Source organism: Cherax quadricarinatus, chromosome 15 (assembly GCF_038502225.1).
Source record: "Cherax quadricarinatus isolate ZL_2023a chromosome 15, ASM3850222v1, whole genome shotgun sequence".
NCBI lineage: Eukaryota > Metazoa > Arthropoda > Malacostraca > Decapoda > Parastacidae > Cherax > Cherax quadricarinatus.
Genome location: NC_091306.1, coordinates 20023541 through 20279483, shown reverse-complemented (window position 1 = coordinate 20279483; position 255943 = coordinate 20023541). Strand labels below are relative to the sequence as shown.

The 255943-nt window shown below is 39.7% G+C and overlaps 3 protein-coding genes across 5 annotated transcripts; 1 reads left to right on the top strand and 2 right to left on the bottom strand.

Annotated features, from left to right (window-relative positions):
• Positions 1–17327: 17327 nt before the first annotated feature.
• Positions 17328–88231, bottom strand: LOC128692165 (uncharacterized). Of its 2 annotated transcripts, XM_053781239.2 has the most exons (5): positions 87978–88231; positions 36394–36484; positions 35207–35315; positions 23524–23626; positions 17328–19666 (listed from the first exon to the last, which is right to left on the bottom strand). In XM_053781239.2, exons 1-5 carry the CDS (start codon positions 88195–88197, stop codon positions 19662–19664), a joined length of 528 nt encoding a protein of 175 aa, XP_053637214.1. In that variant the 5' UTR covers positions 88198–88231; the 3' UTR covers positions 17328–19661. The 2 variants fall into 2 exon arrangements, with proteins under 2 accessions (XP_053637214.1, XP_053637215.1); XM_053781240.2 differs by lacking the exon at positions 23524–23626 and having other exon boundaries at positions 87978–88216.
• Positions 47728–183120, top strand: LOC128692164 (BRCA1-associated protein). Of its 2 annotated transcripts, none has more exons than XM_070085198.1 (14): positions 47728–47825; positions 47990–48215; positions 57145–57302; positions 57537–57714; positions 63059–63188; positions 73747–73936; positions 95007–95142; positions 115920–116046; positions 132796–132939; positions 133340–133454; positions 151962–152141; positions 152910–153044; positions 178861–178974; positions 182800–183120. In XM_070085198.1, exons 2-14 carry the CDS (start codon positions 48140–48142, stop codon positions 182953–182955), a joined length of 1839 nt encoding a protein of 612 aa, XP_069941299.1. In that variant the 5' UTR covers positions 47728–47825; positions 47990–48139; the 3' UTR covers positions 182956–183120. The 2 variants fall into 2 exon arrangements, with proteins under 2 accessions (XP_069941299.1, XP_069941298.1); XM_070085197.1 differs by having other exon boundaries at positions 47737–47892.
• A 25874-nt stretch (positions 183121–208994) lies between these two features.
• LOC128692039 (uncharacterized) lies at positions 208995–248874 on the bottom strand. The gene is made up of 5 exons (XM_053781014.2): positions 248768–248874; positions 246510–246571; positions 234767–234950; positions 213521–213674; positions 208995–211230 (listed from the first exon to the last, which is right to left on the bottom strand). Exons 2-5 carry the CDS (start codon positions 246535–246537, stop codon positions 209158–209160), a joined length of 2439 nt encoding a protein of 812 aa, XP_053636989.2. The 5' UTR covers positions 246538–246571; positions 248768–248874; the 3' UTR covers positions 208995–209157.
• Between the last annotated feature and the right edge of the window lie 7069 nt (positions 248875–255943).

Below are 255943 nucleotides of genomic sequence, written 5' to 3'. Positions count from 1 at the left end.
TATATATATATATACGTATATATATATATATACGTATATATATATATACGTATATATATATATACGTATATATATATATATACGTATATATATATATACGTATATATATACGTATATATACATATACATATATATATATATATATATATATATATATATATATATATACGTATATATATACAGTGGACCCCGCATAATGATCACCGAATGCGACCAATTATGTAAGTGTATTTATGTAAGTGCGTTTCTACATGTATGTTTGGGTGTCTGAAATGGACTAATCTACTTCACAATATTCCTTATGGGAACAAATTCGGTCAGTACTGGCACCTGAACATACTTCTGGAGTGAAAAAATATCGTTAACCGGGGGTTCACTGTATATATATATATAATTTTTTTACAGCTATCTTGGATCCTGGTAAATTCTTGTTGGAGTATTCATTAGCTGACACTGGTGATTACTTTGTGTTTGTATATTGGTTTGTGAATACAGTACACACACACATGTACATGTACACCCACGTGCATATTCATGCATACACAACTCTAAAGATAATGTCTGGTAAAAAAAATTGAGTTGAGCAGTTTAAGAACATCCAGCACTTACCCATTATTCACTGTGCTTCCCTACAAAGTACTGTACTTTCTTTCCACAGCTAAGCACTTTTTTCAGAACCTGTTATGCCTATTCACTTCTGGTGTTCTTTAGAAATGTATAGTTTTCAGTATCCTGTATATTACCAGTAATAATATAGATGTAATCAATTACAGTATTATTATTATTACTGTATTATTAATATTATTACATTCATGGAGAGTGCTAAATCTGTAAGGGCCATTCAGTGCTACATGGTAGGGATGAAATAAACAAGGACATCAGCTAAAAGGTGTGGAGAAGTCATAACTGATGTCACAAGTCAGTATCAGTTAGAAATCCTTTAGTTAGTGTCTGTTCATTCTCACCTATATGTGGTTACAGAGGTTGATTCACAGCTCCTGGTCCTGCCTCTTCATTAGCCACTACTAGGTCCACTCTCTATTGGCCTTGTACCTCTTCTTAAAGCTATGTATAGATTCTGCCTCTACCACTTCAGTCTCCAGATTATTCCACTTCCTGACAACTCTAAGGCTGAAGACATAATTTCTAACATCCCCATGACTCATCTAGGTTTCCAACTTCTAGCTGTGCCCTGTTTTGTGTGAGTGTGTCATGTGCACATTATTGATAAAACTGTCAGAGATGGTGGACAAAGTATGCATAGCAGGGCATTAGATATAATTAGTACTGTGTATCTTCCTTTCAAGGAAGTTATGGGACTAGTTGTACAGGAGGCTGTTAAAGCATGAGGATGCTGTGTTTAATAAAATACTCCAACTGGATTATTTGCTGGTTCAACAAGTTCTTTACATACCTGGACACATTGCTATTTTTGCTCTACAGTGAATATTTGAATAAATACTATTCACAAAAAGCACTAAGCCCATGAAGGTTATGCAGTACTACATGGCAGAGGAAAAAATAAACTGTGGGTAGAATGTCTCCAACTCTCCATTTTTTTTTTTTTTTTTTTTTTTGCTGGAACCTGTAGGACATGGCAAGATTTTCAGATAATTCACTAATGGTAATTCTTCTATTTGAATTGATCAAGTCAAGAGCATGATCAAATTACTAATATCTTGTAAGAAATTGCACATACCTCCATTGATCACTCACTGCATTACACTCTATGGGTTTTCTACTTCCTGAGACAGGCATACTTACAAAAATGTTGCTTAATTCAAAAGATGCTTCAATAGCAATTCTCAAGTTTGTGTTTATGTCTTTTATGTATTCTGTCACCCTTACGATTACAGTAGCTGCTCATACTGGCGAGACATGATATTCACCATGAATTGCAGCAGTGACTACTTTCCTAAGCAGAATAGAAAATAGATGATGCAACGGTCTTAAAAGTCATAACAGGTACTGCATACACTAATATAATGGACATCACTTTTTTCAACCACTGGTGTTAGCTCATAATGTATTCACTCTGAAAATTCTTTTATCACACCTCATGTATGCATACAAAACACACACACACATATATAATCATACTGCACTATTGTAGGAAACAGTTATCACTAGCCTCAGCCTGGAGCACAAAATACATCTTCTTGTCTCTTTATTTTGAAGGGTGTACAGCAATAAATATGAATAGTATCTCACAAAATATAAAAATGAGACACTTTTATTAGAAAATATGAAAAGAAAAATATACCATATACTGTACAATTTTTTATACAGCATATGATAAGTGCTGCAATTATCATTTGCTGTATACTTATCTGTTTGCAAAATGACAAGAGGTACTATATCTAAAATTACTAATAAAAAGTAATGAATGTAGATTGTGAAGCAAGGTTGGAAATGGTTGATGGTGGAATATGGGAGGGTATGTAAAGGAAATTAAAAGTGAACATAAATAAGAGCAAGGTGAAAAGGGTAAAAAAAAAAAAATGTAGGTAATGAAAGACTGGATATTAGATTAGAGGGAGGGAGTATGGAAGAAGTAAATGAATTCAGATATCTGGGCACTGACTTGTTGGCAGTTGGGTCTATGAAAAATTAGGTGAACCATAAAACAGATGAAGGAAAAAACATGGGTGGTGAATAGAGGCAGCTGTGAGACAGAATTTCATCCAAGGAGGCAAATGAAGGAATGTACCAGAGTATAGTAGTACCAACACTATTATATAGGTGTGAAGTATGAGTTTATATACTGTAGTGAGGAAGTTGGAGACAGTGAAGATGTGTAGTATGAATATTATGCAGAGAATTCGGTGTGTGGAAATTAGAAGATATGAGGTTACCAAGAGTAGGTCTGACAAATGTCAATGAGGTGGTTTATGCATTTAAAGAGGATAGAACAAAATAGGATAACAAAGAGGGCACATAACTCTGTGGTGGAGGGAAGGGGGGGAAGGGATAATCACCCTAGGAAAGGATGGAATGGGTATAAGAGGTTTTGAGTGGTGAGGGCTTGAACATCTAACAGGCTTATGTGAGCATGTTAGATTGGAATTCAGGCAAATTGATTTTATGACTTGATGTGCTGCTAGAGTGTAAGCAATGTAACACTTATGAAGGTATTTAGGAAAACCACTTAGTGGACTTTAATCCTGAAGGTGAGAAGGACAATGCCTGCACTCTGAAGGAAAAAGGGGGTTGAGGATGTTGCAGTTTGGAGGATCATTTGAGCTGTGATCTCAGCACACTTCTGGCAAGATAGCAATTGAATTAATGATGGTGAAGGTTTTTGCTCTTTTTTTTTAAGGGGGGGGGGAGTCACAATATATTAGTGGGAGAGAGGTGGTGTGTTAAAAAAAATTGAGGGGCTGAAAGGATTAGACAAGTATAGAATAGAACCTGAGAGACAGTTATTATGTAACCAAAGTTGTACAAGAAAAGTTATGCTAGTATTAAGGAGTTTTTTAACACCAGTCATCTCCCACTGAAAATCTAATATAAAGTAAGAATTGACATAGCTGCATTTTTTCTATAGTACGTAGCTTTTAGAAGTAAAAAGAAAAAAAAAAAAAAAAGCTGCAAAAGTTGATGGAGAAGGTTGGAAGGGTTTGTAAAAGAAGGAAGTACATAAATAGACACAAAACAAGATTAAGGTAATAGGAGTAAATAGAATTTAAAAAGATCTGTCAGATTGAAAGGAACAAGTATGAAGTGAATGTATAGTACTTGTTGTGGATGTGTTAGTATACAATTATAAGAAAGGTCAGGGAAATCAAGAAACAGAAGGAAAGTACAATAACAGCATGTCGAGGAACCTACAAAAAGAAAAAAATGTTTGTCAGTGAATGCCAAAAGAGGAATGTTACGATTACAGTGGCACTGATGAGTCTGAAAGTTGTAGCAAAAAAAGAAAGCTGGAGGCAGTGGAAATATTGTATCTCAGATCAATGTTTGGTTTGAATGTGATGAAGACAATGAGAAGCACAGAAATCAGAAGACCGTTCTTGTATGAGAGGTACAATTCTAAAAGCATAAAAAAGGTTGTGATGGTTTGGTCAAGTAGAAAGGGTGGAGCAAGACAGGTTGATTAAGAGGGATGCAGGATGTAGGGAGGACATCTGAAGAAGAGTTGGAGGGAGGATGTGAAGAAGATATGAGTTTGAGCATTAAGTACCAATTAGAGGGAAGTGGTGTATGGGAGCTGTGTGCTATTGGAGGGTTTGCATCAATGAATGTACTTAGGAAAACCAGTTAGCAGAAACCGAGTTTTACAGGCAAAAAGTGCATTGCCTACATTTTGAAAAATCAAGCAGGGATGATGCAGGTCAGTGGATCATCACTAGATTGTGATGTCTTTACCTTTTTGGAAAGACAGCTAGGGAGTGAGTGACTGTGAAAAGTTTTTCTTCTTTGCATCACCCTGCTTTAATTGGAAATGGCTGGTATTAAAAGAAATACATACACACATTCAGCATAGTTCTTAAATTTTATATCATTTGCTGATACACTTATATACATTTTAAGCATTACACAGGATCCAAAACATTATACAAAACCTTTCTATAAATTTTTTTTGCATCACAACACCATGACATACAAAATGATTATAAATGTTTGGCCACAAAAACTAAAAATATTATTAAATTTAATGGTACTTACAGTATACATATAGTTATATACTGTAAGTACCATTAGAGCTTGACCCTATCTATCAACTCCAACACCTTTTCATAGATATTTAAAGGGAGAAAAAGTAAAATCAGATGTCTGTTTCCACAGTATGCACATTTCTATAAAAAAGGAAGACTGCATACTTTTCATTTGGCATTTCTCTTAATTTGTAAAATACCAGGCATATATGTATGTATATACAGTGGTACCTCGGTAAACATCCACTATGAAATAAATCTGTTTGGAAGTGAAAATTTTTGCTTGGTATACAATCTTTGGAATACGACTTGTGTGTTAGAACTTGTATGGGTCAAAATGAGTCACGACACCACGCGCTACCCTTGTTTATCTCTCTTGTTGTGTTTGGGCCAAGCGTAAAAAGTTATTCAGAGAAGAAAAACCTGCCTCTGAAGGCCCTCCTCATAATAGACAATGCTCCAGCTCACCCTCCAAGCTTGCAGGAATATGTGCTGCAGGAGTTGATTTCATCACTATAAAGTTTCTTCCCCCTAACACAACTCCTCTCATTCAGCCCATGGATCAGGAGGTCATCAGTAATTTCAAGAAACTCTACACTAAAGCACTATTCCAGAGGTGCTCTGAAGTGACCTCTGACACAGAGTTAACCCTGAGAGAGTTTTGGAAAGATCACTTTACTATCACCCACTGCATAACTCTCATTGACAAATCCTGGCAGGAAGTTTCACACAGAACAATGAACTCTCCTTGGAGGAATCTGTAGCCAGAAGCAGTAGCTGAAAAGGACTTTGAGGGTTTTGAGGCTGTCTATAGTGGAGGATACTGTCTCTCTGGGCAGGTTCATGGGTCTGGATGTGTGATGGTGATATGGAGGAGTTAGTGAAGGGGCACAGGGAAGAGCTGACCACTGAGGAGCTGCAAGAACTTGAGGAGGAGGAGCATAAGACTAAGATGGATGCACTCTCTAGAGGAAGCCCCTACTTCATTAATCAAGGAAATCTTTGCCAAATGGATGGACGTCAAAAACTTTGTGGAGAAGTATCACCCCAACAAAGCCCAAACAAGCCGCAATAGAATTGTCTGAAATGATCAGACAATGTCACAGTTCCAAAACATCCTGAGGAGAAGGCAGAAGCAAAGTTCTTTGGAAAGATTTTTAGGAAAAGTCAAACCTGGTGAGCTTCAACCAAGTCCCAATAGGAAAAAGCGACAGAAAAGAGAAGGGAACTCTCCTTCCAAACAATAACATTTCCTCTTCCTCCCTTCTCGGCACTATCCTAGTAGGCACTTGACTTTTTTCAACAAAGTGAGGTTAAATTTGCATTTATTTCATCTAATTCTTTTGTATTTTTGTATTTATTTTAGTATTAAGCAGTGCTTAAATTACATATTTTAGTATTAAGCAGCACTGAAATTATTTTATACAACCCCATCAATAAATAATATGCCAATAACAACAGGATTTTTTTCACAGGAACGGATTAATCGTTTTCCCTACGTTTCTTATGGGAAAATTCATTTAGTATACGTCCTGTATATTAACTAAAACACACACACACATACACACAATGTATATGTGTATATATATATATATATATATATATATATATACGTATATATATATATATATATACGTATATATATATATATATACGTATATTTATATATATATATACAGTGGACCCCCGCATAACGATGGCATCACATAGCGATTTTTCCGCATAACGATTACTTTTATCGCAAAATTTTTGCCGCGCATACCGATTAAAAACCCGCTTACCGATTTTCGTCCGAGACGCGTCCAATGTGCCCTCACATGTGCCGGCCGTCCCATTGTTTACCAGCCAGCCTCCGCGGTAACATCCAAGCATACACTCGGAATATTTCGTATTATTACAGTGTTTTTGGTGCTGTTTCTGGAAAATAAGTGACCATGGGCCCCAAGAAAGCTTCTAGTGCCAACCCTGTGGTAAAAAGGGTGAGAATTAGTATGGAAATTAAGAAAGATTTTGAAGGGTTTGGGGCTAACCCTGAGAAGCCTATGCCAGTTGTGGAATCCATTGTGCCTACTTCAAAGATTAAGGAAATGTGTGCACAGTGGGTTGAACTGCAAACCTTTATAGATGAAAATCACCCTGACACAGCTGTTGCAAGCCGTGCTGGTGACTATTTCAATGACAATGTTATGGCCCATTTTAGGAAAGTCTTGAAGGAACGGGAGGTACAGAGCTCTATGGACAGATTTGTTGTGCGACAGAGGTCCAGTGACTCTCAAGCTGGTCCTAGTGGCATTAAAAGAAGAAGGGAAGTAACCCCAGAAAAGGACTTGCTACCTCAAGTCCTAATGGAAGGGGATTCCCCTTCTAAACAGTAAGAAGATAATGCTCTCCCCTCCTCCCATCCCATCAATCATCACCAGATCTTCAATAAAAGTAAGTGTCATGTAATTGTGCATGCCTTTTTCAGTTTGTGTGTATTAAAATTAACATTTCATGTGGTAAAAAAAAAATTTTTTCATACTTTTGGGCGTCTTGCACGGATTAATTTTATTTCCATTATTTCTTATGGGGAAAATTCATTCGCATAACGATTATTTCGCATAACGATGAGCCCTCTTGCACGGATTAAAATCGTTAACCGGGGGTCCACTGTATATATATATATATATATATATACATATATATATATACATATATATATATATATATATACATATATATATATATATATATATATATATATATGATTTTCTTTCTTTTTTGGGTCACCCTGCCTCGGTGGGAGACGACCAACTTGTTGAAAAAAAAAAAAAAATATATATATATATATATATATCCCAGGTAGTAGGTTGGTAGACAGCAACTGCCCAGGGAGGTACTACCGTCCTGCCAAGTGAGTGTAAAACGGAAACCTGTAATTGTTTTACATGATGGTAGGATTGCTGGTGTCATTTTTCTGTCTCATAAACATGCAAGATTTCAGGTACGTCTTGCTACTTCTACTTACTCTTAGGTCACACTACACATACATGTACAAGAATATATATACACACCCCTCTGGGTTTTCTTCTATTTTCTTTCTAGTTCTTATTCTTGTTTATTTCCTCTTATCTCCATGGGGAAGTGGAACAGAATTCTTCCTCCGTAAGCCATGCGTGTTGTAAGAGGCGACTAAAATGCTGAGAGCAAGGGGCTAGTAACCTCTTCTCCTGTATATATTACTAAATGTACAGTGGACCCCCGCATACCGTTGGCATCACATAACGTTTAATCCGCATACCGATACATTTTATCGCTAAAAACCACTTAAAAACCCGCTCACCGCTGTTCGTCCGAGACGCGTCCAATGTGCGCCTTAGCCAGCCTCACATGTTCCGCCGGTGGCATTGTTTACCAGCCAGCCTCCGCGGTAGCATCCAAGCATACAATCGTAACATTTCGTATTATTACAGTGTTTTTGGTGATTTTATCTGGAAAATAAGTGACCATGGACCCCAAGAAAGCTTCTAGTGCCAACCCTACAGCAATAAGGGTGAGAATTACTATAGAGATGAAGAAAAAGATCATTGATAATTATGAAAGTGGAGTGCGTGTCTCCGAGCTGGCCAGGTTGTATAATAAACCCCAATCAACAATCTCTACTATTGGTGGTACAGCTGCTGCTGCTGCTGTAGCATCGTCTGCTGCTGCTGTAGCATCATCTGCTGCTGCTGTAGCATTGTCTGCTGCTGCTGTAGCACTGTCAGCTGCTGCTGCTGCTGTAGCATCGTCTGCTGCTGCTGTAGCATCGTCTGCTGCTGCTGTAGCATCGTCTGCTGCTGCTGTAGCATCGTCTGCTGCTGCTGCTGCTGTAGCATCGTCTGCTGCTGCTGCTGCTGTAGCATCGTCTGCTGCTGCTGTAGCATCGTCTGCTGCTGCTGCTGCTGCTGTAGCATCGTCTGTTGCTGCTGTAGCATCGTCTGCTGCTGCTGCTGCTGCTGTAGCATCGTCTGTTGCTGCTGTACCACTGTCAGCTGCTGCTGCTGCTGTAGCACCGTTGTTGGTGTGGCTTATTGAGAATACCAAGAAACAATTAACCCCAGAGGATTTTCCACCCAGGATAACCCAAAAAAGTCAGTGTCATCGAAGACTGTCTAACTTATTTCCATTGGGGTCCTTAATCTTGTCTCCCAGGATGCAACCCACACCAGTCGACTAACACCCAGGTGAACAGGGAAAAATGCCTGGAACTAGTGCTCATATTGGTGAATTTAAAGCCAGCAAAGGTTGGTTTGAGAGATTTAAGAATTGTAGTGACATACACAGTGTGATAAGGCATGTTCTGGAAGAAAATACCAAACAGGACCTACAGTACTCAGGAGGAAAAGGCACTCCCAGGACACAGTGTCTCATCAGTCATTGCTGCATCTTCAATAAAGGTAAGTGTCATTTATTCTTCATTTAGTAGACTAGTACATGCACAATATATACTGTGCATGTACTACTCTACTATTGTGCATGTATCCTTCTCTTTGTGTGTAGGAAAATGTATATTTCATGTGGTAAAAATTTTTTTTTCATACTTTTGGGTGTCTTGCACGGATTAATTTGATTTCCATTATTTCTTATGGGGAAAATTCATTCGCATACCGATTATTTCGCATACCAATGAGCCCTCTTGCACGGATTAAAATCGGTATGTGGGGGTCCACTGTAAAAGGAGAAACTTTCGTTTTTCCTTTTGGGCCACCCCACCTCAGTGGGATACGGCCGGTGTGTTGAAAGAAAGAGAGAACCATGGTGACATTACAGATCCCTGTCTAAGACCTACTTTTACCAGGAAGTAGTCTCCCTCTCTTCTGCACACCCTAACCTGAGCCTCACTATGCTCATAAAAACTCTTAACAGCATTTAGTAACTTACCACCTATTCCATATACGTACTTGCAACATCTGCCAGATTGCTCCCCTATCCACTCTATCATATGCCTTTTCTAAATCCATAAATGCAATAAAAACTTCCCTACCTTTATCTAAATACTGTGTGTATATATATATATATATATATATATATATATATATATATATATATATATATATATATATATATATATATATATATATATATATATATCTTCTTCGTCTTTCAACACACCGGCCGTATCCCACCGAGGCAGGGTGGCCCAAAAAGAAAAACAAAAGTTTCTCTTTTTTAAGTTTAGTAATTTATACAAGAGAAGGGGTTACTAGCCCCTTGCTCCCGGCATTTTAGTCGCCTCGTACAACACGCATGGCTTACGGAGGAAGAATTCTGTTCCACTTCCCCATGGAGGTAAGAGGAAATAAGCAAGAACAAGAACTAGAAAGAAAATAGCAGAAAACCCAGAGGTGTGTGTGTGTGTATATATATGCTTGTACATGTATGTGTAGTGTGACCTAAGTGTAAGTAGAAGTAGCAAGACGTACCTGAAATCTTGCATGTTTATGAGACAGAAAAAAGGACACCAGCAATCCTACCATCATGTAAAAAAATTACAGGTTTCCGTTTTACGCTCACTTGGCAGGACGGGTGGTTGCTGTCTACCAACCTACTACCTACATATATCTTTCTTTCAACACACCGGCCGTATCCCACCGAGGCGGGGTGGCCCAAAAGGAAAAACGAAAGTTTCTCCTTTTACATTTAGTAATATATACAGGAGAAGGGGTTACTAGCCCCTTGCTCCCGGCATTTTAGTCGCCTCTTACAACACGCATAGCTTACGGAGGAAGAATTCTGATCCACTTCCCCATGGAGGTAAGAGGAAATAAACAAGAACAAGAACTAGAAAGAAAATAGAAGAAAACCCAAAGGGGTGTGTATATATATGCTTGTACATGTGTAGTGTGACCTAAGTGTAAGCAGAAGTAGCAAGACGTACCTGAAATCTTGCATGTTTATGAGACAGAAAAAAGGACACCAGCAATCCTACCATCATGTAAAAAAATTACAGGTTTCCGTTTTACGCTCACTTGGCAGGACGGGTAGTTGCTGTCTACCAACCTACTACCTACATATATATATATATATATATATATATATATATTTTTTTTTTTCAACAAGTCGGCCGTCTCCCACCGAGGCAGGGTGACCCAAAAAAGAAAGAAAATCCCCAAAAAGAAAATACTTTCATCATCATTCAACACTTTCACCACACTCGCACATTATCACTGTTTTTGCAGAGGTGCTCAGAATACAACAGTCTAGAAGCATACACATATAAAGATACACAACATATCCCTCCAAACTGCCAATATCCCAAACCCCTCCTTTAAAGTGCAGGCATTGTACTTCCCATTTCCAGGACTCAAGTCCGACTATATGAAAATAACCGGTTTCCCTGAATCCCTTCACTAAATATTACCCTGCTCACACTCCAACAGATCGTCAGGTCCCAAGTACCATTCGTCTCCATTCACTCCTATCTAACACGCTCACGCACGCTTGCTGGAAGTCCAAGCCCCTTACCCACAAAACCTCCTTTACCCCCTCTCTCCAACCCTTTCGAGGACGACCCCTACCCCGCCTTCCTTCCCCTATAGATTTATATGCTTTCCATGTCATTCTACTTTGATCCATTCTCTCTAAATGACCAAACCACCTCAACAACCCCTCTTCTGCCCTCTGACTAATACTTTTATTAACTCCACACCTTCTCCTAATTTCCACACTCCGAATTTTCTGCATAATATTTACACCACACATTGCCCTTAAACAGGACATCTCCACTGCCTCCAACCGTCTCCTCGCTGCTGCATTTACCACCCAAGCTTCACACCCATATAAGAGTGTTGGTACTACTATACTTTCATACATTCCCTTCTTTGCCTCCATAGATAACGTTTTTTGACTCCACATATACCTCAACGCACCACTCACCTTTTTTCCCTCATCAATTCTATGATTAACCTCATCCTTCATAAATCCATCCGCCGACACGTCAACTCCCAAGTATCTGAAAACATTCACTTCTTCCATACTCCTCCTCCCCAATTTGATATCCAATTTTTCTTTATCTAAATCATTTGACACCCTCATCACCTTACTCTTTTCTATGTTCACTTTCAACTTTCTACCTTTACACACATTCCCAAACTCATCCACTAACCTTTGCAATTTTTCTTTAGAATCTCCCATAAGCACAGTATCATCAGCAAAAAGTAACTGTGTCAATTCCCATTTTGAATTTGATTCCCCATAATTTAATCCCACCCCTCTCCCAAACACCCTAGCATTTACTTCCTTAACAACTCCATCTATAAATATATTAAACAACCATGGTGACATTACACATCCCTGTCTAAGACCTACTTTTACCGGGAAGTAGTCTCCCTCTCTTCTACACACCCTAACCTGAGCCTCACTATCCTCATAAAAGCTCTTTACAGCATTTAGTAACTTACCACCTATTCCAAAAACTTGCAACATCTGCCACATTGCTCCTCTATCCACTCTATCATATGCCTTTTCTAAATCCATAAATGCAATAAAAACTTCCCTATCTTTATCTAAATACTGTTCACATATATGCTTCAATGTAAACACCTGATCTACACATCCCCTACCCACTCTAAAACCTCCTTGCTCATCCGCAATCCTACATTTTGTCTTACCTCTAATTCTTTCAATTATAACCCTACCGTACACTTTTCCTGGTATACTCAGTAAGCTTATTCCTCTATAATTTTTACAGTCTCTTTTGTCCCCTTTCCCTTTATATAAAGGGACTATACATGCTCTCTGCCAATCCCTAGGTACCTTCCCCTCTTTCATACATTTATTAAACAAAAGTACCAACCACTCCAACACTATATCCCCCCCTGCTTTTAACATTTCTGTCATGATCCCATCAGTTCCAGCTGCTTTACCCCCTTTCATTTTACGTAATGCCTCACGTACCTCCCCCACACTTACATTCTGCTCTTCTTCACTCCTAAAAGATGGTGTACCTCCCTGACCAGTGCATAAAATTACTGCCTCTGTTTCTTCCTTAACATTTAAAAGTTCCTCAAAATATTCTCGCCATCTACCCAATACCTCCATCTCCCCATCTACTAACTCCCCTACTCTGTTTTTAACTGACAAATCCATATTTTCCCTAGGCTTTCTTAACTTGTTTAACTCACTCCAAAAATTTTTCTTATTTTCATAAAAATTTCTTGACAGTGCCTCTCCCACTCTTTCATCTGCTCTCCTTTTGCACTCTCTCACCACTCTCTTTACCTTTCTTTTACTCTCCATATACTCTGCTCTTCTTATAACACTTCTGCTTTGTAAAAACCTCTCATAAGCTACCTTTTTCTCTTTTATCACACCCTTTACTTCATCATTCCACCAATCACTCCTCTTTCCTCCTGCCCCCACCCTCCTATAACCACAAACTTCTGCCCCACATTCTAATACTGCATTTTTAAAACTATTCCAACCCTCTTCAACCCCCCCACTACTCATCTTTGCACTAGCCCACCTTTCTGCCAATAGTCGCTTATATCTCACCCGAACTTCCTCCTCCCTTAGTTTATACACTTTCACCTCCCTCTTACTTGTTGTTGCCACCTTCCTCTTTTCCCATCTACCTCTTACTCTAACTGTAGCTACAACTAAATAATGATCCGATATATCAGTTGCCCCTCTATAAACATGTACATCCTGGAGCCTACCCATCAACCTTTTATCCACCAATACATAATCTAATAAACTACTTTCATTACGTGCTACATCATACCTTGTATATTTATTTATCCTCTTTTTCATAAAATATGTATTACTTATTACCAAATTTCTTTCTACACATAGCTCAATTAAAGGCTCCCCATTTACATTTACCCCTGGCACCCCAAATTTACCTACTACTCCTTCCATAACATTTTTACCCACTTTAGCATTGAAATCCCCAACCACCATTACTCTCACACTTGATTCAAAACTCCCCACGCATTCACTCAACATTTCCCAAAATCTCTCTCTCTCCTCTACACTTCTCTCTTCTCCAGGTGCATACACGCTTATTATAACCCACTTTTCACATCCAATCTTTATTTTACTCCACATAATCCTTGAATTAATACATTTATAGTCCCTCTTTTCCTGCCATAGCTTATCCTTCAACATTATTGCTACTCCTTCTTTAGCTCTAACTCTATTTGAAACCCCTGACCTAATCCCATTTATTCCTCTCCACTGAAACTCTCCCACCCCCTTCAGCTTTGTTTCACTTAAAGCCAGGACATCCAGCTTCTTCTCATTCATAACATCCACAATCATCTCTTTCTTATCATCTGCACAACATCCACGCACATTCAGACTTCCCACTTTGACAATTTTCTTCTTATTATTCTTTTTAGTAATCTTTACAGGAAAAGGGGTTACTAGCCCATTGTTCCCGGCATTTTAGTTGACTTTTACAACACGCATGGCTTACGGAGGAAAGATTCTTATTCCACTTCCCCATGGATATAAAAGGAAAATTAATAAGACCAAGAACTATTAAGATAAAATCAAAGAAAACTCAGATGAGTGTGTATAAATAAATGTGTACATGTATGTGTAGTGTATATATATATATATATATACAGTGGTCCTTCAATAATCGTATGGCTCGATAGTCATCCTTTTCGGAAATCGTCGCGTTATTTTTGTCCAAACATTGGCTTGCAAATGGTCGGTTGACTCGCTAATCGTCGTTCGTCTTGGACGCGTACTCATGGCTCTGAGCCGCCTTGGCCTCCCTTCCCAGCCAGTGTGGCATTGTTTACCAGTGAGTGACAGTCCCCTCACTTGTTCATACAAAATATTTCATAATATTCCATTCATTTTAGTGCTTGCAAGTGCTAAATAAGCTACCATGGCTCCAAAGAAAGCTCCTAGTGCCAAGCCTTTGGTAAAGAAGGTGAGAAATACGACTGAATTTAAGAAAAACATCATTGAACAATATGAAAGTGGCGTACGTGTGGCCGAACTGGCCAGGATGTATAACAAATCCCATACAACCATATCTTCCATTGTGGCCAAGAAAAAGGAAATCAAGGAAGCTGTTGTTGCAAAGGGAGTAAATATGCTGACAAAAATGAGATCACCAGTACTCGAAGATGTTGAGAAGTTATTATTGGTGTGGATAAATGAGAAACAATCAACAGGAGATACTCTTATGACGTCGATTATTTGTGAAAAAGCTAGGCAGTTGCATGACGATTTGGTAAAGAAACTGCCTGCAATGAGTACTGATAATTGTGAATTTAAGGCCAGCAAAGTTTGGTTTGAGAGATTTAACTCTTTCAGGGTTTCTGACGTACTAGTACGGCTTACGCACCAGGGTTTTTGATGTACTAGTATGCCTAAATTTTAGCGCCCTCAAATCTAGTGAGAGAAAATTGGTAGGCCTACATATGAAAGAATGGGTCTATGTGGTCAGTGTGCGCAGTATAAAAAAAATCCTGCAGCACACAGTGTGTAATGAGAAAAAAAAACTTTGACAGTGTTTTTGGTTTAAAACAGCGACTTTGCACTGTATTTTCGTATGGTATTTATGAAGGTATTTAGTTTTCCTGGTCTTATTTTATAGAATGGATGACATATTACAGAAATTGAGACGATTTTGATTGGTTTTACAATGAAAAGTACCTTGAAATTGAGCTCAAAGTAGCAAAAACCTTCGATTTTTGCCAAAGTTCAAAAGTAAACAAATCATGCTACACGTCCAATACACGTCAACTGGTGAGTCTAATATTCTTTCACAAGTGCGCTGATATTACTTATACCATTTCTACACTAACGCAGTAGTCTGCATAACAGTAAATCTTCTATTTTTTGTGAGAATAAAAATTCAAAGTGGAAAGCAAAAGAATGTAAGAGGGGCATGGGGACGCGACTAATGAACAGAGGAAATGTTATTTTAGTGCCAGGAACGTCTTTCTTGTTTATTCTGGACCCTTTTTGGAAATTGGCATCTTTTGAAATTTGTGTGAAATTGGCAAAATTGCTAAATTCTGGCCACTGTATTGGATAGTTGAAATCGGTAAATGGGTGGTTTCTTGTACTCATTCGATAGAAAAAAATGGAGTTCTAGCAAAATAATTATGATTTCTGTCGACAAGTACACTGGAATTGGCCGAAAATAGGGCTCAAAGTGGGCAAAATCGCCGATGCGTAAACATTGTTGAGACCGCTAACTTCGTGAGAGCATAATTCCATAAGTTTTCCATCAAATTTCATACTTTTGGTCTCATTATTATCGGGAAAAGATTCCATATCTTTTCATAAGAAATTTTTTTTTTTTTTTTTGAAATTTGGGCGACCCTGAGAACAAGTCTGGGAGAGGGCTTTCCACCCTGAAAGGTTAAGAAACGGAGAAGAGAAGTAACCCCAGAAAAGGACTTGGTACCTGAGGTGTTGATGGAAGGGGATTCCCCTTCCAAACTGTAAATAATCCAATCTCTCTCCTCCTCCAGTCTTCCATACACTAAGAAGAATCACCAATAAAGGTAAGTGTTATGCTGTTAATGTTTCATTCATCATGTCCCATTGTATTGTTTATGTACTACATCTATATTTCATGTAAAAAATTTTTTTGTTTTAATACTTCTGGGTGTCAGGAACGGATTAAATGTATTTACATTATTTCTTATGGGGAAAATTGATTCGAAAATCGTCTATTTCGATAATCGTCGCACTTCCAGGAACGGATTAACGGTGATAAACAAGGGACCACTGTAATAATAATAATAATAATGATGAAAGAAATCTAAGCATAAATAATGGAGTTCACTTGTCAGCAATTAGCCACTCCTTAGAGGTAATTTCGAATGGTTTTTATGGTTGTATTCTCGTTTTTTTGGTCTCATTAATAAAATGGAAGATATATTACAGAAATGGATGTGATTTTGATTTCTTTCACGACGAAGAGTGCCTTGAAATTGAGCTCAACCTAGGACAAAAGGTCAATTGCTTGGCTGTTTCAGAGTAAACAAATGACGTCACTGTCCATTCCAATATGCAGTCGTGAATGGGTTGACATTATTTATACAATTATTGCAATAAGGAATAACAGTAAATCTTATATTTTTTGTGTGAATAAAAATTACAAATTTATATAATAATAATAATAATAATAATAATAATAATAATAATAATAATAATAATAATAATAATAATCATAGGAAGTAGGTTGATAGACAGTAACCACCCAGGGAGGTACTACCGTCCTGCCAAGTGAGTGTAAAGCGAAAGCCTGTAATTGTTTTACATGATGATAGGATTGCTGGTGTCCTTTTTTCTGTCTCATGAACATGCAAGATTTCAGGTATGTCTTGCTACTTCTACTTTCACTTAGGTCACACTACACATACATGTACAAGCACATATATACACACCCCTCTGGGTTTTCTTCTATTTTCTTTCTAGTTCTTATTCTTGTTTATTTCCTCTTATCTCCATGGGGAAGTGGAACAGAATTCTTCCTCCGTAAGCCATGCGTGTTGTAAGAGGCGGCTAAAATGCTGGGAGCAAGGGGCTAGTAACCTCTTCTCCTGTATACATTACTAAATGTAAAAGGAGAATCTTTCGTTTTTCCTTTTGGGCCACCCTACCTCGGTGGGATACGGCTGGTGTGTTGAAGAAAGAATAATAATAATATGTATAATAATAATACATATAATAATAATAGTATAATATAATACAATAATAATAATAATAATATAATATTTATAATAATAATACATATATAATAATAATAATAATGTACTACATATAATAATTATAATAGACAGCTTCAAAAGACCATCACGAGATGGCAGTGTTTACCACAACAAAGAGGGAGCAGTTGTGACTGCCTCCACCTGTTACATAATGACATTTTATTCATTTTAGAGTATAGATCAGGTTTCTATGTTATTTATATTGTTATGTTATATTAGATGAACTGTGATAGATAAATAAGCTGTATAGATATTAGCTAAATTATTCATGAAGTATTTTGCCTGGTCTCCAGACAAACTCTCGTCCACCGCCGACACTGCCCATACCACTACATGAATGACATATTTTATTAATTTTAGAGTATATATCAGATTTCTATGTTATTTATAATGTTTATTATGTCATATTAGATGAAGTAAGATAGATAAATAAGCCGTAAAGTTGATATTAGCGAAATTATTGAAGTACAGAATTCCAATGGAACGGATTAATTGCATTACAATTAATTTAAATGAGGAAAATTGACTCTGCAAACGAGCAAATCCAGTTGCGAGCAAGGTCATGGAATGGATTAAACTCACAAGTAGAGGTTCCACTGTATATATATATTCCGTGACTGAGCTTGCAACTCAATTTGCTTGTATATCAAATAAATTTTCCTCGTTGAAATTAATTGTAATGCCAGTGATCCGTTCCAGCCCTCAAAAAAAAAACACCCTATTTTTTTTGTTACAAGTTTTAAAATAAGAAAACTGTATTTACAAATAAGAAATGATTTTTGCCTTTTTTGCCAGGTCCCAGCAATGTTTTAGAAATGCTGGAGCATATATGAAACTTCTTGAAGCATGGTGTAAGATGAGTGTCACTCCACTGCTGACAGTGCAGCAGTGAAGTGACATTTGATGATCGTGCACTACCTTGGCTTTATTTTTCACTGTTACACATAAACATGTCTATCTGTTTCTGTCTATCTGTTTGTTTTTATCTGTCTATTTGTCTGTTTAGCTAGCTCTGTATATTTATCTCTGTCTCTGCTTATCTGTCTTTCTGTGTTTCTGTCTTCCTGTCTCTCTACTTGTCTCTCTGTCTCAGAGAGAGAGCTGTTCATGAATCAACACGTATTACACATTATGCAGAGTCGTCACATCTGATTCCTGAACAAGTGAAAATGTGTATTACTTGATTATTATGCCTTATATCTACAAGCATAGTATAGCACTTTGTCTGGATTTTTTTCCTAGGTAATTTACACTATGTATAACTGTATTTATGTGTACCTGTGAGATAGAGACAGAGATAGACAGAGATAGAGACACAGATAGACAGAGATAGATACAGACAGGCAGAAGAAGACAGAGACAGCCAAAGCAAATCAGCCAGCCAGCTGGCCAGCCAACAGCCGGCCAGCCAGTCAGCAGCCACCCAACCCTCCGGCCTGCCAAACATGTATTACCCATGTTCCAGAATTGTTTCTCTTTACTTAGGGTATACGTTATATAACATTCTGGCAGGATGACATTACCAGTGGTATCAAAATTGAAAGGATGTTACACATTGGTTATTATCGAGGTTTTTGGCATTTCCTCGGTATCTCCTGTGAGTGGCGCCACATCTGAAGCTCGCTTGTAACTTGGATTTTGGCTCACAACTCAAAGGAAAAAACTGACCGAGCGATGGCTCGTAACTCAGAAAACTCATAAGTTGGGGCACTCGTAAGTCAAGGTACCACTGTGTGTGTGTGTGTGTGTGTGTGTGTGTACTCACCTATTTGTGGTTGCAGGGGTCGAGTCATAGCTCCTGGCCCCGCCTCTTCACTGATTGCTACTATGTGTGTGTGTGTGTGTGTGTGTGTGTGTGTGTGTGTGTGTGTGTGTGTGTGTGTGTGTGTGTGTGTGTGTGTGTAGTGTAGTGTATATATTTCTGGAACTCCAAGTGTATTTGGTAGCTACCTGCATAATCGATTATAAAGAAGGAATTACATCTGAACATTAAATTCTGATACAGAAATGTAATACATAAATATTCTGTAATATAAACATATTAAGAAGTTAAATAAAAAATTATCATCAAACAATAAATGATGGACAATGCTTCAGCATAATACGAATGCTATGCTAGAAGTCAAGCATCCTACACAGGCTATAAACTATATGACTCAAATCACAGTTGAAAGTTGCTTTTGTGACAGTCAGCCAGAGAGAGAATATGTTCTTGCTACTCACTGGCCATCAGTTTGCTTTCCCTCGCTTCACCTTGCTTATATTGGCTTTCCTCTTGTCTCTACGATTCTTATCCTAGAAATATGAAAAAAATTAATGCACTTACTGCATATATGTAGTACAGTTTTATTTTGTCTCCTCCTCTGGGGAAATAACTCTTACAAGTCCCACAAAAAAAGCCAGTGTTTAATAAAACATTAATAAAAGGTGCTTCATGAAAAAGCTGTCTTATTTGTAATCATTATCATCTGCCTCATGCATCAATTTAACTAAAGTACTGTATACAAAAAGAAATATTAACTACATGACAACATGAATGAAAAACAAGGAAAGACATCTATAGCCAGTTCTAGGAAAGATTTTATATTATATTTTTAAGGTACTATATTAACCTGTAAACAGTCCAAACATATACAGTGGAACCTCAAATATCGAACTTTCTTCGTTCCAGATGGCTGTTCGAGTGCCGTTACCGAATGAATTTATTCCCAACAAGAATAATGTAAATTAGATTAGTTCATTTCAGACCCTCAAAAATACACTTATAAAACACTTACAAAAATACACTTACATAATTGGTCGAGTTGGGAGCAGTTCGATATTTGAAGTTCCACTGTATATACATTCACTACCCCAGTGCCCCGAATATTTTGAAAAGTAAAAAAAATAATTTTTTTAATGAAAATAAAGAGTACATTTTTCTAAGTGTTATAGGATTAAAATAAAAAAATTAGGATCAGTACTTACTGAGATATGAGGCTGCAAAGTTGGCACTTAATGCTCACCTGACGGCAACATCGAGTCCTGCCGCTTGCAGAAGTGTTGCCGATATACCATTTTTTCTCATTTTTATATTATTTTATATAATTTTTATGTTCTGATAATTACAATTTATTGTAGTTCTTGTCATTTCATAACCAATCTTTATTCTGACACTAATATTAGGTACTGAAATTGTACTCAAATTGTCACAAACACATTGACAGGTGGACATTTACACCTGCCTTGGTCATTTACTATTGTCTAGGAATATATACAAAGTATTTATAAGTCCCAGCAATGTTTTGAATACACGAGAGTATAGAAGAAGAAGGAAGAAGGTAGAAGGAGGAAGAAGAAGGAAGAAGAAGGAAGAAGAAGGAAGAAGGAGGAGGAAGAAGGAGGCAGAAGTTCTCTTTAAGCAATGTGTAAGACAAGTGTCAGTGAGAAGCATCCGGGAGGGCAGTGATAAGATGAGATATGAGATGACATTTGATGGGCACCAGCAAGGGTGCAGAGATAAGATGAGATAAGCTATGACATTTGATGGGCGCCAGCGAGGGTGCAGAGATAAGGGGTGACATTTGATGAGCTCGTATCTCTGATTATCTCTCTGTCTGCTTGTCTCTTTCTGTCTCTCTGCTTGTCTCTCTCTCTCTCTGTCTCAGAGAGAGCCACTGTAAACCAACAGGTATTCTTATGCATTATATCTACAAGCACAGTATAGTACTTCGGATTTTTTTTAGGTTATCCTAGGTAATTTACACTATGTATAATTGTATTTGTGTGTACCTGTGAGACAGATAAAAAGAGATAGAGACAGTTAGACAGAGACAGAGATAGACAGACAGACCCTAAACTTGGGGTTAACATCACTTTCCTCTTAAAATGGGAGTGTTAATATGACATTACATCAGTGAATCCTTGATGTTCCCACATTGTTTGCTCTAGCTGGCACTCAATATAACTGGCACTCCCACAAGGTCCTAAGTGGTCCCAGATTTTTTTAATATAGTGCACACCAAGTGTTAAGACCCATTCTATGCTGACCAGGCATCTCAGGCCAATCGTGCCAAATTCGGAGGCAGGAAAAATAAAACATATGTACGTTTGGGGCGCTAGCGGTAAGAAAGTATACGTTTGGACCGTTTACGGGTTAAATTAGCCGAGTTTGTTCAACAATGAGAATATTACCCTGACATATAGAATACTACCCATACCCTGGGTAAGTATTATTCTCTCCTTATTTCCCACTTTATTTAGCCTCCTAACTCCACATAAATAACTTAAAACTCAGTCTCATCAACACACACTCTTACATTTCACACTTACTAATCTCCATATATCAGTACTCCAATTTTTCCTAGTTAGTTCTTGTAAGCTGTTAGTTTATTATATGCAATACAGTAAGCATGTATGCATGCAAAACTCATAATTCTGTAATATTCTCTCTAATGACCTATATTCAATTTAACAAACTTTGGTGAACAATTATCACAAATATTTAGAGTGGAATATCTTTATTTTACGTTTAACTGCACTTCATATTTCAACTTTTCATTAACACAGATAATTTTTTTCCACACTCTGTATAAAAGGCTAGTAGAAGAATCATTTAATAATCACACCACTTAGTTCATATGGACAATATTCTTCCAAGCACATACTCTAAGTGATTTCAAGTAATTTTTTGACCAAAGCTACTGTCACACCTATACAGTACATCTACTTATTGTAATATTCTTTACTTATATCTTGCTTTGCATTTATACTCTGATCAAAAGCATTCACAGTACCCCATCATGTGTCCAGTCAAACAACAATGCCAACACAAGGCACATCTGTTTTAGTGGACTTTGAAATAAATCTCATAACCTGGCAACAATTTCTAACACTAACTTAACTTTGCTGAAGCAATTATAATTTAAGTGCTATGCTAACACAATCTCCTTTCCAGCCTTATTAACTTATGCAGCAGTAATAATCCTTTTTTTTCAAACCAATATTGTTTTATTTTTATTTTCAACATTGCACCTATCATGATACTCAAGAAATTTACAATTATTCCCTTCCATTGTTCTTGCTTCTATTTCACTACATTATTTTGGACTTTTTTTATTTCTCTCTGGCATCATCCTGTTAAATGCTTTAACATCTGAAATAAACATGCTAATATATCTATAGTTATGAAACTAATATTTAAGACTTCTGTGCTTCTATAGTTAGTAAATTAATGCTTTCACTACATTTCCTATAAAGTGAAATTAAAGCAATCCTTTCAATCTTTGGTACATTACCTTCTTTCCAAATTTTTTTTTGTATGAAAAACTGTATGTACCCTACTGAGAATTTCCCTTTTACCTTGGCTCCCATAGACAGTGCTCATCACTTAAGTACACCAGATAGAAGGCACCCACAATACTTCAATGTTCGAAGTAATACTCTACCCTTGTAGATCTGTCAATGAAAGAGAGTTATGCTGGCCTTGCAACTCAAAGCAGGCCATTTCAGGAGTCCCTAAGACTCCTGACTGCATCTTCAGTGGTTTCTAATATCGTGTGGGGGACAGTTTTGTGTCCATGGTACCCCTGCACTATGTGGTCAGACATCTTGCTATTGATGAATTAATATGGGCAAGAGTAAGCTGCTGACACAAAAGACAATTGCAAAGATCATCAGATTACATAAAGCAGGCCATCAAATGAAGCAAATGGTAGATGCCACTGATGTGTGTGTGAGCATCCAGTGAGAACCTGGTTGCACTTGAGGACAGTGTTGATGACATGCCCACACCAAAAGCACATCCAGGGAAGCCTCAAAAAATGTCCCTGCTAATATTAACCGTAATAACATATCTAGAACTGCTTTGCCCAAATCTTTCATGCAGTGTGGTGCAAGGATTTTATTTAAGACAGTGCTTCATTCTACACTGCAAAAACTGTTTAGTGGCTTCATGCCTGGAAAACTCTGAAGAATGTGTGTTAATCACTTCTTAGATGGTTAAAGGATGCCCTAAAACACAAGGAATGACCTATTTTGTGGTCATGGTTTTTGAGGGGGAGGGAGCATACTTTAATGGTGAGCACTGTAAATAAACTCTGTTTGAATTTAATAAAAAAAATAATTTTTACACTGTCTAAACATATAATTTTAGTTATTTTTTTTAGATTCACTTAGTATATGGTCCATCTTCATTTCACTGCCATCTGGCTGGGTGGAAGCTGCCACGTTGTTTCGCACGAACACACTACTGTACGTTCTTCTCTTTAAAAATGCCTGGAAAAATAATATCACTAAAATCAGTGCTCCTTTATTTATTAAAAGAATCTGACTACTGAAGACAATTAATCTTCTATCCTACAGGGGTTCTGATTTATTTAGTAACTATTCACAAGATGCTTCTGACATATTTTTGTAGATTTCTATTATTAAGATAAAAACCTCTCACACTTTATTCATACTTTCTCTTCACCATAGCCATAACCTACTTTAAATCTCTAAATCAGTTCTTACCTCACTAGATGAAATATTATCAGATTTTTCCCAATAGTATATTAACTTATGAGTCAATTTGCAACTTTCATTCTGAACTGGACATTAAACAGTATCATAAAATATGACAACACCAAGGAGTAGACTTTCAGACAACATTTCACTTGTAAAGACTATAAAATCTAAGTGGCACGCAAGGTTAATGCTTTTAAATAAAGGAGAAGGCAGCAAGGTCAACCTAAACAGAACAGGATTGTGGGAGACATTAACCCCTTCAGGGGCCAAGGCCAAAATCTGAAGTGGTGCTCCAGTGGCCAATAAATTAAAAAAAAAAAAAAAAAAAAAAAAAAAAAATCTTACAGAATTAAAGAGTATATTTTTGTGAAGGTAATAAGACAAAAAAAAAATTCTGATCAGTACTTACCGAGATACAGTGCCGAGAAGTTTACCCAAAATGACCTGGTGGTGGCAACATCGACGATTTCCACATACGTGCATTACTTTATTTAGCATTTTTTTGTAGTTTTTTTTCTTTTCTTTTCTAATTTTGTTCTTTTCCTACTAACATTTGGGGCCTGAGAGACCAATACTGTATATAATGTATATATATAAACTCACTGTATTGAACACAATAACCACACTAAAGTTATTATCATATTATTGTTTACCACTGTTGTTTATTACAATAAACATGCATAAATCTTGTATAATACTAATGTTCTATCATATATTTACATATTTACAATCACTGGACATGGTTTTAGAACTGCTGGAGCTTGTGGAACTCCTTGAAACAAGGCACCATGCACAGAGGTACCTTACATTCCTCACACATAAACTGAGTGTCTCTGCGTCTTCGTTGCCGTTGTTTTGTTTGTGCACAGACAACACATCTCTTCTGAGCAAATTTCTTCTGAGTTGAAGGAAGCTGTATTATGAAATGATCACCTTCCGTCCACAAACGCTTGGGTATATTCTCAGGAATTCGAGGACCTTGTTGTATAGCAGGTGTTGTTACCCTGGTACTTCATTATGAGTTGTCTGACAACAGACGAACAAAATTCACCATACGGTGGTCTGTTGACAGTCTTCATTTGGTACATATTATATGCATTGAGCATTGAAATGTCCATGAGATGGAAGAAAAGTTTCATGTACCACATGTAACTTTTACGAACACAATCAACAAAGCCAATCTGCATGTCACATTTGTCAACCAAGCTCATGTTTTGTGTATAATCAATCACTGTCACTGGTTTTCGAATACGCTCATTAGTCACTCTATCAACATTGCCACTGTCTTGCATTTCGTTAGGGTGAATGGTTGTCAACAATGTGACATCTCGTTTGTCATGCCACCGTAATGCCATGATGTCAATGGTAGTAAACACCTGCACATCATCACCACGAGCACCTGCGTTGAGCCTGGGCATATGTTTACGATTAGAACGCACTGTGCCACACACATCTGTCTTGTTCACTCACAAGAAATCACTGAGTAAAGGGCCTGTGTACCAGTTATCGGTATATAATGTATGCCCCTTACCAAAATAAGGTGCCCTCATGCTTCTCACTACGTCACCTGAGATACCCAATAACATCTTGGTATCTTTCAATGTTTTACTTCCCGTGTATACAACAATATCCAATACCAGGCCACTGTCACAGTCACAGAGTACAAACAGTTTTATACCAAAGCGTTTCCTCTTGCTCGGTATATACTGCTTGAATGACAGCCTACCTTTGAACAAAATCAAAGACTCGTCAATTACAAGATTCTTGAATGGATAAAAGTACATGCTGAACTTTTGTTTGAGATACATAAAAACATTTCTAATCTTGTATAACCTGTCACTTCTGTCAGGCCTGGTTTTGTCAGAGAAGTGCAACATACATAACAGTAAGATAAACCTGTTCACTGGGATGATTTCACTGAAGACCGTGGTAGAAATTAGCCAATCTTTGGACCAGTATGCTTTTACATTATGCTTATAGACATGAGGCATAAGCATTATTGTTGCAAAAAGCAAATACATTTCTGCAACAGTCGTCTCTTTCCACCAGTGTAGTCTTGACCGTGGTGATATCATCGTATTTGCCATGGTGTACTCAAAATACTTGTTACTTTCCCTGACAATAATTTCCATCAAGGGCTGGTCAAAGAGTATTTCAAAAAATTCCAATTCATTGGCCGTGTTTCCAAGGGAACAAGTAGGTAGAATTCCACTTTGAGAGTCATCAAAGTGGTGGGGCTTGGGAACAAAATTGGGATTTTGCTGCCAATCCCAGATACGGTTTGCTGGTGGATACTGGACATCATAGGCTGGTTGTGCGGGTAGTTGTGGTTGTGGTGGGCTAGTGGCTGACGCTCCGCTTTGTCCTTGAACTGTGGAGCCAGCAGCGTGGGTCCCAGCCTGGGCTGGCGAGTCACGCATGGCCGTGGCACTACCATCATCTACTGATGCCTGTGGTCTATCCATGCCAAGTGTAGCCACATCATCCTCACTTTCACTGTCTATTCCTGGTGTAGGGCCACGGGATGTACTCCGGGATGTACTCCGTCCCCTGGGCACTGCATAGGGTACACTACCCGAGTGCATGCGGCGGCATACATACCGACGCTTCACTGGTGAATATGTTTCCTCACTATCACTACTTGAATGATTGTCAAGAGCAATAAAATCACAATCCACGTCACTATTATCATCATTACTGAAGTCAGAGGCCTGGCCACACGAAAATAATAGTTTTCTCTTGCGATGAGGTACAACTGACCGTGACTGAGGAGTGCCCACACCAAAGGTAGAAAGTTGAGAATCATCAGGGTTTTCTGCGCTATTATCGAATATCCTGGTCATTCCTTTCGGTCACTAGCTGATCAAAGCCAAAGAATTCATCTTCATTTCCACTTCCATCAGTGTCAGAACTATCAGATAGGAAGAGGAGAGTCCCAATTTTCCTTGGAGTGAGAGCTGCCTTGCGACGAGGCATGGTGAACAAGGGTAACTGAGCTGGCGTTCCCACAATGCTATGCGGATGCCTAGAATTTTTGTTTATGGTGCACACCCACCACGCAGACCCATTCTCTCACATGTAGGCCTATGAGCGTTTTCTCGCTAAATTTGACGCCACTAGAATTTTGGCGTAGATCTACGGTTTGGACACTGAACATGAAACCGTAGATCTACGGGATGGACCCTGAAAGGGTTAAATTAGGCAGATGACTGCTTGGTCAATCCCTGGTTGATTTTGTGCGACAGCAGACCAAAGCTTTTACCAGCTGGTATAAAGCAAGTGGTGTTGCTACCTTCAGTGATCTCGTGCAGCTTATTCTGGTTGACAACCTGCTGGAGTCTGTGGGACCAGAGGTTAGTCTTTCTGCAGGATCGTGACTTAACCACTGCATTGGAGGCAGCCAGGTTGGCTGATACCTTTGAAACTAACCACTCATTGGAGGCAGCCAGGTTGGCTGATACCTTTGAAACTAACCGCTCCTTGTCCGAGCAGTCCCATCTCTCTTTTCAACAGTCTGGCATGAGCAGAGATCGTCAACCTTGGAGGATGAAGTGCCAGCTGGAGGGAGAATGTCTACATCAGCCAACTAAGTCATCTGGTGAGCCACGCTACTCAACTTATGGTCCACCTGATGAGAGACAAACCACTCAACATGGTGCAACTCGACAACAGTATCCAAAGAGACACCAGCCAGAGCGACACCAGTTGCAACATTAGCAGGGAGTTAAGGGCAAGCCTGTCGTCTGCTTCCTCTGTAATAAAGTAGGTCACATCCATCCCAACTGCCCCCAAAAACCTCAACCCATGGGGTAAATCTATTGTCCCTAGTAACATGTCCCTGAAAGAAGTAGAGAAAGGGATGGTCCTTTATTACTGTCAGAGTCGTATTTCCTTTCAGGAAGACTAAAAAACAACTGAAGTCAGAACCTTTAGAGATACTGGAGCATATTGCTCACTTATAAGAGAGGGAGTACTTTCCCTTTCTGAGAACACCTCCTTCCAATCCTCTGTTTTGCTGGAAGCATTCGGAGGAGCAACATTTTCTGTCCCCTTGCACAGAATTTATGTACAGTGCAAATATTACACTGGATACTTGACTGTGGGTATATCTGAGGGATTCCCCATGGAAGATGCCATGTTATTATTGAGTAATAACATTACCACTGCTAGTGTATGTCCTGAACCCAGAATGATTAATTCTTCTCTGGTGTTGGCCATAACTCAGGCAACATCCCAAGGGTTGTCTGGCGAGAATGCTGACCTATCCTTGGACGACTCTGATCTCGGAATAGCCAATTTGTTTTACGAGGAAAGCTGGCCAGGGCCTCGTAAATTAAGTGAACAGACCCAGATCAAGCCTTCCTATTCCAGGGTTGCAGGATTGCCAGATATCTCTGTTTCCATGCCCGAGGGACTGTCCTCCCGGGAGGAACAACAAAAGGGCCCTTCTTTGAATTTCGCTTTTCAGGCAGCCATGGGTAAATCCTTTTCAGATCATCCGGTCAAGTATAAACTTAAAAACGACTATTTCATCTGCACTGAGACTGGTAAGGAGATAGAGGGTCGGCAACTGTCAGACAGGTTAGTGGTTCCAACAAAGTTTAGACCTCAAATATTGAATATAGCTCATAATACTTCATTAGGAGGTCACCTAGGAATTACTAAAACATTATATAGAATCACAAAAGAATTTTATTGGCCAAAATTAAGGCAGGATGTGAAGAACCATATCCGGTGTTGCCAAGAATGTCAGCAAGTAGGGAAACCTGGACATTCCATTAAACCTACACCTCTCCAGCCTATGCCTGCTGATGGAGAAGCTTTTGCAGATTTAATTATAGATTGTGTAGGTCCACTACCTAAGTCAAAGTCTGGAAATCAGTACTTATTTACCATAATGGATAGAGTAACTAGATACCCTGAAGCAATTCCCATGGGCAGTATTAATACTAAAGCCATTCTCAAGGCTTTAACTAGATTTATTTCTTGTTTTGGCATTCCTAAAACTATTCAAAGTGATCAAGGTACTAACTTCACTGCCAAAGCATTCAGGGAAGCATTAACTAGGTTAGGGATAATCCACAACTTATCCACTGCCTATCATCCTCAGTCCCAAGGCGCCTTGGAAAGATTCCATCAGACGTTAAAATCCATGATGAGAACTTTTTGTATGCATTTTCCTACAGACTGGGATGAATCACTACCTTTGTTGTTGTTTTCAATAAGAGAAACTGTGCAAGAGTCTACTGGGTACAGTCTGTTTGAGCTGATCTTTGGGCACAATGTACGAGGTCCTCTTCGGGTACTCAAAGAAAGATGGATGGGAGAAGACGTTAGCTCAACACTCTACAACCTGTCTTCAAGGTTGCAGGTGGCACGTCAGTTAGCCAAGGCTAGCCTAAAGACAGCTCAAAGTAAGATGGAACAGAGGTATGACAGAAATGCACAAATCCGCTCCTTCCATCCAGGAGACAAGGTGTTGGTACAGGAACCTATACCTGGCCACACCTTAAAAGCTAGAATTAAGGGACCTATGCAAATTGTAAGTAAATTATCTGATGTAAATTATGTGGTATCTCCCCTTGATAAGACCTCAAAAACTAAAACTTACCACATTAATCAATTAAAATCTTTTCATACACCAGATAAAGTCCCAGTAATGACTCTGTCCTCTACCTCTGAGGACGACTCAGATTCTTTGCACTATTTCTGAAATTTATGTCAAGCTTCCAAACTCTGTCCTCCTCAAGGACCCTAACCCTTTAATGGTGGGGCTATCTGAAACTCAAGCAAAAAGTTTAACTGCGCTTCTTCAGTCATACCCTGATATTTTTTCAGATGTGCCGAAAAAATGTACGTTAGGTTATCATGACGTAGATGTGGGAAACTCTAAACCTATTAAACTCTCCCCCTACAGAGCTAATCCTGAAAAGCAGGAGGTAGAATTTCTGTTAGAGCATGGGTTAGTGGAGGAGTCATCTAGTCCATGGGCTTCATCGTGCATCCTTGTTAAAAAAGTTGATGGAGGTTTTCATATGTGTACAGACTACTGTAAGGTGAATGAGGTCACAATCACAGATGCTTACCCTCTTCCTCGTCTGGATGACGTAATCGGCTTTGTGGGTAAGACTACTTTTGTGTCAAAGTTAGATCTCCTTAAAGGTTACTATCAGGTACCTTTGATGGATAAGGCGAAGGAAATCTCTGCCTTCGTAATTCCAGGAGGTCATTATCAATATACAGTTACCCCCTTTGGAATGAAAAACTCCCCCTCTTCATTCCAGAAACTTATCCATCAGGCTATTAAAGGACTTGAAGGCACGGCAGCGTGCCTGGATGACATCGTAGTGGTGTCTGATACTTGGGATCAACACCTATTTAGACTTAAGGCTCTCTTTGAGACCTTTCAGAGTTCCCATTTAACTGTTAATTTATCTAAGTCTTCCTTTGGCCAGGCCACTGTTACTTTTCTAGGCCATGAAGTAGGTAGTGGCAAAGTTGCTCCTAAATTTGATAAAGTTCTTGCCATTAAAGATTATCCAGTTCCACATGATAGGAAATCTCTTCAACATTTCCTAGGCATGATAGGATTTTACAGAAGATTCTGTAGAAATTTTTCAGACATTGTAGCCCTTCTTACCTCTCTTACCAGCCACAAAGTTTCCTTTAATTGGACCCCAGAATGTCAAAATGCTTTAATGAAAGCAAAAAGATTATTGTGTACTGCACCCATTCTTTTGTCTCCAGACTTCTCCAAACCTTTCTCATTACAGGTTGATGCTTGCGAGTCTGGGGTTGGGGCAGTACTGTTGCAAAACAGGGACAAGGAGTTGCAGCCTGTAGCCTTCTTCTTACTAAAGTTCCAGCCGCACCAGAGGGCTTACTCTACTATCGAAAAAGAAGCCCTCGCGCTGGTACTGGCTTTGGAGCACTTCGATGTTAACGTGGGCCAGACTTCACAGGTGGTCACTGTCTATAGTGACCACAACCCTCTAGTATATCTCCAAGCCATGAAGAACCACAATATGAGGCTCATGAGATGGAGCCTACAACTGCAACCCTATTCTCTCAGAATATTACACATTGCCGGCAAAGAAAATAAGTTGGCAGACTCTTTATCTAGTCTAAAAATTATAATTATATATTAGGTTAGGATATGTTAAGGACCTTTGGTAACCGCTTTCAAGCTCTTTTTTTTTTTTTTGTCCCCTTCTGTGGGTTTTTTTTTTAAGAGAGAGAGTGCGGGATACTGTCCTCCCGCACTTTGGACCTACGTTAGCCTGAATGTCTGCTATCTCACTCTAAGTTTAGGGTTTGGCTTTTTGTCGCGAATAAAGCTGAGCTTTATCTAAGAGTTGGATGGTTGAGAGGAAAGGCGGTCCCATTATATGGTGCCATGGTGGCACGGTTACCAATGGGAGGTGGGGGCCTAAGCCTGAGCCCTCTCGGGGTGGGAGTGTGGCATGCAAAGAGTACGTAACCTTTATTCGGTGCATATACACACCCTCACTGAAAGGCTATCTCCCCCAACCAGCAAACCAGGTACTAAGGGTTGATGATGGGGCCCCGTCGTTCAATCAGTACCCAGGTTCCAGCCAATAAGAAGATGGTTTTGGCATTCACAGAGGTGTTGTGGGTGCCACTCACCTGTCTGCCCTTGTCATTCCCATTCTAGAGCTGGTTGAAGCACGGTCTGCTCTCTAGTGGCTTCTATTCTGCCTTGCTTACTGTGGAGTCCACTAATACCCATTGTTGTACATAGTGTATATAGTGTACATACTTCTGTTCTAAACTGGTGAAGGATAAAACAAGTCAAAAGTTTTTCTGCTGTGTTTATTTTGCTCCCTTTACACCCAGGATAACAGGCCTTTGGGACTCCTGGGTTGTAATACCTTAATTAACTCTATACTCTCTCAGATACTCCTGACCTAATCCCATTTATTTCTCCCAATTGATACTCCACTAACTCCCTCAGCTCTGTTTCACTTAGAGCTTGGACACCAAACTTCATTCATAACATTGCAATCTTTTCTTTCTTATCATCTTCACTACATCCATGCACATTCAAACAGCCCAGCTTTATTAAATGGCAGTAAAGCAATTGCAAAGAATTACAGACCAATAGCACTAACGTCCCACATCACAAACATCTTTGAAAGGGTTCTAAGAAACAAGTTTGCCACCCACTTAGATACCCATCAGTTGCACAACCCAGGGCAGCATGGGTTTAGAGCAGGTCTCCCAATTACTGGACTACTATGACATGATCTTGGATGCTCTGGAGGACAAATAAAATGCAAATGTAGTATACACAGACTGAAAAAGCCTTCAACAAGTGTGATCATGGTGCAATAGCACACAAAATACATGACAAAGGAATAAAAGGAAAAGTTGGTAGATGGATCTATAACTTCCTAACAAAAAGAACACAAAGAGTAATAGTAAACAGAGTAAAGTCAGTGGTGGCTAACATGAAAAGCTCTGTTGCATAAGGTACAGTACTTGCTCCCATCCTGTTCCTCATCCTCATATCTGACATGGACAGAGATGTAATCCACAGCACCATGTCCTCCTTAGCAGATGACACCAGAATTTGCATGACACTGTCATCCATTGAAGACATTGCAAGCCTCCAAGCTACATCAACCAAATCTATACATGGGTTGCTGAAAACAATGTGAAGTTCAACGAAGACAAATTTCAATTACTCTGCTATGGAAAACTTGATGAAATTAAAACTGTATTGGAGTATAAAACAAATTCCAGCTACATAATAGAGCAAAAAACAATGTATCTACCACATCTGCTAGGAAAATGGTAGGATGGATAATGAGAACCTTCAAAACTAGGGATGCCAAGCCCATGATGATTCTCTTCAAATCACTTGTTCTCTCTAGGCTACAATACTGCTATACATTAATGGCCCCTTTCAAGACAGGTGAAATTGAAGACCTGGAGAATATACAGAGAACTTTCACGGCACGTATAGGTATGATAAAGCACCTAAATTACGGGAATGGTTGAAGTCACCTTGATTTGTACTCCCTGGAACACAGGCGAGAAAGATACACGATAATATACCCTTGGAAAATCCTAGAAGGACTAATCCCAAATCTGCACACAAAAATCACTCCCTATGAAAACAAAAGACTTGGGAGGAGATGCAACATTCCCCCAATGAAAAGCAGTGGTGCCACGAGTACACTAAGAGACAACACAGTAAGTGTCAGGGGCCCAAGACTGTTCAACTGCCTCCCAGCCTACATGAGGGGGATTACCAAAAGACCCCTGGCTGTTTTCAAGAAGGCCCTAGACAAGTACCTAAAGCTAGTTCCTGATCAGCCAGGCTGTGGCTCATATGTCAGTTTACGTGCAGCCAACAGTAACAGCCTGGTTGATTGGGCCCTAATCCACTGCGAGGCCTGATCACAGACTGGAGCATTGGGTCATTAACCCCTAAAACCTTCTCCACGTATACTCCAGGAGAAGGGGTTATTAGCCCACTGCTCCTGGCATTTTAGTCGCCTCTTACGACATTCATGGCTTACAGAGGGAAGATTCTTTTCCACTTCCCCATGGAGATGAAATGAAATAAATATGAACAAGAACTATTTAGAAAATAGAAACATATTCATATTGGTGTGAATACATATATGTGTACATGTATATGTAGTGTACCTAAGAGTAAGTAGAAGTAGCAAGATGTGCCTGTTTTGTTGTGTGTTGATGAGACATAAAAGAAATACACTAGCAATCCTACCATGGTGTAAAATAAATACAGGTTTCCACATGCATTTGGCATGATGGTAGTACCTCCCTGGCTGGTTGCTGTCTACCAACCTACTACATATTCCACATGCATTTGGCATGATGGTAGTACCTCCCTGGGTGGTTGCTGTCTACCAACCTACTACATACTGAAGTACAGAAGTTCTTCTTTCTTTCAACGTACTAGCCATATCCCACCGAGGTGGGGTGGCCCAAAAGGAAAAACGAAAGTTCCTCCTTTTAAATTTAGTAATATATACAGGAGAAGGGGTTACTAGCCCCTTGCTCCTGGCATTTTAGTCGCCTCCTACAACATGCATGGCTTACAGAGGAAGAATTCTGTTCCACTTCCCCATGGAGAAGGTACAGAAGTTGTTGCCATTAAATACTTCAACACTGGCAAATAAATTAAGAACACTATTAATTAGGTAGTAACAAACTGTCCTTTGTGAATCTCTCCCACACTCCCATTCTGTTTGGGTTCACTTCAATGTCTTTTGCTTTAGCTGTGGCTAGGCCCTGTGCATCTATTAGATTTCATATAAACAAAACATCATCTCAAATGAAGTTTACTGCCAATCTTATGTTCCCATATTTACATCTATTAGTACTTCATACTCTTATCAACCACACCGTAAAATATGAAGTGTATAACAATGCATACCCTCTTCTGATAGCATACAGATATCTTATTTACAGATAACCTTGAAATTGTACCATAAATCACAAAAGTATATTCAGCAAGTTCTTTGCACTGCAATTACTTGTAAATAATTAGCTAAATAAAATGATAGAACATGGATCTATCTTTGCAGCTCTCCCATTCCACCAGCAGGAGACAAAACAACCCAAGTCATGCCACTATAAGTGAAAAATACAATAATTAAAGCATGTGTGTACATTTTGAACCAGTATACAATGCACCAGTATTTGCAATTTGAATCATGCTAAAAATTGAAGAAATGGTCACCAAAACCACATTTTAAATTCAAGATAGAGATAAAGATACAACAGTTGCCATCAGTATATGCATTAACTCTATATTTCTCAAACAAATTTTTGTTGATTAATTCCAAGAATACAAAGTTCAAAAGAAATAAAATTTCTGTATTGAGGAATGAGGCAGTGCATATATATTTAGTCACAGTTTTATGAAAAGACAACATTATTTTGAGTCTACCAAACTACTTACAACTGGTTGTACTATCCAGTTATGGCTCCAAAATTTTAAAACAGATTCATCACAATTAAAAAAATGAATTTGCTGTGTGCATCTTCTGTAGAGCATGCCAAACAATCACCACTTCAATGCTTTATTTACCAAACATGTACAGTGGACCCCCGGTTAACGATATTTTTTCATTCCAGAAGTATGTCCAGGTGCCAGTACTGACCGAATTTGTTCCCATAAGGAATATTGTGAAGTAGGTTAGTCCATTTCAGACCCCCAAACATACACGTACAAACGCATTTACATAAATACACTTACATAATTGGTCGCATTGGGAGGTGATCGTTAAGCGGGGGTCCACTGTACTTGCAAGCTTTTTAGACTATTACAAATTAGGTACAAGAAGTTACCTTTTCTTGAGCCTCAAGCGCTTTAGCCAATTTCCAGGAGAGTATAGCTGAGATGAAGAACATGGGTGAAAGACAGAGTAGAAGGTACCAGCAAAACTCCCATGGATTTCTGTAAAGCCAAAATTTATAAAGATAATACTGTGCTACTGTTATACAGGGTGTCCCAAAAACTAGTGCATATACACTTGTACTCCATTCTCATTAAGGGATTCAACTGTCTCTGGACCCCATTTACTTTTTCACATTTCCAGTACCACTTCTGTACAAATTTCTGTTGTTTAAATATAAGTCTGTCATTATCCATTTTAAGGGTAATTTTTACCTAAAACAAAAATGTTACAGAGCTATGGGGAATTAGTGTAGACATTTTTTTGAGACACCCTCTATTTATTAAAAGCAATAAAAAGCATTTTTAACTGTATAGCTATGGAAGCACCATGACTTTTACTGTATCTAGTGACCTTAGTCCATACAATTCAGAATCCTTACTAACACAGTACAGGTAAGTAAGACACATGTGCAACAACAGTACTGTATTACTGTCCCAGTCCGAATCTCAAGTGATAATATGAACTCTTATAGGAAACCTAGATATTCTTAATGTGAAAAACTCATTTTACACATGGGAAATTACTGTCCTGTCCACATCTCGAGTTATGACATGGAATCTTATGGGGAAAATTAGATCTGCTAATCATAATTTAACTATTCTTACAGTCCCTATCCTGGATGACTGTATAATATAAATGAATGAAGGTGAATGTGCTTTCTTCTTTGAGTCATTCTGCCTTTGCAGGAAGTGGCTGTTGAGGTTAAAAAAAAAAAAAAGTGTGCATGTGTGTGTATAGTGCATGTCTGCATGCACACACACACACACACACACACACACACACACACACACACACACACACACACACACACACACACACACACACACACAATCTTATATATATTTACGGAATCTATTTAACTATCTTGCCTTTCCTTGCTTCCTAGCACTGTCTCCCTGTGTTCCATTTTTCACACTCAATGCACTTTTCAATTTAAAAAAAAAAACAAAAAAAAAATGGCTGTTTATATTTCTAACTTGCCAGCTTATTTTACTTAAAAACAATATTATTTTCATGTCTTGGTATACCTCTTTACAATGTTTTTCCTCAATCATTTAAATTTTCAAAGTATCTTACCTGGCAGCATACACAACTAGCTGGTGCAACCATCCACCACTGACCTCCTCTATGGGAGTTTTTATAGCATCGTCACCATCCATTTCGTTGTCTGAGGGAGAAAAATGTAAAATGTTGAACAAATGATTAATCATCACTTGAATGACAGACAAAATTCCAACAAATGACATAAAATAGACACATTTATTTATTACACAACCAACTTCACACTTAACCAAAAAGTCCAATAAAGCTGTGGAAAATATTCTCTGAGATTTATTAATGTGCTATATAAATCACAGCAATGTGTGGTGTGAATATAATGCAGAGAATTCGTAGTTTGGAAGTTAGGAGGAGGTGCGGGATTACCAAAACTGTTGTCCAGAGGGCTGAGGAAGGGTTGTTGAGGTGGTTCGGACATGTAGAGAGAATGGAGCGAAACAGAATGACTTCAAGAGTGTATCAGTCTGTAGTGGAAGGAAGGCGGGGTAGGGGTCGGCCTAGGAAAGGTTGGAGAGAGGGGGTAAAGGAGGTTTTGTGTGCGAGGGGCTTGGACTTCCAGCAGGCATGCGTGAGCGTGTTTGATAGGAGTGAATGGAGACAAATGGTTTTTAATACTTGACGTGCTGTTGGAGTGTGAGCAAAGTAACATTTATGAAGGGGTTCAGGGAAACCGGCAGGCCGGACTTGAGTCCTGGAGATGGGAAGTACAGTGCCTGCACTCTGAAGGAGGGGTGTTAATGTTGCAGTTTAAAAACTGTAGTGTAAAGCACCCTTCTGGCAAGACAGTGATGGAGTGAATGATGGTGAAAGTTCTTCTTTTTCGGGCCACCCTGCCTTGGTGGGAATCGGCCAGTGTGATAATAAAAAAATATAAAAAATCACAGCATTATTTGTATTTTTATTAGTTAGCTTAGTTATGGAATATCCTTATGTGAGCCCAAAAATAAGATAAATACAGTCTACCTACCTACCCTGGAGGGTGTTCCAGGAGTCAATGCCCTCGTAGTCCAGTCCTTGACCAGGCCTCCCAATGGATCAGGGCCTGATCAACCAGGCTGCTACTGTTGGCCATACGTAGTGCAACGTATGAACCACAGCTTGGCTGGTCGGGTACTGACTTTAGGTATCTGTCCACCTCCCTCTTGAAGGCAGGCAGGGGTCTATTGGTAATTCCCCTTATGTCTGATGGGAGGCTGTTGAACAGTCTTGGGCCCCAGACACTTATTGTGTTTTCTCTCAGTGTACCAATGATGCCTCTACTTATCACTAGGGGTATGTTGCACCATCTGCCCAATCTTTTGCTTTCATATATAGTCATTTCTGTGTGCAGATTTGGGATCAGCCCCTCTAGGATTTTCCAGGTGTACAATAAGATGTTTCTCTCCTACCTGTGCTCCAGTGAGTACAGATCAAGTGCCTCTAAGGGTTCCCAGTAAGTAAAGTGTTTGACGGAACTTACATGTGCAGTAAAGGCTCTCTGTACATTCTCTAGACCTCCAATTTCATCTGTCTTGAATGGAGCTGTTAGTGCATAGCAGTAACCAGCCTAGAGAGAACAAGTGAATTAAAAAGGATCATCATTGGCTTGGCATCCCTTGTTTTGAAGGTTCTTATTATCCATCCTATAATTTTTCCTTGCAGATGTGAGTGAAAATTTTGTGATCCTTAAAAGTGAGAGCATCATACATTTAGTCCTTCACACTACTTTTCTACTTTATTGTGTGACTAGAGTTTATAGTATACTCAGTTCTAGATATTATTTCCTCCAGTTTTCCATAACAGAGTACAGTGGTACCTTGACTTATAAGTTTAATTCACTCCGTGACCTAGCTCGTAATTCAGTTTGCTTGAACATGTATATCAAATAAATTGTTTTCATTGAAATTAAATGAAATGCCATTAATCCATTCCAGCGGAATTCCTGGTTCTCAGGAGGCAGGAAACAATACTTCAATATAATGCTAATATCAATTCTACGGCTGATTTATCTATCACAATTGATCTAATATGACAAAATAAACAATATAAATAACATAGAAGCATGATATACACTATAGAATGAATAAAATGTCATTATTTGACAAGTGGTGGCGGCCATTCCCAAGGTAAAAATAATTATCACTCTGACCACATCTTCCCATTCTTGCCCTTCTGAGGTCTTATTATAAGAGAAAATGGAGTGTTTGTGAGGCTAACTGCACTAGGTCACGAGTTTCATAAGGAAAACACTAAAACAAAAGCGATTTTCTCGGATTTATTTTTTCCCGAGTCAGGAGATCGGCCCATGTTTTGGGTGACTATCTTGGAAGTAAATCAGCGTAAATGCCTCGTGTCTTCTCGCAGAGAAGGCACAAGACATGAAGTACATACTACACTTGTACTGCCTCACTAAGCCGACTATAGCACACCTCGTTCGTGTTTTTCTATGATTTCATGCTTTAATTCAATGGACATCATCCTCATCTTCTCAGAACTCTCCTTTGCACTTACTTTCTTAGGACCCATGGTTAGAAAAAAGAAATTTGGCAAAATAACTGCACAAAACGCAAGCACAACACGAGAGATGCTTCCACAGCGAGGTAACCACATGCACTGTTGTGGAGTTCGCTGCGCCAACTAGTAGCGGCATATCTGAAGCTCGCTTGTAACTTGGATTTTGGATCGCAGTTCAAAGCAAAAAATTGACCGAATGACGGCTCGTAACTCAGAAAACTTGTAAGTTGGGGCACTCTTAAGTCAGGGTAGCACTGTAGTTGAAATTTGTCTTCATCAAACATCACATTGTTCTCCATTCCCAATGGAAAACTCGGTTTATATCTGCATGGAGATTTACTGTGTCCTCAATGGATGACAGTCTCATTCAGATTCTAGTATCATCTGCAAAGGATGACATCTCTATACCTAATATGAGGATAGGGAACAGGATGGGGGTGAGTACTGTGACTTGTAGGACAGAGTTTTTTCACTGTGGCAGACTCAGACTTAACTCTGTTTACCACTACTCTTTGTGTTCGACTGGTTAGAAAGTTGAAGATCCATCTGCCCACTTTGCCCATTATCCATTTAGGATGCATTTTATGTGCTATTACACTATGATCGCACTTGTCAAAGGCTTTTGAAAAATTGGTGTATACTACATTTGCATTCTGTTTGCCTTCCAGTGTACCCAAGACCATATTACAGCAGTGCAATAGTTGCGAGAGACAGAATAGACCTGTTCTAAGCCTATGCTGCCTTGTATTTTGCAATTGTTGGGAGTCCAAGTGATTTGAAATCATGCTTCTTAGAACTCTTTCAAAGATTTTTATAATGTGGGATGTTAGAGCTATTGGTATATAGTTTTTAGCTACTGCTTTGCTGCCACCTTTATGGAGTGGGGCTATATTCGTTGTTTTTAGCGACTGTGGGATTACACCCGTGTCTATGCTCTCTCTCCATACCATACTTAAGGCAAGCGAAAGGGATTTCTTGTCATTCTTAATGAACACTGAGTTCCACGAGTCTGGGTCTAGAGCTGAGTACATGGGCATTTTGTCAATGACTTTTTCAAAGCCCAGTGGAGTTAGGGTTATGTCAGAAATATGGCATACACTGACAGGATTTTGAGGCTTACTCATGAAAAAAATCATTTGGACTGTCAATCTTTAGACTGATTAATGGCTCACTAAACACAGAGACGTACGGAGACTTCAGTATCTTGTTCATTTCTTTGTTGTCATCGGTTTAAGTTCCATCTTGTCTGAACAGGGGCCCAATACTAAATGTGGTTATTGCCTTGTTTTTGGCATATGAAAAGAAATATTTTGAATTTCTTTCAATTTCACCAATTGCTTTTAGCTTCTCCTGTCTCTCCTGGATCCTGTATGAATTATTTAACTTAAGCTCAATATTTTCCACTTTCCTGGTCGGTGCTTTCTTCCGTATTTTAGATAATCTAGCCCCTTTGAGGAGCTCAGAGATTCTTCGCCTTCTCCTGTAGAGGGAGCATCTCTCTCTCTAGTTTACTTCTTCTCTTCTTTTTTCTTAGGGAAATATGCCTTGAGCATGCTTCAGCTGCCAGAAAGTTAGTCTTTTCAAGGTACTGGTTTGGATCCATGTTATTTAAGGCATCTTTCCAACATGTTTCCAGTTGATGTTCTTGTTGTTGAAGTTGAATTTGATGAAGGCACCCTCACAGCTGTATGTATTTTAATAATAATATTATATCTTTATTTCTACAAGTACATGTACATGGCATACAGGCCTAGCTGACATCAATGACATACTACTATATAGAAAGCCACTTATGTTATTTCAGGCAAATTAGCTCAATTTTTTTCCCAGGATGTGACCCACACCAGCTTACTAACACCCAGGTACCCATTTTACTGATGGGCGAACATGGACAACCGATGTAAGGAAACAAGCCCGGACACTCACCGTGTGAAGTGAGAACTTTTGGCACTAGGCCACGGGCCACCGTAGTGGGACCCCTGTGTATATAAGTTTGGACTTCAATTAGATTATGATCAAAATTAGTTGTTTTTTATATTATATTTCTTACCAGGTCATCATTAAAAATAAGGTTGGTAGAATTACCGACAATATGTAAAGTAAAAGGACACAAGTGCAACTAATGTGACATTTTATTGTGGCAACGTTTCGCTCTCCAGGAGCTTTATTAAGCCATTACAAACAATACATGGACACAGAGGGTATATATAGGCTCAGAGTGAGGTGCATTTATTACTACTACTACTACTACAACTTTTGTCACTACTACTACCACTAGTATTGCACCTCACTCTGAGCCTATATATACCCTCTGTGTCCATGTATTGTTTGTAATGGCTTGATAAAGCTCCTGGAGAGCGAAACGTTGCCACAATAAAGTGTCACATTAGTTGCACTTGTGTCCTTTTACTTTACATTAAAAATAAGGTTAAGTGTGTTTTCCAGTCTGGTTGACTCCACTATCAGTTGGCTTAGAGTGTATTTATTGCAGAGATTCAGCAACTTATGTGTGTGTGTGTGTGTGTGTGACTTTTCATCTGAGCTGTCTCCAGGGATTGTCTCTGCTATAACTTTATTTGCTACATTCTTCCATTCTGTATGTCTTAATTAAACTGAAATCATGAAGCAGCAAAATGTTTGTGGCTGGGGATGGAACGTTTTCCAGACAGTTGCATCTGGTGGCTTATATACAACCACAATGACTGAGTTTTAGTTCTTGATCTTTATTGTTAGACCTTCAACTACATCATTTGTGGTATTCAGTAACTATGACATACAGGCCAAATCCTCCTTGTTGCCTGCTGTTTCTGTCACCCTGTTATCCATATATTTCACTGTCAAAGTGGTCTTTGGTGTGGGTCTTTGTGAAGACTTCAAACATCGCATTTGACTGCTCTAGAAGTCCACTGATGAAAGGTATTTTGTTGTTGGTGGATGGCTTAAGGCTCTGTATATTCGCAAATACGAATGTGGCCGTATTGCTTGTTTGTGGGGGGGTTTTTGCTGTTAGCATAAGTGTTCGTGAAATGAATTTAACAATCAGAAAGTGGAAATAAGTGGCATGTTATCAGTTTCTCCAATGAGAAAAAGCCACTGATTCACACATTTTAAAACTCAGTTACAGCCTCTCCTCGCTTAATGACGGAGTTCCATTCCTAAGACCAAGTCGGTAAATGAATTCATCACTAAGTGAGGCACACACTATAATGGTTATGGGTAGGTGTCAATCATCTTTGATATTATTTTAATGTCACCTTTGCACCATATATAATATTTCGGTATATTTTTAAATGTTTGTACAGTAGTGTACTGTATATTGTAATAAACAGAATAGAAGAAATCAGCTCTTATATACAGTGGACCCCCGGATTATGACGCCAACGGATTACGTATAATTCGGATAAGTGACGTTTTTGTGTCAAAATAAACAAAGAACTCAGTTAAAGTCATTCGTCCCAATTGTGTCCGCGCGGCGTGAGCAGCCCGGGCACTCCATGTACAGCCAGTGTGCTATTGTTTACAAGCCCATGAGGATGATTCCATGCATACATGCGATACATTTTGTATTATTCCATTGTTTTTAGTGCTTGTAACTGCTAAATAAGCCACCATGGGCCCAAAGAAAGCTTCTAGTGCCAGCCCTTTGATAAAGAGGGAGAGAAACACTATAAAATTCAAGAAAGAGATCATCGCAAAATACAAAAGTGGAGTGCGTGTCTCCGAGCTGGCCAGGTTGTATGACAAACCCCATACAACCATCACTATCTTGGCCAAGAAAAAGGCGATCAAGGAAGCTGTTGTTGCGAAAGGTGCAAATATGCTTACAAAACAGAGATCGCAAATACTCGAAGATGTGGAGAGATTGTTGTTGGTGTGGATCAGCGAGAAACAATTACCAGGAGAGAGTGTTTCGCAGTCAATTATATGTGAAAAGGCAGGGCAGTTGCATCATGATCTCGTTAAGAAAATGCCTGGAACTAGTTCTCATATTGGTGAATTAAAGGCCAGCAAAGGTTGGTTTGAGAGATTTAAGAATGGTAGTGGCATACACAGTGTGATAAGGCATGGTGAGGCTGTCAGTTCTGACAAAAAAGTGTCTGAAAAATATATTCAGGACTTCAAGGGATACATTGAGGCTGAACAATTAAAACCCCAACAAGAAAATGCCAAACAGGACCTACATTACTCAGGAGGAAAAGGCACTCCCAAGACACAAGCCTATGAAAGACAGGCTAACTCTCATTTTTTGTAGTAATGCTAGTGGTGATTGCAAAGTGAAGCCTTCACTCACGTATCACTCTGAAAATCCCCAGAGTGCTCAAGAAAAACAGTGTCGTCAAGCCTAAATTATGTGTGATGTGGAGGGCAAACAGTGAGGCATGGGTCACAAGGGACATTTTCCTTGACTGGTTCCATGACTTGTTTGGCCCCAGTGTGAAAAAATACCTCCTGGAAAATAAATTGGAACTCAAGTGCCTCCTGGTAATGGACAATGGTCCTGCTCATCCTCCAGGCTTGGAAGAGCGAATGGTGCCATAGTTTAGCTTCATCAAAGTGAACTTCTTGCCCCCTAATACCACTCCTCTCCTCCAGCCCATGGACCAGCAGGTCATTTCAAATTTCAAAAAAAACTGCAGTGTTTCAAAAGTGCTTTGAAGTGACCTCAGACACTGAACTGACCCTCCCAAGCCTTACCTTATAGGTAAGGCTTGGGAGGGAGTGACATGCAGGACTTAGAACTCTGCTTGGAGAAAACTGTGGCCAGAATGTGTACAAGAAAGGGATTTTGAAGGGTTGGGGGCTGACCCTGAGGAGCCTATGCCAGTTGTGGAATCTATTTGTGGCATTGGGGAATTCCATGGGGTTGGATGCGAGTTTGGAGTATGTGGTAGAGTTGGTGGAGGACGACGATGAAGAGTTAACCACTACAGAGCTGCAAGAGCTTGAGGTGCAACACCAACAGACCACAGCTCAGGAATTTCCTTCAGAGGAGGAGGAGGAGAGATGGAGGAAGGTGCCGTCTTCAAAGATTAAGGACATTTGTGCAAAGTGGACCGAAGTGCAAACATTTATGGATGAACATCACCCTGACACAGCTGTTGCAAGCCATGCTGGCAACATCTACAATGACAAAGTTATGTCCCATTTTAGGGAAATCTTAAAGAGATGCCAGAAACAGAACTCTCTGGACGGGTTTTTGGTGTGACAGGGGTCCAGCGACTCAAGCTGTTGCTAGTGGCTTTACAAAACAAAGAAGGGATGTAAACCCAGAAAAGGACTTGGTACCTGAAGTCCTTATGGAAGGGGGTTGCCCTTCCAAACACTAGTACACCTCCATCCTCTCCCCTCCTCCCATCTCATCACTCATCAATAAGTCTTCAATAAAGGTGTCATTTTAGTATTGTTTATTCTGCATGCCTCATTGTTTTCTGTGTAGGGAAATGTATATTTCATGTAAAAAAATTATTTTGTTTAATACTTTTGGGTGTCTGTAATGGATTAATTGGATTTCCATTATTTCTTATGGGGAAAATTAATTCGGACTAAGACAGATTTGGTATAAGACACGCTCTCTGGAACGGATTAATGTCGTTAACCGGAGGTCTACTGTACATTATTTAGGTATGTATACTGGTCAGAGAGCCCATCGTAAGTCCGAGTCGTTGGTAAATGAGTAAGTCGGTGAGGAGAGGCTGTATTAATATCTTGAAAATTATAATTGAGAAAAATTTACCTCCATAAATATGAAATAAAATTAGAATTATTATTAAATGAATTAAATGAAATACAGAAAGTAAATAAAGCCTCATCTGTCAATGGAAAATGAAAATGAGGATCTCAGGGAGTATGACTACACATGTGCTAGTGACCAAAAGGAGGACACACATTCACCACCACCCAACCTCTACCTGTCTTTTCAGGTGTACATAGTACATCATCCAACTGACCCTCCAAATTACAACATTTTTCACTTTCAAAACTTGTCCTATTAACCATTTTCCATAAACCTCTTCATAATGTTACTTTGCTCACATTCTAGCAGTGCTTCACATGCCAAGAACTCCCTGTCACTACTCACTCCTATCTTTACTCCATATTTAATTAAAATCCAATAATAAAATTGATTTGCAATATTATATAAATCCAGTATGTACAGTAAATTATTCATCCTCCCAAGCTGTCCACTGCAATCATAATTAAGTGGAAAAGCATTAATACTATGTGTTACTCATTGTAGCATGTAACCATTCTACTCAGCTCACACATACTTGCTGTATAAGTAAGTTTATTTAGGCACAGGTATACATAAAATTATTATACATAGTGTAAATTACCAAGGATAACCCAAAAATGTCAAAGTTGCTTATTTCCACTGCTCAAGTCCCTATCGCTTTTATATCTATTTTACTTGGAGTATACCTAGAGGGTGTTCCAGCAGTTAATGCCCTCGCAGCCCAGTCCACGACTACACCTCACGGTGGATCAGGGCAGGATCATCCAAGCTGTTGCTACTGGCAACACACAAACCAACATATGAACCATAGCTCAGCTGGTCAGGAACTGACTTTAGGTGCCTGTCCAGCTCCCTCTTGAAGACAGCTAGGGATCTATCGGTAATTCCTTTCATGTATACAGGGAGGCAGTTGAACAGTCTTGAGCTCCTGGTACTTATTGTGTTGTCTCTTGGCGTACTCATGGCTCCCCTGCTTTTCATTGGGGGGGACATTGCACCACATGCCATCTTTTTTCCTTTCATAGGGATTGATTTCCATGTGCAGATTTGGAACTAGTCCCTAGATCTAGGATTTGCCAAGTGTATATTATGATGCATCTTTCTTGCCTGTGCTCTAAGGAATACAAGTCAAGGGACTTCAACCATTCCCAGTAATTGAGGTGCTTTATTGTACTTGTACATTCAGTGAAAGTTTTCTGTATATTCTCCAGGTCTGCAATATTGCCTGCCTTGAGAGGGGCCATTACTGTACAGCATTACTTCAGCCTAGAGAGAACAAGTGATTTGAAAGAATCATCAATGGCTTGGCATCCCTAGTTTTGAAGGTTTTTACTATTCATCTGATCATTTTCCTAGTAGATGTGATAGACACACTGTTGTGATCTTTGAAAGTGAGTTTTTCTGACATTATCACTCCCAGGTACTTCATATTAGTTTTTTTTGCTCTATTGTATGGTTGGAATTTATTTTATAATCCAATCCAGTTTTTATTTCCTTGTTTTCCACAGCAGAGGAGTTGAAATTTGTCCTCACTGGTCTTTGTATTTTCTGAGGCCCATTTAAAGATTTGGCTAATGTCCGCTTGGAGATCTGCAGTGTCCTCAATGGATGACACTGGCATGCAAATTCTGGTATCGTCAGCAAAGGAGGACATGGTGCTGTGACTTAATTTCTATGTCAGATATGAGGATGAGGAACAGGATGGGAATGAGTACTGTACCTTGTGGAACAGAGCTTTTCACTGCAGCTGCCTCTGACTTTACTCTGTTTACTATTATATTGTACTCCGTGTTCTGTTTGTTAGGAAGTTAGAGATCCATCCACCAACTTTCCCTGTTATTCCTTTATCACATATTTTCTGCACTATTATGCAATGATCACACTTGTCAAAGGCTTTTGCAAAGTCTGTGTATACTAGATCTGCGTTTTGTTTATCCTCCAGAGCATCCAAGACCATGTCATAGTAGTCCAGTAGTTGTGACAGGCAGGAGCGACCTGCCGTAAACCCGTGCTACCCCGGGTTGTGAAACTGATGGGTATCTAAGTAGGTGGCAACCTTGCTTCTTAGAATCTTTTCAAAGATTTTTATGATGTGGAATGTTAATGCTGTCTGTAATTCTTTGCAATTGCTTTACTTCCACCTTTGTGGAGCAGGATTATGTCTGTCGTTTTTAGTGACTGTGGGACGACCCGTTTCTATATTCCCTCTCCGTAGAATATTAAAGGAATGTGAAATGGGTTTCTTGCATTTCTTTATGAACAATTAATGTAAATTACTTATACACAATACATGATGTTAAGAATGCTATATAAATACTCTATACCTAAACGAATTAAGTAATATAGGATCCCTTTGAATTTAAATTTAAAGGAGAATTTAATAAGTAGGTCTTCCTACTTAACTAGACTGCCATTATAAAAATGCCACTTTCGTATATCTATAACCATTATAGGCAGCGTTTGCAATTAATCAGTTCTGAATATAAATTATATATTTTTACTGTAAAATCTCACAAAAGACGCAAAATATATATGTTATGAAGCCATCCTTGGATTACAATGGAAATAAAATCACATTGTCTAAGATTACCACGTTATCCCAGGTTAAATTCTACATAATTTACTTTATTAAAACATTGTAAAAGTTTCAAGTTATATATGAGGCCTAAATACAAACTTGCTTTATCTGAGTGGCAGCTGCCGCTCAGCAGGTGCCATACTGCTTATCCTAAGCAAACATACCTGACAAAGTAAAACTTCAATTTTGAGAGGGAAGATAGACTCTTCAGAGGCTGTAACTTAGTGAGAAATAAAGATCAAAGTCAAAATTTAGCAGAAACTCCAGTGTTGAGGCCGAAGGTTTGTGTTTACATTTAGAGGGACATAAAGGAAACTCAAAATAGCTGACCAATATTAAAAAGTCAGCCAATCATAACGCAGGTTAGCTAGAAGCTGCCTCGCTATTGGCTGTCTCCCTCACACTATCTCAAAACTTTAATAAAAAAAAGGTTCACGGGAGCTTCCTGGAGCTTCTCATTGGGTAAATGATTTACTAATAAGAATCGAGTTTGAAGTGACAGCGAAGTGAAAGTTGATTGTTAGTGGTCAGTTGGTGGGTTACCTGAGTCCAGGGGACTCGACCCCCCTCCAGCTCCTACAAGCACACACAATACAATAAATTCACTTTATTTATTTTCCGCAGTATATAAAGCGTAGTTTACATGTAATAAAACATTGTTAAGTATAAAAGACAAGCACTAACACGCGGTGCATTCCACGACACACTTAACGTAATTACAAACATATCGTTCATTTTTCTTTATTCTATTTCCAGGAAACTTGTTGCCTCTCCATTACTCACCCAAATTTGTGTAATATTTTCCCCAGAGTTATGTCAGAAGGACTCATATAAGACACAAGGTGTCCTGCCAAACAACAACAACAACAGCTGTGTAGGTCAGGAGACACTGAGTCAATCCTTCGTTCTTGATAAATTACAACATTATCTTGTAGTTAAGGACGGTCAAGGAATGAAATATGTCAGTGAGTCTGGTTGTACTGAGGCTTGAGACAGCTGATGACAGCCCAACTCTCAAGCATATAGAATATCAAGGTAAGAATACTTTCTTAATTAACACCTGTATAGCCCTTGTGGCTTAGCGCTTCTTTTTGATAATAATAATAATAATCTTAATTAACAGCTGTATCACCTTACTCGCTTTACTGCTTAATTATGATTGTAATAATAGTAATTATGTTTATCTAGGTACAGGTGCACAGAAGTACAATTATTATATATTGTGTAAATTACCTATGATAACCCTTAAGGTCCTTAATTAAGGACCCCCAATAATAATAATCTTTATTTCTACAAATACATGTACAAGGTATACAGTCCTAGCTAAACATTTCGGGCAAATTAGGTTAATTTTGTCCCCAGGATGCGACCCGCACCAGTTGACTAACACCCAGGTACCTGTTTTACTGCTAGGTGAACATGGACAGCAGGTGTCTTAAGGAAATATATCCTAATATTTTCACCCATACTGGGGATCAATCCATGGACCTCAGTGTGTGAGCTGAGTACACGACCAACTGAGCTACGGGACACTGTAAGTCACTTTGACTTACACTGTGATAATTGTACTTATAATAATAATATCTTTATTTACTACAAGTACGTGTACAACGTATACAGTCCTAGCTGACATCAATAATATATTACTATATAGAAAGTGAATGATGGTGAAAGTTTTTCTTTTTCGGGCCACCCTGCCTTGGTGGGAATCGGCCAGTGTGATAATAAAAAAATAAAATAAAATATATAGAAAGTCGCTTGTTATGCAGAGCATTTTGGGCAAATTAGGTCAGTTTTGTCCTAGGATGCAACCCACACCAGTCGACTAAGTCCCAGGTACCCATTTTACTGATGAGAAATATAGACAACCGATGTAAAGAAACATGCCCAGTGTTTCTATCCTTGCTGGGAATCAATCCCTGGCCCTTGCCATGTGAAACGAGAACTAGCCACCAGGCCTAAATAAATTTACTTATTTACTAAGGTGCTCATCAGTGCCAAGGTTCCTGAAAGACAAAAGAAAAAGATTTCCTTGCAAAGATAAAGATTTATTTCTTTGTAAAGGTTACAATGTGTGATTACATTTTTGATTTGTTAAATACAAAGAAAGTCACTATAATGCTGGGGCTCCTCCTGCCTTCACCCTCCTTGGAAGCTCTTCATCCAATAAATTGGTTTTATCTTCCCTTGGCTCCAGCTTGATTGCCTCTCATCTTCCTCCTTCAAGCCAAGCACTGTATAACTCACAAGGGTTTAGTGCTTCCCCACAATAATAAAAATGGAATCATTGTATATAAAGCACCTATACGAAAAACAGTATAGAATGGGTCACATAACCAGAGACCAAACAAAACGTTACTCATCAGTCCTAACCAGCCTGATAAGAAGGTTAAAAAAATTGTTTTGGGAGAACAGATTTCCAACCTAAAAGGTGATAAAAAAAAGACCTGGAAAACCCTATCTGAAATTCTAGGAACAAAAAAGATATCAGGAAACAGAGCAATCAAACTAACAAAACCAGATGAACCCCAACTCCCACCAACTGAAACAGCAAACAGACTCGATGTTTTCTTCTCCACCATGGGAAAAAACCTTGCCGATAAAATCCCAAGCTCAAATACCCCACCCAATGACTACCTCACTGGCAACTACCCGAACACACTGTTCCTAGCTCCAACTAACCCAACAGAAGTCTCCCTTATTATCAACACACTAAAAAACAAGACAGGAGATTTAATACCTTACCACCCTTTATATACAAAAAAGCTTCACAAGTACTGTCACCAATCATTGTAACACTCTTTAACAAATCTATCGAATCCTCTACCTTCCCCAGTTCTCAAAATAGCGAGGGTCACCCCGATACATAAAGGAGGTGATCAAACAGACTTGAATAACTATAGGCCAATGTCCAACTTACACCCTCTCTCTAAAATCTTTGAAAAATTAATTCATAAGCGAATCTATTCCTACCTCATCTCCCACAACATACTCAACCAATGTCGGTTTGGGTTCAGGCCTAATAAAAATACGAATGATGCTATTATACACATGCTAGCTGTATAGCCCTTGTGGCTTAGCGCTTCTTTTTGATTATAATAATAATAATATACACATGCTAGAACAAATATACATTGCATTGATTTACGTAAAGCTTTTGATATAGTTGACCATGATTTGCTGCACATAAAATTGTCTCACTATGGTATAAGAGGGCACTCCCTCAACTACCTAAAGCCGTACCTTAGCAACAGAAGCCAATATGTGTACACGAATGGAGCAAACTCTTCCACACAGCCAATTACAGTTGGTGTCCCACTGGGAAGTGTCCTTGGTCCTCTTCTCTTTCTCATTTACATAAACTACCTGCCAAATGCATCGCAGCTACTCAAACCCACACTGTTTGCAGATGACACTACATACGTCTTCTCTCACCCAAGCCCAGTCATGCTACCCAATATTGCAAATACCGAGTTACAGAAAATATCTACCTGGATGATGATTAACAAACTAACTCTCAATATTGACAAAACCTACTTCTTACAGTTTGGAAACAGAACCAAAGATGTCTCTTAACATAATGATAAATGGATCATCTATCACAAAGCTCACAGAGGGAAAATTCTTAGGAATCCACCTTGATAATAGACTCAAATTTCAAACACACATATACAACATTTCCAAGAAAATCTCCAAGACCGTAGGCATACTATCGAAGATACGGTACTATGTTCCACAGTCAGCCCTCCTGGCCCTATATCACTCACTCATTTACCCCTATCTCATCTATGGAATTTGTGCATGGGGTTCAACAACAATAAACCATCTCAGACCATTAATTACCCAACAAAAGGTTGCAGTCAGAATGATGATAAATTCCCACTACAGGCAGCATACTCCACCAATATTCAAAGCTCGAAACTTACCATACAAAACATCCATACTTATTATTGTACCTACTACATACATAGAACACTTAACTTGGATATAAACCTTCACCTCAAACTTCTCCTTACCAACCTCAACAGAACACATGACCACAACACAAGGTACAGATCCCTCTTTGATGTTCCTCGTGTCCCTCTCACACTATGTAAAAATGCAATGCATATAAAAGGCCCAAAAATCTGGAATTCATTACCTGTGAATATAAAAGAAACATTGTCTGTTTATCAGTTTAAGACTCGTCTTAAAAACCACTTACTCACCCACAACTAAATAAATACTGATTAACTGTATCTCGTAAATGTATAACCTGTGACCCTATCAAACTATGCTTTTTTGTAATTACATTACCTAATAGAATACTCCATTCTCTTGAATGCTCAGTAACTCATCAGATGTGCAACAAATTTGTACAACTATAAAGCCTCTTATTTGAAATACTCATTTGTACTTCATGTAATTTGTTTACTGTACAGTGGACCCCCGACTTACAATCAGCTCCCAACTCAAACAATTATACAAGTGTATTTTTGTAAGTGTATTTTTGGGGGACTGAAACGGACTAATCTAATTTACAGTATTCTTTATGGGAGCAAATTCGTTCGGTAACGGCACCCGAACAGCCTTCTGGAACAAATTAATATCATAAGTCGGGGGTCCACTGTATTTTTACCACTGAATATATCATTGCTTAGTTAATCTTAAGTTAATTTTAAGCCTGCCCACAATGCTCTGCATACAAGGGGCTTTTGGTATGTAAGCTCAACCACTGTGTTTCTTTTGTACAACTATGTATCATGTCCAAATAATAAATAAATAAATAAAATACTGCGCACAATTACATGTAGATTACTAGAATAAAACTTACTTTATAATTTTTCGCCTTTAGAAAGCAACAATTCTGTTAATAATAATAATAATAATAATAATAATAATAATAATAATAATAATAATAATAATAATAATTTTATTTGGACATGATACATAGGTGTACAAAGAATTATAGTAGTTGAGTGTACATGCCAAAAGCCCCTTGTATGCAGAGCATTATGGGCAGGCTTAAAATTAACTTAAGATTAACTAAGTGATGATAGATTCAGTGGTAAAAATTACAGTAAACAATTTACAATATGAAGTACAACTGAGTATTTTAAACAATGAAATTTGAACATCTCAATTAAGAAGCATTATACTTGTACAAATTTGTAGCATTACAATTAAAAACATAGTTTGATAGGGTCATGGGTTATACATCTATGAAATATAGTTACTCAATATTTATTTAGTTTTTGGTGAGTAAGTGTTTTTTAAAAAGAGTCTTGAATTGATAAACAGACAGTGTTCTTTTGTATTCACAGGTAATGAATTCCAAATTTTTGGGCCTTTTATGTGCATTGAGTTTTTACAGTGTGAGATGGGCATGGCAAACATCAAAGAGTGATCTGTGCCTTGTTACGGCACAGAAGTTTGAGGGGAGGGTTTATATCTGAGTTTAGTGTTCTATGTATGTAGTAGGCACAATAATAAGTATGGATGTTTTGTACAGTGAGTAAGTTTAGAGTTTTGAATATTGGTGGAGTATGCTGCCTGGAGGGGGAATTTGTTTTCATACTGACTGCGCCCTTTTGTTGGGTAATTAATGGTCTGGGAAGATTTATTGTTGTTGAGCCCCATGCACAGATTCCATAGGTGAGATAGGGGTAAATAAATGAGTGATAAAGGGCAAGGAGAGCTGATTGTGGAACATAGTACCGTATCTTCAAGAGTATGTCTACGGTCATGGAGATTTTCCTGGAAATTTGTTGTACATGTGTTTGGAATTTGAGTCTGTTATCAAGATGAATTCCTGTGAGCTTTGTGATAGGTGAACCGTTTATCATTATGTTAAGTGGAACATCTGTAGCTCTGTTCCCAAACTGAATGACGTAGGTTTTGTCAATATTAAGAGTAAGCTTGTTAATCATCATCTAGGTAGATATTTTTTGTAATTCAGTACGTATTTACAGTGTTGGCTAGTATGACTGGGCTTGGGTGAGAGAAGACATATGTAGTGTCATCTGCAAATAGTGTGGGTTTGAGTAGCTGCAATGCATTTGGCAGGTAGTTTATGTAAATGAGAAAGAGAAGAGGGCCAAGGACACTTCCCTGTGGGACACCAACTATAATTGGTTGTGTGGAAGAGTTTGCTCCATTTGTGTACACATATTGGCTTCTGTTGCTAAGGTATGACTTTAGGTAGTTGAGGGAGTGCCCTCTTATACCACAGTGTGATAATTTTATGTGCAACAAATCATGGTCAACTGTATCAAAAGCTTTACGTAAATCAGTGAAGATTCCCAATGGGACCTCTTTTTTCTCGAGTGCAGTGTATATTAGTTCAAGCATGTGTATAATAGCATCATTTATATTTTTATTAGGTCTGAACCCAAGCTTACAGGGGTTGAGTATGTTGTGGGAGATGAGGTAGGAATAGATTCACTCATGAATTAATTTTTCAAAGAGACTGCACCTCAGCAGATTTCAGCAATTAATTATAGTTTGAATCATGCAGTCAGTAAATTGGTTTTGCACTTACATTATTTTGTTGTGCAAATGGTAAGAAATATAACCTAGCAAAACCCTCTTAGCCCATCCTAAAATAACCTGATGCAACTTAACCTTATTCTGCCATCAGTCTTTGTCCGCTTCATCTCTGTTGACATTCGCTGTGAATGGACAGGTGTCAATTGGCTTTGATGGGCCACTCATGCCAAAAAAAATTTTAACAGCTCCCAAAACACCAAATTGACCAAGAAATAACTTGTTCCATGGTGTAAATAGCTGAAACATATCATAATATGATAACTTCTGATTTCCACCAAGGAGCAATCTTCAATTATAGCCTGACTTTTTTGGGTTATCCTATGTAATCTGCACATATGCTGCTATGTATGATAATTTATGTAACTATTTATATGTACCTGTACCTGAATAAACTTACTTAACCTAATTTTTGTTATGCACGTGGGTGCCCCAGTGCCCGCTTCACACACGGAGGCCCCGGGTTCAATTCCCGGCAGTGTAGAAACATTTCGACGTGTTTCCTTACACCTGTTGTCATGTTCACCTTGCAGCAAATAGGTACCTGGGTGTTAGTCGACTGGTGTGGGTCGCGTCCTGGGGGACAAGATTGAGGACCCCAATGGAAATAAGTTAGACAGTCCTCGATGACGCACTGACTTTCTTGGGTTATCCTGGGTGGCTAACCCTCCGGGGTTAAAATTCTGAAGAAAATCTTATCTTACTTGCTTATATGGCTTTCTTCATGGTGGATTTACCACCTTGACTGGACTAGGATGTTGTGTTGATTGGATAGTACATAGGTCACTTCTCCCTCAGCTCATCCTTACTGTGTTCAGCTGCCTCAGGAAATCGTAATATCATGATTGCGGACATATCAGTAATGGGTGGGGCTTTAATCCGTGGCAATTGGTTTGTATTCTTCTGCTCTCCAACTCTTCATCTCAAATGAGGTTCCTTGATGCTGGTGAGGGGCTCTTGATCCAAGGAGGTGGATTTGCCCTCCATCCTTGCATCCAACCTAATTGTCTCCTATTTCCCCCAGGTGCTGCATGACCCCTGTGGGTAGTGTGATTTGCTTACTCTTGAACATTGGTAAAAATCGAACATTTCGCTACTTTGAGCTCAATTTCAAGGTCGTTTTCATCGGGAAACTAATCAAAATCATCTCTATTTCTGTAATATGTTTTCCATTCTATCAAATGAGACCAAGAAAACGAGAATACAACCATAAATACTATAGGAGAATAAACCTCAAAGTCAGTGTTTAAATCCAAAAACATGGACGGAGTTTTTTTTTCTCATGCACTGCGCGCTGCAGGATTTTTTTTATACAATGCACACTAACCACACAGACCCATTCTCTCACATGTGGGCCAACCAGCTTTCTCCTGCTTGATTTGAAGCCGCTAGAATTATTGAGTATATATACGTCCAAAACACTGGCTTGTAAGACATATATATAGGGCCAAAACAGTCAAAGGGTTAAAGAACTTCAATGGAAATGTGCAATATAGACAGTCCTCGGTGATCCACTGACTTTCTTGGGTTATCCTGAGTGGCTAACCCTCTGGGTTAAAAATCTGAACAAATCATATCATATTTTACCCTCTGCAAAGCTGACCCTGGAGATTAATAGTCTGGGGAAGAAAAAAGGGTACCACCTTAATGCCACCTTGAAACTGGGTTAAGTTTTCACATATGGGAATAACAGGCTTTTGAAATGGAGTTGCTGCCTGCCTGCCAGCCTATTCATCCTTTACCCAGTGCTGAGCACTTCGTTGACATGACTCTTCCTCCCTCCCTCCACCTCCTCTCTCCTTCACTTCCTATTTGTCTTTTCCCTCCCTCCCTCTTCTTATCTTTCTCCCTACTTCTCTTCTCCTTGTTTATCCTCCTTCTTTGCATCCTCCTTCTCCTCCTCCTTTGCATCCTCCTTCTCCTCCTCCTCCTTTGCATCCTCCTCCTCCTCCTCCTTTGCATCCTCCTCCTCCTCCTTTGCATCCTCCTCCTCCTCCTCCTTTGCATCCTCTTCCTCCTTTGCATTCTTCTCTTCTGCATCCTAGTCCTCATCCTAAATCTTTGTACATATGTAAATATGCTGCTCTTCCATTGAAGGATAGCATGGAAAAGTGCCTTTGTTAACCCTTTCAGGGTTTCCCATGTACTAGTACGGCTTATGCACCAGGGTTATTAACATAATAGAACGCCTAAATTCTAGCGTCTTCAAATCTAGTGAGAGAAAGCTGGTAGGCCTACATATGAAAGAATGGGTCTATGTGGTCAGTGTGCACAGTATAAAAAAATCCTGCAGCACACAGTGCATAATGAGAAAAAAAAAATCTCCGACCATGTTTTTGGTTTAAAACCGGCTTTGCAGTTTTTTTCGTATGGTATTTATGGTTGTATTCTAGTTTTCCTGGTCTCATTTTATAGAATGAAAGACATATTACAGAAATTGAGATGATTTTGATTAGTTTCATAATGAAAAATACCTCGAAATTGAGCTCAAAGTAGCAGAAATGTTCGATTTTTACCAAAGTTCAAGAGTAAACGAATCATGCCAAGCATCCAATACACGTCAACTAGTGAGTCTAATATTCTTCCACAAGTGTACTGACATTATTTATACCATTTCTACACCATTTCTACACTAATGCAGTAGTCTGCATAACAGTAAATCTTCTATTTTTGTGTGAGAATAAAAATTCAAATTGGAAAGCAAAAGAGATGTAAGAGGGGCCTGGGGACGTGACTAATGAACAGAGAAAATGTTATTTTAGTGCCAGAAATGTCTGTCTTGCTTATTCTGGACCCTATTTGGAAATTGGCATCTTCTGAAATTTGTGTGAAATTGGCAAAATTGCCAATTTCTGACCACTTTATTGGATACTTGAAATCGGTAAATGGGTGATTTCTTGTACTCATTCAATAGAGAAAATGGAGTTCTGACGAAATAGATATGGTTTTTGTCGACTAGTACACAGAAATTGGCCAAAAATAAGGCTCAAAGTGGGCAAAATTGCCGATGCATGAACATCGTTGAGACCGCTAACTTCACGAGAGCATAACTCCGTAAGTTTTCCATCAAATTTCATACTTTTGGTGTCGCTATGATCGGGAAAAGATTCTCTGTCGTTCCATAAGAAGAAATAATTTTTTTTTTTTTCCGAAAAATTTTTGACCCTGAGAACGAGTTCAGGAGAGGGCCTCTTGACCCTGAAAGGGTTAATTAAAGATTTTAGAAAGAATACAATACATGAAGTACTGTAACTGTACTCTGGAAAGATAATGCATTACAAAGGAAAATAAAATTTCTTAAAACAAAGTGCTTCTCATTTTTGCATTTCCCTTGCTCTATTCTAAAACCTGCCATTTTATTATATTGTTAGTTAAATTCTATATGGCATACATATAAGGTTACAAAAAATATTTTTCTCAGAATTTTTTCTCTTTCCAGCTCCCAAATCTAACAAAAGACACTGTGGAAGTGATCGTGAGGCAAGTCCATCAGAGTGGCCTCCACTGGTGACAGATACTCTCTTGTCCATTCACCGAGGGCGCAGAGAACCCACTGAGATTACTGTAACTACACTTGAAGAGGGACACATCATTGAGGTTTTCATTTTTTTTTTTAGTGCAGTTTTCTGTATTATGACTTATAATGAAGCACTGGGAATAATTTGTCCATTTTCAGCCTACTTTCCTTATGAAATTTGGTTTTTCTTTGAAGTAAATGTTTTTTCTCTATGCATGGTAATTATGTGCAACATTCCTCTTTTCAGTATAGATTTGCAATTAAGTAACTATTGATTTTATAATTATTTTATAAATTTGTATGGATGTTTACAGACTGTAGTAGCAGCAAGTGGTGAAGATCAAGACTTCAGTATGGACTGCCAGGCAAAGGGTTGCTCCATGGACACTGCATCTGGAGACACACGTGCAGAAATGGGAAGTTTGAGCTCTGGAGGAGTATTGCCAAGAACTAGCAAGGAATCCACACCAGGGGCATCAAGCAGTAAAGAAGGTAGACAGAGAATTATCAGTACATATGTAAATATTGGGATAAATGTAGTACAGGTTGGTCATCATTAATCTGGCATCATCAGGACCTGTAGGGTGCCAGATTAATGATTTTGCCGAATTACAGAGCGGTTAGGTTAGAATACAAACCCAAGGGCGATACTTATGCATCGACAATTTCAACCACTTTACACCCTATTTTTGGCCCATTCCATTGTTCCAGTCTACCAAACTCATAGGTATTTTGCTAGTATTCCTTCTATTCTGTTGATTGAGTACAAAACACTGCCCCTTTACCAATTTCAACTACCCAATAAAGTGGTCAGAAATCAGTAATTTGGCCAATATCACACAAATTTCAAAAGATGCCAATTTCAAAATAGAGTCCAGAATAAACAATGCAGACATTCTTGGCACTAAAATAACATTTTCTCTATTCATTAGTCATGTCTCCATGCCTCTTATATTACTCTTGCTTTCCATTTTGAATTTTTATTCACACAAAAAATAGAAGATTTACTGTTATGCAGACTGCTGCATTATTGTAATAATTGTAAAAATAATGTCAACCCATTTGTGTCTGTGTATTAGACCAGTCACTTGGACACTTACTGGACGGTGACGTCATTTGTTTACTCTTGAACATCTGCAAAAATCAAACATTTCTGCTACTTTGAGCTCAGTTTGAAGGTACTTTTCATTGTGAAACTAATCAAAATTATATCTATTTCTGTAACATATCTTCCATTCTGTCAAATGAGATGAAAAAAAAAAATACACACAAAACTTGTACAAAAGTACACCGCAAAGTCGCTGTTTTATGCCAGGGTTGCAGTTTTTTCTCATTATGCACTGCGTGGTGCAGGATTTTTTTTATAAAGCCATCTCCCACCGAGGCAGGGTGACCCAAAAAAGAAAGAAAATCCCCAAACAGAAAATACTTTCATCATCATTCAACACTTTCACCACACTCACACATTATCACTGTTTTTGCAGAGGTGCTCAGAATACAACAGTTTAGAAGCATATACATATAAAGATACACAACATATCCCTCCAAACTGCCAATATCCCAAACCCCTCCTTTAACCCTTAAATGGTCCAAACGTATATATACGTTTTTTCAACATCCGAAAGTATGTAAAAAATGTAGATCTTCTTTTTTGGTTTACATTTGAAAACGTGTAAAAAAACTTTTATCAACATGTTTTTTTGTTATATTTGAAAATATGTAAAAAAAAGTAGATCTACTTTTGTAGCACTACGAATTTGAACGTCAATCTCTTTGGAACGTTTAAGGGTTAAAGTGCAGGCACTGTACTTCCCATTTCCAAGACTCAAGTCCGACTATATGAAAATAACCGGTTTCCCTGAATCCCTTCACTAAATATTACCCTGCTCACACTCCAACAGATCGTCAGGTCCCAAGTACCATTCATCTCCATTCACTCCTATCTAACACGCTCACGCACGCTTGCTGGAAGTCCAAGCCCCTCGCCTACAAAACCTCCTTTACCCCCTCTCTCCAACCCTTTCGAGGACGACCCCAACCCCGCCTTCCTTCCCCTATAGATTTATATGCTTTCCATGTCATTCTACTTTGATCCATTCTCTCTAAATGACCAAACCACCTCAACAACCCCTCTTCTGCCCTCTGACTAATACTTTTATTTACTCCACACCTTTTCCTAATTTCCACACTCCGAATTTTCTGCATAATATTTACACCACACATTACCCTTAGACAGGACCTATTCTCTCATATTTATGCCCAGATTTACCGGTCACAGCTTATGTGAGTGAGCTGAGGCTATGGCGACTGACATTGGCTTCAAAGCCACCTTTACTTTTATGGACAGTGTATGGTGTATGTGCTTTACACAATGAGAAGCATTTTTTTTTTATTCGTTGGAACCATGACTAGGGCTAAAAGTAAGCAGGTTGTAACAATAAATGGAGAAAGAGATATTGGAATGACTTGTGCAGCAAGTAGCGCCACCAAACAGTAGCGGCAGGTTGATGTGGTGACCTCGGAAATTTGAAATTATGCTAGCTGAAATTAGTGCCGGACTACTGTTCGAACTGGATTACTGATTGCCATATTAGTGATGGCCGACCTGTACCGTACTATAATTATTTGTTTTGTTTATTGTAATATTTATTGCATCTATTCAGTCAGTGTTTTTGAAATGTTTAAGTTGAATTAAAATTTTTTTTATAATTAACCCTTTCACTGTCAGTGACATACAGGTACGGCTTACAAGCCAGTGTCGGTGACATATTAATACGCCAAAATTCTAGCTGCCTCAAATCTAGCGGGAGAAAGCTGGTAGACCTACATGTGAGAGAATGGGTCTATGTGGTCAGTGTGCACAGTATAAAAAGAATTCTGCAGCACACAGTGCATAATGAGAAAAAAAAACTCCGACCGTGTTTTTGGATTTAAACGCCGACTTTGAGGTGTATTTTCGTACAGTATTTACAGTTGTATTCTCATTTTCTTGGTCTCATTTGATAGAATGGAAGATATATTACAGAAATAGAGATGATTTTGATTGGTTTCACGATGAAAAGGACCTTGAAATTGAGCTCAAAGTAACGGAAATGTTCAATTTTTGCCGATGTTCAAGAGTAAACAAATGATGTCGTTGTCCAGCAAGTGTCCAACTAGCTATTCTAATACTCAGTCACGAATGGGTTGACATTATTTATTCAATTATTACAATAATGCAGTAGTCTGCATAACAGTAAATCTTCTATTTTTTGTGTGAATAAAAATTCAAAATGGAAAGCAAGAGTAATATAAGAGGGGCCTGGAGACATGACTAATGAATAGAGAAAATGTTATTTTAGTGCCAAGAATGTCTGCATTATTATTCTGGACCCTCTTTTGAAATAGGCATCTTTTGAAACTTGTGTAAAATTTACCAAATTGCCAATTTCTGACCACTATTGGGTAGTTGAAATCAGTAGATTGGCAGTTTTTTGTACTCAATCCATAGAGCATATGGAACTCTAACAAAATAGCTGTAAGTTTGGTCAATTGGAACAATGGAATTGGCCGAAAATAAGGCTCAAAGTGGGTGAAATCGCTGATACATATATATCCCTGAGACCGCTAACTTCACGAGAGTGGAATTTCATAAGTTTTCCATGAAATTTCGTACTTTTGGTGTCATTACCATCGGGAAAAGATTCTCTATCATTCCATAAGATTTTTTTTTTTTTAAATTCTTCAACACTGAGAGCACGTTTGTGAGCAGGGGTCTCGAGAATGAAAGGGTTAAAAAGAACTTAAACATATAATGAAAGAATGCAGAATTAGAACACCTTAGGCTGTGATTAAGAGCACAATAACAAAGTAATGAATGTAAGTATAGGTACAACACTGATTTTCCAGCAACAAAAAGAGGTGTTGACAGCTGCCAGATGGTCTGACACCTTTTAGTTCAGACAGAATTACGAGGGCAACAACACACAGCACTGTGTGTAGCACACGCTCACTTATGTTGTTATCGCTGTGAGTTCTGGTGGTGATCCCTTGATTTTGTGCAGTTCTTAGTGTATTTTGATAACACTTAACTTAGCTGTGGCTATTGACAAGTTAATTGGGCTGTCAGGTGAAGTAATCAAAGGGCTAGAGCAATGTTCCTTTGTGACAAAACAAAAACTATCATATTTTTATTTGATGCATGAAAAATTACACAGATCAAAGTATTTGAAACATTGTAGCTTGGATGAAACATTTAGAAAGGTAGCCAAAAAGAATGTGTCACAGCAGTGGACCTGCATCTGAAAGTCCTGTCGCTTAAACTTAGAGTACTCCTGTAAAATCACAAATCCATGATGTAAGAGTAATCTTGACAACCCTCAAACTCTTGTCCTTTGTGATTAGCTTTACAGCTCCACTAAAATTCTATAATTTAAAACTGTAGGAGTGATGGTACTGCAACATTATTTGTAGTGTGGTAATTAATGAACCTGTTCATTTCTGCTAGTGTTTAATTTAAGTTTCCAACAGTCCCTGGTGCTTTAGAGACATGGAGGTATATAATTAGTTTATTGGGCTGTATTACTGAATTATTATTATATGACCCCTGTTTGCCCATTAAAATCGATATTCTGGCAAGGCTTAGAAACTAAGGGTGCAGGAAAATTGGTGTTGTACCTGTATTAGAAAGTCTGAATGTGGAAATACCTGGTCAACATGTTGTCTGCAGCACATGTTGAGTGATAAACACATGATATAGTGTAAGACTGGAAGAGGATGGTATAGAAGTATGTGCTGCAATTAGTAGAGTTTAAGAGTTGGTGGCATGTTAAATTTATTATTAGGTAGGGATATTTTTAAGTAATGGTTGACAGCACATCTCATTTCAAAAGTTTTGTTCCTGATGTTCACACTGTTACTCTTGAATATAAACTTTGGTATTCTTCTTCATCATTGTTGTTGCATTTATAGATTGATATGCGAGTATTTGTTAATTTCTTGAAAGAACAGGCTTTCAAGAATAAAAAATCTTAAATTATATTATTAGGTTGAATATTGCCTTGAATACGTGATGTGAAAGGGACTACTGGTCATGAAATATTAAAAAACTTGATTGACAGTTTTAATTATAAAAAGAGGTAGATGAAGAGTGTACAAGAAATGAATAATGATGAACTAGGGAACAAAAGTATAGGTTTGCTTTATACACCATAGGAAGGTTAGCATAGGCATCACGAAATCGTAATGACACGATTGCTAGCATGTCGGTCAGGAGTTTTATGACTCTGATCGTGGGTTCTATCCCCACCTGTGGTATGGTTTATTTGCAGTCATGTCATTATGATTTCATGAGTCATGAGGACAGCTTTGAGGGGACTTGAGCTAGAGCTAGTAACAACCATGCTGGAGGGAGATTCATCTGTAAAAACTTGCATTTGTGGTCATAGTGGTGCCTTTGCTAACCTTCCTATGGTGTATAAATATACCTAGTTGGACGAATCTTATTGTAGCCAGCTGGCCCAGTGGCTAGCGCGTCAGTCTGGAGTTTTATGACTGATTGCGGGTTCCATCCTCACTCGTGGTATGGTTTGTTTGCAATTGTGTCGTTATGATTTCGTGAGTCACTCCAGTAATCTTTTTTTATATAATTTTTTGTCTGTAGTATTAAGATGTGGTGATTACTTCTATCTTGCCACAGCCAAAGCACTAAACAATCTTTTGTAAAGTGTTGGGTTCAGATACTGAGATACTGGAACTGTTAGCTAATGCTATTCCAGTGTTTTGAGAATATTTTCATACAAGAAAATATGGCCATACTGAAAAAATTCTTAATTAATTTAAGATTTATTTTCTATAGGCACTCCTGGATTGAGCGAAGATGGCAATAGTAATAGAAGAAGCCGTTCCATGAAGGACCGCGTTACTTTTGTCTCTGGGAACCCTATGGTTGATGTAACACATGGAATTCTTCATCTTTATAAAGAAAAGTATGTTTTTTCATTATTAATATGAAAAATTCATGAATATTTAGGGAAACATTGAAGTGGATGTAAGTGCAGTTAAAGTATTTTGTGTTGCAAAGAGGGAGAGTAGTTTACAGTGTATGTGACACCTTGATCCTCTGTCGGTTGTTGCTTTCAAGAATCCAGAAAGGTAAAAGTTCACTATGAAATAACCGTCCAATACCTATCGGATTGGCCACTCCAATACGCAGTCATGAATAGGTTGACATTATTTATACAATTATTACAATAATGCAGTAGTCTGCATAACAGTAAATCTTCTATTTTTTATGTGAATGAATGTATATATTATTTCTTTTTTTTTTTTTATTATCACACTGGCTGATTCCCACCAAGGCAGGGTGGCCTGAAAAAGAAAAACTTTCACCATCATTCACTCCATCACTTTCTTGCCAGAAGGGTGCTTTACACTACAGTTTTTAAACTGCAACATTAAACATTAAACTGCAACAATTCGGTCGTCTCCCACCGAGGCAGGGTGACCCAAAAAAGAAAGAAAATCCCCAAAAAGAAAATACTTTCATCATCATTCAACACTTTCACCACACTCACACATTATCACTTCTTTTGCAGAGGTGCTCAGAATACAACAGTTTAGAAGCATATACGTATAAAGATACACAACATATCCCTCCAAACTGCCAATATCCTAAACCCCTCCTTTAAAGTGCAGGCATTGTACTTCCCATTTCCAGGACTCAAGTCCGACTATATGAAAATAACCGGTTTCCCCTGAATCCCTTCACTAAATATTACCCTGCTCACACTCCAACAGATCGTCAGGTCCCAAGTATCATTCATCTCCATTCACTCCTATCTAACACGCTCATGCACGCTTGCTAGAAGTCCAAGCCCCTCGCCCACAAAAAATCCTTTACCCCCTCTTTCCAACCCTTTCGAGGACGACCCCTACCTCGCTTTCCTTCCCCTATAGATTTATATGCTTTCCATGTCATTCTACTTTGATCCATTCTCTCTAAATGACCAAACCACCTCAACAACCTCTCTTCTGCCCTCTGACTAATGCTTTTATTAACTCCACACCTTCTCCTAATTTCCACACTCCGAATTTTCTGCATAATATTTACACCACACATTGCCCTTAGACAGGACATCTCCACTGCCTCCAACCGTCTCCTCGCTGCTGCATTTACCACCCAAGCTTCACATCCATATAAGAGTGTTGGTACTACTATGCTTTCATACATTCCCTTCTTTGCCTCCATAGATAACGTTTTTTGACTCCACATATACCTCAACGCACCACTCACCTTTTTTCCCTCATCAATTCTATGATTAACCTCATCCTTCATAAATCCATCCGCCGACACGTCAACTCCCAAGTATCTGAAAACATTCACTTCTTCCATACTCCTCCTCCCCAATTTGATATCCAATTTTTCTTTATCTAAATCATTTGATACACTCATCACCTTACTCTTTTCTATGTTCACTTTCAACTTTCTACCTTTACACACATTCTCAAACTCATCCACTAACCTTTGCAATTTTTCTTTAGAATCTCCCATAAGCACAGTATCATCAGCAAAAAGTAACTGTGTCAATTCCCATTTTGAATTTGATTCCCCATAATTTAATCCCACCCCTCTCCCGAACACCCTAGCATTTACTTCTTTTACAACCCCATCTATAAATATATTAAACAACCATGGTGACATTACACATCCCTGTCTAAGACCTACTTTTACCGGGAAGTATTCTCCCTCTCTTCTACACACCCTAACCTGAGCCTCACTATCCTCATAAAAGCTCTTTACAGCATTTAGTAACTTACCACCTATTCCATATACTTGCAACATCTGCCACATTGCTCCCCTATCCACTCTATCATATGCCTTTTCTAAATCCATAAATGCAATAAAAACTTCCCTACCTTTATCTAAATACTGTTCACATATATGCTTCAATGTAAACACTTGATCTACACATCCCCTACCCACTCTGAAACCTCCTTGCTCATCCGCAATCCTACATTCTGTCTTACCTCTAATTCTTTCAATTATAACCCTACCGTACACTTTTCCTGGTATACTCAATAAACTTATTCCTCTATAATTTTTACAATCTCTTTTGTCCCCTTTCCCTTTATATAAAGGGACTATACATGCTCTCCGCCAATCCCTAGGTACCTTCCCCTCTTTCATACATTTATTAAACAAAAGTACCAACCACTCCAACACTATATCCCCCCCTGCTTTTAACATTTCTGTCATGATCCCATCAGTTCCAGCTGCTTTACCCCCTTTCATTTCGTAATGCCTCGCGTACCTCCCCCACACTTACATTCTGCTCTTCTTCACTCCTAAAAGATGGTATACCTCCCTGACCAGTGCATGAAATTACTGCCTCCCTTTCTTCCTCAACATTTAAAAGTTCCTCAAAATATTCTCGCCATCTACCTAATACCTCCCTCTCCCCATCTACTAACTCCCCTACTCTGTTTTTAACTGACAAATCCATACTTTCACTAGGCTTTCTTAACTTGTTTAACTCACTCCAAAATTTTTTCTTATTTTCATTAAAATTTCTTGACAGTGCCTCTCCCACTCTATCATCTGCTCTCCTTTTGCACTCTCTCACCACTCTCTTCACCTTTCTTTTACTCTCCATATACTCTGCTCTTCTTATAACACTTCTGCTTTGTAAAAACCTCTCATAAGCTAACTTTTTCTCTTTTATCACACCCTTTACTTCATCATTCCACCAATCACTCCTCTTTCCACCTGCCCCCACCCTCCTATAACCACAAACTTCTGCCCCACATTATAATACTGCATTTTTAAAGCTATTCCAACCCTCTTCAACCCCCCCACTACTCATCTTTGCACTAGCCCACCTTTCTGCCAACAGTCGCTTATATCTTCCCCGAACTTCCTCCTCCCTTAGTTTATACACTTTCACCTCCCTTTTACTTGTTGTTGCCATTTTCTTATTGTCCCATCTACCTCTTATTCTAACTGTAGCTACAACTAGATAATGATCCGATATATCAGTTGCCCCTCTATAAACATGTACATCCTGGAGCCTACCCATCAACCTTTTATCCACCAATTCATAATCTAACAAACTACTTTCATTACGTGCTACATCATACCTTGTATATTTATTTATCCTCTTTTTCATAAAATATGTATTACTTATTACCAAATCTCTTTCTACACATAGCTCAATTATATATACTCTGATAATTATACTTATGTATACCTGTACCTAAATAAACTTACACACTGTGCTGGCATGCAGGTACACATTAAAATCAGTAAGAGTGTCTTAGGTCTCCAGACGTCATATTAGTAATGATAATAATAATCACCGAGTCTCATTTAAATGTCGTATATTACGTTAATATACACATTTTCATTAATCCATCAATGATATTTTCTCGAAATTATATAATAAACACGATGCATAACATATAAATATGATAAATACACCCCACAGTTGAATAAATAAACATAAATATGAGATGTGGTAGCAGATGACTTGCACAAGTGACACCATATTAGAAAATAATAATAGTAATAATGATAATAGTTACCGAGTCTCATTAAATGTTGTATATTACGTTAATATACACATTTTCATTAATCCATCCATATTTTTTTCAAAATTATATAATAAACATGATACATAACATATACAGATGGTAAATACACCCCACAATAGAATAAATAAACATAAATATGAGATGTGGTAGCCAGATAACTTGTACAAGTGATGCCAAGAATAACATTTTCTCTAATCTAACATAAGAGAAAATGTGTTACTGGGGGTAACTGTAGAAAATTATTCCTTTCGTATGTATATAAGTAAGTTTATTCAGGTATACACAAATACAGTTACATAGATTATCATACATAACAGCATATGTGTAGAGAACCTAGGATAACCCAAAAAAGTCAGACAGAGTGACTTATTTCCATTGCTTTCACTCGGAGTATCATTTCTTCTCAAAATAATGTTACATTAGAATGGGAGTGTTCTTCTTTATTTATTCTACCGTATCAATGTAGAGACAACCTGTACACAAAGTAACTTGTACACAAACCAGACGTGTACACTTTGTTGTTTACAAAACTTACCTTCACCTGAATCACTAAATCACCTTGAATCACTAAAGACACCCTTCTCCTGCATTGTTCTTACTGAGACCTGGCTTAAGCAGGACACAATAGATATCTACCCTCTACCAGGATACACAGCAGTCCACAACTGCAGACCATACTAAGTTGTGGGTGGTATTGCAATCTATTACTCTAACCAATTATCTTGTATTAGCACCACTTGCTTTAGTGATGAATATGGAGAATACATTTTTGCTAATTTTACTGTAAAAAACCTTAAGACGCCTATAACAATCGGTGCCATTTACCAGATACCCCACACAAACATCCCAAATTTCAGTGAGAAATTAAAGGCACTAATAACAAACAGACAAATGAATAAGCACCACCTTCTCTTAGCTGGAGACTTCAACATCAACCTTGGCCTAATAGATGATCAGCCTGTAACTGATTTCATCAACAGTATGAACAACACACTTCTCATACCAACAATAACTAAACCAACCAGGCTCACTGAAACAAGTGCAACCATAATAGACCACATATGGACCAATATACTAGCCCCCCTTAAATCAGGGATAATCACAGATAGCACTACAGACCACTACCCAACCTTCCTCTTGACAAACATTAGTAAACCACCACTTGAATACAACAAAGTTTCATTTAGACTCAATGATGAGGCCTCAATAAGGAAGTTCACAGCTGACCTAGAGACTGTTGACTGGCCTACAGAATTCTCCAAGGCCAATGGTATTGATGACTGGACAGACATTTTTCTTAACAAATTACTTAGACTATACAACAAACATTGTCCTATAAAAACGAAACAGATCACAAACAAATGGCTTGGTTGCCCATGGCTAACCAGCACCATTCTGAAATCCATTGATAAGAAACACCAATATGAAAAGCAATATAGACAGGGCTTAGTACACAAAGATATTCTTAAACACTATTCATCAGTCCTCACCAAAGTAATAAAGAAAGCCAAACAACTATACTACTCCAGTAGATTCACTGACACAAGAGGAGATATAAAAAAGACCTGGAAAACACTCTCTCAGATTCTAGGGACCCACAAACTGAAAAAAAAACAAGAATATTGTCCTAACTAAACCTAATGAAACACCACTGCATCCCACTGACACAGCTAACAAGATAAACGACTTCTTCTCAACCATAGGTTCTAATCTCGCCAATAAAATCTCACGTACCAATGCCCATGCCGGGGACTACCTAGATGGGAATTTCCCAAATTCCTTCTATCTTGCTCCAACTGAGCCCACGGAAGTCACCGAGATTATAAAGTCACTTAAAAATAACTCAGGGAATCTGTCTCATGTTCCACCATTATTGTACAAGAGAGCGGCCCATGTCCTCTCGCATGCTATCTCATTACTTTTTAACAAGTCACTAGAAACTAGCACCTTCCCGAAACTACTCAAGACGGCAAGGGTTACACCAATACATAAAGGTGGTGACCCTACAGATTTAAACAACTATAGGCCAATATCAAACTTACCATTGCTATCCAAAATCTTTGAGAAACTCGTGCACAGGAGACTATATTTATTTATAACGGCACAAAACATACTCAACCCCTGCCAATGTGGATTCAGGAAAAATAAAAGCACTAACGATGCAATCATAAAAATGCTAGATCTGCTTTACACAGCATTGGAAAATAAGGAATATCCACTAGGAATTTTTATTGACCTAAGAAAAGCTTTTGACACAGTAGACCACGGCATCCTACTCCACAAACTTGACCATTATGGTATAAGAGGCCATGAGCTTGCATAATTCAAATCTTACCTTACTAATAGGTATCAGTATGTCACAATTAAAGACACAGCATCAACAACACAGCCACTTGATGCTGGAGTTCTGCAGGGAGGTGTCCTTGGTCCCCTGCTCTTCCTCATATACATCAATGATCTTCCAAACGTATCTCAACACCTGAACCCCATTCTCTTTGCTGACGACATGACTTATGTCATCTCTCACCCTAATCTTGCCACCCTCAACACCATTGTTAATGAGGAGCTGATCAAAATATCGACTTGGATGACAGCCAATAAATTTACTCTTAGCACTGACAAAACCTACTACATTATGTTTGGTAGCAGAGCAGGAGATGCACAAATTAACATTAAGATCGACAACACTCTAATTGCCAGGCATAATGAGGGCAAATTCTTAGGCCTATACCTCGACAACAACCTGAACTTCAGCACCCATATCCAGCACATAACCAAAAAAGTATCCAAAACGGTTGGGATCCTCTCCAAGATACGATACTACGTGCCGCAAACTGCCCTTCTCACACTATACCATTCACTTATATATCCATACCTCACCTATGCTATCTGTGCTTGGGATTCAACTGCAGCAACACACCTAAAGCCAATAATAACCCAACAAAAAGCCGCAGTAAGAATAATCACTAAATCCCATCCCTGGCAACACACCCCCCCACTCTTCATAGATCTAAACTTACTCACTGTTCAGTACATCCACACTTACTACTGTGCAATCTACATCTACAGGACCTTAAATTCCAATATTAACCTTGACCTAAAATGCTTTCTTGATAGTTGTGACAGAACCCACAGGCACAACACCAGACACAAACATCTCTATGACATTCCCCGTGTCCGACTAAACCTTTACAAAAATTCAATGTATGTCAAAGGCCCTAAAATCTGGAACACCCTGCCTGAAAACTCTAAAACTGCAGGCACATTCATCACCTTCAAAACTACCATCAGAAAACATCTCATCTCCCTGATACACCCTGTCAACTAATTACACGAATACCACCTGGTGGTTCACACTTACACTCACTCACCCATTTGACCATAAACAGAAAAATCAATCTCAATCCCAAAATAATGAATCTTAACTAGTCATAAGTTGGCCTGTGATACTCCAATACTGAAACTATGTATAGTGCCAAAACAAAAGCATTCACATTGCTAAACTCACAAACTAGTATTTAGTCACTTAGCCATAATACCAACTTACCTCATAATTTTGTAATATTTTAAACTTAAGATTTAATTTAAGTCTGCCCGAAATGCCTAGCCATGCTAGGTGTTCTAGTGGTACACTCTATAATTATTATTTTACTACATGTAAACCACCCAATAACCAAATTCTGTAAACTCAGCATTGTAATCCTTATAGAGAATAAACTTTGAATTTGAATTTGAATTTACATAACTCTGCGCCTGTCCTCTCTCATGTACTCATTCTTTCTCTCTCTCATTTATTCGTTTTATCTCATTTACTTACTCCTGACCATACATTAAGACTACAAATATTTTAAGGTAAGTAATGAGTGAACTGTATATACATTTTATCGCTCTGGGATGCTTAAATATCATAGAATATGTGTGGGTGGGTTGGCCTGGTATGGTAGCCCGTCTGGCTACCATACATACCACACTTGATTTTTTACAATAAATACTACTCATCTCACCCTAGATAAAGACTACAAATATTTTAAGGTAAGTAATGAGTAAACTGTATATGCATTTTATCGCTCTGGGATGCTTAAATGTAATAGAATATTATGTGGCCTGGTATGGTAGCCCGGCTGACTACCATACATACCACACTTGATTTCTTACAATAAATACTACTTGTCTCACCCTAGATTAAGACTATAAATATTTTAAGGTAAGTAATGAGTGCACTATGTGTGTATTGTACTTTTTATTGTTTTTTGATGCCTAGTTCTATTGCTAACTTAATATATGTTAGTGTAAACTTGTTATCTAGTATTTGTATGCATTTATAAGTGGAAAAAAAGGGTGTTCCACTTTATGGCGATTTCCGCTTTACGGCAGTAGCCTGGAAACTAACCTGCCGTATAAGTGGGGCCCTACTGTATTTTAAGGAATTGTTAAATGTTGATGAAGATATGGAAGCTGTGATTTCATGTATAGGTCAAGGAGGAATAACATTTTATAGGAGTGAGGAAGAGCCAGTTGTGAGTGCGGGGGAAGTGCATGGGGCAGTGAGTAGAATGAAAGGGGGTAAAGCAGCTGGGATTGATGGGATAAAGATAGAAATGTTAAAAGCAGGTTGGGACAGTTTTGGAGTGGTTAGTGTTTTTATTTAATAAATGTATGGAAGAAGGTAAGGTGCCTAGGGATTAGCAGAGAGTGTGTATAGTTCCTTTGTATAAAGGCAAAGGGGACAAAAGAGAGTGTAAAAATTATAGGGAATACGAAGTTTGTTGAGTATACAGTGGTACCCCGAGTTTCGAACTTACTTCATTCCAGAATGTTGTTCGAGTGCCAATACCGAACGAATTTGTTCCCATAAGGAATAATGTAAATTAAATTAGTCCATTTCAGACTCCCAAAAATACACTTACAAACGCACTTACACAATTGTTTGAGTTGGGAGCAGTTCGAAACTCGGGGTACCACTGTACCTGGTAAAGTGTATAGTAGAGTTATTATTGAAAGAATTAAGAGTAAGATGGATAGCAGGATAGCAGATGAATGAGGAGGCTTTAGAAAAGGTAGTGGGTGTATAGACCAAGTGTTTGCAGTGAAACATATAGGTGAACAGTATTTAGATAAGGATAGAGAGGTTTTTGTGGCATTTATGGATTTGGCAAAGGCGTATGATAGGGTGGATAGGGGGGGGGGGCAATGTGGCAGATGTTGCAAATGTATGGAATAGGTAGGTTATTGAAAGTGTTGAAAAGTTTTTACAAGGATAGTGAGGCTCAGGTTACAGTATGTAGGTGAGAGGGAGATTATTTCGCAGTAAAAGTAGGAATGTATGATGTCACCATGGTTGTTCAACATATTTATAGATGGAGTTGTAAGAGAAGTGAATGCTCAGGTGTTGGTAAGAGAGTGTGGGGTTAAAAGATAAAGAATCTAGCACCAAATGGGAGTTGTCACAGTTGCTCTTAGCTAATGACAAGCTGTGCTTTTGGAATTATGAAGAGAAGTTGCAGAGGTTGGTTGATAAGTTTGGTAGGGTATGTAAAAGAAGGAAATTAAAGTGAGTATAGGAAAGAGTATGGTGATGAGGATAACAAAAAACTTTGGTAACAGAAGGTTGGATATCAGATTGGAGGGAGAGAGTATGGAGGAGGTGAATGTGTTCAGATATTTGGGAGTAGACGTGTCAGCAGATGGGTCTATGAAGGATGAGGTGAATCAGAATTGACGAGGGGAAAAAAGTGAGTGGTGCACTTAGGAGTCTGTGGAGACAGAGAACTTTATCTATGAAAGCAAAGAAAGGAATGCATGAGAGTATAGTTATACCAACACTCTTGTTTGGGTGTGAGGCATGGGTTGTGAATGTTTCAACAAGGCGAAGGCTGGAGGCAGTGGAGATGTCATGTCTGAGGGCACCATGTGGTGTGAATATAATGCAGAGAATCCGTAGTTTGGAGATTAGGAGGAGGTGTGGGATTACCAAAACTGTTATTCAAAGGGCTGAGAAGGGGTTATTGAGATGGTTTGGACATGTAGAGAGGATGGAACAAAATAGAACAACTTCAAGAGTGTATAAATCTGTAGTGGAGGGAAGGCGGGGTAGGGGTCGGCCTAGGAAATGTTGGAGGGAGGGGGTAAAGGAGGTTTTGTGTGCGAGGGGCTTGGACTTCTAGCAAGTGTGCGTGAGCGTGTTAAATAGGAGCGATTGGAGACAAATGGTTTTTAGGACTTGACATGCTGTTGGAGTGTAAGCAAGGTAACACTTATGAAGGGATTCAGGGAAACCGGCAGGCCGGACTTGATTCCTGAATATGAGTAGTACAGTTCCGGCACTCTGAAGGAGGGGTGCTAATGTTGCAGTTTTAGAACTGTAGTGTAAACATGCCTCTGGCAAGACAGTGATGGAGTGAATGGTGATGAAAGTGTTTCTTTTTTGGGCCACCCTGCCTTGGTGGGAAATGGCTGATGTGTTAAAAATACATGTATTCATATAATATTTGGAAATTATTGAGTTGATGATAGCGATAATATAGTGTTTGTCTGGTTCCTTTTGGGAGATGAGGTGATTTCTAAGCAGAGCTTTGAATTAATGTGCAGGCAAGAGCCCTTTTGTATGTTCAGGCAATGAATTCCAGATCTTAGGGCCCTTTATATGCATAGCATTTTTTGCATAGCGAGAGATGGACATGAGGGATATCAAAGAGAATTTCATGTCTTGTATTATGCAAGTGCATTCTGTTGTAGTTCTCAAGAAGGAGTTGGAGAGGAGGGTTAATATTGGAGAATAATGTTCTGTGTATGTAGTAAGCACAACAATGTGAGTGGGTATTTTGTATTTTAAGCAGGTTCAAGCTCTTAAATAGCTCTTAAATTTAGTAATAGTAAGTTGGCAGTAGTTAGGCATAAAATTTTATGCAAGAGAAAAATAGTCATTTCATGTAATAAATTTTCTTTATTTTCCAGCACTAAAACAAGTTTGGATGAAACAGAATCACGATCAGAGATGTTATGTATGCTGGCAGTCCCAACATCTATGACAATTCATGACTTGTTGCAGTTCACGGCTCCATGTTACTCTGTGATACAGCATATGAGAATCATCCGAGATCCAACGCCCAACCAGTATATGGTGCTCATAAAGTTTAGAACACAAGTGAGCCAAGGTTTCTAAATTTTTTATGGTTCATTTCTTTTTTTTTCCACCTATGCATATCCCATTCAATAAGTTTTATTTTTCCAGACTAATTCTGTTTTTATTTTTTTCTCCTTGAACTTTCAATAGTATGTGCTGTTAGGAGCAATTTTTTACACAATTTTCATATCTTGGTTCAAATGGCAGTGTCATTTTTTAGATTAACTCTTTCAGGGTCGAGACCCCCGATCCTAAACTTGTTCTCAGGGTCGAAAAATTTTCAAAAAAGAAAAATGATTTTTTTTGGTGAAATGATAGTCTTTTTCCAATGGTAATGACACCAAAAGTATGAAATTTGTTGGAAAACTTTTGGAATTATACTCTTGTGAAGTTAGCGGTCTTGACGATATAAATGTAGTGTCTGCCTTTTCCCTTTCCCTTTGGGAGGTACCAACTGTTCATGTCTGTTTTCCCCTACTGCCATGCACTAAAGCTCTCCTGCCTACTGCTGCTTCTCGCTCTCTTTTTCTTGATCACTTCCATCGGCAATTTCGCCCACTTTGAACCCTCTTTTCACCAGTTCCAGTGTTCCGGTCGACTAAAATCATAACTATTTTGCTAGATCTACATTTGTTCTATCAATTGAGTACAAGAAACCGCCCATTTACTGATATCAACTACTCAATAAAGTGGTCAGAAATTGGCAACTTGGCCAATTTCACACCAATTTTTAACGATGCAAATTTCAAAATAAGGTCCAGAATAAACAAGACAGACATTCCTGGCACTAAAATAATATTTTCTCTGTTCATTAGTCATGTCTGCAGGCTCCTCTTATACAGTGGAATCGTTCCATGACCTTGCTCGCATCTGGTTTTGCTCGTTTACAGAATCAATTTTCCTCGTTTAAATTAATTGAAATGGAATTAATCCGTTCCAGTGGAATTCCAGGCATGACAAAATACTTCAGTAATTTTCCTAATATCAGCTCTCCAGCTTATTTATCTATCAGAATTCATTTAATATGACATAAACAGTATTAACCCCTTGACTGTCGCAACCCCCAATCCTGAGGTGTCTCCTGGTGTCGCAAAATTTAAAAAAAAAAAAAAAATTTTTTTCTTATGAAATGATAGAGAATCTTTTCCCGATTGTAATGACACCAAAAAAACGAAATTTGATGGAAAACTGACGGAATTATGCTCTCGCGAAGTTAGCGACCTCGGCGCTGTTTACAAATCGGCGATTTCGCCCACTTTGAGCCCTATTTTCGGCTAATTCCTTTGTTCCAGTCGCCCAAACTCATAGCTATTTCTTTAGAACTCCATTTTTTCTATCGATTGAGTACAAGAAACTGCCCATTTACCGATTTCAACTACCTAATAATGTGGTCAGAAATTTGCAATTTGGCCAATTTCACGAAAACTAAAAAATATGACAATTTCAAAATAAGGTCCAGAATGAACAATGCAGACATTCCTGGCTCTAAAATAATATTTTCTTTGTTCATCAATCATGTCTCCAGGCCCCTCTGATATTACTCTTGCTTTCTATTTTGAATTTTTATTCAAACAAAAAATAGAAGACTTACTATTATGCAGACTACTGCAATACTGTAATAATTGTATAACTAACATCAACCCATTCATGACTGCATATTGGAATGGCTAGTTGGACATTTATTGGACAATGGCATCATTTGTTTACTTTTGAACAAAATCAAACATTTCCCCTACTTTGAGCTCCATTTCTAGGTTCTTTTTATAGTAAAATCAATCAAAATCACTTCTATTTCTATAATATGTTTTCCATTCTATCAAATGAGACCAAGAAAACGAGAATACAACCATAAATACTATACGAAAATAGACCATAAAGTCGGAGTTTTTTTTTTCTCATTGCGCACTGCGTGCTCCAGGATTTTTTTTATATGGTGCACACTGACCACACAGACCCATTCTCTCACATGTGGGCCTACCAGCTTTCTCCTGCTTGATTTGAAGCTGCTAGAATTTATGAGTATATATACGTCAAACACGGTACCTCGTAAGACGTATATATACGGCCGTGACAGTCAAAGGGTTAATAACATAGTAACATGATATATACACTAGAATGAATAAAATAAATGTCATTACATATGTGGCTAGTGGTGGTGACAGCAGCCATTGTTGTTGTTAGCAGGGTACAACAAGGTTGTTTTCAAGGTACAAGTTCTGCCACTGCTGCTTCATGTTGTCTGCCACTGCTGCTTCATGTTGTCTGCCACTGCTACCTCATGATGTCTGCTCCCACTTTTGCTAGCATGTTAAAGAGCTTTCCAGTATGTGAAGGTTGAGGGGCAGTGCCAATCAGACAGGTCTTAGACGGTGACGTCATTTGTTTACTCTTGAAAATCACCAAAGAATCGAACATTTCTGCCTCTTTGAGCTCAGTTTCAAGGTACTTCTCACCGTGAAACCAATCAAAATAATATCTATTACTATAGTATACGGTAGATCGTCATTTAGCACAGTAGTTACACTCCTGAAAATGCTGTGTTAGGTAAAATCGTGTTAGATAAACTGAAGAACTTATGGGAAAAATAGGGTAACGTTCCTGGGAGCCCCCAAAAAGCCAAACAACTTTTTTTTAGGCCTCCACATCTTACAAAAATAAAAGTGAATATGTAGTTTTAGTTCATTGTTGTGACGCATTATGTTGTTTTTACTGCTTAAGACCACAAATGTAACAGAAATAATAGTATTTCTTACCTTAAATTGTGGGTGCTGGCATTTGTGGATGATTGTGAAGAGTGGAGAGTTATGCTGTGGCCCTACTGGGCTGAGGTGGATGGTAGAGGTTCTGGTACTGAAGTTGATGGTTGTACTGGAGTGTCTAACTTTAAATCATTCAGTCAGTCAGGTCAGTAAATCAATCAAGTCACTCAGTAAGTCAGTCAAGTCACTCAGTAGGTCAGTCAAGTCATTCAAGTCATGTCACTCAGTAAGTCAAGTCACTCGGTAAGTCTGTCAAGCCACTCAGTAAGTCAGTCAAGTCTCTCAGTAAGTCAGTCAAGTCACTCAGTAAGTCAGTCATGTCACTCAGTAAGTCTGTCAAGTCACTCAGTAAGTCTGTCAAGTCACTAAGTAAGTCTGTCAAGTCATTCAGTAAGTCAGTCAAGTCACTCAGTAAGTCAATCAAGTCATTCAGTAAGTCAGTCAAGTCATTCAGTAAGTCAGTCAAGTCACTCAGTAAGTCAGTCAGTCAGTCACACAAACTCATGTTTACCTCTTTTTCTGTGTACAAAGTATGGCTACAGGTTATCTCTTGTCTAATATCTTTGTTTCTTTGTTAATTCTAACACTTAAGTGCTTATACTTCTTTGTGCCATCTTCAGCAACACTGGTATGGCTACTGGGTGTCTTGATTGCTTGGCAGATACAAGATATAGTAATTAAAATATCACAACACAATTCACAAACACAGCTGCCTTGTAGCAGAGAAAAACTGGACACGTATGAATTACGAACGCTGGGATGGTGGGGTGGTGTCGGGGAGTGGAAGGGGATGACGGGAGGGCTCCCTGGCTGCTCCACAACAAGGCAGCCGATTGAGCAAAAGAGTTTTTTTTTCCTTTCCACAAACTAAACTGTGTTACATAAAATTGTGCCGCAATTCTTCAATCGTGCGATACCTAAATCGTGCTAAATGACGGTCTACTGTATCTTCCATTCTATCAAAAGAGACCATAAAAGAAAGAATACAACCATGAAAACCATACGAAAATATACCCCTAAGGGAAGGCTAATGGCTGAGAAGTGAACTCCATTATTTATGGTCCGATTTCTTTCATTTTTGGTGTACGTTAAGAAACACCTTCCATCATACATTGCCCAAGTTTCAATAAGATAGTACAACAAATAACTGAGATCAAATTCCTTAGATCAAGAGCAAGAGCCCCTCACCAGCATCAAGGAACCTCCCTTGAGGCCTGCTCACATCTGAAAATTTTACTTGCGTCTGGAAGCAAAAAATCGACCAAGTGATTGCTCGTATCTGGAAAAATTCACATGTGGATGCACTCATATGTAGAGGTTCCACTGTATTACTCTTGCTTTCTATTTTGAATTTTTATTATCTCAAAAAATAGAAGATTTACTGTTATGCAGACTACTGCATTATTGAAAAAATGGTATTAATCATATCAGCACACTTGTGAAAGTACACCTACCATCCAACTTACGACCTGCTCAACTTACGACCACTCGACTTACGACCGTGTTTTTTATGCCAAATTTCTGGGAAATAAACAACTATTTGTGTTGTACACAGTGTTTATCCTAAACCTTACAGTATAAAATACAGTACTAACAGCATAAAAAGTAAAGTAAAACATGAAATACCAAAATAAAACAATAAAATAAAGTCATTACAAAAATGTTATGTTGATATTCAGTAGTAAAGTTCGACTTATGACCATTTCGAATTACGACCGGTTTCTCTGAACCGAACTCGGTCGTAAGTCGGATGGTAGGTGTATATTAGATTCACCAGTTAGTGTGTATTGGACGTGTGGCATGATTTGTTTACTCTTGAACATCGGGAAAAATCGAACATTTCTGCTACTTTGAGCTCAATTTCAAGGTACTTTTCATTGTGAAACCAATGAAAATCATCTCTATTTCTGTAACATATCTTCCATTCTATCAAATGTGACCAAGAAAACAAGAATACAATCATAAATACCATACAGAAATACACTGCACTACACGATCGGATTTTTTTTTCTTATTGTGCACTGTATGCTTCAGGATTTTTTTTATACTGTGCACACTGACCATGCAGACCCATTCTTTCATATGTAGGCCTACCAGCTTTCTTTTGCTAGATTTGAAGGCTCTAGAATTTATACCTACAAATTTGGCACTGACCCTGGCTCTCAAACCGTACGAGTATGGCACTGACCCTGAAAGGGTTAATTTTACAAGTGGTTATGGTGCTCCTTCTAGAGTTTGTAACTATTGAAATGTTTAGTTAAGACCTCAGTTATTCAGATTTCTCCTCTTTTATAAAGTCACTTCATCATAATCATATAGTACATCTTTCTAGATTGTCTTGTGTTTTAGAGCACATTTTTTTTTTTTTTCATTCCTGTAATGAGCCCTGCTAAGTTGGCTTATATTAGTCCACTTGTGAAAGTACTTTTATAAAGATGTTGTCTACAGTTTTTTTTGTAACATAACTGTTACATTATTTTCAATTTCTACATTATAATTTTGTCGCGCCTTTCTCCTAATTGCCTTCTGTATCCTATAACTGTTAACACCTTTGTGACAGGAGTTCTCCTTGCTTTGAATAACCCTTTCAGGTTAAATGCTTTTGAATAATAGAGGTACATTATTCATGTTATTGGAGGTGAGAAGTTCAGTGCTTGCACTCTAAAAGGGGGGTGAAGATGTTGCATGTTGGCAGGTCATCTGAACTGTAACATCAGTACACTTTCAGCAAGACATCGATTGAATGAATGATTGTGAACTTTTTTCCTTTTTGGAGGGGAAGGTGGGGGAGGCTGTGTGTTAAAAATATATATACCATAGACCATCAATTAAGATGGTAGTTAGGTTCCTGAAAATGCAGTATTAGATGAATCTGTTATAGGAACTGAAGAACTTCTGGGAAAAATAGGGTTGGGTTTCTGGGACCCCCAAAAAACCAAACAACTTTTTTTTAGGTCTCCAAATATTAAGCAAATAAAAATGATAATGCAGTTGTTGCTCATTGTCATTATGTATGTTTTTTCTGTTGTTCAAGCTACAAATGCAACAAAAATATTTCTTACCTTAAATTGTGGTTGCTAGTGTTTGTCGATGATTGTGAAGGAGGGAGTGGAGAGGCATGTTGAAGCCATCTGGGCTGAGATGGATGGTAATCCAGTCAGTAAGTCAGTCCAGTCAAGTGAGCCAGTACATCAATCAGTCAAGTCAGTACAGTCATTCAATTCAGTAGATCCTGCATTCAGTTCAGTAGGTTACTCATTCAAGTCAGTAAGTCACTCATTCAAGTCAGCCAGTCAAGTCATTCAGTAAATCAATCAAGTTGGTCAGTCAAGTCAGTAAGCCAGTCAGTAATTCAGTAAATCAGTTGCCATTAACCCTTAAACGGTCCAAATAGATCGACGTTCAAATTCGTAGTGCTACAAAAGTAGATCTACTTTTTTTTACATATTTTCAAATATAACAAAAAAAAAATGTAGATGAAAGTTTTTTTACACGTTTTCACGTGTAAAACAAAAAAAAAGATCTACCTTTTTTTACATACTTTCAGATGTTGAAAAAACATATATATACGTTTGGACCATTTAAGGGCTAAATAAATCAATCAAGTCAGTAGGTCAGTAAGTTAGTCAGTCAAGTCATTCAGTAAATCAGTCATGTCAGTCAAGTTGGTCAGTCAAGTCAGTAAGCCAGTCAATAAATAAGGTCAGTCATTCAGGAAATCAGTCAGGTCATTCAGAAAATCAGTAAATCAGGTCAGTCAGTAAGTCAGTCAGTAAGTCAGTCATTCAGTAAATCAATTAAGTCAGTAGGTCAGTCAAGTCAGTAAATCAGATGACAGCCTGGGTTATTCATTGCACAAGCCTGTATATTTGCTTCACTCTTTAATCATATCATATGAACCGACGCTTCATTAAGGCCATAAGTTCTCACCATGTCCACATAGGTACCACATTTAAGTTTGTCTAATACTTATCTCAATTTTCTTTATAATTCCAAGACTTGAACTTTTTTTTACTTTGTCTTGCCACTTCCTGCATCATTTGCATGCCTCCTGGGTGCCATGGTTTCTTGGCAGATGCATTGTATGGTAATGAAAAGACCAAAACCTAATTCAGAGACAATGCTGGGTACCGCACTGGACGTGTATATTCCAAGCACTGGTACGGAGGTGGCAGGGTAGGAAACTAGGGCCTTCCCTGTAAAAGACAATGGCTTCACCCACAGGCAGACTGCCTGTGGGTGAGGGGAAGATCCCCACCGTCCAGCTTGCAGCGCTGAAATTTTTTCCCCACCGAGAAGCAGAACCGTTTAAATTGAATTTTACGAAGTGTAAAACGAAAATGTGCTGCAATTTGACAATAGTGTAATGGAGAAAACGTTTTAAAGGAAACCGTTTTAATTGACGGTCTACTGTATGTTTTTAAATACAATGACTGTCTTCTGCCAAGGCAGGGTGACCCAAAGAAGAAAACACCTCCACCAACATTCACTTAATTGCTTCCTTTCTAGAGATGTTCTGACACTTCAGTCAGATTATTTCAGATGCTTTAACAATTTTGAGGGCCTGTCCCGTAGTTCTACAGCTTTGAAGCCAGGGTCATGAGCTCAGCCCACTCAGAGAAGCTGTGAGCAGTAAATTCAGGCCTAGATATAAGAGAATGCATCTGTGTGGTAAATGTGCACCATATAAAACTAATACTGAAGCACGCAGTGCATAATAAGGAAAAAAACTGCAGCCATGCTTTTGGATTAAAATAGTGACTTTGAGGTGTATTTTCATATGGGTTTTACAGTTGTATTCATGGTTTCTTGTCCTCATTTGATAGAATGGAAGATATATTGCAGAAATATAGATTATTTTGATTTGTTTTAGTACTGAAAATAGCTTGAAATTGAGCTCAAAGTAGATGAAATGTTCGATTTTTGTTGATGTTCAAGAGTAAACAAATTGCATCACACATCCAATACACGTCAGCTGATGGGTCTAATGTGTGTTCATGAATGTGCTGATATTATTTACACATTTATTACAATATTGCATCAGAGTATATCTTCTATTTTTTGGTGTGAATAAAAATTGTTTATGTGAATAATAAATCAAAATGGAATTCATCTGTAAAGCCTGGAAACATAACTAATAAACAAAGGAAATGTTATTTTAGTGCCAGTAATGCCTGCACTGTTTAATCTGGACCTCATTTTGAAACTGGAATATTTTGAACTTTGTGTGAAATTGGCCAAATTACCAATTTTTGATCACTTTATTGGGTAATTGAAATAGTTGATTGGGCAATTTCTTGTGCTCGATAGATAAAATGAAATACATACTAGTGAAATAGCTTAGAATGTGGTCAAATGGAGCAATGTAATTTGCCAAAAATAGGACTCAAAGTGGGCAAAATCGACGATGCATAAATATTGTTGACACAGCAGAATTCGCGAGAGCGTAATTTCATCAATTTTTGATCAGATTCCGTACTTTTTGTTTTATTACGTTCAGAAAAATGTTCTCTACCATTTCATAAGAAAAAATAAGAATTTTTTTTTTTTAAAACTCTTGGATCCTGTGGGGAATTCTCAGATTAAGGGTCTGGACCCTCAGAGGGTTAAAAATGAAAAGAAGTATTATTTAGAGAAATAGAAACATTGAGCCAAAACTCGATGCATCGTATATTACAGTGGACCCTCGGTTATCGGCCATAATCCATTCCAGAAGCTCGGCCTAAGACCGAAATGGCCGAAAACTTAAATAATATTTCTGATGAGAATTAATGGAAATAGGTACAAAGTAGATGAAGTGATTATAAGAAGTGTTATAAGAAGAGCAGAGTATATGGAGAGTAAAAGAAAGGTGAAGAGAGTGGTGAGAGAGTGCAAAAGGAGAGCAGATGAAAAAGGAGAGCAGATGAAAGAGTGGGAGAGGCACTGTCAAGAAATTTTAATGAAAATAAGAAAAAATTTTGGAGTGAGTTAAACAAGTTAAGAAAGCCTAGGGAAAGTATGGATTTGTCAGTTAAAAACAGAGTAGGGGAGTTAGTAGATGGGGAGAGGGAGGTATTAGGTAGATGGCGAGAATATTTTGAGGAACTTTTAAATGTTAAGGAAGAAAGGGAGGCGGTAATTTCATGCACTGGCCAGGGAGGTATACCATCTTTTAGGAGTGAAGAAGAGCAGACTGTAAGTGTGGTGGAGGTACGTGAGGCATTACGTAGAATGAAAGGGGGTAAAGCAGCTGGAACTGATGGGATCAAGACAGAAATGTTAAAAGCAGGGGGGGATATAGTGTTGGAGTGGTTGGTACTTTTGTTTAATAAATGTATGAAAGAGGGGAAGGTACCTAGGGATTGGCGGAGAGCATGTATAGTCCCTTTATATAAAGGGAAAGGGGACAAAAGAGATTGTAAAAATTATAGAGGAATAAGTTTACTGAGTATACCAGGAAAAGTATACGGTAGGGTTATAATTGAAAGAATTAGAGGTAAGACAGAATGTAGAATTGCGGACGAACAAGGAGGTTTCAGAGTGGGTAGGGGATGTGTAGATCAAGTGTTTACATTGAAGCATATATGTGAACAGTATTTAGATAAAGGTAGGGAAGTTTTTATTGCATTTATGGATTTAGAAAAGGCATATGATAGAGTGGATAGAGGAGCAATGTGGCAGATGTTGCAAGTATATGGAATAGGTGGTAAGTTACTAAATGCTGTAAAGAGCTTTTATGAGGATAGTGAGGCTCAGGTTAGGGTGTGTAGAAAAGAGGGAGAATACTTCCCGGTAAAAGTAGGTCTTAGACAGGGATGTGTAATGTCACCATGGTTGTTTAATATATTTATAGATGGGGTTGTAAAAGAAGTAAATGCTAGGGTGTTCGGGAGAGGGGTGGGATTAAATTATGGGGAATCAAATTCAAAATGGGAATTGACACAGTTACTTTTTGCTGATGATACTGTGCTTATGGGAGATTCTAAAGAAAAATTGCAAAGGTTAGTGGATGAGTTTGAGAATGTGTGTAAAGGTAGAAAGTTGAAAGTGAACATAGAAAAGAGTAAGGTGATGAGGGTATCAAATGATTTAGATAAAGAAAAATTGGATATCAAATTGGGGAGGAGGAGTATGGAAGAAGTGAATGTTTTCAGATACTTGGGAGTTGACGTGTTGGCGGATGGATTTATGAAGGATGAGGTTAATCATAGAATTGATGAGGGAAAAAAGGTGAGTGGTGCGTTGAGGTATATGTGGAGTCAAAAAACGTTATCTATGGAGGCAAAGAAGGGAATGTATGAAAGTATAGTAGTACCAACACTCTTATATGGATGTGAAGCTTGGGTGGTAAATGCAGCAGCGAGGAGACGGTTGGAGGCAGTGGAGATGTCCTGTCTAAGGGCAATGTGTGGTGTAAATATTATGCAGAAAATTCGGAGTGTGGAAATTAGGAGAAGGTGTGGAGTTAATAAAAGCATTAGTCAGAGGGCAGAAGAGGGGTTGTTGAGGTGGTTTGGTCATTTAGAGAGAATGGATCAAAGTAGAATGACATGGAAAGCATATAAATCTATAGGGGAAGGAAAGAGGGGTAGGGGTCGTCCTCGAAAGGGTTGGAAAGAGGGGGTAAAGGAGGTTTTGTGGGTGAGGGGCTTGGACTTCCAGCAAGCGTGCATGAGCGTGTTAGATAGGAGTGAATGGAGACGAATGATACTTGGGACCTGACGATCTGTTGGAGTGTGAGCAGGGTAATATTTAGTGAAGGGATTCAGGGAAACCGGTTATTTTCATATAGTCGGACTTGAGTCCTGGAAATGGGAAGTACAATGCCTGCACTTTAAAGGAGGGGTTTGGGATATTGGCAGTTTGGAGGGATATGTTGTGTATCTCTATACGTATATGCTTCTAAATTGTTATATTCTGAGCACCTCTGCAAAAGCAGTGATAATGTGTGAGTGTGGTGAAAGTGTTGAATGATGATGAAAGTATTTTCTTTTTGGGGATTTTCTTTCTTTTTTGGGTCACCCTGCCTCGGTGGGAGACGACCGACTTGTTGAAAAAAAAAAAAAGGTACAATTAATCCATTCCAGACAAAAATATTCACAAAAAAAAATAATTTTTTTTTAACAATTATATAAGTATTACATACCTTTATTGAAGGCTAATGCTGGCTTCTGGAAGATAGGGAGGAGGAAAGAGGGAGGAGTTAGTGTTTGGAAGGGGAATCCCCCTCCATAAAGACTTTAGGTAGCAAAGCCTTCTTTGTCTTTTAATGCCACTAAGACCAGCTTTAGAGTCACTGGACCCCTGTCGCACAACAAATTTGTCCATAGAGGTCTGTTTCTGGCGTCTCTAAGATTTCCCTGAAGAGGGACAGGGTTTTTTCACTGAACATGTTGCAGATATGGCTTGGTCAGGGTGGTGTTTCTCTACAAAAGCTTGCACCCTAGTCCACATTATACACACCTCTTTAACCCATAAACGGTCTAAACATATATACAGTAGGGCCCCACTTATACGGCGGGTTAGGTTCCAGGCTGTTGCCGGAAAGCAGACATCGCCGGAAGGCAGAACTCCATTTTTTCCATTTATTAATGCATATAAATGCCAGACAGCAAGTTTTCACTAAATTATATTAAGTTAGTAATAGAACTAGACATTAAAAACACACAAAGTAAAATACAGTCACGGTAAATTCATTACTTATCATAAAGTATTTGTAATCTTAATGTAGGGAGAGAGGTGAGTAGTACTTATTTGTAGGAAGTCAGGTGCAGGTAGCCCAGGTGTAGGTAGCACTGCTCCCTGTCTCATACTTAATATACGATATTTAAAACATCCCAGAGAGGTAAAATGCACATACAGTACACTCATTATTTACCTTAAAATATGTGTAGTCTTACTATAGGAAGAGAGGTGAGTAGTATTTATTTGTATAAAGTCAGTGTAGGTAGCCGGTAGGTGTAGCCTGGGCTACACCTACCGGCTACCTACACTTTGGCCCAGAGCCATATTATTAACATCGACATGCCATGTTCACTGAATTTAATCATTTCTAACAACTACCTTTAGATGCCATCATAAACGAAGGTAGAAGTAATGAATAATTCATGCCGAAAATTGTAAACAAAAGCGGAGTGGGGGAGTGGCTGGGCCAAACGCAGATTCATACACGTTTTCTCTGATGGCTGAACAGAGAAAACGTAATGTTGTCCCTCCACCCGGCTCCACAAGTATTATTATCAGAGCATATAAAATATGCAATAAATGCCAGACAACAAGTTTACACTAACTTATATTAAGTTAGCAATAGAAATAGGCATTAAAAACACAATAAAAGGTAAGATACACACAGAGTACACTTATTACTTACCTTAAAATATTAATATTAATGTGTGAGAGGTGAGTGGCAGGGTGTTTATTGAATAAAATCAGAATGGCACACCATCATCCTCTAACTTGGCACTTAAAGCAAGAGGCTTACAACTTCTCTTTTTATTACAGCTAACCTTAGACGCCATCGTCAATGAGAGCCAACTAAAAAAAGAGTAAACGAGAGAGAACGAGATACAGAGTTGAGACAATGTAAGAACTCAAACTGAAGAGGTAGTGGACGATCACTTGGTCAGGCGAAATAAATACGTATTAATATGTGTCTACTTTTAATTCATTCACGTCCATTTGTAAGAGTTTGTAAAACATTTACCTCAATATTTTTTTATTTTAATAATAATTACCTCACAATACAAATACTCTTACATTGTGCACAAGTTGTACAAGTTAGTTCAGAATAAACAAACAGCAACACACCATTTTTAGAGTGAATGAAGATAATATTAATAATAATAATAATAATAATATTATTATTATTATTATTATTATTATTATTATTATTATTATTATTTATTATTATTATTTATTATTATTATTTATTATAAAAAGCACTAAACCCACAAGGGTCGTGAATTGCTATACATAGAGTAAAGGCATACAAAAAGAATATTTTTCTACAGTTACCCCCCAGTATTTGACTAGAAAAAACGTAATTCTTCCGACACCACCTACACAGCTGCTTTGTAAACAAATCTCATATTTACGTCAATTTTTATTCTGAGTGTATGTATCATGTTTATATGCTGTGTAATGGGTTTCATATATAATTTTGAGGAAAATATCATAGATGGATTAATGAAAATGCCTATATTGATGTAAAATAAGACATTTAGTGTGCCCAAGAGTGATTATTATTACATAGTATTGGCGTCATGAGTAGAGAGAGACTTAGCGATTTTAATGTGTATCTGCACACCAGCACAGTGTGTGAGTATATTTAGGTACAGGTACACATAAGTATAATTATCAGAGTACATATAAAATATGCAGTAACTTTAAAACACTTGAAATTTTGGAAAGTTTCCTGACATAATAGATGTGGTCACGGAAAATGTAAACAAACCGGGTGGGGGCGCCGTATTTAAAAGACCGCTTGCCGTATAGCAAATTTTGGTCATAATTTGACATCGCCGTATTAGTGGAACACCGTAAGGAGAAATGCTGTAAAGCGGGGCCTTACTGTATACGTTTTTACCGCTAGTGCCCCAAATGTATATATACGTTTTATTTTTCCTTCCTTCAAATTTGGCCTGAGATGCCTTGTCAGCATAGAATGGGTTCTAATACTCGGCGTGCATGGTATTAAAAAAATCTGGGACAACTTAGTACCTTGTGGGAGCACCAGTTCAAATGAGCACCAGCTAGAGGAAACAGCACAGCAAACACCTGGGATTCACTGATGGCATGTAATATTAACACTCCCATTTTAAGAGGAAAGTGATTTTGACCCTGAGTTTAGTGGCTTTGAGGTGGATGTGGACACAAGTGGTCGAGGAAATGTAAAAAAACCTTGATAATAACCCATGTGCAATATTTGTGCAACACCCTTTCAGAATGTCTTATAATCTATGCCCGAAGTAAAGAGAAACAAATCTGGCTGGCTGGCAGGCTGGCTGACTGACTGGCTGATTGGCTGGCTAGCTGGCTGGCCAGCTGCGTGGCAGCCAGCTGTATGGCTGGCCGGCTGCTGGCGTCCTGGCTCTATCTCCGTTTGTTTATCTGTATCTATGTCTTTCTGTCTCTCTGTCTCTATCTCTGTGTATCTCTGTCTGTCTCTGTCTTTGTCTCTGCCTATGTCTCTTTCTCTCTATCTGTTTCTGTTTCTAGTCTCTCTGTCTATCCCTGTCTGTCTCTGTCTATCTCTTTCTATCTGTCTGTCTTTCTCTGTCTCACAGGTACACATAAATACAAGTATACATAGTGTAAATTACCAGAAAAAGTGCTGTACTCTGCTTGAAGATGAGTCAACGTGATGACGATGCAGTCTTGTGGCTCGCTCTGAGACAGAGAGCTAGACGGATAGACACATAGACAGGGAGCTTGACAGACAAATAGACAGGCATGTTTGTGTACCAGCGAAAACAAAGCAGGCCCTAATCTTTTCTTATCAAGTATTATCACTGCACCCTTGCGAATGCTCAGAATGCTCATCAAACGTCAGCTCTCATCAAATGTTATCTCATCTTATCACGTCACTGTTAGGGGTGGACTTTCTTTGTCTTGCTTCAAGGGAACTTATTATTTTATTATTATTACCTAATCATCTCCCTCCCTCCCCTCCCCTCCCCCCTCCCTTATTATTTTACTTATTATTTTATTATTATTGCCTAATCATCTCCCTCCCCTCCCCTCTCTCCCTCCCTCCCTCCCTCCCTCTCTCTCTCCCTCCCTCTCTCTCTCTCTCTCTCTCTCTCTCTCTCTCTCTCTTTCTCCCTCTCTCTCTCCCTCCCTCTCTCCCTCCCTCTCTCTCTCCCTCTCTCCCTCCCTCCCTCCCTCTCTCCCTCCCTCCCTCCCTCTCCCCCTCCCTCTCTCTCTCCCTCCCTCCCTCTCTCCCTCCCTCCCTCCCTCCCTCCCTCCCTCATTCCCCTCCCCTCCCTCCCTCCCTCCCTCCCTCCCTCCCTCCCTCCTTCCTTCCTTCCATCCATCCTTTCTTCCATCCTTCCTTCCTTCCTTTCTTCCTTCCTTCCTTCCATCCATCCTTCCTTCCTTCCTTCCTTCCTTCCTTCTGTCCCTTATTCCTTCCTTCCTACCTTCCTTCCTTCCTTCCTTCCTTCCTTCCTTCCCTGTTATTATACACTTCCACATATCCAAAACATTGCTGGGACCTATAAATACTTTATATATCAATCAAATCAAAGTTTATTCTCTACAAGGATTACAATGCAAGGTTTACAGATTTGATTTGATTTGATTTGATTCTTGACTGTCCCTCACGTCCACACTCTTTCACATTGCCATCCCCTCACCTCCCTGGTGTTCATGTATTACTGAGGTCTCGAACAACTTTTCCAGGTGTTTTATGCATACAATAGTAGCTCTAGGTGTGGAAAGAAGCCAGCCAAAACACCAAACATTTTATCAGCAATGAGATTGTAAATTATCTAGAAAACACAATAAAGAATAAGCGATCCTACAGTGCAAACAACTAATAAATGTGTAAAATAAAAGAATAGAAACGCAAAATAATCATCCATGCTCAACTCCTACATGAAAGTTCGTCTGCAAGATGTGTTCGGATGCTTAATTTTTTTTGTACACGCACAAGAACTACTATAAATATATTCCAAGACAATAGTAAATGACTAAGGCAGGCGAAAATGTCCACCTGTCAATGTGTTTGTGACAATGTGAGTACAATTTCAGTACCTAATACTAGTGTCAGAACAAAGATTGGTTATGAAATGACAAGAACTACTATAAATTGTAATTATCAGAACATAAAAATTCTATAAAATAATAATAATAATAGTTAGAGTATGTAGGAAAGAGGGAAATTTTTTCCCAGTAAAAGTAGGCCTTAGACAAGGATGTGTGATGTCACCGTGGTTGTTTAATATATTTATAGATGGGGTTGTAAGAGAAGTAAATGCGAGGGTCTTGGCAAGAGGCGTGGAGTTAAAAGATAAAGAATCACACACAAAGTGGGAGTTGTCACATCTGCTCTTTGCTGATGACACTGTGCTCTTGGGAGATTCTGAAGAGAAGTTGCAGAGATTGGTGGATGAATTTGGTAGGGTGTGCAAAAGAAGAAAATTAAAGGTGAATACAGGAAAGAGTAAGGTTATGAGGATAACAAAAAGATTAGGTGATGAAAGATTGAATATCAGATTGGAGGGAGAGAGTATGGAGGAGGTGAACGTATTCAGATATTTGGGAGTGGACGTGTCAGCGGATGGGTCTATGAAAGATGAGGTGAATCATAGAATTGATGAGGGAAAAAGAGTGAGTGGTGCACTTAGGAGTCTGTGGAGACAAAGAACTTTGTCCTTGGAGGCAAAGAGGGGAATGTATGAGAGTATAGTTTTACCAACGCTCTTATATGGGTGTGAAGCGTGGGTGATGAATGTTGCAGCGAGGAGAAGGCTGGAGGCAGTGGAGATGTCATGTCTGAGGGCAATGTGTGGTGTGAATATAATGCAGAGAATTCGTAGTTTGGAAGTTAGGAGGAGGTGCGGGATTACCAAAACTGTTGTCCAGAGGGCTGAGGAAGGGTTGTTGAGGTGGTTCGGACATGTAGAGAGAATGGAGCGAAACAGAATGACTTCAAGAGTGTATCAGTCTGTAGTGGAAGGAAGGCGGGGTAGGGGTCGGCCTAGGAAGGGTTGGAGGGAGGGGGTAAAGGAGGTTTTGTGTGCGAGGGGCTTGGACTTCCAGCAGGCATGCGTGAGCGTGTTTGATAGGAGTGAATGGAGACAAATGGTTTTTAATACTTGACGTGCTGTTGGAGTGTGAGCAAAGTAACATTTATGAAGGGATTCAGGGAAACCGGCAGGCCGGACTTGAGTCCTGGAGATGGGAAGTACAGTGCCTGCACTCTGAAGGAGGGGTGTTAATGTTGCAGTTTAAAAACTGTAGTGTAAAGCACCCTTCTGGCAAGACAGTGATGGAGTGAATGATGGTGAAAGTTTTTCTTTTTCGGGCCACCCTGCCTTGGTGGGAATCGGCCGGTGTGATAATAAAAAAAAAAAAAAAAATAATAGTAGGTTGGTAAACAGCAACTGCCCAGGGAGGTACTACCGTCCTGCCAAGTGAGTGTACAACGAAAACCTGTAATTGTTTTACATGATGGTAGGATTGCTGGTGTCCTTTTTTCTGTCTCATGAACATGCAAGATTTCAGGTACGTCTTGCTACTTCTACTTACACTTAGGTCACACTACACATACATGTACAAGCACATATATACACACCCCTCTGGGTTTTCTTCTATTTTCTTTCTAGTTCTTATTCTTGTTTATTTCCTTTTATCTCCATGGGGAAGTGGAACAGAATTCTTCCTCCGTAAGCCATGCGTGTTGTAAGAGGCGACTAAAATGCCGGGAGCAAGGGGCTAGTAACCTCTTCTCCTGTATATATTACTAAATGTAAAAGGAGAAACTTTCGTTTTTCCTTTTGGGCCACCCCGCCTCGGTGGGATACGGCCGGTGTGTGTTGAAAGAAAGGATTGCTGGTGTCTTTTGTCTGTCTCATAAACATGCAAGATTTCAGGTATGTCTTGTTACTTCTACTTGCACTTAGGTCACACTACACATACATGTACAAGCATATATATACACACCCCTCTCGGTATTCTTCTATTTTCTTTCTAGTTCTTGTTCTTGTTTATTTCCTCTTATCTCCATGGGGAAGTGGAACAGAATTCTTCCTCTGTAAGCCATGCGTGTTGTAAGAGGCGACTAAAATGCCGGGAGCAAGGGGCTAGTAACCCCTTCTCCCGTATAAATTACTAAATTTAAAAGAGAAACTTTCATTTTTCTTTTCTGGGCCACCCTGCCTTGGTGGGATACGGCCGGTGTGTTGAAAGAAAGAATATGAAAAATGGAAAAAAAGATATATCGGCAACACTTCTACAAACTCCATGTTACCGCCAGGTGATCGCCAAGTGCCAACTTTGCGGTCTCATATCCCGGTAAGTACTGACCCTAAAAATTTCTTTTTATCTTATAACACTTAGAAAAATGTGCTCTTTTTTTTTAATAAAAAAAACGATTATTTTATTTTTCAAAATATTCGGGGCACTGGGTAGTGAACGTATGTATACGTTTGGACTGTTTACGGGTTAATCCTTTCAGGGTCGAGAAGCCCTCTCCTAAACTTGTTCTCAGGGTCGAAAATTTTTCGGGGAAAACAAAAAATTATTTTTTATTATGAAAAGATAGAGAATCTTTTCCCGATCATAATGACACCAAAAGTACGAAATTTGATGGAAAACTTACGGAATTATGCTCTCGCAAAGTTAGCGGTCTCGACGATGTTTACACATTGGCGATTTTGCCCACTTTGAGCCCTATTTTCGGCCAATTCCAGTGTACTATTTCGCTAGAACTCCATTTTTTTCTATCAAATGAGTACAAGAAACCACCCATTTACCGATTTCAACTATCCAATAAAGTGGTCAGAAATTAGCAATTTTGCCAATTTCACACAAATTTCAAAAGATGCTAATTCCCAAATAGGGTCCAGAATAAACAAGAAAGACATTCCTGGCACTAAAATAACATTTCCTCTGTTCATTAGTCACATCCCCAGGCCCCTCTTACATTTCTTTTGCTTTCCACTTCGAATTTTTATTCTCACAAAAAATAGATATACTGTTATGCAGACTACTGCATTAGTGTAGAAATGGTATAACTAATATCAGCGCACTTGTGGAAGAATATTAGACTCGCCAGTTGATGTGTATTGGACGCGTGGCATGATTTGTTTACTTTTGAACTTTGGCAAAAATCGAACATTTCTGCTACTTTGAGCTCAATTTCAAGGTACTTTTCATTGTGAAACCAATCAAAATCATCTCAATTTCTGTAATATGTCTTCCATTCTATATAATGAGACCAGGAAAACTAGAATACAAACATAAATACCATACAAAAATACAGCGCAAAGTCGCTGTTTTAAACCAAAAACACGGTCAAAGTTTCTTTTTCTCATTACGCACTGTGTGCTGCAGGATTTTTTTATACTGTGCACATTGACCAAAAGAGACCCATTCTTTCATATGTAGGCCTACCAGCTTTCTCTCGCTAGATTTGAAGGCGCTAGAATTTAGGCGTATTAGTACGTCAATAACCCTGGTGCATAAGCCGTACTAGTACCTTGGAAACCCTGAAAGGGTTAATCTCTGAAGAAGGCACCTTCTTCACACTCTCTTCCTCCTCCTCTGAAGCAAGTTCCTCAGTTGAAGCTCTTGCAGCTGTTCAGTGGTTAGCGCTTCCTTGTGGTCCTCCACCAACTCTTCCACATCCTCACCACTCACCTCCAACCCCAGGGACTTCCCCAGTGCCACAATAGAGTCCACAGGGTCGGCAGGGCCAGGGTCAGCCTCAATCCCTTCAAAATCCCTCTCTTGGACACAACCTGACCACAATTTTCTCCAAACAGAGTTCAAAGAAGTCCTGGAAGTCACTCCATCCCAAGCCTTACCTATAAAGCTTATGCAATTGAAGATAGTGAAGTGATCTTTCCGGAACTCTCTTAGGGTCAACTGAGTGTCAGAGGTCACTTCAAAGCACTTTTCAAGCACTGCTTTTGTGTAGAGTTTTTTAATGTTAGAAATGACCTGCTGGTCCATGGGCTGGAGGAGAGGAGTGGTGTTAGGAGGCAAGAACTTCACTGTGGTGAAATTGAAGTCCCTAAACACTTGGTCTTCCAAGTCTGGAGGATGTGCAGGAGCATTGTCCGGTACCAGGAGGCACTTGAGTGGCAGTTTCTTTTCTAGGAGGTATTTTTTCACACTGGGGCCAAACATCATTAACCCACTCTCTGAAAATTTGCCTTGTGACCCATGCCTTATTATTAGCTTTCCACATCACACACAATATATTCTTGACGACATTGCTTTTCTTGAACACACTGAGATTTTCTGAGTGATACACCAGTAAAGGCTTCACTCTAAAATCCCCACTAGCATTAGCACACAAAAGAGTAAGCCTGTCTTTTATAGGCTTGTGTCCTGGCAGTGCCTTTTCCTCCTGCGTGATGTAGGTCCTGTTTGGCATTTTCTTCCAAAACAGGCCTTTTTTGTCACAAGTGAAGACTTGTTGGGGTTCAGATCCTTCAGCCTTTACATAGTCCTTGAACTCCTGTATGTACTTATCAGCCACTTTTTTGTCAGAACTTGCAGCCTCTCCATGCCTTACAACATTGTGTATGCCACTACGCTTCTTAAATCTCTCAAACCACCCTTTGCAGGCCTTAAATTCGCTACCAGCCACACTTGTTTCTGGGATTTTCTGTAGAAGATCCTCATGTAACTGCATTGCCTTCTCACAAATAACAGATTCCACAACACTGTCTCCCACTAAATCCACTTAATCCACAATAGCAACAACTTTTCCATCTCTTCCATTATTGGTGACCTTTGTTTTGTTATAAAAGTTACTCCTTTCACAACATTAGCATCCTTGATTTGTTCTTCCTTTGCCTGGATGGATGTAATGGTAGATTTGTTTTTCCCGTACATCTTGGCAAGTTCCAGCACCCGCATACCACTCTCATATTTATTAATCACTTCATGCTTAAATTCCATGGTGTTTCTCACTTTCTTTACCACAGGAACTTTACTAGGAACTTTCTTTGGAGCCATGGTTACTTATTTTGCAGTTGCACTGCAAAAAAACTCAAAAAACAATGGGAAACAAGCAAAATATTTTGATGTATGAGCAGAAGCTTCCTCACACACCGAGAGACACAGCTAGACTGATGCGCAAGCGGCCCCAACCGGTGGACTGGCGCGTCTGAAATGACCGATCACCGGGAGCCGAAAAACCGGCTGATGACCGAGTTGGCCGATAACAGGAATGACCAGTATCCGAGGGTCCATTGTACCATGGAGAGTTATACAGATTAATGAAGTAAAATTTTGATTTAATGGACCCTAATTTTGTATTTGGGTGACAAAATCAGTGGCAAACATCTGAAAGCATTGGACAAAGCCCATTATTGTCACTGTCGGCAAGGGTAAATGGAATTGTCTTATTGTTAAACTCACAGGAAAACAATCTCATCATTTGAATCTAACAGACATTTGGCTTTAACACACACTGCCCTTGCCCCTATTAGTCTGTTATTTTTTGGGGGGTTGTTTCCTTCATATTTACACTTATCAGCTACTTCTCACCAAGAACATTTTAGTTGCTTCCTGCGACATACCTGGCATACAGTGAAATTCCATGGATTATTACCTGCCTTCCCAAAGAAATTTCTCCAGGTTTATTTCTTTAAATACTTTGTTTGTTTCAGGGTGATGCAGATATGTTCTACAATACTTTCAATGGGCACCCATACAACAGTATTGAACCTGATATCTGCCGTTTAGTGTATGTTGCCCGAGTAGAGACCACTAAAGAATCGGAGAATGGTGGTCTTCCTATACCTGGTAATATGTTTTATTATCTTATAATTTGTCTTGGAAAGGTACCATATAAATGCAAAAGTGAATGTGAATGAATTAATTGCAAGAACTAAATAAGACTAAGACCTGTGGAAGTGAAACAGTGTAACAGTCTGAAGATTTGTGTACATGGATAAGATCATTTTATTTCCCAAGATGATACATTATAGTTACAACAGTAGGTTAAAAGTGCATATATCTTACAAGGAAAATTATATAATTGTGATAATTATGCATAGCATAATTATCATAATTATATAATTTTGTAGTTCTACAGCTTTGAAGACAGGGTCCAAGCCATAGTACTACATCATGAGCTCAGCTCACTCAGATAAGCTGTGAGTGGTAAATTTGGGCCTAGATATGAGAGAATACATCTATGTGGTAAGTGTACACCATATAAAACAAATCCTGCAGCACACAGTGCATAATGAAGAAAAAACTGCAACTGTGTTTTTGGATTAAAACAGCAACTTTGGAGGGTATTTTCATATGGTTTTTACAGTTGCATGCACGGTTTCTTGCTCTCATTTGATAGAATGGAAGATATACAGTAGACCCTTATATTACACTGTAGTTACATTCCTGAAATTGCCGTGTTAGATAAATCCATGTTAGATAAACTGAAGAACTCATGGGAAAAATAGGGTTACGTTCCTGGGAGCCTCAAAAAAGCCAAACAACTTTTTTGTAGACCTCCAGATCTTACAAAAAGTGAGTATTTAATTGTTGTTCATTGTTGTGATGTATTATGTTGCTTTTACTGCTTAAGACTACAAATGCAATAGAAATAATAGTAATTTCCTACCTTAAATTGTGGGTGCTGGTGTTTATCGATGATTGTGAGGAGAGTGGATAGTTATACTGTGGCCCTGTTGGGCTGAGGTGGATGGTAGAGGTTCTTGTACTGAATTCGATAGATATACTGAAGTGGGCATAAATTCTGTAATGGATTTCTGGGCTATTTTACCCTGTAGTACGTTATACAGCTGACAGTAAGGCATCAGCTGCTGTAGACACTGTTTCAGAGCACTATTTATAGATTTGTCAGGGTCCTATTCATTGAAAGTCTAACTTTAAGTCAGTAGGTCAGTCAAGTAAGACAGTAAGTCAGTCCAGTCAGTAAGTCAGTTAAATCAGCCAAGTCAGTCATTAACTCCAAGACTTAAATGCTTAACCCTTTTCTTGCCACTTTCAGCAACACTTGTATGCCTACTGGGTGCCATGATTGCTTGGCTGATACAAGATATGGCAATTAAAATATCAAAACACAATCCACAAACACAACTAGCTCCTGGATGCATATGAACGGAAGATTGGGACAGGGGATGGTGGTATGCCTCCTCTGTTGAGACAATGGTCTCACCCACAGTACGGTGGCAGCCTGAGAAATATCCCGTGGGCGATGCTCCATATTTTTTCCCCTCCCATAAACTGAACCATGTTAAGTTAATTTATGGAGTGTTGTATAAAATTATGCTGCAATTTTTCAATGGTGTAATAAACAAAATGTGCCAAATAAATCCATAGAATATAAGGGTCTACTGTATTACAGAAATAGAGATGATTTTGATTGGTTTTAGTATTGAAAATAGCCAGGAATTGACCTCATAATAGAAATGTTTGATTTTTGCCAATGTTCAAGAGTAAACAAATCACATCATGCATCCAATATGCAATGACTGGTGGGTCTAATATATGTTCACGAATCCACTGATATTATTTATACAATTATTACAGTATTACATAACAGTAAAGCCTCTATTTTTTGGTGTGGATAGAAATCCTTTATGTGAATAAAAAAGCAAAATGGAATTCATCTCTAAAGCCTGGAAATATAACTAAAAAACAGAGGAAATGTTACTTTAGTGCCAGGAATGCCTGCATTGTTTATTCTGGACCCTATTTTGAAATAGGAATATTTTGAACTTTGTGTGAAATTGGCCAAATTACCACTTTCTGATCACTTTATTGGGTAGCTGAAATAGATGAGTGGGCAGTTTCTTATGCTCAATCAGTAAAATAGAAGTGATACTAGTGAAATAGCTAAGAATTTGGTTGACTGGAATAATGTAATTTGCCTAAATAGGAGTCAAAGTGGGCAACTGCCAATGCATAAATGTTGGTGATGCAGCAAAATTCGTGATAGAGTAATTTTGTCAGTTTTCCTTCAAATTTCGTACTTTTTGTTTTATTACCTTCAGAAAAAGATTCTCTACCATTTTATAAGAAAAAATAAAAAAAATTGTTTTTGAAAACTCTTGGATCCTGTGGACAAGGCGTAGAACAACGGGGTGGACCCTCAAGGGTTAGTGTAGGACTCCCTCTGTATAGAGAGCAAAAATCAAGATAGACAGTACTTTGGTTTCCTAAAAATTGTAGAAATTGTAGCAAAAGCAGACTAGGTACTACAGGTAGCAGTTAAACTCACTGGCAGCCAAAGAATCATTGACAAATTTAATCCATATTTGGAGCATCTGAAAACACATCCCCCTTCTCAAAAAAATTTGTCTGAATAATGCTGTCTCTTCAGTGTCTCTAGCATTGCTTCAAATTTCATAGCCTTGCACAGGCCTTTCCTAGATTAAAAAGAAGCTAATAGTCCCTCTAAAGTTCTCTAAATAAGTCCTAACCCATATGACCCTAAGCACAAGAAAGGAATAATAGTTTCTCTCAGATTGCATCCTACTAATTTTTACAACCATAATCAGGTCTTGATTATGGCATAGATCAGCTGATTTTTTCACAAAATGTAAATGCTCCCTAAAATTGAATACTTAACCCTTTGACTGTTGCAAGCCCCTTTCTGAAACTGTCATTGTATGTCGCAAAATTTTAGGGGGGGGGGGAATTTTTCTTATGAAATGATAGAGAGAATCTTTTCCCGATGGTAATGACGCCAAAAGTACGAAATTTGGTCGAAAACTCACGGAATTACACTCCCACGAAGTTAGCGGTCTCGGCGACATATATGCATCGGCAATTTCATTGAATTTGAGCCCTGTTTTTGGCCAATTCCATTGTTCCAGTTGACCAAACTCATAGCTATTTCTTTAAAACTCCATTTTTTCTATCAGTTGCATACAAGAAACCGAGCATTTATCGATTTGAACTACCCAATAAAGTGGTCAGAAATTGGCAATTTGGCCAATTTCACGCAAATTAAAAAAGATGCCAATTTCAAAATAGGGTCCAGAATAAACAATGTAGACATTCTTGGCACTAAAATAACATCCTCTGTTCATTAGTCACGTCTCTAGACCCCTCTTATATTACTATTGCTTTCTATTTTGATTTTTTATTCATACAAAAAAATACAAAATTTACTGTTATGCAGACTACTGCATTATTGTAAAAATGGTATAAATAATATCAGTGCACTAGTGAAAGAATATTAGACTCCCCAATTGGCGTGTATTGGATGTGTGATGTAATTTGCTTACTCCTGAACATTGGTAAAAATCAAACTTTTTTGCTACTTTGAGCTCAATTTCAAGATCGTTTTCATCATGAAAGTAATGAAAATCATCTCTATTTCTGTAATATATTTTCCATTTTATCACTTGAGACCATGAAAACGAGATAACAATGATAAATACTATACGAAAATACACCTCAAAGTCGGCGTTTTAACCCTTTCAGGGTCCATACCGTAGATCTACGGCTTTACGTTCAGGGTCCAAACCGTAGATCTACGCCATGAGCTCAGCTCACTCTGATAAGCTGTGAGCAGTAAATTTGGGCCTAGATATGAGAGAATACATTTATGTGGTATGTGTGCACCACATAAAACAAATCCTGCAGCGCACAGTGCATGAGAAAAAAGAACCGAGACCGTAATTTTCGATTAAAACAGCGACTTTGCAGTGTTTTTTTCGTATGTTTTTTATAGTTGTATTAGCAATTTCTTGGTCTCATTTGATAGAATGGAAGATATACTACAGAAATAGAGATGATTTTGATTGGGTTTAGTACTGGAAATGGGTTGAAACTGAGCTCAAACTAGCAGAAATGTTAAATTTTTGCCGACGTTCAAGAGTAAACAAATGACCTCACAAGTCTAATACATGACAGCTGGTGGGTCTAATATACATTCACAAATGTGGTGATATTATTTATAGAATTATTACAGTATTGCATAACAGTAAATCTTCTATTTTTTGGTTTGAATAAAAATTCATTATGTGAATAAAAAATCGAAATGGAATTCATTTGTAAAGCCTGAAAACGTAACTTATGAACAGAGGAAATGTTAGTTTAGTGCCAGGAATGCCTACATTGTTTATTCTGGACCCTATTTTGAAATTTTAATATTTTGAACTTTGCATTAAATTGGCCAAATTACCATTTTCCGATCACTTTATTTTATTGTTGAAACAGTTGACTTGGCGATTTCTTGTGCTCAATCGATAGAATAGAAGTAATACTAGTGAAATAAATGGGATTAAATCTGGAGTATCTGAGAGAGTTAGAGCAAAGGAAGGGGTAGCAGTAATGTTAAATGATCAGTTATGGAAGGAGAAAAGAGAATATGAATGTGTAAATTCAAGAATTATGTGGATTAAAGTAAAGGTTGGATGCGAGAAGTGGGTCATAATAAGCGTGTATGCACCTGGAGAAGAGAGGAATGCAGAGGAGAGAGAGAGATTTTGGGAGATGTTAAGTGAATGTATAGGAGCCTTTGAACCAAGTGAGAGAGTAATTGTGGTAGGGGACCTGAATGCTAAAGTAGGAGAAACTTTTAGAGAGGGTGTGGTAGGTAAGTTTGGGGTGCCAGGTGTAAATGATAATGGGAGCCCTTTGATTGAACTTTGTATAGAAAGGGGTTTAGTTATAGGTAATACATATTTAAGAAAAAGAGGATAAATAAGTATACACGATATGATGTAGGGCGAAATGACAGTAGTTTGTTGGATTATGTATTGGTAGATAAAAGACTGTTGAGTAGACTTCAGGATGTACATGTTTATAGAGGGGCCACAGATATATCAGATCACTTTCTAGTTGTAGCTACACTGAGAGTAAAAGGTAGATGGGATACAAGGAGAATAGAAGCATCAGGGAAGAGAGAGGTGAAGGTTTATAAACTAAAAGAGGAGGCAGTTAGGGTAAGATATAAACAGCTATTGGAGGATAGATGGGCTAATGAGAGCATAGGCAATGGGGTCGAAGAGGTATGGGGTAGGTTTAAAAATGTAGTGTTAGAGTGTTCAGCAGAAGTTTGTGGTTACAGGAAAGTGGGTGCAGGAGGGAAGAGGAGCGATTGGTGGAATGATGATGTAAAGAGAGTAGTAAGGGAGAAAAAGTTAGCATATGAGAAGTTTTTACAAAGTAGAAGTGATGCAAGGAGGGAAGAGTATATGGAGAAAAAGAGAGAGGTTAAGAGAGTGGTGAAGCAATGTAAAAAGAGAGCAAATGAGAGAGTGGGTGAGATGTTATCAACAAATTTTGTTGAAAATAAGAAAAAGTTTTGGAGTGAGATTAACAAGTTAAGAAAGCCTAGAGAACAAATGGATTTGTCAGTTAAAAATAGGAGAGGAGAGTTATTAAATGGAGAGTTAGAGGTATTGGGAAGATGGAGGAATATTTTGAGGAATTGTTAAATGTTGATGAAGATAGGGAAGCTGTGATTTCGTGTATAGGGCAAGGAGGAATAACATCTTGTAGGAGTGAGGAAGAGCCAGTTGTGAGTGTGGGGGAAGTTCGTGAGGCAGTAGGTAAAATGAAAGGGGGTAAGGCTGCCGGGATTGATGGGATAAAGATAGAAATGTTAAAAGCAGGTGGGGATATAGTTTTGGAGTGGTTGGTGCAATTATTTAATAAATGTATGGAAGAGGGTAAGGTACCTAGGGATTGGCAGAGAGCATGCATAGTTCCTTTGTATAAAGGCAAAGGGGATAAAAGAGAGTGCAAAAATTATAGGGGGATAAGTCTGTTGAGTGTACCTGGTAAAGTGTATGGTAGAGTTATAATTGAAAGAATTAAGAGTAAGACGGAGAATAGGATAGCAGATGAACAAGGAGGCTTTAGGAAAGGTAGGGGGTGTGTGGACCAGGTGTTTACAGTGAAACATATAAGTGAACAGTATTTAGATAAGGCTAAAGAGGTCTTTGTGGCATTTATGGATTTGGAAAAGGCGTATGACAGGGTGGATAGGGGGGCAATGTGGCAGATGTTGCAAGTGTATGGTGTAGGAGGTAGGTTACTGAAAGCAGTGAAGAGTTTTTACGAGGATAGTGAGGCTCAAGTTAGAGTATGTAGGAAAGAGGGAAATTTTTTCCCAGTAAAAGTAGGCCTTAGACAAGGATGTGTGATGTCACCGTGGTTGTTTAATATATTTATAGATGGGGTTGTAAGAGAAGTAAATGCGAGGGTCTTGGCAAGAGGCGTGGAGTTAAAAGATAAAGAATCACACACAAAGTGGGAGTTGTCACAGCTGCTCTTTGCTGATGACACTGTGCTCTTGGGAGATTCTGAAGAGAAGCTGCAGAGATTGGTGGATGAATTTGGTAGGGTGTGCAAAAGAAGAAAATTAAAGGTGAATACAGGAAAGAGTAAGGTTATGAGGATAACAAAAAGATTAGGTGATGAAAGATTGAATATCAGATTGGAGGGAGAGAGTATGGAGGAGGTGAACGTATTCAGATATTTGGGAGTGGACGTGTCAGCGGATGGGTCTATGAAAGATGAGGTGAATCATAGAATTGATGAGGGAAAAAGAGTGAGTGGTGCACTTAGGAGTCTGTGGAGACAAAGAACTTTGTCCTTGGAGGCAAAGAGGGGAATGTATGAGAGTATAGTTTTACCAACGCTCTTATATGGGTGTGAAGCGTGGGTGATGAATGTTGCAGCGAGGAGAAGGCTGGAGGCAGTGGAGATGTCATGTCTGAGGGCAATGTGTGGTGTGAATATAATGCAGAGAATTCGTAGTTTGGAAGTTAGGAGGAGGTGCGGGATTACCAAAACTGTTGTCCAGAGGGCTGAGGAAGGGTTGTTGAGGTGGTTCGGACATGTAGAGAGAATGGAGCGAAACAGAATGACTTCAAGAGTGTATCAGTCTGTAGTGGAAGGAAGGCGGGGTAGGGGTCGGCCTAGGAAGGGTTGGAGGGAGGGGGTAAAGGAGGTTTTGTGTGCGAGGGGCTTGGACTTCCAGCAGGCATGCGTGAGCATGTTTGATAGGAGTGAATGGAGACAAATGGTTTTTAATACTTGACGTGCTGTTGGAGTGTGAGCAAAGTAACATTTATGAAGGGATTCAGGGAAACCGGCAGGCCGGACTTGAGTCCTGGAGATGGGAAGTACAGTGCCTGCACTCTGAAGGAGGGGTGTTAATGTTGCAGTTTAAAAACTGTAGTGTAAAGCACCCTTCTGACAAGACAGTGATGGAGTGAATGATGGTGAAAGTTTTTCTTTTTCGGGCCACCCTGCCTTGGTGGGAATCGGCCAGTGTGATAATAAAATAACTAGTGAAATAGCTAAGAATTTGGTTGACTCGAATACTGTAATTGGCCTAAAATGGGAGTCAAATTCGGCAAAATTGCCAATGCGTAAATATTGCCGACACATCAAAATTTGCAAGAGCATAATTTCGTCAATTTTCCATCAAATTTCGTACTTCTTTGTTTTATTACCTCTAGTAAAAGATTCTCTACCATTTCATAAGAAAAAATAACAAAATTATTTTTTGAAAATTCTTGGACCCTGGTGCACACTTTGAAATTTGGCCTCTGGACTCTGAAAGGGTTAATCCAAAAAAACAGTCAGTTTTTTTTTTTCTCATGCACTGCATGCTGCAGGATTTTTTTATGTGGTGCACACTGACCACACAGACCCATTTTCTCACATGTGGGCCTACCAGCTTTCTACTGCTTGATTTGAAGCCTCTAGAATTTCCGCGTTTAAGTACATCAGAAACAGTGGCGCGTAAGGGTTAATTATACAAATGAATACAGCCTCTCCTCACTTACCGACGTACTCTTTTACCGACATCTCGGAGCTACAACGGGCTCTTTAACGAGTTGTAATTGTATACTGTACGAGAACTTGGGTCATGAATGGGCAGCTCAGCGTCTCAGTGTTAGGCATCTTATTCTCTTTCCTACAGCAACTCAGTACACTAGCTTTCACAGTCTCCAAGACTACATCTTTGTACAAATTTGTGTTGTTTTTCCTCTTGGAAGAGGAAAATGGGAGAAGTACAAAAGAAGTTCATTGTAAAGGGGTTAGTGATGCTTCTCAGCATCAAGCAATCTTCAAGACTACTTATTTCATCTATAAATTTGTGTTTTATTGCGCATCCCATAGTAGAAGATAGAAGTGTAGCAGCACTTGGAAGAGGAAAAACAAGAGGAAAATGGAAGAAGTGCAAAAGAAGTTCACAGTAAAGGGGTTAGCTGGTGTGTTTGTATGTGTGTTTACATTCTCTGTGTATCGTGACAGCTTAAGAAATGATTAAAATCTGTGAACAAGGCATGTCGATGGAAATAATAATAATAATAGTAATAATAATAATTATAGCTAGTAGGTATAATAAGCGTGTATGCACCTGGAGAAGAGAGGAATGCAGAGGAGAGAGAGTGATTTTGGGAGATGTTAAGTGAATGTATAGGAGCCTTTGAACCAAGTGAGAGAGTAATTGTGGTAGGGGACCTGAATGCTAAAGTAGGAGAAACTTTTAGAGAGGGTGTGGTAGGTAAGTTTGGGGTGCCAGGTGTAAATGATAATGGGAGCCCTTTGATTGAACTTTGTATAGAAAGGGGTTTAGTTATAGGTAATACATATTTTAAGAAAAAGAGGATAAATAAGTATACACGATATGATGTAGGGCGAAATGACAGTAGTTTGTTGGATTATGTATTGGTAGATAAAAGACTGTTGAGTAGACTTCAGGATGTACATGTTTATAGAGGGGCCACAGATATATCAGATCACTTTCTAGTTGTAGCTACACTGAGAGTAAAAGGTAGATGGGATACAAGGAGAATAGAAGCATCAGGGAAGAGAGAGGTGAAGGTTTATAAACTAAAAGAGGAGGCAGTTAGGGTAAGATATAAACAGCTATTGGAGGATAGATGGGCTAATGAGAGCATAGGCAATGGGGTCGAAGAGGTATGGGGTAGGTTTAAAAATGTAGTGTTAGAGTGTTCAGCAGAAGTTTGTGGTTACAGGAAAGTGGGTGCAGGAGGGAAGAGGAGTGATTGGTGGAATGATGATGTAAAGAGAGTAGTAAGGGAGAAAAAGTTAGCATATGAGAAGTTTTTACAAAGTAGAAGTGATGCAAGGAGGGAAGAGTATATGGAGAAAAAGAGAGAGGTTAAGAGAGTGGTGAAGCAATGTAAAAAGAGAGCAAATGAGAGAGTGGGTGAGATGTTATCAACAAATTTTGTTGAAAATAAGAAAAAGTTTTGGAGTGAGATTAACAAGTTAAGAAAGCCTAGAGAACAAATGGATTTGTCAGTTAAAAATAGGAGAGGAGAGTTATTAAATGGAGAGTTAGAGGTATTGGGAAGATGGAGGGAATATTTTGAGGAATTGTTAAATGTTGATGAAGATAGGGAAGCTGTGATTTCGTGTATAGGGCAAGGAGGAATAACATCTTGTAGGAGTGAGGAAGAGCCAGTTGTGAGTGTGGGGGAAGTTCGTGAGGCAGTAGGTAAAATGAAAGGGGGTAAGGCAGCCGGGATTGATGGGATAAAGATAGAAATGTTAAAAGCAGGTGGGGATATAGTTTTGGAGTGGTTGGTGCAATTATTTAATAAATGTATGGAAGAGGGTAAGGTACCTAGGGATTGGCAGAGAGCATGCATAGTTCCTTTGTATAAAGGCAAAGGGGATAAAAGAGAGTGCAAAAATTATAGGGGGATAAGTCTGTTGAGTGTACCTGGTAAAGTGTATGGTAGAGTTATAATTGAAAGAATTAAGAGTAAGACGGAGAATAGGATAGCAGATGAACAAGGAGGCTTTAGGAAAGGTAGGGGGTGTGTGGACCAGGTGTTTACAGTGAAACATATAAGTGAACAGTATTTAGATAAGGCTAAAGGGGTCTTTGTGGCATTTATGGATTTGGAAAAGGCGTATGACAGGGTGGATAGGGGGGCAATGTGGCAGATGTTGCAAGTGTATGGTGTAGGAGGTAGGTTACTGAAAGCAGTGAAGAGTTTTTACGAGGATAGTGAGGCTCAAGTTAGAGTATGTAGGAAAGAGGGAAATTTTTTCCCAGTAAAAGTAGGCCTTAGACAAGGATGTGTGATGTCACCGTGGTTGTTTAATATATTTATAGATGGGGTTGTAAGAGAAGTAAATGCGAGGGTCTTGGCAAGAGGCGTGGAGTTAAAAGATAAAGAATCACACACAAAGTGGGAGTTGTCACAGCTGCTCTTTGCTGATGACACTGTGCTCTTGGGAGATTCTGAAGAGAAGCTGCAGAGATTGGTGGATGAATTTGGTAGGGTGTGCAAAAGAAGAAAATTAAAGGTGAATACAGGAAAGAGTAAGGTTATGAGGATAACAAAAAGATTAGGTGATGAAAGATTGAATATCAGATTGGAGGGAGAGAGTATGGAGGAGGTGAACGTATTCAGATATTTGGGAGTGGACGTGTCAGCGGATGGGTCTATGAAAGATGAGGTGAATCATAGAATTGATGAGGGAAAAAGAGTGAGTGGTGCACTTAGGAGTCTGTGGAGACAAAGAACTTTGTCCTTGGAGGCAAAGAGGGGAATGTATGAGAGTATAGTTTTACCAACGCTCTTATATGGGTGTGAAGCGTGGGTGATGAATGTTGCAGCGAGGAGAAGGCTGGAGGCAGTGGAGATGTCATGTCTGAGGGCAATGTGTGGTGTGAATATAATGCAGAGAATTCGTAGTTTGGAAGTTAGGAGGAGGTGTGGGATTACCAAAACTGTTGTCCAGAGGGCTGAGGAAGGGTTGTTGAGGTGGTTCGGACATGTAGAGAGAATGGAGCGAAACAGAATGACTTCAAGAGTGTATCAGTCTGTAGTGGAAGGAAGGCGGGGTAGGGGTCGGCCTAGGAAGGGTTGGAGGGAGGGGGTAAAGGAGGTTTTGTGTGCGAGGGGCTTGGACTTCCAGCAGGCATGCGTGAGCGTGTTTGATAGGAGTGAATGGAGACAAATGGTTTTTAATACTTGACGTGCTGTTGGAGTGTGAGCAAAGTAACATTTATGAAGGGATTCAGGGAAACCGGCAGGCCGGACTTGAGTCCTGGAGATGGGAAGTACAGTGCCTGCACTCTGAAGGAGGGGTGTTAATGTTGCAGTTTAAAAACTGTAGTGTAAAGCACCCTTCTGGCAAGACAGTGATGGAGCGAATGATGGTGAAAGTTTTTCTTTTTCGGGCCACCCTGCCTTGGTGGGAATCGGCCAGTGTGATAATAAAATAAAATATAGCTAGTAGGTTGGTAAACAGCAACCGCCCAGGGAGGTAATACCGTCCTGCCAAGTGAGTGTAAAACGAAAGCCTGTAATTGTTTTACATGATGGTAGGATTGCTGGTGTCCTTTTTTCTGTCTCATAAACATGCATGATTTCAGGTATGTCTTGCTACTTCTTACACTTAGGTCACACTACACATACATGTATCTTCTTTCAACGCACCAGCCATATCCCACTGAGGTGGGATGGCCCAAAAGGAAAAATGAAAGTTTTGCCTTTTAAATTTAGTAATATATACAGGAGAAGGGGTTACTATCCCCTTGCTCCTGGCGTTTTAGTCGCCTCTTACGACACGCATGGCTTACGGAGGAAGAATTGTGTTCCACTTCCCCATGGAGATAAGAGGAAATAGACAAGAACAAGAACTAGAAAGAAAATAGAAGAAAACCCAGAGGGGTATGTATATATATGCCTGTACATGTATGTGCAGTGTGACCTAAGTGTAAGTAGAAGTAGCAAGACATACCTGAAATCTTGCATTTTTATGAAACAGAAAAAAAGACACCAGTAATCCTACCATCATGTAAAACAATTACAGGCTTTCGTTTTACATTCACTTAGCAGGACGGCAGCACCTCCCTGGGCAGTAGCTGTCTACCAACCTACTACCTATAACATACGTGTCTTCTTCTTTCTTTCAACAAACCGGCCGTATCCCACCAAGGCAGGGTGGCCCCAAAAGAAAAACGAAAGTTTCTCTTCTTAAATTTAGTAATTTATACAGGAGAAGGGTTACTAGCCCCTTGCCCCCAGCATTTTAGTCGCCTCTTACAACACGCATGGCTTATGGAGGAAGAATTCTTTTCCACTTCCCCATGGAGATAAGAGGAAATAGACAAGAACAAGAACTAGAAAGAAAACAGAAGAAAGCCCAGAGGGGTGTGTGTATATATATGCTTGCACATGTATGTGTAATGTGACCCAAGTGTAAGTATAAGTAGCAAGACATACCTGAAATCTTGCATGTTTATGAGACAGACAAAAGACACCAGCAATCCTACCATCATGTAAAACAATTACAGACTTTCATTTTACACTCACCTGGCAGGACGATAGTACCTCCCTGGGCGGTTGCTGTCTACCAACCCACTACCTAGGAACATACATGTATACAAGCATGTACTGTATATATACACACCCCTCTGGGTTTTCTTCTATTTTCTTTCTAGTGCTTGTTCTTGTTTATTTCCTCTTATCTCCATGGGGAAGTGGAACAGAATTCTTCCTCCGTAAGCCATGTGTATTGTAAGAGGCGACTAAACTGCCGGGAGCAAGGGGCTAGTAACCCCTTCTGTATATATTACTAAATGTACAAGGAGAAACTTTTTTTTTTTCGTTTCGGGCCACCCCGCCTTGGTGGGATACGGCCTGTGCTTTGAAAGAAAGAATAATAATAATAATAATAATAATAATAATAATCATCACTTTGGAGTGCTTTAAATGTCAACTACCAAACCTATGTGAAATACTCATGACATTTATTCTTATTTTTTTTTTAACAAATTATTTTTTAACATTTTTTTAACACATTATTATAGATTATAATAATAAAATCTATTTTTGCATTTTTTCTTATGACAAGAGTGATCTAGGAGTGTTTCCCCTGATGCAAACACCGTTTTCTTTCGTTATAAACCAGAGATACAGACAAGAAAATGTATCTATCTTAGGATATTATCCCAGAGCAGCAGCTTCCACCTCTGCCCCATTCACATAATATGGCATATATTATTCATTTCAACATCTTTATCACAGTTCTAGGTTATTTATCATGTTTCTGATATCAATTTGGAATAAATTTAATAGATTGATAACCTTTATTACTAATATTAGTGTAATTACACAACATTTTAAGCACCGTGGCTAACATCCAACACCCATGATGACTAACCAGATACTGAATGCTACTGCTCACCTCTCCCTCTCTCATTTAGCTCTTCCCACTTCATAACGATGTTAGATGGTATCAGACAGAAAATAATGTATCAGACAGAAAATAATGAAGCAGTAATGTATCAGACAGAAAAATAAAAAAAAAAAATGAAAAAAATCGAAAAATATTCTGAAAAGTCACTACGTGTTCAGATGTAGTATATTACTCATCACGTCATAAAAATAATTTTTGTAAAATGACTATAATTTTTTGTAGAAACATGGTACAAATATGATACTTATTCTAAAATGTTGCCAGATTCTTAAGCTATTTTTCTATAAGCTTAATTCGTTTGCCATTCATTGAAATAGTCACAAGCACGGCTTGCAACAGCTGTGTCAGGGTGATTTTCATCTATAAAGGTTTGCAGTTCAACCCACTCTGCACACATTTCCTTAATCTTTGAAGTAGGCACAATGGATTCCACAACTGGCATAGGCTTCTCAGGGTTAGCCCCAAACCCTTCAAAATCTTTCTTAATTTCCATACTAATTCTCACCCTTTTTACCACAGGGTTGGCACTAGAAGCTTTCTTGGGGCCCATGGTCACTTATTTTCCAGAAACAGCACCGAAAATACTGTAATAATACGAAATATTCCGAGTGTATGCTTGGATGTTACCGCGGAGGCTGGCTGGTAAACAATGGGACGGAGCGGCACATGTGAGGCTGGCTGAGGGCACATTGGACGCGTCTCGGACGAAAATCGGTATGCGGGTTTTTAATCGGTATGCGCGGCAAAAATTTTGCGATAAAAGTAATCGTTATGCGGAAAAATCGCTATGCTATGCCATCGTTATGCGGGGGTCCACTGTATTTTATTTTTCTATAATATATGAGTTATGCAAATTAAAATAAAGTTATCAAGTTGGAGTTTCATTTTTATTTTTTCTTTCTACTTTTTTCTTAAAAAGTCAGCCGTCTCCCACCGAGGCAGGGTGACCCAAAAAGAAAGAAAATCCCCAAAAAAGAAAATACTACTGTACTTTCATCATCATTCAACACTTTCACCTCACTCACATATAATCACTGTCTTTGCAGAGGTGCCCAGATACAACAGTTTAGAAGCATATATAACATACACCTCCAAACTGCCAATATCCCAAACCCCTCCTTTAACCCGTAAATGGTCCAAACGTATGTATACGTTCTCTCGCCCAGTGCCCCGAATATTTTGAAAAAATAACAAAAATAATTTTTTTTTTTTAAGAAATAGAACATTTTTCAAAGTGATATTTATATTTTTTTTATTATCACACTGGCCGATTCCCACCAAGGCAGGGTGGCCCGAAAAAGAAAAAACTTTCACCATCATTCGCTCCATCACTGTCTTGCCAGAAGGGTGCTTTACACTACAGTTTTTAAACTGCAACATTAACACCCCTCCTTCAGAGTGCAGGCACTGTACTTCCCATCTCCAGGACTCAAGTCCGGCCTGCTGGTTTCCCTGAACCCCTTCATAAATGTTACTTTGCTCACACTCCAACAGCACGTCAAGTATTAAAAACCATTTGTCTCCATTCACTCCTATCAAACACGCTCATGCATGCCTGCTGGAAGTCCAAGCCCCTCGCACACAAAACCTCCTTTACCCCCTCCCTCCAACCTTTCCTAGGCCGACCCCTACCCCACCTTCCTTCCACTACAGATTGATACACTCTTGAAGTCATTCTGTTTCGCTCCATTCTCTCTACATGTCCGAACCACCTCAACAACCCTTCCTCAGCCCTCTGGACAACAGTTTTGGTAATCCCGCACCTCCTCCTAACTTCCAAACTACGAATTCTCTGCATTATATTCACACCACACATTGCCCTCAGACATGACATCTCCACTGCCTCCAGCCTTCTCCTCGCTGCAACATTCATCACCCATGCTTCACACCCATATAAGAGCGTTGGTAAAACTATACTCTCATACATTCCCCTCTTTGCCTCTAAGGACAAAGTTCTTTGTCTCCGCAGACTCCTAAGTGCACCACTCACCCTTTTCCCCTCATCAATTCTCTGATAAGTGATATAGGATTAAAATGAAAAAAAATAGGGCCAGTACTTACCGAGATATGAGGCTCACCTGACGGTAACCTTGAGTCCTGCTGCTTGCAGAACTGATGCCAATATACCTTTTTTTCTCATTTTTTATATTTTATATAATTTTTATGTGCTGATAATTCCAGTTTATAGTGGGTCTTGTCATTTCATAACCAATCTTTGTTCTGACACTAATATTAGGTACTGAAATTGTACTCATATTGTCAAAAACACACTGACAGATGGACATTCACACCTTCCTTGGTAATTTGCTGTTGTCTAGGAATATATACAAAGTATTTATAGGTCCCAGCAATGTTTTGGATATACAGGAGTATATAATAATAATAATAAGTAGTTCCCTTGAAGCATGATATAAGACAAGTGTCAGTGACAAGCTCTGCAGGGTGAAGTGATAAGTGGTGACATTTGATGAGCCCAAGCGAGGGTGCAATGATAAGATAAGGGGTGACATTTGATGAGTGTCGGCAAGGGTGCAGTGATGAAATAAGGGGTGACATTTGATGAGTGTCGGCAGCTCTGTCTCTGCTTATCTGTCTGTCTGCTTGTCCCTCTTTCTGTCTCTCTGTCTCAGAGAATGCCACTGTGAACCAACAGGCATTCTTAGCATTATATCTACAAGCACAGCATAGCACTTTGGATTTTTTGGGTTATCCTAGGTAATTTACACTATGTAGAATTTTATTTATGTGTACCTGTGAGACAGAGATAGAGATAGACAGAGACAGATAGACAGACAAAGATAGACATAGATACAGACAGACAGACATATGGAGATAGAGCCAGCCAGCCTGCCAGCCTGCCGAACACTTATTACACTTTCCAGAATTGTTTCTCTTTACTTAGGGCATTGGTTATAAAACATTCTGAAAGGATGTTGCACAAATGTTGCACATGGGTTATTATCGAGGCTTTTGATATTTCTTTGACCACTTGTGGCCACATTCACCTCAAAGCCACTAAACCTGGGGTTAACATCACTTTCCTCTTAAAAGAGGAGTGTTAATATGACATTACATCAGTGAGTCCTTGGAGTTTGCAGCGCTGTTTTCTCTAGCTGGTGCTCAGTTTAACTGGCTCTACCACAAGGTACTAAGTGGTCCTAGATTTTTTTAATACTGTAAACACCAAGTGTTAAGACCCATTCTATGCTAACCAGGCATCTCAGGCCAATCATGCCAAATTTGGAGGCAGGAAAAATAAGATGTAAATATATGTCTGGGGCACTAGCGGTAAGAGCGTATGTATACGTTTGGACCGTTTATGGGTTAAAGTGCAGGCATTGTACTTCCCATTTCCAGTACTCAAGTCCGACTATATAAAAATAACCAGTTTCCCTGAATCCCTTCACTAAATATTACCCTGCTCACACTCCAACAGCTTGTCAGGTCCCAAAAATTACTTGTCTCCATTCACTCCTATCTAACATGCTCACACATGCTTGCTGGAAGTCCAAGCCCCTCACCCACAAAACCTCCTTTACCCCCTCCCTCCAACCTTTTCGAGGACGACCCCTACCCTGCCTTCCTTCCTCTACAGATTTATACACTCTCTAAGTCATTCCATTTTGATCCATTCTCTCTAAATGACCAAACCACCTCACCAACCCCTCTTCAGCCCTCTGGCTAATACTTTTAGGAACTCCACACCTTCTCCTAATTTCCACACTCCAAATTTTCTGCATAATATTTACACCGCATGTTGCCCTTAGATAGGACATCTCTACTGCCTCCAACCATCTCCTCGCTGCAACATTTACAGCCCAAGCTTCACACCTATATAAGAGTGTTGATACCACTATACTTTCACACATTCCTTTCTTTGCCTCCATAGATAACATTTTTTGTCTCCACATATACCTCGACACACCACTCACCTTTTTCCCTTCATCATTTCTATGATTAACCTCATCCTTCATAAATCCATCCTCTGACACGTCGACTCCCAAATGTCCGAAAGCATTCACTTCTTCCATATTCCTTCTTTCCAATGTGATATCCAGTTTTTCTTATCTAAATCATTCGATACCCTTGTCACCTTACTCTTTTCTATGTTCACTTTCAACTTTTTACCTTTACACACCCTCCCAAACTCGTCCACTAACCTTTGCAACTTCTCTTTAGAATCTCCCATAAGCACAGTATCATGAGCAAAAAGTAACTTTCTAATATACTATTTAATTCGCCATTTGGCATCGTTACAAAATGGGTGGAGCTATAGCAGAGGGAGAAGGAGCAGTGTCTCAGTAACTCATGATGGCCATTGATGCGTGGAGAGGTGTGCCTCTCAGCTCTATAAAATATTGTATAATTATACTATTACAATCAATAAAGGTTATCTATCTATCTATCATACTTATTCGAGAATAATATTAGGTATAACATAAATAATGTAGAGGCATGATAAAGATGCCCAAATTAATGAAAACTGACATTACATAGAGAGGTATGGAAAGGTGGAGGGTGGGGAGGGATAAAAAAAAAATGTGACAGCGACCATTACAGAAAACGTTACATACCTGAAGGGCAGCTATAGAAGATCATTCTTATCCTATGCAAAGACTGAAAAAAGTGCAATTTTCTCAAAAAAAAAAAAAAATATTTCCAAAGTAATCAGCTATCCATGTGTTTCCTGAAATATCTTGGAAGTAAGTCATTGATCTATTTTATGTTGTATTACAGTTAACCCTTTGAGGGTCGAGAGGCCCTCTCCCCAACTCGTTCTCAGGGTCAAAAATTTTTCGAAAAAAAAAAAAATTCTTTTTCTTAAGAAATGAAATGGAGGTTCTTTTTCAAACATAATGACACCAAAAGTATGAAATTTTATGGAAAACTTATGGAATTATGCTCTCGCGAAGTTAGTGGTCTCAAAGTGGGCGATTTCTCCCACTTTAAGCCCTATTTTTGGCCACTTCAAATGTTGCAGTTGATTAAAATCATAGCTATTTCCCTAGAACTCCATTTCTTCTATCGATTGAGTACAAGAATCTACCCATTTACCAATTTCAACTACCCAGTAAAGTGGTCAGAAATTGGCACTTCGGGCAATTTCACACAAATTTCAAAAGATGCCAATTTCGAAATAGGGTCCAGAATAAATAAGACAGACATTCATGGCACTAAAATAACATTTTATTTGCTCATTAGTCATGTCTCTAGGCCCCTTGTACATTACTTTTGCTTTCCATTTTGAATTTTTATTCTCACAGAAAATAGAAGGTTTTCTATTATGTATACTACTGCATCATTGTAAAAACAGTATAAAGGATACCAGCGCACTTGTGAAAGAATATTAGACTCACCAGTTGACGTGTATTGGACGCTTGGCTTGATTTGTTTACTCTTGAACATCAGCAAAAATCGTTCATTTCTGCTACTTTAAGCTCAATTTCAACGTACTGGTCATTGTGAAACCAATCAAAATCATCTCTAATTCTGTAATATATCTTCCATTCTATCAAATGAGACCAAGGAAATGAGAATACAACCATAAATACCCTACGAAAATACACTAGAAAGTCGCTGTTTTAAACCAAAAGTGCAGTCAAAGTTATTTTTTTCTCATTATGCACAGCGTGCTTCAGGTTTTTTTTTATACTGTGCACACTAACAACACAGACCCATCTTTCATATGTAGGCTTGCCAGCTTTCTTCCACCAGATTTGAAGGCGCTAGAATTTAGGCATACAAGTACGTGACCGACCCTGGCTGCAATGACGTACTTGTATGTGACCTCAAAGGGTTAATAATAAACAGATTGAAAGGAATTTCCCAGAAAACATAAAACTGAATGTTTTAATTTTGGGTGGTGACACTTTTGTAGTGTCAGTAAGGGGCGATTCCTCCATTAGCGACAAATTCGTTTACCAGTGGGGTCTCAGGCCCCTAACTCTGTCGTTAAGTGAGGAGAGGCTATACAGTGAAACCTTGGTACACGACCAACTCCTTACTCTTCCAAAGCTCGGCACTCAACCAAACACACATTTTTTGGTGTTTTTTTTGTATTATTTGTATAAATACGTCACCATGGGGACTTCGAAGATTAGTGTTAACAGCCAACCAAACAGAAAATTGGTTGGGAAGAACTTGTTCGATACTCAAATGGATCAGCACTCGAACAGTCTTCTGGAATGAATTAAGGTCGCATACCGAGGTTCCACTGTATATTGTAACCTCTGTTTACATAACCTGTTTATTTCTTATTATAATTGACAACTGGGTCTTCAAGCTGCATTTCTGTTATACACTAAGCTCTAATGTTTTATCTGCTACAGAAATACAGTGCAAATATTGAAACTTGCCTCTCTGGAGTAAAACATTTATCAAATATCAAACACTATTTCTCTCTCTCTCTCTCTCTCTCTCTCTCTCTCTCTCTCTCTCTCTCTCTCTCTCTCTCTCTCTCTCTCTCTCTCTCTCTCTCTCTCTCTCTCTCTCTATCTCTCTCTATCTCTCTCTATCTCTCTCTATCTCTCTCTATCTCTCTCTATCTCTATCTCTCTCTATCTCTCTCTCTCTATCTCTCTCTATCTCTCTCTATCTCTCTATCTCTCTCTATCTCTCTCTCTCTCTCTCTCTCTCTCTCTCTCTCTCTCTCTCTCTCTCTCTCTCTCTCTCTCTCTCTCTCTCTCTCTCTCTCTCTCTCTCACTCTCTCTCTCACTCTCACACACACACACACACACACACACACACACACACTTGTGCCACAATATGCATATCCGTATTATCAACTTCAGAAATAATGAAAATAACCCAGGATTTAATAGAATGAGTGTTAACTTATATGGGTCTACCTACCTACCTAACTTATATGGTGACCCAAGTATAACTGAATACACAATTTTACAGCAAAAATACACACATCACAATTCCTGCTTATTTCTTGAACCACTGCCAAGGTTCTTTATACCATAACTAAGATAATAATATAATGTAAATGAACTCATGATGCTGATGACCCCACATGTTTGAACAAATAAGTGGGTAATTTCAATGTCAAACGTAGATGTATGTCTGGTATGAAAATTTTGACAAACAGACTTGTCACAAACCATACCACGGGTGGGGATAGAACCCGCGATCAGAGAGTCTCATACCCCTCCTGTGGTATGGTTTGTTTGCAATCGTGTCATTACAATATCATGAGTCATGTTACGACTTATCACACCCTGTGCCAAGTATTTTTAAAAAGGAGTAGATTAGAAAATTCACTATCCTACAGTAATAATTTTTATTTTTTGATTCATGTCTTTCATTATGTGATTGTTGGAGATTGAAAAGAGGTTGATAGAAATGTTTGTTTTAGTATTATTTTTTCTTACATTTACAGGTCATACAGAACTGCCCAACTGTCCTGTTTGTCTTGAACGAATGGATGAGTCTGTGGATGGAATTTTGACAATTTTGTGTAACCACTCTTTCCATGGAGAGTGTTTAGCAAAGTGGGGTGACACAAGGTATGGTTTTTCTTGTTGCTCTACTTAAAACATTACATATATCTACCTTTAGTTCTGTTTTGCCTACCCATCTATCTATCAGTCTTATTACATAAATTGGAAGATGCATAAGGATTGTCAGAGACATGTTTTTTCTTAATACTAATAAGAAATGGCAACAAGAATTTTTAAATGTATAAGTGCAGCGTATGATAGAATTGTGAATTAGTGAATGAAAAGCATAAATATGATTGCAGAGTTAAAAGGACTAGAATTGTGAATTAGTGAATGAAAAGCATAAATATGATTGCAGAGTTAAAAGGACTGAGAAATAAAAATGTATGTGAAACAATTGGTTATGATAGAACTTATAAAGAAGCATGGCTTAGACCAGCCAAAGAACTGTTTGCTAAAGTAAGCATTTTGAATGATGTATTTCAGTGTGGATTATGAGCACTGTAATAAGTGTTGCAGTTTTATGGAATAAGTGGCTGGTTGTTGAAAGATGTAAAGAATTTTTACTGAGTGAAACTCATGGCAATGTGTATATAGGAAAGAGAGGAAAGAATCCCAGTAACAGTGGGTCTTAGATTGTTTAGCATACTTGAGATGAGGATATAAGAGATGTACAAGTTCAAGCATTAGGGAGAGACGTGGTCCTTAACCCATAAACTGTCCACACTTAGATATACATTGACATACGGCAGGCTCCAAACGTAGATCAACATTTTATTTTTCATTCCTTCAAAATTGGGGCGATAGGCCTGAGTCGCCTAGGCATGAGAAAATGGGTGTGCGCAGATTGAAAAAATTGGGGACGCTGGGGTACTGCGTGGTAACACCAGTTAGTTTCAGCTCCATCTTGGGTCAACAACATGGCAAACCCCCGTGATTCACTGACTCCTCGTCATATTAACACTCTACTATTCTCGGAAAGTGATACAGAACGCAAGTTTAGTGCTTTTGATTCCGATATAGCCACTAAAGATCAAGGAATTAGTGAAACTTTTGTTGATAACCCAGATGACCCTCAGGCCATGACCTCTGGGGTGGTCAGTGTGGATAGTGTGGACAGTGTGGCCATACCAGACCCTCAACCCAGTACTTCTGAGGTGGCCAGTGTGGCCACAACAGACCCTCAGCCCAGCACCTCTGGGGTTGCTAGTGTTGCTTCCCAAAGGCAACTTCGCAAGAGAAAATTATCATTTTCCACGTGCTTGGGTGGTGACGATAGTGAAAGTGATATAAGTGACAATGATGAAATCGATTTTATGCCGATAGACGATTCGTCAAGTGAAAATGATTATCATTATTCCCCAGTGAAACGTACTTTTAGGCATCGTAACCTCCGTTCATGTAGCATGCCATATGCAGTCAGCAGCAAGGATCGTATGAGGTCACAGTCCGAAACCCCAACCACTGATAGTGATAGTGATGATGAAGGTGAATATGCTGGGATGGAGGAAGAGGGGGTGGCATTTTGCCTGGACCTCGTGGTGTGGTGGGTGGACAGACAAAGGACCACCCGTCACCCTCTCAACCATGTGCTGCCTCCACTCCTGTCCCCCCTCCTGTTCCCCACACCCCATGCCACAGGTCCACCCTGCACCATCTGATTGCGAATGGAACTGGACAGAAAGTACACCATTTGTGCCAAATCCTTTCAATTTTGATGCCAGTGGAAGTGGCATCATGCCACACTGTCCCATCACAAATGAGTCTACAGAGTTAGACTATTTTCAACTATACGTACTTTGATGAGCCAATAATGAACCTAATTGTTACCCAAACCAACATGTACTACCAGTATACAATGGACCACGCAGATGTTTCAGAGTCTTCACGGCTGCGCAGGTGGAAAGATACAACTGTGGCTGAAATGTATTTATTCCTTGGCACTGTCATGCTTATGCCACACACATATAAGAACAATATAGCACACTACTGGTCCACAGACCACTTCATCAATACTCCAGTCTTCCGTGACCTCCTTCCCTGCAACAGATTCGCTCTGTTGCTACGAATGTTGCACTTCTCGGGCAGGAATACGCCAAACAGAAATGACCTCTTATACAAAATCCGGTAATTGTTTATGTATCTGAAGCAAAAATTCAGTGCCTACTTTTATCCATTCAAGAACATTGTTGTTGATGAGTCCTTGGTTCTGTTCAAGGGATGACTGTCATTCAAACAACATATACCAAGCAAACGTAATCACTTTGATATAAAACTCTTTGTAATGTGTGACTGTGAGACTGGTCTTGTGTTGGATGTCATTATCTACACAGGGAAAAATACACTCGACGATACCAGGCGCATGTTGGGCATTTCTGGGGATGTTGTTCGCAAGATGATGGGACCATACCTTGGCAAAGGTCATACATTGTACACAGACAACTGGTATACAAGCCCTATGCTAGCTGATTTCCTATGTGTGAACAATACTGATATATGTGGAACAGTGAGAAGAAGTAGAAAACACATGCCAAGGTTCACTGGAGGAAGTCTAGTTGAAGCATTTCATGCCAATGACATCATGGCACTGACGTTGCATGACAAACAGGACTTGACGTTGCTGTCAACCATCCACAGAAACGAGATGGTACACACAGACAGACTGAGCAGGTTCAACAATGAACCTATTGTAAAGCCAGCTGCTGCCATCGACTATACAAACAATATGCAACTAGTCGACAAATGTGACATGATGATAGGGTTTGTTGACTGTGTGTGTAGGAGTTGCAAGTGGTATATAAAAGTGTTTTTCCACCTTGTAGACATTGCAATGCTCAATGCCTTCAACATGTATGAAATAAAGACTGTGAAGCGACAACAATATGCAGAATTCACCCTCAATGTCATCAAGCAGATACCGAGAAAGTATGGTACCACACCTATATCTGTCACTCCACAGCAACCTGTCACCCCACAACAGCAACCTGTCACTCCACAAGAAGGGGGGGAAGTGCCCGACAAAATAATCCCTAACTGTCACTGTCTGGTAACATTACCATCTACTCCAAAGAAGGAGTACTCTCAGAAAAAGTGTGTTGTGTGTGCTTACACTAAACAGCGACCCCGAGTGCAGAAAGACACATGATACATGTGTCAGCAATGTGGGGTGGCACTCTGTATGAATCCATGCTTCTTGGAGTACCATACAGTGGTGAACTTTTAGAAACATAAATGGGACTTGTAAATACCTTGTATATACTATATGTAAACAATAGTATGTGATTGAACCAGGTGTACAAATTCATTTATCAGTGTGAACATGTGTGTTTGTGACAGTATGATCACTAATTCAGTACCAAACATTTGTCTCAACAAGAATTGGCTATGAAATCAAAAGATCTGCAACAAAACATTATTATCATAACATGAAAACAACAAAAAATAGAAAAGAATTGGGAAAAAAACGATAAATGTTTATTATTTCTGCAAGCAGCAGTGCTCCTTGTTGCTGACACCTCATCATTTAGCACCAACTTCGCGGGCTTATATCTCGGTAAGTACTGACCCTAAATTTTTTTTATCCTATAACATTTATAAGAATGCGCTCTTCAATTTAAAAAAAAATTATTTTTTTATTTTTCAAAATATTCGGAGCGCTGCGCAGGCGATCGTACATCTACGTTTGGACAGTTTAAGAGTTAAAGATAATTAATCTGACTTCAGGTTTAAAGATGACACTGTAATTTGGAGAATCTGAAAGAAGGCTACACAGGTTTGGAAGAAGTGTAAGAGAAGGATTTTTTTGATAGCTAATGAGAATTAAATGAAATATTAGAATGAAAAAAAAACATAGATTAGAAGATAAGACACATATGCAACAGTTAGACAACTTTATTCCGAAACGTTTTGGAATAAAGTTGTCTAACTGTTGCATATGTGTCTTACCTAACAACCTGTCGGTATTGTATACCATTTTGATGTTCATAGATTAGAAGAATTGAATGTGTTCAGATATTTTAGAGTGAATGTATGAGATGATGTTCCTTGAAGGATGAGGTAAATAAATGACCTTGGAAAAAAATTGCATGAGTAATTGCATACTCAAAATAGATGACAACATTAGCCACAACAAATTTATCCCTTGTTTAATCAGTTCAGGGAACAGTTTTATAATAAATATAATAGTCTAAAAGTTTCTTACTTTTCAGTTTCATCAATTTATTTCATAAGCAAAGAGTAAATTAGGAAAATAATATTTATCTCATATTTTTCTGTGAATTAGTTCTTATTTATATTCTCTTTTCAGTAGTTTAGTCATAAGTTACATTTGCTTTTTATCCTGTTTGTACAAAAAAAAAATAAAAATAGATAATAGGAATTATCTCACTCTCTTTTACAGTGTATGATAGTTTTTTCTTAATTTGTCTTGTCATAGTTTATATAGCAGTTTATGTGAAGTAATTCTTAGGCATTGACCTCAGAGGAGTGCAGATGTAGTCTTGGACTGATCTTACTTCACAGAGAATGTAAACAAAGTTTAACATTTAGAGTAGCTCAAAGTTAAAGAAAGTGGTTCATTAGTTTAAGTGCTCGTCCTTGTTACAGCAGCTGCACCCACATTTTAATATACGTATGTCCTGTGAATTGTAATTATCCCTGTATAGGTGTATTTTCTTGTTACATCAGTTACATTTTTATTTTAGGGTATGGAATAAGTATTGTAATGATGCCCTGTCATGAACCACAACAGCATTACAAAAGCAGTGGACATTGGATACTATATATTAAGTGATTTACCTTGTTGCCTAAATAGAGGGTTAAAGCCCCAGCAAGTTTTTGCATAAATTAATACAGTGGACCCTCGAGTAACGACGGCATCATCTAACGCCAAAATCGGATAGCGTCCCATTTTTGCGTCAAAATATTGGTTTGGATAACGCCCAAATACTCGGTTAAGGGCATTCGTCCTAAATGTGTCCGCGCGGCCTGAGCCACCCAGCCTTTCCAGTACAGCTAGTGTGCCATTGTTTACAAGCCAGGAAGGACGATTCTACATGTACATGCGATATATTTTGTATTATTTCATTGTTTTTAGTGCTTGTAACTAATTAAGCCACCATGGTTTCAAATAAACCTTCTAGTGCCAGCCTTGTGGTAAAAAGGGTGAGAAATACTATCAAATGTACACCAAAGCAGTGTTTCAAAAGTGCTTTGAAGTGACCTCAGACACTGAATTGACCCCAAGAGAGTTCTGGAAAGATCACTTCAGTATCCTCAGTTGCATAAGCCTTATAGGTAAGGCTTGGAGGGAGTGACTTGCAGGACTTTGAACTCTGCTTGGAGAAAATTGTGGCCAGAATGTGTACAAGAGAGGGATTTTGAAGGGTTTGGGGCTAACCCTGAGGAGCCTATACCAGTTGTGGAATCTATTGTGTCATTGGGGAAGTCCATGAGGTTGGAGGTTAGTGGCAAGGATGTGGAAGAGTTGGTGGAGGATGACGATGAAGAGCTAACCACTGATGAACTGCAAGAGCATCTGCAACAGCACCAGACCACAGCTGAGGAAATTGCTTCAGAGGAGGGGGAAGAAATATGGAGTAAGTTGCCTTCTTCAACGATTAAGGAGATTCGTACAATGTGGACTAAGGTACAAGCCTTTATGGATTAACATCACCCTGACACAGCTGTTGCAAGCCGTGCTGGTGACTTTTACAATGACAGTGCTGTGTCCCATTTTAGGGAAATCTACGCCAAAATTTTAGCGGCATCAAATTTAGCGCAAGAAGGCTAGTAGGCCTACATCTGAGAGAAAGGGTCTGCATGGTGTGTGTGCACTGTAAACAAAAACTCTAGGCGCCCACATGGCATTGTGGGAACGCCGCCTCAGTAACCTTCATTCACCATGCCTCGCCGCAAGGCAGGTCTCACTCCGAGGCGAATTGGGACTCTCCTCTTCGTAACTGATAGTTCTGACTCTAATGGAAGTGGAAACGAAGAAGAATTCTATGGCTTTGTTCAATTAGTGACTGAGAGCAATAGCCAGGATATCGAAAATAGTGCAGAAAATCCTGACGATCCTCAACCTTCTACCTCTGGTGTGGGCACATCTGAGTAATGATCAGTTGTACCTCGTCGCAAGAGAAAACTAATGTTTTCGCGTGGCCAGGCTTCAGACTTCAGTAATGATGATGATAGTGATGTGGACTGTGATTTTATTGCTCTTGATGATCATTCAAGTAGTGATAGTGAGGAATCATATTCACCAGTAAAGTGTCAGTATATACGCCACCACATGCAGTGCAGTGCCCAGGGGACGGAGTACATCCCGGAGTACATCCCATGGCCCTACACCAGGAATAGACAGTGAAAGTGAGGATGATGTGGCTACACTTGGCATGGATAGACCACAGGCATCAGTAGGTGGTGGTATTGGTGGTGATAGTGGTAGTGGTGATGGTAGTGCCATGGCCATGCATGATTCACCTTCCCAGGCTGGGACCCACGCCACTGACTCCTAAGCTCAAGGACAAAGCGGAGCATCAGCCACCACCCCACCACAACTACAGCTACAACCACAACAAGCTTATGATGTCCAGTATCCACCAGCAAACCGCATCTGGCATTGGCAGCAAAATCCCAATTTTGTTCCCAAGCCGAACCAGTTTGATGACTCTTAAAGTGGAATCCTACCAACTTGTTCCCTTGGAAACACTGCAAATGAACTGGAATTCTTTGAAGTATTCTTTGACCAGCCCTTGATGGAAGCTATTGTCAGGAAAAGTAACAAGTATTTTGAGTACACCATGGCAGATACGATCATATCACCACAGTCAAGACTACACCGGTGGAAAGAGACAACTGTGACTGAAATGTATTTGCTTTTTGTAACAATAATGCTTATGCCTCATGTCTATAAGCATAATGTAAAATCATACTGGTCCACAGATCGGCTAATTTGTACCCTGGCCTTCAGTGAAATCATCCCTGTGAACAGGTTTATCTTAATATTATGTATGTTGCACTTCTCTGACAAAACCAGTCCTGACAGAAGTGACAGGTTATACAAGATTAGAAATATTTTTATGTATCTGAAACAAAAGTTTAACATGTACTTTTATCCATTCAAGAATCTTGTAATTGATGAGTCTTGGATTTTGTTCAAAGGTAGACTGCCATTCAAGCATTATATACCAAGCAAGAGGAAATGCTTTGGTATAAAACTGTTTGTACTCTGTGACTGTGACAGTGGCCTGGTATTGGATATTATTGTATACACAGGAAGTAAAACATTGAAAGATACCAGGATGTTATTGGGTATCTCAGGTGACATAGTGAGAAGCATGATGGCACCTTATCTTGGTAAGGGGCATACATTATATACTGATAACTGGTGGTGAGAGAGTGCAAAAGGTAGCAGATGATAGAGTGGGAGAGGCACTGTCAAGAAATTTTAATGAAAATAAGAAAAAATTTTGGAGTGAGTTAAACAAGTTAAGAAAGCCTAGGGAAAGTATGGATTTGTCAGTTAAAAACAGAGTAGGGGAGTTAGTAGATGGTGAGATGGAGGTATTAGGTAGATGGCGAGAATATTTTGAGGAACTTTTAAGTGTTAAGGAAGAAAGAGAGGCGGTAATTTCATGCACTGGTCAGGGAGGTATACCATCTTTTAGGAGTGAAGAAGAGCAGAATGTAAGTGTGGGGGAGGTACGTGAGGCATTACGTAGAATGAAAGGGGGTAAAGCAGCTGGAACTGATGGGATCGTGACAGAAATGTTAAAAGCAGGGGGGGATATAGTGTTGGAGTGGTTGGTACTTTTGTTTAATAAATGTATGAAAGAGGGGAAGGTACCTAGGGATTGGCGGAGAGCATGTATAGTCCCTTTATATAAAGGGAAAGGGGACAAAAGAGATTGTAAAAATTATAGAGGAATAAGTATACTGAGTATACCAGGAAAAGTGTACGGTAGGGTTATATATATATAATTGAAAGAATTAGAGGTAAGACAGAATGTAGGATTGCGGATGAGCAAGGAGGTTTCAGAGTGGGTAGGGGATGTGTAGATCAAGTGTTTACATTGAAGTATATATGTGAACAGTATTTAGATAAAGGTAGGGAAGTTTTTATTGCATTTATGGATTTAGAAAAGGCATATGATAGAGTGGATAGAGGAGCAATGTGGCAGATGTTGCAAGTATATGGAATAGGTGGTAAGTTATTAAATGCTGTAAAGAGTTTTTATGAGGATAGTGAGGCTCAGGTTAGGGTGTGTAGAAGAGAGGGAGACTACTTCCCGGTAAAAGTAGGTTTAGACAGGGATGTGTAATGTCACCATGGTTGTTTAATATATTTATAGATGGGGTTGTATAGGAAGTAAATGCTAGGGTGTTCGGGAGAGGGGTGGGATTAAATTTTGGGGAATCAAATTCAAAATGGGAATTGACACAGTTACTTTTGCTGATGATACTGTGCTTATGGGAGATTCTAAAGAAAAATTGCAAAGGTTAGTGGATGAGTTTGGGAATGTGTGTAAAGGTAGAAAGTTGAAAGTGAACATAGAAAAGAGTAAGGTGATGAGGGTATCAAATGATTTAGATAAAGAAAAATTGGATATCAAATTGGGGAGGAGGAGTATGGAAGAAGTGAATGTTTTCAGATACTTGGGAGTTGACGTGTCGGCGGATGGATTTATGAAGGATGAGGTTAATCATAGAATTGATGAGGGAAAAAAGGTGAGTGGTGCGTTGAGGTATATGTGGAGTCAAAAAACATTATCTATGGAGGCAAAGAAGGGAATGTATGAAAGTATAGTAGTACCAACACTCTTATATGGATGTGAAGCTTGGGTGGTAAATGCAGCAGCGAGGAGACGGTTGGAGGCAGTGGAGATGTCCTGTTTAAGGGCAATGTGTGGTGTAAATATTATGCAGAAAATTTGGAGTGTGGAAATTAGGAAAAGGTGTGGAGTTAATAAAAGTATTAGTCAGAGGGCAGAAGAGGGGTTGTTGAGGTGGTTTGGTCATTTAGAGAGAATGGATCAAAGTAGAATGACATGGAAAGCATATAAATCTATAAGGGAAGGAAGGCGGGGTAGGGGTCGTCCACGAAAGGGTTGGAGAGAGGGGGTAAAGGAGGTTTTGTGGGCAAGGGGCTTGGACTTCCAGCAAGCATGCGTGAGCGTGTTAGATAGGAGTGAATGGAGACGAATGGTACTTGGGACCTGACGATCTGTTGGAGTGTGAGCAGGGTAATATTTAGTGAAGGAATTCAGGGAAACTGGTTATTTTCATATAGTCGGACTTGAGTCCTGGAAATGGGAAGTACAATGCCTGCACTTTAAAGGAGGGGTTTGGGATATTGGCAGTTTGGAGGGATATGTTGTGTATCTTTATATGTATATGCTTCTAAACTGTTGTATTCTGAGCACCTCTGCAAAAACAGTGATAATGTGTGAGTGTGGTGAAAGTGTTGAATGATGATGAAAGTATTTTCTTTTTGGGGATTTTCTTTCTTTTTTGGGTCACCCTGCCTCGGTGGGAGATGGCCGACTTATTAAAAAAAAAAAACGGTACACAAGCCCTTTACTCAGTGATTTCTTGCAAGTGAACATGACAGGTGCATGTGGCGCAGTGCATTCTAATCGTGAACATACGCCCAGGTTCAACGCATGCACTCGTGCTGGTGAGATGCAGGTGTTTGCTGCCAATGACATCATGGCGGCATGACAAACGAGATGTCACATTGTTGACAACCATTCGCCCTAACAAAATGCAAGACAGTGGCAAAATTGACAGAGTGACTAATGAACATATTTGAAAACCAGTGACACTGATTGATTATACACAAAACATGCATTTGGTTGACATATGTGACATGCAGATTGGCTTTGTTGATTGTGTTCGTAAGAGTTACAAGTGGTACATGAAACTTTTCTTCCATCTCATGGACATTTCAATGCTCAATGCATATAATATGTACCAAAGGAAGACCGGCAACAGACCACCGTATGGTGAATTTTGTTTGTCTGTTGTCAGACAACTCATAATGAAGTACCAGGTAACAACACGTGCTATACAAAACCGTCCTTGAACTCCTCAGGAAATACCCAAGCATGTGAGGAGGGAAGGTGATCATTTCATAATACAGCATCCTGCAACTAAGAAGAAATTTGCTCAGAAGAGATGTGTTGTCTGTGCACAAACAAAACAATGGCAACAAAGATGCAAAGACACTCTGTTTATGTGTGAGGAATGTAAGGTACCTCTGTGCATGGTGCCTTGTTTCAAGGACTTCCACAGGCTGCAGCAGTTCTAGAAACATGTCCAGTGACTGTACATATGTAAATATATAATAGAACATTAGTATTATACAACATTTGTGCATGTTTATTGTAGTAAACAATAGTGGTAAACAATATTATAATACGTACTAATAACTTTAGTGCGGTTATTGTGTTCAATACAGTGAGTGTATATATATACATTATATACAGTATTGGTTTCACAGGCCACAAATGTTACTAGAAAAAGGAAAAAAAATAGAAAAGAAAAGAAAAAAGTATAAAAAACGTAAAATAAAGAAATGTGATTTTGCGGAAGTCGCTGATGGTGCCACCACCCGGTCATTTTGGGTCAACTTCCCGCCCTTATATCTCGGTAAGTACTGATCAGAAATATTTTGTTTTGTTTTATTACCTTCACAAAAATAATATCTTTAGATATGTAAGTTTTTTTTTTTTTTTTTTTTTTTTTTTTTTTTTTTTTTTTTTTTTTTTCCAAAATTTCTTGGACACTGGGGCACCCCTTCAGGTTTTGCCTTTGGACCCAGAAAGGGTTAAAGACATGCCAGAAACAGTGTTCTCTGGACAGATTTTTGGTGTGACAGGGGTCCAGTGACTCAAGCTGGTCCTAGTGGCATTTAAAAACAAAGAAGGGAGGTAACCCCAGAAAAGGACTTGCTACCTAAAGTCCTTATGGAAGGGGATTCCCCTTCTAAACAATAATACATCTCCATCCTCTCCCCTCCTCCCGTCTCATCACTCATCAATAAGTCCTCAATAAAGGTAAGTGTTATTTCAGTATTGCTTATTGTGCATGTCTCATTGTTTTCTGTGTAGGGAAATGTATATTTCATGTAAAAAAATTATTTTGTTTAATACTTTTGGGTGTCTGGAATGGATTAATTGGATTTCCATTATTTCTTATGGGGAAAATTAATTCAGCTAATGGCAAAATCAGTTAAAGGCAAGCTCTCTGGAACGGATTAATGCCGTTACCCGAGGGTCCACTGTATATACTTGCATATATACATAACATATTGTTCTCTTCAGTATAATCTAATTGCTCTTATGTTACCAGATACAGTGGACCCCCGGTTAACAATATTTTTTTCATTCCAGAAGTATGCTCAGGTGCCAGTACTGACCGAATTTGTTCCCATAAGGAATATTGTGAAGTAGATTAGTCCATTTCAGACCCCCAAACATACACGTACAAACGCACTTACATAAATACACTTACATAATTGGTCGCATTGGGAGGTGATCGTTAAGTGGGGGTCCACTGTACCATAGAAGGCCTCATAACTTATGGGTTTAGTGTATTCCCATGAGTGTAATCTTAATGCTACACAGGGCATCAAATGTCATATTGGTATATGCAAATTAAGAGCTGTGAACTAAAATTAGTTGTTTTGGTGTGGATCATACACAGCCAGACCACTGCAGAAGTCTTCGTGTAAGTTCAACATTTTTCTTTATGGAGCACTATGCACTAGGGAATATGTTTTGAGGGAAAGGAATGATGTGCTGTTGGAGTGTCATTAATATTTATAAAAGATGAGTAAATAGCATACATTTCCAAAACCTTTTTAAAGTTTTATTTTTTAAAATCAAAGCTATTTGTTGGCAGATGTATTGTGTAATAATGTATATTTGTAGCCCCGTGGTTTATTTGTGCTATAAGTTCATGCAGATGGATTGATTTTGTCCCATGATTTTCAACCACATTCCTGTATGATCTAAAGTTTACAGTTTATTTCATGTTTTCTGTTGAATTGTGATGTATTTTTTATCACTTTTTCAAACAAAATATTTATGGAGATAATGTAGAAAACAAACATTACAGGAAAAAGTAAGGGAAATGCTGTAGTTCAGGTAAAAATTATTAATAAATTGTATAGAATAATCAGAGGGGTCCCCAACTATCAGACCAGATGTGTTTCTGAAAATCATTCATACCTCATAATTTGGAACCTATTTTTCCCATAGACACCTGTGCTATAATCAATATAATCCTAAATAATAATATTTTGAAGGAGTGAATGGAGATAAATGGCTTTTGGGACCTGACAAGCTGTTGGAGTGTGAGCAGGGTAATATTTTGTAAAGAGATTCAGGGAAACCAGTTAGCCAGACTTCAGTCTTGGAAATGGAAAGTACAATGCCTGCACTGTAAAGGAGGGGTTTGGGATATTGGCAGTTTGGAGGGACATCCAAACTGTCGTATCTGAGCGCCTCTGCAAAGACAGTGATTATGTATGAGTGATGGTGAAAGTGTTCAATGATGATGAAAGTTTTTTTCTTTCTTTTTGGGTCACCCTGCCTCAGTGGGAAATGGCCAACGTGTTTAAAAAAAAAATATTTTGTATGCATGTACATTTTCTTAACAAAATTAAGAATGATTTACAGTATTTCATGATTTGGTCACCTTTCTTCCCATTTCTCCTAATTTTGCCAGTCTATGTTACTAAAACTGAAAACATTAAGATCTTTATTTAAAATATGGTGGAAGAAGAAAACTATTTGAATTAGTACACCCAGAGGATTAATAACCCAGGATAACCCAAGAAAGTCAACCACTGAAGCTTATTTTTAATTGTTCTTCCCTGTGATGCAGCCCACAACAGTTGACTAATTCCTAGGTATATATTTATTGCTAGGGAGCAAGTGGTAATATTTTATTTACTTTGAAATATGACGAATGTTTCTGACAGGTCTTAGTCATATGATGATCTGATAACTGGTGCTTTTGGTCATATGATAGTCTTCCACTGGCTTATGGTAAAAGGGACAGCAAGTATAGGGAGATATGCTCGTATGTCTCATTGTGCCCAGGGTTCAGTCTGTGTACCTTAGGTTGTGAGCTGAACACACTACCACTGAGTTATGAGACACTAACATTTTTTTATTGTTTATAAATTTAATTTTTAGCATTTTATATTATAAAATCAAGGTATAAAAATGCTCATTAGGTCATTCAAGGATCAACAGCCTGAAGACTTTCCCTAATCATATTGTTTAACAATATCGGCAATTGTATTATAATTATTTCTCTATAAATTTTATATTATTATGCAGTACATTCTTTTATCATTATTGAATTGTTGTGAATTTCATAGTCATATGACCCTTCAGCAGCACATTCAGCTGATGCTTATTACACATTGGGCAAATAGTTGTACCAGGTTGGAAGACCAGGCATTCACCGAGGATGTCATCCTTCACTCTTTGATATGGATTACAATAAACACTAGCTCAAAGTAAATGCATGGCTGGATATAATATGGTTTTGTGGTCTCAACATGGATCATAAAATACAGCATGGGTGCATTTAAACTTTTGGCATGAAAGTAACTCAGACCTGAATCATTTGCAAAGCCTTCTCATATTTGTGTTCAGTGCTATGGCGTGATAACCTCATCATCAGGGTAACTTTTTGTTGAAATCTTATTGAACTGAGATGCAGTACTCCAATCACTCTTTTTGTAAGAAAAGTATCCATAATTATGGTGGTTTGGTTATCACATATGCAAAGCAATCAGAATATCACACTCACTTACTGTGTTTGGTGGTTAAACATAATAAATGCTTAATTTTATTTATAATTATAGGTGGACATAAATTTTGTAAGTGTGTACTGGAAAGGTATTAAGTAACAGGTTCTCCTAGTTATGGCTTTTATTTTTCCTCTCTGTCTCTCAGTTCACACATACATCATGAGCAGCTGTTGATAAGGTTGTTGATGGTAAGAATAAAATTATTTTCATGGTAGCATTGTTGTTGGTGGATAATGATTCAACTGATATAGAACTGGGCATAAAGTATGTAGTCTCAAACAGATTAATTGCATTGTTAAATCATGTGGAAATAAATTACTGTGCATGTGATTACAATATCTATACATACCTATATTTTGTAAAATTAAATGGGAAGAAATGTTTTTTGTAGATTTTTGTACTAAAAAATGAGGGGGGGGGGGACATATAAATTTTATGTCACTGATAGGATGGATGTAAGAGATTATTATGAAAATGGGAAAAAATAAATAATGACATTCTGGCACAGGAAAAATAAAAAAAAAAGTCATCCCTGGATGGAGCTAACAGTGAGATCAATTTTGATGAAAATAAAGAATTTAAAATGAGCAAAGGTTCTTCAAGAAAATACCAGTCCATCAGTACTGCATTCATTTCTCAATATGCAGCAGGGTAGCTGTTACAGTCTCTTCCATGTATCATTCCATTATTTCTCAGTATCCATCAAGGAACAAGCATTAATGCTAGTGAAATTCTCTTGATCAGAGGAATTGGAGATACTTCTCCCTACCCTTGGATCAAATTTAATTACTTTTTATGCCCCAAGTTCTGTATGACCATTATTTGGCACTTCTCCATGAATGTAATAAATAATAATATAATAATAATAGTAATAACATAATCATCCTTAACACAAGTCCAGATAGTGCAGCACCAGATTTTTTTAAATCAGTCAATCAATGCCAGACATTTTTCTGAACTTGTATATTTGAAGAGATTGTGCATGTGCCACATTCCTTGAAACATGAGCTCAGCTCACCCCATGGCTTGAGCTCATTCCTTCCTTGAGGTCTTAGCTTAGTTCTTGAGAACTCAGCTTACCCCCTGAGGATTTAGCTTACCCCCTGAGGGCTGAACTTAGCCCCTGTACCTATACTTTTAGATAGTATGCATAAAAGAGTATGATGTACTGTATATTGTTGAATTAACTTGTATCTCTGAACCTTAACAAGCAGTATGTGACCATACTGCCTACATCACTCATTGTCATGGCATTGTGCCCATTCTCTTCTTTGTGTGCAGTACGTGCATGTACACTCAACACTACAGTATTAGCATATGGGTTAAACATAGCCAAAGAGGTTTTATGTGGGCTGCACCTGGCACTCATTACTTGGTATTGCTGTAGATAGATATACACAAGTCATTATTTAAATATTAAAAATTAGTATAATATATGAATTAGTCAAAATCATGCTTTCATTTCATATTTAGAGTCAGTAATGTAATTAGTTATATGTGTATGTGTGTGTGTGTGTGTGTGTGTGTGTGTGTATGTGTGTGTGTGTGTGTGTGTGTGTGTGTGTGTGTGTGTGTGTGTGTGTGTGTGTGTGTGTGTGTGTGTGTGTGTGTGTGTGTGTGCATGTGCGTGTGTGTGCATGTGCGTGTGTGTGAGCGCGCACACATACACTTATTTGTGGTTGCAGGTGTGTGTGTGTGCATGCATATATGTGCACATGTAAAGATGTTTGGGATATTTGCTGTTTGGGGACATCTAAACTGTAGTATCTGTGTGCCTCTGGTAAGACAGTGATAATGTGAATGATGGTGAAAGTGTCTTTTTTTGGGTCACCCTACCTCAGTGGGAGATAGCCAACTTATTAAAAAATATATTTGGAGTGACATCTAAACTGTCGTATCTGGGCGCCTCTGCAAAAACAGTGATTACGTGTGAGTGGTGGTGAAAGTATAGAATGATGGTGAAAGCGTTTTTCTTCTTTGGATCACCCTGCCTCTGTGGGAGATGGCTGATGTATTGAAAAAAATATAAGACTTGTAGGTAGATTGGTTTATGACGGATGAGGTAAATCATAAAATTGAGGTATCTCTGGAGACAAAGAACATTATCCATCCAGGCAAAGAAGGGAATGTTTGAGAGTACGTATAATGGTACCAACACTCTTATATGGGTGTGAGGCATGGGTTGTAAATGCTGCAGCAAGGAGGAGGCCGGAGGCAGTGGAGATGTCATGTTTAAGGGCAATGTGTGGTGTAAATATTATGCAGTGAATTCGTAGTGTGGAAATTAAGAGGAGGTGTGAAGTTACTAAAAGCATTATTCAGATGGCTGACGAGGGGTTATTGAAGTAGTTTGGTTATTTAGAGAGGATGGAGCAAAGTAGGATGACTTAGAGGGTGTATAAATCTGTAGTGGAGGGGAGGAGGGATAGGGGTCATCCCAGGAAAGGATGGAGGGGGTAAAAGAGGTTTTGTGTGCAAGGGGCTTGGACATGCAGCAGGCATGTGTGTGTGTGTTAGATGGAGTGAATGGAGACGAATGGTTTTTGGGACCTAATGAGCTGTTGGAGTATTAGCAGGGTAATATTTTGTGAAGGGATTCAGAGAAACCAGTTAACTGGACTTGAGCCCTGGAGGTGGAGAGTACAATTCCTGCACTTTAAAGGAGGGGTTTGGTATATTGGCTGTTTGGAGTGATATCTAAACTGTTGTAACTGGGTGCTTCTGCAAAGACAGTGATTATGTTGAATGATGATGTTAGTGTTTCTATTTTGGGTCACCCTGCCTCAGTGTGAGATGGCCAACTTGTTGAAAAAAACAAAGAAAAAATATATGTTATATTTACTTTTTTTATTTATCTATCATCCTTGTGTTTATTGCACAAGTTAGAATGCAAGTGAAGATACATTGATGGCTAATAGCAAAAGATTTGTTGTTCAGTTGGTTTATTTAATCTTAACCATTTTTTTTTTTTCCATGGAAAGCTGTCCTGTGTGCCGGTACTGTCAGACTCCAGAAGAAACACCTGATCAAAGGTGTTCACTGTGTGGATCAGCAGACTCTCTCTGGATCTGTCTTATTTGTGGTCATGTGGGTTGTGGCCGATATGTTGGTGGCCATGCACATAGGTGTGTCAGTGATGCTTAAGTATCTGTATGCTCTAAATTACTGACATTTTCTACCCTCTTTATTATGCATATTTTGAATTTTAATTTTGTCATGAAATAGCTTCAGTATTATAATTAATGTACAGTATTTCATTAGTTGCATAATGTTTTAGTGACCAAGGATTTATTGAAGAAATAAACTGAATTTATCTGTGCTACATGATTAATACAGTGATTAGCATTCAGAGGTTTTTATTTCTCTTTAGTAATAACTTTTCAGTTATAAGTTACTAGCATACAATGCTCTTTTATCACTTTAGTAAAGTGATTTATAAGGAAATTTAAAAATATTTTTTGTAAAACCCCATGCATGATAAACAAGTCTTATTTATGATTGTAATTGGTTTGTAACTATTTTCAGACATTTTATGGAAACAGACCATCTTTTTGCCCTGCAAGTGGGAAATAATAGGGTTTGGGATTATGTGAGGGACAACTACGTGCATCGCTTGTTACAGAGTGAAGGAGATGGCAAGGTGAATATTCCCCATATTCTCTTAATGTAATTTAACTAACTGTGGTGAGATGTCCATACATATCTGGAAAAACAGCCTTAGTTACGTGACTTGTGGTGCATTGAAATGAATTTGGAGAATTTCATAGTCTGAAGAGGATCGCATAACTGTATAGACCACCCATGACAGTAAATGTTGAGATTCCTCTGGCATATTTGGTCAGTGGTACCCTGATTGTGTGGGAAACATCCAACATGTTTAAAAATTACTAATTTTGTAACATGGTGGATAAGTAAATCAATAACTTTTTTTTTTCAGATTTTACAGTAAATTTTACATGGAAAGGAAGATATGTATAGCTAATAATTCTGTACGTAGTAAGTTGGTAGACATCAACCACCAAGAGAGGTACTACCGTCCTGCCAAGTGAGTGTAGAGCAGAAACATGTATTTGTTTTACACAGTGGTAGGATTGCTGGTGTCTTTTTCTTTGTCTCATATACACACAAGAAAAAAGGTATGTCTTGTTACCTCTGCTTACACTTAGGCAAACTACATATGCTTCTTTCTTTCAACACACCGGCCGTATCCCACCGAGGTGGGGTGGCCCAAAAGGAGAAACGAAAGTTTCTCCTTGTACATTTAGTAATATTTACAGGAGAAGGGGTTACTAGCCCCTTGCTCCCGGCATTTTAGTCGCCTCTTACAACACGCATGGCTTACGGAGGAAGAATTCTGTTCCACTTCCCCATGGAGATAACAGGAAATAAACAAGAACTAGAAAGAAAATAGCAGAAAACCCAGAGGGGTGTGTATATATATATATATATGCTTGTACACGTATGTGTAGTGTGACCTAAGTGTAAGTAGAAGTAGCAAGACGTACCTGTAATCTTGCATATTTATGAGACAGACAAAAGACACCAGCAATCCTACCATCATGTAAAACAATTACAGGCTTTCATTTTACACTCACTTGGCAGGACGGTAGTACCTCCCTGGGTGGTTGCTGTCTACCAACCTACTACCTTTAACTACATATACATGTACACATATATGTACACACACCAATCTGAGTTTTCTTCTATTTTTCTAAATATTTCTTGTTTTTTTATTTCCTTTCATCTCCATGAAGAAGTGGAAAAGAATCTTTCCTCCATAAGCCATGCGTGTCGTAAAAGACAACTAAAATGCTAGGAGAAATGGGCTAGTAACCCCTTCTCCCGCATGCCTCAGTGGGATATGACAGTTTTGTTGAAAGAAGAAGAAAAGAGTTATAAAGCTGGGATAAACCACGGTATGGGTGGGGATTGAACTAGTGTTTTATAACTCACTTTCCATGAGTTCAGTCCCCACCTGTGCCATGGTTTATTTGTAATCGTGTCATTATAATTTCGTGAATCAAAGCTGGGATGTTTGAATGTACGTGGATGTAGGACAGACGATAAGAAAGATGTTTGCCAGTGTTATGAATGAAATGAAGTTGGATGTCCTAGCTCTAAGCAAAACAAAGCTGAAGCAGGGGTAAGGGAGTTTCAGTGGGAGATATAAATGGGATTAAGTTAGGAGTATCTGAGAGAGTTAGAGCCTAGGAGGGGGTAGCAGTAATGTTGAAGGATCAGTTATGGAAGGAGAGGAGGAAATATAAATGTATAAATTCAAGGATTGTGTGGATTAACCCTTTCAGGGTCCGTCCCGTAGATCTACGGCTTTACGTTCAGGGTCCAAACCGTAGATCTACGTCATGAGCTCAGCTCACTCTGATAAACTGTGAGTGATACATTTGGGCCTAGATATGAGAGAATACATCTATGTGGTATGTGTGCACCACATAAAACAAATCCTGCAGCACACTGTATAATGAGAGAAAAAAAACTGAGACCATGATTTTCGATTAAAACAGCGACTTTGCAGTGTTTTTTGTATGTTTTTTATAGTTGTATTTGCGATTTCTTGGTCTCATTTGATAGAATGGAAGACATATTACAGAAATAGAGATGATTTTGATTGGTTTTAGCTCCGGAAATTGCTTGAAACTGAGCTCAAAGTAGCAGAAATGTTAAATTTTTGCTGATGTTCAAGAGTAAACAAATGATCTCACACGTCTAATACACGCCATCTCGTGGGTCTAATATACATTCTCAAATGTGGTGATGATATTTATACAATTATTACAATATTGCATAACAGTAAATCTTCTATTTTTTGGTGTGAATAAAAATTCATTATGTGAATAAAAAATCAAAATGGAATCTATTTGTAAAGCCTCAAAATGTAACTAATGAACAGAGGAAATGTTAGTTTAGTGCCAGGAATACCTACATTGTTTATTCTGGACCCTATTTTGAAATTGGAATATTTTGAACTTTGTGTTAAATTGGCCAAATTACCAGCTTCCGATCACTTTATTTTGTAGTTGAAACAGTTGACTTGGTGATTTCTTGTGCTCAATCGATAGAATAGAAGTAATACTAGTGAAATAGCTAAGAATTTGGTCAACTGGAATAATGTAATTGGCCTAAAATGGGAGTCAAAGTCGGCAAAATCGCCAATTCTTAAATATTGCTGACACATCAAAATTTGCGAGAGCATAATTTCGTCAATTTTCCATCAAATTTCGTACTTTTTGTTTTATTACCTTCACAAAAAGATTCTCAAGCATTTCATAAGAAAAAATAACTTATTTTTTTTTTTTAAATTCTTGGACACTGGGGCACCACTTCAGATTTTGGCCTTGGACCCTGAAGGGGTTAAACTAAGGGTTGGATGCAAAAAGTGGGTCATAATATGCTTGTATTCATCTGAAGAAGAGAGGGGTGTAGAGAGAGAGAGAGAGAGAGAGAGAGATTTTGGGAGATGTTAAGCAAGTGTTTAGGAACTTTTGAACCAAGTGAGAGAGTAACTGTAATGGGGGACCTAAATGCTAAGGTGGGAGAAACGGTTAGAGAGGGTGTGGTAGGTAAGTTTGGGGTGCCAGGTGTAAATGAAAATGGGGACCCTTGACTGAACTTTGTATTAAAAGGGGTTTGGTAATAGGTAATACATATTTTAGGAAAAAAAGGATAAATAAATATACAAGATATGATATAGGGAGTAATGACAGTAGTTTGTTGGACTATGTATTGGTAGATAAAAGATTGATGAGTAAACTTCAGGCTGTACATGTTTATAAAGGGGCCACAGATAGATAATTTTTTAGTTGTAGCTAGTGAGAGTAAAAGGTAGATGGGACACAAGAAGAATGGAATCAGCAAGTAAGAGAGAGAGATGAAAGTTTATAAACTAAAGGAGGAGGCAATTAGGGTAATATTTTGTGAAGGGATTCAGGGAAACTGGTTAGCTGGACTTGAGTCCTGGAGGTGGGAAGTATAATGCCTGCACTTTAGAGGAGGGGTTTGGGATATTGGCTGTTTGAGGTGACATCTAAACTGTCATATCTGGACACCTCTGTAGAGACAGTGATGTGTGAATGCTGGTGAAAGTGTTTTCTTTTTTGGGTCACTCTGCCTCAGTGGGAGAAGGCTGACATGTTAAAAATAAATAAACAACTATTGGAAGAAAGATGGGGTATTGAGAGTATAGGCAGTGAGGTTGAAGAGTTTTTTTTCTTTTTTTTAACAAGTCGGCCGTCTCCCACCGAAGCAGGGCGACCCAAAAAGAAAATACTGTCATCATCATTCAATACTTTCATCTTGCTCACACATAATCACTGTTTTTGCAGAGGTGCTCGGAATACAACAATTTAGAAGCATATACGTATAAAGATACACAACATATCCCTCCAAACTGCCAATATCCCGAACCCCTCCTTTAACCCTTTGAGGGTTTTCGTCGTACTAGTACGTCTTACGCGTAGGGGTTTTTGACGTACTAGTACTCATAAATTCTAGCGACCTCAAATCTAGTGGGAGAAAGCTGGTAGGCCTTCGTATGGTATTTATTGTTGTATTCTAGTTTTCTTGGTCTCATTTTATAGAATGGAAGACATATTACTGAAATTGAGATGATTTTGACTGGTTTTACAATGAAAGGTGCCTTGAAATTGAGCTCAAAGTAGCAGAAATGTTCGATTTTTACCAAACTTCAAAAGTAAACAAATCGTGCCAAGCGTGCAATACACGTCAACTGGTGAGTCTAATATTCTTTCACAAGTGCACCAATAATATTTATACCATTTTTTACACTAATGCAGTAGTCTGCATAACAGTAAATCTTATATTTTTTGTGAGAATAAAAATTCAAAGTGGAAAGCAAAAGAATATAAGAGGGGCCTTGAGACGTGACTAATGACTAGAGGAAATGTCATTTTAGTGCCAGGAATGTCTTTCTTGTTTATTCTGGACCCTATTCCGAAATTGGCATCTTTTGAAATTTGTGTGAAATTGGCAAAATTGCTAAATTCTGACCACTGTACTGGATAGTTGAATTTATAAATGGGTGGTTTCATGCACCCATTCGATAGAAAAAATGGAGATCTAGCGAAATATTCATGTTTTTTGTCGACTAGTACAGTGAAATTGGCCGAAAATGGGGCTCAAAGTGGGCAAAATCGCCGATCCGTAAACATCGCCGAGACCGCTAACTTTGCGAGAGCATAATTCCGTAAGTTTTCTATCAAATTTCAAACTTTTGGTGTCGTTATGATCGGGAAAAGATTCTCTATCTTTTCATAAGAGAAAATAATTTTTTTTTTTTTTTAAATTTGGCCGACCCTGAGAACGATTTTCGGAGAGGGCCTGTCGACCCTCAAAGGGTTAAAGTGCAGGCATTGCATTTCCAATTTCCAGGACTCAAGTCCGGCTATATAAAAATAACTGGTTCCCCTGAATCCCTTCACTAAATATTCTAAATATTACCCTGCTCACTCTCCAACAGCTCGACATGTCCCAAATACCATTCGTCTCCATTCACTTCTATCTAACACGCTCATGCACGCTTGCTGGAAGTCCAAGCCCCTTGCCCACAAAACCTTCTTTACCCCCTCCCTCCAACCTTTTCGAGGATGACCCCTACCCTGCCTTCCTTCCCCTACAGATTTATATGCTCTCCATGTCATTCTACTTTGATCTATTCTCTCTAAATGACCAAACCACCTCAACAACCCCTCTTCAGCCCTATGACTAATACTTTTATTAACTCACACCTTCTTCTAATTTCCACACTCCGAATTCTCTGCATATTTATACCATACATTGCCCTTAAACAGGACATCTCCATTGCCTCCAACCGTCTCCTCGCTGCAGCATTTACAACGCAAGCTTCACACCCATATATGAGTATTGGTACCACTATACTTTCAAAATGACAAAATGAGATTAGTCACAAGGGAGCCTTCACCAAATTCAACTTCAATAACAAGAACATAAAGTGGGACCAAGTAAACCAAGTCCTAAACGATATAAGCTGGGAAGATAGACTAAGCAACACAGACCCCCAACTTATGCCTAAAACAGATTAACTCAGTGGCACTCAGTGTATGCTCAAGGCTTATTCCTTTAAGAAAAAGGAGGAGTAGATGTAAAATAGAAAGAGACAGGCGCTCCCTTTACAGGTGACGAAAAAGAATAACAGAGCGGCTAAAAGAGGCCAATATATCTGAAATACGTAGGGAGACACTGGTCAGAGAAATAGCAAACATCGAACTTAAGCTACAGGAATCTTATAGGAGTCAGGAATCGCGGGAAGAACTAAAAGCCATAAATGAAATCGAAAGATAGATTTTGCCACCGAAGTGGCTAGTTTATTGTGCACCCCATATCCATCCTGTGGACGGTAGCGCGAGAGCATATGGATACACAAAAGGCCTAGGAACTAGGCCCCAAAGGGTTAACAGGAATACATATGGATTTATATCTATATATCTATAGTTAACTTATCTGTTACAAGCAAATTTAGGAAATTTGCTTAGTATATCTGGTATCTTATTTTCATTAATAAGATATCTTGACATGTCACATAGGTTATTATACTGTCTGTCTCTGTATTCCTCAATGAGTGGACAATTAAGCACATAGTGTTCAAGAGAGTGACCATATGCCTGATCACATAATTTACATTTAGTTTGATCATCATCTGTGTGTCTCCCTAACTGCCAGAAGTACTTGTAACCAAGCCTAAGCCTGGCCACTACAACATCAGTCAGTCTGTTCACATTGCAAGTTGCTCCATAAACATACTTATCTACGTTCATGTTATCATAGTGGGTTATAGATCTACTCAGGCTTCTAACTGCATTCCTATAACAATCGTTTTCATTATTTACTTCTCTCCTAATATTATTCCTAATGCTAGACACAGTTATACCAAAGTTATATTCTACATTCTCCTTCTGGGTACTCTTCTTGGCTAACATATCAACTTTATCATGAAGGAGTAATCCAATGTGTGATGGGATCCATAGCAATTGTACATTAATTCCTTTGTCCCTAATTTTTGAGTATCTATACCTGGCTTCCCCAATGAGCATGTTGTTGGAGTCATTATATGAGTCAAGAGCCTTCAATGATGACATAGAATCAGTAATGATGACAGAGTCAAGCTCAGTGTCATAGGTTAGTTTTAGTGCCATTAGGACTGCAAACAATTCAGTTTGCAGTGTAGATGCCCAGTTGTTAATTCTTATGCCTAACTCAACAACAAATTTATTATCGTTCTTAACTAGGGAGGTGGCGAAAGAAACTCAAAGTATTTCTTTTCTTATGCCAAATCAAAGTCGAGAACAACATCCAGTATTGGGCCCCTACTTAAACAAGATGGGTCCTACACAGATGACAACAAGGAAATGAGTGAGCTACTCAAGTCCCAATATGACTCAGTTTTTAGCAAGCCGCTAACCAGACTGAGAGTCGAAAATCAAAATGAATTTTTTTATGAGAGAGCCACAGAATTTGGTAAACACAAGCCTATCTGATATTATCCTGATGCCAAATGACTTTGAACAGGTGATAAATGACATGCCCATGCACTATCACGAGCCCCTATTACGAGCTCCCTCTCCATCCTGTGGAGAGGGAGCATGGACATGGGGGTTGTCCCACAGTTACTAAAAACAACATACATAGCCCCACTTCACAAAGGGGGCAGTAAAGCAATAGCAAAGAACTACAGATCGATAGCACTAACATCCCATATCATAAAAATCTTTGAAAGGGTCCTAAGAAGCAAGATTGCCACCCATCTAGTTACCCATCAATTACACAACCCAGGGCAACATGGGTTTAGAGCTGGTTGCTCCTGTCTGTCCCAACTAGTGGATCACTACGACAAGATCCTAGATGCACTAGAAGACAAAGAGAATGCAGATGTAATATATACGGACTTTGCAAAAGCCTTCGACAAGTGTGACCATGGCGTAATAGCCCACAAAATGTGTGCTAAAGGAATAACAGGAAAAGTTGGTAGATGGATCTATAATTTCCTCACAAACAAAACACAAAATGCAGTAGTCAACAGAGTAAAGTCTGAGGCAGCTACGGTGAAAAGCTCTGTTCCGCAAGGCACAGTACTTGCTCCCATCTTGTTTCTCATCCTAATATCTATCTGACATAGACAAGGATGTCAGCCACAGCACCGTGTCTTCCTTTGCAGTTGACACCTGAATCTGCATGACAGTGTCTTCCATTGCTGACACTGCAAGGCTAAAGGCAGACATCAACCAAATCTTTCAATGGGCTGCAGAAAACAATATGAAGTTCAACGATGAGAAATTTCAATTACTCCGTTATGGTAAACATATTCCAGCCACAAAATAGAGCGAAAAACCAACGTCAAAGACCTGGGAGTGATCATGTCAGAGGATCTCACCTTCAGTGACCATAACATTGTATCAATCACATCTGCTAGAAAAATGACAGGATGGATAATGAAAACCTTCAAAACTAGGGATGCCAAGCCCATGATGGCGCTCTTCAGGTCGCTTGTTCTATCTAGGCTGGAATATTGCTGCACACTAACAGCACTTTTCAAGGCAGGTAAAATTGCCGACCTAGAAAATGTACAGTGAACCTTCACAGCGCGCATAACGGAGATAAAACACTTCAATTACTGGGAGTGCTTGAAGTTCCTGAACCTGTACTCCCTGGAACGCAGACAGGAGAGATGCATGATTATATACACATGGAGCATGCCGGGAGCAATGGGCTAGTAACCCCTTCTCCTGTAGACATTTACTAAAAAAGAGAAGAAAAACCTTATAAAACTGGGATGCTTGAATGTGCGTGGATGTAGTGCGGATGACAAGAAACAGATGATTGCTGATGTTATGAATGAAAAGAAGTTGGATGTCCTGGCCCTAAGCGAAACAAAGCTGAAGGGGGTAGGAGAGTTTCGGTGGGGGAAATAAATGGGATTAAATCTGGAGTATCTGAGAGAGTTAGAGCAAAGGAAGGGGTAGCAGTAATGTTGAAGGATCAGTTATGGAAGGAGAAAAGAGAATATGAATGTGTAAATTCAAGAATTATGTGGATTAAAGTAAAGGTTGGATGCGAAAAGTGGGTCATAATAAGCGTGTATGCACCTGGAGAAGAGAGGAATGTAGAGGAGAGAGAGAGATTTTGGGAGATGTTAAGTGAATGTATAGGAGCCTTTGAACCAAGTGAGAGAGTAATTGTGGTAGGGGACCTGAATGCTAAAGTAGGAGAAACTTTTAGAGAGGGTGTGGTAGGTAAGTTTGGAGTGCCAGGTGTAAATGATAATGGGAGCCCTTTGATTGAACTTTGTATAGAAAGGGGTTTAGTTATAGATAATACATATTTTAAGAAAAAGAGGATAAATAAGTATACAAGATATGATGTAGGGCGAAATGACAGTACGTAGTTTGTTGGATTATGTATTGGTAGATAAAAGACTGTTGAGTAGACTTCAGGATGTACATGTTTATAGAGGGGCCACAGATATATCAGATCACTTTCTAGTTGTAGCTACACTGAGAGTAAAAGGTAGATGGGATACAAGGAGAATAGAAGCATCAGGGAAGAGAGAGGTGAAGGTTTATAAACTAAAAGAGGAGGCAGTTAGGGTAAGATATAAACAGCTATTGGAGGATAGATGGGCTAATGAGAGCATAGGCAATGGGGTCGAAGAGGTATGGGGTAGGTTTAAAAATGTAGTGTTAGAGTGTTTAGCAGAAGTTTGTGGTTACAGGAAAGTGGGTACGGGAGGGAAGAGGAGCGATTGGTGGAATGATGATGTAAAGAGAGTAGTAAGGGAGAAAAAGTTAGCATATGAGAAGTTTTTACAAAGTAGAAGTGATGCAAGGAGGGAAGAGTATATGGAGAAAAAGAGAGAGGTTAAGAGAGTGGTGAAGCAATGTAAAAAGAGAGCAAATGAGAGAGTGGGTGAGATGTTATCAACAAATTTTGTTGAAAATAAGAAAAAGTTTTGGAGTGAGATTAACAAGTTAAGGAAGCCTAGAGAACAAATGGATTTGTCAGTTAAAAATAGGAGAGGAGAGTTATTAAATGGAGAGTTAGAGGTATTGGGAAGATGGTGTGAATATTTTGAGGAATTGTTAAATGTTGATGAAGATAGGGAAGCTGTAATTTCGTGTATAGGGCAAGGAGGAATAACATCTTGTAGGAGTGAGGAAGAGCCAGTTGTGAGTGTGGGGGAAGTTCGTGAGGCAGTAGGTAAAATGAAAGGGGGTAAGGCAGCCGGGATTGATGAGATAAAGATAGAAATGTTAAAAGCAGGTGGGGGATATAGTTTTGGAGTGGTTGGTGCAAATATTTAATAAATGTATGGAAGAGGGTAAGGTACCTAGGGATTGGCAGAGAGCATGCATAGTTCCTTTGTATAAAGGCAAAGGGGACAAAAGAGAGTGCAAAAATTATAGGGGGATAAGTCTGTTGAGTATACCTGGTAAAGTGTATGGTAGAGTTATTATTGAAAGAATTAAGAGTAGGACGGAGAATAGGATAGCAGATGAACAAGGAGGCTTTAGGAAAGGTAGGGGGTATGTGGACCAGGTGTTTACAGTGAAACATATGAGTGAACAGTATTTAAATAAGGCTAAAGAGGTCTTTGTGGCATTTATGGATTTGGAAAAGGCGTATGACAGGGTGGATAGGGGGGTAATGTGGCAGATGTTGCAGGTGTATGGTGTAGGAGGTAGTTACTGAAAGCAGTGAAGAGTTTTTACGAGGATAGTGAGGCTCAAGTTAGAGTATGTAGGAAAGAGGGAAATTATTTCCCAGTAAAAGTAGGCCTTAGACAAGGATGTGTGATGTCACCGTGGTTGTTTAATATATTTATAGATGGGGTTGTAAGAGAAGTAAATGCCAGGGTCATGGCAAGAGGCGTGGAGTTAAAAGATAAAGAATCGCACATAAAGTGGGAGTTGTCACAGTTGCCGTCAACATGACTCAAGAAATCGTAATGACATGATTGCAAACAAACCATACCCCCGGCCGGAATTGAACCCGCGGTCATAGAGTCTCAAAACTCCAGCCCGTCGCGTTAGCCACTAGACCAGCTAGCCACAATAAGATTCATCCAACTAGGTATATTTCTACACCATAGGAAGGTTAGCACAGGCACCACTGTGACCACAAATGCAAGTTTTTACAGACGAATCTCCAGCTAGCGTGGCCGTGACGAACTCTAGCTCAAGTCCCTTCACTGCCGGGCCGGGTTCAATCCCGGCCGGGGGTATGGTTTGTTTGCAATCGTGTCATTACGATTTCTTGAGTCTTGTTGACGGCAGTGAAGGGACTTGAGCTAGAGTTCGTCACGGCCACGCTAGCTGGAGATTCGTCTGTAAAAACTTGCATTTGTGGTCACAGTGGTGCCTGTGCTAACCTTCCTATGGTGTAGAAATATACCTAGTTGGATGAATCTTATTGTGGCTAGCTGGTCTAGTGGCTAACGCGACGGGCTGGAGTTTTGAGACTCTATGACCGCGGGTTCAATCCCGGCCGGGGGTATGGTTTGTTTGCAATCGTGTCATTACAATTTCTTGAGTCAGCTCCCAAATATCTGAAAACATTCACTTCTTTAATACTCCTCCTCTCCAATTTGATATCCATTTTTTTTTTTATCTAAATCATTTGATACCCTCATTACCTTACTCTTTTTTATGTTCACTTTCAACTTTCTACCTTTACACACACTCCCAAACTCGTCCACTAACCTTTGCAATTTTTCTTTAGAATCTCAAATAAGCACAGTATCATCAGCAAAAAGTAACTGTGTCAATTCCCATTTTGTATTTGATTCCCCATAATTTAATCGCACCCCTCTCCCGAACACCCTGGCATTTACTTCTTTTACAACCCCATCTATAAAGATATTAAACAACCATGGTGACATTACACATCCCTGTCTAAGACCTACTTTTACCAGGAAGTAGTCTCCCTCTTTTCTTCACACCCTAACCTGAGCCTCACTATCCTCTATAAAAACTCTTTACAGCATTTAGTAACTTACTACCTATTCCATATACACCTACCATCCGACTTACGACCGAGTTCGGTTCCGAGAAACCGGTTGTAAGTCGAAATGGTCGTAAGTCGAACTTTACTACTGAATATCAAAAAAACATTTTTGTAATGACTTTATTTTATTGTTTTATTTTGATATTTCATGTTTTACTTTACTTTTTATGCTGTTAGTACTGTATTTTATACTGTAAGGTATAGAATAAACACTGTGTACAACACAAATAGTTGTTTATTTCCCAGAAATTTGGCAAAATAAACACGGTCCTAAGTCGAGTGGTCGGATGGTAGGTGTACTTGCAACATCTGCCACATTTCTCCCCTATTCATTCTATCATATACCTTTTCTAAATCCATAAATGCAATAAAAACTTCCCTACCATTATCTAAATACAGTGGACCCCCGCATAACGATGGCATCACATAGCGATTTTTCCGCATACCGATTACTTTTATCGCAAAATTTTTGCCGCGCATACCGATTAAAAACCCGCTTACCGATTTTCGTCCGAGACGCGTCCAATGTGCCCTCAGCCAGCCTCACATGTGCCAGCCGTCCCATTGTTTACCAGCCAGCCTCCGCGGTAACATCCAAGCATACACTCGGAATATTTCGTATTATTACAGTATTTTCGGTGCTGTTTCTGGAAAATAAGTGACCATGGGCCCCAAGAAAGCTTCTAGTGCCAACCCTACACCTCAAAGGGTAAGAATTACTATAGAAATGAAGAAAGAGATAATTGATAAGTATGAAAGTGGAGTGCGTATAGCCGACCTAGTCAAGCTGTACAAGAAACCCCAATCAACCATCGCTACTATTGTGGGCACCAGAAAGACAATCAAGGAAGCTGTTCTTGCCAAAGGTTCAACTGTGTTTTCGAAACAAAGATCGCAAGTGATGGAAGATGTTGAGAGACTCTTATTGGTGTGGATAAATGAAAAACAGATAGCAGGAGATAGCGTCTCTCAAGCGATCATATGTGAAAAGGCTAGGAAGTTGCATGAGGATTTAATTAAAAAAATGCCTGCAACTAGTGATGATGTGAGTGAATTTAAGGCCAGCAAAGGTTGGTTTGAGAGATTTAAGAAGCGTAGTGGCATCCATAGTGTGATAAGGCATGGTGAGGCTGCCAGTTCAGACCACAAAGCGGCTGAAAAATATGTGCAGGAATTCAAGGAGTACATAGAAACTGAAGGACTGAAACCTGAACAAGTGTTTAATTGTGATGAAACAGGCCTGTTCTGGAAGAAAATGCCAAGCAGGACCTACATTACTCAGGAGGAAAAGGCACTCCCAGGACATAAGCCTATGAAAGACAGGCTTACTTTGTTGATGTGTGCCAATGCTACTGGTGATTGCAAAGTGAAGCCTTTATTAGTGTATCACTCTGAAACTCCCAGAGCGTTCAGGCAAAAGAATGTCCTCAAGGATAATTTGTGTGTGCTGTGGAGGGCAAACAGTAAGGCATGGGTCACTAGGGAATTTTTCTATAACTGGTTACACCATGCATTTGCCCCCAATGTGAAAGATTACCTAACTGAAAAGAAATTAGAACTTAAGTGCCTCCTGGTGTTAGACAATGCCCCTGGTCATCCTACAGACGTGGCAGAGCGACTTTATGGGGACATGAGCTTCATTAAGGTGAAGTTTTTGCCTCCTAATACCACTCCTCTCCTGCAGCCCATGGACCAACAGGTTATTTCCAACTTCAAGAAACTGTACACAAAAGCTCTGTTTGAAAGGTGCTTTGTAATGACCTCAGAAACTCAACTGACTCTAAGAGAGTTTTGGAGAGATCACTTTAATATCCTCAATTGTGTAAACCTTATAGGTAAGGCTTGGGAGGAAGTGACTAAGAGGACCTTGAACTCTGCTTGGAAGAAACTGTGGCCAGAATGTGTAGACAAAAGGGATTTTGAAGGGTTTGAGGCTAACCCTGAGAATCCTGTGCCAGTTGAGGAATCCATTGTGGCATTGGGAAAGTCCTTGGGGTTGGAGGTTAGTGGGGAGGATGTGGAAGAGTTGGTGGAGGAGGACAATGAAGAACTAACCACTGATGAGCTGATAGATCAACTTCAAGAGCAAGAGGCCAGACCTGGGGAAACTGGTTCAGAGGAGGGGACAGAGAAATTGAAGAAGTTGCCTACTACAAAGATAAAGGAAATCTGTGCTAAGTGGCTTGAAGTGCAAACCTTCATGGATGAAAATCACCCTCACACAGCTATTGCAAGCCGTGCTGGTGATTATTACACTGACAATGTTGTGAAACACTTTAGGCAAGTCATAAAGGAACGAGAGGTACAGGCCACTATGGACAGATATCTTGTGCGAAAGAAGTCCAGTGACTCTGAAGCTGGCCCTAGTGGCATTAAAAAAAGAAGGGAAGTAACCCCAGAAAAGGACTTACTACCTCAAGTCCTAATGGAAGGGGATTCCCCTTCTAAACAGTAAGAAGATAATGCTCTCCCCTCCTCCCATCCCATCAATCATCACCAGATCTTCAATAAAAGTAAGTGTCATTTAATTGTGCATGCCTTTTTCAGTTTGTGTGTATTAAAATTAACATTTCATGTGGTAAAAAAAAAATTTTTTCATACTTTTGGGCGTCTTGCACGGATTAATTTTATTTCCATTATTTCTTATGGGGAAAATTCATTCGCATAACGATTATTTCGCATAACGATGAGCCCTCTTGCACGGATTAAAATCGTTAACCGGGGGTCCACTGTACTGCTCGCATATATGTTTCAGTGTAAACACTTGATCTACACATCCCCTACCTGCTCTAAAACCTCCTTGCTCATCCGCAATTCTACATTCTGTCTTAGCTCTAATTCTTTCAATAATAACCCTACCGTACACTTTTCCTGGTATACTCAATAAACTTATTCCTCTATAATTTTTACAATCTCTTTTGTCCCCCCTCCTTTATATAAAGGGACTATACATGCTCTCTGCCAATCCCTAGGTACCTTCCCCTCTTTCATATATTTATTAAACAAAAATACCAACCATTCCAACACTATGTCCCCCCCTGCTTTTAACATTTCTGTCACGATCCTGTCAGTTCCAGCTGCTTTACCCCTTTTCGTTCTACGTAATGCCTCACGCACCTCCCCCACACTCGCATCCTGCTCTTCTTCACTCCTAAAAGATGGTATACCTCCCTGGCCAGTGCATGAAATTACCGCCTCCCTTTCTTCGTCGATATTTAAAAGTTCCTCAAAATATTCTCGCCATCTACCCAAAACCTCCATCTCACCATCTACTAACTCCTCTACTCTGTTTTTAACTGAGAAATCCATTTGTTCCCTAGGCTTTCTTAACTTGTTTAACTCCAAATTTTTTTCTTATTTTCATTAAAATTTCTTGACAGTACCTCTCCCACTCAATCATCCGCTCTCCTTTTGCACTTTCTTCACCGTTCTTTTACTCTCCATATACTCTGCTCTTCTTATAACACTTCTGCTTTGTAAATACTTCTCATAAGCTACCTTTTTCTCATTTATCACACCCTTTACTTCATCATTCCACCAATCACTCCTCTTTCCACCTGCCCCCACCCTCCTATAACCACAAACTTCTGCCCCACATTCTAATACTGCATTTTTAAAACTATTCCAACCCTCTTCCCCCCCCCCCCCCCACTACTCATCTTTGCAGCAGCCCACCTCTCTGCCAATAGTTGCTTATATTTTACCCAAACTTCCTCCTCCCTTAGTTTATACACTTTCACCTCCCTCTTACTTGTTGTTGCCATTTTCCTCTTTTCCCATTTACCTCTTACTCTAACTGTAGCTACAACTAGATAATGATCCGATATATCAGTTGCCCCTCTATAAACGTGTACATCCTGGAGCCTACCCATCAACCTTTTATCCACCAATACATAATCTAACAAACTACTTGCACTATGTGCTACATCATACCTTGTATATTTATTTATCCTCTTTTTCGTTAAATTATGTATTACTTATTACCAAACCTCTTTCTACATATAGCTCAATTAAAGGCTCCCCATTTTCATTTACCCCTGGCACCCCAAATTTACCTACTACTCCCACCACAACATTTTTACCCACTTTTACATTAAAATCCCCAACCACAAGTACTCTCACACTTGGTTCTAAACTCCCCATGCATTCACTCAACATTTCCCAAAATCTCTCTCTCTCCTCTATACTTCTCTCTTCCCCAGGTGTATATACACTTACTATAACTCACTTCTCACATACAACTTTTATTTTACTCCACATAATCCTTGAATTAATACATTTATAGTCCCTCTTTTCCTGCCATAGCTTATCCTTCAAAATTAATGCTACTCCTTCTTTAGCTCTAACTCTATTTGAAACCCCTGCCCTAATCCCATTTATTCCTCTCCACTGAAACTCACCCACCCCCTTCAGCTTTGTTTCACTTAAAGTCAGGACATCCAGCTTCTTCTCATTCATAACATCCACAATACGAGCAAATTGAATTATGAGCTGGGTCATGGAACGAATTAAACTCGTAAGTCAAGATACCACTGTTTATGATAGCGTAAACATGTTATCAAACTTTATTTATTTATTTTTTTAATACGTCGGCTGCTTCCCACCGAAACAGGGTGATCCAAAAAAGTAAACGCTTTCACCATCATTCACACAATATAACTGTCTTTGCAGAGGTGCCCAAGTATAACAGCTTAGATGTCACTCCAAACAGCCAATATCCCAAACCCCTTCTTTAACCCTTTGACTGTCGCAGCCCGAAATCCTGGAGTGTCTCCTGGTGTCGCAAAATATTTGAAAAAAAAAAATTATTTTTTCTTATGAAATGAGAGAGAATCTTTTCCCGATGATAATGACACCAAAAGTACGAAATTTGATGGAAAACTTATGGAACTACAATCTCGCGAAGTTAGTGACCTTGGCGACATCTATGCATCGGCGATTTCGCCCACTTTTAGCCCTATTTTTGGCCAATTCCATTGTTCCAGTCAACCAAACTCATAGCTATTTCTTTAGAACTCCATTTGTTCTATCGATTGAGTACAAGAAACTGCCCATTTACTGATTTCAATTACCCAATAAAGTGGTCAGAAATTGGCAATTTGGCCAATTTCATGCAAATTAAAAAAATTGTCGATTTCAAAATAGGGTTCAGAATAAACAATGCAGACATTCCTGGCACTAAAATAACATTTTCTCTGTTCATCAGTCATGTCTCCAGGCCCCTGTTATAATACTCTTGAATTTTTATTCACACAAAAAATAGAAGATTTACTATTAGGCAGACTACTGCAATATTGTAATCATTGTACAAATGACGTCAACCCATTCGTGACTGCATATTAGAATGGCTAGTCGGACATTTATTGGGCAATGACATCATATGTTTACTCTTGAACATCGGCAAAAATCGAACGTTTCTCCCACTTTGAGCTCCATTTCAAGATCCTTTTCATACTAAAACCAATCAAAATACTCTACAAAAATACACCTCAAAGTTAGTGTTTTAATCCAAAAACATGGTCAGAGTTTTTTTTTTCTCATTATGCACTGGGTGCTGCAGGATTTTTTTTATACTGCGCACACTGACCACACAGACCCATTGTCTCACATGTGGGCCTACCAGCTTTCTCCTGCTTGATTTGAGGCATCTAAAATTTTTGAGTATACACCTACCTTCCGACTTACGACCTGCAGTATTTAGATAAAGGTAGGGAAGGTGAGCAGTATTTAGATAAAGGTAGGGAAGTTTTTATTGCATTTATGGATTTAGAAAAGGTATATGATAGAATGAATAGGGGAGAAATGTGGCAGATGCAAGTACACCTACCATCCAACTTATGACCTGCTCGACTTATGACCACTCGACTTACGACCACTCGACTTACGACCACTAAACTTACAACCACTCGACTTACGACCGTGTTTTTTATGCCAAATTTCTGGGAAATAAACAGCTATTTGTGTTGTATACAGTGTTTATCCTAAACCTTACAGTATAAAATACAGTACTAACAACATAAAAAGTAAAGCAAAACATGAAATACCAAAATAAAAAAATGAAATAAAGTCATTACAAAAATGTTTTGTTGATATTCAGTAGTAAAGTTCGACTTACGACCATTTCGACTTACGACCATTTCGACTTACGACCGGTTTCTCGGAACTGAACTCGGTCGTAAGTCGGATGGTAGGTGTATATACGTGAAACACATTGGCTCGTAAGACATATATATACGACCGAAACAGTCAAAGGGTTAAAGTGCAGACATTGTACTTCTCACCTCCAGGACTTGAGTCCGGCTAACCGGTTTCCCTGAGTCCCTTCACAAAATATTACCCTGCACACTAGAAGTAGGTCGGTAGACAGCAACCACCTAGGGAAGTATTACTGTCCTGCCAAAATGAGTGTAAGACAAAAACCTGTATTTGTTTTTCATGATGGTAGGAGTGCTGATGCCTTTTTTTATGTCTCACAAACACACAAGATAACAGGTATATCTTGCTACTTTTACTTACAGTTAAGTCACACTACACATGTATGTACACCTGTGTACACATTCATCTGAGCTTACTTTGGTTTTTCTCAATAGTTCTTTTTCTTATTAATTTCCTTTCATATCCATGAGGAAGTGGAATGAGAATTTTTCCTCCGTAAGCCATGCATGTTGTAAAAGTTAACTAAAATGCCGGGAGCGATGGGCTAGTAACCCCTTTTCCCGTACAGCTTACTAAAAATAAAAAGAAGAAAATCAGACTTTTATATGCAGTTGAAACTGAAAAAAGGCTGTTTCACTTTACAGCAGTAGCCTGGACCCTAACCTACTGTGTTAGTGGGGCCAGCCAGTATTTGTTTATATGTTTTATGAGATATCTGACAGATGTTTGCTAGGGTAAAGGTAAAGTTTTCAGCAAAGTAAAAATGTAACGGTGACTGGGATAAATCTGAATTTCACACCCAGGTATTATACATGTCCACCCAGATATATTTAACATGTGTAGCAAATAGGTTAATTAAAAATGTTATTTCCACATTTCCTTAGCAGTAGAGCTTACCCTCTTATGTCCAGTATTTCAGTCTTCATATTTCATATTTCAGGTTGTATCTTATGAAAGATCATCTCCGGTTGCAGACACAAAGGAGGAAATGGTGCAGGGAGAAGAAAAATTAACAGCATTACAACTTGAATATACACATCTTCTGTCATCACAACTTGAATCTCAAAGGCAGTTTTTCGAAAATAAAATTGCTGAGGCACAGGCAGAAGCCTTACAGGAGGTAAATTTGAGAGCTGGTATTTCTATTATTGACATTATTTTCTTGTCTATGTATATAATTATTTTTGTTACACAGTAGGCCCAAGGGAAATAACAAAATTTGCTTATTTTTTCTTGGTACACCAATTATTTTATTGACCCATTCTGAGGTCTATAGTAACTGAAACTGACCATGATATGAAGGTACAACCCCCTCAAATGACTGGATAGTTATGACTTAAAATTTATTGTGCTGAATTACACTGTCTCCTTTCAGAAGATTGAAATTTGATTGTGGTGTTAATAATTATTCTGCCACTGTCCATAGGTAAGGTGCACATCATACACATCTCCTAAATCTAGTTTCATCTCCATTAGACTTCATTCAACATAAGGGTTTCTTCAGAAAACTAGACATTAAGTACACTATACATCTGTTAAAATCATTTGACTATAGGACATGTGCTGACATCACAATCAAATTTCCCCTCTGACTTTAACATCCCCCACCCCTTCTTCACAGTGCAAGTATAGCTCTTTCCACTTTCAAGACTCAAATCTGGTTAACCTGTTTCCCTGGATCCCTTCATCAGAGTTATCCTGCTCACACTCCAATAGCATATAGTGTATATTTTGTTTAGAGACATAATATACACTATACACTGATTACCCACAGTCATCCATCATCTCAGAACTCACCTCATGGAGGTGGCTGCTCTTCAGCTGCCTCATATATTGAGTAAAATATAATATATTTATATTTTTACATCCAAGTAAACCTTTATTCCAGGCTAAAGAAAGCAGAGATGAAGCCAAGAGGTTTTCGGAGGAACTGCGGAAAATGAAACAAGAATTAGTGGTTGTCACTCGAGATAAACAATCTCAAGATAAGAAGCTCCAGCAGATGACTCAGAAAATAAATAAAGTATGTTAAACTATATAGGCAAACTGTTATAGGTGGTAGTAGGTTGGTAGACAGCAACTACCTAGGGAGGTACTACCAGACTGCCAAGTGAGTGTAAAATGGAAGCCTGTATTTGTTTAACATGATGGCAGGATTGCTGGTGTCTTTTTTCTGTCTCATAAACATGCAAAATTTCAGGTACGTCTTGCTATTTCTACTTGCACTTAAGTCACACTACATTTGCATGTACATGTTTATGTATACACACTCTTCTGAGTTTTCTTTAATTTTGATCTTAATAGTTCTTATTACTTTTCCTTTCATATCCATGGGGAAGTGGAATAAGAATCTTTCCTCCCTAAGTCATGTGTATTCTAAAATGTCAACTAAAATGCCATGAGCAATGGGCTAGTAACCCCTTTTCCTGTATAGCCTACTACAAAGAAAAAGAAGAAAACCGTCAAGGTGGGATGTTTGAATGTGCATGGATGTAGTGTCAATGATGAGAAAGAGATGATTGTGGATGTTTTGAATGAAAAGAAGCTGGATGTCCTGGCTCTAAGTGAAACAAAGCTGCAGGGGGTAGGAGAGTTTCAGTGGGGAGAAATAAATGGGATTAGGTCAGGGGTTTTTAATAGAGTTAGAGCTAAGGAAAGAATAGCTAATGTTGAAGGATAAGTTATGGCAGGAAAAGAAGGAATATAAATATATAAATTCAAAGATTATATGGAGTAAAATAAGGGTTGGATGTGAAAAGTTTATGCACCTGGAGAAGAGAGAAGTATAGAGAGAGAAGTTTTGGGAAATGTTGTGTGAGTGCATGGAGAGTTTTGAACTAAGTGAGAGAGTACTTGTGGTTGGGGAATCTCAATGCTAAAGTGGGTAAAAATGTTGTAGAAGGAGTAGTAGGTAAATTTGGGGTGGCAGGAGTAAATGAAAATGGGGAGCCTTTAATTGAACTGTGTGTAGAAAGAGGTTTGGTAATAAATAATACATATTTTATGAAAAAGAGGATAAGTATACAAGATATGATATAGCATGTAAAGAAAGTGGTTTATTAGATTATGTACGTGTATTAGTGGAAAAAAGCTTGATGGGTAGGCTTAAGGATGTACATGTTTATAGAGGGGCAATGGATATATTGGATCATTATCTAGTTGTAGCTACAGTTAGAGTAAGAGGTAGATAGGACAAAAGGAAAATGGCAACAGTAAGTAAGAGAGAGATGAAAGTTTATAAAGGAAGGGAGGAGGAAGTTAGGGTGAGATATAAGCAACTATTGGCAGAAAAGTGGGCTGGTGCAAGTATGGGTAGTGGGGGAGTTGAAGAGGGATGGGATAGTTTTAAAAAATGCAGTATTAGAATGTGGGGCAGAAGTTTGTGGCTGTAGGAGGGTGGGTTCAAGAGGAAAGAGGAGTGATTAGTGGAATGATGAGGTAAAAGGTGTGATAAAAGAGAAAAAGATAGCTTATGAGAGGTTTTTACAAAGCAGAAGTGATATAAGAAGGGCAGAGTATATGGAGAGTAAAAGAAAGGTGAAGAGAGTGGTGAGAGAGTGCAAAAGGTGAACAGATGAAAGAGTGGGAGAGGCACTGTCAAGAAATTTTACTGAGAATAAGAAAAAAATTTTGGAGTGAGATAAACAAGAAAGCCTAGGGAATGAATGGATTTGTCAGTTAAAAACAGACTAGAGGAGTTAGTAGATGGGGAGCTGGAGGTATTGGGTAGATGGCGGGAATATTTTGAGGAAGTTTTAAATGCCGATGAAGAAAGGGAGGCACTAATTTCATGCACTGGCCAGGGAGGTACAGTGGACCCCCGCATAGTGACTTTAATCCGTGCAAGAGGGCTGGTTGTTATGCGAAATGTTCGGTATGCGAATGAATTTTCCCCATAAGAAATAATGGAAATCAAATTAATCCGTGCAAGACACCCAAAAGTATGAAAAAAAAAAAATTTTACCACATGAAATGTTAATTTTAATACACACAAACTGAAAAAGGCATGCACAATTACATGACACTTACTTTTATTGAAGATCTGGTGATGATTGATGAGATGGGAGGAGGGGAGAGAGAGTGTTAGTGTTTAGAAGGGGAATCCCCTTCCATTAAGACTTGAGGTGTCGAGTCCTTTTCTGGGGTTACTTCCCTTCTTCTTTTAATGCCACTAGGACCAGCTTCAGAGTCACTGGACTTCTTTCGCACAACATATCTGTCCATAGTGGCCTGTACCTCTCGTTCCTTTATGACTTCCCTAAAGTGTTTCACAACATTGTCAGTGTAATAATCACCAGCACGGCTTGCAATAGCTGTGTGAGGGTGATTTTCATCCATGAAGGTTTGCACTTCAAGCCACTTTGCACAGATTTCCTTAATCTTTGTAGTAGGCAATTTCTTCAATTTCTCTCTCTCCTCCTCTGAACCAGGTTCCTCAGGTCTGGCCTCTTGCTGTTGAAGTTGATCTATCAGCTCATCAGTGGTTAGTTCTTCATTGTCCTCCTCCACCAACTCTTCCACATCATCCCCACTAACCTCCAACCCCAAGGACTTTCCCAATGCCACAATGGATTCCTCAACTGGCATAATCCTCTCAGGGTTAGCCTCAAACCCTTCAAAATCCCTTTTGTCTACACATTGTGGCCACAGTTTTTTCCAAACAGAGTTCAAGGTCTTCTTAGTCACTCCCTCCCAAGCCTTACCTATAAGGTTTACACAATTGAGGATATTAAAGTGCTCTCTCCAAAACTCTCTTAGAGTCAGTTGAGTTTCTGAGGTCACTACAAAGCACCTTTCAAACAGAGCTTTTGTGTACAGTTTTTTGAAGTTTGCAGTAACCTGCTGGTCCATGGGCTGCAGGAGAGGAGTGGTATTAGGAGGCAAAAACTTCACCTTAATGAAGCTCATGTCCCCATAAAGTCGCTCTGCCACGTCTGTAGGATGACCAGGGGCATTGTCTAACACCAGGAGGCACTTAAGGTCTAATTTCTTTTCAGTTAGGTAATCTTTCACATTGGGGGCAAATGCATGGTGTAACAAGTCATAGAAAAAGTCCCTAGTGACCCATGCCTTACTGTTTGCCCTCCACAGCACACACAAATTCTCCTTGAGGACATTCTTTTGCCTGAACGGTCTGGGAGTTTCAGAGTGATACACTAATAAAGGCTTCACTTTGCAATCACCACTAGCATTGGAACACATCAACAAAGTAAGCCTGTCTTTCATAGGCTTATGTCCTGGGAGTGCCTTTTCCTCCTGAGTAATGTAGGTCCTGCTTGGCATTTTCTTCCAAAACAGGCCTGTTTCATCACAATTAAACACTTGTTCAGGTTTCAGTCCTTCACTGTCTATGTACTTCTTGAATTCCTGCACACATTTTTCAGCTGCTTTGTGGTCCGAACTGGCACCCTTACCATGCCTTATCACACTATGTATGCCACTACGCTTCTTAAATCTCTCAAACCAACCTTTGCTGGCCTTAAATTCACTCACATCATCACTAGTTGCAGGCATTTTTTTAATTAAATCCTCATGCAACTTCCTAGCCTTTTCGCTTATGATCGCTTGAGAGACGCTATCTCCTGCTACCTGTTTTTCATTTATCCACACCAATAAGAGTCTCTCAACATCTTCCATCGCTTGCAATCTCTGTTTCGAAAACACAGTTAAACCTTTGGCAAGAACAGCTTTATTGATTGCCTTTCTGTTGCCCACAATAGTAGCGATGGTTGATTTGGGTTTCTTGTACAACCTGGCCAGGTCGGTGACACGCTCTCCACTTTCATACTTATCAATGATCTCTTTCTTCATCTCTATAGTAATTCTCACCTTATTCCTGTAGGGTTGGCACTAGAAGCTTTCTTGGGGCCCATGGTCACTTATTTTCCAGATAAAGCACGGAAAACACTGTAATAATACGAAATATTCCGATTGCATGCTTGGATGTTACCGCGGAGGCTGGCTGGTAAACAATGCCACCGGCGGAACATGTGAGGCTGGCTGAGGGCGCACATTGGACGCGTCTCGGACGAAGAGCGGTGAGCGGGTTTTTGGGCGGTATGCAAGGCAAAATTTTTGCGAAAAAAGCGAGCGGTATGCGGATTGTACGGTATGCGATGCGTACGGTATGCGGGGGTCCACTGTATAACATCTTTTAGAAGTGAAGAAGAGCAGGGTGTGAGTGTTGGGGAGGTGCTTGAGGCATTACTTTGAATGAAAGGGGGTAAAGCAGCTGGAACTGATGGGATCATGACAGAAATGTTAAAAGCAGGGGATAATATTGTGTTGGAGTGGTTGGTATTTTTGTTTAATAAATGTATGAAAGAGGGGAAGGTACCTTGGGATTGGCAGAGAGTGTGTATAATTCTTTTATATAAAGGGAAGGAGGACAAAAGAGATTGTAAAAAATTATAGGGGAAAAAGTTTACTAAGTATACCAGGTAAAGTGTATGGTAAGGTTATTATTGAAAGAATTTGAGGAGGCTTTAGAATGGGTAGGGGATGTGTAGATCAGGTGTTTACATTGAAGAATATGTGTGATCAATATTTAGATAAAGGTAGGAAAGTTTTCATTGCATTTATAGATTCAGACAAGGCATATGATAGAGTGGATAGGGGAACAATGTGGCAGATGTTGCATGTGTATGGAATAGGTAGTAAGTTACTAAATACTGTAAAGAGTTTTTATGAGGATACTGATTATCAGGTTAGGATGTGTAGGAGAGAGGGAGATTACTTCTCGGTAAAAGTAGGTCTTAGACAGGGCTGTGTAGTATCATTATAGTTGTTTAACATATTTATAGATGGGGTTGTAAAAGAAGTAAATGCTAGGGTGTTGGGGAGAGGGGTAGAATTAAATTATGGGGAATCATATACATAATGGGAGTTGACACAGTTACCTTTTGCTGATGATACTGTGCTTTTGGAGGATTCTAAAGAAAAGTTGCAAAGGTTACTGGATGAGTTTGAGAGGGTGTGTAAAGGTTGAAAGTGAGCATAGATAAGAGTAAGGTGATGAGGGTATCAAATGATTTATATAAAGAAAAATTGGATATCACATTGGAGGGAAGGAGTATGGAAGAAGTGATTGTTTTTAGATATTTGGGAGCTGACTTGTCAGCAGATGGGTTTATGAAGGATGAGGTTAACCATAGAATTGATGAAGGTAAAAAAGGTGAGTGGTGCATTGAGATATATGTGGAGACGAAGAATGTTATCCATGGAGGGAATGTACAAGAGTATAGTGATACCAACATTCTTATATGGGTGTGATGCATGGGTTGTAAATGCTGCAGCGAGGAGGCGGCTGGAGGCAGTGGAGATGTCGTGTCTAAGGGCAATGTGTGGTGTAAATATTATGCAGAGAATTTGTAGTGTGGAAATTAGGAGGGCGTGTAGAGTTACTAAAAGTGTTAGTCAGAGGGCTGAAGAGAGGCTGTTGAGGTAGTTTAGTCATTTATAGAGAATGGAATAAAGTACAGGTCTCCCTCAACATTCGCGTTTTCAACTTTCGCGGGCTTCACACATTCGCGAATTCCCACCGCCAAATTCCCAGCCTCCAAATCATATTTAAGTTTCCTGCCACCCGCATGTCCCTACTACCCTGCCTCCTACCCCGGCAACTGGCAGCCAGCCCGCCCACCACTCAGTGTGGCGAGTGTTTTGTTTGTTCATTATTTGCTATTAAACTACAGTATAAATAATGTCAACCCATTCATGACTGCATATTGGAATGGCCATTTGGACAGGTATTGGACGGTGACATTATATGTTTACTCTTGAACACGGCAAAGAATCAAACATTTCTGCTTCTGCTAATAATAATAATAAATAATAATAATAATATGATAGAATTGAAGAAGGAAATTGTACAAAAATACGAGGGTTGAAGCAGTGGTGAAGGAAGTGGTTGAGGCATCGTCAGTCAGTGTGGCTTTGTTTATGCTGGAGTGAGCATTAGTCTCCACTCTCTTCCAAACATTTCACAATAATTCATTGTGTTAGGTGCTTGTAGATTGAGTGCGACTGGAGTGGTAGAGGCAGTGGTTGAGGCAGTGGTTGAGGCAGTGGTTGAGGCAGTGGTTGAGGCAGCAGTTGAGGCAGTGGTTGAGGCAGCAGTTGAGGCAGTGGTTGAGGCAGCAGTTGAGGCAGTGGTTGAGGCAGCAGTTGAGGCAGTGGTTGAGGCATTGGTTGAGGCTGCGGTTGAGGCAGTGGTAGACGCAGTGGTTTAGGCAATGGTAGAGGCAGTGGTAGAGGCAGTGGTTGAGGCAGTGGTTGATGCAGCAGTTGAGGCAATGGTAGAGGCAGTGGTAGAGGTAGTGTTTGAAGCAGTAGTTGATGCAGTGGTAGAGGCAGCGGTTGAGGCAGTGGTATTTAATAACATATGTTATTAATAATAATAATTATAAAGTTTTTCTTCTTCTCTTTTTTAGTAAATGTCTACAGGAGAAGGGGTTACTAGCCCATTGCTCCCGGCATTTTAGTCGCCTCATACGACACGCATGGCTTACGGAGGAAAGATTCTTTTCCACTTCCCCATGGACAATAGAAGAAATAAAGAAGAACAAGAGCTATTTAGAAAAAGGAGAAAAACCTAGATGTATGTATATATATATGCATGTGCATGTCTGTGAAGTGTGACCAAAGTGTAAGTAGGAGTAGCAAGATATCCCTGTTATCTAGCATGCTTATGAGACAGAAAAAGAAAACAGCAATCCTGAAGAAGGGGTGTTAATGTTGCAGTTTAAAAACTGTAGTGTAAAGCACCCTTCTGGCAAGACAGTGATGGAGTGAATGATGGTGAAAGTTTTTCTTTTTCGGGCCACCCTGCCTTGGTGGGAATCGGCCAGTGTGATAATAAAAAAAAAATAATAATAATACATGTTTTTATTAATAACATGTATTATTATTATTATTTTTTTTTTTTTTTTTTTTTCAACAAGTCGGCCGTCTCCCACCGAGGCAGGGTGACCCAAAAAAGAAAGAAAATCCCCAAAAAGAAAATACTTTCATCATCATTCAACACTTTCACCACACTCGCACATTATCACTGTTTTTGCAGAGGTGCTCAGAATACAACAGTCTAGAAGCATACACATATAAAGATACACAACATATCCCTCCAAACTGCCAATATCCCAAACCCCTCCTTTAAAGTGCAGGGATTGTACTTCCCATTTCCAGGACTCAAGTCCGACTATATGAAAATTATTATTATTATTATTATTAATAACATGTATGTTATTAAATACCACTGCCTCAACCACTGCCTCAACCACTGCCTCAACTGCTGCCTCTACCACTGCCTCTACCACTGCCTCTACCATTGCCTCTACCACTGCCTCAACCACTGCCTCAGCCACTGCTTCTACCACTACCTCTATCACTGCCTCTACCACTCCAGTTGCACTCAGTCTACAAGCACCAAACACAATGAATTATTGTGAAATGTTTGGAAGAGAGCAGAGACTAATGCTTACTCCAGCATAAACAAAGCCACACTGACTGACAATGCCTCAACCACTTCCTCCACCACTGCTTCAACCCTCGTATTTTTGGACAGTTTCCTTCTTCAATTCTATTGTATTAATAATAATAATAATGATATGATAGAATTAAAGAAGGAAACGAGGGTTGAAGCAGTGGTGGAGGAAGTGGTTGAGGCATCGTTAGTCAGTGTGGCTTTGTTTATGCTGGAGTGAGCATTAGTCTCCACTCTCTTTCAAACATTTCACAGTAATTCATTGTGTTTGGTGCTTGTAGATTGAGTGCGACTGCTACATAATTAACCATGGGCCCAAAGAAACTTGCTAGTGCCAGCCCTTTGGTAAAGAAATTGAGAAACACGATAGAACTGAAGAAAAAAAATTGTACCAAAATATGAGCAGTGCGCCACAGTGGGTGAGGCAGTGGTGGAGACAGTGGTATTTAATAACATGCACGTTATTAAATCATAACATGTATGTACAGTGGAACCTCGGGATACGAACGCCCCACCATGCAAATTTTTCAGGATACGAACTGTCGTTCTGTCAATTTTTTGCCTCAGGATAAGAAAGAAATTTCAGGATGCGAACTTCCCCTTCAAGGGAGGTTCCTTAACCCTTTCAGGGTTTCGGCCGTACTAGTACGGCTTAGGCGCTAGGGTTTTTGACGTACTAGTACACATAAAGGGAAAAGGCTAGTAGGCCTATATGTGAGAGAATGGGTCTGTGTGGTGCATGTGCGCAGTAGAAAAAAAATCTGGGACCCACTGGCGCATTGTGGGAATGCCATTTTAGTAGACCTTGTCCACCATGCCTCGCGGTAAGAAGCTCCTCACTCCTCGGCGAATTGGGACACTTCTGTTCCCCAGTGACAGTTCTAATACAGATGGAAGTACCAGTGAAGATGAGTTTCAAGGTTTTGGTGAGGTTTTGACTGAAACTAATGACCATAATATCGGTAATAGTGAGGAAAACCTAGACGACCCTCAGCCTTCCACCTCTGCTGCTGGGCCATCTTGTTCAGGCTCAGTTGTACCAGAATCAAAGAGGAAACTCCTATTTTCCCAAATCCCAGACTCAGATGTGAGCATTTGTGATGATAGTGATAGTGAATATGAACTACAAGCTCTTCAAACTAGTTCCAGTAGTGATAGTGAAGTGCAATATTCCCCAGTGAAGCGTCAGTATATACGACGATATATGCGCTCTGGTAGTGTGCCATATGCTTTTCCAAGGGGAAGGAGTACGTCTCGGAGTACATCCCGTGGCTGTATAACAGGAACTGACAGTGAAAATGACAATGATACTGTTGCAATTGGGATGGGAAATGTGCATGGTGGTGGTAGTGGTGGTGCCGGCCGTGAGGCACCAGCAGTGGCCCATGCTGCCACCCACACTGCCACCCACGCTGCCACCCATGCTGCCACCCACGCTGCCACCCGCACTGCCACCCACGCTGCCACCCACGCTGCCACCCATGCTGCCACCCACGCAGCTGCCTCAGCTGATCTACAACAAAGGCTACCATCTCCTACCCACCCACCACACTAGCCTCCACAACCACAATCACCTGTCATTGTCCAGTACCCACCAGCAGACTGTGCCTGGGATTCGCAGGAAGCTGTCAACCCACCAGTTTGATGACAGCTAAAGTGGAATACTGCCATGTTGTACACTGGGAAACAGTGCCAGTGAACTGGAATGTTTCGAGTTATTCTTTGACGAACCCCTGATGGAAAGTGTTGTCATGGAAAGCAACACATACTATGAGTACACCATGGCAAACTCAGTACTTTCACCAAAATAACTTCTACACCAGTGGAAGGAGACAACTGTGGCTGAGATGTATCTTTTCTTTGCCACAATACAATGCTATGCCACATGTGTATAAGCACAGTGTGAAATCATACTGGTCAACAGACCTCCTGGTTGCAACTCCAGGTTTCAGTGATATAATGCCAGTGAATCGATTTGTACTAATGTTATGTATGCTTCACTTCTCAGATAAAACCAGGCCTGACAGAAACGACAGGTTATATAAGATTAGGCATGTGTTTGTGTATCTGAAAGAGAAATTCAATATGTATTTTTATCCCTTCAGGAAGCTTGTAAGTGACGAGTCGTTGATTCTGTTCAAAGGAAGACTCTCTTTCAAGCAGTACATACCAAGCAAGAGGAAACGCTTTGTTATAAAGTTGTTTGTGCTTTGTGATTGTTACAGTGGTCTGGTATTGGATATTATTGTGTACACTGGAAGTTATACATTGCAAAATACCAAGAAGTTATTGGGCATCACTGTTGATGTGGTTAGAACAATGATAGAACCATACCTTGGTAAGGGGCATATATTATATGCAGATAACTGGTACACAAGCCCCACACTCAGTGATTTTTTGCGGGTGAACATGACAGATGTGTGTGGCACAGTGCGTGCAAATCGGAAACATATGCCCAGGTTTGACGCTGGCACTCGTAGAGGTGAGGTGCAGGCATTTGCTGCCAATGACATCATGGCATTTCGGTGGCATGACAAACGAGATGTCACACTGTTGTCATCAGTTCACCCTAATGAAATGACAGACACTGGCAGGCAGCATAGAGAGAGCAATGAACCCATTCTAAAACCTGCAGCTGTGATATACTACACCCTCATTATGCGTTCAGTGGACAAATGTGACATGCAGATTGGGTTTGCTGATTGTGTTCACAAGAGTTGTAAGTGGTACATAAAACTCTTTTTCCATCTTCTGGACATTTCCATGCTGAATGCTTATAATATGTTTAAGATGAGGACCAGAAACAAACCACCATACGGTGAATTCTGTTTGTTTGTCATCAGACAAATAGTATTAAAGTACCAAAGAATAACATCTACAATAGACCGCCTACCAAATTTTCAAAAACTTCCTTCTCGCTTGAAGCATGGTGATCACTTCCTGGTAAAACTGCCTGCTACTGCTTTCAAGAAAAAGGCTCAGAAGAGGTGTTACGTGTGTGCACATACAAAAAAACGCCCACAACAACGCAGAGACACTCGTTTTATGTGTGAGGAGTGTAAAACACCACTGTGCATGACACCATGTTTCAAAGACTTCCACAGGCTGCAGAACTTCTAGAAACATTCCCTGTGACTGTATATGTGTATATAAAATATAGAAAAATAGTAATAAGCATCATTTCATATCGTTTGTGTAAATGTTTTCTGTAAACAAAACAATGACAACAGTGTTTATGCCGTTATTGTGTAGTATTGAAAAAGAAATAACTTACAAAATTCTGATCATGTTGGTCTCACAGGCCATAAAAGTTACTTGGAAAAATAAAAATTAAAAAATAATAGAAAATAGTACATAAAATACTAAATGAAAGAATACCGGGTGACAGCAATCGGCGATGTTACCACATGATGCGCATTTTCTGTCAACTTCACGCCTCCATATCTCGGTAAGTATTGATGGTAAAAATTTTTTGTTTAGCCTATAATGTTTAGAAAAAAAAAAATATTTTTTCATAATTTTTTTTTTTAATTTGGCCGACCCTGAAAGGGTTAACCCTTTCAGGGTCTAGAGGCCAAATTTCAAAGTGTGCACCAGTGTCCAAGAATTTTCAAAAAATAATTTTGTTATTTTTCTTATGAAATGGTAGAGAATCTTTTTCTGAAGGTAATAAAGCAAAAAATACGAAATTTGATGGAAAATTGACGAAATTACGCTCTCGCGAATTTTGATGTGTCAGCGATATTTACGCATCGGCGATTTTGCCGACTTTGACTCCCATTTTAGGCCAATTACCTTATTCCAGATGACCAAATTCTTAGCTATTTCACTAGTATTACTTCTATTCTATCGACTGAGGACAAGAAATTGCCAACTCAACTGTTTCAACTACAAAATAAAGTGAATGAAAACTGGTAATTTGGCCAATTTAGTGCAAAGTTCAAAATATTCCAATTTCAAAATAGGGTCCAGAATAAACAATGCAGGCATTCCTGGCACTAAACTAACATTTACTCTGTTCATTAGTTACGTTTTCAGGCTTTACAAATGAATTCCATTTTGATTTTTAATTCACATAATGAATTTTTATTCAAACCAAAAAATAGAAGATTTACTGTCATGCAGTATTGTAATAATTGTATAAATAATATCAGCACATTCGTGAACATATATTAGACCCACCAGCTGGTGTGTATTAGACGTGTGAGGTCATTTGTTTACTCTTGAACATCGGTAAAAATTTAACATTTCTGCTACTTTGAGCTCAATTTCAAGCCATTTTCAGTACTAAAACCAATCAGAATCATCTCTATGTCTGTAATATACCTTCCATTCTATCAAATGAAACCAATAAATTGCAAATACAACTATAAAAAACATACGAAAAACACTGCAAAGTTGCTGTTTTAACCCCTTCAGGGTCCAAGGCCAAAATCTGAAGTGGTGCCCCAGTGTCCAAGAATTTTCAAAAAAAAAAAATTTTTATTTTTTCTTATGAAATAGTAGAGAATCTTTTTGTGAAGGTAATAAAACAAAAAGTACGAAATTTGATGGAAAATTGACGAAATTATGCTCTCGCGAATTTTGATGTGTCAGCGATATTTACAAATCGGCGATTTTGCCGACTTTGACTCCCATTTTAGGCCAATTACATTATTCCAGTCAACCAAATTCTTAGCTATTTCATTAGTATTACTTCTATTCTATCGATTGAGCACAAGAAATCGCCAAGTCAACTGTTTCAACTACAAATTAAAGTGATCGGAAATTGTTAATTTGGCCAATTTAACACAAAGTTCAAAATATTCCAATTTCAAAATAGGGTCCAGAATAAACAATGTAGGTATTCCTGGAACTAAACTAACATTTCCTCTGTTCATTAGTTATGTTTTGAGGCTTTACAAATAAATTCCATTTTGATTTTTTATTCACACCAAAAAATAGAAGATTTACTGTTATGCAATACTGTAATAATTGTATAAATATCATCACCATATTTGTGAATGCATATTAGACCCACCAGCTGGCGTGTATTAAACGTGTGAGGTTGTTTGTTTACTCTTGAATATCAGCAAAAATTTAACATTTCTGCTACTTTGAGCTCAGTTTCAACCCATTTCCAGTGCTAAAACCAATCAAAATCATCTCTCTTTCTGTAATATGTCTTCCATTCTATCAAATGAGACCAAGAAATCGCAAATAGAACTATAAAAAACATACAAAAAAACACTGCAAAGTCGCTGTTTTAATCGAAAAATCATGATTTCAGTTTTTTTCTCTCATTATACACAGCGTGCTGCAGGATCTGTTTTATGTGGTGCACACATACCACATAGATGTATTCTCTCATATCTAGGCCCAAATGTACCAGTCATAGTTTATCAGAGTGAGCTGAGCTCATGACGTAGATCTACGGTTTGGACCCTGAACGTAAAGCCGTAGATCTACGGGACGGACCCTCAAAGGGTTAATCGAAAATTATGGTCTCAGTTTTTTTTCTCTCATTATGCACTGTGTGCTGCAGGATTTGTTTTATGTGGTGCACACATACAACATATATGTATTCTCTCATATCTAGGCAAAAATTTACTGCTCACAGCTTATCAGAGTGAACTGAGCTCATGGCGTAGATCTACGGTTTGGACCCTCAACGTAAAGCTGTAGATCTATGGCACGGACCCCGAAAGGGTTAAATAAATAAATATAATATATACACCTACCGTCCGACTTACGACCTGCTCGACTTACGACCACTCGACTTACGACCGTGTTTTTTATGCCAAATTTCTGGGAAATAAACAACTATTTGTGTTGTGCACAGTGTTTATCCTAAACCTTACAGTATAAAATACAGTACTAACAGCATAAAAAGTAAAGTAAAACATGAAATACCAAAATAAAGCAATAATGTTTTGTTGATATTCAGTAGTAAAGTTCGACTTACGACCATTTCGACTTATGACCGGTTTCTCGGAACCAAACTCGGTCGTAAATCGGATGGTAGGTGTATTTCTTTGCAATGGTTACAGTGTGTGTTTACATATCATAATATGACTGGAGCAAAGAAAGCCACTATCATGCCAAGGCATTTTGGGCAGAAATGCCTACTTAAGACTACTTAAGTCTAAACAGGTGCAAAGTGTACTAGTAGTAGTTACCAATGTTTTGCTGATGGTGGCACCAACTACTGGCAGCCTTTTGAAGTTTCTCCTTAATGTTGTTATTATTATAATTATTACTACGTATATTGTATTATTATTATTTATTTATTAACACATCGGCCAATTCCCACCAAGGCAGGGTGGCTCGAAAAAGAAAAACTTTCATCATCATCATTCACTCCATTACTGTCTTGCCAGAGGGGTGCTTTACACTACAGTTATAAAACTGCAACATTAACACTCCTCCTTCAGAGTGTAGACACTGTACTTCCCATCTCCAGGACTCAAGTCCGGCCTGCTGGTTTCCCTGAATCCCTTCATAAATGTTACTTTGCTCACACTCCAACAGCACGTCAAGTATTAAAAACCATTTGTCTCCATTCATTCCTATCAAATACGCTCATGCACGCTTGCTGGAAGTCCAAGCCCCTTGCACACAAAACCTCCTTTATCCCCTCCCTCCAACCATTCCTAGGTCGACCCCTACCCCGCCTTCCCTCCACTAGAGATTTATACACTCTCGAAGTCATTTTGTTTTGTTCCATTATCTCTACATGTCCAAACCACCTCAACAACCACTCCTCAGCCCTCTGGATAATAGTTTTGGTAATCCCACACCTTCTCCTAATTTCTGAAGTACGAATTCTCTTCATTATATTCACACCACACATTGCCCTCAGACATGACATCTCCTCTGCCTCCAGCCTTCTCCTCATTGCAACATTCATCACCTATGCTTCATGCCCATACAAGAGTGTTGATACAACTATACTCTCATACATTCCCCTTTTTGCTTCCATGGCTGAAGTTCTTTGTCTCCACAGACTCCTAAGTGCACCACTCACCCTTTTCCCCTCATCAATTCTGTGATTCACCTCATCCTTCATAGACCCATCTGCTGACACGTGCACTCCTAAATATCTGAATACATTCACCCCCTCCATACTCTCTCCCTCGAATCTGATATCCAGTCTTTTGTCACCTAATCTTTTTGTTATCCTCATAACCTTACTCTTTCCTATGTTCACTTTTAATTTACTTCTTTTACATACCCTACCAAATTCATCCACCAACCTCTGCAACTTGTCTTCAGAATCTCCCAAAAGCACCGTGTCATCAGCAAAGAGCAACTGTAACAACTCCCACTTTGTGTTTGATTCTTTATCTTTTAATTCCACACCTCTTGCCAAGACCCTAGCATTCATTTCTCTTACAACCCCATCTATAAATATATTAAACAACCACAGTGACATCACACATCCTTGTCTAAGGCCTACTTTTACTGGGAAATAATCTCCCTCTCTCCTACACACCCTAACCTGAGCCTCACTATCCTCGTAAAAACTCTTCACTGCTTTCAGTAACCTACCTCCTATACTATACATCTGCCACATTGCCCCCTATCCACCCTGTCATATGCCTTTTCTGAATCCATAAATGCCACATAAACCTCTTTACCCTTATCTAAATACTGTTCGCCTATATGTTTCACTGTAAACACTTGGTCTAGACACCCCCTACCTTTCCTAAAGCCTTCTTGTTCATCTGCTACCCTACTCTGTCTTACTCTTAATTCTTTCAATAATAACTCTACCATACACTTTACTCAACAGACTTCTTCTTTCTTTCAACACACCGGCTGTATCCCACTGAGGTGGGGTGGCCCAAAAGGAAAAACGAAAGTTGCTCCTTTTAAATTTAGTAATATATACAGGAGAAGGGGCTACTAGCTCCTTGCTCCCAGCATTTTAGTCACCTCTTACAACACGCATGGCTTACAGAGGAAGAATTCTGTTCCACTTCCCCATGGAGGTAAGAGGAAATAAACAAGAACAAGAACTAGTAAGAAAAATAGAAGAAAACCCAGACTGGTGTGTGTATATATATGCTTGTACATACATGTATGTGTAGTGTGACCTAAGTGTAAGTAGAAGTAGCAAGACGTACCTGAAATCTTGCATGTTTATGAGACAGAAAAAAGGACACCAGCAATCCTACCATCATGTAAAACAATTACTGGCTTTCATTTTACACTCACCAGGCAGGATGGTAGTACCTCCCTGGGCAGTTGCTGTCTACCAACCTACTACCTAGGACTCAACAGACTTATTCCCCTATAATTTTTACACTTTCTTTTATCCCCTTTGCCTTTATACAAAGGGACTGTGCATGCTCTCTGCCAATCCCTAGGTACCTTACCCTCTTCCATACATTTATTAAATAATAGCACCAACCACTCCAAAACTATATCCCCCCCTGCTTTTAACATTTCTATCTTTATCCCATCAATCCCAGCTGCCTTACCCCTTGTATTATTATTATTGTTATAATAATGATTTTTATTAGTAGTAGTAGTACATACGTATGTGGTGAGGGGCTCTTCATCTAGGGAATTTGATCTGTGCTGCAGGTCCCTAAATTAATAATAATAATTATTATTACTATTATTAATACGTACTAATAATAATGATAATACATAATAATAGGCCACACTACACATACATGTACATATTTATTTATACCCACTCATCTGAGTTTTCTTTGATTTTACCTTAATAGTTCTTGGTCTTATTACTTTTCCTTTTATATCCATGGGGAAGTGGAATAAGAATCCTTCCTCCATAAGCCATGCGTGTTGTAAAAGTCAACTAAAATGCCGGGAACAATGGGCTAGTAACCTCTTTTCCTGTAATAATTACTAAAAAAAATGAGAAGAAAATTGTCAAAGTGGGAAGTCTGAATGTGCGTGGATGTTGTGCAAATGATAAGAAAGAGATGATTGTGGATGTTATGAATGAGAAGAAGCTGGATGTCCTGACTTTAAGTGAAACAAAGCTGAAGGGGGTGGGAGAGTTTCAGTGGAGAGGAATAAATGGGTTTAGGTCAGGGGTTTCAAATAGAGTTAGAGCTAAGTAAGGAGTAGCAATAATGTTGAAGGATAAGCTATGGCAGGAAAAGAGGGACTATAAATGTATTAATTCAAGGATTATGTGGAGTAAAATAAAGGTTGGATGTGAAAAGTGGGTTATAGTAAGCATATATGCACCTGGAGAAGAGAGAAGTGTAGAGGAAAGAGAGAGATTTGGGGAAGTGTTGAGTGAATGCGTGGGGAGTTTTGAACCAAGTGCGAGAGTAATGGTGGTTGGGGATTTCAATGCTAAAGTGGGCAAAAATGTTGTGGAGGGAGTAGTAGGTAAATTTGGGGTGCCAGGGGTAAATGAAAACTGGGAGCCTTTAATTGAGCTATGTGTAGTAAGAGTTTTGGTAATAAGTAATACATATTTTATGAAGAAGAGGATAAATAAATATACAAGGTATGATATAGCACGTAATGAAAGTAGTTTGTTAGATTATGTATTGGTGGATAAAAGGTTGATGGGTAGGCTCCAGGATGTACACGTTTATAGAAGGGCAACTGATATATCGGATCATTATTTAGTTGTAGCTACAGTTAGAGTAAGAGGTAAATGGGAAAAGAGGAAAATGGCAACAACAAGCAAGAGGGAGGTCAGAGTGTATAAACTAAGGGAGGAGGAAGTTCGGGTGAGATATAAGCAACTATTGGCAGAAAGGTGGGCTGGTGCAAGTATGAGTAGTGGGGGGGGGGGGGTTGAAGAGGGTTGGAATAGTTTTAAAAATGTAGTATTAGAATGTGGGGCAGAAGTTTGTGGTTATAGGAGGGTGGGTGCAGGAGGAAAAAAGAGGAGTGATGGGTGGAATGATGAAGTAAAGGGTGTGATAAAAGAGAAAAAGTTAGTTTATGAGAGGTTTTTACAAAGCAGAAGCATTATAAGAAGAGTAGAGTATATGGAGAGTAAAAGAAAGGTAAAGAGAGTGGTGAGAGAGTGCAAAAGGAGAGCAGATGATAGAGTGGGAGAGGCACTGTCAAGAAATTTTAATGAAAATAAGAAAAAATATTGGAGTGAGTTAAACAAGTTAAGAAAGCCTAGAGAATGAATGGATTTGTCAGTTAAAAACAGAGTAGGGGAGTTAGTAGATGGGGAGATGGAGGTTTTGGGTAGATGGCGAGAATATTTTGAGGAACTTTTAAATGTCAACGAAGAAAGGGAAGCGGTAATTTCATGCACTGGCCAAGGAGGTACACCATCTTTTAGGAGTGAAGAAGAACAGGATGTGAGTGTGGGGGAGGTGCGTGAGGCATTACATAGAATGAATGGGGGTAAAGTAGTTGGAACTGACGGATATAGTGTTGGAGTGGTTGGTATTTTTGTTTAATAAATGTATGAAAGAGGGGAAGGTATCTAGGGATTGGGGAGAGCATGTATAGTCCCTTTATATAAAGGGAAGGGGACAAAAGAGATTGTAAAAATTATAGAGGAATAAGTTTACTGAGTATACCAGGAAAAGTGTACGGTAGGGTTATAATTGAAAGAATTAGAGGTAAGACAGATTGTGGATAAGCAAGGAGGTTTCAAAGTGGGTAGGGGATGTGTAGATCAAGTATTTAGATAAAGGTAGGGAAGTTTTTATTGCATTTATGGATTTAGAAAAGGCATATGATAGAGTGGATAGGGGAGCAATGTGGCAGATGTTGCAAGTATATGGAATACAGTGGACTCCCGACATTCGATGGCATCGACATTCGATAAATCCAACATTCGATGCATTTTAAAGCAAAAATTTCGCCTCGACATTCGATGGAAAACCCGACATTCGATACAATTCGTACGAGATGTGTCCACATGTGGCTTGAACTGCACCATGTGTGCCAGTGTTTACAAGCCAGCCAGTCTGCACACATCTAAGGATACATTCGGTACATTCCATATTATCCATGTTATCACTGTTTTTGGTACTTGTTTCTGCAAAATAAGGAACCATGGGCCCCAAGAAAGCTTCTAGTGCCAACCCTTCGAGAAAAAAGGTGCTAATGACTATTGAAATGAAGAAAGAGATAATTGCAAAGTACGAAAGTGGAGTGTATGTGTCGGAGTGCATGATGATTTGGTAAAGAAATTGCCTGCAACTAGTGGTGATGTGAGTGAATTTAAGGCCAGCAAAGGTTGGTTTGAAAGATTTAAGAATCGTAGTGGCATACACAGTGTGGTAAGGCATGGTGAGGCTGCCAGTTCAAGTCCTAATGGAAGGGGATTCCCCTTCTAAACACTAACATCCCTCCTCCCATCCCATCAATCATCACCAGATCTTCATTAAAGGTAAGTGTCAATTATTCTATTGTTATTAATCTATTGTTATTGTTGTTATTGTAATTATTCTATTGCATTAAACTTAATATTTCATGTGGTAAAAATTTTTTTTTCATACTTTTGGGTGTCTTGCACGGATTAATTTGATTTCCATTAATTCTTATGGGGAAAATTAATTTGACTTTCGATATTTTCGACATTCGATAACTCTCAGGAACGGATTAATATTGAATGTCAGGGGTCCACTGTAAGTGGTAAGTTACTAAATGCTGTAAAGAGTTTTTATGAGGATAGTAAGGCTCAGGTTAGGGTGTGTAGAAGAGAGGGAGACTACTTCCTGGTAAAAGTAGGTCTTAGACAGGGATGTGTAATGTCACCATGGTTGTTTAATATATTTATAGATGGGGTTGTAAAAGAAGTAAATGCTAGGGTGTTCGGGAGAGGGGTGCGATTAAATTATGGGGAATCAAATACAAAATGGGAATTAACACAGTTGCTTTTTGCTGATGATACTGTGCTTATGGGAGATTGTAAAGAAAAATTGCAAAGGTTAGTGGATGAGTTTGGGAGTGTGTGTAAAGGTAGAAAGTTGAAAGTGAACATAGAAAAGAGTAAGGTGATAAGGGTATCAAATGATTTAGATAAAGAAAAATTGGATATCAAATTGGGGAGGAGGAGTATGGAAGAAGGGAATGTTTTCAGATACTTGGGAGTTGGCGTGTCGGCGGTTGGATTTATAAAGGATGAGGTTAATCATAGAATTGATGAGGGAAAAAAGGTGATTGGTGCATTGAGGTATATGTGGAGACAAAAAACATTATCTATGGAGGCAAAGAAGGGAATGTATGAAAGTATAATAGTACCAACACTCTTATATGGATGTGAAGCTTGGGTTGTGAATGCAGCAGCGAGGAGGCAGTTGGAGGCAGTGGAGATGTCCTGTCCAAGGGCAATGTGTGGTGTAAATATTACGCAGAAAATTCGGAGTGTGGAAATTAGGAGGTGTGGAGTTAATAAAAGTATTAGTCAGAGGGCTGAAGAGGGGTTGTTGAGGTGGTTTGGTCATTTAGAGAGAATGGATCAAAGTAGAATGAGATGGGATGGAGAGCATTTAAATCTGTAGGGGAAGGAAGGCGGGGTAGGGGTCGTCCTCGAGAAGGTTCGAAGGAAGGGGTAAGGGAGGTTTTGTGGGCTAGGGGCTTGGACTTCCAGCAGGCGTGCATGAGTGAGTTCGATAGGAGTGAATGGAGATGAATGGTATTTGGTACCTGACGATCTGTTGGAGTGTGAGCAGGGTAATATTTAGTGAAGGGATTCAGGGAAACCTGTTATTTTTATATAGCTAGACTTGAGTCTTGGAAATGGGAAGTACAATGCCTGCACTCTAAAGGAGGGGTTTCAGGATATTAGCAGTTTGGAGGGATATGTTGTGTCTCTTTATACGTATATATGCTTCTAAGCTGTTGTGTTCTGAGCACCTCTGCAAAAACAGTGATTATGTGTGAGTGAAGTGAAAGTGTTGAATGATGATGAAAGTATTTTCTTTTTGGGGATTTTCTTTCTTTTTGGGTCACCCTGCCTCGGTGGGAGACAGCCGACTTGTTAAAAAAAAAATTCATAATAATTACGTATAATATAATAATACATTATTATATTATTTTATTGTTATTATATACGTACTACGTACTAATATAATAATATATAATATAATAATACGTACAATAATAATTATAATAACAATAGTACATGTATGTACGTTCTGCATATAATTTAGTTTGACAACACCACCAGATAGCAGTGTCAGTCAAAACAATGGTCACCAGTGCATATGTGTTTATGGAGTTACCCTTGTGGTGCAACGAATTCCCGTGATTTCCTTACATTTTGTGCAGTTAATTCACCAGATTACTTTCTTCTGACCATGGGTCCTAAGAAAGTAAGTGTAATGGACAGTGCTGAGAAGAAAAAGAGGATGATTTGCATGGAATTAAAGCAAGAAATGATTAATAAGCACAGACTAGGTACGAGGGTTGAGGAATTGGCGAGTTGAGTACAAGCGTAGCCCCTCTACTATATGTACAATACTAAAGCAGGAGTCTATAAAGGCTGTAGTGCCAGTAAAGGGTGTTAAAGTAATTTCTAAGTAGTGGACCTCTGTCATTGAAAAGATGGAAAAGCTGCTGTTGACTTGGTTGACGGAGAAACAGCTCACAGGAGATACGTAGTGCAGTGAGATAAACATAAAAATTGTACATAACAGTTCTTAAGATTATTATTATAATCAAGGGGGAAGCGCTAAACCCGTAGGATTATACAGCACCTGGGAGGGAAGGTATTCAGGCTTAATTTGGGGAACTGGAGCACAGATCCAATTCCCTAAATCAAGAGCCCCTCACCATCATCAAGGAGCCTTCCTTGAGGGCCAGTTCTTAACCCTTTCAGGGTCGACAGGCCCTCTCAGAGACTTGTTCTCAGGGTCGCCCAAATTTCAAAAAAAAAAAAAAAAAAAATCCCATGAAAAGATAGAGAATCTTTTCCCGATCATAATGACACCAAAAGTATGAAATATGATAGAAAACTTACGGAATTATGCTCTCGCGAAGCTAGCGGTCTCGACGATGTTTACGCATCGGCGATTTTGCCCACTTTGAGCCCTATTTTCGGCCAATTCCACTGTACTATTCTACAAAAATCATAACTATTTTGCTAGAACTCCATTTTTTCTATCGAATGAGTGCAAGAAACCACCCAGTTACCGATTTCAACTATCTAATACAGTGCTCAGAATTTAGCAATTTTGCCAATTTCACACAAATTTCAAAAGATGCCAATTTCCAAATAGGGTCCAGAATAAACAAGAAAGACATTCCTGGCACTAAAATGACATTTCCTCTGTTCATTAGTCACGTCCCAATGCCCCTCTTACATTCTTTTGCTTTCCACTTTGAATTTTTATTCTCACAAAAAATAGAATATATACTGTTATGCAGACTACTGCATTAGTGTAAAACATTATATAAATAATATTGGCACACTTGTGAAAGAATATTAGACTCACCAGTTGACATGTATTAGACGCTTGGTATGAGTTATTTACTTTTGAACTTTGGTAAAAATTTAACATTTCTGCTACTTTGAGCTCAATTTCAAGGTACTTTTCATTGTAAAATCAGTCAAAATCATCTCAATTTCTGTAATATGTCTTCCTTTCTCTGGAATGAGACCAAGAAAACTAGAATACAACAATAAATACCATACGAAAATACAGTGTAAAGTCTCTGTTTTAATCCAAAAACACGGTCAAAGTTTTTTTTTCTCATTACGCACTGTGTGCTGCAGGATTTTTTTTATACTGCGCACACTGACCACATAGACCCATTCTTTCATATGTAGGCCTACTAGCGTTCTCTCACTAGATTTGAGGGCGCTAGAATTTAGGCGTACTAGTATGTCAAAAACCCTGGTGCGTAAGCCGTACTAGTACGGCTGAAACCCTGAAAGGGTTAAGAAAAGTGTGAACTCCTGACAGGATATGCCACTCTGCATTTCTTCTCCAAGGTATGTAAATGCCTTATGTACACCAGATCTAATTTAGTTAGCCTCACAAACTCCATTTTCTCTTATAACACCTCTGACGTTTTCATAGCGAGAGTGCGCGACCACTCCCGACCACAATCCTCCTCCCTCCGCCTTCCATGTAATGACATATTTTATTAATTCTAGACTATATCAGGTTTCCATGTTATTTATATTGTTTATTATGTCATATTAGATGAATTGTGACAGATAAATGAGCTGTAGAGTTGATGTCATGCCTCCTGAGAGCAGGAATTCAGCTGGAACGAATTAATTGCATTTCAGTTAATTTAAATGAAGAAAGTTGACCCAGCATACGAACAAGTCCACGGAACTGATTAAATTCATAACCCGAGGTTCCACTGTATTTAGTACAATATTCTACAACGTTTTCGTGTATTTTATGATTGTTCATGGTTCAAAAAATTAAGGAAGCAGTATTGTATTATATTTCCCTACAATATACTGTATTGGGGCGCCAAACATTCGCGATTTTTCAACATTCACGAGGCACTTGATCCCCTAACCCTTGCAAATGTTGAAGGAGACATGTAGAATGACTTGGAGAGCTTATAAATCTGTAGCAGAAGGAAGGAGGGGTAGGGGTCATCCTAGGAAAGGCTGGAAGGAGGGGGTAAAGGCAGTTTTGTGAGCAAGGGGCTTGGACTTCCATCAAGCGTGCATGTGCGTGTTAGATAGGCGTGAATAGAGACAAATGGCTTTTGGGACCTGACGAGCTGTTGGAGTGTGAGCAGGGTAATATTTTGTGAAAGGGTTCAGGGAAACCGGTTAGCCAGACTTGAGTCCTGGAAATGGGAAGTACAATGCCTGCACTTTATTGGAGGGGTTTGGTATATTGGCAATTCGGAAGGACGTCTAAGCTGTCGTATCTGAGCGCCTCTGCAAAGACGGTGATTATGTATGAGTGATGGTGAGAGTATTGAATGATGATTCAATTTTTTTTTCTTTCTTTTTCAGTATTTTTTTCTTTTTGGGTCACCCTGCCTTGATGGGAAACAGCCAACATGTTAAAAAAAAAATGTTCAACTATTGACTGATCTTGTAATAAAAGCTATTAAATTCTTTATATAGAATCTCTCTAGTTTTAAGATTTAAGTTTTGTTAGTTGCATTCACAATTTGTATGTACAGCAATACAGTGGACCCCCGGTTTACGATATTATTTCATTCCAGAAGTATGTTCAGGTGCCAGTACTGAACGAATTTGTTCCCATAAGGAATATTGTGAATTAGATTAGTCCATTTCAGACCCCCAAACATACACGTACAAACGCACTTACATAAATACACTTACATAATTGGTCGCATTGGGAGGTGTTCGTAAAGCGAGGGTCCACTGTATTTTTCTTATTTGGAATGATGTATGTCGAGAAATTAACAGATTATAGAATTCATACTTTTCCACCTGTTTGGTAGAAAAAAATTCTGAATTCAAGTAGCTTCCCAAAATAACTTGATTTAGTGAATGGTAAGTGAAATTTTGGTTCAATGTGTGTACAGAATGGCCTAGCAAATGCAGAAAATAAAAGTTCTTAAACCAACCATAGACCATTGAGTTATGTATTAACCCGTAAACGGTCCAAACGTATATATACGTTCTCTCCCGTAGTGTCCCAAATTTTTTGAGAAAAAAAATCTTTGTTTTTTAATAGGAAAAAAGAGCATGTGGTACCCAGGCATCCCCAATTATTTTAATATGGCACACAGTGAGTGGTGGAGAGTGGTAGTAATGGTGGTTGAGGGTGGAAGTGATTGTGATAGTGATGGTAAGAGATAACCTCTCCTCCCCCTCCCCTCTTTGCTGTCTTTCATGTGCCAGCAAGAGTCTTCAGTAAAGGTAAAAGTTATTTAAATGTTCATTTATCCATTTCATTAGTGCTTTATATTTATTTCTCGTTTTCAGTATGTAAAACTATAGTTATTCTCTATAAAATGTATTTTTACTTTTGTAATTCCTTAAAATTTTTAAAAAACCTGAAAATCAGATGTGTCCTTTATTTGTTAATCATTTGTTTTTTAACACGTCAGCCGTTTCCCACCAAGGTAGGGTGACCCAAATAGAAAGAAAAAGCTTTCAGCATCATTCAACACTCTCACCATCATTCATACAAAATCACTGTCTTTGCAGAGGCTCTCAGATATGACAGTTTAGATGTCACTCCAAACAGCCAATATCCCAAACCCCTCCTTTAAAGTGCAGGCATTGTACTTCCCACTTCCAGGACTCAAGTCTGGCTAACTGGTTTCTCCGAATCCCTTCACAAAATGTTGCCCTGCTCACAAGAGCTTGTCAGGTCCCAAAAACCATTCATCTCTATTCATTCCTATCTAACACACTCATGCACGCTTGCTGGAAGTCCAAGCCCCTCGCCCACAAAACTGCCCTTTCCCCCCCCCCCCTCCATCCTTTCCTAGGATGACCCCTACCCTGCCTTCCTTACCCTACAGATTTAAACGCTCTCTAAGTCATTCTACTTTGTTCCGGTCTCTCTAAATGACCAAACCACCTCAATAACCCCTCTTCAGTCCTCTGGCTAATACTTCTAGTAACTCCACACCTAATTTCCACACTACGAATTCTCTGCATAATATTTACACCACACATTGCCCTTAGATATGACATCACTGCCCCCAGTCTTCTCCTTGCTGCAGCATTTACAACCCATGTTTTGCACCCACAAAAAAGATAGCAATGCGAATGATAACTTAAGAGAAGCATTCTTTTCATAGGGATAAAGGATATGCGTATATTTTATTTGTTGAATAATCTTAGACACCTAAAAACAAGCAACATTACAGTACTGCCTAAATCCTATGATAATGAGTTTTCATAGGACATTGTTTCTCAAAATTGTTTTAAAGTTCTTGCTTAATGCCCAATTAAATTTAAGCCCTTTCATATTGAAAGAATAATACAGGTTACAGTGGACCCCCAGTTAACAATATTTTTTTATTCCAGAAGTATGTTCAGGTGCCAGTACTGACCGAATTTGTTCCCATAAGGAATATTGTGAAGTAGATTAGTCCATTTCAGACCCCCAAATATACACATACAAACGCACTTACATAAATACACTTACATAGTTGGTCGCATTGGGAGGTGATCATTAAGCGGGGGTCCACTGTATTTGGATGGAAGCAAGAGGCTAGCTGACAATTCACATTTGTCCCTTGCTGTATATTACTTGGTGAACCAGTTGTAATTACAGATTTGCATTTTTGCTTTTACAAAATTCTAAATTGTATCCTTCTGAATTCATAATTTTTACTCTGAATTTTGCAGAATTCTGAATATGAAATGTTGTTGTACGTGCTTTCTTTTCTTATGTACATTTAAATTTTAGATTTTTATAATCAGACTTTTCAAATTATGTTTCTTTAAATTCACTTGTATGAAATTTGCTTGATTATTATATTAATGTCTCATATACAGCTTTCAAAAGACCTGGAGACAGAACAGCAATTAAACTTGTCAATGCGCCAGGGTAAGCAGGAATTGGTCTCCAAAGTTGTTAGTCTGCAGACATTACTGGATCAGAAAGATAAGGTAAGAGCAAAGTTTAACTGATCTACTAAGTCAAGAAAATATAATGTATCCATAGGCAATTGGGAACACATTATGATAATGATTTTGCACAATTTGAGGCCTATTTTCAGTATTCAAACTGACCTAGTTTCTGGCTAGTATGACTTCCATACTATCCATTGAGTGCATCAAACTGCTCATTCATCTGTCAGAACTACCCTGTTAATTTGGCAAATTTTACACTATTTTCAGTAAATTCCAGTTTAAAAACAAACTCTGTTGTAGTCCTTCCATCCACTAAAGGAACCTTCCCTCTGTTCACTAATAATGCACCCAGGTTTCTCTTATATAACACTTGCCCTCCATTTTGAATCTGTCGTCACTGAAGAATATCAGTGTTTTTTCCTTTTTCTCTGCTAATAAACCATAACCAAGAATGCTTAAACATGTCCCAATAATTGAAGTAGGCCTAAAATGCACCAATACTGCAACTTCCAGCATTTTGACACATGTTTCAGGCCCCTTCTGATCCTAAATCAACCATACTTCATTAGCATGTCTTCCATTCCATCTATTGCTATGAAGAAACAGCCAGTAAACCCATGGAAACCACCCTAAAATCCACCCCAAAGTATTTTAACCCAAACACAGGGTCACAGGTTTGCTGTTCCATCATGCACTGCATAGGTCAGGATTCCTTTTTAATACCATACACACCAACTGCTCAGACACATTCTCTCATGTCTGGACCAAAATTTGCTACTCACAGCAAATTTGAGGGTGCTATGAATATTGCATACAGGCCTCCCTCAACATTCCCGAGGCTTAGGGGATCAAGAGCCTCGCGAATGTTGAAAAATCGCGAATGTTTGGTGCCCCAATATATTGCAGGGAAATCTAATACTGCTTCCTTAACCTGTTGAACCATGAACATTCATAAAACACATGAGAACATCATAAAATATATGTATTGTATATACATACATGCTCCTCCCACTCATATATTTGTCCAATTCTCATCCTCATATCTGACATAGACAAGGATGTCAGCCACAGCACTGTGTCTTCCTTTGCAGATGACACCCAAATCTGCATGACAGTGTTTTCCATTGCAGACACTGCAAGGCTCCAGGTGGACATCAACCAAATCTTTCAATGGGCTGCAGAAAACAATATGAAGTTCAACGATGAGAAATTTCAATTACTCCGATATGGTAAACATGAGGAAATTAAAACTTCATCAGAGTACAAAATAAATTCCAGCCACAAAATAGAGCGAAAAACCAATGTCAAAGACCTGGGAGTGATCATGTCGGAGGATCTCACCTTCAAGGACCATAACATTGTATCAATCGCATCTGCTAGAAAAATGACAGGATGGATAATGAGAACCTTCAAAACTAGGGATGCCAAGCCCATGATAACACTCTTCAGGTCGCTTGTTCTATCTAGGCTGGAACATTGCTGCACACTAACAGCACCTTTCAAGGCAGGTGAAATTGCTGACCTAGAAAATGTACAGAGAACCTTCACGGCACGCATAACGGAGATAAAACACCTCAATTACTGGGAGCACTTGAAGTTCCTGAACCTGTGCTTCCTGGAACGCAGGTGGGAGAGATACATGATTATATACACCTGGAAAATCCTAGAGGGACTAATACCGAACTTGCACACGAAAATCGGTCACTACGAATGCAAAAGACTCAGCAGATGATGCAACATCCCCCCAATGAAAACCAGGGGTATCACTAGCACATTAAGAGACAACACAATAAGTGTCAGGGGCCCGAGACTGTTCAACTGCCTCCCAGCATACATAAGGGGGATTACCAGTAGACCCCTGGCTGTCTTCAAGCAGGCACTGGACAAGCACCTAAAGTCGGTACCTGACCAGCCAGGCTGTGGCTCGTACGTTGGATTGTGTGCAACCAGTAGTAACAGCCTGGATGATCAGACTGATCCACCATGAGGCCTGGTCATAGAGGGGGCCGCGGGGGCGTTGACCCCCGGAACTCTCTCCAGGTAAACTCCAGGTTAAAGCTACCCAAGGTCCTATCGAAGCTCAACTCTTGGGTAGTTTCAAATTTAGGTTGGATAAATACATGAGTGAGAGGGGTTGGATTTGAATGGGATTTGCATGTGAGTAAATAGAATTTTTTTTTTTTTTTCAACAAGTCGGCCGTCTCCCACCGAGGCAGGGTGACCCAAAAGAGAAAGAAAATCCCCAAAAAGAAAATACTTTCATCATCATTCAACACTTTCACCACACTCACACATTATCACTGCTTTTGCAGAGGTGCTCAGAATACAACAGTTTAGAAGCATATACGTATAAAGATACACAACATATCCCTCCAAACTGCCAATATCCCAAACCCCTCCTTTAAAGTGCAGGCATTGTACTTCCCATTTCCAGGACTCAAGTCCGACTATATGAAAATAACCGGTTTCCCTGAATTTTTTTTTTTTTTTTTTTTTTTCAATAAGTCGGCCGTCTCCCACCGAGGCAGGGTGACCCAAAAAAGAAAGAAAATCCCCAAAAAGAAAATACTTCCATCATCATTCAACACTTTCACCACACTCGCACATTATCACTATTTTTGCAGAGGTGCTCAGAATACAACAGTCTAGAAGCATACACATATAAAGATACACAACATATCCCTCCAAACTGCCAATATCCCAAACCCCTCCCCCAAAGCGCAGGCACAGCACCTCCCACCCCCAGGACTCAAGTCCGACTATATGAAAATAACCGGTTTCCCTGAATCCCTTCACTAAATATTACCCTGCTCACACTCCAACAGATCGTCAGGTCCCAAGTATCATTCGTCTCCATTCACTCCTATCTAACACGCTCATGCACGCTTGCTGGAAGTCCAAGCCCCTCGCCCACAAAACCTCCTTTACCCCCTCTTTCCAACCCTTTCGAGGACGACCCCTACCCCTCTTTCCTTCCCCTATAGATTTATATGCTTTCCATGTCATTCTACTTTGATCCATTCTCTCTAATAGAATTATCAAAGCTTATTGCTTGGGTAGCATTGAAAATTGAGTTGGGAAAATATTCTGCTGGTGTGATGGATTTTGAATGACCTGCTTAGTATGGGCTGTCATGCCTACTGCAGTGTTCCTCCTTTCTTATGTTAATATGTTCTTATAACCATACTAGACAGACTGTTCCACTCATCAACCTAAGAATATAAGAAAGGAGGAACACTGCAGTAGGCCTGTTGGCCTATACTTGGCAGGTCCTTCACATAACCACCCCACTAATAGAATAAACGCTACCCAAGCAATAAGCTTTGATAATTCTATTTACTCACGTCCAAATCCCACTCAAATCCAACCCCTCTCACTCGTGTATTTATCCAACCTAAATTTGAAACTACCCAAGGTTTTAGCATAGATAGGACCTTGGGTAAAGGGATGGGGACTGTAGTGGCAAGCTTCCTTGTGAAGAACATTGTGATGGGCAACTGAGACTGTTTCTTCATATCTACAAAGTTTTGTAGGGAATTATGCCTCTATCAGTGTCGTTCATCAACTTCAAAGTCCTCAACATAAATATGATTTGGCGGTTGAGAATTCGTGAATGTGTGAAGCCCGCGAAAGTTGAAAACGGGAATGTTCAGGGAGATCTGTACTAGCACTTAATGGATGTTGATCACTGTGACAAATAAGTATGCAATGGACAGCTTAAGGTGAGGAGTTTATATGTAATAAAAAAAATTATCACTGTATGTATTGAAAGGTTATCAAGTTGGAACTTATGTATCTTGCAATAAGCTTAAAGTGCCATAGACCTTTTATTGTGTAACACCGTAATATGTTACCCAACAGAGAATAGCCGAGCTGGACTCACAGGTGGTGGATTTCATGGCTCATCTAGAAGCACTTTCCACTGTCAACAGTAACCCAGAGCTTCAAGGTGGAAAGCTTTACATTCCCTCGGATTCCTCCAAATCTCACGGGGCGAGGCGGAAGCACCGTAAATAAACTCTGAACTTCATAAGACAGTAGACAGAGTAACTATGTTGATATAAAAACAATGCTATATATTTATTTTGCATGCCTTACAAGGAAGATATGTTTTTTATGCCCTGTGTTTGTACGAGAAACAAGAAAGAGCGGGTATTAATAAAATAACAAATACAAGCCAAATATCTTGTTTTTAAATAGCCAGTGGTAAAAAAGACAAATATCTTATTTAAATATACTAGTCATTCTAATTTTTTAATGCATTGATGGCAGGTGTTTTAATTTATTGTCTTAGGCTTGAAGAAAATAATTGTCAGTATGATAATCTATTCAAGAACATTTTTTTGTCTTGTTCATAGTGTGTGTGTGTTCTTACTGCTCATCTAAGAATAACTTGCATTCTTAGAAAAACAGGAAGTAAAAATACAAATATAGGGCACAACATCTGGCTGTGACTGTGGCTACAAATAGACAAAATCTTTTTCTTTCAACAAACTGGCCATAACCCACTGAGGGAGGGTGGCCCAAAAAGAAAAACAAAAGTTTCTCTTCTTAACTTTAGTTATGTATACAGGAGAAGGGGTTACAAGCCCCTTGCTCCCAGATAGTTAAAATACTTCATAAATTATGCTCCCACTAAGAAATATAACATTATAGATTATGCTCCCACTATGAAATAATACATTACAGATTATACTCCCATTATGAACCAAATAACATTATACATTATGCTGTTAATAATACATTATACTGTTAAATAAATTATGGATTATGCTCCTACTGTGGAATAGTACATTATAGGTTATGCTCCCACTATGATTGCTATTATATAAATAATGCTTCTATTGTGCAGTGTTGCATTATACATTATGCATACTCCTGTTTGTTAATAAGACACAACATGCAGCTTGTGACATTTTATTATGAAGAAGTTTCGTCCACAAGGGACCTCATCAATCATCACAAATGTTTTCTCAATATAATACCATAAACATATTTTTTTTTTTTAACAAGTCGCCTGTCTCCCACTGAGGCAGGGTGACCCAAAAAGAAAGAAAATCCCCAAAAAGAAAATACTTTAATCATCATTCAACACTTTCACCTCATTCACACATAATCACTGTTTTTGCAGAGGTGCTCAGAATACAACAGTTTAGAAGCATATACGTATAAAGATACACAACATATCCCTCCAAACTGCCAATATCCCAAACCCCTCCTTTAAAGTGCAGGCATTGTACTTCCCATTTCTGGGACTCAAGACCAGCTATATAAAAATAACCAGTTTTCCGGAATCCCTTCACTAAATATTACCCTGCTCACACTCCAACAGATCGTCAGGTCCCAAATACCATTCATCTCCACTCACTTCTATCTAACACGCTCATGCACGCTTGCTGGAAGTCCAAGCCCCTCGCCCACAAAACCTCCTTTACCTCCTCCCTCCAACCTTTTCAGCACTCTGACTAATACTTTTATTAGCTCCACACCTTCTCCTACTTTCCACACTCCGAATTTTCTGCATAATAGTATTTACACCACACATTGCCCTTAGACAGGACATCACTGCTTCCAACCATCTCCTTGCTGCAGCATTTACAACCCAAGCTTCACACCCATATAAGAGTGTTGGTACCACTATACTTCCATACATTCCCTTCTTTGCCTCCATAGATAACGTTTTTTTGTCTCCACATATACCTCAACGCACCACTCACCTTTTTTTCCTTCATCAATTCTATGATTAACCTCATCCTTTATTATTCCATCTGCTGATATGTCAACTCCCAAATATCTGAAAGCATTCACTTCTTCCATACTCCTCCTCTCCAATTTGATATCCAATTTTTCTTTATCTAAATCATTTGATACCCTCATCACCTTACTCTTTTCTATGTTCACTTTCAACTTTCTACCTTTACGCACACTCCCAAACTCCTCCACTAACCTTTGCAATTTTTTTTATAATCTCCCATAAGCACAGTATCATCAGCAAAAAGTAACTGTGTCAATTCCCATTTTGTATTTGATTCCCCATAATTTAATCCCACTCCTCTCCCAAACACCCTAGCATTTACTTCTTTTACAACTCCATCTATAAATATATTAAACAACCATGGTGACATTACACATCCCTGTCTAAGACCTAGTTTTACTGGGAAGTAGTCTCCCTCTCTTCTACACACAGTAACCTGAGCCTCACTATCCTCATAAAAACTCTTCATAGCATTTAGTAACTTATTACCTATTCCATATACTTGCAACATCTGCCACATTGCTTCCCTATCTACCCTATCATATGCCTTTTCTAAATCCATAAATGTAATGAAAACTTCCCTACCTTTATCTAAATACTGTTCACATATATGCTTCAATGTAAACACTTGATCTACACAGCCCCTACCCACTCTAAAATCTCCTTGCTCATCTGCAGTCCTACATCCTGACTTACCTCTAATTCTTTCAATAATAACCCTACCGTACACTTTTCCTGGTATAGTACTCAGTAAACTAATTCCTCTACAATTTTTACAATCTCTTTTGTCCCCCTTTCCTTTATATAAAGAAACTATACATGCTCTCTGCCAATCCCTAGGTACCTTCCCCTCGTTCATATATTTATTAAACAAAAATACCAACCACTCTAACACTATATGCCCCCCTGCTTTTAACATTTCTGTCATGATCCCATCAGTTCCAGTTGCTTTACCCATTTTCATTCTACGTAATGCCTCACGCACCTCCCCCACACTCACATCTTGCTCTTCTTCACTCCTAAAAGATGGTTCACCTCCCTTTCCAATGCATGAAATTGCCACCTCCCTTTCTTTGTTGACATTTAACCCTTTCAGGGTTTCGGCCATACTAGTACGGCTTACGCGCAGGGGTTCTTGACGTACTAGTACGCATAAATTCTAGCGCCGTCAAATATCGCGGCAAAAGGCTGGAAGGCGTAGATGTGAGAGAATGGGTCTGTGTGGTGGGTGTGCGTGGTAGAAAAAAAATCTGGGACCCAGTGGTGCATTGTGGGAACGCCATCTTAGTAAACAATGTCCACCATGCCTCGTGGTAAGAAGTTCCTCACTCCTCGGCAAATTGTGACACTTTTGTTCCCCAGTTACAGTTCTAATACAGATGGAAGTGCCAGTGAAGATGAGTTTCAAGGTTTTGGGGAGGTTTTGACCGAAACTAATGACCCTAATATCGGAAATAGTGAGGAAAACCCAGATGACCCTCAGCCTTCCACCTCTGGTGCTGGGCCGTCTTGTTCACGTTCAGTTGTATCAGAATCAAAGAGGAAATGCCTATTTTCCCAAATCCCAGACTCAGATGTGAGCATTTGTAATGATAGTGATAGTGTTTATGAACTACAAGCTCTTCAAACTAGTTCCAGTAGTGATAGTGAAGTGCAGTATTTCCCAGTGAAGCATCAGTATATACGACGATATATGCACTCTGGTAGTGTGCCATATGCTATTCCAAGGGGAAGGAGTACATCTAGGAGTACATCCCGTGGCTGTATAACAGGAACTGACAGTGAAAGTGACGATGATACTGTTGCATTTGGGATGGAAAATGTGCATGGTGGTGGTAGTGCCGGACGTGAGGCACCAGCAGTGGCCCATGCTGCCACCCACGCCGCTGCCTCAGCTGATCTACAACAAAGGCCACCATCCCCCACCCACCCACCACACCAGCCTCCACAACCACAACCTCCACAACCACAACCCCCACAATCACAACCTCCACAACCATCTGTCATTGTCCAGTACCCACCAGCAGACCACACCTGGGATTGGCAGGAAGCTGTCAATTTTGTTCCAGATCCCCACCAGTTTGATGACAGCCAAAGTGGAATACGGCCATCCTGTACACTTGGGAACAATGCCAGTGAACTGGAATGTTTCGAGTTATTCTTTGACGAACCCCTGATGGAAAGTATTGTCATGGAAAGCAACACATACTACGAGTACACCATGGCAAACACAATACTTTCACCAAAATCACGTCTACACCAGTGAAAGGAGACAACTGTGGCTGAGATGTATCTTTTCTTTGCCACAATACAATGCTGTGCCACATGTGTATAAGCACAGTGTGAAATCATACTGGTCAACAGACCGCCTGGTTGCAACCCCAGGTTTCAGTGATATAATGCCAGTGAATCGATTTGTGCTAATGTTATGTATGCTTCACTTCTCAGACAAAACCAGGCCTGACAGAAACAACAGGTTATATAAGATTAGGCATGTGTTTGTGTATCTGAAAGAGAAATTCAATATGTATTTTTATCCCTTCAGGAAGCTTGTAAGTGACGAATCTCTGATTCTGTTCAAAGGCAGACTCTCTTTCAAGCAGTACATACCAAGCAAGAAGAAACACTTTGGTATAAAGTTGTTTGTGCTTTGTGATTGTTACAGTGGTCTTGTATTGGATGTTATTGTGTACACTGGAAGTTATACATTGCAAAATACCAGGAAGTTATTGGGCATCTCTGGTGATGTGGTTAGAACAATGATAGGTAAGGGGCATATATTGTATACAGATAACTGGTACACAAACCCCTTACTCAGTGATTTTTTGCGAGTGAACATGACAGATGTGTGTGGCACAGTGTGTGCAAATCAGAAACATATGCCCAGGTTTGACGCTGGCACACGTAGAGGTGAGGTGCAGGCGTTTGCTGCCAATGACATCATGGCATTTCGGTGGCATGACAAACGAGATGTCACACTATTGTCATCAGTTCACCCTAATGAAATGGCAGACACTGGCAGGCAGCATAGAGAGAGCAATGAACCCATTCTAAAACCTGCAGCTGTGATTGATTACACCTTCAATATGCATTCAGTGAACAAATGTGACATGCAGATTGGGTTTGCTGATTGTGTTCGCAAGAGTTATAAGTGGTACATAAAACTCTTTTTCCATCTTCTTGACATTTCCATGCTGAATGCTTATAATATGTTTAAGATGAGGACCAGAAACAAACCACCATACTGCGAATTCTGTTTGTCTGTCATCTGACAAATAGTATTAAAGTACCAAGGAACAACAACTGCAATAGACCACCCACCAAATTTTCAAAAACTTCCTTCTCGTTTGAAGCATGGTGATCACTTCCTGGTAAAACTGCCTGCTACTGCTTTCAAGAAAAAGGCTCAGAAGAGGTGTTACGTGTGTGCACATACAAGAAAACGCCCACAACAACGCAGAGACACTTGTTTTATGTGTGAGGAGTGTAAAACACCACTGTGCATGACACCATGTTTCAAAGACTTCCACAGGCTGCAGAACTTCTAGAAACATTCCCTGTGACTGTATATGTGTATATAAAATATAGAAAAATAGTAATAAACAACATTTCATATTGTTTGTTTGTGTAAATATTTTTTGTAAACAAAACAATGATAACAGTGTTTATGCCTTTATTGTGTAGTATTAAAAAAGAAATAACTTACAAAATACTGATCATACTGGTCTCACAGGCCATAAAAGTTACTTGGAAAAAGAAAAATTAAAAAATAATAGAAATTAGTACATAAGAAAGTACATAATAGTATTCCGGGTGACGGCAGTCGGCGATGTTGCCACATGGTGCCCCATTTTCGTCAAGTTCACGCCTCCATATCTCGGTAAGTACTGATGGTAAAAAATTTTTGTTTAGCCTATAATGTTTAGAAAAATAAACTCTATTTTTCATAAAAAATAATTTTTTTTTTTTTTTTTTTTTTTGAAATTTGGCCGACCCTGAGAACAAGTCTCTGACAGGGCCTGTCGACCCTGGAAGGGTTAAAAGTTCCTCAAAATATTCTCGCCATTTACCCAATACCTCCATCTCCTCATCTACTAACTCCCCTACTCTGTTTTTAACTGACAAATCCATTCGTTTCCTAGGCTTTCTTAACTTGTTTATCTCACTCAAAAAAATTTTCTTGTTTACATCAAAATTTCTTGACAGTGCCTCTCCCACTCTATCATCTGCTCTCCTTTTGCACTCTCTCATCACTCTCTTCACCTTTCTTTTACTCTCCATATACTCTGCTCTTCTTATAACACTTCTGCTTTGTAAAATCCTCTCATAAGCTACCTTTTTCTCTTGTATCACACCCTTTACTTCATCATTCCACCAATCTTTCCTCCTGCACCCACCCTCTTATAGCCACAAACTTCTGCCCCTCATTCTAATACTGCATTTTTAAAACTATTCCATCTCTCTTCAACCCCTTCCCCCCCACTACTCATACTTGCACTATCCCATCTTTCTGCAATAGCTGCTTATACTATCTCACCCGAACTTCCTCCTTCCTTAGTTTATACACTTTCACCTCTCTCTTACTTGCTGTTGCCATTTTCCTCTTGTCCCATCTACCTCTTTCTCTAACTGTAGCTACAACTAAATAATGATCCAATGTATCAGTTGCCCCTCTTTAAACATGTACATCCTGGAGCCTACCCATCAACCTTTTATCCACCAATACATAATCTAACAAACTACTTTTATTATGTACTATATCATACCTTGTATATTTATTTATCCTCAATTTTCTTAAAATATGTATTACTTATTACCAAACCTCTTTCTACACATAGCTCAATTAAAGGCTCCCCTTTTTCATTTACCCCTGTCACCTCAAATTTACTTACTACTCCCTCCACAACATTTTTACCCACTTTTGCATTGAAATCCCCACCCACAAGTACTAAACAAGTAATAAACAACATCTTTCTTTCTTTCAACACACCGGCCGTATCCCACTCCTACTACCTAATAAACAACATGTTTTGTCTTATTTACTTACGTGATGGAAAATTAAACCATTGTCACACACACACACTCCTGTTTAGATGAAAAATTTTGAATTAGATATTTTCCTATTTGAAATTCCAAATTCATAATTTTCCTTAGAAACTTAATAGTTTCAAGGATAATTCTAAGTTCAAAAACTTCCAAACAATATTATTGTACAGTACAAGTCAACAAAAATTTTCATTTAGAGCAGTATAGCTTTTTTTAAGATTTAAGCATATAGGTAAAGTCATGTTTCATATTATGATTAACTGTACAGAAATATGCTTTGTAAATATATTTATATATGTAGTGATATGCTTATTGTAAAAAATCCCATAGGATTGTATTATCTGTAATGTCTTTTAAAAAGGCTCTTTACAGGTTGGATTTAACATCTTTTGAGTTATTATATTTACTCAGTATAGTGCTTTTCATATAAAAACAAAATGGTGACAAACCGTTTTTGTTATTATTTCTTATGAAAGTGGAATATAATAGTCATTAGAAATACAATACAGCCTCTCCTCACTTAACGATGGGGTTCTGTCCTACGAGTAGGTCGGTAAGTGAATTGGTTGTTAACCGTAAACGGTCCAAACGTATATATATCTTACCGCTAGTGCCCCAAACGTATATCTTACCACTAGCACCCTCAAGCGTATATATATGTTTTATTTTTCCTGCCACCAAATTTGGCACGATTTGCCTGAGATGCCTGGTCAGTATAGAATGGGTCTTAACACTTGGTGTGCACCATATTAAAAAAATCTGGGACCACTTAGTACCTTGTGGGAGTGTCAGTTAAAATGAGCCCCAGCTAGAGCAAACAGTGTGGCAGACACCAAGGATTCATTGATGTAATGTCATAAACACTCCCCATTTAAGAGGAAAGTGATGTTGACCCCAAGTTTAGGGGCTGTCTGTCTGTCTATGTCTACCTGTCTCTGCCTGTCTCTTCTTATCTGTCTCACAGGTATACATAAATACAGTTATACATAGTGTAAATTACCTAGGATAACCTAAAAATCCGAAGTGCTAAACTGTGCTTGTAGGTGTAATGCATAAGAATACCTGTTGGTTCATAGTGGCTCTCTCTGAGACAGAGAGACAGACAGATAAGCAGAGACAGAGATGCCTACACATCAAATGTCATCCCTTATCTCATCTTATCTCTGCACCCTAGCAGGTGCCCATCAAATGTCATCCCTTATCTCATCTTATCTCTGCATCACTGCCCTCTGCATGCTTGTCACTGACATCATGCTGCTTCTTCTTTCTTCTTCCTTCTTCTTCCATCTTCTTCTTCCTTCTTCTTCTTCCTTCTTCTTCTTCCTTCTTCTTCTTCTATACTCCAGTGTATCCAAAACATTGCTGGGACTTATAAATACAGTGGACCCCCGGTTAACGATATTTTTTCACTCCAGAAGTATGTTCAGGTGCCAGTACTGACCGAATTTGTTCCCATAAGGAATATTGTGAAGTAGATTAGTCCATTTCAGACCCCCAAACATACACGTACAAACGCACTTACATAAATACACTTACATAATTGGTCGCATTCGGAGGTGATCGTTATGCGGGGGTCCACTGTACTTTGTATATATTCCTAGACAATAGTAAATGACCAAGGCAGGTGTAAATGTCCACCTGTCAATGTGTTTATTACAATTTGAGTACAATTTCAGTACCTAATACATGTATTAGTGTCAGAACAAAGATTGGTTATGAAATGACAAGAACTACTATAAATTGTAATTATCAGAACAAAAAAATTATATAAAATAATATAAAAAAGAGGAAAAAAGTATATAGGCAACACTTCTGCAAGCGGCAGGACTTGATGTTGCCATCAGGTGAGTATTAAGTGCCAACTTTGCAGCCTCATATCTCAGTAAATACTGACCTTATTTTTTTATTATTTTAATCCTATAACACTTAGAAAAATTTTCTCTTTATTTCAGTAAAAAAAAAAAAAAAAAAAAGATATTTTTATTTTTTAAAATATTCAGGGCACTGGGCGAGAGAACGTATATATACATTTGGACCATTTAGGGGTTAAGCAAGGAGCATACTATTCTGGTAGTGGGTTTGTGCCAACCATCTTTAGATTTTTTTTTTTTTTTTTTTTTGATGGGCACCCTAGCAGGTACCCATCAAATGTCATCCCTTATCTCATCTTATCTCTGCATCACTGCCCTCCACATGCTTGTCACTGACATCATGCTGCTTCTTCTTTCTTCTTCCATCTTCTTCCTTCTTCCATCTTCTTCTTCTTCTATACTCCAATGTATCCAAAACATTGCTGGGACCTATAAATACTTTGTATATATTTCTAGACAATAATAAATGACCAAGGCAGGTGTAAATGTCCACCTGTCAATGTGTTTGTGACAATTTGAGTACAATTTCAGTACTTAATATTAGTGTCAGAACAAAGATTGGTTATGAAATGACAAGAACTACAATAAATTGTAATTATCAGAACATAAAAATTATATAAAATAATATAAAAAAGAGGAAAAAAGTATATTGGCAGCACTTCTGCAAGCGGCAGGACTTGATGTTGCCATCAGGTGAGTATTAAGTGCCAACTTTGCAGCCTCATATCTCAGTAAATACTGACCTTATTTTTTTATTATTTTAATCCTATAACACTTAGAAAAATTTTCTCTTTATTTCAGTAAAAAAAAAACTATTTTTTTTATTTTTTAAAATATTCAGGGCACTGGGCGAGAGAAGGTATATATACGTTTGGACCATTTAGGGGTTAAGCAAGGAGCATACTATTCTGGTAGTGGGTTTGTGCCAACCATCTTTAGATATTTTTTTAATGTCACCTTTGCACCATTTATAACATTTCTGGTATGTTTTTAAATGTTTATACAGTAGTGTACTGTATACTGTAATAAACAGAATAGAGGAAATCAGCTTTAATATACATTATTTAGGTTAGCATACTAGTTGGAGAGCTGGTTGTAATCTGAGTGGTCGGTAAACGAGTGCGTCGGTAAATGAGGAGAGGCTGTGTGTGTATATGTATGTTTATATACAGTGGACCCTTGGGTGACAATGTCATCAGATAACGAAAAAATCGGAGACACGTTTTTGCGTCAAAATATTGGCTCGGTTACCAGAAAAGAACTTGGTTAAGGACATTCGTTCCGAACATGTCAGCGTGGCGTAAGTGGCCCAGACACTATGTACAGCCAGTGTGCCATTGTTTACAAGCCAGCGAGGACGATTCCATGCGTACATGCGATATATTTTGTATTCCATTGTTTTTAGTGCTTGTAACTGCTAAATAAGCCACCATAGGCCCAAAGAAAGCTTCTAGTGCCAGCCTGTGGTAAAGAGGGTGAGAAACACTATAGAATTCAAGAAAGAGTTTGTAGAAAGATACAAAAGTGGTGGTGGTAGAGGGTGGTAGTGATGGTGGTAGAGGGTGGTAGTATGGGCCAACAGGTTTGTTGCAGTGTTCCTGCTTTCTTATGTACACCAGCGAGGGTACTTCCTATACACCAGCCAGGGAACTTCCCCACATACCAGCCAGGGTACTTCCCCACACATTAGCCAGGGAACTTCCCCATATACCAGCCAGGGTACTTCCCCACATACCAGCCAGGGTACTTCCCACACACCAGCCAGGGAACTTCCCCACATACCAGCCAGGGTACTTCCCCACATACCAGACAGGGTACTTCCCCACATACCAGCCAGGGTACTTCCCCATATACCAGACAGGGTACTTCCCCACATACCAGACAGGGTACTTCCCCACACACACGATTTGATTTGATTGGGACTTGCGCATGAGTGAATAGAATTTTTTTATTATTATTATCACACTGGCCGATTCCCACCAAGGCAGGGTGGCCCGAAAAAGAAAAACTTTCACCATCATTCACTCCATCACTGTCTTGCCAGAAGGGTGCTTTACACTACAGTTTTTAAACTGCAACATTAACACCCCTCCTTCAGAGTGCAGGCACTGTACTTCCCATCTCCAGGACTCAAGTCCGGCCTGCCGGTTTCCCTGAATCCCTTCATAAATGTTACTTTGCTCACACTCCAACAGCACGTCAAGTATTAAAAACCATTTGTCTCCATTCACTCCTATCAAACACGCTCACGCATGCCTGCTGGAAGTCCAAGCCCCTCGCACACAAAACCTCCTTTACCCCTTCCCTCCAACCCTTCCTAGGCCGACCCCTACCCCGCCTTCCTTCCACTACAGACTGATACACTCTTGAAGTCATTCTGTTTCGCTCCATTCTCTCTACATGTCCGAACCACCTCAACAACCCTTCCTCAGCCCTCTGGACAACAGTTTTGGTAATCCCGCACCTCCTCCTAACTTCCAAACTACGAATTCTCTGCATTATATTCACACCACACATTGCCCTCAGACATGACATCTCCACTGCCTCCAGCCTTCTCCTCGCTGCAACATTCATCACCCACGCTTCACACCCATATAAGAGCGTTGGTAAAACTATACTCTCATACATTCCCCTCTTTGCCTCCAAGGACAAAGTTCTTTGTCTCCACAGACTCCTAAGTGCACCACTCACTCTTTTTCCCTCATCAATTCTATGATTCACCTCATCTTTCATAGACCCATCCGCTGACACGTCCACTCCCAAATATCTGAATACATTCACCTCCTCCATACTCTCTCCCTCCAATCTGATATTCAATCTTTCATCACCTAATCTTTTTGTTATCCTCATAACCTTACTCTTTCCTGTATTCACCTTTAATTTTCTTCTTTTGCACACCCTACCAAATTCATCCACCAATCTCTGCAGCTTCTCTTCAGAATTATCAAAGCTTATTGCTTGGGAAACATTGAAAATTGGGTTGGGCAAATATGATTGTTAGTGGGATGGTTTGTGAAGGACCTGCCTAATATGGGCCAACAGGCCTGCTGCAGTGTTCCTGCTTTCTTATGTGCAAACATTTATGGATAAACATCACCCTGACACAGTTGTTGCAGGCCGTGCTAGCAGCATCTACAATGACAATGTTGTGTCCCATTTTAGGGAAATCTTAAAGGGACACCAGAAACAGAGCTCTCTGGACAGGTTTTTGGTGCAACAGGGGTCCAGTGACTTTCAAGCTGGTCCTAGTGGCATTAAAACACAAAGAAGGGAGGTAACCCTGGAAATCTTTATGGAAGGGGATTCCTCTTCCAAACAATTGTAAACTCCTCCATCCTCCACCCTCCTCCCATCTCATCACTCATCAGTACATCTTCAATAAAGGTAAGTGTTATTTCAGTATTGTTTATTCTGCATGTCTCATTGTTTTCTGTGTAGAGAAATGTATATTTCATGTAAAAAAATTATTTTGTTTAATACTTTTGGGTGTCTGGAATGGATTAATTGGCTTTCCATTATTTCTTATTGGGAAAATTAATTTGGATAACGAAAAAAATTGGTTGAAGACGACCTCTCTGGAATTTATTAGTGTCGTTACCCAAGGGTCCACTGTATATATATATATATACATACGTATACAAGGTAGACCATCAATTAACTCAGGTTCCTTAACACATTTTTCTCCATTACACTGTTGCAAAATTGTGGCAAATTTTCGACTAACACTCCGTAAAATTCAACTACCATGGTACCACTTCTGGGGAAAAAATTTGGAGAGCTGGGAGCTGGAACAGCATTCGTGGTCAGCCTGCTTGTGGGTCAGTCCACTGTCTTTGTGGGGGAGGCTTGGCTTCCTTCCCTGCCTCCTACCTCCCATCTGTCATTGGTCTGTACATATGTGTCCAATACGATTCTCAGATCTGTGTTTGTGATTTCTGCATGCCAGTCAGTACTTACATTGTTTACATATGTTGCTATGTATGATAATTTATGTCTCTATGTTTATTCGCATGTTTACCTGAATAAACTGTCTGGACCGACTTGCTTGACTGACTTACTGATTGGACTGACTTGTCTACTGACTTGACTGACTGGACTGACTTGTCTGATTGTACAGACCTGACTTAATGACTAGACTGATATGACTGATTGTATGGACCTGACTTACTGACTTGACTGACTGACTTGACTACCATCCACCTCAGCCCAGTAGGGCCACAGCATGCCACTCCACTTCCTTCACAGTCATTGACAAACACCAGCAACCACCTGGAGTTTGCCTGGAGAGGGTTTTGGGGGTCAATGCCCCCGTGGCCCTGTCTGACACCAGGCCTCATGGTGGATCAGGGTCTGATCAACCAGGCTGTTACTGCTGGCCACACGCAAGCTGACGTATGAACCACAGCCCGGTTGGTCAGGTACTGACCTTAGGTGCCTGTCCAGTGCCTTCTTGAAGACAGCCAGGGGTATATTGGTAATCCCCCTTATGTGTGCTGGGAGGCAATTGAACAGTCTTGGGCCCTGGACACTTATTATGTTGTCTCTCAGTGTACTCGTGGCACCCCTGCTTTTCATCAGGGAAATGTTGCATTTCCTGCCGAGTCTTTTGCTTTCATATGGAGTGATTTTCATGTGCAAATTTGGTACCAATCCCTTCAGGAACTTCCAAGTGAATATTACCATGTATCTCTCTTGCCTGCATTCGAGGGAATACAGATCAAGGACCTTCAACTGTTCCCAGTAGTTTAGGTGCCTTACCGCACTTATGTGTGCAGTGAAAGTTCTTTGTACACTCTCCAGGTCTGCAATGTCGCCAGCCTTGAAGGGGGCAGTTAGTGTACAGCAGTATTCCAGCCTAGAGAGCACAAGCGATTTGAAGAGAATCATCATGGGCTTGGCGTCCCTAGTTTTGAAGGTTCGCATTATCAATCTTATCATTTTCCTAGCAGATGAGGTAGATACATTGTTGTGGTCTTTGAAGGCGAGATTCTCTGACATTATCACTCCCAGGTCCTTCACATTACTTTTCCACTCTATTGTATAGTTAGAACTTGTGGTATACCCTGACACATTTTTAATTTCTTCAAGTTTTCCATATCTGAGTAGTTGAAATTTCTCCTTGTTGAACTTCGTATTGTTTTGAGTGGCCCATTCGAAGATTTGGTTGATGTCCGCTTGGAGTCTCGCAGTGTCTTTGATGGAGGTCACTGCCATGGTGATCTGGGAGTCATCCACAAAGGAAGACACAGAGCTATGGCTTACATCTCTCTGTGTCAGAAATGAGGATGAGGAATTGAATGGGAGCGAGTACTGTGCCTTGTGGAACAGAGCTTTTTACCATGGCTGCCTGGGACTTTACTCTGTTTACTATTACTCTTTGTGTTCTATTTGTCAGCAAGTTGTAGATCCATTTACCAACTTTTCCCGTTATTCCTTTATCCCGCATTTTGTGTGCTATTACACCATGGTCACACTTGTCGAAAGCTTTTGCAAAATCTGTGTATACTACATCTGTATTTTGTTTATCCTCTACAGCATCCAGGACCTTGTCATAGTGGTCCAGTAGCTGGGACAGGCAGGAGCGACCTGCTCTAAACCCATGTTGCCCTGGGTTGTGTAACTGATGGATATCTAGGTGGTTGGCTATCTCGCTTCTTAGAACCCTCTCCAAGATTTTTATGATATGGGATGTTAGTGCTGTCGGTCTGTAGTTCTTTGCAATTGCTTTACTGCCACCTTTGTGGAGTGGGGCTATGTCTGTTTTTAGTGTGTGTGGAATGACCCCTGTGTCCATGCTCCCTCTCCATAAAATGCTGAAGGCACGCAATAGGGACTTCTTGCAGTTCTTGATGAACACGGAATTCCACGAGTCGGCCTGGGGCAGAGTGCATGGGCATGTCATTAATTGTCTCTTCAAAATCTTGTGGAGTTATAACAATATCCGAGAGTTTGGGATGACCAAATTTTGGGTTTCGTTCATAAAGAATTCATTTAGATTGTCGACCCTTAGAGTGGGCAGTGGATCACTGAACATTGAGTCATACTGGGACTTTAGTATCTTAATCATTTCTTGGCTATCATCTGTGTATGTCCCATCCTGCCTAAGTAGGGGTCCAATACTGGATGTTGTCTTTCCCTTAGAGTTGGCATAAGAGAAGAAGTATTTTTTTTTTTTCAATTTCCTTTATGGCTTTTAGTTCTTCCTGTGATTTTTGTCTCCTTTAAGATTCCTTCAGCTTAAGTTCGATATTTGCAATTTCATTGACTAGTGCTTCCCTTCATATTTCAGGTATATTGACCCCACTCAGCAGCTCTGTGACTCTTCGCCTTCGTCTGTATAGGGAACGTCTCTCTTTTTCTAGTTTACATCTTCTCCTTTTCTTAATGGAATTTGTCTTGAGCAGGTCTCAAGAACCACAGAATTCATTTTTTCAAGGCAGATGTTCGGGTCCATGTTGTTTAGGATATCTTCCCAGCTTGTTTCATTTAGGACATGGTTTACTTGATCCCATTGTATGTTTTTTGTTATTGAAATTGAATTTGATGAGGAAACCTTCATGACTGCTTACATTTTGCTGGTCTGGACCCCTGTGCATACATGTCTGTACCTATTATGTTGTGATCTGAGTGAATTGTCTTTGATACAGTTATATTACATATCAATTATCATTGTTAGTGAAGATGAGGTCCAGCGTATTTTCTAGTCTTGTAGGCTCTACTATTTGCTGGTTTAAGGTGAATTTGTTGCAGAGATTTAATAGTTCGTCTGTGTGTGAATTTTCATCGAGCTGCCTCCCAGGGTGATCTCTGCTAAAACATTGTTTGCTATACTCCATTTTAGGTGTCTCAGGTTGAAATCTCCTAATAGTAAGATGTTTGGGGCAGGAATTGGGAGATTTTCCAGACAGTGGTCAATTTTCTCAAGCTGCTCCTGGAATTGCTGGGAAGTTGCATCTGGAGGCTTGTACACTTCCACAATGGCAAGGTTTTGGTTTTCGATCTTTACCACCAAAACTTCAACTACATCATTTGAAGTGTTTAGTAGTTCTGTGCAAATGAGCGACTCTGTGGCATACAGGCCAACCTTTCCTTGTTGCCTGTTTAGTCTGTTGCATCGGAATAGGTTATAACCTGGGATCAACTATCAAATGGAGTTAAGCACCCTCAGGAGCACTTTCCTCCAGGACAACACTAGCACCCTCAGCACTGTCCTCCAGGACAGCACTATCCCCCCTCAGGAGCACTGTCTAAGACAGCCCCGTCCCTACCACTCATCTTTTTTTCCCAGCTGTCATACCATGCTGACATGTCTTTCAAGAAGGATGCTTTATTGGTGTTCTTGTATTGTAATATAGATGTCATTTCCTCATACAGGTGTATCTCGTTTGGGCAAACCCAAAAACATCTCTCTGAGTTTATGTCAAGTGTGGTCACTAGTTTAACCCTTTCAGGGTCCATCCCGTAGATTTACAGCTTTACGTTCAGGGTCCAAACCGTAGATCTATGCCATGAGCTCAGCTCACTCTGATAAACTGTGAGTGGTACATTTGGGCCTAGATATGAGAGAATACATCTATGTGGTATGTGTGCACCACATAAAACAAATCCTGCAGCACACTGTGTATAATGAGAGAGAAAAAAACTGAGACCATGATTTTCTATTAAAACAGCGACTTTGCAGTGTTTTTTCGTATGTTTTTTATAGTTGTATTTGTGATTTCTTGGTCTCATTTGATAGAATGTAAGACATATTACAGAAATAGAGATGATTTTGATTGGTTTTAGCACTGGAAATGGCTTGAAACTGAGCTCAAAGTAGCAGAAATGTTAAATTTTTGATGATGTTCAAGAGTAAACAAACGAACTCACACGTCGAATACACGTCAGCTGGTGGGTCTAATATACATTCACAAATGTGGTGAAGATATTTATACAATTATTACAATATTGCATAACAGTAAATCTTCTATTTTTTGGTGTGAATACAAATTCATTATGTGAATAAAAAAACAAAATGGAATTCATTTGTAAAGCCTCAAAACGTAACTAATGAACAGAGGAAATGTTAGTTTAGTGCCAGGAATACCTACATTGTTTATTCTGGACCCTATTTTGAAATTGGAATATTTTGAACTTTGTGTTAAATTGGCCAAATTACCAATTTCCGATCACTTTATTTTGTAGTTGAAACAGTTGACTTGGTGATTTCTTGTGCTCAATCGATAGAATAGAAGTAATACTAGTGAAATAGCTAAGAATTTGGTCGACTAGAATAATGTAATTGGCCTAAAATGGGAGTCAAAGTCGGCAAAATCGCCGATTTGTAAATATCGCTGACACATCAAAATTCGCGAGAGCATAATTTCATCAATTTTCCATCAAATTTCATACTTTTTGTTTTATTACCTTCACAAAAAGATTCTCTACCATTTCATAAGAAAAAATACCAATTTTTTTTTTTTTTAAATTCTTGGACACTGGGGCACCACTTCAGATTTTGGCCTTGGACCCTGAAGGGGTTAAAATCCCTGCATATACTATGGGACCACTGACCACACAGATGGCAAGCAATCCAGGCCTGTCTTCGTCCTTTACCCTTTCTGCAAACTACACAGATCTTCATGGTAGTGGTCCTCTTACAATACTGGATAACTCTCTTAGCTAGCTAGTCTATAATTCCCCGATGCATTTAATTTTTTTTTTTTTTTAACAGTTCTTCCGATATGGCTTTATTTCCAGCGAGACCATTTGAATCTGCCCGAATCCGGCTTTATTTCTACAAAAAGCATTTGAATCCACATTAATCCAGTGAAATCCGTTTGAATCCTCCCGAATCCAATGACTGCATTTGTAGCCATAAGCAGTATAAAAAGCATAATACATAATGACAATGAACAACAGTTACATTATCATTTTTATGTTTATAAGATCTCCAGTATCATTTTTATTTTTATAAGATCTGGAGACTGAAATAAAAAGTTGTTTGGCTTTTTGGGGGTCCCATACATTCTTCAGTTTCTTTAGCACAGATTTGTCTTACACTGCATTTTCAAAACGTAACTGTCGTGGTAATTGATGGTGTGTGTCTGTGTGTGTATTTTTTATTTGTTTTTTTCAACAAGTTGGCCATTTCCCACCGAGGCAGGGTGACCCAAAAAGAAAGAAAATCTCCAAAAATAAAATACTTTCATCATCATTCATCACTTTCACCTCATACGTAGTCACTGTCTTTGCAGAGGCGCTCAGATACGACAGTTCAGAAGCATATAGAAAGATATATGTATAACATATCCCTCCAAACTGCCAGTATCCCAAACCCTTCCTTTAAAGTGCAGGCATTGTACTTCCCATTTCTAGTACTGTACTCAAGTCCAGCTAAATCACCAGTTTCCCTGAATCCCTTCACTAAATATTTCCCTGCTCACACTCCAACAGCTCGTCAGGTCCCAAAAAACCATTCGTCTCCATTCACTCCTATATAACATGCTCACGCACACTTGCTGGAAGTCCAAGCCCCTCGCCCACAAAACCTCCTTTACCCCCCTCCCTCCAACCTTTTCGAGGACGACCCCTACCCCGCCTTCCTTCCCCTACAAATTTATATGCTCTCTATGTCATTCTACTTTGATCCATTCTCTAAATGACCAAACCACCTCAACAACCCCTCTTCAGCCCTCTGACTAATACTTTTATTAACTCCACACCCTCTCCTGATTTCCACACTCCAAATTCTCTTCATAATATTTACACCACACATTGCCCTTGGACAGGACATCTCCACTGCCTCCAGCCGCTTCCTTGCTGCAGCATTTACAGCCCAAGCTTCACACCCATATAAGAGTGTTGGTACTACTATACTTTCATACATTCTCTTCTTTGCCTCCATGGATAATGTTTTTTGTCTCCACAAATACCTTAACACACCACTCACCTTTTTTCCTTCATCAATTCTATGATTAACTTCATCCTCCATAAACCTATCTGTCCTGGGCATGTCATTTCTAACTTCAAAAACCTTTACACAAAAGCAGTGTTTCAAAAGTGCTTTGAAGTGACCTCAGACACTCACTTGACCCTAAGAGAGTTTTGGAAAGATCACTTCAGTATCCTCAGTTGCATAAACTTTATAGGAAAGGCTTGGGAGGGAGTGATTTGCAGGACTTTGAACTCTGCTTGGAGGAAACTGTGGCCACAATGTATAAGAGAGGGATTTTGAAGGGTTTGGGGCTAACCCTCAGGAGCCTATGCCAGTAGTGGAAGCTATTGTGTCATTGCGGAAGTCCTTGGGGTTGGAGGTTTATGGCGAGGATGTGGAAGAGTTGGTGCAGAACGACAAGGAAGAACTAACCACTGCAGCCCTGCAAGAGCTTCAGGTGCAACAGCAACAGATCACATCTCAGGAATGTTCTTCAGAGCTGGAGGAAGATGACTTCATCAAGGATTAGGGAAATGTGTTCAATGTTTACAAAGGTGCAAGCATTTATGGATGAATTTTATCCTGTCACAGAAGTTGCAAGCCGTGTTGGCAACGTGTACAATGACACTCGTGTCCCATTTTAGGGAAATCCTAAGGGCATGTGAGAAACAGCTCTCTGGACAGATATTTTGTCCGACAGGGGTCCAGTGACTCCCAAGCTGGTTCTAGTGGCATTAAAAAACTAAGAAGGGAGGTAACCCCACCAAAGGACTTAGTACTTCAAGTCTTTATGGAAGGGGATTCCCCTTCCAAACAATAAAACACCCGCATCATCTCCCCTCCTACTGTCTCATTACTCATCAACAACTCCACAATAAAGGTAAGTGGCATTTAATTATTGTTTATTTTGCATGTCCCATTCGTTTTTGTGTAGGCAAATGTATAATTCATGTAAAAAAAATTATTTTGTTTAATACGTTTGGGTGTATGAAATGGATTAATTCTATTTCCATTATATCTTATGGGGAAAATTAATTCGACTAACAGCTAGGTCTCTGGAACGGATTAATGCCATTGGTCGAGGGTCCACTGTATATATAATTTACACACACACACACACACACACACACACACACACACACACACACACACTCTCTGAGAGGAATTGACAAGGTGGACAAAGACAGGATGTTCCAGAGATGGGACACAGCAACAAGGGGACACAGTTGGAAGTTGAAGACACAGATGAATCACAGGGATGTTAGGAAGTATTTCTTCAGCCACAGAGTAGTCAGGAAGTGGAATAGTTTGGGAAGCGATATAGTGGAGGCAGGATCCATACATAGCTTTAAGCAGAGGTATGATAAAGCTCACGGTTCAGGGAGAGTGACCTAGTAGCGACCAGTGAAGAGGTGGGGCCAGGGGGGGGCATTGACCCCCAGAACTCTCTCCAGGTAAACTCCAGGTATGTAATAGAGAAGGGACACTGAAACGTGCTTTACAAGACTAAGGTTTAATTTTTGAAGTATCCCTATTGGCAATTTTGTAAGGTTCGATTTACATCCATTTTGACTAACGTCTGGTTGGTCAGAACCAAGCTCGGTCATAAGTTGGATGGTACCTGTATCTTTAAACGTGTAAGAAAAATTTCTTGAAAGGACTTAATTTTATATGAGTTCTTGCTAATTGACCAATTTTACCTATTTGGTGTGTGTTTGTGTGTGTGTGTGTGTGTGTGTGTGTGTGTGTGTGTGTGTGTGTGTGTGTGTGTGTGTGTGTGTGTGTGTGTGTGTGCACGCATGCATGCGCACAGAGAGAGAGAGAGGGGGGGGGACCTAAAAAGGAATGAGCTTATCAACGACAGCCAGCAAGGTTTCAGGGACAGGAAATCCTGTGTCACAAACCTACTGGAGATCTATGACAGGTTGATAGCAGTTAGACAAGAGAGGGGTAGGTAGATTGCATTTTCTTGGACTGTAAGGTGTTTGACACAGTTCCACACAAGAGATTAGTGCAAAAGCTGGAGGACCAGGCAGGGAAGGCACTACAATGGGTCAGAGAATACCTGTCAAGAAGACAACAGCGAATCATGGTATGTGGCGAAGTGTCAGAGTGAGTGCCTGTAACGGGCAGGGTGCCACAAGGATCAGTCCTAGGACTGGTGCTGTTTCTGGTATTTGTGAACAACATGATGGAAGGAATAGACTCCATAGTGTCCCTGTTTGCAGATGTGAAGTTAGTGAGAAGAATTCAATCGGACGAGGACCAGACAGAACTACAGAGGGATCTAGTCAGGCTGCAGGCCTGGTCCAGCAAATGGCTCCTGGAGTTCAAACCCACCAAGTGCAAAGTCATGAAGATTGTGGAAGGGCAAAGAAGACCATAGATGGAGTACAATCTAGGGGCCCAGAGCCTACAAACCTCACTCAAGATAAAGGATCTTGGGGGTGAGTATAACATTGGGCACATCTCCTGAGGCGCACATCGATCAAATAACTGCTGCAGCATACGGGCGCCTGGCAAACCTAAGAACAGCATTCCGACATCTAAATAAGGAGTCATTCAGGACCCTGTACACTGTGTAAATTAGGCCCATATTGGAATATGCAGTGCTAGTTTGGAACCCCTCGCCTAGCCAAGCATGTAAGAAAACTAGAGAAAGTGCAAAGGTTTGCAACAAGACTAGTCCCAGAGCTATGGGGTATATCCTATGAGGAGAGGCTAAGGGAAATCAACATGATGACACTGGAAGACAGGAGAGAGAATGGGGGGATATGATAACGACATATAAAATACTGAGAGGAATCGACAAGGTGGACAGAGACAGGATGTTCCAGAGATGGGACACAGCAACAAGGGGTCACTGTTGGAAGTTGAAGATTCAGATGAATCACAGGGATGTTGGGAAGTATTTCTTCAGTCACAGAATCATCAGAAAGTGGAATAGTTTGGGAAGCGATGTAGTGGAGGCAGGATCCATACATAGCTTTAAGAAGAGGTATGATAAAGCTCATGGAGCAGGAAGAGTGACCCAGTAGTGGCCAGTGAAGAGGCAGGTCCAGGAGCTGTGACTCGACCCCTGCAACCACAACTAGGTTAGTAAATATACAGTGGACCCCCGCTTAACGATCACCTCCCAATGCGACCAATTATGTAAGTGTATTTATGTAAGTGCATTTGTACGTGTATGTTTGGGGGTCTGAAATGGACTAATGTACTTCACAATATTCCTTATGGGAACAAATTCGGTCAGTACTGGCACCTGAACATACTTCTGGAATGAAAAAATATCGTTAACCGGGGGTCCACTGTATATTCTCTCTCCCCCCATCTCTTACTTTGTATATGTAAATTTTGAACATCACTTATTTTTTTCTGTATTACTGTATTTAGGTTTCTGTTATACATTTCATAAGATAGTGCTTGAACATTAGTTGTGTTTAACAGGTTTCTTACCCTCAAAGAAGGATCATTGATGGCAGTGACGAGCTCTTGATTAAAGGAATTGGACTTGTCCTTTCCTTCCTTTGATCAACCAGATAGCCTCCTCCTCATTTTCCCAGGTGCTGTATGACCCTTATGGGTTTACTGTTCTCCCATGAATGTAATAATAACTGGCCTTCTATTAATAATTTTATTTATTTATGTACAGAACAAAATTTCTTGTAGCTGAAGTACTGAGGGTTTTGCTCGATGTGTTTGAGTGTCTGAACTGAAGTAGATGTTTAATAAGTTTCTAAACATAGGTGCACTTTTTCTGCTTGTCATATTTCCATGCAGCAGAAGACCTGATCACAGTACTGTGCTAAAGTTGCTTTCTGATATTAGCTGAATAAATAAGATGTTTGAGTGTCTTAGGGTCATATGTCACCTGCAGTCATTAAATACAGAATACATGTATAAAGTTTAAATAACAATAATAATTAGCTAAATGTAGCTGGAAATGTGCCACCTTATAAGGCATTAAGAATCACAGCTTTTTAGATTTGTTTATCCCCTACATGCTGCAGCTCTATTGATGTCATCCTCGCAGTAACAAAGAGCAGTTATGACTCATGAAATCGTAATAACACAATTGCAAACAAACCAGGGTATGGGTTGAATTAGAACCCATGGTGAGTGAGTGGTAAAACTCCAGGCCAGTGTATAAGCCACTGTCTAGCTGGTGCAGTGGCTTACACACTGACCTAGAGTTGTATGACTCACTTCACCCCACCTGTTTCTTTTTTTTTTTCTAGAAAATTTACTTGTGAAAGTACAAAGCTGGTTAGGAACTATGTAAAATTGATTTCTATTGTATTAGCTCTTATCTTTGCTTGTATAGTTTTCAATTATTTGCCAATTTACTTGAGGATGAAGATTTAATATTTACATCTTCATAATGTTTTCTTGAAGTTTTAACCCCTTTAGTTTTATAGAAGAGAAACTTTATGGACATGAAATTTGTTCAGGTAAGAATGTTTATGTTATGTTATGATACATTAGTAATTCATATGAATGGCACTGCATTGAGGCAGTACCAAATTGGAAAAAAAAATCTAGCATTAGCAAATTTTCATGTTATACCAGTCATGCAAAATCTTGACATGAATAATCATTAATGTTATTTTGTGTTTCCCTAACTCTCAAAGTCCAGAGTAAATTAATTGACATTATGATTTAGTTAGTTAGAAATACTGGCCATTAAATATTTTCAGTGCAAGATGTCATGGCATAATTGTAATCCTGTGAATGTGAGAGTTTTTCTCACTAGGATTACTAAGGTTTGGAGCCTTGGATGTGCAAAATATTTGTACTGTAATTAAAGGTCTACAAATTAAAGTGTTAATACTACTACATCAGTGGCAAAATTTCAAGTTATGTTTCCAGTTGTTTGGTTCAGGTCTGTTCTGACATTCTTCTGAAAATTCACTAGATTGTGAGTTGCTGTTATGGTTTGCATAAGTTTAAGGTTATGTATCATGCCATTTATTGCTAAAGTTTCCATATAATTTCATCTGTAGTCTCTTCCTCTAAATAAAACAGCCTCATTTGATACCAAGTGTTTTATTGTTTATTCCTTGTATTTATATGTACATGTATGAAAGGTAGAGGGAAGGGTCGTCCCAAGAATGGTTGAGAGGGGGGGCACAAGAGGCTTTGAGTTTAAGGTGCTTGAGCATCCAGCAGGTTTATGTGAATGTGTTAGTTAGGAGTGAATGGAAACCAGTGCTCACACTCCAATGTACTGTTGGAGTGAGAGAAGGGTGACTTTTATGAAGGGATTCAGGGAGAACAATTAGCCTGACTTGAATTCTGGAGGTGGAAAGGGCAGTGCCAGCATTCTGAAGAAGGGGTGAGGTGACATCAGAACACTTCTGGAAAAGATGATGATTTAGTGAATATGGGTGAAGTTGATTTCTTCTCTGGATCATTGTGCTTCAGTGGCTGTTTGAATTAAAAAAAAAAAGTGTGAGAGAATGTGTGGGTGGGGGGAGGGGGAGAGAAGAGACAACAAAATAAGTGTCAGGGGCCCAAGACTGTTCAACTGCCTCCCAGCATAAATAAGGAGGATTACCAATAGACCCCTGGCTGTCTTCAAGCAGGCACTGGGCAAGCACCTAAAGTTGGTACCTGACCAGCCGGGCTGTGGTTTGTACATTGGATTGCGTGCAGCCAGCAGTAACAGCCTGGTTGATCAGGCCCTGATCCACCATGAGGCCTGGTCAAAGACTGGGCCACGGGGGCGTTGACCCCCGGAACTCTCCAAATAAACTCCAGGTAAACTACCACCACTCAACACTGACACTACCATCACTCAGCACTGACACTACCACCACTCAGCACTGACACTACCACCACTCAGCACTGACACTACCACCACTCAGCACTGACACTACCACCACTCAGCACTGACACTACCTCCTACCACTACCACCCACCACTACCCTTCTTTAAGGAGGAGGAAGAGAGAGGGGAGAAAGTGCCTTCTTCTTCTGAACAGTAAATATAAATGCTAATATTATTTAATAATAGAACTTCTTAAACTTTTGAGAAAGCAATATTAATTCAAATTTTTATTATACAGTAGACAGCAATATTATAATATTAATGGTCAATAGATTATGTAACAATGACAGTACTAATGTTCACACAACAGAAGGAAAACAATAATTGTATTAAAAAACTTTTACAATGTAATCTAATTAGAGGGAAACAAAGTATCAGAATATGTTTGAACAGTTCCTAAAGTCTCTAACATACACAGGAAAAAAGTTTTGCTCGAGACAGTTGACATTTACAACAAACCATCAAACTGAAATGCTATATATACCATGGGCTTTCAAAGTATTATGTACGTATATTTATACATTAATTTGAAATAAAGTCATACCCTGTCCTACGTCATTACGGCCTCTCCTCAACGACAGAGTTCCGTATCTAAGACTTCGTTGGCAAACGAATTTGTCGCTAAGTGAAAAGCATAATATAATGGTAGTGGGTTTGTGCCAACCATCTTTGATATTGTTTTAATATCACCTTTGTACCATTTATAACATTTCTTGTATATTTTTAAATGTCTATACAGTAGTGTACTGTATACTGTAATAAACAGAATAGAGTAAACCAGCATGTATGCATACTGGTCAGAGAGACCGTCATAAGTCCGAGTCATCAGTAAACGAGTACGTCACTAAGTGAGGAGAGGCCGTATTGCTAAAGCTTAACACTAAAAACACATTTTAGTCATGTTTTTAAAGAATAATGAACAAAATTAAAAAAAAAATATGATGTAGGTGACATTGCTGAGTGACGTAAAGTTGGACATAATGACGTTCACTGAACTAAAATTTACTGTAGAAAAGTAGCATCAAGGTGAATTTGACATAAGCTGAAATGATGTAAAGTGGGGTATGACTGTAGTCATTATCATGGTCAGGGAAAAGGGAATAGCCTGTGTCCAGGGTACTTGTCAACTAAGGTAAGTGTGGAATAGGGCCTTTGAAATATTATGACTTATTTAAGTGTTGTGATCAAATATAAATTAAAAAATATGTTGCATTTTTACTTGTTTTAAATAAAAAAATAAATTGTAAGGGTAATGTTGGCATCATTTTATTAATCTATCCACAATCTGTACCTTATAACCAGGATGGCTTTGTTTTGAGTGAGTCAAGGTAGAGGGGAAGAGGAGGCCAGACAGTGCCAAGTCCTGGTACCTGGGCTAACTGGCTACCCACTTGCAGCTACTTTACATTTAAGACAGTGTTTTAAACAAAAGTAGTACAAAAACTGTCTTTAAAATAACATTAAGAATCATAAAAGGCACTCAATCTAAGGGACTAAGACATATCTCATAAGTTGTATAACAAAAAAAAATTATCACAGAAATTCACTGTTCTGGTGGGCTTGAACTAGGTACAGTATATTGTTGCATTATTGATTATGTATGAACCTACCTACCTTTTTATTGCCATAGTTTATTAGGTTATCTTATTATTTTTTGTATATATTTTGTAACTTGTAATGTGCATGTGCTTCTATTTTTATAAGGCACAGTTATTGCCCTGTATGTATTTTACCACAATAATTCACCTATTTAAAACTTCATTCTTTGTCCTACTACTACATTTTCTCATATTATCACATTATTATAGTTTTCCATCTTTTTTGGACTTCAGATCACGACGTGCATGTTTGACTGTGCCAAGAAGTCTGACTGTGAAATCAATGCCTTTGATGCCATAGAGTTTATTTTGTATCCTCTCCTCATCATAGTAACTCAATGGCTGCTGAAGAGGAACATCAATGCGTTCAGCAGGTAGGTTGGCATCAATGATCTGAATAATACCAGAAGGGCTCAGCTTCTTCTCATCAATGTCCCAGAAACGCAGATGCTCTCGCTGTACCCTCTTGGTTGCACCTCTTATCGCCCTCCAGGTAGCCATGGCATTACCGATGCTTTCATCAGTGACACCCTCAATGTACACCGTCAGATGAGTGATGGATGAAGGTAGTTCCTTCAGTTTTTTTGCATTGATCGTAGAAGCATCTGAGATGCGAATGGCTACACGACTGAGTTTGCCACTGTTTTTACTTATCTTATATAGACTTTCATATTGTTCTTGTTCTGTAATTCGGAGGCTAATGCTGTATATACGTCTTGTAGTTGGGTGACTATCCAGTAACTTTACATTCTTGAGATAGCCAGTGAATTTACCGAGTGAGGTATGGCCTTTACATTGCACTGCCTTGATTACATCATCGAGTGGGTGCTCATCTATACCAAGAAAACTCCTATCCATTTGCAAGGAAAACCTGATGTCGCATTTCCTCACAGCCTCCAGCATGTCACAGAGTCCGGGTAATTCTGAGAAGAAGCCACTAAAACAAAAGTTTAATTTCTGAGGCTTTTGGTTCTTAAAAGACTCATGACCACATTCACACAAAGCTTGTAAAGCCTCTGGAAACAGGTTTCCGTCTAAAAGAACCCAGGCATCCTTTGGTATTGCAGCTAGCAGATCCTTGACAAATTTGTTATACTTGTCATCAGTTTTATTGTAGAGGCCACTCTCGGCTAATATCAGCATAGCAGAATTTATAATCTGATCAAAGCAATGTTTCATTAGTTCATTTTCAAAGATAAGCTTTCCAAGTTTAATTGTATGTTTTGTAACATCATGAAATTGAGAATTTGCTCGCATCAAGCCTACAATCATAGGAAGAAGTGACTGAAGTTTATAGAAATTTTCAATTTGTATTAAATTTTCAATACTGTTTAGATTGTAGTTGATTTGATTTTCTATATTCTTAGCAACAAAAAAATTTTGGTGAGCAGCTATCCTGAATGTGAATATCTGTATGTTACCTGATGCACTGTAATGAGGGACAAGTATATGGGCCAAAAAGGGCATAATTTCCTCAAGTCCTTTCCATACGGATAAATTATCTTCATCAGCCAAATACTCACAGTCATTTTCAAATGCTTTGTGGGCACGCTTATTAACTTCATTAGCTCCACTGATTATTAGGTCTCTGGGATCTGAGATGGGTAAATGTACTTCTTGTCTATAAATAAGAGCCCACAGCTCGAACCACTGAGCATACAATTCTGATAATGTTTTTGCAGTAATAGGTTTCATTTTTTGCTTTGCTAAGAGAGCCATATAAATGTTGAATGGCTTTTTCATCTCCACTGACAGAGTCTTTAACAATTTTACTATGTAATTATAAAATTTATCATAGTCCTCATTTTTGACCTGGCATAGCCTCTTGCAGTAATCTTGAAATAGTTTTCCTGAGAGTCCACCAAACAAATCTGAAAGGGGTTCAGGAAATCCCTGAAGATTCATATAAGGGTTGACTACTATTCCTCCCCAAAGTCGCAGCACCATGTTGTCCTGGGTCTGCTGATATCGCAGAGGGTGATCTGTAAATTTTGTCATAAACTGTAATCGACAAAAAATTATGATCCTCTGGTTATGGAACAGAGCTAAGGATGTCTCATCCACTCTAGAAGCCACTGGGTCATAGTCAAGAGAATCAATCAATACGAGGACCTTCATCTCCTTCATAGCCTTTAAAATCTTATCTTGACCATATTTATTAGTAGATTCAGGCAGTAGAGCCAACAGGTCTTTCGTGAAATCAATCTTTGTAGATGTCGTTTTGAGGCTCAGGCATTGAATGGCTACCAAGATATCAATGTTCTGAAGACCTCTCACCTGAAATTAAGAAAGAATATGGATGAAATATGTCATAAATTATAGAAAAGTGTTTAATCCAGACCCATACAAATTATGCAAAAGTGGGCAACAGACATTCTTAGATTTGACATTACTATTTTCCCAACAAACTAGCCATATCCCACTGAGGAAAAGGTGACACAAAAAGAAAAATTAAAGTTTTTCTTTAAAAATTTAGTAATTTAGTAATTGCTCCCGGCATTTTAGTTGCCTCTTATGACACACATGGCTTACGAAGGAAGAATTCTTTTCCACTTCCCCATTAATACCTGGGCCAATATTACAGTTCATAACAAAAGGCTATTGAACCTGATTGCCTCCCATTATCCAGGCACTATAATGCCCTCTGTGGCTCAAAAGTGCCAGGATAATAAATTAAAATATCGTCCAGGACAGACTGAAATGTCATCGATTTTTTATTTTCAACTTTTTATTTAGTTGTGAATCAGGGGCCCAAGATTGTTCAACTGCCTCCCAGCATACATAAGGGGGGATTACCATTAGACCCCTGGCTGTCTTCAAGAGGGAGCTGGACAGGTACCTAAAGTTAGTACCTGACCAGCCAGGCTGTGGTTCATACATCGTTTTGTGTGCAGCCAGCAGTATCAGCCTGACTGATCAAGTCCTGATCCACAGCAAGGCCTGGTCATGGACCAGGCTGTGGGGGTATTGACCCTGAAACACCTTCCAGGTATACTCCAATCACAGGAACCTTGAAAAAAAGCTCTTTGCCAGTGAGGAGGCTGTTGATCTGATGAATTTGATCTCTTCTTTCTTTCCAGGAAATGAATCTAAATACTACTCCTAAACCATCTCTCTCCTTTTGGCCTCATTAATGGGGATATTTTTCCTTTTCTGAAAATCAGCTCCTAAATAGAAGAAAAAGAAAACATGTGGTTCATTCTAATGTAGCTTGTTAGTAGTGGTGGGTGGTTTTGTAGCTCCACCTGGTGGAAACTGTATCATGTTCGGGCGTGTCAGCTAAGAATATCAGATGGCCATCTGGCAGGACCTCAAAGGGCTGAAGTACCTGTGCAAGCTGCTTATGGATCCAGGAGTGGCAAATACGGAAGGAATTGGGGTGAACTTAAAACAGTGATTTCTCAGTTTTTACCATGTGCACAGCTCTGTATTTGTTTACAGGAATCTGAACTATGTAACACAGTCAGCCTGCCTTTCTCTGGCTATGTATCTTTACAGTTACTGCAACAAAAATGCACTCTAGTTTGCAATGATATGCCACTTTTTCAAATTTATCATCGTACCCTGATCCATTCATGCCTCCCATTCCCCAGGGTCTGTTTAACCCTTAGGGGTTATATAAACAACATAATGCAAATATTAACCACAACCTCAATGAAAATATGAATGCCAAAATAATCAAGCCTCCATGCTTTGTGTACTTGGTCAAGAGTTGCGACGTTCAGGCTTGAGGCCTGGGCTAAAGTAATTTAATGCTACAGTCTTTTACTGAACCCGAAAGGACTCAGGTTTGATTCCCAGGTTGATAAAGACATATGGGCAAATATTCTTATACCTGCTGACCGTGTTCATCTAGCAGAAAAAGAGTGCCTGGGTGCTAGTTAAGTGTGTCGATAGCATTTTAGGTTATACTATATACAGTGGACCCCCGGTTTACGATCAGCTCCCAATGCTATCAATTATGTAAGTGTATTTATGTAAGTGCGTTTGTACGTGTATGTTTGGGGGTCTGAAATGGACTAATCTAACTCAAAATATTCTTTATAGGAACAAATTCGTTCAGTAATGGCACCTGAACATACTTCTGGAATGAAATAATATCGTAAGCTGGGGGTCCACTGTATACCTATAATGTTTTACCAGAAGATTAGCCCCCTTGAAAAAATGCTTGATGGTAGTGAGAGGCTCTTGATTCAAGAAACTGGATTTATCCTCCCCTTCCATGGATCAAACTTGATTGTCTCCCATTCCTCAGGCACTCTATGAGCACTAAGAGCTTCCCCTAGACTAAAAAAAAATAACTCCCCCCCCCCAAGACAAAACACAGTTCTGCACATTCTTAAATAAGTCAAGGTAAATTATACAGGTGTTACATTTTAGAAAGATTAGTTATGGTGCAATATTGAATACAGAGGTGACATCAAAAATATGTAGGTTTTATTATCTATTCTTATTGTTGTACTCACAGTATTGTGAGATTTTTCATGTAAATATTTAGCAATCAATTATGATTATAATAATTATAATTCATGTAAATATTAAGCAAAAATTAGGATTGTGTGCACACCTTAGTCTTGTCGTGAAGCCAGTAATGAATGAGAAGAGCAAAGAGTGCAGTTTTACCACTCTCAGGACGACCCAGGAGCAAGAGTCTCTTTGGTAGAACTTTTTCTTTTGTGTCCTGAAGCTGTGTTATCAGTAAGTCTGACACACACACTTTTCTGTGTCCAAGGAATAAGTAATTAGTAAGTTTATTTAGGTACAGATATGTACACATAAATAAAGTTAAACAAATTATCATACACAGTAACATGTGTAAATTATCTAGGATAACTCAAAAAAGACAAAGTGCCTTATTTCCATTTAAATTAAATATAGTAGCATCCCGGTTTTTGTCCTTAACCCTTAACCCTTTGACTGTCGCGGCCGTATATATACGTCTTACGAGGTACCGTGTTTGACGTATATATACTCATAATAATACTCATAATTGAATCATCATTCAATACTCTCACCATCACTCATACATAATCACCGTCTTTGCAGAGGCGCTCAGATACGACAGCTTAGACGTCCTTCCGAATTGCCAATATACCAAACCCCTCCAATAAAGTGCAGGCATTGTACTTCCCATTTCCAGGACTCAAGTCTGGCTAACCGGTTTCCCTGAACCCCTTCACAAAATATTACCCTGCTCACACTCCAACAGCTCGTCAGGTCCCAAAAGCCATTTGTCTCTATTCACGCCTATCTAACACGCACATGCACGCTTGATGAAAGTCCAAGCCCCTTGCTCACAAAACTGCCTTTACCCCCTCCTTCCAGCCTTTCCTAGGATGACCCCTACCCCTCCTTCCTTCTGCTACAGATTTATAAGGTCTCCAAGTCATTCTACAGGTCTCCTTCAACATTTGCAAGGGTTAGGGGATCAAGTGCCTCGTGAATGTTGAAAAATCGCGAATGTTTGGCGCCCCAATACAGTATATTGTAGGGAAATATAATACAATACTGCTTCCTTAATTTTTTGAACCATGAACAATCATAAAATACACGAAAACGTTGTAAAATATTGTACTAAATACAGTGGAACCTCAGGTTATGAATTTAATCAGTTCCGTGGACTTGTTCGTATGCTGGGTCAACTTTCTTCATTTAAATTAACTGAAATGCAATTAATTCGTTCCAGCTGAATTCCTGCTCTCAGGAGGCATGACATCAACTCTACAGCTCATTTATCTGTCACAATTCATCTAATATGACATAATAAACAATATAAATAACATGGAAACCTGATATAGTCTAGAATTAATAAAATATGTCATTACATGGACGGCGGAGGGAGGAGGATTGTGGTCGGGAGTGGTCGCGCACTCTCGCTATGAAAACGTCAGAGGTGTTATAAGAGAAAATGGAGTTTGTGAGGCTAACTAAATTAGATCTGGTGTACATAAGGCATTTACATACCTTGGAGAAGAAATGCAGAGTAGCATATCCTGTCAGGAGTTCACACTTTTCTTAACCCTTTCAGGGTTTCAGCCGTACTAGTACGGCTTACGCACCAGGGTTTTTGACATACTAGTACGCCTAAATTCTAGCGCCCTCAAATCTAGTGAGAGAAAGCTAGTAGGCCTACATATGAAAGAATGGGTCTATGTGGTCAGTGTGCGCAGTATAAAAAAAATCCTGCAGCACACAGTGCGTAATGAGAAAAAAAAACTTTGACCGTGTTTTTGGATTAAAACAGAGACTTTACACTGTATTTTCGTATGGTATTTATTGTTGTATTCTAGTTTTCTTGGTCTCATTCCAGAGAAACGAAGACATATTACAGAAATTGAGATGATTTTGACTGCTTTTACAATGAAAAGTACCTTGAAATTGAGCTCAAAGTAGCAGAAATGTTCGATTTTTACCAAAGTTCAAAAGTAAATAACTCATACCAAGCGTCTAATACATGTCAACTGGTGAGTCTAATATTCTTTCACAAGTGTGCCAATATTATTTATATAATGTTTTACACTAATGCAGTAGTCTGCATAACAGTATATCTTCTATTTTTTGTGAGAATAAAAATTCAAAGTGGAAAGCAAAAGAATGTAAGAGGGGCATTGGGACGTGACTAATGAACAGAGGAAATGTCATTTTAGTGCCAGGAATGTCTTTCTTGTTTATTCTGGACCCTATTTGGAAATTGGCATCTTTTGAAATTTGTGTGAAATTGGCAAAATTGCTAAATTCTGAGCACTGTATTGGATAGTTGAAATCGGTAAATGGGTGGTTTCTTGCACTCATTCGATAGAAAAAATGGAGTTCTAGCAAAATAGTTATGATTTTTGTAGAATAGTACAGTGGAATTGGCCGAAAATAGGGCTCAAAGTGGGCAAAATCGCAGATGCGTAAACATCGTCGAGACCGCTAGCTTCGCGAGAGCATAATTCCGTAAGTTTTCTATCAAATTTCATACTTTTGGTGTCATTATGATCGGGAAAAGATTCTCTATCTTTTCATGGGAAATTTTTTTTTTTTTTTTTTGAAATTTGGGCGACCCTGAGAACAAGTCTCTGAGAGGGCCTGTCGACCCTGAAAGGGTTAAGAACTGGCCCTCAAGGAAGGCTCCTTGATGATGGTGAGGGGCTCTTGATTTAGGGAATTGGATCTGTGCTCCAGTTCCCCAAATTAAGCCTGAATACCTTCCCTCCCAGGTGCTGTATAATCCTATGGGTTTAGCACTTCCCCCTTGATTATAATAATAATCTTAAGAACTGTTATGTACAATTTTTATGTTTATCTCACTGCACTACGTATCTCCTGTGAGCTGTTTCTCCGTCAACCATGTCAACAGCAGCTTTTCCATCTTTTCACTGACAGAGGTCCACTGCTTAGAAATTACTGTAACACCCTTTACTGGCACTACAGCCTTTATAGACTCCTGCTTTAGTATTGTACATATAGTAGAGGGGCTACGCTTGTACTCAACTCGCCAATTCCTCAACCCTCGTACCTAGTCTGTGCTTATTAATCATTTCTTGCTTTAATTCCATGCAAATCATCCTCTTTTTTTCTCAGCACTGTCCATTACACTTACTTTCTTAGGACCCATGGTCAGAAGAAAGTAATCTGGTGAATTAACTGCACAAAATGTAAGGAAATCACGGGAATTCGTTGCACCACAAGGGTAACTCCGTAAACACATATGCACTGGTGACCATCGTTTTGACTGACACTGCTATCTGGTGGTGTTGTCAAACTAAATTATATGCAGTACGTACATACATGTACTATTGTTATTATAATTATTATTGTGCGTATTATTATATTATATATTATTATATTAGTACGTAGTACGTATATAATAACAATAAAATAATATAATAATGTATTATTATATTATACGTAATTATTATGAAGTTTTTTTTTTTAACAAGTCGGCTGTCTCCCACCGAGGCAGGGTGACCCAAAAAGAAAGAAAATCCCCAAAAAAGAAAATACTTTCATCATCATTCAACACTTTCACTTCACTCACACATAATCACTGTTTTTGCAGAGGTGCTCAGAACACAACAGTTTAGAAGCATATATACGTATAAAGAGAGACAACATATCCCTCCAAACTGCTAATATCCTGAAACCCCTCCTTTAAAGTGCAGGCATTGTACTTCCCATTTCCAAGACTCAAGTCTAGCTATATAAAAATAACAGGTTTCCCTGAATCCCTTCACTAAATATTACCCTGCTCACACTCCAACAGATCGTCAGGTACCAAACACCATTCATCTCCATTCACTCCTATCGAACACACTCATGCACGCCTGCTGGAAGTCCAAGCCCCTAGCCCACAAAACCTCCCTTACCCCTTCCTTCAAACCTTCTCAAGGACGACCCCTACCCCGCCTTCCTTCCCCTACAGATTTAAATGCTCTCCATCCCATCTCATTCTACTTTGATCCATTCTCTCTAAATGACCAAACCACCTCAACAACCCCTCTTCAGCCCTCTGACTAATACTTTTATTAACTCCACACCTCCTAATTTCCACACTCCGAATTTTCTGCGTAATATTTACACCACACATTGCCCTTAGACAGGACATCTCCACTGCCTCCAACTGCCTCCTCGCTGCTGCATTCACAACCCAAGCTTCACATCCATATAAGAGTGTTGGTACTATTATACTTTCATACATTCCCTTCTTTGCCTCCATAGATAATGTTTTTTGTCTCCACATATACCTCAATGTACCAATCACCTTTTTTCCCTCATCAATTCTATGATTAACCTCATCCTTTATAAATCCAACCGCCGACACGCCAACTCCCAAGTATCTGAAAACATTCCCTTCTTCCATACTCCTCCTCCCCAATTTGATATCCAATTTTTCTTTCTCTAAATCATTTGATACCCTTATCACCTTACTCTTTTCTATGTTCACTTTCAACTTTCTACCTTTACACACACTCCCAAACTCATCCACTAACCTTTGCAATTTTTCTTTACAATCTCCCATAAGCACAGTATCATCAGCAAAAAGCAACTGTGTCAATTCCCATTTTGTATTTGATTCCCCATAATTTAATCGCACCCCTCTCCCGAACACCCTAGCATTTACTTCTTTTACAACCCCATCTATAAATATATTAAACAACCATGGTGACATTACACATCCCTGTCTAAGACCTACTTTTACCAGGAAGTAGTCTCCCTCTCTTCTACACACCCTAACCTGAGCCTTACTATCCTCATAAAAACTCTTTACAGCATTTAGTAACTTACCACTTACAGTGGACCCCTGACATTCAATATTAATCCGTTCCTGAGAGTTATCGAATGTCGAAAATATCGAAAGTCAAATTAATTTTCCCCATAAGAATTAATGGAAATCAAATTAATCTGTGCAAGACACCCAAAAGTATGAAAAAAAAAAATTTTACCACATGAAATATTAAGTTTAATGCAATAGAATAATTACAATAACAACAATAACAATAGATTAATAACAATAGAATAATTGACACTTACCTTTAATGAAGATCTGGTGATGATTGATGGGATGGGAGGAGGGATGTTAGTGTTTAGAAGGGGAATCCCCTTCCATTAGGACTTGAACTGGCAGCCTCACCATGCCTTACCACACTGTGTATGCCACTACGATTCTTAAATCTTTCAAACCAACCTTTGCTGGCCTTAATCTGATGTTATCCTGACGCCAAATGACTTCGAACAGGCAATAAATGACATGCCCATGCACTCTGCCCCAGGGCCAGACTCATGGAACTCCGTGTTCATCAAGAACTGCAAGAAGCCCCTATCACGAGCCTTTACCATCCTATGGAGAGGGAGCATGGACACGGGGGTCGTCCCACAGTTACTAAAAACAACAGACATAGCCCCACTCCACAAAGGGGGCAGTAAAGCAACAGCAAAGAACTACAGACCGATAGCACTAACATCCCATATCATAAAAATCTTTGAAAGGGTCCTAAGAAGCAAGATCACCACCCATCTAGAAACCCATCAGTTACACAACCCAGGGCAACATGGGTTTAGAACAGGTCGCTCCTGTCTGTCTCAACTATTGGATCACTACGACAAGGTCCTTGATGCACTAGAAGACAAAAAGAATGCAGATGTAATATATACAGACTTTGCAAAAGCCTTCGACAAGTGTGACCATGGTGTAATAGCTATGCACAAAATGCGTGCTAAAGGAATAACAGGAAAAGTCGGTCGATGGATCTATAATTTCCTCACTAACAGAACACAGAGAGTAGTAGTCAACAGTGTAAAGTCCGAGGCAGCCACGGTGAAAAACTCTGTTCCACAAGGCAAAGTACTCGCTCCAATCTTGTTTCTCATCCTCATATCTGACATAGACAAGGATGTCAGCCACAGCACCGTGTCTTCCATTGCAGATGACACCCAAATCTACATGACAGTGTCTTCCATTGCAGACACTGCAAGGCTCCAGGCAGACATCAACCAAATCTTTCAGTGGGCTGCAGAAAATAATATGAAGTTCAACGATGAGAAATTTCAATTACTCAGATATGGTAAACACGAGGAAATTAAATCTTCATCAGAGTACAAAACAAATTCTGGCCACAAATTAGAGCGCAACACCAACGTCAGTGACCTGGGAGTGATCATGTCAGAGGATCTCACCTTGAAGGACCATAACATTGTATCAATCGCATCTGCTAGAAAAATGACATGATGGATAATGAGAACCTTCAAAACTAGGGATGCCAAGCCCATGATGACACTCTTCAGGTCACTTGTTCTATCTAGGCTGGAATATTGCTGCACACTAACAGTACCTTTCAAGGCAGGTGAAATTGCTGCCCTAGAAAATGTACAGAGAACCTTCACGGCGCGCATAACGGAGATAAAACACCTCAATTACTGGGAGCGCTTGAGGTTCCTGAACCTGTATCCCCTGGAATGCAGGCGAGAGAGATACATGATTATATACACCTGGAAAATCCTAGAGGGACTAGTACCGAACTTGCACACGAAAATCACTCACTACGAAAGCAAAAGACTTGGCAGACGATGCAACATCCCCCCAGTGAAAAGCAGGGGTGTCACTAGCACGTTAAGAGACCATACAATTAGTGTCAGGGGCTCGTGACTGTTCAACTGCCCCCCAGCATACATAAGGGGGATTACCAACAGACCCCTGGCAGTCTTCAAGCTGGCACTGGACAAGCACCTAAAGTCGGTTCCTGATCAGCCGGGCTGTGGCTCGTACATTGGTTTGCGTGCAGCCAGCAGTAACAGCCTGGTTGATCAGGCTCTGATCCACCAGGAGGTTTGGTTACAGACCTGGCCGCGGGGGCGTTGACCCCCGGAACTCTCTCCAGGTAAACACCTCTTGTGTGGAAGACAGCAAATGTAGTCCCAATCTTTAAAGAAAGGAGATAGGCAGGTAGCATTAAGCTACAGACCAGTGTCACTGACATGTATAGTATGCAAAGTCATGGAGAAGTTTATCAGGAAAAAACTGATAGAGCACCTAGAAAGGAATGAACTTATACACAAAAACGAGCACAGTTTCAGGGAGGAGAAATCCTGTGTCACAAACCTGCAAGAAGCCCCTGTCACGTGCCTTCAGCATTCTATGGAGAGGGAGCATGGACACGGGTCATCCCACACTCACTAAAAACAACAGATATAGCCCCACTCTACAAAGGTGGCAGTAAAGCAATTGCAAAGAACTACAAACTGATAGCACTAACATCCCATATCATATAAATCTTTGAAAGGGTTCCAAGAAGCAAGATCGCCAACCACCTAGATACCCATCAGTTACACAACCCAGGGCATCACGGGTTTAGAGCAGATCGCTCCTGCCTGTCCCAGCTACTGGACCACTAGGACAAGGTCCTGAATGCTGTAGAGGATAAACAAAATGCAGATGTAGTATACACAGACTTTGCAAAAGCCTTCGACAGGTGTGACCACAGTGTAATAGTGCATGAAATGCGTGATAAAGGAATAACAGGAAAAGTTGGTAGATGGATCTATAACTTCCTGACAAATAGAATACAAAGAGTAATAGTAAACAGAGTAAAGTCCAAGGCAGCTACAGTGAAAAGCTTTGTTCCACAAGGCACAGTACTCACTCCCATCCTATTCCTCATCCTCATAACTGACATAGAGATGTAAGCCATAGCTTTGTGTTTTTCTTTGTGAATTTTTTTGCACCCAGGTAATAATGGCCTGTTAACCTGGTTGTAATGGGACTTGGAGCAAAAATAAATACAGTAGTAGTCTTTAAATTGTATTTTCCTTTACCAAGTTTGATTATAGGTATTTACACTTATGTACACTATGTACAAAAGTTTGTAAAATAAGTGTATCACGGTAATCAAAAGGCAAAACAACTGCCAGAGACAAAGTGATAACCGTGAGCAACCAGCAGATGTATGAGTCTGGCAAGAGCTGACCGCGAATGCTACATCACCTCAGCAATTGTCCGACCCACCTTATGATTGATCAATGAACCGGGGTACTGATTTAATGATGGGGCCTCGTAAGATCGTTAAACCCTTAGCACCCAGTTCACTGGTCGGGAGGCAGCCTATATGTGAGTGTATACATACGCTTAATATATGTATTGTACTCTCTGCATACCACACCCCACCCCAAAAGGGCTCTAATGGGCAGGGCTAGGCTTCCACTTCCATGGGTAGAGTGCCGCCATGGCATGGTACAATGGAACTGTCTTTCCTCTCAACCATCCAGCTCATTAGATAAGGCTTAACTTTTCTCGAGACAAAGTCAAACTCTAAATTTAGAGTGAGACAGCAGACATTTAGGTTCAAGACACCTGTGGATGGTAGTAGAATATCCCCTCACTAAAAAAAAAAAAAACCCACACCATTTAAATTAAGCATCATATACAGTGGAACTCCGGTTTTTGCACACGCTCCAGTTATCGGACGTTTCGATTTTAGGACAGTTTTTTTTTTGTGCGAAATTTTATTCCAGATATTAGGCCTTGATCCAGTGATCGGACATATACTCATCCACCTGCCCGTGAATGCCATGACTATGCATCTCAATCTGCCTCTGTCACTGGTTGAGTGAGCATTACTTTGCACATTCCAAAACATTTCATAATAATCCCTTGTTTTTGGTGCTTCCTTATTAACCCTTTGAGGGTTTTGGTCGTACTAGTACGTCTTACGCGTAGGGGTTTTTGACGTACTAGTACGCATAAATTCTAGCGGCCTCAAATCTCGCAGGAAAAGGCTGATAAGCCTAGATGTGAGAGAATGGGTCTGTGTGGTGGGTGTGCGCAGTAGGAAAAAAATCTGGGACCCAGTGGTGCATTGTGGGAATGCCATCATAGTACACAATTTCCACCGTGCCCTGCGGTAAGAAGTTCCTCACTCCTCGGCGAATTGGGACACTTTTGTTCCCCAGTGACAGTTCTAATACAGATGGAAGTGACAGTGAAGATGAGTTTCAAGGTTCTGGTGAGGTTTTGACCGAAACTAATGACCATAATATGGGTAATAGTGAGGAAACCCCAGACAACCCACAGCCTTCCACCTCTGGTGCTGGGCCGTCGTTCAGTTGTACCAGAATCAAAGAGGAAACTCCTATTTTCCAAAATCCCAGACTCAGATGTGAGCATTGGTGATGATAATGATAGTGATTATGAACTACAAGCTCTTCAAACTTGTTCCAAGAATGGAGCAGGAGGAGGAGGCAGAGGAGGAGGAGGCAGAGGAGGAGGAGGCAAGAGGAGGAGGAGGCAAGAGGAGGAGGAGGCAGAGGAGGAGGAGGCAGAGGAGGAGGAGGAGGAGGAAGAAGAAGAAGAGGAGGAAGAAGAGGAGGAGGAGGAGGAGGAGGAAGAGGAGGAGGAGGAAGAAGAGGAGGAGGAGGAGGAGGAAGAAGAAGAATACGTAATGATAACAATAATACATAATAATAATAATACATAATAATAATAATACATAATAATAATAATAGGTAATAATAATAATATGTAATAATAAATGTTCACCCATGACAGTAACAAGATAAGGGGAGATAACATCTGATAAGTGCTGACTTTTGATGAGGGTAAATGAGGGTAGAGCTGATGCCAAAAGATGAGATGAACATCCCCCTCCCTTTGTTTTTGCTGGTATACTAACATTTCTGTCTGTCTATTTGCCTGTCTGTCAAGCTCCCTGTCTATCCATCTAGCTCTCTGTCTCAGAGAGCCACAAGACTGCGTCATCACTTTTACTCACATCTTCAAGCAGAGTATAGCACTTTGTCTGGGTTTCTTGGGTTATCCTAGGTAATTTATACTATGTATACTTGTATTTATGTGTACCTGTGAGACAGAGATAGACAGACAGATAGAATGAGGGAGAAAGATAATTAGATAGAATGGAGGAGGGGAAGCAGCATCCGACCCCATTGTTTTGACAGGCCAGAGGGGGAAAGAGTAATGAGCCAATATGTCACTTTGACAGCTGCCGACTCCTTGTAATTTACACTATGGACGAGGAGGAGAAGGAGGAGGAGGAAGAGGAATAAGAGGAAGAGGAGGAGGAAGAGGAATAGTAGGAGGAAGATTAGGGGGAAGAGGAGGAAGAGGAAGAAGAGGAGGAGGAGGAAGAGGAAGAAGAGGAGGAGGAGGAAGAGTAGGAGGAAGAGGAAGAAGAGGAGGAAGAGGAAGAAGAGGAGGAGGAGGAAGAGGAGGAGGAGGAAGAGGAAGAGTAGGAGGAAGAGGAAGAGGAGGAAGAGGAAGAGTATGAGGAAGAGTAGGGGGAAGAGGAGGAAGAGGAAGAAGAGGAGGAGGAGGAAGAGGAAGAAGAGGAGGAGGAGGAAGAGTAGGAGGAAGAGGAAGAAGAGGAGGAAGAGGAAGAAGAGGAGGAGGAGGAAGAGGAGGAGGAGGAAGAGGAAGAGTAGGAGGAAGAGGAAGAGGAGGAAGAGGAAGAGTATGAGGAAGAGTAGGGGGAAGAGGAGGAAGAGGAAGAAGAGGAGGAGGAGGGTGGAACACTAGTACACTGGTACTGGTACACTAACATTTCTGTCTGTCTATTTGTCTGTCTGTCAAGCTCCCTGTCTATCTGTCTATCCGTCTAGCTCTCTGTCTCAGAGAGCCACAAGACTGTGTCATCACTTTTACTCACATCTTCAAGCAGAGTATAGCACTTTGTCTGGATTTCTTGGGTTATCCTAGGTAATTTATACTATGTATACTTGTATTTATGTGTACCTGTGAGACAGAGATAGACAGACAGATAGAAAGAGAGAGACAGATTGAAAGAGATAGAATGAGGGAGAAAGATAAAACACCATTTTGTATGACACCATGTTTCAGAGTTCCACAAGCTGCAGAACTAATAGGAATATGTTCAGTGACTGTATATTGGTATATATATTATAGAACAATAATAATAAACAATGTTTTGTATTGTTTGTTTTTGTAAACAAGTTTTGTAAACAATATATTGATAATTATGTTTGTGTGCTTATTGTGTTGTATACAACGAGTGTATATATGTACATTGCACCTTACTTTGGTCTCATAGGCCACATAAGTTATGTGAAAAAATAAAATAGTGAAAAAAACAACAAACCTTCAAATACAAGTAAATCAAAGTTTACCGGGTGAGCGGCAGTCGCCGCTGTTGCCATACGCGGCTCATTTTCTGCAAACTTCATGCATCCATATCTCCGTAAGTATTGATGGTAAAATTTTTTTGTTTATCCTATAATGTTCAGAAAAAAAAACTCTATTTTTTCATAAGAAAAAATAATTTTTTTTTTTTTTTGAAATTTGGCCGACCCTGAGAACGAGTTTCGGAGAGGGCCTGTCGACCCTCAAAGGGTTAAGTGTGACTGTGAAATAAGCCACTATGGGCCCAAAGAAAGTTCCTAGTGCCAGCCAGCCCTTTAGTAAAGGGCTGAAAGAGAAGGGAGAATGTACCTTCTTCAGTGATTCTACGATATGTATGATACTAAAGCAGCAGGAGTCAATAAAGGCTATAGCACCAGCCAGTAATAAAGTGTAGCATTAACAGTGTAGCAAGTAAGTTAAGCGATATAAAAATGATGACATGAAACTAACTCCCCCATTGCTGTTTGAGGTATATAGGGGCACTGATGACACTGCCACCACCACCAACACTGTATGTATGGCTTATGCTGTCAGTGGCCCTTATAAACCCAACAACACCACCACCACCACTCCACATACATAATATATTTTATTCATTCTAGAGTATATATCATGTTTCTGTTATTAATATTATGTCATATTTGAGCAATTGTGATAGATCAGCTGTAGAGTTGACATTAGTGTCATATTAATGGAGTATTTTGTCCCACCTTAACTTGCTCAGCTATCAAAACTTTGGAGTCCAGTCCCTGGACCAATTATGTACCTCTGTAATCTTTTGACTACCGCCCACAGGATGGGTATGGGGTGCATAATAAACATATTAAACTAACTTTCGAACAAACTCTCTGCCTCTGCCACCACTAGCCACATATGTAATGACATATTTTATTCATTCTAGAGTGTATTTCAGGTTTCTATGTTATTTATATTGTTTATTATGTCATATTAGATCAATTGTGATAGATAAATAAGCTGTAGAGTTGATATTAGTGTCATATCCTTTAAAACAATATTTTTTTAATTGAATATTTTTGGGTGTCTGGAACGGATTAATTGTATTTACATTATTTCTTATGGGAATGCTGATTCAGTTTTCGCACGTTTCGGTTTTAGAACGACCTTCTGGAACAGATTTAGTTCAAAAACTGGGGCTCCACTGTATATACAAAGGGGGAAGAAAAAGAGCTATTCTACCCATAGTCCCTAACACATCCTAACCTAACATATTTTAATTTTAAATTCTTGAAAGAGAATCAGCCAGCTTATCCTTGCAAGCAATATGTGCAATTTTGATATTGTAAGTTTGCAGTCTGAGACTCCAATACATGAGACGAGTGTTGTGATTCTTCATAGTACTGAGGTAGACCAGAGAGTTGTGGTCACTGTAGATTGTGACCACTTGAGATGACTGACCCATGGAGACTGAAATGCTCTAACGCCAGTATCAGAGTGAGGGTTTATTTTTCAGTTGTGGAGTAGGCCCTCTGGTGAGAGTGATATTTGGCTGAGTAATAAGCCACAGGCTGCAACCCATCTTCTCCAAATTGTAAAAGTACTGCCCCCACCCCTGACTCACAAGCATCGACCTGTCATGTAAAAAGTTCTGAGAAATCAGGAGGTGGAAGAATGGGTACAGTACAAAGAACGTGTTTTGCTTTGGCAAAAGCATCTTGACATTCTGGGGTCCACTGAAAATGGATTGTGACTGGTGAAGTTAGGGGGCTACCACATCTGTAAAATTCTTACAGAATCGTCTATAAAACCCTATAGCACATTTCCTAGGCCTATACCTCGACAACAACCTGAATTTCAGCACCCATATCCAACACATATCAAAAAAAAGTATCCAAAACAGTTGGGATCCTCTCCAAGATACGATACTACATGCCGCAAAATGCCCTTCTCACACTATACCATTCACTCATTTATCAATACCTCACCTATGCTATTTGTGCTTGTTGATCAACTGCACCAATACACCTAAAGCCAATAATAACTCAACGAAAAGCTGCAGTAAGAATAATCACTAAATCCCATCCCTGGCAACACCCCCTCCCCCCCACAGGTCGCTCCTGTCTGTCTTAACTATTGGATCACTACAACAAGGTCCTAGATGCACTAGAAGACAAAAAGAATGCAGATGTAATATACAGTAGGGCCCCACTTATACGGCGGGTTAGGTTCCAGGCTACCGCCGTAAAGCGGAAATCGCCGTAAAGTGGAACACCCTTTTTTTCCACTTATAAATGCATACAAACACTAGATAACAAGTTTACACTAACATATATTAAGTTAGCAATAGAACCAGGCATCAAAAAACAATAAAAAGGTACAATACACACATAGTGCACTCATTACTTACCTTAAAATATTTATAGTCTTAATCTAGGGTGAGACAAGTAGTATTTATTGTAAGAAATCAAGTGTGGTATGTATTGTAATAGCCTCACCAGGCCACCCCACCCACACATACTATTCTATGATATTTAAGCATCCCAGAGCGATAAAATGTATATACAGTTCACTCATTACTTACCTTAAAATATTTGTAGTCTTAATGTAGGGTCAGGAGTAAGTAAATGAGATAAAACGAATAAATGAGAGAGAGAAAGAATGAATACATGAGAGGGGGCAGGCGCAGTTATGTAAACAAACCAGGCGAAGGTAAGTTTTGTAAACAAACGAAGTGTACACGTCTGGTTTGTGTACAAGTTACATTGTGTACAGGTTGTCTCTACATTGATACGGTAGAATTAATAAAGAAGAACACTCCCATTCTCATGTAACATCATTTTGAGAAGAAATGAAGCTCTGAGTGAAGGCAATGGAAATAAGTCACACTGACTTTTTTGGGTTATCCTAGGTTCTCTACACGTATGTTGTTATGTATGATAATCTATGTAACTGTATTTGTGTATACCTGAATAAACTTACTTACATACATACGAAAGGAATAATTTTCTACAGTTACCCCCAGTAACACATTTACTCTTATGTTAGATTAGAGAAAATGTTATTCTTGGCGTCACTTGTACAAGTTATGTGGCTCCCACATCTTATATTTATGTTTATTTATTCTATTGTGGGGTGTATTTATCATCTTTTTATGTTATGTATCGTGTTTATTATATAATTTTGAAAAAAATATCATGGATGGATGAATGAAAATGTGTATATTACCGTAATATACGACATTTAATGAGACTCGGTATTGTTATTATCACCACTTGTGCAAGTCGTCTGCTACGACATCTCACATTTGTTTATTTATTCTACTGTGGGGTGTATTTATCTTATTTATATGTTATGCATCGTGTTTATTATATGATTTTGAAAAAAATATCATGGATGGATTAATGAAAATGTGTATATTACCGTAATATACGACATTTAATGAGACTCAGTATTGTTATTATCACCACTTGTGCAAGTCGTCTGCTCACATCTCACATTTGTTTATTTATTCTACTGTGGGGTGTATTTATCTTATTTATATGTTATGCATCGTGTTTATTATATAATTTTGAAAAAAATATCATGGATGGATTAATGAAAATGTGTATATTAACGTAATATACGACATTTAAATGACTCGATGTATGTAAGTTTATTTAGGTACAGGTATACATAAGTATAATTATCAGAGTATATATAAAATATGAAATAACTTTTAAAAACATTTGAAATTTTGGAGTTTCCAGACAAAATGGAGAGACTTAGTGCTTACTGAGCTCATGGAGAATGTAAACAAACAGGGTGGGGCACGGTGACCGTATTAGAAAGTCAGGTGGGGGGAGCCGTATAGTGAGTTTTGGTCATAATTTGAAATGTCCGTATTAGCGGAACGCCGTAAAGCGGAACGCCGTAAAGCGGGGCCCTCCTGTATATACTGACTTTGCAAAAGCCTTCGACAAGTGTGACCATGGCGAAATAGCGCACAAAATGCGTGCTAAAGGAATAACAGGAAAAGTTGGTAGATGGATCTATAATTTCCTCACAAACAGAACACAAAGAGTAGTAGTCAACAGAGTAAAGTCTGAGGCAGCTATGGTGAAAAGCTTTGTTCCACAAGGCACAGTACTCGCCCCCATCTTGTTTCTCATCCTCATATCTGACATAGACAAGAATGTCAGCCACAGCACTGTGTCTTCCTTTCCAGATAACACGCGAATCTGCATGACAGTGTCTTCCATTGCAGACACTGCAAGGCTCCAGGCGGACATCAACCAAATCTTTCAATGGGCTGCAGAAAACAATATGAAGTTCAACGATGAGAAATTTCAACTACTCTGATATGGTAAACATGAGGAAATTAAAACTTCATCAGAATACAAAATAAATTCCGGCCACAAAATAGAGCGAAAAACCAATGTCAAAGACCTGGGAGTGATCATGTCAGAGGATCTCACCTTCAAGGATCATAACATTGTATCAATCGCATCTGCTAGAAAAATGACAGGATGGATAATGAGAACCTTCAAAATTAGGGATGCTAAGCCCATGATGACACTCTTCAGGTCACTTGTTCTATCTAGGCTGGAATATTGCTGCACACTAACAGCACCTTTCAAGGCAGGTGAAATTGCTGACCTAGAAAATGTACAGAGAACCTTCAAAGCACGTATAACTGAGATAAAATACCTCAATTACTCGGAGCGTTTGAAGTTCCTGAACCTGTACTCCCTGGAATGTAGGCGGGAGAGATACATGATTATATATACCTGGAAAATCCAAGAGGGACTAGTACCAAACTTGCACACGAAAATCACTCCCTACGAAAGCAAAGGACTCGGCAGATGATGCAACATCCCCCCAATGAAAAACAAGGGTGTCACTAGCACGTTAAGAGACAATACAATAAATGTCAGGGGCCTGAGACTGTTCAACTGCCTCCCAGCATACATAAGGGGGATTACCAATAGACCCCTGGCAGTCTTCAAGCTGGCACTGGACAAGCATCTAACGTCAGTACCTGACAAGCCGGGCTGTGGCTCATATTCAATTCAATTCAAGTTTATTCTCTATAAGGGTTACAATGTGGGGTTTACAGGTTTTGGGTATTGTGTGGTTTACATGTTATAAAATACTAATTACAGAGGGGGCCACTAGGACACCTAGCATGGCTAGGCATTTCGAGCAGACTTAGATTAATTCTTAACATTAAAATCCTTACAGATTATGGTATTAAGGCTAAGTGACTACATCATAATTAGTGAGTTTAGCATTGTGAATGCTTTTGTTTTGGCACAATACAAAGTGTCTATATTGGAGTATCATAGGCAAACTTATGACTAGTTAGGATTTATTATTTTAAGGCTACTGTCAAGGTGGATACCTAGGAATTTTCCCTCTGTGGGTCTTGTGACTGATGATCCATTTAGCGTTATGTTAATCGGATCATTTGCAGCTTTGTTTCCAAACTGAATGAAATAGGTTTTACCAGTATTCAGGGTAAGTTTATTAGTCATCATCCAGGCAGATATTTTCTGCAATTCGGCATTGACTGTGTATGCTAGTATGACTGTGTTTGGGTGGGAAAAGACATATGTAGTGTCATCTGCAAATAATATGGGTTTGAGTAGCTGTGATGCATTCGGTAAATCATTGATGTAGATGAGAAAGAGAAGTGGTCCAAGGACACTTCATTGTGGAACTCCTATTGTGATTGTTTGGGTGGAAGAGTTAGCTCCTGCACCCAACATCTTGCTCCTGGGGGATTTCAACTTAAGGCACCTAAAATGGAGGAATATAGCAAATAATATTGTTGCAGTAATAACACCAGGAGGCAGCTCTGATGAAAACTCACACTCACACGAGCTTTTAAATCTCTGCACAAAATTCAATTTAAACCAGCAAATAATAGAGCCTACTAGACTGGAGAATACACTAGACCTCATCTTCACTAACAATGATGATCTGATAAGAAATGTCACCATATCAAAAACAATATACTCAGATCACAACATAATTGAGGTTCAGACATGTATGCGTGGAGCCCCAGACCGACAAAATGAGACTAGTCACGAGGGAGCATTCACCAAATTCAACTTCAATAACAAAAACATAATGTGGGACCAAGTAAACCAAGTCCTAACCGATATAAGCTGGGAAGATATACTAAGCAACACAGACCCAAACTTATGCCTAGAACAGATTAACTCGGTGGCACTCGATGTATGCACAAGGCTTATTCCTCTAAGAAAAAGGAGGAGTAGATGTAAAATAGAAAGAGACAGGCGCTCCCTTTACAGGCGACGGAAAAGAATAACAGAGCGGCTAAAAGAGGTCAATATATCTGAAATGCGCAGGGAGACACTGGTCAGAGAAATAGCAAGCATCAAACTTAAGCTAAAAGAATCCTTTAGGAGTCAGGAATCGCGGGAAGAACTAAAAGCCATAAATGAAATCGAAAGAAACCCAAAGTATTTCTTCTCCTATGCCAAATCAAAATCGAGAACAACGTCCAGTATTGGGCCCCTACTTAAACAAGATGGGTCCTACACAGATGACAGCAAGGAAATGAGTGAGCTACTCAAGTCCCAATATGACTCAGTTTTTAGCAAGCCGCTAACCAGACTGAGAGTCGAAGATCAAAATGAATTTTTTATGAGAGAGCCACAGAATATGATCAACACAAGCCTATCCGATGTTATCCTGACGCCAAATGACTTCGAACAGGCGATAAATGACATGCTCATGCACTCTGCCCCAGGGCCAGACTCATGGAACTCTGTGTTCATCAAGAACTGCAAGAAGCCCCTATCACGAGCCTTTTCCATCCTATGGAGAGGGAGCATGGACACGGGGGTCGTCCCTCAGTTACTAAAAACAACAGACATAGCCCCACTCCACAAAGGGGGCAGTAAAGCAACAGCAAAGAACTACAGACCAATAGCACTAACATCCCATATCATAAAAATCTTTGAAAGGGTCCTAAGAAGCAAGATCACCACCCATCTAGAAACCCATCAGTTACACAACCCAGGGCAACATGGGTTTAGAACAGGTCGCTCCTGTCTGTCTCAACTACTGGATCACTACGACAAGGTCCTAAATGCACTAGAAGACAAAAAGAATGCAGATGTAATATATACAGACTTTGCAAAAGCCTTCGACAAGTGTGACCATGGCGTAATAGCGCACAAAATGCGCGCTAAAGGAATAACAGGAAAAGTCGGTCGATGGATCTATAATTTTCTCACTAACAGAACACAGAGTAGTCGTCAACAGAGTAAAGTCCGAGGCAGCTACGGTGAAAAGCTCTGTTCCACAAGGCACAGTACTAGCTCCCATCTTGTTCCTCATCCTCATATCCGACATAGACAAGAATGTCAGCCACAGCATCGTGTCTTCCTTTGCAGATGACACCCGAATCTGCATGACAGTGTCTTCCATTGCAGACACTGCAAGGCTCCAGGCGGACATCAACCAAATCTTTCAGTGGGCTGCAGAAAACAATATGAAGTTCAACGATGAGAAATTTCAATTACTCAGATATGGTAAACATGAGGAAATTAAATCTTCATCAGAGTACAAAACAAATTCTGGCCACAAAATAGAGCGAAACACCAACGTCAAAGACCTGGGAGTGATTATGTCGGAGGATCTCACCTTCAAGGACCATAACATTGTATCAATCGCATCTGCTAGAAAAATGACAGGATGGATAATGAGAACCTTCAAAACTAGGGAGGCCAAGCCCATGATGACACTCTTCAGGTCACTTGTTCTATCTAGGCTGGAATATTGCTGCACTCTAACAGCACCTTTCAAGGCAGGTGAAATTGCCGACCTAGAAAATATACAGAGAACTTTCACGGCGCACATAACGGAGATAAAACACCTCAATTACTGGGAGCGCTTGAGGTTTCTAAACCTGTATTCCCTGGAACGCAGGAGGGAGAGATACATGATTATATACACCTGGAAAATCCTAGAGGGACTAGTACCGAACTTGCACACGAAAATCACTCACTACGAAAGCAAAAGACTTGGCAGACGATGCACCATCCCCCCAATGAAAAGCAGGGGTGTCACTAGCACGTTAAGAGACCATACAATGAGTGTCAGGGGCCCGAGACTGTTCAACTGCCTCCCAGCACACATAAGGGGGATTACCAACAGACCCCTGGCAGTCTTCAAGCTGGCACTGGACAAGCACCTAAAGTCGGTTCCTGATCAGCCGGGCTGTGGCTCGTACGTTGGTTTGCGTGCAGCCAGCAGCAACAGCCTGGTTGATCAGGCGCTGATCCACCAGGAGGCCTGGTCACAGACCGGGCCGCGGGGGCGTTGACCCCCGAAACTCTCTCCAGGTAACTCCAGGTAATTTGCATACACATATTGAGTTCTGTTAATAAGGTATGATTTTAGGTAGTTGAGGGAGTGGCCTCTGATACCATAGTGCGTTAATTTGGAGTACAGCAGTTCATGGTCGACTGTATCGAAAGCTTTACGTAAATCAATGAAAATGCCCAGCGGGACTTCTTTCTTTTCGAGTGCGGTGTATATTAGTTCTAGCATGTGTATGATAGCATCATTCGTGCTTTTATTATTCCTGAATCGAAACTGACAAGGGTTTAATATGTTGTGTGAGACGAGGTAGGAATAGATCTATCTATGAATTAATTTTTCAAAGATTTTAGAGAGCAGTGGTAAGTTAAATATTGGTCTACAGTTATTCAAGTCAGCTTGGTCACCTCCTTTATGGATCAGAGTGACCCTCGATATTTTGAGGATTGTTGGGAAGGTAGCTGATTCAATGGATTTGTTAAAGAGCGTTGCAATAATTGGTGACAATACTTGAGAAGCTTTTTTGTACATAAAAACAGGCAAGTTGTTTAAGTTTCCTGCCTTGTTTTTAAGGGTGCTTACGATGAGCATAACTTCTATGGAGTTGGTTGGAGCTAGGAATAGCATATTTGGGTAGGTACCTATGAGGTAGTCTGATGGACAGGTGTTTACTCTTGGTATTTTGTTCGCTAGATTTTTTCCTACGGTGGAGAAGAAAACATTGAGTCTATTTGCTGTTTCAGTAGGTGTGAGTGGGGGTTCATCTGATTTTGTTAGTTTGATTGTTTTGTTTTTGGATAACTTTTTATTTCCAAGAATTTCAGATAGAGTTTTCCAGGTTTTTTTTGTATCACCTTTGATGTTATGTAATCTATTTTCACAATACAATTTTTTAGATCTTCTTATCAGGCTGGTAAGTGCTGACGAGTAACATTTAGACTGTTCTCTAGTTATTTGACCCATTCTATACTGTTTTTCATATTTGTGCTTTGTGTTAATGGGTCCTCCAGGAATTGCTTCTGCTATAACATTATTTGCTACATTCTTCCATTCTAAATGCCTTAGGTTGAAGTTCAGGGATGGAACTGAAAGGCTTTCCAGACAGTAACCAATTTTCAGTAGCTGTTCCTTAAATTGTTTGGAGTCTGCATCTGGTGGCTTATATACAACCACAATGACTAGGTTTTGGTTCTCGATCTTTATTGTTAGAACTTCAACTACGTCATTTGTGGTGTTCAGCATCTCTGTACAAATGAGCAACTTTTTGACGTATAGGCTAACCCCCGCCCCTTTGTTTCCTGTTCTTTCTGTCGCATCTAAAAAGGTTTTAGCGATTCCTCTTCCTCTTCTCTCTAGACCTAAATATATCCCTTACATTCTCTGACTTTTCACAAGCAGTGAAATATGTATTCTTGGTTGGCTTTTGTGGGTCACATTCTGGAGGCACTTAATAGGAAACAGATGGCATTATGTGGCTTTTTACATAAAAACAGCCTTGTCACTGCTTGTCGTATCTGTCAACTCTCATGTGACTTGAACCCCCTCCACTCCCAGTGGGAGCTCTCAATCCAAGGAATTGGGCTTACCACTCCTTCACTGGATCGAACCTGACTATTTCCCATTCCTCTGGTGCTATATGACATCCCGATTAAAACAAACTTATCCTCTTCTAACCCATACATGGTGAGAGCCCTGATGTTGGTGAAAGGATGGTGATTCAAGGAAACGTAACTACTATACTCGTCCTTGGATCAAACCTCATAATTTCCCATTCCACCCAGACGCTGTACTTACCGAGCTGTGTTTGCAAGGGTCGAGACTCCGCTAAACCCTAATGGTTTAATGCTTCCACTGAATATATTAATGCTACTGTAACATTGCTCTCTTGTTTACCTGTGATCTCGCTCCCTCTCCTCGGGCCTCAGCTTCAGGTGATGTGTTGGGAAGTTATGTGGCTCCAGGTCATGGAAGATGGGGTCACAAGGAGGCACGTTGGCCTTGACCTCATCCTCCAGGTCAGGTCGATAGATTTTCACTAATTGCCGGTAATACTTCTGCAGTTCTTTATTAATGCTGTCTGGTAATGACGTGGTGAAAGAAAAATGTCAGGTGAATTACATTTGACAAATCTTACAAGGTGTGCCATTAAAAATTAGTTCAAAGATTTCTAAAGACTGCAGCTGTAGCAGGCACTAATATGTAATGAAAATTATGAAAAACATTTCTTACACATACTCTTATTCTTTCCCTTAGGGAAGACTGCATAACCCAGTTAATATTAAACACTTTAAACTATAATTTATCACCAAAATACATCTAAGAGCAAAAGTCAATTATCTTAATATTTTTTTACTAAATGTTCAATTTTCACTAAAATTTGCATTACAGCATTTTGTAATTATATATTTTAGTGTCCTACATTTATATACATGTCAGAACTATTTTTGTACTGTTAGTGTTAGTCCTAGCTTAAGATTGAATAGACTAAATAACCCTTGACTAACCAGCATCTTCCTCAGATCTGTTGACAAAAAGCCTACATAGGAACCTCTTCAAGGGTGGCTCCTCGTTGTGTTGAAAAGACTTTTGGTCTGAGGAACTGGACCATTTGGTGTTCTTCCTCCGACCAAACCTAACTGTCCTCCACTCCTCCTTTCCCTGCCCCATCTCTCTTCCTTTCCTCATCCCTCTCCTCTCCTTCCTTTCCTGCTTTTGGCCTTTAGGGTCCTTCCCTCCGAAATTCTAGCTCCTAGGTTGGGAAAAGAGTGTCGTTGCTCGCCCCATTCCGTGGAGGTCCTTGGTCCAAGGTGGTGTTGTTTGCCATGGAATCTAGATCATCTGGGGATGCTCCAGTCCACTCTCTGGAGTCCCGGAGGGCGGCTTATGGTGTCCCTTGGGTAATGGATGTATCTCTGGAGGCTGTCTATTGGTTCTGGGAGGTGGTGGCTGAAGAAGGTATGCTTTGTGGTGGGCTTCCGACCGCCCTCTCTTTTGTCTACCGAGGTGGCTTGGTGGATGTGAGGTTGCTATCCTTGATTGCCGGTTTATCAGCGTGAAGGGTAGGGCACGGGTTTCACGCTGCATCTACATTACCAACAGCACTGAGGGTCCTCTTGGGCGCAGAGTGGGATATATGCTGTCCTTCATTTCTCCTAGGAGTTACCTCTGCACCCTCATTTTTTTTTATTGAAAAAGACAAAAAGAAAGAAACAAGAGAAAACTTACCATGGAATCCCAGGTCCAAGAATTTCCTTCTCCTGGATCCCTTTCTCCTGCAGCGCCCCCTCATGACTCTTCAGACCTCTCTAACAACCCGGTACTTTCTTCTGGTAACATTTTGTTGCCCACCTTTGGCACCGAGGTTCTGCCTGACCCTTTTTATACATCCAACCTCCACGTATCTTTGATTATGCTTCCAGCTTCTCCCTCTACAGTGCAGTGATTTAGAGATCGCCCACTCATCTCAGGATGGACCACTGTTGGTCCCCCACCTAAATGACCACGACCATTAATGAATGACACTGTCCTGGTTACCTCTCACTCTTCACAGAAACTACCGGCTCGACACTTGCTTCCCTTACACTTTATGTTTGAAGGTACAAAATGGACTAAGTTCTTCACTCTTCAACTAATATTTCCCATTGACTATCTTTCAGATCATAATATCAGCAAGGCACTCCCACGCCATGTTGGTCAAAATATTTCCTTTTATGCTCTAAAGAGTGGTGCAAAATGCTGGACAGGCTCACAATCTTTCCATTCTTACCTGCGTTGACAATATTCCTGTAACTATTCATAAGCATATTTCTCTGAATTCTTGCTGTGGAACTATAGTTCTTCCACATACCGTTGTTCAACGTGATTTCCTGAGCTGTGGTGCAGACATTATGGAGCAACTTGAGCTGCAAGATTTCCCAATTCTTAAAGTGGACACTTATGTGCTACCCGTCCTCAGGCGAAGATGCTTTCCCTGCAATATACCTCGATTAACTTTTGACAGCCATGAACCTCCATCCTCTGTTTATACTGTGGGACACTGTTTACAAGTATGAGAATTGATCTCTACACCACAATAATGTAAAAATTGCTGGTGCTTTGGCCATCTGGTGAAACACTGCAGGTTCATGGCAGAATGCCCGATCTGTGGTGCTGCTGACCATAGCAATACATCCTGCAGCCAACCTCCGTCTTGCCTTAAATGTAATGAAGCTCGCCTGACTTATTCTCGCCATTACCAGGTATTCTTAAAGTAACGGGAAATCCACTGTCGCAGAAAGGTTTCTTTTACGTCATGGCAGTCTCCCATCTCTCCCTCCGAGGAAGACTCCCACGGCCTCCAACCTATGTGGTATCTACCTCCACAATCTCCTCTGTAGTCACAACTTTCAGTCACCTCTGTGTCTAACTCTTTTGTAGCCCTGGGCTTCGAGGTACCTACCTCGTCGACTCCTCCTGTCCTTGCAGCTTCATCTTTCTTGGATGTTTCTATATTTGGAAGTAAATTGTATAAAATACCGACACAATGGAAAAATAAGCACATAAGCAGTAGGTCAGTGGTCACCTGCGGTCATACCTGCCTAAGCTCTTGGGAGTTAGCGTGGGCTGTTACCAAGCACCATGGCTTGTTGTAATGTTTTAGAATCTGAGGTTCAAGTGTTGAAGAAGGAGATTCTACTTCTTCAGGAGGAAAATAGAAGGCTGAAGCTTCGCATAGATGAGTTTGGGAGTGAGTGTGAGAAGGATTTAGCTGGTAAGGAAGGAATGGTCACCAGCAGTGATAGTGGCAGCCGCTTTAAGTGGCAAGTGGTTGACAGTTCAGGAAGAAGGAAGATGAGAAGAGTTAATAGAGAAGATGTGAAGGTAGGAAATCGATTCTCTGTTCTCCAAGACGAGTGTACTTCAGTGGTTAATGAGGTTGAAGGTACCACTGATTCCCCTGCTAATCAAGGTAAGAATATTTTAATAGTAGGCGATTCTCAGGTAAGATATATGGACCATGCATTTTGTAACAGAGACAGAAAGGTCAGACAAAGAGTGTGCCTTCCTGGAGCTGGTGTTGGTGACATAGTCAGCAGGTTGGATAATATTATGGCAGGTAATGGGAACAAGCTCATTATCTGTCTTAGTGCTGGGGATAATGACACTGGGAAGGGCAGGAGATAGGAGCTGCTGGATAAGTACAGGTCAGCCATAGAAGTAGTTAGGTCTTAGGGAGGGATCCTGGTCATATGTAGCATCTTGCCTAGAAAGGGAGTGGGCAATGAATGGATGTCTAGGGCAATTGGTATAAATTGCTGGCTAGACAGGTACTGCAAGGAACTTGCAATCCCATTCATTGATAACTGGGACCTATTCTTTGGCAAACATGATATGTATGCAAGGGATGGGGTTCATCTCTTTGGGGATGGAGTGGTTGCATTAGCCAATTCAATTGAGAGGGTAATTGATGACTTGTCTAAGAATTTAAACTGATAGATTATAGAGGTATGGGTGTTTGTGGGAAACAATCAGGCTGCAGCATTAGGGTTAAAAGCAGCAGTTATTACCGGGATACCTCAGGGATATGCTTAAAAGACAATATTCAAAATAAAGTTGCTAGTAATGGCAAATCAATCGATCAACAAACAAAGAGAGATAGTAGAGGGCAACGAGTGACTAGCTCCCTTAAGGTTTACTATACAAATAGTAGGAGTCTAAGAAATAAGATAGATGAGCTAAGATTACTTGCAAGTGTAGGTAATATAGATATTATTGGTATAACAGAGACCTGGTTCAACCTGAAAGATAGAGAAATGCCTTATGAATGCAACATACAGGGTTATAAACTATTCCACACTGATAGGGTCAACAGGAAGGGTGGTGGTGTGGCGATGTATGTCAGAGAAAATTTAAATTGTTGTCTTAGACATGATATAAGATTAGAAACATCGAACACAGAATCTATTTGGCTACAGTTTCTCGAGGGACGTGACAAATTAATTTTGGGTGTGATTTATAGGCCCCCAGACCTTGACAGGGAGTGCAGTAAGCTGTTATGGGACGAAATTCATAAGGCATCTAGATATGAAAATGTTGTGATAATGGGAGATTTTAACTTGAGACAAATTGATTGGAACACTGTGACAGGAAATCTTGAGTCTAGTGACTTTCTTGATACGGTTCAGGATTGCTTTTTAGAACAGGTTGTGACAGAACCAACGGAAGGAAACAATCTGCTTGACTTAGTTCTTGCCAACAAAGATTCACTAATTAATAATCTTGAGGTTAATGATGAGCTTGGGGAAAGTGATCACAAATCACTTAGTTTCAATATATCATGGAATTACCCAGATAACTGCAATCAAATCTCTGTCCCAGATTTTCGCTTGGCCGACTTCATGGGACTGAAAAATTACCTGGGTGGGCTAAATTGGGATGTCCTGACTATGGGTCAGGTAGGTGATCTTGGTTGCCAATATGACGTTTTTCAGAGCATAGTTCTATCTGCCCAGACAACTTTTGTTCCGAGTAGGGAAATTAGATCTAACAAAAATGATCCCAAATGGATGAACAATAGATTAAAACATCTCATTGGTCAAAAGAGAGGCATATATAGGCGTATCAAAAGAAGGGATGGGCAACTAAGAAATCAATATATTCAATTAAAGAGAGAAATAAAGAAAGGAATAAGAAAAGCAAAAAGAGATTATGAGGCTAAGGTCGCAAGTGATTCAAAGACTAACCCAAAAGGGTTCTTTCAGGTATACAGAAGTAAGATTAGAGACAAGACTGGCCCACTTAAGAGTAACTCTGGTCAGATCACTGACAGTGATAAGGATATGTGTGAAATTCTCAATACCTACTTCCTCTCAGTTTTCACCCAGGAAAATACTAGCGATATTCCTGAAATAATAGATTATGTAGAACAGGATGATAATAAACTATGTACAATTGAGGTAACTAGTGAAATGGTCCTCAGACAAATAGAGAAACTAAAACCTAACGAATCCCCAGGTCCTGATGAACTGTTTGCAAGGGTGTTAAAGGAATGTAAAGATGAACTTAGCATACCTTTGGCTAATCTTTTCAACATATCACTACAAACTGGCATAGTACCTGATAAGTGGAAAATGGCAAATGTAATACCTATTTACAAGGCAGGTGACAGGTCCTTGGCTTCGAACTATAGACCAATAAGCCTTACTTCCACTGTGGGAAAATTTATGGAATCAATAACTGCCGAAGCAATTCGTAGCCATCTTGACAGGCATAGATTGATTAATGAATCTCAACACGGTTTTACGAAGGGGCGTTCCTGTCTTACGAATTTACTAACTTTTTTCACTAAGGTGTTTGAGGAGGTAGATCATGGTAATGAATATGATATTGCGTATATGGACTTCAGTAAGGCTTTCGATAGAGTTCCACACCAGAGGCTATTGAGGAAACTTAAGGCACATGGAATAGGAGGAGAAATTTTTTCCTGGGTAGAGGCATGGCTGACAAATAGACAGCAGAGAGTTTGCATAAATGGGGAGAAATCAGAATGGGGGCACGTCACAAGCGGTGTTCCTCAGGGGTCAGTGTTGGGCCCGTTGTTGTTCACAATTTACATAAACGACATAGATGAGGGAATAAATAGCGACATAAGCAAATCTGCTGATGACACCAAAATAGGCCGTCCAATTCATTCTAATGAGGACACTAGAGCACTCCAGGATGATTTGAATAGACTGATACAATGGTCGAAGAAGTGGCAGATGCAGTTTAATATAGACAAATGCAAAGTTCTAAATGTTGGACAGTTAAATAACCATGCCACATATAAGCTAAATAATGTAGATCTTAATACTACTGATTGTGAAAAGGATTTAGGAATTCTGGTTAGCAGTAGTCTAAAACCAAGACAACAGTGCATTAGTGTTCGCAATAAAGCTAACAGAATTCTTGGCTTCATATCTAGAAGTATAAATAATAGAAGTCCTCAGGTTGTTCTTCAACTCTATATATACTTGTTAGGCCTCATTTAGACTATGCTGCTCAGTTCTGGTCACCGTATTACGGAATGGATATAAATGCTCTGGAAAACGTACAGAGGATGACAAAGATGTTCCCATGTATCAGAAATCTTCCCTATGAGGATAGACTGAGGGCCCTGAATCTGCACTCTCTCGAAAGGCGTAGAATTAGGTGGGATATGATCGAGGTGTATAAATGGAAAACAGGAATAAATAAAGGGGATGTAAATAGCGTGCTGAAAATTTCCAGCCCAGACAGGTCTCGCAGCAATGGTTTCAAGTTGGAAGAATTCAGATTCAGGAAGGATATAGGAAAGCACTGGTTTGGTAATAGAGTTGTGGATGAGTGGAACAAACTCCCGAGTACAGTTATAGAGGCTAAAACGTTGTATAGTTTTAAAAATAGGTTAGATAAATACATTAGTAGATGTGGGTGGGTGTGAGTTGGACCTGACTAGCTTGTGCTGCTGGGTCTGGTGCCGTGCTCCTTCCTTGAGTAGAGGTGACCAGACTGGGTGGGACATTGGGCTAATCCGGGGAGGGATCATTGGTCTTATCCGGGGAGTTAGTTAGTTTAATATGTTTATTATGCACCCCATACCCATCCTGTGGGCGGTAGTCAAAAGATTACAGAGGTACATAATGGGTCCAGGGACTGGGCCTCAAAGTTTTGATGGCTGAGCAAGTTACAGAGGTAATGAATTCACAATTTACAAAGGTAATGAACTCCAGGTAGGTCTAGTCACAATCATGACAAGTTACAAAGGTATTAACAGATTATAGAGGTACACAATGGGTCCAGGGACTGGGCCCTAAAGTTTTGATGGCTGAACTAGGTACAAGGTAATGAACTCACAAGTTACAAAGGTAATGAATACTGTAAGAATGGTTACTTGCGTTTATACATGGCTACAATCATGAACAAATTTTAGAGTAATGAGCAATTCACACTTCCACACCCGGTCACAACTGTAGTGAGTTATTGGTGCAAATATTGATTGTTGAGTCACACACACACACACACACACACACACACACACACACACACATGCACATATGTGGTAATGCTTTATTTACAGCTAGCAAAGTCAGGGTATTTCTCCAGAATGGTCTGTAATATACCACTGTGGATAAAATACTTAGCCATTTCTTGAACACTTCTGAGTGAGTTGTTTCTAAATTCATTAATTTTATCGCACTCCAGTACATAATGACGCAGGGTGTGACAATAATCCATTTGGCAAAGTTTACATTTCGTTTGGTCTACATCTGGTGGTGGTGATTTAACCTGCCAAAGATACTTGTAACCCAGCCGGAGCCGGGCACTCCGCATGAGTCAGTAGGCCTGTTGCAGTGTTCCTTCTTTCTTATGTTCTTATTTTCTTATAATGTGATCCTTTATTGAAACGTTGTCACTAAAGAATGACTTTATACTGCCCACGTGTTTATTTTCCCGTGTTTTTGTATCTACACAACCTCCCACAACTACACCACCACCTCGCATCCATACTTCTCCAAAGTCTCAATAATCTCCAAAATTCATTATTATTATTATTATTATTATTATTATTATTATTATTATTATTATTATAATCTTCAAAGTTCAAATCTCCTTTAACCCCTCAATCCCATATCATTCGCAAACATTTTCCTGTTTCTGAGCCTAGTCCTTTACCTCTTATTATATCTGTTACACTAGCGGCCACCTTCAAGGTTGGTGACATTGCAGACCTGGAGAGTGTACAAAGAACTTTCATGGCACACATAAGTACGATAAGACACCTAAACTACTGGGAGCTTTTGAAGGTCCTTGATCTGTATTCTCTCGAACGCAGGCGAGAGAGATACATGATAATATACACTTGGAAGGTCCTGGAGGGATTGGTACCAAACCTGCACACGAAAAATCACTCCCTATGAAAGCAAAAGACTCGGCAGGAGATGCAACATTTCCCCGATGAAAAGCAGAGGCACCACGAGTACCATGAGAGACAACACAATAAGTGTCTGGGGCCCAAGACTGTTTAATTGTTTCCCAGCATACATAAGGGGGATTACCAATAGACCCCTGGATGTCTTCAGGAAGGCACTGGACAGGCACCTAAAGTCAGTACCTGACCAACCAGGCTGTGGTTCGTACGTCAGCTTGCGTGCGGACAGCAGTAACAGCCTGGCTGATCAGACCCTGATCCACCATGAGGCCTGGTCTCAGACTGGGCCGCGGGGGCGTTGCACCCCGAAACCCTCTCCAGGTAAACGCCAGGTAAACTCTAGGTTCCTTAGTCTCCTGTCCCCACTCAATTTCTGTCCTCTCCTGTCCCTTCCCACGTTCCCTCTAACCTCTCATCCCCCCCTTCTCTGGCAACTTCCATTGTCTCTCCATTCTTTACTCACCCTCCACCTTCTACCACTGATATCGCACTGTCTGCTGCTTCCTAGTCATCTAAAACGCTTGAAGCCCTCTCCGAATATATCGAAGAGACAAAACCTATAATGGGTATTGATCCACCTCCCATTACTCCTTCACACATTACTCAACCTTCTACATAACTCCTTTCTTCGCATCGTTCCAAACCTTCGCTCCTTACTAATTATCTGCTACCTCCACATGTAGTTTTTTACTGACTATACTAGTCCGTAGACACCTACTGCTTCATGTTGCCAGTATACATCTTATGGGAATTCATGACTTACTTACAGTGGGATATTCCAGGCCTCGAGCATAATCGGGGTGAGCTTCAGGTGTTTCCCAGTTTTCCCGTTTATGTCTGTTTACAAGAACCTAAATTGCCCTCCGTCATTATCCATCCCGTCTCGGGCTATATCTCATCACATTTATGGGATCCTTTTCGCAATGGAACTTATAATGAGAGCACACTTCTTGCACGAACTGATATACCACACTCTCAGGCTGTTGCTGCTGGCTGCACGCAAACCAACGTACGAGCCACAGCCCGGCTGATCAGGAACTGACTTTAGGTGCTTGTCCAGTGCTTGTGTGTGTGTGTGTGTGTGTGTGTGTGTGTGTGTGTGTGTGTGTGTGTGTGTGTGTGTGTGTGTTTGTGTGTGTGTTTGTGTGCGTGTGTATGTGTATGAGTGTGTGTGTGTATGAGTGGGTGTGTGTATGTACTCACCTATTTGTGGTTGCAGGGGTCGAGTCTTAGCTCCTGGCCCCGCCTCTTCACCGGTTGCTCTTCACCGGTATGAGTGTGTGTGCGTGTGTGTGGATGAGTTTGTGTATGTGTGTGTGTGTGTGTGTGTGTGTGTGTGTGTTTATGTGTGTGTGTGTGTGTGTGAATTTGTATGTGTGTGTGTGTGTGTGTGTGTGTGTGTGTGTGTGTGTGTGTGTGTGTGTGTGTGTGTGTGTGTGTGTGTGTGTGTGTGTGTGTGTGTGTGACTCAACAATCAATATTTGCACCAATAACTCACTACAGTTGTGACCGGGTGTGGAAGTGTGAATTGCTCATTACACTATAATTTGTTCATGATTGTAGCCATGTATAAACGTAAGTAACCATTCTTACAGTATTCATTACCTTTGTAACTTGTGAGCTCATTACCTTGTACCTAGTTCAGCCATCCAAACTTTGGGGCCCAGTCCCTGGATCCATTACGTACCTCTGTAATCTGTAAATACTTTTGTAACTTGTCCCCTCAAGGAAGGTTCCTTGATGTTGGTGAGGGGCTCTTGATTTAGGGAATTGGATCTGTGCTCCAGTTCCCCGAATTAAGCCTGAATGCCTTCCACATCCCCCCCAGGCGCTGTATAATCCTCCGGGTTTAGCGCTTCCCCTTGATTATAATAATAATAAATTTGTAACTTGTCATGATTGTGACTAGACCTACCCGGAGTTCATTACCTTTGTAATTTGTGAGTTCATTACCTTTGTAAATTGTGAATTCATTACCTCTGTAACTTGCTCAGCTATCAAAACTTTGGAGTCCAGTCCCTGGACCAATTATGTACCTCTGTAATCTTTTGACTACCGCCCACAGGATGGGTATGGGGTGCATAATAAACATATTAAACTCACTAACAGGTCTTTGTTCATACTTCACTGCATTACACTGCAGCCCGTATCTACTTGAACAAGAGGTATACAGTCTGTATCTTTCTCCTTCTCGACCATTCTCTATCCCCGATGTTGAATTTCTGGTTCCTTCCCTACCTCCACCTCTTCTCTTATTCGGTTATTTTAATGCTTATCATTTCCTCTGGGGAGGAGGATCTCACTGTGGCTCTCATGATGATCAGTTGGAGGCTCTTCTCACTTCTCTTCTCCTCCATGTTTTAAATGCAGGTACTCTCACCCATTTTGACTCTCAAACTCAAACACTCTCTTACATATATGTTTCAGTCTGCTCCTCTTCAGCTTCACTCAACTTTACCTGGTCTGTATGCCCAGATTTACATGACAACGATCATTTTCCCATCCTCCTTACTTCCCATTCCCGCCCTCCTGGTAGCCCACATTGGCAGTTTGAACTGGCAAATTGGACCATTTACTCGTGTCAAACTATTTTAAGTGAGGAACCCTCTCCTTTATCCTCTCCTGAAGAGTCCTGACGAATTTTACTTAGCCTAACCTCACAAACATGCTGCGTTTCTTTGATAGAAGCTTCAAAACATAGCTGCAATAAAAGGCAAACTATAAGGAACAGAGAGAGTTTCTTATAGAGGGAATGTGTTACCAGTAGATCTATCGGCATTAGATTTATCAAGGCTAGGGGACTGATCACCTCAAATTACCGTACCTTCGCTCGTCTTCAATTATTCATTCTCTGTTGGATTGATAAAACCAATGGTTGGTGAAACGTCTCTACGATAAAGATACTCAAGTTTTACAGCTGTTTTTATTCATCAACTTGTCCGTATTATTGCCTACCATTACTATAATAAAGGTAAATAATATAAACATGCCCATGTTGGCTGGTAGGAAAATATGAGACATAATAACATCTTGGGTTATAAAAGGATATAAAAGAATATATAAAGGATTTTTAGTGCCTTCAACAATCATAACAAAAGGTCAGATAATTAATATAAGAAAAAAACAGAGCCGAAGGGATTCTGGGAAATGTTATATTACAAATAGATCAGATCAGATCGGACTCACAGGTAAGGACCCACGAGGGGCGAGGGGCAAGTGGGGACAGTGCGAAGAATAGACGGTGAGAGGAATGTCTTGAGTCGAAGAGAGAAGAGTCAGGACTAGACCCAACTTACAAATAGTGGTAGAAAGGTGGAATAAATTGGAAGTTGAAGTATTAAATGCCACAGGCACTGAAAAATTATAAAAAGTTATATGCTAATTTAACACATAACTTTTTATAATTTTTAGTATTGCTAAATATTTTAATGAAGTTACAAATGGGTAAAACCGGGTAATTACAATAAACCAGAAATGTGAACACTTTCAAAATTATATATACTTATCTGATATATTTGGGAGGGGGGGGGTTGTGTTCCCTCACGGGAGGTGCCTGGATGCCGGTGGGGTGCTCTTGATCCAAGAAAGTGAAATTGTCCTCACCTTCCTTACATCGAACCCGACAGCCTCCCATTACCCCACGACTCTAATAATAATTAGGGTCCTCTTGTTATAATAATGGTAGTGCTTGTAAAAAAAAAGTCGTACCTTTGAGAGCAGCTGAATCATCCTCCATTTTTTGAAGTTGGGGTTAGGCGCTCTGCTCACCTCTGGAAAAAAAAAAAAAAAAAAAAAAAAAAAAAAATATATATATATATATATATATATATATATATATATATATATATATATATATATATATATATATATATATATATATATATATATATATATATATATATATATATATGTATACATATACACACACATATCCTAGCAATAATATTATAAGTAAGGTATCCAGAAAGTGAATACGTATAATATTTGTCAGTATTTTTCTTCAAAGTTTTTAGTTTTTAAGGTGAGACAGCCGCCTCGTACAATCAGCTTCTAGTTTCACCGCTGATGTACTGTATTTAGGGATAAGTTCAAGTTGTTATTGGAAGTGCAGGAGTTGCCCGTGGGTCAGTTTTATGCATTAAGAAGTGATTTTAATTTCTATGGGATAGCATGAGAAAGCTTCTTCTGATCGGCTTCAAACTTAAAGCTTTAAGTGTAACAAACCCAGAAAGAGGCTCCATGTCTATTGGAGTTTGTATGTATTTTTCTGTAAAATAATTTGAATGCCTTTTCAAAATGTTTTGAAACTTTTAAGCACTGATGAGCCTCTGAAAATGAAAATAATTCAGTAAAATTTTAGCCTACATATGTAGAAATTGGACAGTTTACTAAAATAGTTAATGTAATGGGGATTACTGGTTTTCATTTAATACCTGGGGAATATCTTCTGATCGGTTTAACTTTTTGTGCTGCTGTATTTTGCTAAAATTAAGATTTTCTTTGCTACTGACCTGTGTAAGTCCCAGTTTGCTAGTTTTACTAAAAATAGTTGGGATCATTTCCATGTAATAACTACAGAATGCCTCTTCTGCTTACCTTCAAATTCTTCAACTTGTCTCAGTTTGTGGAAAATTACATTTATCTGAATGTAACTCATTATGTACATAACAGTAAATGATAACAAAGATAATTATTATTTATCAGTTACATAGACAAGTAGGAATTTGGGACACCTAGGTCACAAAAAATGTCCCCCTTCGATACCTACCACTGTCATATCCACAAGTTGCTGTAGACCTATTAATTACCAATGAAATATACATCACCAGGAATTCTGGTAAATATATAAATTTGTGGACTGTATATTAAAATTAATAAATGCTTATATATATACACATATACATAACAGAAGTAGAATATCATAAAATCACTCACCAATTTGACTGGAGATCAAGGTGTATCATACTCAGAAAACCTCACTAACTAAATTTATGAAAATACTGGCCAGAATTATAACACGAATCTAGATAGCTTATCTGAGGTTCCTGGAGCTGTCTTGTCCAGTCGTCTGATATCTCAATTTATGCAGGAATGCATATCCAACAATTTCGCCTCCTATTTGAGAGGTGTCAACCCAATTTTACCTCTAGAGCACGAAAATTCTTCACATTAACTAACGTCTGTTACTCCATTCAAATAACAATGGCGAGTCTCGTCTGTGCAGGCACAGGCTTCCCATTTTCGATAACATAATTTTTATTAAATACAGTATGGCCATCTATATACATATAACTACTGTATTTCTGGAAAATATATACAGTATTTTCCACACAGTTAGTGCAAAGTTTGGAATGATTTTGGACTAAGTGGACATGATTTGTTAATTTCAATTAAAACATGTAATATTTGTTTTGGGTCTATTACTTGAGACTGCATCATTATATTGACTTTAAACTCTCAACATTAGTGTGCCCTACGTAGTTGAAATTTTTAGTTGGTTTTATAATTTAAAATTTACCAATTTTACGTACATTTTTCAGTATTAAGCTTATCCTTCCGAAACCTGCAAAATTTGAAAAAAAAAATAAGCCTAATTTAAACATCTGTTTTACAATGCTATTCTCCGGCATGACCTCCCTCACGTAGCAAAATAACTTTTGGTTTCCGTAATAACATCGAGACCGACAACCTGTTCTGGAAAGTAGTTTCCGGGGCACTCTAGGAAGTAGTCTCAAAGTTAAAAAAAGAAAAAACTGGGCATCACTCGCATCGTTGACTTATTGGTGCTGCTGATCTTACTGTACCTCATCACGGCAATTTTCATTTCTTTACTTGTACCCGAAAAACTAGTCCACCAAAACCGAAGAATTTTTACTTCTGCACAAGGCATTTCCCAAAATTATTTTTGTCGATGGTGTTTGAAGAGAAGAGAGAGTGGCGGACACATACTGATTACACATATTTACCTAGATGACTGTCCATGTAAACACAGCAACAGAAGGAGCAGAAGACTTGCACTCACTACCTCGCTGGTGACTGATGTTGCTGCTGATACTCCAAATTTAGAAATGATGTGACGGCAGACTGCTGATTAGATACGCCAGATAAACGAACTGTTTCTGCAACTTACTGTATTCACACTCACCTGGGATATATTTTTCATGTGTACAATGTAGAGTGTAAGTAAAAAATTTAATTGTATACACGAACTGTTTCCACTTTTCTTTGTCCTCAGTGAAAGTTACTTGATGTTGGTTATGGGTTCTTGATCAAAGGAATTGGAGGCCCCCATTATCTTGTATGAAGCCTGATTATTTCCTATTTTCAAGATATAGCGCTTCCTCTTTAACATATTAATGATAATAAGGACGGGTGTTATGAAAGTTTTTCTTTTTCGGGCCACCCTGCCTTGGTGGGAATCTGCCGATGTGTTAATAAAATAAAAATAAATAATTATAATAACAATAATAATAATAATAATAGGAAGAAGGAGAAGAAAAGAATTCCACCTTGCCATATACATAATTATATGAGCAAGTATATCGAGGAATTTGCATAATTATCAACTTATCAGTGACATTTGAATCACCTTCATCAAGACAAGTTTCTGGGACCAATATATTAAATCAATGTACAATCCAAAATACTGAAAAACAGTATCAATGTTAATAGTTCTGAATGATATTTTATATAATTTTTCGGGACAGTATCTATGTGCCTCTGTAATATTCTGACTACCACCCACACCATGGGTATGTGTGACTACCACCCACACCCTGGGTATGGTATGACTACCACCCACACCATGGGTATGTGTGACTACCACCCACACCCTGGGTATGGTATGACTACCATCCACACCATGGGTATGTGTGACTACCACCCACACCCTGGGTATGGTATGACTACCACCCACACCGTGGGTATGTGTGACTACCACCCACACCATGGGTATGGTGTGACTACCACCCACACCCTGGGTATGGTGTGACTACCACCCACACCATGGGTATGGTGTGACTACCACCCACACCCTGGGTATGGTGTGACTACCACCCACACCCTGGGTATGGTATGACTACCACCCACACCATGGGTATGTGTGACTACCACCCACACCATGGGTATGGTGTGACTACCACCCACACCCTGGGTATGGTGTGACTACCACCCACACCCTGGGTATGGTGTGACTACCACCCACACCATGGGTATGGTGTGACTACCACCCACACCCTGGGTATGGTGTGACTACCACCCACACCATGGTTATGTGTGACTACCACCCACACCATGGGTATGGTGTGACTACCACCCACACCCTGGGTATGGTGTGACTACCACCCACACCCTGGGTATGGTGTGACTACCACCCACACCATGGGTATGGTGTGACTACCACCCACACCCTGGGTATGGTGTGACTACCACCCACACCATGGGTATGATGTGACTACCACCCACAGCCTGGGTATAGTGTGACTACCACCCACACCCTGGGTATGGTGTGACTACCACCCACACCATGGGTATGGTGTGACTACCACCCACACCCTGGGTATGGTGTGACTACCACCCACACCCTGGGTATGGTGTGACTACCACCCACACCATGGGTATGGTGTGACTACCACCCACACCCTGGGTATGGTGTGACTACCACCCACACTCTGGTTATGGTGTGACTACCATCCACACCATGGGTATGGTGTGACTACCACCCACACCCTGGGCATGGTGTGACTACCACCCACACCCTGGGTATGGTGTGACTACCACCCACACCCTGGGTATGGTGTGACTACCACCCACACCCTGGGCATGGTGTGACTACCACCCACACCCTGGGCATGGTGTGACTACCACCCACACCCTGGGTATGGCGTGACTACCACCCACACCCTGGGTATGGTGTGACTACCACCCACACCCTGGGTATGGTGTGACTACCACCCACACCCTGGGTATGGTGTGACTACCACCCACACCCTGGGTATGGTGTGACTACCACCCACACCCTGGGTATGGTGTGACTACCATCCACACCCTGGGTATGGTGTGACTACCACCCACACCCTGGGTATGGTGTGACTACCACCCACACCCTGGGTATGGTGTGACTACCACCCACACCCTGGGTATGGTGTGACTACCACCCACACCCTGGGTATAGTGTGACTACCACCCACACCCTGGGTATGGTGTGACTACCACCCACACCCTGGGTATGGTGTGACTACCACCCACACCCTGGGTATGGTGTGACTACCACCCACACCCTGGGTATGGTGTGACTACCACCCACACCCTGGGTATGGTGTGACTACCACCCACACCCTGGGTATGGTGTGACTACCACCCACACTATGGGTATGGTGTGACTACCACCCACACTCAGGGTATGGTCTGCCTACCACCCACACCCTGGGTATGGTGTGACTACCACCCACACCATGGGTATGGTGTGACTACCACCCACACCCTGGGTATGGTATGACTACCACCCACACCATGGGTATGGTGTGACTACCACTCACACCCTGGGTATGGTGTGACTACCACCCACACCATGGGTATGGTGTGACTACCACCCACACCATGGGTATGGTGTGACTACCACCCACACCCTGGGTATGGTCTGACTACCACCCACACCCTGGGTATGGTGTGACTACCACCCACACCATGGGTATGGTGTGACTACCACCCACACCATGGGTATGGTGTGACTACCACCCACACCATGGGTATGGTGTGACTACCACCCACACCATGGATATGGTGTGACTACCACCCACACCATGGGTATGGTGTGACTTCCACCCACACCCTGGGTATGGTGTGACTACCAACCACACCATGGGTATGGTGTGACTACCACCCACACCCTGGGTATGGTGTGACTACCACCCACACCATGGGTATGGTGTGACTACCACCCACACCCTGGGTATGGTGTGACTACCATTCACACCATGGGTATGGTGTGACTACCACCCACACCCTGGGTATGGTGTGACTACCACCCACACCCTGGGCATGGTGTGACTACCACCCACACCATGGGTATGGTGTGACTACCACCCACACCCTGGGCATGGTGTGACTACCACCCACACCATGGGTATAGTGTGACTATCACCCACACCATGGGTATGAAGTAACTACCATCCATACCATGGGTATGGTGTGACTACCACCCACACCATGGGTATGGCGTGACTATCACCCACATCATGGATATGGTGTGACTATCACCCACACCATGGGTATGAAGTAACTACCATCCACACCATGGGTATGGTGTGACTACCACCCACACCATGGGTATGGTGTGACTACCACCCACACCATGGGTATGGTGTGACTACCACCCACACCATGGGTATGGTGTGACTATCACACACGCCATGGGTATGGTGTGACTACCACCCACACCATGGGTATGGTGTGACTACCACCAACACCATGGGTATGGTGTGACTATCACCCACACCATGGGTATGGTGTGACTATCACCCACACCATGGGTATGAAGTAACTACCATCCACACCATGGGTATGGTGTGACTACCACCCACACCATGGGTATGGTGTGACTACCACCCACACCATGGGTATGGTGTGACTACCACCCACACCATGGGTATGGTGTGACTATCACCCACACCATGGGTATGGTGTGACTATCACCCACACCACGGGATGGAAGTAACTACCATCCACACCATGGGTATGGTGTGACTAACCACCCACACCATGGGTATGGTGTGACTACCACCCACACCATGGGTATGGTATGGCTACCACCCACACCATGGGTATGGTGTGACTACCACCCACACCATGGGTATGGTGTGACTATCTCACACACTATGGGTATGGTGTAAGTACCACCCACACCAAGGGTATGGTCTGACCACCACACACACCATGGGTATGATGTGACTACCACCCTCACCATGGGTATGGTGTGACTATCACACACGCCATGGGAATGGTGTGACTATCACCCACACCATGGGTATGAAGTAACTACCATCCACACCATGGGTATGGTGTGACTACCACCCACACCATGGGTATGGTGTGACTACCACCCACACCCTGGGCATGGTGTGACTACCACCCACACCCTGGGTATGGTGTGACTACCACCCACACCCTGGGTATGGTGTGACTACCACCCACACCCTGGGTATGGTGTGACTACCACCCACACCATGGGTATGGTGTGACTACCACCCACACCCTGGATATGGTGTGACTACCACCCACACCCTGGGTATGGTGTGACTACCACCCACACCCTGGGTATGGTGTGACTACCACCCACACCATGGGTATGGTGTGACTACCACCCACACCCTGGGTATGGTGTGACTACCACATACACTCTGGGTATGGTGTGACTACCATCCACACCATGGGTATGGTGTGACTACCACCCACACCCTGGGTATGGTGTGACTACCACCCACACCCTGGGTATGGTGTGACTACCACCCACACCCTGGGTATGGTGTGACTACCACCCACACCCTGGGCATGGTGTGACTACCACCCACACCCTGGGCATGGTGTGACTACCACCCACACCCTGGCTATGGTGTGACTACCTCCCACACCCTGGGCATGGTGTGACTACCACCCACACCCTGGGCATGGTGTGACTACCACCCACACCCTGGGCATGGTGTGACTACCACCCACACCCTGGGTATGGTGTGACTACCACCCACACCCTGGGTATGGTGTGACTACCACCCACGCCCTGGGCATGGTGTGACTACCACCCACACCCTGGGTATGGTGTGACTACCACCCATACCCTGGGTATGGTGTGACTACCACCCACACCATGGGTATGGTGTGACTACCACCCACACCCTGGGTATGGTGTGACTACCACCCACACCCTGGGTATGGTGTGACTACCACCCACACCCTGGGTATGGTGTGACTACCACCCACACCCTGGGTATGTTGTGATTACCACTCACACCCTGGGTATGGTGTGACTACCACCCACACCCTGGGTATGGTGTGACTACCACCCACACCCTGGGTATGGTGTGACTACCACCCACACCCTGGGTATGGTGTGACTACCACCCACACCCTGGGTATGGTGTGACTACCACCCACACCCTGGGTATGGTGTGACTACCACCCACACCCTGGGTATGGTGTGACTACCACCCACACCCTGGGTATGGTGTGACTACCACCCACACCCTGGGTATAGTGTGACTACCACCCACACCCTGGGTATGGTGTGACTACCACCCACACCCTGGGTATGGTGTGACTACCACCCACACCCTGGGTATGGTGTGACTACCACCCACACCCTGGGTATGGTGTGACTACCACCCACACCCTGGGTATGGTGTGACTACCACCCACACCCTGAGTATGGTGTGACTACCACCCACACCATGGGTATGGTGTGACTACCACCCACACTATGGGTATGGTGTGACTACCACCCACACTCAGGGTATGGTCTGCCTACCACCCACACCCTGGGTATGGTGTGACTACCACCCACACCATGGGTATGGTGTGACTACCACCCACACCCTGGGTATGGTATGACTACCACCCACACCATGGGTATGGTGTGACTACCACCCACACCCTGGGTATGGTGTGACTACCACCCACACCATGGGTATGGTGTGACTACCACCCACACCATGGGTATGGTGTGACTACCACCCACACCCTGAGTATGGTGTGACTACCACCCACACCATGGGTATGGTGTGACTACCACCCACACAATGGGTATGGTGTGACTACCACCCACACTCAGAGTATGGTCTGCCTACCACCCACACCCTGGGTATGGTGTGACTACCACCCACACCATGGGTATGGTGTGACTACCACCCACACCCTGGGTATGGTGTGACTACCACCCACACCATGGGTATGGTGTGACTACCACCCACACCCTGGGTATGGTGTGACTACCACCCACACCCTGGGTATGGTGTGACTACCACCCACACCCTGGGTATGGTGTGACTACCACCCACACCATGGGTATGGTGTGACTACCACCCACACCCTGGGTATGGTGTGACTACCACCCACACTCTGGTTATGGTGTGACTACCATCCACACCATGGGTATGGTGTGACTACCACCCACACCCTGGGCATGGTGTGACTACCACCCACACCCTGGGTATGGTGTGACTACCACCCACACCCTGGGTATGGTGTGACTACCACCCACACCCTGGGCATGGTGTGACTACCACCCACACCCTGGGCATGGTGTGACTACCACCCACACCCTGGGTATGGCGTGACTACCACCCACACCCTGGGTATGGCGTGACTACCACCCACACCCTGGGTATGGTGTGACTACCACCCACACCCTGGGTATGGTGTGACTACCACCCACACCCTGGGTATGGTGTGACTACCACCCACACCCTGGGTATGGTGTGACTACCACCCACACCCTGGGTATGGTGTGACTACCATCCACACCCTGGGTATGGTGTGACTACCACCCACACCCTGGGTATGGTGTGACTACCACCCACACCCTGGGTATGGTGTGACTACCACCCACACCCTGGGTATGGTGTGACTACCACCCACACCCTGGGTATAGTGTGACTACCACCCACACCCTGGGTATGGTGTGACTACCACCCACACCCTGGGTATGGTGTGACTACCACCCACACCCTGGGTATGGTGTGACTACCACCCACACCCTGGGTATGGTGTGACTACCACCCACACCCTGGGTATGGTGTGACTACCACCCACACCCTGGGTATGGTGTGACTACCACCCACACTATGGGTATGGTGTGACTACCACCCACACTCAGGGTATGGTCTGCCTACCACCCACACCCTGGGTATGGTGTGACTACCACCCACACCATGGGTATGGTGTGACTACCACCCACACCCTGGGTATGGTATGACTACCACCCACACCATGGGTATGGTGTGACTACCACTCACACCCTGGGTATGGTGTGACTACCACCCACACCATGGGTATGGTGTGACTACCACCCACACCATGGGTATGGTGTGACTACCACCCACACCCTGGGTATGGTCTGACTACCACCCACACCCTGGGTATGGTGTGACTAC

Excerpts from the sequence above, each read along its gene's own strand:
- LOC128692165 (XM_053781239.2), bottom strand. The coding sequence starts at position 88,197 with ATGAGCATTCTGAGCATTCGCAAGGGTGCAGTGATAATACTTGATAAG. Across the intron at positions 36,485-87,977 it reads AGAGTACAGCACTTTTTCTG|ACAACGAAATGGATGGTGAC; the intron begins GTAATTTACACT and ends TTTCTCCCTCAG. Across the intron at positions 35,316-36,393 it reads CTAGTTGTGTATGCTGCCAG|AAATCCATGGGAGTTTTGCT; the intron begins GTAAGATACTTT and ends TTGGCTTTACAG.
- LOC128692164 (XM_070085198.1), top strand. The coding sequence starts at position 48,140 with ATGTCAGTGAGTCTGGTTGTACTGAGGCTTGAGACAGCTGATGACAGC. Across the intron at positions 73,937-95,006 it reads TCATAAAGTTTAGAACACAA|GGTGATGCAGATATGTTCTA; the intron begins GTGAGCCAAGGT and ends TGTTTGTTTCAG. Across the intron at positions 133,455-151,961 it reads AGAGTGAAGGAGATGGCAAG|GTTGTATCTTATGAAAGATC; the intron begins GTGAATATTCCC and ends TTCATATTTCAG.
- LOC128692039 (XM_053781014.2), bottom strand. The coding sequence starts at position 246,537 with ATGGAGGATGATTCAGCTGCTCTCAAAG. Across the intron at positions 213,675-234,766 it reads GAGAGGGAGCGAGATCACAG|AAAAGTGTGTGTGTCAGACT; the intron begins GTAAACAAGAGA and ends CCTTGGACACAG. Across the intron at positions 211,231-213,520 it reads GGCTTCACGACAAGACTAAG|GTGAGAGGTCTTCAGAACAT; the intron begins GTGTGCACACAA and ends TCTTAATTTCAG.